Genomic DNA, 279229 nt, shown 5'->3' with positions numbered 1-279229 from the left:
TCTCCAAGGTCTTTATCGAGGCCCTTTTTTTAAAAGCACAGACACACCACACCCTGTCTCTCATAGTAGAACCATTGCTTTATGCAAAATTCGGTTCCCATGAGCCCTTACTCCTTCTAGCAGCTGGTTGTTCAGTCATTTCAGTTCAGCGCTCGGGGTTTTCTTGGGAGAACGAGAATGCTTTGCCATCTTCTTCCGCAGCTCATTTTGCAATTGAGACAAATGGGATTAAGGGACTTGCCCGGGGTCACACACTATCGGAGGCCACGTTTGAACTCTGGACACTGCCTCTGCGTGCCGGCTGGCTGCCCCCTCCACAGCGGTAGTGACCCCCAGAAACAGAGCCTTTGAAGCTTTTTTCTTGATGCCCTGGAGAACAGAATCTGGAAGCTGAGTTACAGAAAAGTAACTTTTGAAAGTAGCAGGTAGAATTTATTATACATCTTTTTTTAAAGTGAGTGGCATAAAATAAATTTCTAAAATGAATGGCATAAAATAGAAATTAACGGTTCCATATGGGATCCTCTTTGTGTTCAACTGTGCTTTGGGGAATTGGCATTTGCATTCACAATAAAAATAAAAGGAAAAGATGAAGGCAATTTTGGAGGAAAGATAACAGTCTCTAGAGAAATCAGTCCAAGGTCCCAGATAGGGGTTTGTCTAGTCACCACAATTTTGTTCAACTATCCAGTTGTTTCCCTGTCTCCTGCTTCCCTTTTAATCTTGGTTGCATTGATTTTATTTGTGCAAAAACTTATTAATTTAATGTAATCAAAATGATCCATTTTGTATTTCATAATGGCCTCTATTTCTCCTCTGGCCATAAATTCCTTCCTTCTCCAAAGATCTTAATCTGCTTATAGTATTATTAGCCATTATGTCTAAATCATGAACCCATTTTGATCTTATCTTGGTATAGTGTGTGAGATGTTGGTCTATGCCTAGTTTCTGCCATACTGTTTTTCAGTTTTCTCAACAATTTTTGTCAGATCGTGGATTCTTATCCCAGAAACTGGAGTCTTGGGGTTCATCAAACAGTAAGATTACTGTGGTCATTGACTGTTGCTTTTTGCATACTAACTTATTTCACTGCTCCACCATTATTTCTTTGCCTGCAGCATTGAGAGATCAAGAATTGCTCAGTTTAGAACTCTGGGAAATGACTAGAACCACTATAGAATTCCCAATCCCTCTATTTTTGTCCACCTGCATTTTGGATTTCCTTCACAGACTAATTGTACACTATTTCAGAATCCAATTCTTTTTATACAGCAAAATAACTATTTGGACATGTATACTTATTTTGTATTTAATTTGTATTTTAACATATTTAACATGTATTGGTCAACCTGCCATCTGGGGGAGGGAGTGGGGAGCAGGAGGGAAAAAATTGGAGCAAAAGGTTTGGCAATTGTCAATGCTGAAAAATTACCCATGCATATAACTTCTAAATAAGAAGGTATAACAATAAAAAAAAGAAAAAAAATTTAAAAAAAAAATTGCTCAGTTAACATAGCTATCCTCTATTCCACTTAATAAACATTTACTAAATTAGATCAGTACTTAAAATGTCACTCTGATAATATCTGTTGAGTCTACATACTAACATTATGGCTGTATGTCTAATTTTTTTAATAGTTCAAGTAATGAATAAGCCTCCATTTTAGTAGAAACAAACATTGTTGTCTTTGGCTTAGTAAGCATTGAACTTGTGTTAATAGGAAAATCCTCATGTGCTTTCTTGCATTTATACTTGTATTCTCAGAACTCAGTATAGTGTTTGGCACATAGGAGCTCCTGATAAAGGATTTATATTCAGTCATTCATCCAATCAGTACCACTGCCAACAGATTCAATCTGGAATGATATGTACTTTAAAAAATATGTCTTTGAATCTCAGAAACTTGTTTGGATCACAGACAACTGTGGGCTTGGACTGTGTGGGACCAACACTGACCACTGACCCGTGCATTTGAACCTTGATTTGCGGCTCTTCTCCAGGCAGACTTTTCCCCCTCTTCCCCTCAGTATAAATTGTTCTCTGGGTTCTGCTGTCCTTACCCTGCATCGTTTTGTACAGGTGGATGAATTCTTCATATTTGTTGCTCTTTATGGTACCGTTGTATTCCATGAACTTTAGGGGGTGTAATTTGTTTGGCTGTTCCCTAAACTTTGAGCCCATCTTTTATTAGCACACGGAGTGAGGCTCTGAACATCCTGGCGGATGTCTTTCCTTACTGGCAGTGGCCTTGGTGGGATAGAGCCCCGGGAGGGACCCGCCAGGTCTGCGTCTCCTTTCCGAGAGGTGGAAATGGCGGTCTAGAAAAGAGCAGTGACATAGGGCATGATGTCACCCGTTCAGTTCTGGTTCCAGATTCTAATTCCTCTGCCACAGTTAATCAAGTTCTTGTGGCCTAGTAGGAAAAACATGGGATGAGTTGAAGAGGAGCATTCAGGGACGATTCTGGAGTGGAAGCTTTCCCAGCCCTGGCGATCTTCCCCCTCACCCTGAGCCCCCAGGTTCAGGAAACTCAGCAATAGCCAGAAGTAAGTGGAATAAGCTTCCTTAAGGCCATTCTTGCAGGAAAGAAAAGTCTTCATTTACTTACCAGCCTATTATGGGAACTCCTGTCTCTGTATATCCCATTCTTGTCAATGGGCTGCCCCATTGACCCTGGTGGCTACAGTCTGGGGTACCCACTTTGGAAGTTCATGTTTCAGGTTCCCCAGGATATCCCAGCTTTGAGCATTTCGAGGTTCTGCTGCTCTTCCTTTTCCTGAAGGGGAACTAGCAGAGCCCAGAAGGGCCATTACAGAGCCATAATCATCAGAATGACCTGGGACAATCAGTGGAACAGATGAAGTTCACAACATACATACATGCCAAAAAATAAAGTGAAATAATGTTTGGATAGACTCGAAATCTCCAGCTCCTGAGGCAAAGGCTCACTCACTCTCTCTCAAAAACTGCTAAGAAAACCAGACAAGAGTCTGGCAGAAATAAGTATAAACCAACATCTTACTGTGTGCCAAGATAAGGTCCAAATGGATGCGTGACTTGCAAATAAAAGTTCACACAATAAACATCAGAGGAGCGAGAGGAAGAACATGTTGTTCACTGTTAAGGACTGAGAAAAGTTTAGGACCAAACAAAGAATGGAGAGAAACACACAAGATAAAATGGACAATTTTGATTACATAAAATTAAAACATTTTTGCCCAAACAAAACCAATAAAGTTAAAATGAAACGATAAACAGTAAATATATCTACTGTTACTAGGGGGGAAAATCTTTGCAGGAAGTTTCTCTAATAAAGATCTCATATCCAGTATATATAAGGAACTGATCCAAATTTATAAGGATAGGAGTCACTCCTTAATAGAAACAGGCAGTTCTGAAGGGAGAAAAAAAAATCCAAGCTAGCTATGGTCATAATTGCGGGGTGGTGGGAGAAGGGGGGAGAGAACTTTCTTCAAATCACTAAAAATTACAGAAATGTAAATTAAAGCAATTCTGAGGACCTACTTCAGACCCACTAGATTGACAAAGGAAAATGACAGTTGTTGGAGAGGCTGCTCCAGTATTTAGTAGAGATATGGATTGGTCCAGCCATTCTAGAAAGCAATTTGGAACTATACTTTAAAAGTCACTAAATTGTACCGACCCAGCAGTACCAGTAGTAGGCTTATACCCCAAAGAGATCAAAGAATGAGGGGAAAAACCTATAAGAACAAAGTTATTTACAGCAACACTTGGCTGCTCTTGGCAAAGTGGAAACAAAAGACATGTGGGGAGGCTGCAAATGATGGAATATGCATGGAATGAAATGTTACTGCACCGTAAGAAATGATGAAAGGGATGGTTTGGGAGAAATCTGTGAAGACTCTTGAGAACTTTTGTAGAACAAAGTGGCCAGAACTGAGAGAATAAATTATAAAATAATGGCTACTAGAAACTGGAAACTGAGTGGATGCCCGTCATTTAGAGAATGGCTGAATAAATTGTGGTATATGAATATTATGGAATATTATTGTTTAGTAAGAAATGACCAGCAGGATGATTTCAGAAAGGCCTGGAGAGACTTGCATGAACTGATGCCGAGTGAAATGAGCAGGACCAGGAGATCATTATACACTTCACAAACAATAATATATGATGACCAATTCTGATGGACATGGCCCTCTTCAATGAGGTGAACCAAATCAGTTCCAATAGAGCAGTAATGAACTGAACCAGCTACACCCAGTGAAAGAACTCTGGGAAAGGAGTGTGAATCACTACATAGAATTCCCAATCCCTCTATTTTTGTCCATCTGCATTTTTGATTTCCTTCACAAGTTAATTGTACACTATTTCAAAGTCCAATTCTTCTTGTGCAGCAAAATAACTATGGACATGTATACATATATTGTATTTAACTTACACTTTAACATATTTAACATGTATTGGTCAACCACCCTTCTGGGGGAGGGGTGAGGGAAGGGAGGGGAAAAGTTGAAACAAAAGGTTTGGCAATTGTCAATGCTGTAAAATTACCCATGCATATATTTGTAAATAAAAAAACTATAATAAAAAATTAAATTAAATAATGGCTACTTTCTAAAGACAAATAATTTTGAAAAACACTTAAGAATTCTGATCAGTGCAATGATCAACCGTGGTCCCATGCCTGGGATGCTATCCTCCCTCTGCTCTGACTACTGACCCCCTTGACTTCCTTCCCACCTTTTACAGGAAGCCTTCTCTAATCCCTCTTAATTTCAGTGCCTTTCCTATTTTAATTTCCTATTTAGCCTGTATATAGCTTGCTTTGTATACATTTGTTTGTGCATTTTCTTGCTATAAGATTGTAAGCTCCTCAAGGGCAGAAATTGTTTTTTGCCTCTTTTTGTAGTAGCAGTTTAATAAAATGTTTATTGAATGAATGAATGAACTATAGTTCCAGAGTATAAATGAGGAAGCCAGCTGCCCACTTCCCACTTAAGAGGGGATAGACTCAATGTGCAGAGAGTAGTTTTTAGCAGTTATTGTGGCAATTCATTTTGCTCGACTATGTAATTTATTACTGGATTTTTTTCCCCTTTTTCATTTGAGGGAATAGAATTAAGAAGGTGGGAAGGGTAAGTCAGAGAGAGAGTTGCCATTTTTAAAAAGGAAAGCACAATGAAATCTGCATTGGAGGACATGGTCAGTAGGACTTGAGAATATTTGTTAGGAGGGTTCTGTTAGTGTTTTTACAGTGGGGGGCAGAGAGAGGGGTAAGAGGTAGGAAATATCAATGTTTCATAAGTCGGGGGATGGGGAATGGCACATTAGCAGTAATTGGAATGTTGTTGCCAGGTGACAGTTGACAGGCCAGGTGTGATGGGAGTAAAACTGAAGAGGCAGCTCAGAGCCACACTGAGGTGGCTTGGAATGCCCAGCATATGGTGTATTTATTTCATCTTAGAGATAAGAGGGAATCAATGAGGACTTTTGAGTATTCTCGGTCAAAGTCTCCCTGTCTCTTTATCTGTCTCTCTTTGTCTTTCTGTCTGTTTCTCTCTGTCTCTCTGTCTCTGTCTCTGTCTCTCCCTCTCTCTGTATGTCTCTGTATCTCTGTGTCTCTCTTTCTATCTCTGTCTATATCTCTCACAGGCTGTGAGATCTTGAACATGTCACTTACCAGCTTTGAGTTTCAATATTTACATTTTAAAATAGAAATCATAATACCATTTATATAATTTATAATACATAAAACTTGTATTTGTAGAGAAATGACAGGGTGGTTCTTTTCATAACTATTACCCACCTCAGTGGGTAATGCAGAGGATACAACAGCATGTTCCTTGACTTAGAAAATTGAATATATTCTCTCTTTAAGATCAACTGGATTCTTCTGAGATGGATTGGCCAGTGCTCATGTACCCTTCTAAGGGTCTATGGAAACTACTGTCCCAGAAACTAACAGCTCAGGGCTTTCACTTTTAACCAGTAGAAAAGTGAGCTTTCCCCTCTGGGAAACCCATCTAGTCACTAGGTTAGGGAAACAGGCTCACAGGTCTCTCCACCATTCAGAGAGGCTTGAGTGCTCTGGGATTCAGAGCTAGAAGGAAGCTTAGAGATGGACTAAGACAGACTATGGTCAAAAGTTATCAAACTATGCACACCCTTTGATCCAGTAGTGTTTCTACTGGGCTTACATCCCAAAGAGATCATAGAGGAAGGAAAGGGACCCACATGCTCAAAAATGTTTGTGGCAGGTCTCTTTGTAGTGGCAAGAAACTGGAAAATGAATGGATGCCCATCAACTGGAGAATGGCTGAATAAGTTGTGGTATATGAATGTTATGGAATATTATTGTTCTATAAGAAATTATGAGCGTCAGGGCAGCTAGATGGTACAGCATCGGCTCTGAAGTCAGGAGACCCTGAGTTCAAATCCAGTCTCAGACACTTAACACTTACTAGCTGTGTGACCTTGGGCACTAACCCCAATTGCCTTATAATAAAAGAAGAAACAAAAAAGAAATGATGAGCAGGCTGATTTCAGAAAAGACTTACATGAACTGATGCTGAGTGAAGTGACCAGAACATTGTGCACAGTTACAACAACACTGTATGATGATTAACTATGATGGACTTGGCTCTTCTCAGCAGTGCGGTGATCCAAGACAATTCCAATAGACTTGCGATGGAAAATGCCAACTATGGAGACTGAATGTGGAGTGAAACATACTCTTTTCACCTTTTTTGTTGTTTGTTTGCTTTTTTTTTTCTCATGGTTTTTTTCCCCTTTTGGTCTGATTTTTCTTGCATAGCATGACATATGGAAATATGTCCAAAAGGATTGCACATATTTAACCTATATCAGATTGTTTACTGTTTTGGGGAGGGGGATAAAAGAAGGAGGGTGGGAGAAAATTTGGAGCACAAAGTTTTACAAAAATCAATGTTGAAAACTAGCTTTACATGTATTTGGGAAAACGAAATACTATTGAGAAAAAAAAGACCAAGACAATTCCTGCATTTTGTAGCTGAAAAAACGGTGGGGGAAATGATTTGCCAACAAAAGTAATAAACCAGAGAACTGGTATTTGAGCCCTGGGCTTTTTATTCCAAGCTCAGCTTTTCTCACTGTACCACACTGGTGAAGAACTCAGTCCCACTGACAGAGCTCATAGCCACTCCACTGATCCTCCCTACTGCCGCCCCCTTTTCTTTTTCTTCCTAGCTCTTGAGTTTGAGACAACAGACTTTAGCCCCAGGGGATAGAAACAAAATCAAGTACCAGAAAAACTTGTATTTGTAGAGAAATGACAGGGTGTTTTTTCCATGACTATCAACCTGTCTTGGCTCTTCCAGTGGCAACAATGATCCCAGCTCTTTAACTAGTTGTAAATAACTGATTGCATCAGGGGCCAAGTCTTATAAACAGGATTCTCAATTTAGGTCATCTACCATGCAGGATGGCTGATGGCCACAAGGGGCACCAGTAGGCTAAATAATCTCCCATGGAAGATTTCTGGTTAGCCACAAGAGGACACCAGTGAGCTAAATCATTCCCCTATGCAGGAAGTCTGATGCCCACAAGAGGGCACCAGTAGGCTAAATCATTTCCTATGGAAGATTTCTGGTTGGTTGTAAGAGAGCACCAGTGGGCTAAATCATTCCCCCATGTAGGATTGTGGTGGCCACAAGGAGTCACCAGTAGGCTTAAACCATCTCCCATGGAAGATTTCTGGTTAGCCACAAGAGGGCACCAGTGGGCTAAATCATTTCCTATGGAAGATTTCTGGTTGGTTGTAAGAGAGCACCAGTGGGCTAAATCATTCCCCCATGTAGGATTGTGGTGGCCACAAGGGGGCACCAGTAGGCTAAACCATCTCCCATGGAAGATTTCTGGTTAGCCACAACAGAGCACCAATGGGCCAGATCATTCCGCCATGTAGAATGTGTGATGGCCAAAAGGGGGCACTAGTAGGCTAAATAATTTCCCTTGGAAGATTTCTGGTTGGCCACTACAGAAGACCAGTGAGCTAAATCATTCCCCCATGCAGAAACTCTGACGGCCACAAGAGGGCACCAGTAGATTACATCATCTCCCATGCAAGATTTCTAATTGGCCACAAGAGGGCCGCAGTTGGCTGATTTGCAGCCAAAGAAAGTTTCATAAAAAAGATCATTATTTACCTGCAATCTATTGGGCAGTAGGGACCTGATCTGACTCGAGTTGATTTGGATTAGACTGGATTGGATTGAACTAGAGTATTAAGAGCTCCCAAGAGTCTGCTTTCTGAAATGTAGACCACATCTCCTTTCTTCCCTCATCAAAAGATAACAAAATATTATTTTTGATATTAAATTACAGGAATCAGCTCGGGAGGGTTATATGCAACGGCGTCGGTTCCTGGTCCAATTCCAATTCTACCCTTCATAGCTGGATAATTCCTCTCTGGCCTCAGTATCCCCATTTATATGTGAAAGAGTGGAACTGATCTTTCCAAATATGAGGGTCCTCTTCTTGTTTTGTCCTTCCTTTTTGAAGAGGGCCAGGGACAGAGGGTGATGTCTTGACTCTTTTGTGAATTGGATTCAGGTGAGACAGAGTTGCACAAAATCATCAGCTTCCTCCTTCCAGGGTCATAGAAATCCAGGAGCAAGACAAAAGTCCAGATGAGTGGCTAAAGCCCGGGATGCGGTGGATGGCTTTGACATCTTTGATGGCTGACCCCATCCGCCCCCTTCATGATCGCTGGAACAAATGGTTTTCATCTGCCCATTCAGCCGGGAGAAGTCTTCACGTGCTTGAAGCAGACATCCCCCTCACTTGCCAAAGGTTTTGAAGCCAAATGGTTCCCCTCCCCCTGGGTTAGCCCCTCTGCTGAGAGGGTTTACAGAGGGTAGCCGCCATGTGGAGCCACGGGTGAGAGTTGAGTGCCAAGTAGACACTTTAGCAAACCCTCCTACCAGAGGTGCCAGTCCTCCTTGAGTGTCCCATTTTAGAGATGTGGAAATAGAGGGCTAGAGAGGGGAAGTGACTTGTCCAGTGTTATGCAAATAACTGTCCGAGCCAGGAATTGTACATAGGTCTTGAAAGTGCCCCCAGCTGCTTCCTCTAAGGTCTATTCTAGCACTGGACACTGAGGATACATTGAATCATATTAGCTGTACACTTTCCAAACATCAACATTTATTAAGCACCTACTGTGTGCCAGATCATGAAGATACAGAGGCAAGAAGGAAACTATCCTGTCCTCAAGGAGCTTTATTCCCCCAGAGAAGGAAACATACATAGGTCAGGAAATAGACCATCATTTGAGGATGCTAAGAGCACAAGCCAGCAAAAAAGCAAGAAAGATTTCCCAGAGATCTGATCTGGGTCTTAGGGAAACAAAAGATTGTTAAAAGAAGGCAGGTGAAGCATGGGTGTGAAGGGAAGGAGACCAGAAATAGAACATGAAGTGGGAGAAAGATAGATGCTAGACAGACAGGTGGGCAGCAGGCAGATAGTGTTTTTATTAAGCACTTGCTGTGTACCAGGCACTGTGTGAGGCACTGGGAACACAAGTGTGAGAATACAGATGGGTCTTGCCCGTGAGAGACTTAGATTTTAAGAGGGAAGAGCAAGCGTGAAGGGGAACTGGAAAGAAAGTGGAAGGGAAGGAATTGAGCTGAGAGTGCAGCGGAAGGCATGGCCGAGGAAGGTCCCACAAGAAATGGATAATCTGTCCCTGATCCGGAGATGAGCCTGAAGGGGAGGTGAGCAAGGCAGCCCACGGGGCAGAGGGTTTGAGAAAGAGAAATACAGAATGTCTGGAAAAGTCCAAGGGAGGTGCTAATGGCTACATGGAAAGGGCGGCACTTCTTAGGCAGCTGGGGTTGGATGTGGAGTCAGAAAGACTGACTGAGAAGGGTGGTGGGATGGGGTTTAATGGGAAGATAATGGTCTCTAAGGTCCCTTCCAACTCTGTATATATGAGCCCAAGAGGGACGATGGGGGCAGCTCTAGCCCTGGAGAAAGGAAGGCTTGAATTTGAATTCTGCCTCAGAGGCGTACTAGTTGTGTGAGCCTGGGCAAGCCTTCAAACCTCATTCTACCTCAGTTTCCTCAAATGTAAGTGGGAATAATAGCACTCATCCACAGGTCACATATATAAAAGCACTTTGAGAAGCTTAAGGTACCATATAAATAATAGCTGTTATTATTAATAAATCTTCTTTATGGCCATTTTCATCTGTCACTCCTGGCTCTGCCCTGGGGTTTGGAGCAGAGTGGAGAAGCAGAATGAGTCCATTCCTTCATTAACATGAAGTTCCCCCCCCCCCTCCCCTGGGTCTCTTCCCTGATCCTTTAAAACTCAGCAAGTCCAATAGCCTCTTCTCCTGGATGCTTCTGTGATTTTCTAATCAGTAAAAAAACAAACAACGTCTTCCCCTTTTCTCTTGAGACCACACAGGACATTTTCTTATAAGAAAATTTGTGTGTCTTGTAAGACAAGAGCAACTCCCAGGATTGTTGTGAGAATCAAATTAGATGCTGCTTTTTTTTTTTTTTCTTTCTCACTTTTTTCTTTTTTGATTTGATTTTTCTTATGTGACATAATAAATGTGGAAATATGTATAGAAAAAAAGACATAAGAGCAGGAAACAACAAGATGCAGCATTATCTGTGATTGAGACTTTTCCCCCCGAGTAGATGGTAAATTCCTTGAGGGCAGGGACCCCTCAGCTCCAGCCTAGGGCTCAGCTTGCCGTAGATGCTACACAAATGCTTTCATCTATTTAAGTTGGATCCAAGAGCTGGGAGGGAGGAGAGGAAACATTCTCTCATCCTCTGGAACAGTTTTGTTCTTTTCCCAAACACTCCTCTTTGTCTCTTCTATGATGTCACCCATCACGGTTGGGAAATCCTTGAAAGCAGAGTTATATCTTGAGAAGACATTTTAAAATTCTTTTTATTTAATTCAATACCTGTCTCTTCTCCTTCCCTATTCTTCCTCAGATGCCTCAGTTTCCCCATTTTCCATTAGATAGACACATATTACTTACCTTCAGAAACTGGGTCATCCAATACTAGATTGTCTACAGAGTCTTCTCAGGCCAGGGAGTTTAGAGTCACTAGACCTGGTTTCAAGTGTATTGAATTCAATTTAATTCAATTGCTAAGTGTCTACTATGTGCCAGGCACTGTGCTGGGCTCTGAAAAAATAAAGAAATGCTAATAAAAGAAATTAGGCTAGCTGATCTCCAAGATCCTTTCTATCACTCAATCTGTGGTCCTATGATCTGGCAGATAATAACTCTCCTGATTCTTCACAGATTTTTATTTTTATTCTTATGATTTCTATTCATTATAGTAATAATAATTCCCATTTCTGTTCTATGTTAGGGTTTATAAGAGATGCTTTTGCCCATCCTGGGACATGTGATAATAGCTGACATTCCTATAGTACTTTAAGATTTGCAAAGCATTTTATTCAGCGGTTCTCATACTAAAAGGAAGTATTTCAGATAATATTTTATCTCTTTTGTATAGATGGGGACACTGAGGCTCAGAAACAGGCAAAGTCATTTGTCTGAAGTCAAACAGGCAGTAAAATAATGGAGCCAGATCTTCTCACTTCTCATTTTAAATCCCATGTTTTCTGCACTCCACTAGGCTGCCTGTCAGAGGAATCTAAGAAAGTTTTTCACAGACCAGTAGCTTAAAAATTCAGAATTCTTCCTTGGATCTAGGGTGGAATAGGAAAATGGTTTCTCTCCCACTTTCTAAGCAGCCTCAGTTAAGCCACATTCTTTGACCACCTCACCCTCAGAAATGGGGCTCTCCTTGGAGAGAAGGCTCTACCTTATCCAGTTAGCCCAATGGACTCTGCTGGAGCTGCAGCCCTCAGAAAGCCTCTTTCTAGGGCTCAATCCAATGGGTACTTCTCCTAAGGGCCACCTCCCTAAACTGTCTCTGCTCTAGCCGCGCCGGGCTTATTCTTGCTAATGGGCTGCCGGACTCTTTAGCTCCTTGTAAAATTTTTTTTGTGTTAAGTTAAGCCTGGCTGTTCCTCTCCTTTCATCCCCTTGCTTCTCCTCAGGCTAATCCCCAATTCTGGGTCACTTTCATGTCATGATTAAATCACCCAAGGCCAGATTTTTTTCAGGGGTTTGGCTTTCCTCTGCTCATCTTCCTTCTCTTTTGTTGGAAGCAGCTAGATGGCACAATGCATAAAGCACTGGCCAGGACTAAAGTCAAAAATATTCCAATTTAAATACTGCTTCAGATACTTACTAACTATATGACTTAACATCTATTTGCCTCAGTTTCCTCATCTGTACACTGGGGATAATAATACCACCTGTCTCCCAGAGTTGTTATAAGGATCAAATTAGATGATGTTTGACATCTGGTTAGCACAGTGCCTAATATATAGTGAGTGCTTAACAAATGTTTGTTTCTTTCTCTTCCTCTATTCATTCACTTCCTTACTTTTCTTCCCTTCTTTTCTTCTACTTGGTCCTTCCCCTTCCCTATTCTTCCTCAGATGCCTCAGTTTCCCTATTTTCCATTAAGTGGACACAAATTACTTACCTGCAAGATCTGGGCCATCCAATACTAGAATCTCTACAGAGCCTTCTCAGGTCAGTGAGTTTAGAGTCACTAGACCCGTTTTCAAGTGCCAGGTGGGTCTGCTGCTGATCCCTTCTTAAAACTTGGATAAATCTCTACCCTCCTGATAGTCTTAGTCACCTATTCTGAAAAATGAGATCTTTGAGCTCCCATCCAGTTGTCATGAGCGGTTGTCAATCAAGTTGGGGACTGATTCAGCCCCCATGATGCCTCCAGCAATTATCATCAGATTGCACAGGGGACAATATTAGTCCTGCCATACCCAGCATTCTCAAGCAGAAATGGTCCCAATGGGTCTCCACTCCAACCAAACTTTTCACACTGGGCCCCTTAACAGCTCTTCTCAAACTGATTTTAAAAGGAAATGAGTTACGGGTATAAAAAATTTTGAATATATTACCAATAAATTGCACATATCTTCTCTCAGATTAACTCACCCTCAACCAGCAGCTACTGAGGGAAAAAAAAAAAAACAATCTAAAACACCTCTCCCTTTTTGAGTTTTGGCTTGTTATTGTTTTTAATCATTCTTGATTCTTCATGACCCCATTTGGGGTTTTTTTTGCAAAGATACTGGATTTTTTGCCATTTCCTTCTCCAGTTCATTTTATAAATGAGGCAAACAGAATTGAATAACTTGCCCAGGATCACATATCTAATTAAGGTTTGAGGTTGAATTTGAACTCAGGTTTTCTTAACTCCAAGCCCATTATTTTATCCACTGTATCAATTTGCTGTCCTTGCCTCAATTACACTCTGTTGCATAGACAAATCATCTCATAGTGGTTAGCTACTGAGGTTCCTCATAAGAAAGGGAGGCAGAGCCAGAATCATGGGGAAAAGGCAAGGCTGCCTCAGCTCGCCCAGATTCTGTTCCAAACAAATTTTTTAAATGCTTTAAAATAAATTCTGTTGTGGTAGAACCTATACAAGGACAAGGTGAAAGCATTTTCTAGCCCAAGACAACTTAGAAGGTTGGCAAGAAAGGTCTATGGGACTAGGGTGAGAGTGGAGTGCAAGCTACACCAGCATAGGTGGCGAGCCAGCAAACAAGGAGCTTTCACTGGGGATGTCTGAATCAATAGTCCGTAGCTGCTTCCAGAACTCTTAGCCCACAGACAGTAAAGGGGTTGGACAACTGGTCAGAAGAAGATTACAGGGGTCCTTTTGTTGGCTGAGTGCCTGGGTCACATATCAGGGTGAGGAGGAATCCTAGCTCACCAGGTTGCAGGGGAATGGGCATCCTGGTCATGGTTCCAGGGCGAAAAAGAGTGCTTGTGGTCAAATACAAGCTAGGAGAGTACTAAACATGCCTCTCCTTAGATCACACCACTTTGGGAGAATTTAAAACTTATAGATCTCCCAGAACTAGTTCTGAAAACAGCTGCCTAAAAAACCCTGAAGCTTAAGACAGTGCCCCCTACATCCTAGGAGAAGAGTCCAACTTTAATATAAAGTTAAAAGTAAAGAAACAGATTGGGGAAATGAGTAAACAATAACAACAACAAAAAAGATCCTGACTACAGAAAGTTACTATAATGAGAGGGAAGATCAAGACACAAACTTAGAAGAAGACAATAAACTCAAAATTGCTACTCCCGAAATCTCAAAAAAAAAAAAATGTGAACTGATCTTAGGTCATGGAAGAGCTCAGAAAAATATACATATTTTTTGCACTTCCTTGTATTTTTTCCCCAATTATATATAAAGATAGTATTTAACTTTCATTTTTGTAAGATTTTGAGTTCCAAATTTTTCTACCTTCACCCTCCTCAAGATAGCAAGCAATTTAAAATAGGTTAAATATGTACAATCCTTTTAAACATATTTGTCATGTTGTGAAAGAAGAATCAGAACTAAAGGAAAAATCAAAAGAATTTTAAAAATCAAATAAGAGAGAGAAAAAATTGGGAAAAGAAATAAGAATGATGCAAGAAAATCATGAAAAAAAAAAGATTCAACAGCTCAGTAAAGAAGGCACAAAAAATACTGAAGAAAATAACATCTTAAAAAACAGAGTAGGCCAAATGGAAAAGAAGCATAAAAATCCAATAAAGAAAAGAATGTATTAAGAAGCAGAATTGACCAAATGGAAAAATTCACCTAAGAGAACTCCTTAAAAAGTAGAATTGGACAAATGGAAAAGGAGGTACAAAAGTTCAGTGAAGAAAATAATTCTTTAAAAATTAAAATTGGGTTAGTGGGAGCTAATGATTCCATGAGACATCAAGAAGCAGTAAATCAAAAGCAAATGAATGAAAAAAATAGAAGAAAATGTGAAATATCTCATTGGAAGAACTGACCTGGAAAATAGATCTAGGAGAGGTAACTTAAGAATTATTGAACTACCTAAAGCCATGATCCAAAAAAAGAGCGTAGACATTATCTTTTAAGAAATTATCAAGAAAAACTGACCTGGTATTCAAGAATCAGAGGGTGAAATAGAATTTGAAGGAATCCAATGATCATATCTTGAAAGTAATCCTAAAATAAAAACTTCCAGAAATATTATAGCCAAATAGAGTTCCTAGGTCAAGGAGAAAAGTCAAGCAGCCAGAAAGAAACAATTCAAATATTGTGGAGCCACAGGCAAGATAACACAAGATTTAGATTTTGGAATATGTTATTCCAGAAGGCAAAAGAGCTAGGATTACAACCAAAAATTACCTCCCAGCAAAATTGAACATAATTCTTCAATGAGAAAAATTGATATTCTATTAAAATAAATGACTTTCAATCATTCCTGTTGAAAAGAACAGAGCTGAAAAGAAAGTTGACTTTCAAATACACGACTCAAGAAAAGCATAATAAGGTAAACATAAAAGAGAAATCAAAAAAGATTCTAAAAGGTTTACATTTCTATATGGGAAGATGCTACATTAGGAAAATTCCTAAGAATTTTTTCCTTATGGGGTAATTACAAGGAGTACATATAGCCAGAGGGCATGGGTGTGAATTAAATATGATGGGATAATATCTTTAAAAAGTAAAAGTAAAGGGTAAGAAAGAGGAATGTACTGGAAGAAGAGGAAAGGGAGGTCTAGAGTGGGTTAAATTATCTCACATAAAAGAGGCCTCAAAGCTTTTCCAGTGGGGGAAAAGATAGAGGACATTGGAGATGGGGAAATACAATGCTGAAACTTATAGTCATCAGAATTGGCCCAAAAAGGAAATAATACACACACATTCAATTGAATATAGAAACCTATTTAATTTTTCAGGAAAGTAGGGGAAGGAACAAAAGGAAGGGATATTGAAGAAGGTGGTAGTCAGAAGCAAAATATTTTTGAGAAGAAACAGGATAAAAGGAAAGAGAGAGAGAGAGAGAGAGAGAGAGAGAAAGAGAGAGAGAGAGAGAAAGAGAGAGAGAGAGAGATGCAACATATTAAGTAATCATAACTGTGAAAAAATTATGGCAAATTTCTATGATAAAGGCCTTATTTCTCAAATATGTAGAGAACTGAGTAAAATTTATAAAAATAAGAGCCATTCTCCAATTGAGAAATGGCCAAAGGATATGAACAGATAGTTTTCAGATGAAATAATCAAAGCTATCTATAGCCATAATAAAAAATACTCTAAAACACTTATTGGTTAAAGAAATGCAAACAATTCTAATGTAAAACCTCACACCTATCAGACTGACTAATATGACAGAAAAGAAAACTGACAAATATTTCAAATTGAGACACTAATGCACTGTTGGTGGAGTTGTCAATCATTCTGGAGAGCAATTTGAAACTATGTCCAAAGTTCTATAAAACTCTTGGATCTACAAAGGAATGAACAGACAATTTTCAGATGAAGAAATTAAAACCATTTCTAATCATATGAAAAGATGATCTAAATCATTATTGATCAGAGAAATGAAAATTAAGACAATTCTGAGATACCACTACACACCTTCAGATTGGCTAAGATGACAGGAAAAGATAATGGCGAATGTTGGTGGGTTTGTGAGACAACTGGGGACACTAGTACATTGTTGGTGGAACTGCAAATGGATCCAGCCATTCTGGAGAGCAATCTGGAATTATGCTCCAAAAGTTATCAAACTGTGCATCCCCTTTGATCCAGCAGTGTTACCACTGGGCTTATATCCCAAAGATATCTTAAAGGAGGGAAGGGACCCACATGTGCAAAAAAATATTTGTGGCAGCTCTCTTTTGTAGTGGCAAGAAACTGGAAACTGAGTGGATGCCCATCAGTTGGAGAATGCTGAATAAATTGTGATATGTGAATGTTATAGAATATTATTGTTCTATCAGAAACGATCAGGAGAATGATTTCAGAAAGGCCTGGAGAGAATTACATGAACTGATGCTGAGTGAACTGAGCAGAACCAGGAGATCATTATACATGGCAACAGCAACACTATATAATGATCAATTCTGATGGATGCAGCTCTTTCCAACAATGAGATGATTGAGACCAATTCCAATGATCTTGTGATGAAGGGAGCCATTTATGCCCAGAGAGAGGACTGTGGAAAATGAGTGTGGTTCACAATATAACATTCTCACTCTTTTTTTTTTTTAATTTTTATTTAATGATTACTTTATATTGACAACATTATCCCTTGCACTCGTTTCTTTTCCGATTTTTTTTCCCCTCCCTCCCTCCACCCCCTCCCCTAGATGGCAAGCAGTCCTGTATATGTTGGATATGTTGCAGTATATCCTAGATACAATATATGTTTGCAGAACCGAACAGTTCTCTTGTTGCATAGGGAGAATTGGATTCAGAAGGTATAAATAACCCGGGAAGAAAAACAAAAATGCAGATAGTTCACATTCGTTTCCCAGTGTTCTTTCTTTGGGTGTAGCTGCTTTTGTCCGTCATTTATCAATTGAAACTTAGTTAGGTCTCTTTGTCAAAGAAATCCACTTCCATCAAAATATGTCCTCATACAATATCGTTGTCGAAGTGTATAATGATCTCCTGGTTCTGCTCATTTCACTTAGCAACATTCTCACTCTTTTTGATGCTGCCCACTTATATTTTGTTTTCTTATTCATTTTCTTTCATTCTTGATCTGAGAATTGTATAAATATGTTTACACATAATGAATTTAACATATATTTTAACATATATAACATATATTGAATTGCTGGCCATCTAGGGGAGGGGATGGGGGGAAGAAGAGGAAAATCTGAAACACAAGGTTATGCAAGGATAAATGTTGAAAAATTATCCCTGCATATGTCTTGAAAATAAAAAGCTTAAAAAAAAACTCTTGGACCCAGAAACATCACTGATAGGTCTGTATTTCAAAGTGATAAAAGAAGGACAAGAACCTATATGTACACAAATATTTAAAGCAGCTTGTTAAAGCAATAATTAAAAACTGACAGTATATCAATTGGGAAATGGCTGGACAAGTGGAGGTATATAATTGTGATGGAATCCCACTGTAAAAAGTAAATGAGGGGCAGGTTGTTCTCAGAAAAACCTGGAAAGACTTACATGAGCTGATGCAAAGTGAAATGAGCAGAACCAGAGAACATTATACATAATAAAAGTGATGTTGGAGGATGATCCAAGAAATTCCAAAAACTTCATGATGAAAATTCTTTCTGCCACCTGAGAGAGAACTGTTAGAATCCAAAGGCAGATGGAAACATAATTTTTTTACTTTATTTTTCTTGGTTATGGGCTGGGGAGTGTCTGTGTTTCCTTTTACAGCACGAGAAATATGGAATGTCTTGTATGATTGCACCTATACCAAATTGTTTGTCTTCTTAATGAAGGAGGAGAAGAGAGAGGGAATTAAAAAAAAAAACAAATATTAAAAATTGCTTCTACATGTCATTGAGGAAAAATAAACAAGGACATAAAGCTGCCAATGCCGGACCTGAGAAGGGACAGACATGTTTTTCTCTCCCCATCCTGCCACCATATTAGAGGAAAAAGAGAGAAGGAAATAACTGGGGATAACTAAGAAACAATTCTCCATCCCAAAAGAGAATAGAAAGCTGCTCTTAAGTTATATGGCCAAGAAAGAGAGAAGGTTTCAAGAAAGCTGTGGTGGGCTAGGTTCCACAGGCTACTGGTCTTATTTTCACTCGGGCTGGCATGTGATCTAGTTTCCAACTCCTTGGCTGGCAATTGTGAGCATTTCAGTCCAGCCTGACCTCCTATGCTCTATATTCCTCCTTATCTGCCATCCTGGTGAGCACGGAGGGTTCTCAGTTATGGTCTGCTGGTGTATATTTAACAACCAGCTCTCCAAAAATGAAAATTTACCCACTATACACATTAAAGCTTAATTTGCATCACTAACATTTTCTTCATTATATGCTTACATCTACATAACATAGAAGTTAATAAATCAAATCCTGATTTTTTGCATTTGCCTATTTCCAATATATATGTAAATGTTCATACTGAAATTTTAACAATCAGCTCCCCTGACTGGATCCAAACAGATGTTCAACAGTGGTCCTTCCTTCTTCACTAGCTTTCTTCTCTCCTTATCAGCCTCTATTTCTTTGAGGAAACTTTTGAAAGGTACAAGATTGTTAATTCAACTAACATTTAGATATTATATTGAGGTTAACAAGTCATTTTACCTTTATTTTCTCATTCTTATCATTTCACAACCCTGAGAGGTAAATACTATTATTATTCCCATTGCAAAGATGAGGCAAACAGAGATTAAGTGACTTTCTCAGATTCACACAATTAATAAGTGTCTGAGGTAGGATTTGAATTTAAGTCTTCTAGGATACTAAGTCCAGATTCCATCTTCTGTGTCCATCTAGTTGGGGGCAGATACTTTAGATCCATCAGGTTTCCACAGTAATGACTGGTAAATGATTCAAGCTTCATAAAAGGTAGCTACAGTTTTGAAAAAGGAGTATCTTATGTCTAGACCCTTCCCCCAATGCCCCAGCTTTTCCTCAGCCCTGCCTCCAGGCTCATCTGAAGCTTGGAGGGAGAAACAAGTAGTGCGTGTACAATGGAAGTTCAAGCACCAGCCTGTGACTCCTTGCAGGTCCTGCTGGGTGGTCAGCTTTAGCTGCTGCCCTTGCCCTGACTGGAAATAGCTCCCCCAGAGTTGCGTCCCAGGTTGAATGGGGCTGCGGGGCTGTCCTGGCCAGGGAGGTGGGGATGAGAAGGTGGGGACAGCTTTCTGCCCTGTCACTGTCCTGAGTGGGGATTGGGATGAGGTCCTGAGTAAGTAGGGTAGATTGGCAGAGAAAGCCTCAAGTACTGACAAGCTTGTAACACTCTCTGAGGCAGACAGGGAAGGGCAGCCTTACAGTCCCACTCCTGTGGAGGTCTTGGGAAACCCTATCTTACTGTAGCCAAGTTATAATGTCAAACCCCAAGGATTAAATTTCCCCTATAAATCTGTCTATGGTCTATGCCATCTTTGCTGAATCCCTTTTGGATTAGCTCACATATCTTTCCCCTTCTTATATCTAAGTCTTTTAAAGTACTAAATTCCTCTATGGATTTAGCTTGTCAGTTAATGACACACTCCAACCTCATTGCATACATATTCCTTTTCTCCTAGTTAACTGGGGAACTTGTCCTTTCCATTGTTAATTGTTAAAATCCCCTTTCTTTGTTGCTATGTGTCCTCCCAAATCTATTTCATATTTATGGTTCCTGGTATCTATTTTACCTCTTTGTTTTGTCTCTAACCTCTTCCCTTAAATAAAGGTACTTTTTAGTAAAAAAAAAAAAAAAAAAAAAAAAAATCATTGTAAATTGTTCACATGCGCCTTGCCCCTTGTGCCTCGTATTTTAAACTAAGGATTGCTAACCGAGCCCCATCATTTGGTGCCATACTGTAAACTTCATCAAGTAGACTGGATTTGCAACCACCAAATTTTTATAAACCAGGTTTTGGGCAAATTGTGTGGGCAGGGAAGTGGGAGTTAAGACAACAAGAGAAGTCTGGGTTTAGAGCCATAAGACCTGGACTTGAATCCCACCTCTGTGACTGTGCCTGTTGTGGAGCGCATCCCTGGTCCTTTCTGAGCCTCAGTTTCCTCAGCTGTAAAAATAAGAGCTAATTTAATAAATAGAAATTATTAATTTCTAATTAATAGAATTAATTATTCTATTAATAGGAATAAAGCTAGCTCTAAATTCCATGGGGTATTCATCCTACGAAGACCCTTTTCCCATTCCATCTCTCACCTTCTTGCCCTCTATTTCCTTCCATGCTCAATGTCCATACTGGAGTACCATTCCCCAAACAGAAACATTGCAGAGCAGAAAAGGGACAACACTGAACTTATACTGAGCCCAAGGAAGCAATCCTAAAGGGTCTCCATGCTCACTACTAAGATCCGCCGGCAGAAACAGAGCTCAGTGGTGAATGGCCTTTCCATTCTTTACGATGGTTAGAAAAGGTTGAGTTTAGAGTCACAGAAACATCGTAACCCTCATTGCCAGTGGCAGATTTCTGCCATACACTCTCCCAGAGTCATTCCTTGAATAGTCCATTGATAGCAAGGAAGCCCCAAAGCACTATTCCATAGTCAACTAAGTGTGCAATAGTTTTATGTCTTTAAAAAAATGTACATCCCTTAATTAAAAAATACTTTACCTGGAAAGACCTCTGTAGCTGATGCTGAGTGAAGTGAGCAGAATCAAGAGAACATTGTACACCCACATCTTGTGGGTGATGATCAATTGTGATGGACTTGGATCTTCTCAACAATGAGGTGATTCAAGGCAATTCCAATAGACTTGTGATGGAGAGAGCCATCCACATCCAGAAAGAGAACTACGGAAACTGAATATGGATCAAAGCATAGCATTTTCACCTTTTTGTTTATTGGTTAATTGTTTCTTTCCCTTTTGATCTGATTTTTCTTATACAACATGACAAATATGGAAATATGTTTAAAAGGATAGAACATATTTAATCTACATCAGATTGCTTGCTGTCTCGGGGAGGGGAGGAGGGGAGGAAGAGGAGAAAAATTTGGAACAAAAAGTTTTATAAAAATGAATGTTGAAAATTATTTTTACATGTATTTGGAAAAATAAAATACTGTTTAAAAAGTAAAAATTCTTTATTGCTAAAAATGTTAATCATCATCTGATTAACTGATTAATTAATCATCAATCTTTAGTAAGTTGCAATCTTTGCTGGTGGAGGATCTTGCCTCAATGTTGATGGCTGCTGATTGATCAGAGTGGTACTTGCTGATGACTGAGGTGGTTATTGAGAGTTGGAAATTTCTTGAAATAAAATAACAATGAAGTTTGTCGTTCTGATTGACTCTGTCATGAAAGGTTTCAAATGCTTTTATAGTGTTTCATCCACAGTAGAACATTTTTCAAAATTAGAACCAATCTTCTCAAACCAAGATAACCAAATTGTTTTATCAACTAAGTTTATGTAATATGTATTATTATTAATATAATATGTAATATTATTTAATGTTGTTGTGTCTCAAGGAATAAAGAGGTCCAAGGAGAAGGAGAGGAATGAGGGAATAACCAGTCGGTGGAGCAGTTATAACACAAAATTTTATCAATAAAATTTTCCATCTTCTATGAGCACAATTCACAGAGCCCCAAAACAATTACAAAAGTAACATCAAAGACCACTGATCACAGATCACTGTCACATAGGTAATCATAATGAAAAAGTTTGACATATTTTAAGAATTACCAAAATGTGACACAGAAATGTGATGTGAGCATATGCTGCTAGAAAATGTTGTCAATAGACTAGAGGCAGGATTGTCCCCAAACTTCAATTTGTGGGGAAAAAAAAATGCCGTATCGGTAAAGCACAATGAAACAACATGTTTGTACCTGACATGTAGCAGACACTTGATAAATGCTTTTTGTTGGATTTATTGTCTTGCACACAGTAGGGTCTTCAACATTCCTTATTTTTAAGGATTTATTAATTTATTCTTAATTTAAATTTTAAGTAATAATTTTAAATTTATTAATTTAATAATTAAAGATTAACATAGGGTAACAAGGTTTCTGAGAATTGTTTACACAAGTTGGGAAAGGTTACTTCTCAAGAGATGGAGGAGTTGCTGGGCATCCCCTGCCTTGGCCAGCCAATTACAATTTACTTTCTAGTAGCTTCTCATTATTCCTGGAGTGAAGGGCCAAGGGATCCCCATGACAAAACCGAGTCCCCACCACATGGGACATTTTTTAGACTTTCGTTAGGCTAATCTGGGGACGAGAACTTGTAGAAGACCAGATCCAGGCATTCTCTATTTCATTTTGGGAAATCTGTGGACTATAACAATGCTCTGTCCTCCCACTGGCTCCAATCAGAGAGAATCACTCCTTCCCCTGGCATTTCAGGGGGAGTCCTTGTCCTCCTCTTTTCAGTCTGTCTGAATACTCAGCCTGGCCATCTCCTCCTCCCCCTTTCTCTTTGGCTTCACAATAATCACTTCCTCCAAGGAGAGGCAGCTGGGTTCCATCACCTTATCAAGCCAGCATTCAGAACTAATTAAACAGAAACATGAATGGAGTTTTAAAGACTAGAGATAAGTTTTGAGAGGGCAGCCCACTCTCCCTGGGAACAGGAAGTAAGAAAAAGTAAGTGAGGAGGGTGAAATGGCAGCAGATGAGAAAAAGTCATCCTTCTTCTGACAACTCTAGTCTCTGTCTCTGCTGTCCCTCCCCCCATGTCTCTATATGTCTGTCTCTCTCTCCCTCTCTCTGTGTTTCTGGCTCTGTTTCACTCTTGCTCTGCTTTTCTCTGTTTCCTTCTGTGTCTCTGTATGTGTCTCTGTTTCTCTCTCTCTGTCTCTCCATTCATTTAAATCTCTGCCTCTTTCTCTCCTCCTTCTTTCTTTGCCTCTATCTCTTTTTCTCCCCTTCTCTAAGTCAGAATGTTTCTTTCTCTCTCTCCATCTCTCTTTCTGTCTTACCTTCTTTCTCTCCCTTCCTCTGTTTCTCTTTCTCTCTCTTTCTCTCTCTCTCTCTCTCTCTTCTCTCTCTCTCTCTCTCTCCTCTCTCTCTCTCTCTCTCTCTCTCTCTCTCTTTCTCTGTGTGTGTGTGTGTTTGTCTGTCTCTCTCTGTCTGCCTCTGTCTCTCTGTCTGTCTCTGTCTCTCTGTCTCTCTGTCTCTGTCTCTCTGTCTCTTTCTCTGTCTCTCTCTCTGTCTCTCTCTGTCTCTCTCCCTCTGTCTCTGTCTCTGTCTCTCTGTCTCTTGTGTCTCTGTCTCTCTCTGTCTCTGTCTCTCTCTGTCTCTGTCTCTCTCTCTGTCTCTCTCTGTCTCTCTCTCTCTCTCTCTCTCTGTCTGTCTGTCTCTCTCTGCCTCTGTCTCTCTCTCTCTCTCCAAGATCAACTGAACACGGGGCAGAGCTCCTACACCTCTGTAGGGGAGCTCAGGCCACAGGTCCACATCCTTGCTCATTTCCCAAAGTCCAGAGATCTCCACTCTCCAAAGCAAGAGAAAAAAGCCTCCCATTTCCTTGACTCTTGCCTTCCCTGCCTTCATTCTGTTGACAGGACACGCCAAAGACTTCCCTTCCAAGCCAGCAGTCCTTGATCTCTGGTAGGCGTTTGTTCTTGGCAGAAAAGGGCACCAGGGTTCCATTTGTGTGCGCTGAGTCCCAACGTGCTGGAGGGGCAGAATGGAGGATTCCAACGCAGTCTCAGCTCAACAAGGTGGGGCAGAGTGAGCAGAAAAACCCTGCCGGGGACCTGGCATCCCAGGGATGTGCCCAGCCACCTTCACCCGCCTTTACTTCTCTTTACTTCACTCTCCATGTGGCTCCAAACACCTCTTGATGCAGAGATGTGATCGCGTTTCTCCTTTGCTTATTCCCTGCTGGGTTAAGTTCCAGTTCCTTTGTTGGCATTTGAGGTTCTTTTCAAACTCCAGCGTTATCTCCAGCTTTGGATGAGCCCTTTGTTTCTGAACAAGCCCCGTTTTCTTGCTCCTTTGAGTGGTTGGAAGCCTTATTTCACATCCTATCGTTGATGCTCCTCCAGGAAGGCTTCCCTGATCCATGCTCTTACAAACACCTCTATACCATCCCTTTCTAACTAATATTCTTAGGGTGTTTGAGGATTTGCAATACCCTTTTTCCCCCTTATAATAGCATTTAATTTTTCCAAATGCATGCAAAGATAGTTTTCAACATTCACCCTTGGAAAACCTTGGTTCCCAATTTTTCTCCCTCTTCCTCTCTTAGACAGCAAGTATCTAATATAGGTTAACCATATGTACTTCTTCTAAACTTATTTCCATACCCACCATGCTGCGCAAGAAAAATCAGAGCAAAAGGGAAAAAAGTGAGAAAGAAAAAAACAAACAAACAACAACAATAAAACTGGTGAAAACACTATTTTTGCAATTCACACTCAGTCCCATAGTCTCTGCGTTCAGATGACTCTCCATCACAAGTCCATTGAAATTAGCCTGAATCACCTCATTGTTAAAAAGAGCCAAGTCCATTACAGTGCAACGCTCTTTATGAACTAACCCATGTGAGGGGGGTTACAGATATTATTATCCCCATTTTACAGATGAAAAAAATAAGTCTCAGAAGATTAACTGATCATTTGCTCTGTGGTAACACAGCTAGAATAAGTGTCTGAGGTGGGATTTGAACCTGATCCATGTTTAGCTCTCTAACCTTATCACACTATACATATTATTGTTCATTCATTTCTGTCGTGTCCAATTCTCCATGCTCCATTCGGGGTTTTCTTGACAAAGATCCTGGAGTGGTTTGCTATTTCCTTCACCATCTCATTTTACAGATGAGGAAACTGAGGCAAGCAGGGTTAAATGGCTTATCCAGACTCAGAGAGCTAGTAAGTTGGTTTTTTGGTTTGTTTGGTTTTGCTAAGACAATTGGGGTTAAGTGAATTTTCCCAGGGTCACACAGCTAGTGATGTTAAGTGTCTGAAGTCAAATTTGAACTCAGGTCCTCCTGACTTCAGGGCTGGTGCTCTATCCACTGCACCAAGTTTTTTTCAAAATTTTCAGCTTTTTTCATTTTTCAAATTTGCCAGCTTACCTAGGAAGAATTCCAGTGTCTCTCCTATCACCACAAAAATTCATACCATGATCTTCTTCTTTTTTTTAACATTCATTTTATTTTATTCATTTATTTTTATTATAGCTATTTATTTACAAGTTATATGCATGGGGAATTTTACAGAATTGACAACTGCCAAACATTTTGTTCTAATTTTTCCCCTCCTTCCCCCCACTCCCTCCCCTAGGTGGCAAGTTGACCAATACATGTTGAATATGTTAAAGTATAAATTAAATACAATATATGTATACATGTCCTAACAGTTATTTTGCTGTACAAAAAGAATTGGACTCTGAAATAGTGTACAATCAGCTTGTGAAGGAAATCAAAAATGTAGGCGGACAAAAATAGAGGGATTGGGAATTCTATGTAATGGTTCTTAGTCATCTCCCAGAGTTCTTTCGCTGGGTGTAGCTGGTTCAGTTCATTGGAACTGATTTGGTTCATCTACTGCTGAAGATGGCCACGTCCATCAGAATTGATCATCATATAGTATTGTTGTTGAAGTATATGATGCTCTCCTGGTCCTGCTCTTTTCACTCAGCATCAGTTCATATAAGTCTCTCCAAGCCTTTCTGAAATCATCCTGCTGGTCATTTCTTACAAAACAATAATGTTCCATAACATTCATATATCACAATTCAGTCAGCCATTCTCCAATTGATGGGCATCCACTCAGTTTCCAGTTTCTGGCCGCTACAAACATTTTGGCACATACAGGTCCCTTTCCCTTCTTTAAAATCTCTTTGGGATATAGTACCAGTAGTGACACTGCTGGATCAAAGGCATACCAAGATCTGGACCAGCAAGATCCCTGGATTTGAACTCAGGTATTCCTAACTCCTGGCCTGGCCCTCTCTCCATTGAGCCACCTAGCTGCCCGATGTACTGCATAAAGTAAGTGCTAAATAAATGCTTGTTGACTGGCCGACTTCTCCTCTGATGTATAATAGAATATAAATTTTGCACCAAAAGGGACCCTTAGAGGTCCCTATTCCCATCCCTTCATTTTTATGGAGGAAGATGCTGGGATGCAGAGGTTGACTCGTCCAAGTCCACATGACTAGCAGTTTGACTGATCCAGGGTCTGACCCATCCCACTTGACCACATTGCCTCTCTCCATGTCAGATAGGATTTTGCTGCTGTTTCTCTGACTTTGTGTAAGATCCACCTCTTAGACGGTGCTCTATAGGAACTGAGTCTTAATTAATCTTGGGAACTCTCTCACTGCTGAGCCCCGGGCTCTCCCCACAGAAGGAGCTTTATCACAGTCTGCTGTTCTTCCTGCCTAGCTGGAACTAGTAAGGGCATTCTCTGGCTAGAAAGGCAGCCTGTGAGTCCCAAAATGGGACCTCAAGAGGGATTGCCTCTGATTGGCCAAAGGTCTTTGCCCTCAAAGATGCCCGAGCTTTGTTCAATTGCCCTTATCTGCTACCTGGCCAGCTTACCTCTACCCCCTCCCCCCAGCCTTTGGCTCTTACTGGAGTATGTGAAAAGCATTGAGAGAATCTCCTGGGAACAGATTTCCCCCTCTCTCTTCCCCTTAGGCAGTTTGAGTCACAGATCGGGTACCACTTTCTCTGGGCCAACTCGACTTATATGGATAAAAAAGATAATTGTGTTGGGTTTTTAAAAAGAACATTTTTCAGGCTTGCCAACTTACCCTAGGAAGAATTCAACTGTCTTCCCTGTCATCACAAAACTCATGCCAAGGACCTTCTGCACCAGCAAGATCCCTAGGCCCATCACAGTGAAACATTAAAATTGTGAGCACCTGGGCCAAGCTTTCCTGAAGGTTTCCATATACTCGGGCAAGAGCCAAAGGCTGAGGGCACTACGCAGTGGGACCTTCCATTCTGTACAGCCCAAGAATTGAGGCTCTGAAGGTCTTTTCAGACCATGGATGATTTTGGGTGGAGACCACAGAAATTCTCAGAATTCAGAGAAAGGAGAGTTTAACAAAATACTCGGAAGGTTTAAATCACACAAAAGATATGGAATTGAAGTTAAGCCTTGAAGGATGAGTGGAATATGTCATCATGGAATATCATGCATAGAAAAGTGGACCTGGGACACTCCACAGTGGACACAATTAAGAGATGGTGATTTCATCTCTTCTCTGGGGGACAGTGAGCAATCCAGTTTGGATGGAGGGGTTGAGGAGAAAATAGTAGAATAGCCCAACTTCTTAATTTTTATAAAGGAGGAACTGAGTTCTGGAGATGGGGAAAGATTATCTAAGGTGACACAAGAAGCATAGGGTTCTTCCTAGTCCCTCTAAGGCATCCCATGGCTGTCCATAGCATTCTTGGGAGTCAGTGGAAGGAAGAGCTCCCATACCTTGGGCTGTGTAGAATGATAAGTCCCACTGTGTTGTGCCCTGATCAGACCTCATCAAGGGGATTGTTTTAAATTCTGAGCAGCCCTATTTAGGAAGGAAATACAAAAACCAGTTTGGGTCCAGGGGTGGACCACCAGGATCTGAGACCGTGCTGTGAGAGAACAGGTTGAAAGAACTGAGGATGCTTAGACTAGAGAAGAAAGGGAAATAATAGTTGTTTTCATGTATCTGAAGAGCTGCAATACAGAAAGGGAAGGAACTAGGAAAAGTAGAGAGACATGACAAAGGCCAACGCTGGCTCAACATGAAGAAAATTTTCCTAAAACTGTCAAAAATGAAATGGGCTGCCTCAGCAGGGAGTGAGTGCTCTACCATTACAGGGTTTAGATAGAGCCTTGGGGGTTATCTTGAAGGATGCTACAAATAGGGCTTCTGATTCAAGGCTCCATTGGAGTCAGTTGGGCACCTAGCTCAAGTCATGAATAACCGTGACTGGATGACAATTATTATATAATTGTCTTCAGTTGCTCCTTATCTTTTGCCACCAGAAGTGTCATAAAAGCAGTTCAGACAAGCAGGCAAGGGAGAAGAAAATCCCCCTGTATCTCAGGAAGTCCAGTGAAGGGTATCTGCCTGGGCAGCAGGTTCTTCCCAGAAGACTCAAGAAAAGGCAGAATGTGGGAAACTGTACGTAAGGGAATGATACCCCTCCTCAAGAAATCAATCCCAAGTCGGGTCATTGGTGGTGTCCATTTTTCTGGGTCTGGGGTCTTGTTTCCCAGCTGATCCATCAGTTCTACCTTCATTAAAGCTTGACTAAAAGCATCTGGGCAGGTACTTAGCAAGGAAAAAAGCTCTAGACTCAGGGGTCCTCAAACTTTTTAAATAGGGGGCCAGTTCACTGTCCCTCAGACTGTTGGAGGGCTGGACTATAGTGAAAACAAAAACTTTGTTTTGTGGGCCTTTAAATAAAGAAACTTCATACCCCTGGGTGAGGGGGATAATCGTCCTCAGCTGCCACATCTGGCCCGCGGGCCATAGTTTGAGGACGCCTGATGATGAGTTCTTATCCCAGTTTCCCCGAATGGGGGGAGGGGGTGGAGAGAGAGAGAGAGAGAGAGAGAGAGAGAGAGAGGAGAGAGAGAGAGAGAGAGAGAGAGAGAGAGAGAGAAGGAGAGAAGGAGGGAGGAAGGATGGAAGGAAGGAAGGAAGGAAGGAAGAAAAGAAGGAAGGAGAAAAGAGGAAAAAGAAAGAAAGAAAGGGAAAAAAGAAAGAGAGAAAGGAAGGAAGAAGATTATCTAAAATGTGTTTTAGGAACTTTAGGACCAGCAGTAAGAAGGGAAAATGAGAGGGAGAAAAAAAAACTGGAGCAGGGATTTTATTGCAAATTTATTTGGGGATGGGAGTGGGTCTAGACCTGTGTTGTCATTCCTATGGGGAATCCTTGGGGAGAAAAGGCCTTCTACAAGTGTGGGTCTGCGAAAGTTGGCCACTGATAAGCTTAGAGGTGCTGAGACGCAGCTCCAGAGGACAGGAGAGATGTGGCCTGAGCTAGGAGGTATAGGTCACTCCTGTTGCTTCAGGCTACGGCTCCAGAAGAGAAGAGGTGGTCACACAAGACAGACCAGACGCTTATCCAAATTCTGAGAGGGACAAGCTGAGCTCCTGAGGATCATGCTCTGGATGGACAGAGCCTAGAGCTGGACAGCAGCCAGCAGCCATCATTCACCTGAGAGACAAGAGTGGGGCGTAGGGGAGACCAAGACTGGCAAAGAAGAGAGGCCAGGTGTGAGTGAGCTCTAGGAAGGCTGGGCCTGGGGCAGGAACTGAGAGCAGATCGGGACAAAACAGCAGGAGGATTATGGTCAATGAGACACTCCAATCTGAGCCACGGCACTAGCGCTGGAGCAGGGCAGCCGGACAGCCATGTAGTCTCAGCCCCTTTCATGAAGGGATCCCCATTGCTTCTGGCTGCATCCTCTGGGACCAAGGCGTCCTTTCTCTAGGATAAACATTCCCATTTCCTTCAACCAAATCTCTTGTAGCACAGACCCAATACCCTTCACTAGTCTTGGCTGCCCTCCTCTGCTTACTCTCCAGCTTATCAACTTATTAAGCCAGTCTCCTAGCTGAGGTCTGCCAAGGGCAGAGGGGCCATAGTTGCCCTGCCTCTGCAAGCTCTGCCCTCCTGATGAAGCCCAACATGGCATCAGCTACACCTCCCTGTTGATTCAAGGGGCGCTTGCGGTTCTCTCAAAGCCCCAGATCCATTTCAGCATGGCGGCTTCCTCATCTCACCCTTGGGATGCTTACTCCTTACCCCAAGTGGAGGACTTGACATTGTCCTTACTGAATGCCATCCTGGTAGCTTCAGCCCAATTCTCTAACAGGCAGGATAATTTTGCGGGTCATACAGATGCCAGCCTGGAAGATATGGGAGCTGTCCTCTAGCAAACTAGTGATGGTCACTCCCAGGGACCAAAGTTCATGGTCAAGTGTCATTCTTAGCTTCTCACTCTTATTTGCCTCCCTATGTCCAATCACTTGCCAAGTTCTATTGTTTCTAGATTCAGAACTTCTCCTATATATATATCCCTTCCCACTTCCTCTGATACTCCCCTCATCCCAATATAGGCCATCATCACCTCATACCAACACTGCTGGTTGGCCTTCCCTGCCCCGAGTCTCTCCCCATTCCAATGAGCTGTCAAAGATCTACTTTAAACTCAGATCTGCCCATGGACTTATTCAACAAACTACTGTGGATCCCCGTTACCTCCAGGATCGAACATAAAATCCTCTAGCATTCAAAGCCTTTTTCAACCTCTCCTCTCCCTTTCCAGTCTTCTTACAACCTCCTCCCATCTCCTTGTGCTTTATGATGCAGTGACACAGACCTCCTTGCTTACCTAAAATATAATATTCTATGTCCTGATCCTGGAAATTTCACTTGCCTCAGATGTTTAGTAACTGTGTGGTTCAGGGCAAGTCACAACTTCAGTTTCCTCATCTGGAAAGTGAGGATAATAATAATACCCACCTCATAGGGTCATTGTGAAGATAAAATAAAATAACCTATGTAAAGGTCTTTTAGAACCATAAAACTCTTTATAAAGCTATCATTATTATTGTTAGGAAAGCTCACATAGACCTAACTAAGTTTCAATTGATAAATGATGGACAAAAGCAGCTACACCCAAAGAAAGAACACTGGGAAACGAATGTAAACTATCTGCATTTTTGTTTTTCTTCCCGGATTATTTATACCTTCTGAATCCAATTCTCCCTACGCAACAAGAGAACTGTTCGGTTCTGCAAACATATATTGTATCTAGGATATACTGCAACATATCCAACATATAAAGGACTGCTTGCCATCTAGGGGAGGGGGTGGAGGGAGGGAGGGGGAAAAAATCGGAACAGAAACGAGTGTCAATATAATGTAATTATTAAATAAAAAATTAAAAAAAAAAAAAAAAGGAAAGCTCACATAGTATAATCCCTCTTCTCTATCCCGTTTTTTGTCCTTGGTTGCTGGGCCAATTAAGATATAATGCCTGTGTGATGGGAAAGAAATTCAAATTCAAACTAAATTTTTCACCTCTCTCCTCCTCCTCTTCCTCTTCCTCCTCCTCCTCCTTTTCCTCCTCCTCCTCCTCTTCCTCCTCCTCCTCCTCCTCCTCTCCTCCTCCTCCTCCTCCTCTCCTCCTCCTCCTCCTCCTCCTCCTCTTCCTCCTCCTTCTCCTCCTCCTCCTCTTCCTCCTCCTCCTTCTTCTTCTTCTTCTTCTTTTCTCTCTCTCTCTCTCTCTCTCTCTCTCTGTCTCTCTCTCTGTCTCTCTCTCTCTCCCCCACCCCCATTACAGATGTATATTTAGGGACACTGGAGCTTCTGGTTGTTATTTTTTTTTTTGGCCAGGTAATTTAGGTTAAGTGAGATGTCCAAGGTTGGATTTGAATTCAGATCTTCCTGACTTCAGGATGGGTGTTCTATTCACTGCACCCTTGATTGTTAAATTTTCAGTGTGAGCATTTACAGAAATTGGCAAATGCTACAAATCAGAGTTTGATTGTCTAGATTTAAGAAAGTGATGAAATGCAATGATTAATAATGCAGAATTAACTTTAAAGTATAGTGTGCTATATTTTTGAGAACCGGCTGCTAAATACTTACCAGCACACCCTTGCTTACTTACAACCTTAAATGGTTTAAAAAGAAGTTTCAGCCTGTCCTGCACAGTGCCTGGCACATAGTATGTGCTTAATAAATGCTTCTAGACTTGACTTGATGATTTCCAATGTAGCCACATTATTTGATGATCCCTGGTCTCTGTGCAGTCATTCTGTTAAGTATGTAAGGTCCAGCTCCATTCTCAATGTTCCTTCAATGATCATATAACCAAGGTGTGCACTCATTAAAAAAAAAATTTGTACCAAGGAGAATGAATCAGAAAAGAAACTGAAGATTTCTGAAGAATCAGAAAAGAACCAAACACCACTGGGGAAGAGAGCTGACCAGCCCAATGCCCAAAGGCAACCTAGGGTCTTTCATACCGAAGAGATGGAGAAATATAAATGGGGAAATGTCTTGTGGTTGGGTTGAAAAGAGTTGGTCATCACAGAATGATTTCAGAAAGGCCTGGAGAGACTGACATGAACTGATGCTGAGTGAAACGAGCAGGACCAGGAGATCATTATATACTTCAACAACAATATGATGTTCAATTCTGATGGAGCTGGCCATCTTCAACAATGAGAGGAACCAAATCAGTTCAGTAATTAATTGAACCAACTACCCAGTGAAAGAACTCTGGGAGATGACTATATAAACCACTACATAGAATTCCCAATCCCTCTATTTTTGTCCGTCTGCATTTTTTATTTCCTTCACAAGCTAATTGTGCACTATTTCAAAGTCCGATTCTTTTTGTGCAGCAAAATAACTGCTGTTAACATGTATACATATATTGTATTTAACATATATTTTAACATATTTAACATGTATTGATCAATCTGCCATCTGGGGGAGGGGGTGGGAGGAAGGAGGGGAAAAATTGAAACAAAAGATTTTGCAATTGTCAATGCTGTAAAATTACCCATGCATATATCTCGTAAATAAAAAGCTATAATAATAATAATAATAAAAAGAGAAGAGTTGGCCATGTCTTACGGCGTTTTAATAAAACAATGGAGGAATTTGGAAGTTGAGCTCTCACTAGCAGGCGTCACTAAACTCTCTGAGAGAGGTGTGAGTGAATTTCTGCTGGATACCCGAGCCAGGTCCCCTAAATCATGGCAGATGGAACTCCAGGAAGGGAGAAAAGGCCTTCTATCTGACAGATAAAAGATCCTGACTGATCCAAATGTCGTCTCCCAGCCTCCCGACATCTTTGAAGAGATTTGAGAAGCATATTTCTTATATTTTCCAAGGCTTCTGTGACACTGCGCATTTGTGTTCTGGCCTCGGACAGCCCACCCCGAATCCCTAACGTGAAGGAGGAGACTGGTCCAGGCTGCTGATCTTTGATCAGAACAAACTCTAATCAATTCTGAAAAACCCAAAGTGGAGATGACACTAGCAAGAAACGTGTGTAGAAACCACAGAAGCTGACAGGACTACTCATCATAATGACTGACCACTTTACAAATTAGTCTTTTGGTTAATGTGGTGAAATAAATATAAGCTGAACCACATGAGGAGAAGGATTGGAGCAGATGAAAGAAATTCCATCACACGGCTTCTTTCACATGTCCCATTGGTTTCGACTCCCTCTTCAGACTTGAAAATCAATCAGCTCTTTGATCTCAGAACAGGAATTTTCCCTTGTACTTTAGGAGAAGCGGCAATGGAGGAGAATGTGTCAGCAATGTGTGCCCCAAAGATATCAAGGTTCAATGAGCGGATCAAGTCTATTTCTACACTGCTGCCAGACTGGGGTAGTCACATGAACCTGAAGTCCTTGGACCCAAATCCAGGGAAACCCCAACCTAAAAACAAAGGCGTGAATGCTACTGGATGGACACCCCAAGAAGGATGGACTCCAGACCATGGAGACCCAGTCTGCAAATGTCACAGGTAGAGAGGAACCATGATGCCTTCATTGAGCAGTAGCTCTGAGGCAATCAGCCAGAGGACACAAAATCTTGGGAACATGTAAGGGAGATGTTCCATGAAGAGATGAAATAAGGTGCTTCAAACCCAGATATCGGTTAAGATTATAAAGAACATGGGATGGCACTGAGTGATAACTGAGTGGTCCCATGGATCCACTGGTATGCTGGAGTCAGCTAGGATCTACTCAGCACTTGACTGCTAAATTTTCAGTGTAGATTCTTATACCTCAAAAATCAGCAAACACTATAAATCAGGCTTGATTTATTGGATCTTTTATTATCTAGAATTAAGAAAGTGATGGAAAAATAGCAATAACACATATTAAACTTAAAAGCAGGCCATGGGTACATTTTCCTTCCAATCTATTTAGTCTATTTCCAAAGATGATTAGGGAGAAAGGAAAAGGACCCATATGTTCTAGAATGTTTATTATAGCAGCTCTCTTTGTGGTGGCAAAGAACTGGAAATTGCAAGGATGATCCAAGACAACTCTGAAAGATTTATGATGAAAAATCCTATCCATCCCCAGAAAAAAAAACTGATGGTATCAGAATATTTTTAATTGAAGCATACTTTTAAAAAAACTTTTTTTTTAGGATTTTTTTTTTGCTCTCTATATTTTTCACAACATGACTAATGGGGAAATATTTTGCATGACTACATATGTATGAGCTATATCAAATTGCTTGCATTCTCAACAGGACATGAGAGGGAAAGGGGGGAAATGGGAAGAAAGGAAGAGAAAGAATTTGGAATTCAAAGTTTTTTTTTTTTTTTTAATGAATGTTAAAAATTGTTTTTACGTGTAACTGGGGGAAAATAAAATACAAAATAAAATAAATTTTAAAAAAGAGAAATTATGAGCTAAATAATTTGAGAAAAATAATGAACAAAAGGAGCAGATCCAAGAGAACATTGTATACAGTAACAAAAATATTGTTTTAAGAACAACTTTGAGTGAATAAGTTATTTTTTTTGTTAGAAGTATCCAAATTAACTACAAAGAACACATGAAGAAAGATGCTATCTGCATCCTGAGAAAGAACTGATAAATAGAGGTATATATAAAGAATTACATATGTGTGTATATGTATATAAATAGATATAATATGTGTGTATACCTATTTGTATTTATTGGTAGCCATCTCTAGGATGAGAGTGGGGAAGAGAAAAAAAGAAATTTACATGATAATTTTGTTGTGTATTTGAAAGGAATAGCAAGTTGTGCATAGTAGATTTGCAGTTCATTTGCAAACATCTTTTTTAGTGTGCTGTATTATGGAAATACTTGCCCATAAATTAAAAATGAAATGAAATAAAATATTTTCTAAGTACCTTCTATGTAGCAGTTACTGTGCTAAGCATTAGGGATACAAAAAGAGGCAAAAGACCTCAAGGAACTTACATTCTAACAGGGGACAAGAGAAATAGGAAATAATTAATAGTAAGAAGACAGTCATTAAGAGGGATTGAACAAGGTGGGATTTTTGTTGGGACTTAAAAGAAGCCAGAGAAGTCAATCAGAAAAAATGCCCAGAGCCAAGAGAAAATCTTTATTAAGGTCTTGTTGGTGAAATTGCCAGGGAAAGGCAGTGATCTGCTAATTAAAAATTAAAAGTCCCAGAAAAAAGTACTGAAGAAACAGTAAAGGGATTAATAAAGGTAACATGCAAAACTACCATATAAATATTTTTCCTCCTGAGGCAATTGGGGTTAAGTGACTTGCCCAGGATCACACAGCTAGGAAGAGTTAAGTTTCTGAGACCATATTTGAACTTAGGTCCTTCTGACTTCAGGACTGGTGTTCTATCCACTGTGCCACCTAGCTGCCCCCATATAACATTTTTAAAAATGTTTTAAAATAGTATTTTATTTTTCCCTCATTTACATGTCAAGAAAAATGTTAGCATTTATTTTTTACAAGATTTTGAGTTCCAAATTTTTCTGCCTTTCTCCCTCTCTCCCTTCCACTCTTCTGAAGATGGGAGGTAGTATGATATAGTGTATACATGTGCTGTCATGTAAAGCATATTTCCATATTAACCACAGATGTGAAAAAAGAAACAGACTGAAAGGCTGGGGGGGACGGGGATGGGAGAAACCTTGAGAAAGAATAAAATAAGTTTAAAAATATTCTTTGGTTTGCATTCAGAGACTTATGAGTTTTTTATGTGGTTATGGATATCATTTTACTTCATGAGGTTTTTGTACTTGTCTTGGATCATTGTGTTGCTGAGAAAAAGTAAGTCAATCATAGTTGATCATCATGCCATTTTAAAAATTTTTAAATAAAACTTGCTATCTTATAAGGTGTCAAATATCCTGTGCCCCAGATGTTATGTTATTGGCAGTATCAAATTTTAAGTAGTATAAAATAGTTCTTCACGTCTAACACTCACTTATGTGAATAATTCTCCCTGTCCACAAAAGTGTGTAAAATGGTATTTGAAAAATCTATAAACAAAAATGGTACAACGTGTAACCTATATCACACTGCTTGCTGTCTTGGGGAGGAGGAAGAAAAAATTTGGAACTTAAAATCTTAAAAAAAATGAATGTTCAAAACTATTTTTACGTATAATTGGAAAAATAAAATACTATGGTAACAAAGTAATTATTGGTATAGGCTTCCAAAGAAATGGATAAGTGGAAAGACCCTCATTACCATGCTGCTCTCCCCAATTAATTTCTTTTCTCACCTCCTGCCCTGACGCTGGGAATTCCTAAAGTCCATCCCAAATGGTTGAGCAGTAGGAAAGCCACCCCGTGGGGTTATTCATTTCCCTTTGCCTTTCCCTTCAGCTCTTCCCCTGATCTGGGCATCCAGAATCCATCTAGGAGACTGCCTGAGTTCCCAGGGAGCTTGAATAAACTGAGAGTCACCAACTCTATTCTTTCCCAGGAGATGGAAGACCACCAGTCCTTACTGTATGCCTTATCTCTATGACCTGAAGTCCCCTAACACTTCCATTTTATCTAAGGCCTTCTGGGCTCCCCTTCTTGAGATGGTAAGCAATTTTTTTGGTAATAGTATTTTCTTTTTCCTCCAATTACATGTGAAGGTAATTTTTAGCATTTTTTAAACAAGATTTTGAGTTCCAAATTTTTCTGCCTTTCTCCCTCTCTCCCTTCCACTCTTCTGAAGATGGGAGGTAGTATGATATAGTGTATACATGTGCTGTCATGTAAAGCATATTTCCATATTAACCACAGATGTGAAAAAAGAAACAGACTGAAAGGCTGGGGGGGACGGGGATGGGAGAAACCTTGAGAAAGAATAAAATAAGTTTAAAAGTATTCTTTGGTTTGCATTCAGAGACTTATGAGTTTTTTATGTGGTTATGGATATCATTTTACTTCATGAGGTTTTTGTACTTGTCTTGGATCATTGTGTTGCTGAGAAAAAGTAAGTCAATCATAGTTGATCATCATGCCATTTTAAAAATTTTTAAATAAAACTTGCTATCTTATAAGGTGTCAAATATCCTGTGCCCCAGATGTTATGTTATTGGCAGTATCAAATTTTAAGTAGTATAAAATAGTTCTTCACGTCTAACACTCACTTATGTCAATAATTCTCCCTGTCCACAAAAGTGTGTAAAATGGTATTTGAAAAATCTATAAACAAAAATGGTACAACGTGTAACCTATATCACACTGCTTGCTGTCTTGGGGAGGAGGAAGAAAAAATTTGGAACTTAAAATCTTAAAAAAAATGAATGTTCAAAACTATTTTTACGTATAATTGGAAAAATAAAATACTATGGTAACAAAGTAATTATTGGTATAGGCTTCCAAAGAAATGGATAAGTGGAAAGACCCTCATTACCATGCTGCTCTCCCCAATTAATTTCTTTTCTCACCTCCTGCCCTGACCCTGGGAATTCCTAAAGTCCATCCCAAATGGTTGAGCAGTAGGAAAGCCACCCCGTGGGGTTATTCATTTCCCTTTGCCTTTCCCTTCAGCTCTTCCCCTGATCTGGGCATCCAGAATCCATCTAGGAGACTGCCTGAGTTCCCAGGGAGCTTGAATAAACTGAGAGTCACCAACTCTATTCTTTCCCAGGAGATGGAAGACCACCAGTCCTTACTGTATGCCTTATCTCTATGACCTGAAGTCCCCTAACACTTCCATTTTATCTAAGGCCTTCTGGGCTCCCCTTCTTGAGATGGTAAGCAATTTTTTTGGTAATAGTATTTTCTTTTTCCTCCAATTACATATGAAGGTAATTTTTAGCATTTTTTAAACAAGATTTTGAATTCCAAATTTGTCTCCTCTTCCTAAAATGATAGATAATTTGATATAGATTTATATATGTGCTATTATGTAAGACACATTTCTAGATTAGTCACAATTGTAAAAGAAGAAACAGATCAAAAGGAATTAAGAAAAACATAAAAAGAATAAAGTAAGTGAAAAAAGCATGTTTCATTCTGCAGTCAGAGTCCACCAGTTCTTTATCTGGATGTAAACAGCATTCTCCTTTGTGAGTACTTGTCTTGAATGAGTGTTGATGAGAAGAGCCAAGTCATTCATAACTGATCATCACACAATGTTGCTCATATTGTGTACAGTGTTTTATTGGTTCTTTTTATTTCACTTTGCATCAGTTTTCCAAGTTTCTCTGAAATCTGGCTGTTCATCATCTTATTTCACAATAGTATTTCATTACATTCATATACCACAACTTGGTCAGCTATTCCCCAATTGATGGGCACCCCCTCAAGTTCCAACATTTCACCAGATGGTAAGCAATTTGATATCAGTTATAAATGTTGTACTAACTATTCTTAACATACCATTTTAATAAATGCCTTTCCTGAGGACTAATTGAATTTACTGGTTGATAGTTAATAGAAAGAACATTGGTGGGGGATCATGGACTACACTGAGAACTTAAGAGTTCCACCCTTGGAGGAACCCATTAGTGTAAATGCAAGAGCAGCCCAGAGGAATTATTGCACATGTTTCAAGGAGCAAAAAAATGTTTCCTTCTGATAGGAAATACCAAAGACTGTTGTGGATTCATAGACAGGCCAAAGAAAGAAGGAAAGAAAAAATATTGCAAGTCCAGCTGAACTCCAGGCATTTTCTCTGTCTTCCATACCTGGTGTTCTCCCACCTTCTGCCTTCTCTGACTTCCCACTGGCATCTTAGAGTCTTTTCCAATTCTCCATAAGGCTAGTGCTTTCCTGCTATGAATTATTTCCAATTTATATTGTTAATATCTTATCTGTTATATAGTTATTTGTATGTTGTGTCCCCAATTAGTTTCTCAGCTATTCGGGAACAAAAACTGTCTTTTGCTTTTCTTTGTATCTCTAGCACTTAGCATGGTGCCTGGGATATCATAGGTATTAAAAAAAAAAAAAGTAAGTGATAATCAATTCTTCTCCCAGGTGAGCTATTTCTGAAGGACTGTGTTCAGTCTAGGTACCACATTTGGAAGAACAATGCCATTCTGGAGAGTATTCTGAGAAAGATGACCTGAATGGTCAAGGGTCTCCAGACCATATAGATACCTCCTGAAGGCATTGTTGTTGTTTAAGCTTGTGAAGAGAAATTTTGAAAGATAAGAGTATGGCAGGAAAGGAGGACTTGGCTACAGAGGGAAGAACCAGGATGGAAGGAGTTATGTCCTGAGACCAAATCTAGCTTTTGACTCTACTTGTGTCATTTAAAGGAATTGGACTGGATGACTTTCAGCTATAAGATCATTTGACCTCCACAGACTATTCCAACTCTCAGATTCAATGATCTGATAAGTGGCTGATTTTTTTTTTTTTTTGGGGGGGGGGTGTCATCCATAAACCCAGTTTGAATGTTCAGCTACAGCATTTACAGGAATGATCCTTCCTGGTAGCAAAAAGCACAGGCTTTCTGTGCTGCCCTTCCTATCCCCACTGTGATTACTCAGGTTGTGCTTTTCCCACGACCTCCACCACAAAAATATACTTCCCCTCTGGCTGCCATGTAATAAGTGCATTGCAATCTATTCTAGGTCCTTGCTGCTTCAGTTTTGGTCCATGGTCAACATGACCTCTGCTTGCTGGTCTTTTTTGGTAGTCTCTGTCTCAGAAACTGGGCCCTGGGGACAGATCCCTTTGCATGGGGCTCCCTGGTTGAGGCGCACCCTTTGTGCTGCTCCTGACCATATGATGGATAATGGGCTGAGAAGCTGCTTTGATTACTTTTCTTGGTGATAGAATTCTGTGGATTAATAGGATGAAAAAGACTGGGGATGGAGGGCAGAAAGATAGAACAGTAGAACCTAGAGTTGAGAGACCCAAAGATCATTTAATTCCAAACTATAGGAGAGCAGGACCCTTCCCCCTTTCCCTCTCCTTACAACTCTTTGAATTGGAATCAAAAGATGTGGATTCAAGTCCCACCTCTGTCTTTTACCTGTGGTCCATGGGAAGCTTTACTACCTCTCTGGGTCTGAATTTCCTCATCTGTAAAATGAACAGTTTGGACAAGATTATCTATTAAGTACTTCCAGCCCTATAATAATAAATATTAATATTATCATTAATTTATATTAATATTAATCAAATGAGAAAATATTTATAAAGCATTTAGCACAGAGCCTGACACATAATAGGTATTTTATAAATGCTTGTTCCGTTTCCTTAATGACTGATGAAATACTGCCAAAGTGTCTAGAACAAAGTAAGTGATACAAAGTTTTACAAAAATGAATAGTGAAAACTATCTCTACATGTATACATGTAGCTAGTATTTACATGGCTATGTACTAGGCACTGTGCTAAGTGTTTTTGTTTTTGTTTTTCTTTGAGGGTGGGGGGTATTAAATGACTTGCCTAAGTCACACAGCTAGTAAATTAGTGTCTGAGGCTGGATTTGAACTGAGGTCCTCCTGACTTCTGAGATAGTATACTGCACCATATAGTTGCCCCTGTGTTGTTTTTCAAATATTATTTCATCTGATTCTCACAACAACTTTGGGAGGTAGATGCTATAATTACCCCCATTTTACAGCTTCAGAAACTGAGGTAAGCAGAGGTTAAGTGATTTTCCCAAAGTCACAAAACTAGTAAGTATCTAAGGCTGGATTTGAACTTATTTACTGATTCCAAGCTCAGGCCTCTCTCTACTGTGCCACTAGGCTAGATACCCCAGTGTGGTTATCCAAGCTTTGCTTAAAAGTTTCCAAAGACAGGGAGCTCAAAATAGCCTTTTCCAGTTTGGGAGAGCTTTCATTTGAGAAAGTTTTTCCTGACTTCAATCAAGACTAAACCTGCCTGAGTGTTGAGGGTTCTTCCAGGACAGAATATCGTGTACCTTAGAAGCCTTCATTGTGCCAGATGTTCTCGCTTATTTCTTTCTCATTGTCAAAGGGAAAGGCTCAAATGCCTGTGATTTAAAGACAAAAGATATCAGCAAAAAAAAATTTAAATAATAAAATGCTATATAAATTTAGGGTATTATTATTGACTTGAAATATTCAAAGTATAAAAAAAAAAAAAGGTGATCAACTGTGATGGACTTGACTCTTTTCAACAATTAGGTGATTCAGGCCAATTCCAATAGACTTGTGATGGAAAGAGCCATCTGCATCCAGAGAAAGGATTATGGGCATTGAAAGTATATCAAAAAAAATCCATCTTTTTGTTGTTCTTTGCTTGCTTTTTTTCTATCTCATTTTTTTCTTTTTGGTCTGATTTTTCTTGTGCAAGATGATAAATGTGGAAATATGTTTACAAGAATTATACATGTTTAACCTATATTGGATATATACTTACTGTCTAGGGGAAGAGGGTAAGGGCAAGGGATGGAGAAAAATTTGGAACACAAGGTTTTGCAAGGATGAATATCAAAAACTATCTTTGCATGTATTTTAGTTTGCTTGATTGATTCTTGTCTCATTGAGTCAATCATTTCCATTTGTTCAATTCTGAATTTCAGTGGATTATTTTCTTCATTTTTTTTTTTTTACTTCTTTTTGTAATTGTCCAATTGGATTTTTAAATTAGTTGTTTTGTTTCTTGGAATTTTTTTCCATTTCATGAATTCTGTTTTTTAAGGAGTTATTTTTTTTTTTCTGTTTCACAAATTCTGTTTTTTTCTGGGAATTGCTTTCTTTTTCCATTTTATCAAAACTATCTTTCAATGAGTTACATGCCTTTTCCAAATCCTCTTGCAAAGTTTTCCTTTCCTTTCCCCATTTTTCTTCTAGCTCTCTTTTAAGATTCTTTATAATTTCTTCTAGGAGAGCCTTGTGTGATGGTGATCAGGTTATATCATCTTTTGGGGCTTCATCTAGTCTCCTCAGGGTTTGAAATCTGTTCTTCTCTTTCACCATAAAAGTTGTCTATCGTCAGAGTCATCTTTACTTTTTTTACTCATTAAAAAAAAAAAAAAAAAAAAAAAAAGTTAAGGTCTGCCTTTAGGGCCGGGGAGGTTTTCCAAGTGGCGGCAGCTGTGCTGGATCAGTGCTGATTCACTCCCCATGCTAAATGGGCATGGCCAGATCCCGTGAGATTCTGGTGTTTTGGGGTTCACTATTGATCTTTTGTGTTTGTGTTGAATGTTTTATAACTTCTTTGCTGATTTACTGCTTTGCAGCCAGGGCAGAGTGGCCAACACTGGTTAGATTCTCTGCCATGCAGAGACTGCACCACCCCAAGGCTCTGCACTGTCTGCACTGGCGTATGTATTCAGCAGCTTGTGCTTTGCTACCTCCTTCCCATTTCCAATTGAAACAGACTTTTCTAGTCATCTTCAAAATTATCTTCTGCTGATAATTTGTTGCATGCACTCTCAATATTTGTGGGTTCTGCCAGACCAGAGCTAATTCAGAGATTGGATTTTGTAATTAGTATGAGGGTTGTAGAGAAGATCAGAGACAAACATGAGCTTCATTTCTGCCATCTTGGCCCCACCCCCAGAAGTCCTTTGCATGTATTTTAAAAATAAAAAGCTATTAATAGAATTTTTTTAAAAGCTTGCCTCTGTCTCTCTCCTGCTCCTGGCCCTGCTCTCTGAGATCAAAGAGGACAAATCTTATCCTTCTTTATCAAGACTTCTCTTCAAATTCCTCTGCTCAAGTGAAATGTACTGTGCACAAAGTAAAAGCAATATTGTAAGATGATCAGCTGTGAATGACTTTGTTTTCTTAGCATTACAATGATCTAAGAGAATTCTGAAGGACTTCTGATGAGGAATGCTATCCATACCCACAATAAGAAATGATAATTCTGAATGCAGATTGAAATATACATTTTTTACATTCTTTATTTTTCTTGAGGTTTTTTTTTTTTTTTTGGTGTTTTCTTTCACAACATGACTATTATGAAAATGTTTTGCATGACTACACATGTATAACCTATATTGAATTGCTTGTATTCTCAATGGGGAGAGAAGGAAAGGAAAGAATCTGGAACTCAAAGTTTTAAAAATGAATGTTAAAAATTGTTTTTACATGAAATAGGGGGAAATAAAATGCTAAATAAAAATTTAAAAATAAATAAATTGAATAGGAAATTTTATTTTAAAAATACAACAAATTCTTATACTCCTCATGTCCATTCTTAGTCCATAGTTTTCCCCTGGAAAGAGCCAACCTAAAGGATTCTTTTGGACAAATGAAAACCTGTGGTACACAGATGTTAACAGGATCTGATAAACTTCAGCCCTGGGACTTGGTAACCTCTGACCCCAGAAGCAGATGTCAGGCCTGTGAGTTGGTGGACAAGGTTTTTGCCCATTTCATGTAGAGTCGTCCTGGGTGTATTTGAGTGAATAAAATGAAGTGAGGACAGGGAACAAATGAAATGATAACAAGTATAATTTAAAGCAAGCTGGGGAAAACTCTCACCATCTATGAGAGCATGTCTTATTATTTCAACCCTTCTGACAGCGGAGGAAACTGAGGTGACGAGAGAGAAAACTCTTCCTAGATCCTATGCCTGGGATAAGTGACAGAGCCAAATTTCAGTCTAGATCTCTGGGTGCCAAATCAGGGGTGTGTGATCTAGTACCAGACCTCTGTGGAGTAATTGCCTCTGTACAGGAGGCCCAAGAAAATATTTCTAGAAAAACCTTGTCCTCTTTGGGGTCAGGTACCATGTCCCTTTGCTCAATGAAAAAGTGTTATCTTAACCCCGATAAGGCTTCCCTGTTAATAGGGGTGCCCAGGCTCCTATTAGTTAAAACACATCCCACCTCAGCATATCTGCTGTAAGGGGGAGCTTCAGGGAGGAGTTCGGGATATTTGAATGCATTGGAACATGTTCTAATAAGGCCCTCTAATATATAACATGATATGATATAATGTAATGAAATTAATATAATGCTTCTAATAAGGCCCTCCTCTGCCAAGAGAAAAAGCCTTAATATAAGAACAGGGAGATTACCTTAGATTGTGAAAGGAGGAGTGGAAATAGCAGATAGAATTATTTGGCGTACAAGCACGAGGCACAGTTGACCATGGGAGAGGATCATGTTATGCAGAGCTTTGAGAATGCATTGCAAAGGATGTGGCTGCCTTTGTAGGAGGCCTGAAGCTGCAGTCTCAGGCAGTGGATGTAATAGCTGAATAAAGACATTTTTAGGCAGAGTCCAGGCAGGATCACCAGTTCACAAGATGGGGTGATCATTAACTTGGTTTACACTGAAAAGGAATGACTATTCTAAAGGAGCCAAAATCCCATTAATGTGGACATATACAGCTTCAACTCAGCTGCACCCCCTGATCATCAGTGATTCTTGTCCCAGTCCTTCCAACATGTACATTGATGGACTAACTTTAAGATGACCACACATGAAATTATAAGCCATGGTCTAGGCAGGGAAAAACCACTGACGTGGATGATTAGATCAATATCTTTTGAAGATCTGTGGATTTCCTTGAGGACAATTGGGAGGACAAGGGAACTCAGTACCACTAACACAATGTCAACAGCAAACAGAGACTTGGAAAAGCCTTCCATCCATAGGGAGAGCCCATCACACACAGCTTATAGGAAGACGCCATCACGGGGACAGCCTTTAAGACAAAGTCCATAGGAGCGTCAAATGTTAAAGCTAGAAGGGAACTTAGAGCTCATCTCATCCAATTCCTTCATTTCAATGGGAAAGATGGAGCCCTAGCCAGAGGCATCCTCCAAGATAATGGTTCCTAACTTGGCTGACCACATATGTCACTAAATCAAATAAATTAACAACATTAGTTAGGGATATGGGTTCTTTCCACCTAAATTATTTGTCTCTCAAGAACTGTGCCCTTGTTGATTCTCATTCTACCCATGAAACTGGGGCAAGGAGAGTTTTCACTTTGCAGAATATGTAGAGTCCATATTCATCATTGTAGGCTGACTTCTAGGGAGCTTTCTGAAAAGAATAGTCCTTCCCACCTCTGGTCTCTGTGTCCTCCTAGTAAAATAGGGCTTGGTATTGCCTAAGAGATTGGTGGTCAACAGAAATGAACAAAACATTTCTCAAAAGAATTCCAAATTTAAGAACCACATGAAAGAACTCATCAAATCACTAATAATTAGAGAATTATAAATCAGAATAAGCCAGTATTCTTACTTCACACCCAGCAAATTAGCTGCTCTAACACCTGCCTCAATTCACACTGGCACTGATAGGTTGGGTCTCCAGAAGAGTGGCTGCTACTCCTTCCAGGGCCCTAGGTGGGAAATTGTGAGTGATTAACCTAACATTAGCTCATGAGATCCCATCTATGTATTTCTCCTTAATTACTTAGATCTTTTTAAAAATTGTATTTTTTTTAATTACATGTATAAAGATAGTTTTTAACATTCACCTTTGCAAAACCTTTTCTTCCTCCTTCCTTTCCTCTCCCATCTCCAAGACAGCAAGCAATCCAACATAAGTTAAACATGCAATTCTTCAAAACACATTTCCATATTTGATAGACTCAGTTCTTTAGCAAATGTATTTACTTGAATACCATAACAAGGATAATATTTATCTTTCATTTCCCCCAAATCAAAGGCAAACTCTCCAATAAATATATATAGAGTCCATTGGGCAAAGAGTGAATATGAACTAAAAAGAGGGGTAGAGGAGCACACAATAGCCAAGGCAGTTTACTACTTCGGAATTCCTTTCTGCAGAGGGTCCTCTTGCAGTTCAGGGTGAGACAGGACCTTCATGATGGACAAGTCATTCTATTGCTTAGCTGAACTCTTCACAGGGCACAGTCTTGGCTGGATAAGTCAATATGCAACTAGAGTGAGTCAAGCAGGCTTTTCATCTGCTACGGAGCTGGGCTAGCTATGTTCCTTGACTACTGAACAGCTGCTTCCTAAGTAGTAAAGCCCAGGACCTTTTTCAGCTAGAATGCTATCAGGCTTTTCCTAATAGATGATCATTCCTGGGTTCAAAGCTAGTTCCTTCAGTGAGATTCTTCACCTTGGCCAATCTAGGCAGATATACTTCCCAGAATCCTCCTGGCAAAAGGTAGTGAGAGGGATAAATGACAATGGGGCTTGGACCCTACAAGTTCACTGTCTTTGCTGACTTCTTCACATGTGGGTGAGCTCCTGACTTCTGATGACAAAGGTTTCTGTGATGAAGAAGGTTTATTTTGTAAAAGAAAGCCCTTTCCTCTTTCTATTCCAGGGTCTGAATTTTCTCTTCTCCAGATAAGATTCTTATTAAACACTCCCCCAGCAGACTGGGATAATGTAGAATACAACCAATAATATCAGATTTTTGATTGTGTTATTTAGTTGTGCTGAACTGTTTGTTTGTTTTTTCCTTCTGAACAAGGGATAGAATGCCAGTTCTGAAGTTAGGAAGACCTGAGTTCAATCCAGCCTTAGAAACTTACTAACTCTTATCATTGTTGATCACAAAATAGAAAATTTTGATTACATCAAATTGAAAAGCTTTTGTACAAACAAAACTAATGCAGACAAGATTAGAAAGGAAGCAATAAACTGGGGAAACATCTTTTCAATTAAAGGTTTTGATAAAGGCTTCATTTACAAAATATATAGAGAATTGACTCTATAAGAAATCAAGCCATTCTCCAATTGATAAATGGTCAAAGGATATGAACAGACAATTCTCAGATGAAGAAATTAAAACTATTTGTAGCCATATGAAAAGATGCTCCAAATCATTGTTAATCAGAGAAATGCAAATTAAGACAACTCTGAGATACTATTACACACCTGTCAGATTGACTAAGATGACGGGAAAAGATAATGACAAATGTTGGAGGAGATGTGGGAAAACTGGGACACTGATACATTGTTGGTGGAATTGTGAATACATCCAGCCATTCTGGAGAGCGATATGGAACTATGCTCAAAAAGTTATCAAACTGTGCATACCTTTTGATCCAGCAGTGTTTCTATTGGGCTTATACCCCAAAGAGATACTAAAGAAAGGAAAGGGACCTGTATGTGCCAAAATGTTTGTGGCAGCCCTGTTTGTAGTGGCTAGAAGCTGGAAACTGAGTGTATGCCCATCATTTAGAGAATGGCTGAATAAATTGTGGTATATGAATATTATGGAATATTATTGTTTAGTAAGAAATGACCAGCAGGATGATTTCAGAAAGGCCTGGAGAGACTTACATGAACTGATGCTGAGTGAAATGAGCAGGACCAGTAGATCATTATACATGGCAATAACAAGAGTATATAATGTTCAGTTCTGATGGACGTGGCTCTCTTCAACAATGAGGTGAACCAAATCAGTTCCAATAGAGCAGTAATGAACTGAACCAGCTACACCCAGTGAAAGAACTCTGGGAAAGGAGTGTGAATCACTACATAGAATTCCCAATCCCTCTATTTTTGTCCATCTGCATTTTTGATTTCCTTCACAGGTTAATTGTACACTATTTCAAAGTCCAATTCTTCTTGTGCAGCAAAATAACTATGGACATGTATACCATATATTGTATTTAACTTACACTTTAACATATTTAACATGTATTGGTCAACCACCCTTCTGGGGGAGGGGTGGGGGAAAGGAGAAAAATTGGAACAAAAGGTTTTGCAATTGTCAGTGCTGAAAAATTACCCATGCATATATCTTGTAAATAAAAAGCTATTAAAAAAAAAGAAACTTACTAATTCTTACTTACAATAAATGATTTAATCTTCTCCTATCTTAGAGTGATTGTGAGGATCAAATGAAATAAGAATTGTAAAGCACTTAGCATAGGTCCTGGCACTTAGTAAGTGCTATGTAAATGGTTTTTATGTTTATTTTAATATTTTCTTATGTCTATTCTAAATCTCTGACTCCTTTTCCCACTCTAATTCATCCTCCATTCAGTCACCAAAGTGATTTTTCTTTATAAAGCACAGGTATCATCACATCACTCCCTACTTAACAATATCCAAAGGCTCCCTATTGCCTCCAGGATCAAATACAAAATGTTCTGTTTGGCATTCAAAGCTCTTCATAACTTGACCCCCTCCTACCTTTCCATTCTTCTTATACCTTCTTTTCTAAAATGTCCTATTTATTGCAGTGACATTGGCCTTCTTCCTGTTCCATGAACAGGTCACTCTATTACTCTACTCTGGGCAGTTTCTCTGCCCTAATTTTTTTCTGAGGGACATGAAGGTGACCTTTAAGTTTCAACTACAATATCGCCTTCTACAAAAAGCCTTCTCCAGTTCCTCTTTAAAAAAAAATTAATGGTATATTATTTTTCCAATTATATGTAAAAATGGTTTTCAACATTCATTTCTGTAAGATTTTAAATTCCAAATTTTTCTCCCTTTCTCTCAAAAAACAGCAAACAATCTGCTGTAGGTTATACATGTACGATCATTTTAAACATATTTCCATATGAATCATGTTGAGGAAAATCAGAATAAAAGGAAAAAACCAAAAAACCAGACACAGCTCTTCTTACTTCCAATATCTTCCCCGTGTTAATTACTTCTTGTTTGTACATATTTGTTAGCATGTAGTCTCCCCTGTTAGATTGTAAGTTCCTTGAGGACAGGGACTGCCTTTTGTCTCTTTTTGAATCCCGACTATTTAACAAATGCCTGGCACATAGTAGGTATTTTAATAATTTATTGACTGACTCCTCACCAACTATCTGCCTTTTTTTTTCCTTACTAACCAGCTTTCCCTTCCTCTTATGAATTTCCCACTTTTTTATAAATGTTGTCTTCTGCCAAGGACAGGAAGTTTGCTTCTCTTTGGTTTCCAGAGCTTAGCATGGTGCCTGGAACATTATAAGTACTTAATATATGCTCTCTCTGGAGCATCTACTGAATGACTCTCTGAGAGAAGGAGGGAAGAGAAGTATTAGAAGTCATAGAAGATGCAAAAACAAAAGAAATCAGTATAATTTATTCTTTTCCACTTAATTGTATTTTATTTTTCCAAATACAGATAGTTTTCAACATTCATTTTTACGTTTTTGAGTACCAAATCTTTTTCCTTCCATCTTTTCCCTTCCTCTCCCCAAGACAGCAAATACTTTGATATAGATTATACATAATAAATTTTTTGATTGCCTACACTTTTTAAAAAATTAGAATCATGGACAGGATGTTCCTGGATGTTCCTCCAGGGCTTGATCCCCTAGTCTGATGAGTCTGAGATCCTTTTAGAGGGATGCCTGCTTTAGCTAGGAATAATCTTAGTCTCTGAGTGTTTCTCTGGTCCTGCCCTTCTGGATGGAGATCTCAGTGGGGTCTTCTTGGGGACTCAGCTGCAGGAAGAAGAATAATATTAATAGCAAGAATTTCTATTGCTCTTCAATAATTGCATTTTACAATTACTGTCTCATAACAATAATTATGATCTCCAGTTTACAGACTAAGAGACTAAATTTAAGGGACATTAAGTTACTTGTCCACGGTCACAGAACTAGTAACTGATACTAGATTTGAATTCAGGTTTTTCTGCCTCTAGGTCCGCCACTCTATCCACTCTATTATCCTCCACCCCTTCCCCATACATCTGATTGACAGAGTGAGGGAGGTGGTATCAGAAACTGACAAGAAAGCTTATGATCTTCCTTTTTGTCCCTCACTGGTCATTTTTTTCCTTATGTCTCCTTCCCTATCTGGTCCCTCTTTCAAAAGAGTAAACTTCAAGAGGGCAGGGACTAGGTCTTATCTAAACTCCTTATCTCAGCCAGACTGTACAGGAATGGCATTTAATCAGTGTTGTCAAACACTTTAAATAGGATTGCTTTGGAGACAAACTTGTACAGCCATGAAGGTTCAAAATGTCAGATGTTGACTGAATGTGGAGCAAAGCATAGTATTTTCACTTTTTTTGTTGTTGTTTGCTTGGTTTTTTCCCTTATCATGTTTTTTTTTTTTTTTTTCCCTTTTGATCTTATTTTTCTTGCACAGCATGACGAACATGGAAATATGTTTAGAAGAATTGCACATGTTTAGTTTATATTGATTTGCTTGCTGTCTTGGGGAGGGGTGAAGAGGTGAGAGAGGGAGAAAACTTTGGAACACAAGGTTTTGCAAAGGTGAATGTTAAAAAAGAAAATATTATCAAATAGTCAGCTGTAGTGTTATATAAAAAGCCTGAATATGGAGCCCTAGTGTAAGAGTTCAAATCCTGACAAATTGTATCACTGTTCTGAGCCTTGCTAAGTGGGGAGGGGGGCTAGACAAAATGATCTCAAAGATCTCTTCGAGTTCAACATTCGGTGATTTCAAATGAAAGAAAGCTTTTTATCCTGCTCCTTCCCTGGGAGATGTAGCAAAATTAAACTAAAAACAGATGAAATGGGTTTGGAGCTCACCAGCCATAAACCTGTACATGAAACAATGTCTCAGGAACTCACCTCCCTGCTTGTCTACATCTTACAAACTCATGATGTCCTATCCTATCTGTCTCTGATGAAGTTGCTCTTCCTCTCACCAAGGCCAGCCCTCTTTATCAACCCTTGAGGCCATCCCCTCCCATCTACAACAGCAGATTGCCCCATGATGAAGATTTGTCATTTCTACCTTCATAAATGTGCACCCCCTCCTCTTCTCTGACACTACCCCCTCCCCTGGACTCAGATCCTCCATCACTTCACACCTGGACTATCCCAATAACTGCTTTGGGATCTGTCTGTCTTGAGTCTGATCCATCCTCCATTTAACCACCAAATGATTTTCTAAACACATTTTTGATCATCATCTCCCCTACTCAATAAACTCCAGTGGTTCCCTATTGTTTCCAGGATCAAATATAAAAATTCTTTGCCATTTAAAGCCCTTTCTAGTTTTCTTACATCTTAATCATCCACCTAACATCAATGTACTCTGCCATCTGGCAATACTGACCCTGTAGCAGTCCCTCACATAAGATGTCCCCTCTCCTCACTTTTCACTAACTCAACAATACTTTCCCTCCTCAGCCCTGCTTCTGAGCTTCCCTGATTTCCTTCAAGACCCAACTTTCAAGATTGAAGCATACTATTTTTACTTTTTTTGCTGTCTTTTTCTTTCTCGTGGTTTTTCTGATTCTTCTTTCATAACATGACTAATATGGAAATACGTTTAATATGATTGGACATATATAACCTAGTCAAATTGATTGCCATCTTGGGGAGGATGATTTTCTCTCTTTAGGGAGAGAAAATCAAAATCTTATAAAAGCAAATATCAAAAACTAATAATTTTTTTTAAAAGACTCAGTTCAAATTCTACTTGTAGAAAGTCTCTCCTGGTCCTCCCATTGCTAATGCCTCTACCTTTACCCTGCTCTCCACTCTAATATGACTTTCCATTTATACTACATATAGTTTGTAAGCTAATTGCATTTTGTATCCTTCTTGTTAATATAGTTTCCTTTTTTGCCTTTTTTTTTTTGTTTGATCCCCAGTGCTTAGCACAGTGTCTGGTGTCTGGCACATAGCAGGTACCTAAATAAATGCTTGTTGATTCACTAATTTAGAGATTTACTGACTGATTAACTGCTTGTCTGACCAGTATGCCCACTCTTTAATCTTCAACTTCAGACTATCTAAAGCCTCCTCTCTCTGTAGAAAAAGGCCACCAGTAAATCCTACCATCTTCCCAAGGTATTGTTCTGTTTCTCCTTCCTTTCCTTGAAGCCGCCTGTTCTCATTACCACATCATTTCTCTCCCCTCCCTCATTTCTCAGGTGTAATGGGCTGAGGCTTGAGTTGATGCACTGAGGTCCCAAGCACATGAGGCTAAATAGTAATTGGACCATACTCTATTAATATATAAGCTTGGAGAAAGAATGGCCCCCGCCCACTCTTTGTGCAAGTCCTGATGTGTTGTATAGGAAATGACGATTTTGGTGGGTGGAGGCAGGGGAGTGGAAAAGGAAGGGGAAGGAGAGACTTTTGGCATTGCTATTGCAACAGTTTGCTCAGCTCAGATCCCCCTCTGTTAGTGGCTTCCTGTCGCAACTGCCCATATTGCTATCGCAATCTTTCTTGCCCATATTGCTATCGCAATCCTTATTCACCTCTTCACTTCAATAAAGATTGAAGATTTTTCCCTTAACCTGAATTCCTGACTCCGGCTGATTTTAAATACACGGTCATTACACTCAGGCCTCTCAAGTCTGCCTTCATCCACTGCATCAGCAAAGTTGCCAATGATTTTGTCTGGTCTGATGATCTTTCCTCATTCCTTCTCTTTCTTACCCTCCGTGCATCACTTGGACAGCATGGAACCTTCCCCTGTCCTAGAGAGAGTCTTGGTTTTCTGGATTTTGTGACTCTATCTCCTGGTTCTCCTTCTACCTGTCTGAGAGCCTCTCCTTTTCTGGCTTATCTCCATATCACACTCCTTAACTGTGGGTGATTCCCAAGGTTCTCCACTGGACTCCCTGCTCATTTCTTTCTACTGCATACACTTTTTTAAATGACTTCAACAGCTCACATGGGTTTAATTGTCACCTCTACTAATAACCCACAGATCTGTCTTTCCAGCCCTTGTTTCACTCTTCAGTTCCAATCCCATAATATCAACTGCCTAGTAGACATTTCAAGCTGTATAACTCAGAATTGCATTGTTGGTGGAGTTGTGAAATGATCCAGGAGAGCAATTTGGAACTATGCCCAAAGTACTGTCAAACTGTGTACATCCTTTGGACCCAGCAGTGTCTCTACTGAGTCTGTATCCCAAGGAAATAATAAAGGAGGGAAAAGGACTCACATGTGCAATAATGTTTGTAACAGTTCTTTTTGTGATAGCAAAGAACTGGGGGAAAAAAGTAGATTTCCATCAACTGGGGAATGCTGAATAAATTATGATATATGAATATAATGGAAGATTATTATTCTATGAAAAATAATGAACAAATTGATTATAAAAAGGCCTGGAAAGATTTACATGAACTGATGCTCAGCAAACCAAGCAAAACCAGGAATACACTGTACACAATAAGAGCAAGAATGCATAATGATCAACTATGAAAGACTTGATTCTACTCAGTGGTTCAGTGATCCGAAGCAATCCCAATAGACTTTGGATAGAAAATGCCCTCTGCATCCAGAAAAAGAACTAAGGAGACTAGTTGTAAATCAACACATGCTATATTTACTTCTTTTTTCTGTTTTTTTTTTAATCTCTCTGATGGTTTTTCCCTTTTGCTCTGATTTTTTTTCTAAGAAATATTGAAAAATATTTGTGAAATAATTCACAAAATAATATGTATTTAAAATAAATAAACAAGAAAAGAAAGAAAGATGCATCCCAAACTGAACTCATTATCTTTCCCCTGACTCTCCCTCTTCTAAATTTCCTTAATTCTGCCTAAGGTACCACCATCCTCCCAGTCACCCAGGTTCTAAGCCTCAGAGTTGTCCTCCACTCCCTATTCTCCTTCATCTCCTACACCCAATCACTTTCCAAATCTTGCAGTTTCTAATTTTATATCATCTCATATCCATTCCCTCTTCACTGTGACTTGGCCTCTCATCTGGACTATTGCACAGCCTTTTAGTTATTAACATCTCCCTAACTCCAGTCTCTTTTTACCCCATTCTCTCTTCCACACAGCAACAAAAGTGATTTTCCTAAAAAGCATGTCTTGAGAGTTCTAGGAGGCAAGATGGTGGAGTAAGCAGTAAGTTTTCATAATTCTTCTATATTCGTCTCCAAACAACCATAAAATAGCATCCCAAAACCAGAAAAAAAAATGGGATGAAATAATCTTTTAGCCCAAGAAAGTTTTTGTCCTTTTACTGATGAGGAAACTGAGGATCAGAGAGGGTAATTGCCCAGCAAGTAAGATTTAAACCTCGATTTTCTTGCCTTTGAATCTAAATGGAACTAGGGATTCCAGGAGCCAGAGGTGAGGAAAGATAATATTCCAGGGATGGGGAGAGTCTGCAAATTGAATATTGTGCATGGGGAGGAGGCAGAGAGGGGGACAGCAAAGAGACTAAGCTCAGCGAGATGTGGAAAATGTGACCAGTAATGAGGTGAGATGGGTCTGAAAAGGTCACTGGAGCTAGGTTGTGAAGGATTTTATTTTTATTTTATTTTTTAAAGTATTAATAGTATTTTATTTTTCCCCAGTTACATGTCCAGAAATTTTTAACATTCATTTTTATAAGATTTTGAATCTTCATTCAGTCCATCAGTTCTTGATCGTGGTTATGAAAAGCATTTTCTTTGTGAAGGGTCTTATTTTTATTTTATTTTTAATAGTATTTTATTTTTCCCCAGTTACGTGTCAAGAAAATTGTTAACATTCATTTTTACAAGTCCATCAGTTCTTTATTTGGTTATAAAGAGCATTTTCCTTGTGAAGAGTTTTATTTTATTTTTATTTATTTTTTTAAAAAAGTTTTTTTCTTATGAAGGGTTTTAAATGCCAAGCTGAGGAGGGTCAGCCCCTGGAATCACTGAGGAGGGCAGTCCGGTGCTCCTGGGACATCACTTTGGCCACACTGTGTAGTGGATGGACGGGAGCGGAAGAGGCTTGAGGCAGGGAGGGCGGACAGGAGGCTATTATGCCCTTAGCCCCTGGACCCGGTGGAGGCAGCTCGGGCCGAGGAGGGCCCGGCCCCGAGAGCTGCTGCGGAGGCAGAAGGCGGCAGTTTGGCATTAATGTAAGCTCTAAGGGTGCAAGCCGGGAAGCAGGGCTCCCTTTCGGAGCAGCGTTCCGGTAGCGGCTCTGAGCTCAGCGGGGGGCCTGCAGCCTTTACATTTCCTCCGCATTAGTTCATCTCACTCACTCCCTTCTTGGAAAGAATGGAAAACTTTCTGGTCCTGCATGTGGTGCGAGGTTTTCCCATGACGCAGAGCTGAGGAGGGTGGAGGAAGGGGAGGAGAGGAAGCAGCCTTCGGAGAACCAAGGAGAGGCCCATGTGTCCAGAGGGACCCGAGTGCAAGGGTGGGGATGGGGAGACCTCCACTTTCCTACCTGAGCAATTCTCCTCTACTGCCCTGTACGCTGCTGGCTCAGGCTTTTATTTCAACCCCCCGAGGGCAGGGATAGACACTAATCTTGTTTGAGTTCCCTGAAACTCCTAAGGCAGTTTCTTGTGCTTGATAAATATGAGGGATGAAAGGGAGGGAGGGAGAGACAGAGGGAGGGAAGAAGGAAAGAAGGGGAGGAAGGGAAGGAAGGGAAGGAAGGGGGAAATACGGGAAAGAAGAGAAGGAAGGAAGGGAGGGAGGAAAGAAGGAAAGGAGGAAGGAAGGGAGGGAGGGAGGGAAGAGAGAGGGAGGAGGGAAGGAGAGGAATGAGACATACTGGGACACTAATGCACTGTTACAGGAGTTGTGAACTGATTCAACCATCCTAGGGAGCAATTTAGAACTATGCCCAAACAAATTGTGCAATACCCTTTGATCCAGTGTCTCTGCTGGGCTTGTATCTCATAAAAAAGGGAAAAGGACCCACATGCATAAAAATGTTTTAGCAGCTCTTTTTGTAGTAGCAAAGAACTGGAAAATAAATGGATGCTCATCAGTTGGAGAAGAGCTGATTTATGGTTATGTTATATGAATATAATAAAATATTATTGTTCTATAAGAAATGACCAACAGGATGATTTCAGAAAGGCCTGGAGAGACTTACATGAATTGATGTTAAATGAAATGAGCAGAACCAGGAGATCATCCTACATGGCAACTCCAAGATTTATGTCAGGATCAATTCTGATGGATGTGGCTCTTCAACAGTGAGGTGATTCAGGACAATTCTAATAGACTTGTGATAAAGAGAGCCATCTACATCTGGAGAGAGGACTGCGGGGACTGAATGTGGATCACAACACATTCCTTTTTGATCTGATTTTTCTTGTGCAGCATGATAAATGTGGAAATATGTATAGAAGAATTGCATGAGATTGGGGGGTGAAATTACAGGAAGGTGGATTCCAGCTACAGTTAGGGGAAAGTTTCTCACCAGGAGAGCTGCCTCAAAGAGTAATGTCTTGCTTGCCTTGGGAGGTCATGAATTGCCCATGAATAGAGATCTGCAATAGAAGTTAGATGATCATTTGTGGATTTGTCATGAAGGAGATAAGGAGCAAGTTGGAACCAAATGACATCTAAGGTCTCTTCTTCCCTCAGATTTTGGAATTCTGTGATTTGTGAACATAAATTTAAGATGTTTGGGGATTGTTATCCCAACTGTTAAAATGAAGCAGATTGATTTTTCTTAAAAGACTCATAAAAAGAATTCTGACACATCATGTTGCTGTTATAACATAACATTCTGATGAGTTAAGTGGTAAATGAATCAGAAACATATGGAATCCACCCCCCTTCCAAAGCCATGAGTGAACCTTCAAAATTGGAAGGGAAAAATCTATACAACACAGAGAAGCCTTGGGTCCCAGAATGATTCAGCTGCTCAGTGGAAAGAGAATGGGTTCAAGGCCAGAGGATCTGAGTTCATGGACATGCTTATGTGACCATGGGCCCTTCCCCTCCCTAGGCCTCAGTTTCTCTCTCTGTAAAAGAAGGGATTGCACTAGATAATGCCTAAAGTACGCTGCAGTTCTAAAATTTTGTGAAATATAGACTTCAAAGACTTTTCAAAATGAGTTAATCCTGGCTGTTCACTATAGTCAACCCAAATCATCAAATGTTAAGAAAGCATCTATTGTGGGAATAGATGTTTGCTAGCTACAGGGCTCATTCATTTTAAATCTCAAACATTCTTGAATTTTTGTGTTTAGGAGCCTGAGCTTTAAAGACATAGAGGGTTTATTAAGTCTTTTTGTAACCCCACCCCTGGGCACAGAGCACTGTACAACAGAACATGTGTTCAATGGATATTTGTGCATATTTATGGTGCTTCTGGTATACCTAATGCTGATCAGCCCTTCTTCTACCCTAACCTTCAAGGATGATTGGACTTGTTATGTAGTAGCTCTTTTTTTGTGATGGCAAAGAACTGAAAATTAAAGGGATTCCCCTCCATTGGTGAACAGCTGAGCCAGTTGCATATGATTGTGATGGAATACTATGGTGCTATTAAGAAATGATGAGAGGGATGATTTCAGAAAAACCTGGGAAGACCTATATGAGCTGATGCAGTATGAAGTGAGCAGAACCAGCAAGATTGTAAATGACCATCAACTGTGGAGGACCTAGCTATCCTGATCAATACAATGATCCATAATAATTCCAAACAACTCATAGGAAAGATGTTCTCCACCTCAGAGGGAGAATTGATGAATTCTGAGTGCAGATTGAACATATTCTTTTTACTTTCCTCATTTCTCTTGCATGTGTGTGTATATATATGTTTTCTTTTGCAACATAGCTAATATGGAAATGTTTTGCATGACTTCATATGTATAATAAATATCATATTGTTTGCCTTCTCAAGAGGTTAGTGCAGGGAAGGAATGGAGGGAGAAAATATGGAACTCAAAAAAATTTTAAATGAACATTAAATTTTTTAATATCATTTTAATGAGACAAATAAAAATACATTTTTTAAAAAAAGAATTACTGAGCTTGGACTCCAAAAAGAGTTGAGAAAATGTACCTTCCCACCCTTCTTTGCAGAGGTGGGGCACGATGGGTGTGGAATGTTTATACAGACACTGTCAGACATAGTTGAGGGATCAGTTGATTCTACTGAACTGTTTTTCTTCTCTTTCTTTTTATTCCTTGTTACTAGGGATGACTGACTGGAAAGGGGTGGGGAAGGAGGGACATACTCAGAAAAAGATAACATAAAAACAAAGGGTATCAATAAGTATAAGATTTCTTGAAAGGGTAGTTTGCAATAAACATCACTAAATTGATCAAGCTCTGCCCTAGAGAAGAGATATGAAAAGGCACCTCCCTTCTCCCTTTTCTTTGTAGAGATATTAAGTTATGGATCTGGAGGGGTGGGAAACATAAGTCAGACTTTTTTGTTATATTAGTTTTAATAAACTTGTATGAGGAATATTTAAGGGCAGAAGAGAAAGATTCATCAGAAATGTAATACATGTAAATATATATATTTAAAGACTCCTTTTTCTGCGTTCAAATCAAAGTCCATCAGACATGTAGACTTGTGAGCCCGAGCAAGTCACTTAACACTGTTTGATCAGTTTCCTCATCTGTAAAATGAATTGGAGAAGAAAATGGAAAACTATTCTAGTATATTCACCAAGAAAACCCTAAATGGGATCACAGAGAGTTGGACACACTGAACAACAAACAATAAACTATTCGTGTCCCTTGATCCAATCATCTCAATACAGGATACACAACCTGAGTCAAAGAGAAAAAGTTCCCAGCTATACCAGAATATTCATAATAATGTTCTTTGTGGTAGCAAAAACACAAACCAAAACAACCAACCCTAGAAATAAAGTGGATACACATTGTCTGAGAGACAACTGTGGTTTATGTGAAGGGAATGGAATGATGTAGTGGGAACTTTCTCTTCTGACTTCCCTGCATCCCTCTCATTCCCCCCACACACCTTGCCCAGCCCTCACACACTGGCAGGTTAAAAGTAGCCAAAGTATGATTGACTCCCTCCTTCCTCTCAGAATTCTAAGAGGATCCCCTGAAAGGTGTTGGGACTATTCTAATGCTATCTGCTAAAAGCCCCCATATGCTGGCATTTCCCCACATCATCAAGGGCTGCTAGCTACTGTCTCCCCAATATTACTGGCAAGGGATTAACATCTTTTATATAGGGATTATTTGTTGAAAAGATAGAGAAGGAAAACAAAAGAATCCCCTCCCCTCTCCAAACTGAGGTATACTTACCTCCCTATCCTCTCAATTCCTTGGGAAAGAGTTATGGGCAATGATTACAATGATGTCAGTGAAAACAATACTTGAATGAATGAGTGAGTGGATGAATAAAAAAAAGCATTCATTAAGTCTACATTATGCTTAGGTCCTTTGTTAAGATTTGGAGTATAAATTGAAAACCAAAGCAATCTTAGCCCTCGAAGAGTTCACATTTTAACTACACTTAGAGCAAAAATATCCACCGAAGGAAAGTGGATAGAGACACTGGGCAATAGATGGACAGGAGCACATCTTTTCCAGACATAGTAGTATTATTCAGAATTACATGGTTTAACCCTCCCCGTCTTTCACCTCTTACCTTTTTCATTTCCTCTCTTTCTCTCTCTGTTTCCTCTCCTCTTTTATTTCTCTTTCTCTTTCTCTCTCTCATTGTTTTTCTGTCTCTCTCTCTCTCTCTCTCTCTCCTCTCTCTCTCTCTCTCTCCTCTCTCTCTCTCTCTCTCTCTCTCTCTCTCTCTCTCTCTCTCTCTCTCTCTCTCTCTCTCTCTCCTCCCCCTCTTATTTCTTCTATTCCTCCCATTCCCTTCTCTCCTTTCTCTCTTCCCCTCCTTTATCTCTGTCTATCCCTCCCTTCCCCTCTAATAAGTCACTCTACCAGGGCAGACTCTCAGAATGAGGAAGCGCTGCAGTAGTCAAAGATAACTCATTCTACAGATGAAGAAGTGGCGGCCCAGAGAGGTTCCATCCACACAGCTGCAAAGAGTTAGAAGAAGCAAGAAGAGTTAGAAATTCAAGTCCACAGCCTGTGACTCTAGCTTCAAGGCTCTTTCCACAGTACCACACGTGTTCCCCTGAGCTCCTTACACTGATGCTCCTGTGGTACAGATTTCTGGCCCTTCGATGTCCTGATTGCCCCTTCAAGGTACCAGCATCATGTCTCCCAGAACTGAACATAGCGCTCCAGGTGTGGTTAGACCAGGGCTACGTGTTAGGGGCCTGTCTCTCCCCTTGCCCTGGTTATCCTGACTTTCACCAAATTCTTTGACCCTACCCAAGTCCATTTCCAGTGACCCTGAGGACCCACCGTCCCCTGAAAGACTTTTTTGCTCTTCTCCCAAAGGTCTGAGAATAGCTGACAGCTGCTGGCTGGCTGCCCCCAGAGCCTTGGGCCCTCTTACAGCTGTCCCTCTTGGCCCACATCCTCAGCCCCTAACAAAAGCTCCCTCAGTCCACCTGAGCTTCCCCTCCTCCTCCTCCTCATGTTCCAAGGCTGGCTCTGAGCCCCTGGGCCCCCTTTCCTTCTCTCTCTCTGCCCAGGCTTGCCCTCTGAGTATCTTCTTTGTTCCCCTTGCCTCACCTGGTCTTTGCCTGTTTTCTCACTGTCCCCTCTGCCCAGAACAGTCAGCCAGCCTCCTGTGGGCCCATCCAAGTCCTTCCATGTGTATAGACCCTCTTGGCGGCCCAAGCAATGCTGTTCTCAGGGGCACTGCCCACTGCTGCAAGCTTCCCCCTGAGCACAACCTCTTCCACACACATTGGCAAAAGCAGAAAAAGGGCAAAGATTGCAGCCCAACTCTGAGCCGGACCTGCTGAAGTCAGGCAGGCTCACATGGCAGGCCCTTGGCTAAGCTTTAGGGATGCCAAGAAAGGCCAAAAGGGCAGGGAGCATGGAGGGAGCTTACTGCCCAGGCCCTTTGTGCCCTTCTCCCTGCCCTTCCCACAATCACCTCTTCAAGGCAGGAGTTTCAGAGGCAAGTCAGAAACCAGGAGGATCCCACTGCAAAGGGAAAGAGGTCAATTCTTAGGATGATCTTCCTCTCAAGGCATTCAAGTCCCCATGAGCTTATTCTCCGTACACCCCCTCGCTTTCTTGCAAAACTGCCTCCCCCTCCTTCCCCTCCCTTTCTTTTTTATTTTTTTGTCATTATTTTTGAGCTGGCTCTCTGGCACGAGAGAGGATGGGTCTAAAGAAAAATGAAGGTAACATTAAAAACAAAAGATATTAATTAAATTAATTTTTTAAAAAGATTCGATTCTCCTGAGGTCATAAGATCATAGCTAGAAGAGATGATATATATCAACCCACTAATTTTACAGACCAGGAAAATGAGACTAAGATCACACAAATGTCAGGAGTGAGATTGGAACACCAGTCTCCCATTTCAGGGTCAGTGTTTTTCCCTTGTAGCTCCCAGAAGCACAGAGAGGAAGGGAGGGTGAAGGAGACCTTAGAGCAACTAGACCATCCTTCAAGGGAAGACCCTGGCCCAGAGTCACAAAGGCACAGATGGAATACAAGCCCAGCTTCCTGGCCCTAATTCACTTTACTTCAATTCAGTTCAACTGCAGGAACATTTAGGAATTCCAAACCTGTTCTTGCTGACAGAAGGGTGCCTTGCCCTGTGGGAGCTTTTGGGAGGGAGAGGAGGACCACAAACTGAAATCAGTCTCTATCCCCATTTGGCAGGTAAGCAAACTGAGGTTCAAAGGGACAAAATGATTTGTGTAAGGTTAGCCAGACAGCAAGTATCAGAAATGGGTTTCAAACCTAGGTTTCCTGACTATAAAGAATTATAATGTTCTTTCCACCATACCAGACTGCTCCTAACCTTAAGCTGATCCTGCTCTCTGCCCAGAGGATGCAAGGCTCACCATCCTGACACCATCATTTCTTCCAAAGCCACCTGATGAGGTAGAAGGAACCTCAGCGCTCTTAAAAATGGGGACAGATGTGTAAAGAGCTTAACTCAAGAGCTGGCACATGCCAGGTGCTGTAGAAATGCTTGCGCTCTCCCTCTCTGACCAAACTTGGCACCAGGATACAGAAAAGATTTCTCCTTCCCTTAAAAAAAAAGTGTGGAGGGGAAGGGGCCTATGGGTAAAGAGCAGGGTATACTCTGGCAGACATGGTCAATGTTTTGGTTGGTTTTGCTGAACTGGTTCTTTCTTTTATTCTTTGTTTCTAGGAATGACTTTCTGGGTAGGACAAAAGGAAGAGGGAGGTCTTTATGAAGGAATAACAGGTAAAAGCCAAAGACATCAAGAAATAATTAAAGAAAAACAAAAGTGATAGGTATAGGGATCCTGAGGGAATGGCAGATCCAGGTCTGGGACACAGCTAGACTGGCATTTAGGAAGAGTAACTCTCCATCCATGTGTGTCAGCCTGGCCCCGGGCACTGAGCGGGCAGGAGCCCAAAGCAGGGCTGCCAATCCCTCCCTCCCTCCAGGATGACTCCAGCTTAGATCCTGCCAGATCAGGAAGGGAATGTCACTCCCTCAAGGGCCTCATTTTTCTCTCCTTTCATAGGGTTGGCAGCAATGGCTCCTGTCCTGGCTCACAGCAGGATTCCCACAGGGCTAAATGAAAGGGCACAGGACATCTGGGTCAACTGGGTGTGAGCAAAAGACCCTGTCCACACTGACCTTGACGAGCAGCCCTCCAGTGATGGGGAGCTCACTACCTCCTCCTTGAAGCCAGCTCTAGGAATTAGGAAGTTTTTCCTTTTATGGAGTTGGAATGTGTCTCTCTGCACTTCTGGCAGTTTCCCAAGCTCCAAACAAGGTGAATCCTTCTTCCATGTCAGCTCTTTAGACACTTCCAGTGTGATCCTCATCATCCCCATTGCCCTATCCTGGCTCTATTATTTACCTAGCCATCACTGGGAGCCATCCTATATAGAAAGAATTGGGGGTCTTTTTGTACAGCAAAATAACTGTTAGGACATGTATACTTATTTTATATTTAATTTATACTTTAACATATTTAACATGTATTGATCAACTTGCCATCTGGGGGAGGGGTGGGGGGAAGGAGGGGAAAAACTGGAACAAAGGGTTTGGCGATTGTCAATGCTGTAAAATTACCCATGCATATAATTGTAAATAAAAAGCTATAATTAAAAAAAAAAAGAATGGGGGGGGGCAGCTAGGTGGTGCAATGAATAGTTCAAATATGACCTCAGACATTTAATACTTACTGTGTGACCCAGGGCAAGTCACTTAATCCCAATTGCCTGAGGAAAGAGGGGAGGAGAAACAACTGTAATTAAAAGGTATGTACATATGTATATATGTGCATATATTTTATGTACAAAAACTGTACATAAAAGATACTGTATATATGTTTGATCTATATTGGATTGCTTGCTCTCTAAGGAAGGGAGGTGGGGGGAAGAGGGAGAAAAATTTGGAACACAAAGTTTCACAAGGGTGAATGTTGAAAACTATTTTTGCATGTATTCTGAAAACAAGAAACTATTATTTTTTTAAAGATATGGTATACAAAAATATACAAAGTGAGGCACTTAATAAATTTGAAAGTCATGTGTAAGTGTCAACTATCATTATTGTTGGTAGTAATCCAACTATCACCTGCAACTCTGGGACATTTCTCAGACCTTGAGAAGACCATCTCCACTTGGCGTTCATATTCTCTCCTATTAACTCCCTCCTTAACTCTGTTCTCTGGTTTCCCACCTCATCATCCCACCAACACTGCTCTCTCCAGTTACCAAAGATCTTGTTACCAGCCAGATCTTAAACACTTCTTCTCAGCCCTCATCCTTCTTGCCTTCTCTGCATTATCTGCCACCTTTCACCATCTCCTCTCTTCTCTGGCTTTTTGTGCTTTGTGATTTTCTGACTCCCCTTCTACTTATCCGACTGCTCCCTCTCGGTCTCCTTGGCTGGCTTTGCAATCCACGTCCCATCCCCTAACTGTGGATGTTCCCGAAGGTTCTTCACTCAGCCCTCTATTCTCTCCTCTCTCTTAGTGATCTCATCCAGCTCCCAGGGGTTCAAAATGACCATGCAGATGATTTCCAGATTCAGACATTCATTCCTAGTCTCTCTACTGAGCCCCGGCCCCAAATCAAAAAATCGCCTCTGAGCCACATATAACTGGATGCCCCCCCACACACACATCTCACTCCACACAGCTAATGATCTTCCCCGTCCCCAAGCATCCCCCAGATTTCCAACCTCCAGGTCTTTCTGGATCTTTACTCTGATTCATTCCTTACATCCATCATCTGTGAAGTCTTTACCATTTCTATGTATATAACATCTATCCCTTAAGAAGGCTTCTCTCCATCACACAGCTCGAGCCCCTAGATAGAGTATGGCTATAGCCTCCTATTTGGTCTCCCTATCTCAAAACTCTCCTCATTCCAGTCCCTGCTCCATACAATAGCCTAAGTGACCTTCTTCAAGCCCAGGTCTGATGATATCACCGCCATATTCAATAATCTCCAGAGCCACTCAAGCGGCTCCCGGTTACTGGGGGAATCCAATGCAAGCCTCTTGTTTGTATTTGATTGCTTATTTAGCATTTAAAACCCTCCATAATGACTCCACCCTTCCTTTCTGCTCTTTCATATCCTCCCCTTGCAGGCTGGACTCCATAGGCCTTCTTTCTTGTGTTTTTATCTTTCATAGATTGTCCCTAATGCCTAGATTGCACTTACCTCCTAGAAAAAAAGCTTATCTGGGAGTAAGGGAAAGGCCATATAAGGGAAAAGTCATGAAACCTATAAGGGACATCTTACGGAGGTACCGGAGAGGCCCATGGGGAATGGGAACAGGCAGTATCATCTAACCATGGGGGACTAAATGCAAGGGTAGCATTCTGCTTTCTCCCAGGGCCTAGAAGGCTGCTTGGCACAGTGTAGGTACTCAATAAATACTTATTGATTAATTGCTTGATCTCTCCTGATCTACCCAATTATTGCCATTCTTTCTTTCTCTCTTTTGAAATCACTGTCATATTTTTTTATTATTTATTTGTGAATATGCTGCATTCCCCTACCAAAGGATCTCAACCTTCTTGCTATCTGGACCCCTTTGGGGTCTAGTAAAGCCCAGGAGGGATCCTTCTCAGAATCTTTTTTAACTCATAATTGAAGGAAATGTTAACTTTCAGTTAAGAGGTTAGTGAAAAATATCTAATTGTTTCCTATCCAAGTTCAAGGACCCCCTGAAATCTATCCATAGACTCTTTACAGGTCTGAGGATGCAAGATCAAGAAATGTGCCCTCATAAGATATAATTTCTTTGAAGGTAGGGATGTTTCATCTTTGTCTCTGTAACACACACACACACACACACACACACACACACACCCATGTGTGTGTGTTCATATTTCCATTCCGGTGCCCAGCATAGTGTCTGGCATGAAACATGTGCTTAATAAATCCTTGTTGGGTAGTTGGTATAATTTTAAAAGATTTAAAATTCTAACACATTTTAAGAACATTCAAATTTAAAAATGAGCTGAGATTAGACTGGAATGCTAAGGTCAATTTAAAGGGCCTTTTAAAAGGAAAAAGCTGTCTTGGGAGTTAAAGGAGGGCAATACAAGGGACAGGTTATGAATGAGCAGTGATAATGGATGACAAAAATGGACTACTCATCACTTTTGAAGATGAGATGAAGCTTGGAGGGCTAGCTAACATATTAGATGAATAAATCTGCTTGGGGAAAGATCTCAGCAGATTAGAAACATGGGCCAAGTCTAACAAGATTAATCAAAAGGGGAAAATGTAAATTTATATATATTGTTTGCAAAAGTCTGACAAGGGAACCCATTATCTTGAGGTACCCCATTCTACTTTAAGTTAGATCAGTTTTCCTTGTGTTGTCCATATACCAGCAAGCACAAGCCCCTGGCAAATGACTTTAAGTTGTCAGAAGATCCTCTGTTAAACCAAACACTTCTGACCCAAGGCTCCATTCTCCTAAAAAACTGGGAAACCAAACACAGTTCTTCTTTCTAGTTCTCTATTTTCTTACTATGCTAACATGAAACACAAACAACAGCATGGAATTGGGTACATAATTTAACTCGATTAAAAATGAAAATATAAAACAATAGAACCTTCTTCTGCACCAAGTCTTCAAATATGTACCCTCTCATTCACCATCCTCCCATAAAGCCCAGGAAAGAAATTTCTCTCCTCTGTGGGCTCACCTATAAACTGGGAGGGAAGGGGTCAGATATTGGTAGTCTTTAATACCCACTGTTGGGAGTTCAGATGCCCCTGGCAGCTGGCTGGCATGGATTGCTTGCCATTCTCCTCCTAACTCACTAAGGTTTGCCCATATATCTCATCTTAGCTCTATTCCTGGCCAGCTACATGACTTGGGATTGTAAACTGCTTCATCATGTGACTAGGTTTCTATTTTCTTCTCCTTGCTATTTCTGATGTAATCACCTTATATAAAAAGTGATTAGTTCTGGGAACTGAATTCTTTAAAACCTTCATTAAGCTTATTCTTAAATCCCAAGCTTCATGGGAAATGTAGTCCTCTTCCTTGGATATGTCTCTATTTCCTTTAAATCACACCTTCTTCTTTATCATCTCCTTTTGCTTTTACTTTTGCTCTTGCTTGAGAGCTGCTCAGAGCAGCTCTCTCTGTCTTTTTCTCTGTGTCTCTGTCTCTGTCTCTCAATCTCTCTGTTTCTGTCTCTTTGTCTCTGTCTGTCTTTCTCTGTCTCTGTCTCTCTCTGGCAAAGCAATTGAGGTTAAGTAACTTGCCCAGGTCACACAGTTAATAAGTATCAAGTGTCTAAGGCCAGATTTTAACTCAGGTCCTCCTGCCTCCAGAGCACCATTTCTCTCTTAACCTACTTAGTACCCGAGCTCTAGCTGCTGGCCAACTGGATGTGACATTTCTTAGCAAATGCCATCCAGATACTGAAGGATTGTTGGAGAACCCGCAGTAGAGCTCTTGGATTTGCTTCATGAAGGGAAGTCCAACTTTTATGGGAAACAATTGTGGAAGAGGAATGGGAGGAAAGAAAAGGACTTGAGGTAAATAAGAAGGAAAAAATGTAAATGTATAGGTAATGTGGAAGAATTTGGACTTGTAAGGAAATCCAGAGACTGGACTTGGGGAAGATAAAAGTGGATAAATTGAGAAATAATACTAAAAAAAGCTCATATTTTATAGTGCTCTAAAGTTTTCAAAGCACTTTACAAAAAGGCATTTCATTTGATTCTCATAACTCAGAGAAAGAGGTGCTATTTACAGATCTCCATTTACACATAAACTGTCGCTCAGAGAGATTAAATGACTTGCTTAATCACAAATCCATTAAGTATGAATTGAATCAAGATCTTGTCCAGTTCTAGCATGCTGTGCACTATACCATGAAAAGCAATCTCTGCCTCAAGATTCTACTTCTGGCTTCTGTGAGAGAAGGTCAAAAAGGAAACACCAACTTCAAAAATGAAAAAACCTTAAGAAAGAAGAAGAAAAGAGAAAGTAGCTGGCAAGGCTAAGAAAATAGAGAAAAAGAAGAAAAATAAATTGATGTTAAAACTAAATTGGTGAAGCAGATTGGAATGGTGGTGGAGCGCTTAGGAATATGCATGATAGAGGAAATATCCCAAAAGATGGAGAACTAGCATATTAGATTAAATTGATTAAGATAAAATTCAATTGAAATAAATGTAAAGTCTTACATTTGAATTTGAGAAATCAACTTCAGAAATACAAGGTAAAGGAGTCTTGGTTAAAGATCAGTTATTCTGAAAAAGATCTGGGGCTTTTAGTGAATTATAAGCTTCACAGCAATATAATGTAACAGCCAAAAAGATGAATGCATCTTGGGCTGCATGAGAAGGGATGGAAGTTCCAAGAAGAAGGAAGATACTGTCTCTCTGCACCACTGATCCATGGGAAATCTATATCTTGATTGTTGGATTCAATTCTGGCCACCAAAGCTTAAAAAGGACATTAATAACCTCATTCAGATGAGAATGACTAGGATGGTGTGGTGTGAACCTTGAGTCCATGGGCATAAGATCAATTGAAATAATTGACTAAAATTACCATAAATTCAAGTTTTTGAAATCTTGTCATGTGACATAGGGAATAAACTTGTTCTGTCTGGCTTCTGGAGGCAGAACAAGGGGAGGAGGTTCACAGCTGTAAAACTAGCTTCATGTCAGGAAGGTCTTCCTAACCCTGAGAGCTACCTCAGAGTAGAACAGGTTGCCTTTGGACGTGGTGAGCTCCCTGCCTTGGAAGTCTTCACTCAGAGGCTAGCTGGTCATCCAGCAGACAAATGAGAGCAGCTATTGCCTGTATGAGATGCCACCTAGGGTCCTTTCTGATGTTCACATTCTGGATCTCCTGGCTTTCCACTCTATAGCCATCCTTATGACTCCTGAATTTTGCTCATAATTTCCAGGATATGTGGAGGCTGCCCCTATTCTTGCTCTTACCTGGGGTAGAGTGGGGTGGTAATTTCAAGACACACCTGAGTCTCAGAGATAAAGTTATGGAGAGTTCCATATATCCAGGAAATCCCTGGTCCCATCTCTACCCTGTAGTAATAACTAACACTTATCTATAAGGCTTACAAAGTGCTTTACATAGATGCTATGGTGTGCTTCCCATATTCTAGACAAAGAAAATGAGGCTGAGAGGTTTACACAACTGCCTTGACAGATCTTCCTGAGTCCAATGATTCAACTCCTATTGTGTCTCCTTTATCCTTTTCTCAATCCATCTTTCTCCTTCCCCCCTCTCTTTCCCTTCCCCTTTCCCTCTTCTTATCCTCTCCTTCCCTCCTTCTTTCCTCTCCCTCTCCTTCCCTCCTTCTTTCCTTTCCCTCTCCTTCCCTCCTTCTCTCTCTCTCTCTCTCTCTCTCTCTCTCTCTCTCTCTCTCTCTCTCTCTCTCTCCTCTCTCTCTTGCTCTCTCTTTCACTCTCTCCCTCTTCCCCTTTCTATCTCTCTCCTCCCCCCGCCCCCAAACCTGGATGGAGTTAGTAAGAGTTTGAGAGAAAATGCTTGCTCTTTAGGCTTCTAGCTTCAAGAGAGAACATGTATAATTTCAATAGCCAAGCTTTTTTCAGGTCTCTGGAGGATCAAAAGAAGTGACTGCCTTGTTAAATCATGTCATTTCTACTGTCAAAAGTCTCACATGTGTCTCATTTTCTCCATTTGCATACCTGCCACTCAGTATAGACTATCACCTCATCATCACTTCATCCTTGGGCTATAGTAACAGCTATCTCACTGTTCTCCTTACCTCAAGTATCTCCCCACTCCAATCCATTGTCCAGTCAGCCACCGGTTATTTTCCTAAAAATGTAGGACTGACCATCTTAATCTCCCTACTAAACTCCTGTGGCTCCCTACTTCCTCCAGATTCAAATATCAAACACTCTAGCTTTGAAAGCCATTCACAGTTTGGCCCCTTTTTATCCTTACAGGTTTTTTTTTAACCCTATTTCCCTGGACTATGTAATTTAACAACATGGGCAAATTCCTTTTTCCTCCCATAAAACACTTGTGTCCCACCTGCATGTTTTGGGCCATCCTCTATTCCTGCCTGAAATATTCCTCTTTCCGTCTCTCCTTCTTAGTTTCTTTGATTTCATTCAAAATTCAGCTCAAATCCTACCTTCTGTAAGAGGCTTTTCTGAGTCCTATTCCCTCCCCCCAGCTACTAAAGTCTTCCCCTTTAGAGATTCTCTCTCCTGTCCTCTATATATTTTTCATGTAGTTATTTATATGTGATCTATCCAATTATTCTATTTTCTTTGAAAGTAGAGATTGTCTTTTGCCTTTCTTTGCTTCCCTTGAACTTAATACAATGTCTAGCACATAGCAAGCATTTAATAAATGTTTATTGATTTAAAAGATTTAGGAACTAGGATCAGTGATCACATCAATCACAAACCTATTGGATTGATGATAAAGCATGCTATTTATCACCTGACACAGAGGAAAAGGGCTAACTATGCAGGAGGTGTATATTTTAGGATGTGGTCACTATGAGAATTCTGGGTTGGTTAGGGTTTGTTGTTGTTGTTGTTTTTGCTTGACTATATTTTTACTAAGGTTATGATTTTATTTCTTTCCCCACAAAATTTTGGGGTGAGATAGGAGTGAGAGAGGAAATAGGGCGATGAGAGCAGAGGAAAAGGGAAAGAAAAAGAAAAGAAAGAAAAAAGGGTCATTCAAGTATTTTGTATTTAAAAACAATTTTTTAAGGTGAAAATACTATGCTTTGATACACATTAAGTCTCCATAGTTCTCTCGGGATGTGGATGGCTCTTTTCATTACAATATATTGAAATTGTCAAGCATTTTAATTTTTAAAAATTTTTAGTAAAACTTTTTATTTACAAAACATATGCAGGAGTAGTTTTTCAGCATTGACAATTGCAAAACCTTGTGTTCCGAATTTTCCCCTTCTTCTCCCTCCTCCCTCCTCTAGATAGCAGGTAGTCCAAAACATGTTAAATGTTAAAATATGTTAAATCCAATATATGTGTACATATTTTTAATAGCTTTTTATTGACAGAACATATGTATAGGTAATTTTTCAACATTGACCCTTGCAAAAACTTCTGTTCCAACTTTTCCCTTCCTTTCCTCCACCCCTCCCCTAGATGACAGATAGTCCCATATGTTAAATATGATAAAGTATATGTTAAATACAATATATGTATATATATTTATACAGTTATCTTGCTGCACAAGAAAAATCGCATCAAGAAGGGAAAAAAACCTGACAAAGAAAACAAAGTGCAAGCAAACAACAACAGAAAGAGTGAGAATGCTATGTTGTGATCCACACTCAGTTCCCACATATACCCACTCTCTCTGGGTGTAAATGACTTTCTTCATCCCTGACCAATTGGAACTGCTTTGAATCATTTCATTGTTGAAGAGAGTCACGTCCCTCAGAATTGATCTTCGTGTAGTAGTCTTGTTGTTGCCGTATATAATAATGATCTCCTGGTTCTGCTCATTTCACTTAGCATCAGTTCATCTAAGTCTCTCCAGGCCTCTCTGTATTCATCTTGCTGGTCATTTCTTACAGAACAATAATATTCCATAACATTCATATACCACAATTTATTCAGCCAATCTCCAATTGATGGGCATACACTCAGTTTCCAGTTTCTTGCCACTACAAACAGGGCTGCCACAAACATTCTTGCACATGTGCATTTCTTTACCCCCTTTAAGATTTCTCGGGGGTATAAGCCCAGCAGAAGCACTGCTGGATCAAAGAGTATGCATAGTTTGATAGCTTTTTGAGCATAAATCCTGATTGCTCTCCAGAATGGTTGGATCCGTTCACAACTCCACCAACAATGCATCAGGGTCCCAGTTTTCCCGAATCCCCTCCAACATTCATCATTTAGCTAATCTGACAGGTGTATAGTGGTATCTCAGAGTTGTCTTAATTTGTATTTGTCTGATCAATAGTGATTTGGAACACTCTTTCAATATGAGTAGAAATAGTTTCAATTTCTTCATCTGAAAATTATTTGTTCATATTCTTTGACTATTTATCAATTGGAGAATGGCTTGTCAAACTTTTTTTTTAAATAGACAGGAAAAATTGATCAATGATGGATAGAATCAGCTATATCCAGAAAAGGAACACTGGGAAATGAATGTAGACTACTTGCATTTTTGTTTTTCTTCCCAGGTTATTTTTACCTTCTGAATCCAACTCTTCTTGTGCAACAAGAGAATTGTATGGTTCTGCACACATATATTGTTTCTAAGATATACTATAACATATTTAACATGTATAAGACTGCCTGCCATCTAGGGGAGAGGATAGAGAGAGAGGAGGGAAAAATCAGAATAGACGTAAGTACAAGGGATAATATTGTAAAAAAAAATTACCCATGCATATGTTCTGTCAATAAAAAGTTATTAAAAAATAAAAATGAACAGGAAAGAAAAAAAAAAGATTCCAAAAGGAATCACAGACAAGCAGGACAGCTTTCAAAGTTACATTTATTTTTCTGTTCTAACTATATAAGGAAAAGTTCATTTTATTTAATACTTATTAAGTTCAGAATAAAAGAAAAAAAATTAAATGAAAGAAATGTTGACTAATTTAAACCCTGACCTTCCCTGGGAGATATCCATCTTGGTATCCCCTGTCACTAGATTCCCAAAACTAGAACGTTTAATATAATAATACCAGTTCCCTTATATACAAAACTTCCCAACAACTCTAGAAAGGAGTTGATGTGAGGGTGATTATCCCCATTTTACAGATACAGAAATTAAGGTTCAAGGAGTTTAGATCATTTGTCCAAAGTCACACAGCTATTGAGAGACAGAGTCAGCATTCAAACCCAGCTTTCCTGACTTGAAATCCTCCACAATGATTCTTTTAGTGAAATAGTTTTAGAATCAGAGAATGTCAGTCAAAAAGCATTTAAGTGACTACTATGTTCCAGGCCCTGCGCTAAGCACTAGGAATATTATTTATCCTTTGTTTCTTTTTTAAAATTTCTTTCATACAAGAGGTTCTTCCCGACCATCCCTTGTACCCTAAAGAAAGGAACAGAATGAAAGGCAAAAGATAGTCTCTGTTTTATTTTTCCAAATACATGCAAAGAGAATTTTCACCATTCACCTTTGCAAAACTTTATATTCCAAATTTTTCTCCCTCCTCCTTTTCCCAAAACAGCAAACAATCTGATATAAGTTAAACATGTACAATTCTTCTAAACATATTTCCATATTCATTATACTGCACAAGAAAAATTAGATTAAAATGAGAGAAAAATACAAGAAAGTAAAAAAAAAAAAACAACAACAAGCAAACAAACAACATAAAAAAGGTAAAAATACTATGCTTTGATTCACACTCAATCTCCACAGTTCTCTAGATACTGACAGCACTTTCCATCACAAGTCTTTTGGAATTGCCTTGAATCACCTCATTGTTGAAAAGAGCCAAGACCATCACTTGTCCTTTGTTTTGAAGAGGACCAAAGATATCACCAGGTGATGTCTTGACTCATCCATTTTTTAAGTGAAGATTTGCACAAAGTCCTTAACCTTACTCTCTCTTCTAGTGTTGTCAAAGTCCAATGGCAAGGCAAAAGTCAAGATGACTGACAATGTCCCAGAATGCAAAGGATGACTCTACAGCACCTACTTCATGGCTACTTTCAAGGCCCTTAGAACAAATTGCTCTCATACATCCATACTGCTCTATGAAGTCTTCAATGCTTGGGGCACACCCCTCTAATTCACCGAAGAGTTTGTGGTTCATTGGTTGCCCTTAACCTGGTTTGGATGATATGGTTTAGCTGAAATGGCTTACCAAGAGGTAGCTGCCAGCATGCTACCACTTCTTGGAGCCACAGGGAAGAGATGCATTAATCAAGTGGACACCAAAGGTGGATCAGCAGCCCTCCTACAAGAGGTGCTAGTTCTCCCTGAAACTCCCATGCAGCCTAAAGAAAGGGACAGAATGAAAGGCAAAAGAAAGTCTCTGCTTTCCAGGAACTCACAGTCTAAAGGAGTAGACAACATATAAATCACTATATACACATAAGATAAATATAAAGTAGCTGGAGCATTAGAGAGATTAGAGAGACTTTCTTATTTTATAGGGGACAAAACCGAGACCTGAAGAGGTCAAAACATTTGCCCAATGTCGTGTGTCAAAGATCTTCAATGTGAAATCACTACCAATTGAACCCGGTTCCCTGGAATGCATCCACTGATGATGGATGAGAGAATAGCATGATCCATATGGCCCAGAAATAGACAAGACCATTTGGCCTTTGCTTTTTGCAGCTCAATCCTGCCCTGGAGTGCAGGCACCTGCTTTGTCTCACTTCACAAAGTCTACTCTGGGCTCTTTGTCGGCTCTGGTGCCTCCCGAAGACCTGACCTAGCTCAAGGCTGATTGGCTGGATTGATGCTGCAAAGTGATGTGGGAATCCCATTCTATCCATTTCTGTCCTGCTAAGTGGGATGAGGAATGTAAGGAAGAATGATGCTTAAGTCAATAAGCAGATAAGCATATGACTGTGTTTTAACAGAATCCAGATGTGTGGGCAGCCTGTTCAAGGAGTCCCACTTAACCCTCTGGGCTAGCTCCCATCCAATCCCAGGGTTCTTTGCTTTCAGGAGCAGAGGGTTTGGTAGTTGCCTCTCCCCAGCCAAACCCACCCCAGGATCTTTCTCCTCCATGCATCTCTGCCAGGGGTACATCCATGCATAGATCTGGGAGATATGTCCTGCTCCACAGCCCAAATTACTCCTTGCTCAAAGACCTACAAAATCATCCCAAACTCCCTGCTTGGAATTTAAGAGGGTCTTGTCTTTTTTATTTGGAGCTATTCCCAAAGGGCTATAAAACCGTGTATACTTTTTGACCCAGCAATTCTACTCCAAGGTCTATAACCTAAGGAGATCAAAGAAAAAAGAAAAGGACCCATAAGTACAAACATATTTATAGCAGCTCCTTTTGTTGTGGGAAGAGTTGTCCCTCAAGAGTCAGACCTGGACCTCAGGCTACTCCCAAGCTAATTATTACTGTTTTCACAACAGTAACTCAACCCATTCTGAAGAATAATTCATTATTGTTCACTCTCTTCCATGAGATATGTAGGATTCTTTTAGATATTTCCTTTTCCAACCCCTTGCTTTACAGATGAGAAAATTGAGGACCAGCCCAAGTAATGTAGGTAGCAGGTGGGATAGCTGGAATTTGAACTCAAGTCCTCTGACTCTTGATCCAGACTCTCAACTACCCAGATCTTCTTTACTTTCCCAGTAACATTGAGACATCACATTTATAAGAACAGTGATGAATAGTGGAAAGGGAGAATAGTAAAGGATGATGAATTTGGAGTCAGAAAAGATCTACTTTAATGAAAATGACAACACTATCTAAATTAATTTACTTATTTAGTGCCATATTAATCAAATTACCAAAGAATCACTTTACAAAACTACAAAAAAAAATTTGTTCTTCATCTTGGAAGAAAAAAAAAGTCAGAATTATCAAGAGAAATCAATACAAAAAATGTGAAGAAATTTGGAATTAAAAAATATTTTAATTAAAAAAGAGAGAGGAGAACTACATTTAAATGTCAACTCAGACAGTTAACTGTGTGAGATTTAGTGAAATCATTTACCCCTCTGAGACTCAGTTTCCTCATTTGTAAAATGAAGATAATAAGGTCTACAATACTTTGGGTTGTCATGAGAATTCAGTGAAATAAGGTGTAACTAAAAATGTCACTTCTGATTTCCCCTGCAGCTATTCACCAGGATCTGTCCCCCATGGGTGTTTGCCATCTGCTTAGTTGATACTTGCTTTTCCCCACCGGGAACAGAGACTCTGGATGTGACCTCTAGAGACCATGTTGCCCCCTATCCATAACCCACCCACTATGGAGCATGTCTTCGGAATGAAGTGACCAAGTTGTATGAGTCTGACCTAGTGAAAAGTTCATCTCAATCCACTGTAACCAGCCAGTCTCAGTCCAAATTTCACATCCATGCAACTATCCATCAGGATATCAAGCCCTACTCAGTGAGGTTTTATCATCTGTCCCTCTTCTTCTCTTCCCACTTCTTGTTTCTTTGCTGGGGATATTAATCAAAATAATACTGCCCTTGCTGCTGCCCTATAACTCTCTCATCTTCCTATCTTCACTCCACTGCTACCCCCTAATTCCTGTGACTGCCTAGGTCAAAGCTCCCTTGCCTGGTAACTTTGGTATGTGTTCTGTCCCCTGACTGGAAAGCTCTTTGAGGAGAGAGGCTGCCTCTCTTATTTTTGTATCCCTAGTATCCAACACATAGTAGGCACTTGATAAATGCTTTTTTGGTTAGTTACTTATAAAAATCAAGATTGCTATTGCTGCTATAGCCTTAAGTCCCTTCTCCTTCATAGTTGTCTCTCAGATTGTATATATCCCTTTAAGAATTTCTGGCCATCATCAGTTGGGGAATGGTCGAATAAGTTATGGTCTATGAATATTATGGTGTCTTATTGTTCTATAAGAAATGATCCTCAGGATGATTTCAAAGAGGCCTGCAGAGACTTACATGAACTGATGCTGAGTGAAGTGAGCAGAACCAGGAGATCATTAAATACAGCAACAACAAGATTATGTGATGATCAATTGTGATGAGCATGGTTCTTTTCACCAATGAGGTCATTCAGACCCATTACAACAGACTTGTGATGGAGAGAGCCATCAACATCTAACGAGAGCACTGTGGGGACTGAATGTGGATCACAACATAGTATTTTTGCCTTTTTGTTGCTGCTTCTTGCTTTTTTTTTTTTTTAATCACATTTTTTATCTGATTTTTCTTGTGTAGCATGATAAATATGGAAATATGTATAGAAGAATTAATTGCACATGTTTAAGAGATATTTGATTACTTGCTGTCTAGGGGATGGAGTGGGGGAAAGGGAAGGAGAAAAATTTGGAACACTAGGTTTTGCAAGGGTGAATGCTGAAAACTATCTTTACATGTATTTTGAAAATAAAAAACTATTATTAACAAAAAGAATTTGGGGGCATGACTCAAGCCCACTTTCCAGTTCCAACAGTTCCACATTTTTCTCAAAATTAAGAGGGGAATGAATGCTTGTCCCTCTGAATTGCAAATAAATCCCAGAATAAAAATCAGTTCTCAAATTCCAACCCTGTAATGGTGGTGCTGGTGTATATCTATATAGTGTGTATACAAACACATGTATATAGTATATACATATACTATGTAACAATGATATATATAATCCATGTTCCAAAAGATATATTATAATATGTGTATACATATATGTGTGTAAACTGTTTCAAAAGAATCTATTACAGACTATAGAAATGATTACAGTCTTTTAAAGAGCAGAAATACTAGGAGAATAATAATTGCACCTACCATTCAATGGTAGTTATTAAAATTGGTAAAGAATTTTTTTTTCATGTTACAGCAAGAGAGAGATGAATTAAGGGACAGAAAACGAGTATGAGTACAATCTTGTAAAAAAACAAAACAAAACAATACCTATCATCTTGAATGAATCAAATGTTGTGGGGCTGTATTCTCAGAAGTGAAGAAAAATCATCTGCAGTTAGAAGGAAGGTTTGAAGTGACTCATCAATGTGCCCATTCTCACAGGTAGGGTATTGTAAATAATTATCTATATCTTTGTTTAATGATTGACACCACTGTTAATAAATTCAACATTTAGTAACCTTAATATTATTTATTTTGGGATTTAAAATAGAGATACGAGAGAGGCGTGCTGGTAAATGTTCTAACAACTAGTTCCCCAGAAAACAATATATACATGACACTTTTCAATTTTATCTGTATTACTAACATTTTCTCTATCACATTTTTAAGTCCAGAAATCAACAAAAGAACAAATCAAGTTCTGATTTGTAGCATTTCTGAGGTATAAATGTTCCCACTGAAAATTCAATGAGTAATTCTCATGAGCCAGTACAAGCCAGTTCCAGCATCTTCCTGGATTTGAGTACCAACCATTGAAAAGGATGTTTATTAAATAAATAATAACTGAGGCAAGGACCTGAGCTTAGGTGAGTAATTACAAGATTTGTTGGAATTTAATCAATTGATGAGAAAATACAGAAATATAAGCTAGCTTACCCTAAAGCAAAAGTTCTCTGTAAGTATCCTGACCCCTTTGACAATCTGAAACCTAAGGACCCCTTCTCAAGGCCATGTTTGTTTTCTACATTCATAATTGAAGGAAAGATGACATTTATGTTAGGGGTTAGTAAATATAAATATAACTCAAGTCCCCCAGCCCATTGGTATGAAACTATTTTCTCATTGGTGAAGAACAATGCCCTTTTCCTACAGGAGGGATGGGGCAGAGTGGACTGGAGTGAGAAAGAGAAGGAATTCAGTCTCTTCAAAAGTATCTCTGTGCTCTGGAGTTGTTTCAAACCATAGAGCCCCTTGAAACACTTCTGGTTGTCCATTTTAAGAGAGAATGTGGAAAATCCTGACTCTACCTCAGGTCACTGAAGGAAGAATAAAACTCAGGGAAGAAACTGACAGGAGAGGAGCTATATACAGTAGATGTGAGCTGCACCTACTCATTGTCAATAATGAATTAACTCATGTGAATTCTCCCTCTGTGACTGAGATTTCCACTTATTTACAGGTTCTCATCCTGTATTACTCTTGGCCATGACTTCCCATAAAGATTCCACAGGAAACCACCCAATTGTAAGCTGGTAAATATTTAACAGCGGGATTTACAAATACACACACAAATATATGTGATGCTCATTTATATTTCATCTGCATTATTAACATTTACTTCATTACTTTCTTTAGTCAATACAATCAGAAAATCAAGCCCTGATTTGTAACATTTCCTGTTATTCAATGCTCACACCGAAGATTTAACTCTTGACTCATGAGTTGGCTCCAGCATGCTCTTGGTTTCTTCCATCGTGCTTGTTGGACATTTCTGTGGATCTCTTAACATTGTGTAGATACCACTTAGTTATACTTTATTCTCCCTCTATGACTGACCCAGTTCCTTTTCTAGTCCCATATCTCTCTAACAACATCCTTTTCTCCATCCTTGGAGTTTGAGAACTGATTTTTATTCTGGGATTTATTTGCAATTCAGAGGGACAAGCATTCATTCCCCTCTTAATTTTGAGAAAAATGTGGAACTGTTGGAACTGGAAGGTGGGCTTGAGTCATGCCCCCAAATTCTTTTTGTTAATATTAGTTTTTTATTTTCAAAATACATGTAAAGATAGTTTTCAGCATTCACCCTTGCAAAACCTAGTGTTCCAAATTTTTCTCCTTTCCTTTCCCCCACTCCATCCCCTAGACAGCAAGTAATCAAATATCTCTTAAACATGTGCAATTAATTCTGTAGCTGATGTCTACATCTTGTAAAACATTTTATATGTTTTATATCCATTTGGATATATGATTCAGAAGGAAGCTGCGATGGGTAATATCACAGCAGAACTGGAGTGGGCTTAGAGCCCTCTAGACCAGATATCTACCTGACCAAAAATAACCATAATGGCCCTGACAAGAGGCTAACTAGACTTTGCTACAGAATGGATGGGATCATTAGCTACTAGGGTGGTCCACTCCACTTTGGGATTGCTTTATAGCCTTCTTTGATGGGGACTGTGCCCAGCTTCCAGCTAACTTAAAACTCTTACTAGTACAGATGGCAGTCACTCCATGTCTTAATGGTTGAGTGGAAGTGACTGAAAACATTCATCACCTGATAGTCAAAATTTCATTCTGGTCTTCATGTGTTATTGCCCGGCCCAGTCTCCAACCAGCACAGAACTCTTCATTAGTACAGATGGCAGCCACTCCATGCCTTAATTGTTGAGTGGAGATGGCTGAAAACATTCATCATCTGGTGTTCAAAATTTCATTTTAGTCTTCCTGCGCTGGGAACTATAAGTCTTCCTAGCCTGGGAGCTCCTATTGAAACAAGAGCTCCATTGGTTACTTCTACCCCACACCAGACTTAGTGAAAATAGAGACAGAGCCTGTGATGTACATGCCAGCATAGCTGAGGAACAGTTGGTGCTTAATAATGCTTTGTCAGCTACAAGTTTAAGTTTATTATATATACTTGAAAACGGCAATTCTGAATAACTTGCTATCAATCACATGGTATTGAGAACACAGTGTCCCATAATTCAGAATTTTTCTGGATTCAAAAGGAACTTTCTTCCTCTTTCTCATCAATCCCAGTGAACTTTTATTGAACACGTACCCTGTATTGTAGGGCTAGCCCTATGGGTGATGGGGTATGGGTAGCTGTGGGTGTAACATAGATGGGTGGGAAGGATTGGAATAAAGCTAATTAAAAAAAGAAAAATCACAGCATCCTGAGTAATTTCATTTGGACTGTCACTTTCCAGAAATAAATCTTTCTTTCCTTCTTTCCTCCTTTTCTTCCTCTTCCTTTCTCTTTCTTCCTTTTTTCTTTCCTCCCTTTCTCCCTCTTTCTCTTTCCTTCTTTCCTTCCTAACCTCCTTCCCTTCAATCCCATCCCTCCTTCTTGCTTTCCTTCTTTCCTTCTTTTCTCCTTCCATTTCTTACTCTTCTCTTTTCCTTCTCATTCCTTTTTCATTCCTCCTTTTCTCTTCTTCCTTCCTCCCTTTCATCCCTTTCTTCTTCCTTTCCTTCCTTCCTTCCTCATTTTCTCCTTTTCTCCCTCCTTCCTTCCTTCCTCCATCCCTTTCTTCTTCCTTTCTAATCTCCTTCCCTTTCATTCAATCCCTCCCTCTCTTCTTTTTTCTTCCTTCCTTCTTTCATCCTTCCCTCTCTCATTCTTCTCACTCTTCTTTCCTTCCTTCTCTTCCTCCTTCCTTTTATTGGTATTTTTTCTTTCCTCCCTCCCTTTCTCCCATTCTCACTCCTTCCTTCCTTTCTCTACCCCTTTTTTATTTTCTAATCTCCTTCCCTTGCTCCCTACCACTTCCTTGTTCCTTCTTTCCTTCCTCACTCTTTCCTTGTCTTCTATCTTTTCCTTTTCCTGTCCATCTTTCTTTCCTTTTTTCTCTCCCTCTCTTCTTTTGTCTTCCTTTTCTCCCTACTTTCCTCTCTCCCTCCTTCCTTTCCTCTACTCCTTCTATTCATCCTTCTTTCTTTTCTTCCTCTCTCCTTCTCTTCGCTTTTCCATCCCTCCTCTCTCCTTTCATTTTTTTCTTTCTTCCTTCCCTCCTCGCTGTCCCCTTCCTCCTTCCCTCCCTCTCTTCTTCCTTCCTTCCTTCCTTCCCTCCCTCCTTCTCTCTTTCTTTCTTTCTCATCTTTCTTTCCTTCTTCCCTCCATCCCTCTCTTTCTTTCTCTCTTTTTCTCTCTCTCTTTCTTTCTTCTTTTTTTTTGTGAAGAAAACAGTTTCTCCTTTATCAAAACTGATAAAAAATAATCAAATAAAGAAACATTCCAAAGCACAAAAGAGAAAAGAAAGGAAAGAAATCTCATTTTGACCTTAAATTAAAAGGAGCAATTTCTGCTGAAAAACTGAAAAGCAGTTTGGCAGAAACTAGCAATAGTCCAACATCTCACACCATATCACTGAATGGCTGAACAAGTCATGATATATGATTGTAACAGAATAATAGTATGCTATAAAAAAAATACAAGCAGGATGGTTTTTAGAAAAAACCTGGGAAGACTAATGCAAAATAAAGGGAGCAGAATCAGGAGAACATTATAGAATAGTAACAGCAAAGTTGTATGGCGGTCAAATGGGAATGACATAGCTATTCTTAAACATACCATGATCTAAAACAAGACTTATGATGAAAAAATGTTATCTATCTCCAAAGAAAGAACTGATATACTTTAACTACAGGCTCATGAATTATGAAGCATATTATTTTCACTTTCTTTGTTTTTCTTGCTTTTTTGTTAAACATAGCTAATGTGGAAATATGTTTTGCTTGCCTTTACATCTATAATTGACATCATATTGCTTGCCTTCTGAATGGGTCGGGGAGAGGCTGTAGAGAGAAAAAGAATTTGGAACTCAACATTTTTTAAAAATTCATGTTAAAAATAAATTACAAATAAGCATTATTTAAAAAGAGTACAATTTCAAATGCAAACTAAACAAAGCAAGCATTTAGAGAGAAAAGGATTCTCTTGGGATTAGAATGGCTACTGTAACATCTGGATGGATATATAATTACTGTTACTATACTCAGTGTCAAGTCAGGTTGCTGGATTTCTCTCCTCTTGGCAGTTTCAGTCTTAGGAAACAATGAAGTTTGTCCATATGTCATCACTGGGAACATCAGAATTTGGCTCAGTTATATAGGATTAAACTATGATTAGTCCATAAAAGCTACTAGTAGACATTTAACTTTGCATATAGTGACTAGACCTGGTGATTTCACTCCTTTGGGGAGCTCCTCCATGAGGAAATTCCCCTTCCTTACCAGTGCAGGCAGGTACTTCCCTACAACGAATCCCATAGCCAGTGAGTTTCAGAAGTAGGCATGAACACAGATCTTCTTGACTTTGGACCTGGCCAGTACCACATTACAAACCACCCAACTGTGGATCACAAGGAAGTAAGACCAATCCCTTTTCCCACCAGGCATTAAAAAAAACTTGTATCACCAAGAGGACTTGGGAACATTGGTGGAATTGGACATATTGGCTCAGGTCCATTCATGTCCAGCTGCTAGCCTAGGGTGATTTGCTTGCTATGTCCCAATGTCTACTATCTTTATTCTGACTCATGACTACTCAGCCCAGAAACTCCCAATCCTGGTTTAAGACTTGTCAGCAATTTTTGCCTAGATCCTCACTTCTTAAACTGCAGTTTGTGATCCCATGGAGTCTCATAACTCAGTGTGGGGGGGTCACAAAATTATAATTTATTATCAATAAATATTTTATTTGTATTCCCAGTTTATATAAATATATACATAGCATCATGTAAAAATTTCTTGGGTAAAAAGTGGTAGAGAGTGGGAAAAGTTTAAGAAGCCCTGACCTAGATCTTTGCCATCATTTTTATGTTTTAAACCCCATCATGTGGACTTACAGGAGTCCCATCTGGCCAATGCAACTCCTTTGCCTCCCTGAAATCCTTTTACCCCCTTATAAATCTCAGTGTCCTCAGCTTTGCTCATATGCCCTGATACCCATAGTATTATAAGAATTTGAGTGTTCGCGTGTCATAATACTTTTGCAAACAAGTGTGCACATACCACCCCCCCACACATACACACACACTAATTATCTAGCCCACCCTGAAAGCCTTTCTAGCCAGTGAGACCTTGCCAGACTTTGGTTTCCACAGTCCCAGAACGTGGTGACCACTGCCTCATAAAGGGAGCTCTTCTGTCTTTACCACTCCAATGCACTGACTGTTTATTCTTTATAGAAATATAAATCCTACCAACCACATCTCTACTTAGGATCAATTTTGTGGAGTAGTTCCTTGTTCAATAATTGTGCCTGTACAAAAAGGCACACAACCAGGACTAACCACAGTTTTCAAGTATGAATCCCCAGTTTTTTTCCTTACATGTTGTTGTTCACTTGTTTTAGTTGTGGTCTACTCTTCATGACCCCATTTGGAATTTTCTTGGAAGAGATCCTGGAGTGGTTTGCCATTTCCTTCTTCAGCTCAATTTATAGATGAGGAAACAGTAATGGGCTGGGGCTTGAGTTGATGCACTGAGGTCCCAAGCACATGAGGCTAAATAGTAATTGAACCATACTCTATTAATATATAAGCTTGGAGAAAGAATGGCCCCCACCCACTCTTTGTGCAAGTCCTGATGTGTTCTATAGGAAATGAGGATATTAGTGGGTGGAGGCAGGGGAGTGAAAAAGGAAGGGGGAGGAGAGACTGCTTGCTTTTGCCATTGCGATGACCTTTCAGCTCAGATCTCCCTCTGTTAGCTGGCTTCCTGTTGCAATCTTTCTTGCCCATATTGCTATTGCAATCTTTATTCACCTCTTTACTTCAATAAAGATTGAAGATTTTTCCCTTAACCTGAATTCCTGATTCCGGCTGATTTTAAATACGCGGTCATTACATCCAAGGTCACACTGAGACCAGATTTTAACTCAGATCTTCTTGAATCCAGACCTGGCACTCTATCTCTTGCACCACTTAGCTGCCTCAATTTCTTTTTACTTATGTGATTAAGTCACTTAATATTCTTCAGTTTCCTCTGCTGTAAAATGAGAATTAAATCTCTAAGATCTCATTCAGCACTGATTTCTATGAATAATATGTTTGACTAGTTGGCCTAAACCAAGAGTATGCCATAGTCGGCTTAAACTGGTTTATGAGAGCCAATTGTTAAATTTTCACTGTGTACATTTTTACCTCAGAGATCAGCAAACACTATAGGTCAGGGCTTGATTTATTGATTTGTTGATAGTTTAAACTTAAGAAGACAAAAAAGATAAAAATAAACTTAAGAAAACAATAGAGAAATATGTTAATGATGCAGATTAAATTTAAAGGTGTGGCATGTGTACATTCCCCCTCCTCACCCCAGAGCTGATCATAAAACATTTACTCATACATCATTATGAACTACCACCATCCCCTATGTTGAGACCAATGAGAGGTGGTACCAAGCTCTGGTGCTCCCCCCTTGATGTCTCCAAGTAGTTGCCCATTCTGGGCCTTTATAACTCCCCTGATCTCTTTCCCCATTTGTTTGGAAGACATTTTTCTCATTCTCTCCTTTACTTCCCCTTTCCCCAAGACAGTAAACACAGATTTCACCTTCTTCATCAAGCCTTTCTTGCTTTCTCAGATTGTAGCCCTTTTTTCCCTCCTCTTATATTAATCTTCATCCAATGGCAATGTGGCATCCAAGTCCCAACTATTCCAACATTTTGGTTATGACACTTTGAGATAATATTCAGATTCTCAAGGGTTGTCTTCCCCTCCCCATCCTTCCCCCGATTTAAAATAGTAGAGGGAGTTTCCCCATCTGAGAGTTCCTAGGAGAAATCACAAGTCCAGTCCCTATTCTTGTCCCTAAGTGCATATTTTCTCTCACATTAAAATGCATATTCCTTAAGGCACAGATATTTCTACTTTTGTCTTTGTATATACAGTATAATATTAATATCAGTATTATTAAATTGTAATTTAATAATAAATTCTTAGCATTTAGAAGGTGCTTAGTAAATGCTTGTTTGCAGAAGGTGCTTAACAAATATTTGCTTACATTGAGAAGTTAGAGGACTTTTCCAGAATTATATAATTGATATGTGGCAGCAGTAAGAATTGAACACATATCTTCCTGATTCCAGATCCAGCTCTCTCTTTTCACTATGCTGCCTCAAGTTTCCGTGCTTAACAAAAACTTGGTAAATGAATGAAAGAATGAACAAATAAATGAATAAGTTCTATGCAAGCGTCAATGCTGTCAAATTATCTGTGCATATGTTTTGAAAATAAAAAATCTTATTAAAAAAAAAAAAACCAAGTCTATTGGAATTGACCTGATTCACCTCATTGTTGAGAAGAGCCAAGTCCATCACAATTGATCACCACATAATTTCGTTGTTGCTGTGTACAATGTTCTCTTGGTTCTGCTCACTTCATTTAGCATCAATTCATTTGGCATACGTTTTTCCAGGCTTTTCTGAAATCGACCTGCTCATCATTTCTTATAGAATAATAATATTGCATAACATTCATATACCACAACTTATTCAACCATTTTCCAAATGATAGAATGCTCTCATACTTCTGGAACAAGTTCTCCGGGAAGGAACACTTAAAGTTAAGAAAGATATTGAAGTTTCAGCAATTTTAGGAGAAAAAGCATATCTTTCTTTTCTATTCAAAAGTGAGAGAAATACACAGAGAAAAAGTCCCCTTCCTGAGCCTGGGTGAGGTGCCAGTCCTAATGCAGACATGTGTGTAAATGAACTAACACTTCTCCAGCTGGTCATGGAGTTTTCCCCACAACAAATCCCACAAAGCAGGTATTACAACATTTTCTCGCAGAGCTATGGAGCTAGCATTGGAGGATTTAGGAGTGAAGTAAACTTCCCTTCCAAATCTAAGATTCTGTGACTATAGGATTTTGCCTGGGAAGTAGTAATTCCCCTAATCAGAAAGGACTGTTTTATAAAATGATAGGCAGAGACTTGGTAGTGGCACCTGAACTTGAGGTGGGCAGAAAGGGTGGCTAGTCATTGGAATAGAAATTTCTCAAAATGGCAAATGACCTGGACTTTGAAATGGGTGGGGAATACTGGGGCCTTAGCTACCTTTCAACACAGTACAGTTTTAGCCTTGTGAAAGAGTGGCTTTGTGGGGCTCAAAGGCAATCCCTGTAAGATAGTTGAGATGAAAAATCCAGTCTCAACTGTCTTACTAACAAGATACTACCAAGCCTAGAAAGCAATCGTATCAAGAGTCACCTGATTCATATTGATAGCTTTACTGGAAATAAATATGAAGTAACTGCCTGTTAGTTCACACCATGGATGTATCAAATAGCACGAGAAAAGACTTGCAGCTAATTAGTTCCCAGGATGGCTACCTATTCACGTGCTAGGTGAGGAGGTAAGGAAGGACTTCCACTTGCCAAAAAGTAACCTTGGCAAGGAGAGTGAGTGAAAGAAAGATTGTAAAGGTCTCCTAACATCCATACTGTTTAGAGTTTTTGGAGTATACTGAAATGGGATTACCCAGGTCATCACAGAGTACAGGATCTCCTGAGGTTCATCAGGGGTCACACCAGGGGTCAAAGCTGAATCAGAGCTGAGGAGTCAAATGGGGTGATGATTGCCATAGCAACACCCATATCAGAAGTCTCTGAGGGGAAATTCATGAGGAGCAATAATCTTTAGAGGGAAGCCCCCACAGAGGTGCCATACTCTAAAAAAAGCCAACTCTCTTGAGCAGAGAAACAACTCATCCATCATTGATGACACGTTCCGGAACAGACTTGGTGGTGACTGCAGGGAGATAAAAGAACTCCATGACTTTCAGTTGGGAGGCACTCCTTAGCTAAAAGTATTCTCTTCCCATCTCACTTGTTTTTTAGCCTTTTTCTCAGTCATATCTAATTCTTTGTGATTTTACTTAGGATTTCTTGACAAAGATACTAGGGAGGTTTGCCATTTCTTTCTCCAGCTCATTTTTCAGATGCAGAAACTGAGGTAAATAGGGTGAAGTGATAGGTTCAGGGTCACACAGCTAAGTAAGGTTCAGATTTGAACTCAGGAAGATGAGTCTTCTTGTCTCAGACAGTACTCTCTCCACTGCCCCAATTGTATTTTAAGTGTGACTCCATTCCCCCCAATGACAGTGTACATGCCGGGGAGAGTGTGCCTTAGGGAATTTTTTTCTAGAGTTCTATGGGTTGATTGATAAAAGGAAGACCACTGGATAGCAGCTTGTGAGTGACAGAAACTTCAGAAAACTGAAGATCCTTCAAGATTACCTCTGCAATCTTGAGGGGGAAAAGTAATCATCTCTTGGAAATCCAATGGGTCAATGTAAATTGGGAGAACGTAACCGTAGCGGGGAAGCTACATGCATTAATAAGACAATAAGCACAATGGCAAAGATAGGGAAAGGGAAAAAAAAAAACCCTTCGGCTACAGGATAACATGGTATTAAAAATAAACAAAATAATCATTGCCAGAAATGTTTAACAGAGTTACATATTAAATGGAGACCTGGGAATCCAGGGGGCTAATCTTCATACCACAGAGAATTCTGTTCGGTGAAGGTGAGATATACTTCATTATCCATACCTGTGTGCTCTGGTCTGTGGCAAAGGTGCTAGAGATGGGTCAGAAGCTGTACACCACCTGCCCACAATCTCAGAAAGGAGGAAAGTCCCCAGCACAGTCAAAGCCGACATGGGATTGAGGCATCTGAGTGGGAATGAAGGCAATCCTTCAATTACCCAGAATGCTCAAAGTTAGAGGTACCTTCAGAAACTGTCTCAGAGCATCCATCCAAATTCACTCCTTTTGTTAAGTTCTCTCCTCCTTGTTCTTTCCTCCTTGCTCTCTTCTCTCCAAGTCACGCCTACTTCCAAGCCCTGGGAATCCACTGAGGTCCAAGCCCCAGTGATGCTGGCTATGAGGTGTGTGTGTTTACACAAGCGAATTTCTCATGTTTACACAAGTGAACTTCAGTCCTGGGTGAAATCATCACAAAAGAAAGGGCAGCCCTTACTGTAGAATAAAGATCTTAGAACCCACACTCAGGGTTATACGAATAACAATGATGCTAATAGACTACATTTCCTTTAGTTCTTTCATCTTTTGATCAATCCATTAACATGCATTTATTAAGCATCTATTATGGGCCAGCCGCTTTGAGGTACTTTCTTTATAATTCTGTGAGAAAGGGAGTGCAAGTATCATTATGCCCATTTTATATGTTAGGGGGACAAGTTCCTATGGGGGAGCTACATTCCCCATAAACTTGTCAGGATTCACAACAGATGATGTTACCTTGGAACCAACTGTGATGTGATGGGATTATTGACCGCACCCCTGATGAGAAGCTAGTTGCAAACTGCCACAAAAGAGCCAGGATGCTGGAGGATTCGAACATAGCATCAGCAGATCCAGAGAGCAATGGACACTGGACCAGAAAGCTATAATCAGTGGCTATGAATAAGTCCTGATGCTAACAGGCTTTGTGTCTTCAGGCTGGGAAGCACAACTGAGAAGACACCTGTAGTTATTGCTCACTAGCACAGAGGAAGGACATCCTCTGTTAACACTTCCTGGTCCCTTGTCCATTTTCCTATTTTCTCTCTTCTCTCCTTGCTCAAAGCTTCCTGTATTCTAGCCCTCTCACAAGAGCTCATACCTATCAGGCGTACTACATCCAATCAGAATCCATAAAGGAGCCAAGACACCATCTGCTGATCTCCACACAGGCTTTTAGGGAATGTAGTTACCAATAAAAAATGTGTTCCCTAGGCAAGACAGAAACGAGAGGCTCAGGGAGGTTGAGACTTACCCATCACATAGTCAGGAAGTATCAGAGCGAGGAAGATGGCACAACTATTAAAAGTTTTAATGTAAAGGTGGGGGGAAGAAGGGGAAAAGTTGGAACAGGAGGTTTTGCAAAGATCAATGTTGAAAAATTACCTATGCATATATTTTGTAAATAAAAAGCTATAATTAAAAAAACAAAAAAAGTTTTAATGTAGACTTCAAGGAACACTTAGAATGATCATTCCAAGTCACTGGCTACTGTTGAATATAGGAGACATGCTCCTGAACTGGGAGGTCAATCTTCCCTATATCATCAAAAATATGTAAGTATGTAAGAGTCAAGACCTAACATATAGTCTATTATCCCAGGGCTTGGAAGTAGGTGAGAGGAGGAAGAAAGAGTGAATGAACAAAAGAAGTGTAGAAGACAGATGGATGTTCTGAGACAGTCGGTTTCTGAGGGTACATCCAACTTGGAGGATTATGGTTAATTGAAGGATTGCCTTCATTCCCATTCGGATGCCTGCATTTTCATGTCGGCTCTGACAGTGCTGAGGACCTTCCTCCTCTTGAAATTGAGAGCACTGCTGTGTATAGCTTCTGACTCAGCTTTGGCACAGTGGATAGTATGCTGGAGTTAGGCCTGGAGTCAGGAAGATCTGAGTTCAAATCCCATCTCAGACATTTACTAGCTATGTAAGCAGGGGCAAATCTGTCTGTTCGGTTTCCTTAATTATAAAATGGGGATAATAATAGCATCAACTCCTCAGGGGAGTTGTGAAGACCAAAGGAAATAAGATTGTAAAGCATGCAGTACAGTATGTGGCAAATAGTGAACTTTAGTAAAGGTTTATTTAAAATAATTTTTTTTCTAAATGTTCATTTCCTTCATTCCTGGTCTCAGCTCTGCCACTGACTCACTGTGAGACCTTGGCCAAATAACTTCCCCTCTTTGAGCCTCTTGGTTGCCTTTGATCACCTCTAAGCTCCCTGTTCTCTCTAATCTGTTCTGGTTCTATATTCCAAGCCAAGGACCAATCAGATAGGCTGGGGCTCTTTGAACTGTAGATTTCACAGAGTGCGATCATGCATCTCGGTCAACTTCTACCTATACCACAATTCATTTGAGTCTGTTAATGTTTACAGATGATCTATTTGCCTATTTGGAGACTTCCTTTGGTCATTCTGCTGTTTCAATATGGCAGATTGACCCAGAAGTTGAACCTGGGATAAAGGGATGCGTGTAGGTGAAAGGGCATTGGAACGGAAGGGGAAAGAGGTATCTGATGAGATTTAAAGCAAGAATGTGACCCTTGTTCAGCTAGTTTGGAAGGATGAGAAGAGTGGAGCTAAAAGAGAAAAGGCAAAGTAATAACATTCTGCTTTTCTTCTGTGTAATGGGCTGAGGCTAGAGTTGATGCACTGAGGTCCCAAGCACATGAGGTTAAATAGTCATTGGACCATACTCTATTAATATATAAACTTGGAGAAAGAATGGCCCCCGCCCACTCTTTGTGCAAGTCCTGATGTGTTGTATAGGAAATGACGATTTTGGTGGGTGGGAGCAGGGGAGTGAAAAGGGAAGCAGAGAGACTGCTGGGGGCTTCTTGAAACAGCTGCTCACATTGCTATCGCGACCCCCTTTCACCTGCAATCCCCTTTCACCTCTGCTGGCTGGCTTCTTGTCGCAGCTGCCCATATTGCTATTGCAATCCCCCTTTACCTCTACTGGGAATAAAGATTGAAGATGTTCCCCTTAATCTGATTTCCTGACTGATTTTAAATACGCAGTCATCACACTTCTGTTTTTTCTACTCAGGAAAACAATCTTCAGCCTGGGAAGTAAAAATTAGTTACACATCCCACTTCCTTCAATCCATTGTCATATTATTTGGCAGATCCCTATAAGCTTTGACCTAGAATCCCCACTGCTAGAACTAGACTATGAAAAGATCAGTGTTAGAAAGAAAGGTTTCATTGATCCACCTACTCCCAAATATTTATAGCAGTATTTTTCCCTGTAGTAAAATTCTGGAAACAAAGTCGATTCTTATTGAATTGGGATATGGCTAAATAAGCAGTGGCACCTGGATGCAATGGAATACTGAACAATAAGAAACAATGACTGTAAAAAGTGAAGAGAAACATATAGAATGAGGTCCATTTCTGAATGGGTTATTCTCTACATGCTTTCCATGTATGTACCTGTTTATATGTTGTACATACACATAAAAAAAGTTCCATCAGGGCTGGGTTTTTTCAATGTTGTCACTATGATGGAAAAGGGAGTCACTGAGTCAATCTTTCAATTGCCTCTCTCCCCTCCCACCCCTTAAAATACTTGTCTTAATAAGGTGATAACTCCTCTATAGATGAAGCTATCATTAATCATCAAAGGGCATTAGAATAGGTCCAAGAAGTTATCGAAAGGCACTGTGTGAAGTAGATTGAGATTCTACAGGAAGTTTGTTGAGATTAGTTGAAGAAATTCAGTTCTATATAATAGCAAATTAGGTTGGGCATTTGGCAGTCCTAGAGCCCCTGAGAGAAAACTGTTGGGAGAGGGGGGAGTTGGTGAATCAGGGAGGAAAGGAAGGAGAGTCCCTCTATCAACTCCTCCCCACTTTCTCCTCCATCTGGATGGCCAAAGGAGACCTTGTGAACTTTGGAAGGTTGGAGCATTTGTATAACCTAACAGCATCCCCAGAACAAAGAAGGAGAATCTGCAATAGGAGCGAGGTGGGGGTGGGGAGGAGGCAGCCTCAGGACCTTTTTTAGGAGAGCTTCAAGGGGACCTAATGCAAAGGAGAAAAAGGACTTTTGGGAATCAGGTGTGAGTTGCTTCTTTGATTCATGTCTGAGGATTCTGTGTGATACCATTTTAATTAAATCCCTACGAGTGACCCAAGGCTCATTGATGAAAAGATATCTATTAATAATTGGTAGGGAGAAGAACAATAGCTTTAGAAAACCACTCCTTGGATCAAAGCATAGTATTTTTATCTTTGTTATTGTTTATTTGCTTGTTTTTTTTTCTTTGTCATGTTTTTTCCCCTTTTGAATTGATTTGTGTGTGTGTGTGTGTGTGTGTGTGTGTGTATGCGCACGCGCGCACGTGCAGCATGATAAATATAGAAATATATTTAGAAGAATTGCACTTTTAACCTATTTGATTGCTTTCTCTCTTGAGAAGGGAGAGAGGGAGAAAAATTTAGGACGCAAGGATTTGCAAAGGTAAATGCTGAAAAGTATCTTTGCATGTATTTTTTAAAAAATAAAATACTATTAAAATAAAAACATTTAAAATGCAAAAAACTCCAAAGTATCAAAAATAAAAAACAATAGTCTTTATATTATCTAATCTACAAAAAAGAAAAGAAAAGAAAACCATTTCTCCTTCGCTCAGCATCTTCTAGAACTCTGAAGGAAGAAGTAGCAGTTCCAGGGAGTTAGGTAGCCCAATAGCTAGAGTGCTGGAAGACCTGAGTTCAAATCCAGCTTCAGACTTTAGCTCTGTGACCCTCAGCAGGTCACTTAAACTGTCTGCTTCAGTTTCCTCATCTGTGAAATGAGGATAATAGCAATTAATCCCCAGGGTTGTTGTGAGAATCAAGTGAGATAGTATTTATGAAGTACCTAATACAGTGCCTAGCACATCACAGGAACTATATAAATGTTTATCCCTTCCCCTTCCCCTTTCTTCTTTCGAAGGACCAAATCTCCCTGTTTGAGTGGAAGTTAGGAGAATGAATCCAGATTATTTGCTATATTGTCTTTTCATCCCCACTGTTTAGAGCAAAGCCTGGCACATAGTAGGTGCTAAATAAAACTTATTTGACACCTCAGAGTCCTCTCAGCTTGAACAATCTATGGTTCTCTTTGTTTTCACTAGCACCACTTTCTTTGCTCCGAAGAAGCAGCTGAGGTTTGGATGGGATAGTGGACTCGGATGCAGTCACTAAGACTTCTGTTCCACTACTGCTTGGGACCAGCTGTAGTTCCAGACAAGTTGCTTGACCTCTCTGAGGCTATTTGTTTTTCTATAAAAGGGAGATGATAATATCTATAATACACACACTCACAGAGTTGTCCTGGGGCTCTAATGCAATATACAGGCTTATGCAGATTTTAAAAATTTTATGTCAGGGATCATTACTAAAATCCCAATCCTGTCCATGCACAGATATGAGTTTAGGATAACCTTACCTACCAAATTTACTAAGATTCCGGATTCTCCTTTCTCCATTACTTTCTCCCACTCTGAGACTGCCCTCTAGCCTCTAAGTATTCTACATTTTTTACTTTCTCCCTTCAGGGCTTGCTGGCGGATAAACTCATTTACACTAATGTGTGAATGACTGATATAACGTATTTTTGGGAAACGCAGTCTTTGATCGGCTTGGGTCAAAGGAATTCAATAAATACTACCCTATAGTGTGCAAGGATAGAGTTAAAAGTCTAACAGGGGAATATGTACTGAAACACAATACACCAAATTACACCCGGAGTCCCGGGAAGAGCAGCTGATAGAGGAAGATCGTTCTAAGTATTGAATAATTTCTGGCCGAGGTAAGTGGAGTGTAGGTGTGGGTGTGGGAGGGATCCTGAAATCATACCCAGTGCAGTCTCCTATGCTGCCTATTCAAGAGATCAGCCCTCAGTCAATCCCCCCTTCCCGTCCCCCCTCCCCTGGGTTTTTCAGAGAATCCTCTCTGACTTCTCTTCCCCCCCGGCACAGTCTTTCTGGAAAGAGAGCCCCCGAAATTATGTCACTTGTGATCAAAGGGAGGAGGTTTCATCGGGAGGGGGGCCCATGGTCACAATTCGCCACTTAAAGAGTTCCTGATCCCTGGGGTTCCAGCCAAAATCGAGCTGAGAAAGAAGCCAAGTGATCTCTCTATCAGGCTGAACAACAAAGTCTTGGGTGTGAAGTCAGACAATTTGGCTTCCTGGCCCTTTTCGGCTGCTTTCTCCTTAAGTGATTAAGCTATTTAATCTCCGCATTTCTTCCCGAGTAGAATGGGCATAATAATCTCTGCTAGGGCATGGAAAAGGGAGTCACAAACCTTAAAGGGAAAGGTGGGGGGACTCGGAGTCCGGGGAGGTTTAGCTGGCCACATATACATAACAAAGCCAAGAATGTGGCTAGGCCGGGCCGGAGGAAGGTAACCACTGAGTCCTGGGGCTTGCTCCCCTCCCCCTTCCTCTCTTCATCTGCGGGGAAAAGTGGCAAGTTTTTGAATGGGGAAACTTGGTGTTTGCTAAAAGCGCAGTCTTGAGAGGGGGGCTGATTAGGTGCAATTTAGCCATTGCAGAATAAAACTGGGACGTCCGTGAAACGCCCATCTTCACCTAGAGCAGTTTCCCGCCCAGTAAGCAGAAAATTCAGTCTGAAGCCATCACCAGCTCAGAAGGCATTCTTGAACCTGAAGGAAGTACCTATTTAGCTAGGAGGGACCCTTCTATAAGTTCCGAAGAGCTTTGGTTTCTGGGGCAAAGATTCACTAGTTAGCCATGAAAGGTACAGAACATATCAGATTGAAGAGTCGAGATACCCGAATTCAAATTCTGCTTCACATACCTCTTAGCTAGATGATCCTGGGCTAGTCATCTCGTCTCTCTGAGACTTAGTTTCCTCATTTGTAAAGTGGGGACAAAATAGCGCCTCCCTCCCGGCGCTGTTATAAGGGTTAAACGAGAATATGTATAAAGAACTCTGCGAAGTGCTACGTAAATACCAGCTATTATTGTCAAAAGTCTATTCTAGTCAAAATGCAGGAATAGCTCGATACTTGGAAAGGAATAGATCAGCCATGCTCTGACAAATTAGTTGGGAAGGTTCCCCCTCGACATCTCTTCCCTCTCCACAAAATGTTATTGGTCAGTGATTGGGAGTGAGGATTGATATTTTCTCCAAGAGCTGGGATAAATGCTGCTGCTTTATTAGAGAACATGACACAGTCCACTCTTCCTAATCGGAAAAGAGCGGACTGAGGCTCTAGCTGAACGCAGTAACTGGAAAGAGACAGAAGCTCCCCGGCCCCGAGCCTAGTGTGGATCCTGTAGCCAGCAGCAGTGACTTCTTAGGGGAAGGTAGTAGGGAGCAATCTAGGGGAAGCAACTGTGAAAGCATCAGGGCACATGGGTAGCCTGGTGGCGTCAGAAGCAAGAACAACCCTGTATGGTTTACCAACACATATGTACCCCTCATGAGTGTGCCCCGGCAACAATTTCTCTTCGTGTACGTCTCTCTGCATCTGTTCACTGTGAATCCCCTCTCCCCACTGATGGTGTAAGGAAGGAAAGATACAAAGATTTATATAGCCCCTGCTAAGGGCCAGGTACTGTTTTAAGTGCTTCTCACAATGATCGCATTCGACCCTTACAACAGTCCTAGGAAGGAGGTGTTATGGGAGAGTACTCCTCAAGTTTTTTTTTTTTTTTTTCCCAGAATTCATAATTTTTATTTTTAAAAAAACATTATAGCTTTTTATTTACAAGATATTTGTATGGGTACTTTTTCAACATTGACCCTTGCAAAAACTTCTGTTCCAACTTTTCCCCTCCTTCACCCCACCCCCTCCCCTAGATATGCCTCAAGTTTTATGGGGGGAATAATCTTATTGCTAATTTTCTGCTTATGTTATTTCATTAACTGTATTATATCACTAGTTTTGTTTTGAAGTAATTCTGCCTGATAAAAGGTAATCTATTGATGGGGGCTTCTGTGGCTTTCAGTAGATGCAAACCCTTACAATGTGGATTAGTCCCAGTCTGCTAGTTGAGGCTACAGAATATGAATTATATTTTTGGATCATAGAATCCTACTATATCAGTGCTGGGAAGGACCTCACTTACTTACAGAGCACCTGTTCATTTTTCATTTGGGAAACTGAAGCCAAGAAGGGAAAAATGCTTTGTTCACTGTTATATAGCCAGGTACTAGTATGGGTTTTTCAGGTTCTGACTCTCCTTTGCCACAAGGATTTGAATTCAATGGTATGATGTCCCCTAGTTGGGCTGTATTGCATCTTGTCACCTGGAGAATAAAGGTTTCTTTCTTGTACCATCTGTGGTCTTTAGCAGTGCGCTGAGCACATAGTGCAAGCTTGATAACTATCAGGGACATTTATAAAGAAGGAGCATAAGAAAAAAGGAAAGCTCGTGGACTGGTAAGGGTACTCTGCCATTTAGGCTGGATTTCAGTCCTAATCTGAACAGTTTCCAGAGGAATCAATCTGGGTGTAGTACTATACCTGCCTGGACCTCCATTTGCACGATTGTAAATGGAGACAATTCTTTCACCGTCTGCTATGAACAACAACATTAGGAACTTGGTAGTCTCTAATCTTTTCTAGCAGTGGAAGTTATGATCATCATGATTTTTTCCAGAAACCAGGGGTTTTTCCCCACCCAGCCAGCAAAGCTTTCCCTGCGTGGATTTCTCCGAAGGAGCATGATTTCTTGTCCTCTTCTAGGCTCATCTTTCTCTGTGCTCGTGCCTTTTCCGCCCTCCCCATGGATCAAGTACTGGGCCAGGTTTAGTGCTCTCTCTCCTCATGCAGAGCGGAGCCTTGACTCTGTCAATACAAGGAGCTGATCACAATGTCCCTGAATCACCTCCTCCTCCCTGACCCTAGTCTATGACTCTAGATCTCCCAAGGGGGCCCATCCCATGTGCCACTGTCCTTCCACCTTGGTCTTGAGGATGCTGTGACTACTAGGTGGCCCCTGGGATGTCTGTCTGGGTGCTTTCACAATATGACTAGTTTTTCTGGTTGTCTGTCTTTCTTTTAAAAAATTTCCTGGGTAAGAGCTTTTATATGACATGAAAATCACTATTAGTGATATTCTGCATCTGCTTGTACCCACCATGTATCTCTCCAGGGACTTTTGGGGTGGCTCTGATCTGAATTCTCTGATTTAGGCAGCATTCTAGGCATAGGTTCCCCAGAGCAGTCCAGGCCTGCTGTCCGATTTTAGGCTCATCTTCAATGTTCAGGAGAACCAAGTGAAGAACTGATGTACAATGTGATTGCCCATCAGGCAGCTAGGGGAAGGAGTGGAAGCAATGCTGGAGCCAAATTCTGCCTTACACAGTCACTTAACTGCTCTCAGCCTCAGTTTCTTCATTTGCAAAATGGAGGTATTAAGAGCATCTATCTCTCAGGGGTGTTGTGATGATCAAAGAAGATAATACAGCAAAGTGCTTTGTGAACTTTATAGGAATATCTAAATGCTAGCTATAGTATTGTTATTGTAACGGTTATATCATGTGTACACTAGGCATGTTGCATCCACTTGGTTTTTTTCTCAGTGGATTGTTGGACAGAGATTCCTGTGGATCCCAAATATGGAAGTTCCGGAGTATTCAGGTAATGGCAGTAACCCAGGAATGTGGGCTTCTCCAACCCAAAGCTGAGGCCCCCTTCCACCATCCCCAAACCCAATTTCTGGGTACTTGGAATCCAGAACCATGACGATGTTCAGAATCCGAAGGGTTAGCACAGTACTCGGCACAAAATTGGCTTTTTAATAAATATTTATTGACTGATTGAGTGAGGAAGGGGCCTTTGAGATCATCTGGTTCTCCATCGATTCAACCTGTTCTGATTTGAGTCCAGTTTCAGGGATTGGAGGGAGACAGAGGAGTGATTTTCTGAGGAATCATGGGATGCGTAGGGGGCCTGGAACTTATCTTTGTGAGCACTTGGAGGACCCCAGCTGGGATGGGGGAGGAGGAGGAGAAAGAAGTGGAGGAGGTGAAGGAAGAGGAGGAGGAGCCTTCCAGGCTCGGTCTCGCTCCCCCACCCCCAACTGTCTTCCCACCCCACCCATCATTACTTTCAATTTCCTTTGTATAGGTCTTTGGGAGGCGGCTTATTTGGATTGCCTTATTTCTAGTTCCTTCTCTCCGTTGGTTCTCAATTTCTCCAGTCTGTATTGTTTTTACCGAGTTGGTGCCGGTCTTCCCTTTCAGACCGACAGATCCAAGAAAGCAGGGGCCGTCTTTTGCCCTTGCTTCATAATCCCTAGCGTTTAGTAGGCGTTTAAGATTAGATTGTTTATTGACTGACTGGTCGTGGGGCCTTGGCTCTAGATGTGGTCCCTAGGATCTCCTTTGATGTCAGTGTCCGGCATCTGGCATGGTGCCACCTCGAACCCAGGCGGCCCACACCCCATCAGTATGAAGCTGAATTGAGCTCTTAAATACAGGGTGAATTGGGCAGAACTGAATCGGGCCATTGCAGTTTAGGTCCGCTCTGATCCGGGAATCCCAGACCTACGGTTCAAGCTCGAGGAGTGCGCCCAGGTGACTTTGGGCCAGTCCCTCCTCGTGGAGCTCGCAGGGTGGGCCTCCGGGTTGGGACACTCTTAGATCCCAGGCCCCGAAGCCACTCCTTTTCGGGGCGGCCGCGGGGGCTGGGCTTCGGACTTTCCGGTCCTTTCCCCTCGGGCCGCAGCCCCGGAGGGCGGGAGGGGGAGGGGCTGCTAGCAGGGGGAGGAGGAGGGGCGCTGGCTGGGGGTGGGACGCGACGACGCGGACGCGGCCGCAGCGGCGGCGGCGGCGGCGGCCTGGGGGGCGGGAGGCTCGCACTCTCCCACTTCCCGGGGCTGGCGCACACTGGCCGGCCACAGCCGCCTCTCCCAGTCCCGGCGGCAGCGGCGGCGTCAGCAGCTCAGCTAGCTCCCGGAGCCCACCGCGCAGTTCCTCCCAGCCCTCGGGGCTGCGGTCACCGGCGCCCGTCGGCCCCCACCAACCCTGCGGGGCTCTCACCTCTCGGATCCCGGCCCTCCTTCGCTCCCTTTTTCCCTGCGTCCCAGTCCGGGCTCCGCAGCAGCCCCTCGGGGTGCGCGGACCGGTGGACGGACTGTCGGGCGACCGGCCGGCGAGTCAGACGGGACCAGGCAAGCGGGGACGGCCGTCGGGGGGCGAGCTCCAGGCCCCGCACCCAGACCCCCGCGCTCACTGCCGGCCGGCTGGGGCCCCCCGGGACCATGAACAGTAGCACCAAAGGCAGCGGTGGCGGCGGCGGTGGCGGTGGCGGTGGCGGTGGCAGCAGCGGCAGCAGCGATAAGGAACCCAGCCCGAGCGACGGCGGCCTCCCAGAGGAAGAGGTACGGGCGGGCGGACTCGAGCGCGCCCATGGACTGGAGGTCGGGGGTGGAGGGTGGGGGGGGAGAGGACTGAGCCGGACCACTGGGGCAAGAGGTCCGGGGCTCTCCTTTTCTGGCCGGATGACTTAGGGCTCTCTGGAGTTGCTACAGACGGGAAGGGACGGATCAGAACCGATGGATAGGGCGCCCGAATCCGATGGGACGGGCACGGGAGGGAGTCGGGGCCTGGGCTCTTCACGGCCTAGACGGACTGACCCGCAAGCGGCCCAGCTGTGGGATCCCCTCCTACCCTAGCCTGTCTGTGGCTGGGGGAAATTGCCCCGGTCGCCGATCTGACCTTCGCGGATCTCTGTCGGCCGCCCGGAACATGTGGTGACCCAGACAAGTGGTACTGTGGTCACCCACGGGCATTTCCGTCGGGGTGTGTGTGTGTGTGTATGCTTGTCCGATCCTGGCGGGGCCGGGGCTGGCGGGCTGAGCTTGGAGAGTCGAGCGTCTCTCCTTCCTCCCCCTCACCCCACCTCCCCTCCAGCACTTGGAGATTAATAGATAACTCATTAGGTACATTCCTCCTGGACGCTGCTCTGGCTCCAGGGCCGCCGTCTGCGCCGGGGGCCTGGGGAAGTGCCGGTGCTGGGCGGGTGCGGGCTGGGACTAGGCGGCAGGACGCCCGCACGTGGGAAAGCTCTGCCCTGCAGCAGGAGCCTGCATTTCCTCAGTAACTTGGAAACAGTGTAACTTGGACGCAACCCCCCCCACCCACCGCCAACCCCTAAGTGACTGCCTGGCCTGCGGTGCTCCGAGAGCTGACCCGGCGCTCCCCGGCTGCACCCCGGAGTCCTGCTTGCCCCTCGGGTGGAGCACTGTGTGTGGCCCCAGAGCCCCAACCTTATCTTTTGGGCTGGCTTAGCTGCGGGGAAACTCTGCGCCCTCTGCTTAATGTCCCGAGCCTTTCTGATTCTTCCTGCCTGCTCACACTGTGGCAAAACCTTCACCACTGCAGGCGCAAAATAAATACTTGTATTTGGAAATGCATTCTGCCGAAGGATTGACTGGACTAAGTCAGACCGTACTTTTATTTTTTCTTCTTTTTTTTCTCAGTAGCATTTTATTTTGTCAGGTGTAAGGAGTTTTCAACATTGATTTTAGTAAGACTTTGCGTACCAAATTTATTTTTCTTCCCTCCCTAAGACAGTAAGGAATATGATATAGGTTCTACATGTACAATCATTGCAAATATATTTCCACATTCAGATTATACTTGTAGCAAAGGGGATCCAATGGGACTGATGCCACCCCGGAAGAACTAAGAGTGTGTGAGGCTTGGGGAATAAACATGAACTGTATCTCCAGACTTAAGGGCCTGGGACTTGCCACTGAACTCCTAGCTCTTCAGCTCTAGAAAGGTTGTATTGTGCTTGGAGATTGGGGCACTTTTGTTGAGGGGGTAACAGTCCCTCCCTGAAATCTGGCTTTTCTTTGGGTATCTGGCTACCAGGGTAGCCCCCATAAATAGTCTCCTCTGGGAGTTAGAGGACACTCTAGCCTTTGCTTTTGCACTGAAGTTTGGGGTCAGACTTCCTGGGTGAGAGCTTCCTTCATTCTTATGGTCTCAGTTTGGGGCGGTTTTGATTTTTGTATTTTCCCAAGGGACTATTCCAACCGGATGGTTACCATGACCTCACCCTGACCCCCCCTTCCCCTCCGCCTCTTCCCCTTACCCAGATTCTTCAACTTGGTATTACCCAGGTTTTTTCTTGGGGATGAAGGACGCTGATGGTGATTGTGGGTGACCCGTCTGCCCTTGGGTAGGAGATCAAATCCCCCATCCACCTGCCTCCAGCTGCTTTATTCTTTACCAATAGTTACTTCAATAACCCTTTACCATAAACGTAAATTTGTCATCTTAATACAGATTTTCCCTCATAAGGGGATGAGTGATAAATGGCTTCTTAGTCCCCCTGAAGCTGGCCGCTAGGGCTAGGGTGGGTCTAAGAACAAATTGAACCAGATCAGTTTTCTTAATCTTTTTGTGTGTGTGTGTCAAACTGGACCACCCACTTCTGTTGAAGCCTGTGGACCCCTTAGGTGTTGGAATTCATAAAATAAGAGGATTACAATAGAAACCAAAGGGTAGTGAAAATAGAATTTACACACTTTCTAAAATCCCTTCAGCTACCCCTTGGGGGTCCCTGGATCCCATTTGAACAATGGGGCTCATTTAGTCAAATCAGTAGTGGGTCCTTGTCATTGAGAGGGAGAATGCCCAGGCTGGAAAGAATTTGGGACTGAGATGAATTCTGGGTTGAACTTTGGGGGGGAAATCAGCCTTTGATTTCCTGAAAACACAAGCTCTTTATTTGTTTGAGGGAGAGATTTTTATTCCCTCCTCTGCCTTAATCTCTCTTGAATTTCAAAACTGGCAGTGAATCTTAGTCCTGAAGAAAAGTGAAAGAAAACCTGGCCCCGGGTCCTCGTGGATGCATCTGTCCCCAGCTCCTGCTTGAACCACCATCTTTTGGGAAGTGTTAGTAAACCTTTACTAGATAAATGGGTGGGTATATTATACCGTTTTCTCTGCTTAGGAATAAATGTTTGCTCAACATAGGATTCATTTAGCACAATGAAGTCAAAGAAGCTACCAAGCACAGATTCTTAATCTGATAGCCATGGATTCCCCCCCCCCCCCCCCAATTTTGATAACTGAATTTCAAGATAATTAGTTTCTTTTGAAATTCTACATATTTTATGCATTTCAAACCAATATTCTACAAAAATATTCATAAGACTTTACCAGACTTATTCCAAATGGGACCAGGATAGACATAGATACAGATAAATACACACACACACACACACACACACACACACACACACACACACACATACATATACATATACATGTTTAAAAGTTATCAACTCCAGGATCCTTCAGTCTCCATGGGATATGGGAACTGAATTACAGTTAGCAAATCAGCATGGTGTCTCCTTCCTGTAAAGACAAGTCCTATAGAAATGTGACCCCTTAGGGATATGTGGTGGGCCCTAGATGAGCCCTGCTGGTGCTGCTGTTTTGGGAGGGCACCAGGCCCCCTCTCCTTCAGTTGGACACATACTTCGGACTGTCCAGGACTGAAAATAGCTGACGCACAAATTTAAATTTAGTGGTGGGGAGACGAGCAGTGTCATTGCTTGGCGATCAGTGATGGATTTGATGGTGAATCACCTCAGCGGCTTCATTTCTTGTAGTTTAAAAGGACCCAGGTTTTTCAAGCTGCTATAGCTATGGCTTCAGAGTTCATGTACTTTTGGGGAATTCCAAGCCATTGGATGGGGATTGGGAAGCAGGGATGCTGGGGAATTTACCAAATTTCAGAAGTGTCAAAACAACTAAAAGCTTGCTGCTTTGAGGGTCTGAAGTTTCTTACAACTGGAACCAGGCTAACTTTTATTTTACTTTGGATGTTGTGCTCAAATTCCGTGGAGGAAGAATTTTATTTTAAGTCTTGGCCGGCTAGTTGTACATGATGAGGGAGAGGCTGCCAATCTCTTGGGAACCAATAACCCAGAGGGGTTTTTGTATGTGTGTGTGTCTGTGTCTCAGTCTATCTAGGTGTCTTGGTCTGTGGCAATAAGATCGCAAACAAATCTGAAGTTTATTTGTAACAAGTTAGGTGCAAGTGTGTGGCAAAATCCTCTTGGAAGTTGCAATAAACTATTCACAGATATTCTTTCACTTTGTCTTCTGGCAGAAAAATGGCCCTGAACATGGCCACATTGGCTTTTCATTGAGAACCCCTTGAAATTTTTAACAGATTGAAGGTGGCTTCTTGAAATTTATTAATGATATGAAAGATATATAATGATATAAATGATATAAAAATATAATAATGTAAGTTTATTGAGGCCTACAATTCTTGGAGGCTGGGAACTTTTCAATATATATATATATATGTGTGTATAATTTATTTCAGTATAATTGGTTTCCTTTCTAATCTTCTACAGTCAACAAATCAGTAAGTTATAATACAATGATTATTATTATTTTTAATGTAATAATACTACTATAAGAATTATAGTAGGCATTATTTTATGCAATTATAAAGACTCTGATTGCCTGCAGAGGTCCACGACAGAGGAGTTCAGAAGCTCTGGTCCCTGCTGTTCCAGAGCCTGAGCTGGAAACCCTTCATTCCATTTTTCAGGTCAGTCAATAAGACCCAAATAAGCTAGGTAATTTTTTTTTAATGGAATGTTGTCCAACAGATATTTCTCTCTTTTTGTTTCCACTTTTTAATTAAAGCTTTAATTTTCAAAACATATGCATGGATAATTTTTCAACATTGACATTTGGGAAAACCTTGTGTTCCAAATTTTCTCTTCTTCCTCCCACCTCTTCCCCTAGATGGCAAGTAATCCAATATATATTATACATGTTAAAATATATGTTAAATCCAATATGTGTAAACATATTTATATAATTATCTTGCTGCACAAGAAAAATCAAATCAAAAAGGAAAGAAAATGAGTAAGAAAACAAGATGGAAGCAAACAATAAGAAAAAGAGTGAGAATACTATGTTGTGATCCACACTCAGTTCCCACAGTCCTCTCTGGGTGTAGAGAGCTCTCTTCATTACAAGATCATTGGAACTGGTATCAATCATCTCATCCAACAGATATTTCTCAATGGGGTTTTATATCTTTATCATTGCTGGCAAATTAGAAGACTATTTGACCTTGTGTAAATTAGAGTTGATTGTGTTTCAAAACAAATTAGACCACATGGGCAAAGACAATGGTACTCTTCCAGGTTTGATTCTGTAGTTCTCCAGAAATCCAGATATGGATTCCTAAGAATAGATTCTCTTTAAGAAGATGGCTTTTAGGGTGTTTGCAAGGATGCTGAAAATGTAACTGGCTCAGGCTTCTGGACCTCAGAGCCACATGCATACCAGCCTCTCTGAGCTCTTCTGATGTTTTGGACTCTTGGTTCCTATGTATTGAACAAAACATGAAGGTGGGAAACCACACTATGCTTTTGCTCTTTAACAGAGCCTGGTGAAGTCTTATCTCAATTCACGGGATGCACAGCAGAGTTGATATGTGACTCCTTGGAAGCCTTTTGTTGCTGGGACTTTGGAGGAGATCCTGACTCAGTTTCCTCTGCCTGTCTCCAGAAGGCTGAAGCCACTTCCCCAGGGAGATTCCAGGAGGGCTGAAAGATTTTCTCAGAAAGTAGAGATTCTTTCTGGGGATAAGAGTCTTTGGGATATGATTGGCTAGGGTCAGGGCAGGCTGACAATGGGCATCTCTGGCTCTCATGATGAAGGTATGATATGCATATTTCAGTGATGCTGGAGTGGAACTTGTGTGAATGTCAAGGGCAGGTGCCTCCCCTGGCGTGGCCCAGGGAAAAGGAATTCAGCCTGGGATCTCTCTTTAACCCCATGTCATTTCAGAACATCCCCTGAGGCTGGGGGCAGAGGGGATGGCCCTGACTGGGACAGCCTTGTTCCTCTTTTTCTCTTCCTATTCATTTGGCAACTGGGTAATAGAGGGCTGGAGTTGGAGTCAGAAAGACCTGAGTTCAGATTCCACTGCAGATAGTATGTGATCTTGGGTAAGCTACCTCAGTTTCTTCATCTGTATGAAAATTTGGGGTGACAGCATGTGTTTTGAGAATCTCATTTGATTCAAGAGTTTTGGAAACCCTTACAGAATTAAGTAATGTATCATTATTTTCATTTTACTTTTAGTTTTGCCACCATGCTTACTGAGGATCTAATTACTTCATATCTGCACTGATAAATGAAGCATAACCTGACTTCTGTTCTTCTTCCTTAATATACTTTAGAAGGCATATGGCTTCATAGGGCATAGAAGGAAACTGAGACTGGACAGATTAAACATCTATCAGGTGGCTAAGGAAGATAGAGTCAGGATTCGAATCCAGGTCTTTGGATTCAACATTCTTTCCTCTACATCATGCTAGGCCTTCTTAAAATAGTCTTTGAACATAGAAATTCCCTCCACAAAAATCCTCATTGGCTTCCTATTCCCAAATGAATCAAAGCCAGCCCAGAGTGCCTACCTAGGGCTGTTGCTTTTCATTTTTCCTCCTTTTGGGTGCTTTCCTCTTTCCAAACCTAGAAAACCCTGTTTCCTCCTTCTCTGGTTCTGGGTTCTCAGTGTTTTTAGGATTCATAAAGCACAATTCAAATTTTAGAGTAGTGCATAGTGAGGTGGCTGGCATCTGAGCCAAGTAGAGTCACCTTTCATCCATATTGGTCACTTTCAGAGACCCTGGACAGCTCTTTAAAGTTGGACAATGTAAAGATAGTAACTGTGTATGAAGTCAGGGGCCACTGAATATTTGTGGAAAAAATCCTTACCCCTCCCTGGGGATTAAACTGTAAAATGGGAATAACAGCACTTGCATTCCTTACCTAGTACAACTCTCCATTTGACAGAAGAGGAAACTGAGGCACAGACAGGGTAAATGACTTGCCCAGAGTCACATGGATGAAATATCAGAATGGGATTTGACCCCTGGTCTTTGAACGCCCAGTCTATTGCTCTTGGAAATATTTTAGTTTTGGCTCCGTAGATCTTGGTCTTGGTAGGGGATCATGTTCCTCACCAATAGGCAGCATTAGTTTTCCCTATTCTGAGGCATTTGGTCCACATCTTTTTGAGTATTTCAGAAGCCATAAGAACTGAATGGTTCTTTCTCCATTCCTTTCCCCCACTCACTGGGTAATATTGTTCTTCTCTTTGCTGGCCCCCAATCCTCTCTGCTTCTCAGCTATAGGATTTATAGCTGAAAGGACAGAGAACCCAATCCCCCTGTTTTTCAGCTGAGGCTGGGAAGTAAAGACTTGGCTAAGATCAGTCCACCGTCAGTGAGAGATCTCAGATTTGGAGCAGGGATCCTTTCCTCTGGCCCCTCTGAACTAGAGCGAAGAGACCAGATAGGGAATGGCTCTTGGTACATTACCCAATCCCACACTCTCATTTTATTTTTACTTATTTGTTTTTGGCAAGTCAATTGAGGTTAAGTGACTTGCCCAGAGTCACACAGTATCAAATATCTGAGGTTGGATTTGAATTCAAATCCCCCTAGTTCAAGGGCGGGTGTTTTATCCACTGCACTGTATTTTCTTATAAAAAAAATTTTTTTTAAAAGTTTCATTCAGTCAAAGATATGTTTTATTTTTTAATCCTTTTTATTCCAAAGCTAATGAGTGCCAAAAAAGAAAGGACATTTCGTTTCCATATACAAAAAAGGATTATATGTGACAGCACATCTCTATTATATATAGCTTGCTCTTTTAAAAAAGTATTCTAATACATCCAACATGTTACCCTCAGAGCTGGCCTTCTCGTCGGGTGCTTCCTTACCAATGCCTTCCTTTCCCAGCTGTGGATTTTGAAAGTTGCCTCAATAAACCTTTTAGTCCTTCTTTTTGGCGGGCATCATTCTTGCTAATTGTCCCCTCCCTAAATCATCACTCTAGAAAGAGGTAAAAAAAAAAAAAATAGTCTTTCTCATAACTCATAAGCAGTCAGGCAAAACAGAACCATACATGGACCCTCTCCCCAAAATGTATGTCTCAATGTGCAAGTAGGCTGTGCCACCTTTCTGTCAGGAAGTGGGTGGCCTCTTGCATCATTGGCTTTCTGATTTGGGGCTTCCTTATTGTTATTGTGTAAGTTGTTAAGCCTTTCCAAGTTATTTTTCTTTACATCAGGAGCTAGAGACAAAAAGTGGGACCACCCCTATTCCCAAGAATTTCTTTTTACTTCTCTTTCCCTCCCTCCCTCCCTTTCTCTCCCTCCTTCCTCTCGTTTCCTCCCTCCCTCCCTTTCTCCCCCTCTCTATCTCTTCCCCCCCCTTTCCCTCCCTCTCTCTTCTCCTTCTTCCTCTCCCTCTCTATCTTCTTCCCTCCATCCTACCTTCCCTCTTTCTCTCTCTCTCCCTCTCTCCTTTCTTCTTTCCCTCTCTCTTTCTCACTCTTTCCCCCTTCTCTTTCTATCAAAGTCAGTTCCTAAAAATCTTCAAACCCTCTCTTGGAACACATAGATGCAGTTGAGGCAAAACATCAACATATCACCCTTGTCTATGCCTTGTTCCCCACCTGTTATCCACTACTTGTGCCCATGGACAGTAGGTCCATCTGCCAGGGTTGCATCTGGATGCCGCTTGAGCACCGAGGTTAGCCTTGATATGAGCTTGCTTTCCATGCCTGCCTCATAGCATCCTGTCATGCAACTCATTCATTTCCGGTTGAAACAATCGTATATTCCAGTGCATCCCATTCATATGCCTTAGTTTGTTCAGCCCTCCCCTCCCTTGCAGGTCCTTCTGTGCTCCTAGGAAGAGCAGCTTTAGGAGCGCTTTGGGGTACTGCGGGGTCTTTCTCTTGCTTTGAGAATCCTTTGTAAAGTCTATACATTGTTCTTCAAACACACAGTACCTATCTGAAGTATCTCGGACTTGGTAGATGCTGGCAGTCAGATCCAGCTTCCAAAATTGTAGGAATGTCAGTCAGGAAAAGGATCTTGGGCTCTGGGCTCTGAAGGCCGACAGCTCCTGGCCCCGATGCCCCCGTACCCTAAGACCCTTTTTTTCCTACTACTGGAACTCCAAGATTTTCGTTTTGGCTGGCTTTAGTGGATGGCGCATGTTAGCTTGCAAACTTAGATAAGAAAAATCAATTCTGGCCTGTATTTAGTATATTTTAATGCTTATTATAAAATCTCCAGTATAAATCATTAATTGTCTTTGTAACTCCTTACCATCCACTACATGAAATTCCTGCAGGTGTACATTTCCCTTCTCCTGAAGGTGTCCATCTCCTTGGAGTCTCTTCATTCCCCTTGTTTTCCCTTTCAAGTTGGCTCCTTTGCATACTTTGTCTTTGCCTCTATCTCCCTGCCAAATTGGTTGATTTCTTTGGGATATCACTTAGAAAAATCAGTGATAAACTTTAAGAAGTTGTGGGGAGAGTTCTGGGGCGTAGTTAATGGCCGGAAATGATCCTGGGGAGGGGACAAAAGAAGGACTTCTTCTTTTTCCTCCTGAATACCTGATTCCTTTGTATTGGGTGAGGCCATATGCAGATAGCCTGAGTGAAAACAGGTCCCTGCCCCTCCTTCAGCTTTTGGAGGGGGAGGAAAGGAAGGGAAAGGGGAGATAAGCCTCTCTTTCCCCTCATTCAGCTGGGCTTTGCCCGGGGTTCTGCACACATAGGATCACTGGAAGGGGACTTAACAGTGAGGCTGTGGGCACGCTGTCTCTGCCAGTGCTGCTCTCATGCCCATTAAGGGCACAAAAATCCATAATCACAAGATTGAAGCTGTTGAGCAAAGTCAGACCTTGGCAGCTGGGCCCTTGAATGTCCTTCTGCTGGAATCTTCAGTCTCTCCTATGTCTGGCCTGATTGGGCTGTTGAGCAACACTTTGGATCATTCCTATAGATGTGCTCACAGATAGATCCACTTGGTTATTTTCTGGGGCTCTCCATGGTGTCCATTAGCCTACCTCTTTTTTGTAGCTAGGCTGGTGTTTTTTCTTTGATTTTTTTTTTTTTTAATTTTCTCATTAAATAACATTTTATTGAGCTCATCAGAACCAACTTACTTACTTTCCAGCCTAGGAAACTGAAGCCTACAAGGTAGATGAACCTTTTCCTGGGTCACACAAGGCAAAGGGTCAGAGCCGCAATTTCTGGTTCCCCACACAGGCAGGCAAGGGGTACTTTTTCATGAAATCCCCTCATTTTATTTCTTGCCGTCGATGTTTTTTTAAACTAACAGATCAACTGCTGGCCGAGTCAGGACCAGGACAGTGAAGTGGCTAAGTTGGGCTTATAAGTATGCTGTGGATTATTTCTCAGGAACAAGTCCGTCTTCTGTCTGTCTCCCCAACATTCCTGCTAAGAGCCTGTCATACACTTAGTACTTATAAATGCTCTTGAAATGGAATGGATCTTGTAGATCATTTTTGGAGATATGGCTCCTATTTTAGGGGTTATATGCTACAGTTTTTGAGCAGTCTGCTATCACGCCAGCCTGGCAGAGTAGAAGGCTACTTGCACTGGTTCAAAAGGAGGGCACTGTATAGGGTTAATAGGGAAGGACACATTAAAAAATGTTCCAGGGATAGTGCCTCCCTTATCCTTCAGGTCACTGCATTTGACTCCCAGCTCTAAGGCTTGTGAGACCGAGGGTGAGGCACTGGATCAAAATGATGCAGTTGGATCCTGTGACCCTAAGGTCATAAAAACTTAAAACATAACTAAAACTTTTAAAAAATCTTTTTTATTTTTATTAAAGCTTTTTATTTTCAAAACTTATGCATGGATAATTAATTCTTCAACATTAACCCTTGCAAAACCTTGTGTTCCAATTTTTCCTCCCCTAGATGGCAAGTAGTCCAATATATGTTAAGTATTGTAGAGAAATATATGTTAAATCCAATATATGCATACATATTTATACAATCATCTTGCTTCACAAGAAAAATCAAATCAAACTAGAAAAAATGAGAGAAAATCAAATGCAAGCAAACAACAAAAAGAGTGAAAATGCTATGTTATAAACCACACTCAGATGCTCTCTTCATCACAAGATCATTGGAGCTAGCCTGAATCCAGGCCACTTCATTGTTGAAAAAAGCCACATTCATCAGAATTCATCATCGTATAATCTTGTTCTCTATACAATGATCTCCTGGTTCTGCTCATTTCACTCAATATCAGTTCCTGTAAGGCTCTCCAGGCCTCTCTGTATTCATCCTGCTGGTCATTTCTTAACTGAACAATAATATTCCATTACATTAATATACCACAATTTATTCAGCCATTCTCTGATTGAGGGGCATCCACTCACTTTCCAATTTCTTGCCGCTGCAAAAAGGGCTGCCACAAACATTCTTGCACATGTGGGTCTCTTTCTCTCCTTTAAGATCTCTTTGGGATATAAGCCCAGTAGAAACTCTGCTGGATCAAAGGGTATGCACACTAAAACTTTTTTTTTTTTAATGATAAAAACAAAGCAGTGTGAAAGTAAACAGGAAAGAGGGCTATTTCTGATTTCCTGATTTATTTTTACCTTTTGACATTTACCATTAAAAATATTCAGAGACACAGCCAAAATGGATTCCACTGAAAGCTGCCCCCATCCCATTACTAAATTGTTTGGACTGTGCGTAGGGTTAATATGGAAAGTGACCGTTAGTTCCCCTGGGAGTTTCTTTTGTGTCACTGTGGATGTTCCATTTTCTCCACAATTGGCAGGGTCTGGAGGCCCTCTGTTTTCAGCTGACTTGCTTCCTGCCTCTGGGGTGACCTTCCTACCTGTAGGGTGCCTCTCCTGGGCCTTATTTCCTTGGAAGGTTTGGGTACAGCCCAATGTTGCAAGAGGAGAGATTTCCCTTTCCTGTTTGGAGGCAGACACTCTCCCCACCTATTACACACTGGGTCAGGCCTTCTCTACTCTCTGCAAAACATAGTCTCTTTGAAGGCAGCAGGGTCTGTGACAGCTTCTCTCTGTTTGTGTCCTGCATGTAGTAGGTGCTTAATAAATGCTTGTGGGATTGGTTTGGGAATAATTTAGAAAAGAATCTGAGAGTTCATCTCATTTCAGTCAATAGAATGGAACCTCCTTTTGGGTAGATCCTGTCTGTGTACCCCCAGAAAATCCTGGGGTACCCTGAATTTCCCATTAGGTGCTTGGTGGTAGCCAGTTATTATTTATTTTCCCTTTCAGAACTAGCCTGGAAGGAAACATGGGAGGGGCATCCCCTTTTTGTACACGGCAGGTCCCAGAAGACTTTGGGAGACCCTGAAGAGGCTGTGTAACTGGAACATCCTGCCTCTGGGTTAGTCTTTCTGAATTGCTTATCCTTCCTTGGGTAGCATAGCAGAGAAAGTTTAGCTTTAGAGCTTGCTTTTTTTCCTTCTCAGTTTCCTCATCTGTAAAATAGAGATAATCTCTGCATGTATCTCACCAGATTGTTGTGAAAATCAGATAACATTTGCAAAGTACTTTGCAAAAAAAAAAAAAAAATGCTAGCTATTATTTTTGGTGGGGGGAGGGTAGAAGGGAAAAAAGGGAAATTTACATGATAATTTTGAAGTATATTTGAAAATAATAGAAAGTTGTGTTTAGTAGATTTGCATTTTCTTGTACAATCATCTTTTTTATTGTACTGTATTATGGAAATGCTTGTTTTATTTCATAAATATGTATTAATGTAAAAAACATATTTTGATTTACTTTTTTACATCACCAATATTTCTCCTCCTTCTCTCCCCTTTCACCCTCCCACCATCCCATATTAAAAAGAATATTTTTTGGGAAAGAAAACAGAAAACTCCCAAATAACCAAACAAAACAGATCAGTATATTGGAAAAATCTGAAAAAATCTACAGTATGCTCACCCGTGGACCTCCTACTTCTGCAGAACAGTAGGAAGATCGTACCTTCTTCCATCCATCTTTGGGGCCAGGCTTGTTCTTCTTAATTTTAATGTCAATTATTAGTATTTTTATTCTCTTCTTTCTTCTGTTTTTCTACCCTCCCCCACTTTATTGTGTGTATGTGTGTGGGGGCATTTTAAAGATGAAGAAACTGAGGTTCTGAAAGTGTTGAGCCCGATCCCCGTCTGGGTTTCCTGATGCTAAGTTGCAAGTTTTTTGCAAGTTGTGAAGTTTCTTGGATTTCTTTCTTTATTAGCTTTTGCTCAAATTGATGCAGCTCCCACAAAGCCTTGTTGGTTGACCGCTGTGAACTTCTCCTTTTCCAAGGAAGCCAGGCCTATCCGTAGGAACCGCAATCTCCTCTCTGATAATTAGAAACATGGCCTTATTGGTGGAGAATGTCTTTGGGGGATGATTGGTAACAATGGAGAAAACATACTTGGGTCAAATATAGAAACATAAGTCATTCGCTAGCTCCCTATTTTTAGATCTCATGTATATAAAAGCAGAATGAAGGCCATCCATAGATTTTATTATGTTTTTTAAGGAAGTTGAGCTGATGGGATGAGGGTGGGGCCTAGGAGAAGGCTGATGAGCTACATAATTCCAAGGAGGATTCCCCAAAGCCTTAGCCCAGGGCTCTGGGGATCTAGAACTTGGGCATGGAAGGAGAAATTAGCTTTGGCTGTTCCAAGGTTCTCAATGAGAGCGCCTATGTCTCTCAGACTGCCTTCCTGAGAATACCGTAGGGCATGGGTTGGTTTCATTGAGGCTCTTTTAGAGATTCCAATCCAGTTGTGATTGTTGCCCTGTCTGCTCCTAAAAAGGCTGTGAAATGATGGAGTTAGAGGCAAAGAGACCTGGACAGATTAAAACACTTTCTTCAGGACCCAGGAGGCTGCCCCTTTATCAGCTTGGGATCTCTTTGTCCTTGTCTCTCTCACACACTAAGAATCAGGATCCAGAAAGGCCCCAGTGGGCTTAGCTTTGGACTTATTCTAATAAAATGAAATTTGATAAGACATCATGGCTTAAACTTTTTTTAAAAAATAAATTGCTCGACTATAAAATGGGAAAGGTGTGGGCCGGACAGCAGTTGTTTAGAGAAAAAAATCTCCGGGTGGACTGATTACAAGCTCAGTAGGAGCTGCAATTTGGGTGAGCATTTCCTCTGAGTTTTACCATTCTTTAGGATGGCCCTTTAAATACAGGAAGATGGCTGCCAGTACCCATTCAAAATCCTAATGTGGATCAGAGAAACAGAGTAATTAGATTAAGGTGACACAGTGGTCTACTTAAGACAATTAAGTAAAGCTGGGAAAGCACTTAAGACCCCCTCCAATTTTCTTATCTTTAAAATAGATATAATAATAGGAAAATAGACTGTGCTTTTCACACTTTAAAAGGCTATTCTTCATGCTGAATAATTGTTATTCCAGAGGGCCCAGGAGTCCTGCCTGCCCTGATGCAGGAATCTCTCCTCTAAGCAGGGAGGACTTTAGTGAATTGTAGGGAGCTTCGAGGTGGGATGCCGATGTTAGTGTGAGGGCAGAATTGTCTTTCCCCCAAAGGCTAAGGCTTTTGAATGGTAAACATCCTACCTGGAACTGTCTGTCCTTTCCCCTCATGCCCTTGCCTCATCAAAACTGGGCTCTGCCCTTTCCCTGGCCACCTATCTCTTGCCACTGGGTTTTCTGCAAAGGAGGGCAGGAGAGAACAGGCATTTATTAAGCAACTACATACTATGTGCCAGGCATTGTGCTAAGTGCTTTAAAATAGCTCATTTGATGTTCACAACAACCCTTCAAGACAATGTTATCCCCATTTTACAGTTAAGGAAACCGAGGCAGTCAGCAGTTATATGTCTTGCCTTGGGTCACTTAGCTAGCGAGACTCTGGGCCCAACACCATTGGCTGTAGCAGCTCCAAGCTGCCTCTCTGGAAGGAAGGTTAGCATCTTGGATGCTGAAAGGAACCTGGAGGCTAGCAAATGCAGCTCACCTGGGCTGGAATCTCCTGCGTGTGATATCCTGAGGATCCAGAGGTTGACCAGCTTTTCCTTTAGGTCTTGCTGCAGCAGGCAGTGAGAAGAGGAATGATTTGGATATATCTGCTGTAGTCATCCCTGTTTTACAGCTGAGGAAACTGAGGCAGGCAGAGATTAAGTAACTTGCCCAAAGTCACCCAACTAGTTGGTGTTGAAAAATAGATTTTTTTCTCCTGAGGTAATTGGGGTTAATTGACTTGCCCAGAGTCACACAGCCAGGAAGTGTCTGAGATCACATTTGAACTCAGGTCCTCCTGATTTCAGGGCTGGTGCTCTATCCACTTCCCCACCTAGCTGCCCCTGAAAGACAGATTTTAACTCAAATCTCTGACTTTAGGCCTAGCACTCTATGCCCTGGGCACCCAGCTGATGATGTGCTAATAATTGGGAACACGGAGAGTAGCGCCTGTAGGTGAGGGATCCTAAAAGGTGGAGGGGAGAAGGGCCATTGTGGGTACAGGAGACAGACATCCCATGCCAAGGATAAAGTGCTGTGTCCCGCTATTGTTTCTCAGTGGTTTCAGGGATCCCACTGGGATCTTCTTGGCAGATATTGGATCGGTCAGCCATTTCCTTCTCTGGCTCATTTTATAAATGAGGAAACTGAGACCCAGTGCCTTATTCGGAGTCTCCAACAAGTGAGCTCTGATGTTCTTGCCTCCAGGCCCGGTGCTCTGACCACTGCACTCCCTAGCTGCTCTAGTATCCTGTACAGGAACAGTAAATAGGCCCATCTGGCTGCAATGCAGAATTCATCATGGAGTGAGGTTGAGGGAGGGGAGTAGAAGGAAAAATCAGTCTGGGGAGATAGGTTCGCTTAACTTATCCTTCGTGAACTTAGACGCCTGCACCGGTTTTTTTTTTTATGTGCTTGTGAGTGGGGGTAGGCAGTGATGGCTGGTGTGGGGAGTGGGGGATGGAGAAACCTGCAAGTTGGGAGGTCTTGTGAACATTCCAGAACTCTCAGACGGCTGGTACATGCAGTTCTGCATTTCTAAGTTTTTCAGAATGGGGAGGAAATGAGCAGGGGAGGAGGGAGGAGAAAGGAGGAGGGGGAGAGGAGGAGGAGGAGGAGGAAGAGGAGGCTTGGGGATGGAGGAAGAAGAGGAGCAGTAGCAATCTCCCAGCCTGTACCTTCTCCCCTTGAAGTTTCTTCAAGAGGTTTTACAGCAGGTGATTTTAAGGACAGCTGTGATTGGACTTGGGCTGGAGATTAGGGGTGGGATTTGAAATCGAGAACTGTGATCAAATCCCAGCTTTGATATCTACAACCCGTGTGACATTGGACAATTCACTGCGCCTCTCATCTGCAAAGTGAAGAAGTTGGTCTGGATAGCCCTTTAAGAACGGTTTGGTCTCAGGCCTTCTTTACAAGCCATTAATGAGTACATCCCATCCCACAGACCTTTGGTTTACATGGGTTACATTTATTGTATTGGAAGTTAAAATGCCTTATTCTTATTATTAAATAATTATGACCTAGCAGAATCTTGGGAACCCCTAAGAATTTCCAGATTCCACTTTGCGAATCGCTGGCCTCAGTTGTCTCTAAGGCCCCTTCTCTTTTTCTTTTTTTTTTTTTTCCTTTGTTAAAGCTTTTTTATTTTTCAAAACATGCATGATTAATTCTTCAACATTAACCCTTATAAAACCTCATGTTCCAACCCCCCCTTCCCCTATTCCTTCCCCTAGATGGCAAGTAGTCCAATATATGTTAAGCATGGTAGAAATATATGTTAAATCCAACATATGCATATATATTTATACAGTTATTTTGCTGCACAAAAAAAAAAAATCAAATCAAACTGGAAAAAAATGCTCTTTTCCTTTTCAGTCTCTGTTCTTTGATTTCTCTGAGGCTCAGTCTCCCTGTCTGTAAAATGAAGATCAGGATTCTTGAACTGCTTGCCTCGTAGAGTTTTTAAAGAATTCCAACTGTGCTCTAGAAATAACCCACTACACATCTCTTCCCTCCCGTGTCAGGGGTGGCAATCTTTGGCTGCTTTTTCCAGTCTGAAAATGTGAGCTTCTATATGTATTCATTGGCTAGTAATGACCAGTAGTTCTGTGAATTAGCAAAACTCTCACTATGGGGAGAGGAAGCAGGTTTTCAGCATAGAGAATTAAGGCCATATCCTCTTATAACAAACTCCATGATCCTCCTTTTCTTTTACTGGAATTGTTCTTGGTTTTTCTAAGAAATGGGCCATGTCCTGAGACTGGATAATCTTTCCTTCACACAAATTATATTGGCATTTGAAAATACAGAGGCAGTTAGCAAGTGAAATCAAAATTACAGTAACTTTCTCTTTGGATTTTCCTTCCTTGTAGGGGATGAAAATGGAAGCAAAAGAAAATGTATTTATTTGTGCCCAAGTCTTGATGACTTTTCAAAACTGGTAATATGAGTAGTCTTTCCATGTCATCTTATATGATCCAGACAACAATCCTGCAAGCTATCATTCTTCTCATTTTTCAGAAGGGGAAACTGAGGCTTGGAATGTTTATGTTACTAATCCAGGGCCACGCAGCTAATGAGAAACTGAGACCAGGTTTGAACTTGAATCTTAGGTGGGCAATATTTCCCTCTGCCACCCTGGACCAGCCTGACTGAGCTCAGAGAGACCCTGGCTTGGTTGGCCACGAGTTTTTTGGCCCTTGACATCTCCTGAGCTCATCTCCTGAATGGCCAGGAGGCTGTCCCAGAATGACCCGAGCTACCTTCACCCATTGTATTGGCAGAGATCCCCATGGGCTGCCTCCATACTGTTTGCAGTTATAATTTCTTGCTCGATGCCCCATCCATGAATTCCCTCTCAGGCTTAGGGAAGGTGTAACTACATGTTGCTACATTGATTCCTCCATGTAGCCAAGCCCTTCCTTTCCCAAGAAGCTATCCCAGCACCTTCTCTCCTGTCCCTTTGTTCCTTGAGCTTCTCGGAGTGGCTCCTGGGACATATGAAAAAGGCTTATTTTGGGTTCTAAGCATGGAATCCCATTAGGTGGAGCTGGCTGAGAGTCCTTGGGGGGTCTCTTGATCCTGGGCCCCTCGGCTGATAGAGCGGGGCTACTGCCCATGTCTTTGGTCCTGGTGAAGCCATAGGGTCAGCAATTGAAGGGTCTTTAGATGTCATGTAATAGCCATACGACCCTGGACGACAAGTGAATGGACCGCTCTCTTTACTTTGTTCCTTTTCTGTAAAATGGGGCTAATAATACTGCCTACCTTCCTACTTGATTGTTGTGAGAATCAAATGAGTTAATGTGTAATAAGGGCCCAGAGATCTCATATGATCATTAACTTAAGACCTTAGGCCACTGAGTTCAACATTTGTTTTACAGATGGGGAAACTGAGGCTTGAAAACTGAATGACTTGCCCATGGTCTCATAGATGGTCATGGCCATATTTGACCCCAGATCTTCCTGCTGATTTGGGGATTTTTGATCATTATCGGTGAATGGTCAGTGTGCTTGGTATACAAGCTGAGCACATTTTCCATCGAGCTATGAATTTCCTGAGTCTGTGGTCTGTATTGTGATGGTCCCCATTAAATCGCACTCATTAGGACAAAACTGCCTTGTTATCTTTTGGGCTTAGCTTAATGGGCCTGCATGGATCAGGGCCAAAAGATCCCAGGAGACCTAGCCCTGCCCATGATGGGGGTACAGCTGGCGGACCCTGGGGAGGGGGCCTCAGCCCCCAGGCTGGCCTCCTTCTTTCTGAAGGATGATGGAATCTTTGTGAGCGTGTGCCCAAACCCTGACTTTTGAACATAATTAGGGAAGAAAACTTGTGTGGAGGTTAGAGGAATGGAAAAGGACTGGCTGGGAAGGAAGCTAGAAAAAGACAAGCCCCCAGAGAGAGAGACACACACACACACACACACCAAATAAAAATGACTCCGCTTTCTGCAGATCGGGGCCACCCCAGGGACAGTGGAATGAATCCTCCTCCAGAGCCCCTCCTTCCCTCCCTCCCAGAAGGACGCCCTCGGCCCAGGCCACTCACCATATAAGGCTGTGGACCCTGCAGAGAAGATAACAGCGGGCCAGGCACTTCATATTTCCAGCGTCCCAAGCAGAATTAACTCATTAATTCTCCTAGACTGAAATGAGGCAGCTCAGTGTCTCAGGCAGGCTCCTCCGATCGGCTGGGCCCTCAGTCACTCCCTTGCCTATCACTGGGGACCCGAGTTTCCACTGGCTTTCACTTAAAGATCCCCCTTTCTTCGGACCCCCCACCCCCTTCCATGAAGGGAAATGTTCCATTCTGGGAAAAAGCTCTTTGTTGTTGGGAACTTGGTCCTAAATCATCATCTTTGGGTCTTGGACCTGTTCTTGCCCTTTGGTGCCAAACAAAGCAAGGCTAAGCTGTCTTATCCACCTTGCAGCCCCTGGAAGAGCCTCAGTTTCCTGGCTATGCCCTCTGGGGCCAGGTAGAATCTGTTACCCTCCCCAGAACAGCCATACAAATACTGGAAGACAGTTGTCATGTCCATCCAAAGGATAGCTGGACCAGGCTTAGCTCTCCTGAATTCCTCTCCTGGCTTTCATTCCTCTCTAGGACCCCACTTAGGATCTCTAGGGTCCCCCTGGTACTTGACCCACTTAGCCATCTTGCACAAGCGTCATTTCTTCATCTGTGTGCAGACCTCTCCCCCCTCTCCCCCTGACATAAGAACCTGTATTCTTGGCATTAGACCTTACACACAGTAGGTGCTTTTTTAATGTTGTTGACATGTCAACTGTTTGAATGGTCTCCCATAGTTTCTTTTGTTCAGAAGACCTTGGGAATTTTTTTCTGTACGGTCATACTTCCATACGTAGGAGGTGTCTGGGAGGACAATGGACAATATAGAAACAGATTCTGAAATAGGTCCTAGGAAGGTTCATTGCCAGCTAGATTTTGTGTCCCGATAAGGTCATGTCTACGGATGGCTTAGTGACCCCATTTTCTGACGTAGTGAATGAAACCTCAGGGGTAATGTTTGTGCCCATAAAGTACGGAAAGTTAGAATCTGGAGACTTTGGTTGTGTCTGGTTGGTTGGAAAGGGGATGTTGGTGGGTACTCAAAGCAACTAACTGGGCTAGAATAGGCTCTTTTGGATTGGGGTCTCTCCAGCTTCTTTCTGGGCTTGTTTTACCCCAGTTTAGCAGAAGATACAAAAATTTCAGAGAAGAAAGCCCAATTCTGCTTTGGTATGTTATAATTGTGTCATTCATTTGGGGGGCCAGCACGTCCTCTGTTCTTAGCAATTACTGCCCTCTCCTTACTCTAGTGCTGGGGATGGGAGACTGGTCTCTGGTACTCTTCATTTAATTGGGGAAGTGTATTCTTGGGGGAGTTGGGAGGAAGGGGCAAGCTTTATCACCTTTAGGGGCACAAAGAGAACTGTGACTAGATGAGAGACAGCATTTTAAAGGAAAATGAAGGGATCAGTGCCCTGACACCTAGTATAGTGTCTTATGTGACATGCATGGATTCAATGGGAAAGTCATTTCAACTTTAAGAAGTATTTTTGTTGCTATCTTTCATGTGTGGGTATATATAATACACACATATATGGAGCCTTGTTCTTTCTAATTGGCAGCGATCTTTTTCCTTGTACCAAGATTGTTTCTTTCTGTTCACATTATTATGCAGTCAAGGTGTGTATTGATTTCCTGGTATCTTCTGCTTCCCTTTTCATCAGCTCCTATAGACTTACCAGAATTCTCAGTGCTCATCAATCTCATCACACATACAGACCAGTAACAACAGCCTGCTATTTTCCTGTACCATAGTTTGTTTAGCCATTCCCCAGTCAACGGATGTAGATTTCTGTGTCCCGGCCTTTGCTGCTCCAAAAAAAGTGCTCTTGTAAATATTTGGATATATCTGGAGACTCTCTTCTTGGTATGGATACATACTTCCTGGAGGAATAATCTCTAGGTCAAAGAATCTGAATATTTCAGCTGCTTGGTTTGCATAATTCCAAGTGGCTTTCCAGAATGGTTGTACCAATTTACAGTTCCACCAACAATGTATCCTCCAGCATTGGGGATTTTTGACTAACTTGTTTTTTTTTCCTCCTGAGGCAATTGGGATTAAGTGACTTGCCTAGGGTCACAAAGCTAGGAAGTGTTAAGTGTCTGAGATTGGATTTTGACTAACTTTTCTTTACCTGATTATTTATAAATTCATCTTTGTCAATTTTTTTGGTTTGTTCATTTACAACATTTCATAGGATAATGATTTCAGAGGTGAAAGGAATCATTAAACTCACCTAGTCAGAGATAATAGATTTTGGGCCATTGAAATTGTACAGACTTAAGAAACTGAGGCCCCAGAGAAGGGAAGTGACTGGCCCAATGTTCTCTTTCTCTGTTAGTCTCACCTTGTCTATCTCTATGTGATTGTATGGATGTCACAAACATACACGATCCTATCTTTATAAATCACCTCTTGGCTACTTTCCCAGCCCTGTGCCATCCCATCATGTAGCTTTGCCCGGGAAGCAGGATGTTGCAAATACGGGCTTCACTTGGGGCCTGGAGCCCTAGGTTTGCATCCCTTCCTAGTTCTGAAACCTTCCCTTCTCTGAGATGAGAATAGTATAGTGTCCACCTACCTCACAGGGCAGATGTTGGGAGGATGCTGTCATGATTTCAAAGAATTCAGAGGAACTCTTCCCCCACCCTTGTCTCAGGCCCTCTAAATATTGTTGTTTTTTAACTCATTAAACAAATGAGATAGTACTAAGTCCAAAACCTGGCTCTTTTAGTAAGAGAAAGGCTCTCAGCCTTGTCCCCTTAAGCACAAAGTCCTGGATGGAGTGGCTTGGTGGGGTGGTGAATTTAAGAGTTATGGGTGCTTGTTTCTGGAGTTGTGACTCACAGAGCATTGAAAGTGAGCAGAAGTGACTCTGTCTTCATCCTCCTTCCCAGTTTTGTGTCAGGGAGGATGAATCAGTGGGGGGATCCTTAAGAGAGCTGTCCTTCCAACAGCCTCACATTTTATAAATGAAGTAACACGCTTAGAGAGAGTTTAAGTGGCTTACTCTAAAATCACATAGTAAGTCACTCAGAGCATCCAAACCCTAGTCTCCATTTAGGATTTAGGTTTAAAAGAGCCCTGATATATCTCAGAGGGGAGTCTGGGACCTCTCAGTTTTACATTTTACAAATGAGGAAACTGATGACCACAGAGAAAAGTTAAATGTGGCCTCCAGGTTCAGGCAGATATAGGGTGTATTTAATAAGTACAGGGATTTGAATTTGGCTCCTCTGAGACGATATCTGGTATTCTGTACCCCTCTCAAAGTAGACAGGAATCATAACTTTGAGGACTTCCTGGTATAGAGAGTCCTTTTACTAATGCAGATGAGCCTTCATGCCTTAAACCCAGGATCTTACCCTGGCATCTAAGAACTTAAAAAACTTTTAATAACTGATTTCAATATTATTGGTTTCCTTGGCAAAACTATATATTTGAGTACATCCATTTGTGGGCATGAGTGTCACAAGATGTTCCAGAAGAACCATCAGACTTGCAGAGAGTGCCATCGTGACACAGAAAAGGTTAAGGCTCCCTGTTCTGGGACATGGCGTCATGAACTGTGGCCCACAATGCAGTTCTCCTGTCCAAATACAGAGATGCTGTTAAATCCAAGGCCAAGGTCATGAGGACGTTTTTAAAAATAGCAGTTGACTTGGGTTGTTGGATAGAAAATGAGACTGAGCCGCCCAAGCTCCCCTGCAGCCCCCAAATCAAGCAGAAGCCCAGGGTAGACAAGAGGGATGGGCCACACCGGGTTCCTCCAGCTCTGGCTGCTTTCTCTGCAGGCTTGGAATTTGTTCAGGCTCCCCTATTCATCCCACTTCTCTGATCTCTTCTAACCAAGAAAACTTTTTTTTTTACAGGCAAGAAAAATTGTGGTTTCTAAGGAGTTTTAAAGAATGATTTTGAGGGGGTTAAGAGTTTTGCTTTTCTTTTCTGATATTTTGGATCAAAGTCATGGCTCCTACCATCTTGTCCAACCCATATTCTATCTGGGGCAGCTAGAGGTGGTACAGTGACTAGAGTTCTGGTGTCAGGAAAACTCATTTTTCTAAGTTAAAATCCTGTTTCAGACATTTATTAGCTAGGTGACCCTGGGTAAGTCACAAGTTTGTCTCAGTTTCCTTGTCTGTAAAATGAGCCGGAGAAGGAAATGGCAAACCATTCCAAGTGTCTTTGTCAAGAAAATCCCAAATAATGGTCATGAAGAGCTGGACACAAGTGAAATAACTCAACAACAAAATCCTCTCTACCATGATGGAGCAATAGTGCTAGTACAAATATTAGTACTACTACTAGTAGTAGTAACTAACCACCACCATTATTACTACCACTATGACCACTACCACATCATTCTTACTGCTACTATATCATCTCATTCTTGTTATTTCAGTGGGGTTCAGATGGAAACAGTGGTGGGAGGAGTCAATATCCTGATATATTTGTTCTTTGTATTCAATTTTCCAAGGACTAATTGCCCAGGTGTGCCAAATAACTGTTTGTGGTGAGATAAAATGATCAGGATGGAAGCAGCTTTTGCTATTCCTTTGCCCACATAACATAGTTGATAAGAAGAATATTGAAGTTTGTGTCAGGAAGACCTGGGTTCATTCTGTTTCTTACACTTATTAGCTTTGTGATCCTGGGGACCACTAACCCTCTCAGTACCTCAGTTTCCTCACTTGTTGTAAAATCTATTTTTGTATCCCTATGGCACCTATTATACAGGGTTGTTGCAGGAAGTAATGTCTGCAGTATGTTTTTCAGATGTGGATGAGCACCATTTTAACTTTGTTTAATGAACCCCCTTCAAAGCCCAACTTGAGTTTCATGACTATAGGTGCTGAAAGGGACCTATCTAGGTCAGCTTTAAATCAGTGGTCCTTCCCAGATTAGTCACCATCCTCTTAATTCAGAACCCAGTGAGTTTTCCTTTGCACATGATAGAATCCCTTGGGTCTCTTATGGAAGGGGCTGGACAGGGGTAAAATGGCAACAGAGATGGGAGACTTCTGGTGATTGCTCTCTGAATCTAAGAAGACTTCATTTGCCTCAGAGTATGATCTCATTCCCAGTCTGGTGGTCCTATGGACCACCTAGGTGTCACATTCAGGAATACCAGAACTTCCCATGGCTGATAAGGTCCAGGGTTCCCTAAATGCAAGGGGGGGGCACAGGCAGCCCCAGTTGATGAAGTAATTCAGGAGCCTTTTTGCTATCTCTCCCAACAAACATTGGCTCTTCCTCTCAGTGTTCGTTATCCTGAAGAGAGGCAATGGAAAGGGCATGAGAGTCAGAGAAGTTGGATTCAGGTCCCACTTCTGCCACTGATTGTCTTTGTGATTTTGGACAAATCATTTTGCTTTTCTATACCTAAATTTGGCATCTGTTAAATGGGTATAATAATGCTGCTGGTAGCTATCTCTCAGGGGTGTCCTGAGGCTCAAATGAGATTAATCATGTAAACTCTGTGGAAGTATCAGATTCTTTTACTATTATTTCTTTTTTTTTTTTTTTTTTTGGATCTCTCTCATTGTTAGGAAGAGTCTCCTTTACATCAAGTGAAATCTGCCCCTTTTTCTTCTCCCCCATGGCTCCCACTTAAAAATTCATTCCTTCTTTTTCAATCCAGCCTTCCAACTTTGAAGAATAAAATTCTTGTGCTAAGAACAAACATCTCTTTCAGGTCATCTTCCTTTGGTGTGGTTTTAACCCCTGATTATTTTTGTGGTTGACTTTTCTGGACTAGAGGTAGCTTGTCTTTCTCTTACATAAAATGTGGTACCCAGATCTGATTCCCTTGGTAGTCTGACCAAGGCACCTGTTCACATGGAGTGACTTTTAATCCTGGAAGCTATACATTGATATATTGGCTTTTTTTGGCTGTGATATCACACGACTGCCTCATGGAACTTGTGGTCCATTAAAACCCTTGGATCCTATTTTAATTTTTAGTTACATAATATCTTCTTCTTTCCACTTCTCCACTCATCTAGATGTCAAAAAAATATTATACCCATAACACATATACAATCATGCAAAACATTTCTACATTAGTTACATTACATTAGCTACATTACAGAAAAAAATAAAGGAAAAAAAATCTGCTTCTCTCTGTACTCTTAATTCCATCAGTCTTCAGAGTAGAGGTGGATAGCATTTTACATCATGAATCCTTTACTACATTGATTGATTTCAGTTGTTTTGTGATTAGCTAGAATCTAGGCTCATCTGCCATATTTTTATACTTGGAGCTTTGGCTTATTTATTTATTTAAAATAAGTCTAACACTTCTTGCTTACCTCTATTCACATATTCAACCTTGTCAAATCTTTCTTTCTTTCTTTCTCTCTCTCTCTCTCCTTCCTTCCTTCCTTCTTTCCTTTCTTCCCTCCTTTCTTTGCTTTTTTCCCTCCTTCCTTCCTTCTTCTTTCCTTCTTCCTTCCTTCTTTCTTCCTTCCTTCCTTCCTTCCTTCTTCCTTCCTTCCTTCCTTCCTTCCTTCCTTCCTTCCTTCCTTCCTTCCTTCCTTTCTTTTTTCTCTTTCTTTCTTTCTTTCTTTTTTTTTTTTGATATAGCATGTTTGCAAGTTTGAGAATTCTGTTTATGCCTTTTCCAGCTCACAGTGCAAAATATGAAATGGTACAGGTCAAGCACAGATCCCTGAGGGACTCTCCTAGAGGTCCTCCTCCAAATTAGCATGGATTTATTAATGCCTCTGCTTTGGCTTTCCCTACTGATCTAGTTTAAAATCCACTTGACTCCACAATCTTGTAATCCTCAGATTTTCATCTTTTCCTCTAGAGTAGAAAAGATTTTATCAGTTTTTTTTTTTTTTTTAAATGAAATTCAGGCTCACTGACTATATTGTGTTACCTTGATATCCCAGTGGAGTAAATCCACTCCCTAAGGAAATGAAGAGCCTTGTCTGGCTCCTTTTGATTGCCATTTCTTTTTGTAGGTGTTGGCTAACAAGTTCTTTAAAACAAGTTTCTAGACTGTATCTAGGAACCAAATTTATTCTGGGGCAGCTAAGTGGTGCAGTGGATAGAGCACTAGGCCTGGAGTTACAAAGAACTGAGTTCAAATTTAAACTCAGTCATTTACTACCTGTGTGACCCTGCACCAGTCTCTTAATCCCATTGCTTCCCTTTGCTCATCTACAAAATGAGCTGGGAAAGGAAATAGCAAACCACTTCAGTATCTTTGCAAAGAAAATGCCAAATGGAATCATAGAGAATTGGACATGACTCAAAAGACTGAACAACCACAGAGTTAAGCTCATTGGCTTTTAGTTTGGAGATGCCATTTTTTAAAATTTTCTGAAGATTGTGAGCTCCCTTGTGAAGTGCAGCCCAAATCACTTTGTTTCAGGGTCTTTGCTACTGTAGGGGACAGAGATGTAATAGTAATAAAAATAATAGAACCGGGCCCTGTTCTTGGGGAGCTTACATTCCTTGAGATTTGGGGGTTGGGTAAAAGGATGAACCCCTGGATTCTTCTTGTTCCACTAGATGCAGGTCCTACATAGACTTATCTCCTTATGAGGCTCTTTACAGGATTTCTACCTTGAAATAGCCTTCTGGATCAAGCATAATGTTAATGGAATAGGAAGAGACTCCTGAAGTCCCATAATCCAGCCCGTCTTCCCTTGCGCAGATCAGGAGCCAGGAAGTGACATGTGTTAGGATACAAAGCTTGCAGAGGTGAGGTTTGAACCCAGAGAATCTGCTTTTTTCCAAGTCCACAGAATGTAAGCTCTTTGCACCATTAGGCATTTATAAAGTGCTTAGCATGCATGGTGCCTGGCACATAGTAGGCATTGTATAAATGTTAGCTATTATTATCATGAATAAAAAACAATAACAATGACTGCTTACCCTTTTGATAGCTTTTTTTGATCTTTATCTCTGTGTCCCTGTCTCTTTGTCTCTGTCTCTCTGTCTCTCTCTGTCTCTCTCTCTCTTTCCCCCTCCCCTTCTCCTCTTTCTCTCTCTCCTTCTCTTTCTTTCCCTCTCTCTGTCTCTCTATCTCTGTCACTCTCTCTGTATCTCTGTCTCTCATCTCTCTATGTCCCTATCTCTTTGTCTCTGCCTATCCTCTGTCATTGATCTGTCCCTGTCCCTGGCTGAGTGGCCCAGGACTCTCTCTAGTATAACATTAGCCTCATCTTGTAGGAAAAGAGATGTGTGGTTTCTTTGTAGCCCCTGTTAGAACCACATTGCAAAGATGATGGTTTTCTCCATAGGAAACGATTTATTAGTAGTTCTTAAAAAAAAAAAAAAAAAAGAAGCCCCCCTCCTGGCATTTGAAGGAGACAGTTGAGATCTCAGTGGTTTAGCAGTAGATTGGAGAGGGGAGGAAGGGAGGCTGGAAAGGGATGAGTAATGGTGGGAGAACCAATAGCATGCATCCAAATCAGGTTGCCCTTCCTTCCTTGTGAGATGAGGCTGGCTTTTGGTCCATAGATCTGTCCTTACTCAGCCCTTCCCCAGCATTTTGGACCTTAGCATGCCCTGTGGTCCTCCGCCGTAGTTATTTATCTCTACTAGTCCAGTCTGGGAGCCCCAGGAAGGCAGAAGGCTTTAGCAAAATTCTCTAGCTGCCTCTAACAGTGTTTGTTGCCTGGTCTGCTAAATTAGCTTTGGGGTGCGCAGGATGAGATTTGGAAACAAAATAAAACTGAAGTCTATTTTTGTGGGCTGGGGGTATGGTTCAGAGCTGTGATTGCATCAGTGTGGGCAATACCTGATATGGGGAGGTTATTCTCTGAGGCAGATAATGTGTAATTCATATGTAGCTTCCTCCTAGACAGCTGTCTGGAACATTCACAAGTTAAGTGATTTGTTTAGGGACACATACCCTAAAGTTCCCCAAATCTGACCCTTTATTCCCTCAACCAACTATCTCTGATTTCTTAGGCCCAGAGAACCTCTGGAGACTGTTTAAAGTAGATGAACTTTGGATTAAGAGACCTCAGTTTGAATCCCACTGGGACACTCAACTTTCTGAATGACCGCAATGAGAAAGTCACCAAATATTTTTTAAATGCCTACTATGTGCCAGACACTGTGCTAAGCCCTGGAGTTGCAAAGACAAAAAAACACAGTCCCTGCTTTTCATGGACTCATGGGACAATGGATAATAATAACTAGCATTTAGTGGAAAACTGTATCTCAGTGTCCTCATCTGTCAAATGGGAGTAGTTTCACTTGTACTGCCTGGCTCCCAGAACTGTATTGTTCTCCTCGGGTCTAGAGGATTTCTGTGGAATCAACAGTAGGGTAGCTGCCCCAGTCCTAAGGAGGCCCGGGGAGCCCCCAGGGCTAATCTCTAACCTGGGCTGCTCCCTAGGGATGAGTGTGGGTGCAGGGCAATCAGTCATCCTTGTAATCCCCTGGTAGAAGATTAAAGGGATGGTCATTGGAGTGTGCTGGCTCTCTAAATGCCCCTTTCAGGATTGTCCGGAGCAGAGAAGCCAACCTCCTGGTGGGTCCTTAATGAGAGGGAAGGCTTTCCTGGGAGAGTGGGATTCCACACCCTGGAAGTGTGTACCCTTCCTTACCCTCCCCCCTCCCATCCTCGGCTTATCTGCCATCGAAAACACGGGGGACCTGGCAGCCGGCTGTAATCTGACCTAAGTGGAGTTGGGCAAACACAGCTATCTGCCATCTCGCATGCCAGGGGAGCAGGGCTGGGCCCTGGGTGCTTGTCTCAGTTCAAGGAAATGCCAGGCCTGGTTGTGGCCCTGGGGAGAGAGGGCAGGCAGGGAGCAAAAGGTCCCGGCTTATGTGTGCATGTGCATGGTGGGAAATGGGGGGCTGGAGGAACCCTCTCCAAGGGCCCTAAGAGCTGGTGCTGCCAGGCTGGACAAAGTAGAAACCCCCTGCTCTGTCCTGGGCCCAGGTTCCATTCCCTGAGACAGCATTACCTACTCCCATCCATCCCTGCCAGTTTTGCACCATTGAAAGAGACCTGGACTTAGGTACAAGACTTGAGTTCAAATGCTGGTTCTCTCGCTTGTGGGGCGTTGGACAAGACACCTTCTCTCTCCAGATCTCAGTTTCCTAGCTGTCACATAAGGCCCCAAGACTCTTTCAGCTCTTGAGCTATAATCCTTTTTATCTCTTCCACTCCCTCCTTTTCCTTTTCCTTCTTCTTCCTCTTCTACCTTTGTCTTACAAATCTCCAGAAAGGCTTGAAGAGGGCAGTCAGCAGTCTGGAGCTGGGCCAGGATAGGACTGGATGTGGAAGCTCCCAGGGGTCTCAGGCCTGGGCTCTGTGACATGGGGGTGAGGGGACCATGGAAGCTAGAGTTTTCTAGAGACTCCTAGAACACATGCAGGCAATTAACAAAAAACTATTGATTTCAAATCATCCTGATTCCACATTCATGGCTTCGCTCATGGGGCACAACCCCATGAATTAGCTGCAGAGAGAGGGAGGAAAAAATGGTCTGAGGGAGAGCCCATCTTGGCTGGGATTTCAGCTAGCTGGGCCTTGGAGTGCTGAGGAGCAGGTGCTGGGCAATCTGGTTGTCAGAAAGGGATGTCTTGAGGGAGAGCTGGAGAAATCCTTACCCTGGAAAAATCAGGAAGTTTCTCGGAGCTCCCTCTACAGCTGAAAAGCATTTGGGACACAAGACATCTCCCATAGCTAGGCAAAGCAAGTAAGCAACATTGAAGGCCATTTTATATTTTTAAAAAATTGTTGTTGATTTTTTGGGGGAGGATGCATCATCTTTTTCCTAGTGTATCTCTTCCTTTTCCCAAGAGCCATTCCTTATAACAAAGAATAAAAAAAGGGGCAGGAAAAAAACCAAAACCAAACCCATTTAAGCAATACTTGCCAAACTCTCAAAAAAGTCTGACATTATTTGCAGCATTTCTCACACATAATTCCCCACCTCTGCAAAGAAGGGGAGGGGAGACACCTTCCCATATCTCTCCTTTGGGACTAGGGGTGGTCAGTATAATTTCACAGCATTCAATTGTTTGTGGTTCTTTCTGTTTACTTTATAGCAGCACTTTTGTACAGTTTCCACCTGTATCAGTTCATAGATGTCTTCCCAGGCTTTTCTGTTCCTTCAGTCTTGTGGTTTCTTCCTTGGTGATAACGTTCTCCAACTCCCTCCCTCATCACAGTTTGTTTAGCTGCTCCCCGGGGGTTTGGTATCACCTATGTTTAGAGTTCTTTGCTCCCACAAAAGATGCTTCTATAAATAGTTTTGTGTCTATGGGGCCACAGGTGCTCTTGAAACCTTTGCCAGGTGAAGACTGAGAGACCAGCATCTTGTAAAATTGGATGCATGATCACCAGGTTTGAAAATGTTTTGTCCAGTTCGCTCATTCTGTAGATAAGGACATCGAGATCTGAAAGGCCCGAGGAGTTGGGTCATAGGCAAAGTTTGGTCAAAGATTATGAAGTTCATGTTACCATGGTAAATAAAAAGATGTGGGGCATTATGGATCCTGGAAGACTATGGGAAGGGCAAGGGAGAGGTCACAGTAAGCTAAGTTGGAAGGGTTGTCTTGGCAAGGTTGTGGTTGGTGATTGATTGATGGGATATTGGATCTTTAAAACTTGGTGTCCAAGGAGGCCCTCAGGTAGCATGGCAGCTCACAAGAGCTCTCTCTGAAAGGTGTATTTAAGAGGTGTTGGAATTCTATCCCTTCCTAAGCCTTAGGATCTACTTCCATCTCATTGTAACTCATCCCATCCCACCTCTATGGGGGAATCCTAGCCCTATGAGGTAGATCCTACCTCATCCCATTCCATCTTAGCCCATCCCCATATCATAGAATTCTACCCCCCAACTATCTTATCTCATTGCATGTTCTCTCACCCTATTCCATCCTTTTCCTACCTTCTTCCATCCCCGGAGCATCCTTTCCCATCCCATTAGATCCAACCATATCTTATCTTGTTCTATCCCACTGCATTCCCCCATGCATAGAATTCTACCCCCAAATTATCTTATCCCATTGCATGCTCTCCCACCCTATTCCATTTCTTATTCCATCCCAGAGCATCCTTTCTCATCCCACTGGATCCAATCTGTTCCATCCCACTGTGTCCTACCTCATCTCATCCCATCCAATCCTACCCCACCTAGTTTAGCAGTAAGTCTAGAGCAGCTGCCCTTGCCTGGGACTCAGCTTAGGGACTCCACAGGCAGTAACAGATAAAGGAGGGCCTGAGTTTGCCTTTACCAAGTGCTAGTGGGCTCCTTCTTGGAGAGAAGCATTTCCCCCAAGGATCAGGGGTCTCCAGTCAGATGCCTTTATCCTGCTCTGCCTTTTTCTTTTACCATTCTGGAGTCCAGGACTCTGTGATTATGGTTGTGATCCTGGCTTTTATGAAATCAACTGACTTTTACGAAATTGAAGGAAATTCAAGTTTTGACATCTGTCTGGAAGGTAGTGTAAGGGAGGGAGTTAGCCCTGCCCTTCTTCCCTTCTCGTCTTTCTTCTTCTTACCTTCCCCCATCGCCAGTCACACACAAACTTCCTAGACCAGAAAACCATTCCCTTCCCTCGTACACACTCTTGCTCCTCAGGAGAAACAAGCCCCATGGTCCCTTCAGTGCAGGTTCAGCCTTTCCTTGAGTTTACCTCAGAGGGAAATTCCTTGGGAGGCTAAGTTGGAAGCCCTGAGATAGACCCATGAGACACTTAGACAGATGGATGCTTCCTTTTCCATCCGGCTGAGAAGCAGTAAGCCATCCCCCTGGCCACAAACCCTCACCCCCAGGGCCTTGCCTAATAGAGCAGGGATGGGTTAGGCAGGGCTAGGATTTTCCCTGTTGCAACTTGGCTGACCCAAACATGAACTTTCAAAGGAAATAAGAGCCGTCACAAAAGAAGGTGCCCTCTTTCTTTCCTGGGCCCAACTTAAGGTGACTTTTCAGAACTAGAACACAAAAAGGATCATCTGTTGGGAAACAAGATAAACATTTATCCGATGAGCTTATTTATATTTTCTTTTGCAAAAATCTCATTTAAAGGATTAACTCCCCTCTCCCTTCAACAACTTCACTTTCTCTTTATATACTGTTCACACAGTGTTTATTGTAATTTGTCCCATCCTGTCCCCAAGCAAAGAACCGGACCCTGATAAGTCATTGCAGAGCTGAGGGGCCTATGGGTCACAGGATCCAGAGCTCTAAAGAGGACTCTCAGCCATCTTCTCATTTGACCCTATCATTTTATAAAGGAGAAACTGAGGCTTAGGGAATTTCCACTAGTATTTGGTAGACTCTCTCCTGACCCATACTCAACGACCTGTGCCATTTTAAAATTCTTTGTCTTTCTGTAAGGCTGGCATGGGAGACAGAAAGCTGGTCTTGGAGCCAGGGTTTCATACTCTTGCCCCCCTCTTCCCTTTTACTATCCTGATCCAGCTATAGGCTATGTGACTCTGGGAAAATCCCTTTATTTCTTAATGCTTTGGGGTTGCATAGGAAACAGCAGCAGCCTCATCTGGAAGCTGTACAATGAACACAGTTCCAGACCCTAGCCCATCCCATCCCTTAACTGAAGGAAATAATATTTATTTGCCATATGAGTAAAGTCTCCTTTCATTCATCATCTACATATGGGTAATACATATGTATGTATGCGCAGATACGTATGTGTGAAGAGTTAGCATGGAAATGTACTTGGAGAGCAGATGAACTCTTCCTTGTGGATGATTGTCTCCTCTAGTAACTGCTGATCAGAATCCTTCTGCTTTCATTTCAGGATCACACATTGGCCTGAAGCGGCAAAACAAAGCCACCTGATCTCTCTCTCCCCTTCTTTCCTTTCTCTCCCTCACTACTACTCTCAAGGCTTAAGTATGTCTTTTGGGGGGGGGGGGTGATTTTTTTTTTTGATGAGTTAAATACTTCATGCATCTTAAAGTATTATGTAAATACTAGCTATTGCTTTTCTTAATAATAATAATATTGTTATGAGAGGCAGTGGAGTGAGCTGCCCCCAGAACCAAGAAGGACCTGGGTTCAAGTCCTGACTCAGAAATATGACCATAAAGTGCCATTCTGCTTTAGGGGAGTGATTCAGTGCCCATTCCTATGTTTAGTGGGATTTTTTTTTTGTTGTTGTTGTTGTTCCCCTGGGGCAATTGGGGTTAAGTGACTTGCCCAGGATCACACAGCTAGGAAGTGTTAAGTATCTGAGGTCAGATTTGAACTCAGGTCCTCCTGACTTTAGGGCTGGTACTTTATCCACTGGGCCATCTAGCTGCCTTCCCTATGCTTATTGTGAAAGGAAAGGAATAAATTATTAAAAATAAGATGCATGGAAGTGAGTGGAAGAAAAGTTCCCGGAATAGCCAAGATGGAGATTTGGGTGGGGTTTCACCATCATTTCCTGAAAGCCTGCAGGGATCTCAGGACCATAGCATTTAGAGGTAGTAGCCTCTGAGGGAGGTCATCTAGACTCAGATCTTTAGTGGCCCAGAGAGAGCAAGGGGTTTGTTACCTACCATTAATTAGCACAGTCCCTGCCCTCAGGGAGTTCACATTCTAATTGGGGAGACAACATAGGAACGACAGAGCATGAACAGGACACGTGCAGGATGAGTGGTGGCCCAGGTAATGTCTCCTGGCCCTGATTAGAAGGCTGCTACCAGCTTGTTCTCTGTGTTTTTCATTCAATGCCTTTCTCTGTCCCCTCTCATCATCTGCCTTTCCCAGTGTCCATCTACCTTATGGGATACATCTTACCCAACTCATTCATTCAACAACCCTGTGAAGGCTCTACTGGGACAGTGGGGGTCTTCCTGGGCACTGAAGCAGATCCAGTTCTCCCTTTCCGGAGCTTACAATCCAATTAAGCTCAAACTACAGCCCTGAAACGTGCCAGCAAGGCCATGCAATGTCCAAGTGGAGAGGGTGGCTGTCTTGGGTGGGATGAGTAAGTGAAAGAGCGGCCCAAGGAGAGCCAGGGTTCCCATACCTCTTCCCATGTCTCTGTTCTTCATTTATTCCTGCAGAGCAGTGAGAGTCCATTATGTTTGCCATGCTCTGCCCAGTGACTTTCTGGTCGATGAGCATTTGTCTAACTTTATTTCAGATCTTTGCTTCCATGAAAGATGATGCTCTGAACGGTGTATGTGTGATGGGGAGGTGGGTGAGTTGGGGATAGAGAGTGGAACCTTTCTTCCTCTCATTAGCCTTGTTGGGGCTGCTGAGTCTCAGAGGGGGCAAGATCCCCTCCTAATACCCAGTAAATAGGTGATTGAACAGGATTAGAAGCCAGGTCTCCTCTCTCATTCCCTTATTCGGTACCAGTCTTGGTTCTGCCATTAGCCATATGGCAGCTCACACTCTGTGGGACTCAGTTTTTTCATCTGACATAATAATAGCCTTAGTTGAATGAATGAGTTGGATAAGACGTATCCCATAAGGTAGATGGGTCCTGGGAAAGGCAGATGATGAGAGGGGACAGAGAAAGGCACTGGATGAAAAATAGAGAGACCAAGATTGTAGCTCAGCCTTCTGATCAGGGTCAGGCAAACATAATAGCAAAATACCTATCCTTCCTGCCTGACAAAGTTATTGCAAAGATAATATCCCCATGATGGTTTTGGAAGACTCTGCGTTGTGTGTCCGATGGAACACCCCCATCTCCTTTGGAGACAAGAAGACCAAACCCATCCCTGCTCCTGGTGCTTCTTAGCTAGCTGTGTAACCGTGGGCAGATCCCATCCCTGGGCTGAGGCTCAGTCCACTGGCTAAGGCTTGTTTGTGGTGCCCTGGATGGGCTGATGAAATGCTGTGATCTGGGTGATTCACAGAGATCACAGAAGGAGGCCTTGTACGGGGCTGGGGCAACCATGCGTGGTTCATGTCTTCCATTTGCTTGGCACTCTGCTTGTGAGGGGATGCCAGGGCCTCGGCCCACCTGGGAATAACCCCTGAACAGTCTCCTTCCTGTGGTAAGCATGGATGGAGCGAAGCACTCGTGGGGGTTTCTGTTACTTGGGAAAGTTAAACAGTGAGGTGCATTTTAGCCCTGTTTATATGAATGAGTCCATAGGAAAGGCATGTCGAGCATCAAGCTAGGAACCTGCCCTGTCTTTTGATCTTTCCTCCCTCTCTGCATTTCTAATGCTGATAAAACTCTTCCAAGATTAGCCCAGTAGAGTGCCAAGATTAGCCCAGTAGAGTGCCCACAACAATAGCTTAATAAATATTTGTTCTGCTAAATTTGTCCAATTTGTAGTGGAGTGGACAGAACTGAATGCTTTCTGAGTCAGGGGACCCAGGTTCAAACCAGGCTTTGCCATTGTTCCCTGGATATGCTTGGACAGGTCACTTTCCCCGTGAGCCTCAGTTTCCCTTTTGTGTCAAGGTGAGCTGCCTTCCAAAGTCCTCCCCTGCTCTAAATCTTATGGCCCTATGGATATACTGATAGACTCTTAGATGGTGAATTGGGGACCCTTTGGGGAATAAGGCTAGCCTTGGATCATTCTAAGCTCTGCCCCCACTACTGGCAGGATATTGGACAAGTCATTTCTCTGTTGCTCTGAACTCAGTTTGTTCTCTGTGCAATGGAGCAGTCAGGAAATGTGGAGATGCTTTCTCCCTCTAAGTCCTTTTGGTTTCCCCCTCTTCATTAGCACAGTGAAAGTGATTTGAGAATAAATGAAGGCAGGTGACAGGTAACTTTTGGGTGTGGACAGGGTGAGAGACAGGTGACAGGAGCCAGCAATCACACAGTTGGGTAATTCCAAAGAGTTGAGTCATCTCTCAGAGGGAAAATATATTGTTATCACAATGGGAAATGTCACAGTGGGAACTTAGGGGGTTGCTACAGTGCACAGAACACTGGACTTGGAGTCAGAAAAACCTGAGGTTGAATTCTGTCTCAGACCTTACTGGCTGTGCTTCTATTGACCTTCGTTGCCTTTTCTGTAAAATGGGGCTAATAATAATAGAGGCACTTGCCTCCCAAAATTGTTGTGCAGGTCAAATGAGGTAATGTTTGTAAAGTGATTTACACACCCTGAAGAGTTGTATAAATGTTATTAACTATAGTAACAGATGAGGATGAAGATGATGAAAGTGCGGGGTTTGGCGTCTGGGAACTTGTGTTAGGATCTTACCTCCGAAAAAAAAAAAAAAATAAGCCCTTTACTACTTATTTGACCTGAATCAAGAACCTTAGTTCTCCCATTTGTACAGTGGAGTGAATAATCCCAACTCAATAGATCACATGTAGTGAAAGAGCAAGGGCAGCAGCAAAACCTCTAGAAATGGGAGCCGTGTTATTCCCTAATTGTTATTTGCACTACTAAGATGTGAATTCTTGGCCTGATATTTTCCTCCCATGCTTAATCTTTGCACATTTCTGATCAGAATATTCATACTTAGAACCTTTTATATCTTAGCCAAGGGGAAGGGAAGAGGGGGAAAGGAATAAGCATTTATATAGCATCTACTATGTGTTAGACTCAATCCAAGTGCAATAACCTCTTCATGAATACTCTCTCATTTGATCCTCACAACAGACCTATGAAGTAAGTGCTGCTGTTATCCCCATTTTACAGATGAAGAGACTAAGGTATAAATTGATTAAATATATTGCCCAGATCCAGACAATTATTGTAGTATCCAAGGCTAGATTTGAACTTGGGTATTCCTGATTCCTGGCTTGGTGCTCTATTCACTGTATCCTAAGCTTCCTGTAATGGAGAGATAGTTGAGATTGGAGTCCGAGGCTCTGGGTTCATATCCCGGATATGAACCCTATCATCTATCATTTGGGTGACCTTGAGCAGATGATTAATCTTTCTGGCTCTCAGTTTCCTCACCTGTAAAATGACAGCATTGAATTAGATGACCTTGTGGGTCCCTTCTAAACTTGGAAGCCTGGTGTTGACATTTTGAGGGTTGAGTCTATGTTAGATGGGCCGTGGAGTGGGAAGGGAAAGGAAGCACGGCTTTCGCTGCTCCTGTGCTAGCTGGATCATTGGCATCCAAGTAGATACAGGGTATTCTCTCAACCACATGGGCTCCTCTTCCTCTGATACAGATGCCAGCTGTCTCCACCTGCCCATCCTGTTTCCCTCTTGCCCACATATTTTTATCAGTCTCCCAGAGAACCTGAACTCAATGCAGTGAGACCTTTTCTAGTTCCTCTTCTTTCATTATGTGAGCTTTACATAATGTGTCCCTTTTTACTTATTTGACTTGAATCAAGAACCTCAGTTCTTGTCACAAGGACCGCTTCCTATGGTCTCATCCTCATTGGCTCACCTCCTTTTCTGGCCCCTCTGTAGTCTAGTTTCTTGTCTGGTTGCTAACTTGCTCCAGTATATTTCCATCTATCATTTGGCTACCCTGCTGTGGAAGGGACTTAATAGCTGGTAATTTTCTGAGACCCTTGTTCACTTTGTGGTCCTGTATGCAATGTTTTAGTTCTTGGACCCCTTTGATAACTAAAGAAGCATCTGGACTTTATGTGTAGAGTTTGTCATTTTCATTGAATATGTGGGAGCTATGTGGTGCTGTGGGCAGAATTAGAAGGACCGGAGAGTCCTTATGGCCCTGCCAGGAGGTCCTAGGAGCAATGGGTACACTCGAGGAGGCTTAGTGTGGGATAGGGTTGTGAGTTAAAATGCTGGCTTTGGAGCCAGGAAGACCGAGATTTAAATCCAGCCTGAGATACTTATTAGCTGTGTGACATCAGAGGAATAATTTTATGTTTCTGGACCTTAATTCTTCCCCTATAAATTGAGGACCTTCTAAGGTTCCAATTGTGAAGCTAGTTGCAATAGCAGATGTAGACTTGATGCTGGGCTGCTAGATGACCTGGAGCCAGAGAGTAGTCTGGATCCCTGAGGCTCCTTCTTTGGCTCGAATCTGGGTTTCCAGAAATCCAGGGAACAGGATGAACATATCATGTCAGCGCTTGACATTTCAGACCATCATTCAAAATAGAAAACAGATCTTTCTAACTTAGGTCAAAAGGGGGGAAAAGGAAATGTTTAGTAGTTTCTGACAGCTCTCCTTTAAGCTTGGGCTTACAAAAGCCAGAGATGGTGACTTCCTCATCATCCACCCAGCATCCAAACCTCCTTTTATATGTTGTCTGCTCTGCCTGACTTTCCTAGCTGTGGTCCCAGGGCTTGGCATTGCTGTGCTAAGTGACCCTCTTAATGCCATCATGACTGCCCCCATTTTCTAAATGGGGTCAGGGAAACCCAAAGAGGTCAATGACTTTCCTGAAAACTAGTTTATGAGGAATGAAAGCTGCCTTTCCTTTTAAGCTCACAGAATGTTCACATTATAATTCCCATTTTATAGAAGAGGAAACAGGTTAAGAGTTGATATCACTTGCCCTAGTTCACACAAGGAGTAATTCCTATTTATGTAATGCTTTAAAGTTTACAAGGCACTCTCATTATCATTCCTATCTTATAGATGAGGAAGTCGAGGCACAGAGAAACAAAGGGATCTGCCTGAGGTCATACAGGTTGGGCACCCTTTGCCAGGGCTCATGGCTTGCAGTTTGTCAGAGGCTAATGACAGCCAGCAATGGTGTAATTCAGTGGCTGGGGCAGTGTAATCCAATGGCCAGAACAGAGCACTTAGCATGAGGAAGACCTAAATTGGAGCATATCATAGTGCTGATTCCTGAACTCATAAAGGGATAAGGGCAGTGAGTTGCCACCATTTCTCATGATGTCCCATTTGGTCTAATGCACCTCGTCTCTCCTTGTGTCCCCGTTTGCTGCCGCCTGCCACTCTGTCCTCTGCATCCATCTGCATGGTCAGTCCTCCATCCTTCTCCATTGCCCCTCTTGCACTGCCTTCTCTCAGCGCGACTCTGCCTTCCTCTGCTTCTGTGAACCTGTGCAGCTTCTCACCAGTCTCTGTGGCCTTTTGACTTGGACGACGTTGCTCCCGCTCACCTTGTGGCCTTCCTGCTTGGCTAACAGGCCCACCTGTTTTGGCGAGGTCCTCATTTCAGTTTTCTTTCTTTTTCCTCTGACAGATGCATGCTCTGGGGTGAAGATCTGTGTGTGCTGGTCAGCGCCAAGCGGAAGTTGGGATGATGTGTACAGTCTAACTTCCTGTCTGTCCTGCATGCCTGGGACTGCAGCTGTAACACTAGTGGGGAAAGGAAAGAACCGGTTGCTTCAGGGTGCCCCTGTTGTCTGAGCATGGAGCAGCAAGGCCTGGGACAGAAGGGGGAGGGCAGAGCGAGCAGAGAATGCCAGTAAGGGACTTTCAACTCTCTCCTTCCTTGGTGGGTGGGGGTGGGTTGACCTGGGTAGCTGGGGCTCCGGACCTGACTAAAAGGAAGGATTAGTCGGTGACTCTTCCCATTCTCAAGATGGTTGAGCAGATGCAGAACTGTGTCAAGGTGTTCACAGTGCTACCAACTTATGTGGTGTAGTTAAGTCAAATGTATTTTTTATGCTTTTGAAAATATTTCCTTCCTTTACCGCAATTTGAAATTGTGGACAACATGATGGATTTGGAAATGAAGAATTGCAACACGTGTTCTTTTTCCCCCTGAAAATAGAACAAATTAGTCATCCTACATAATCTCAGCAGTGTAAAAATGTAGGCTTTATAAGCTGCTTGCATTCACAATTTTTTGTCATTGTGGCTAGAAAGTCATCAACTTTATTCATAGGTGCTGTATATAGGCTAATATAGCTCCATGTTAGAATAGCTTATTTCTGTTTAGAAGAACGGTCAAATATGATTCCTGATCAAAGATATAGTTGAATTGTGAAGCGTTTCACATCAGCCTTAGTTGGATTTCCCAGTGTAGATTCTGTAAGAAATCATCAATTGTGAGAGAAATTGTGTCAGAAAGGAAGTCAGGGGTTGAAAGGGGCAGAGAGAACAGGAGTGGGTCATAGCAAATACTCCGGGTATTGATGGTAACCTGAGTTACAACTGAGGGCTTGGCCAACTCGGTGACTCCTCAAGGAGACAACTAGAATGAATGACAGACTTTTCTTGGAATGCTGAAAAACATGTTTCACCTCCTTTTTCCTCTTCTTGTGGTTTGTCCCTTATGCTTCAACATGGCTGTACTTTCTGGAAGTCAAGGACATTAATAACTTGCTCTTCTGGGCTTTTGGATCTTTTGTGGAATTAGACCACTTCTGGAATATCTCTGGGATCTGAAATAGCCTAAGATTTTCCAGACTTTGGAGTTTCCTTGTAGATATTCTAAAACTTCCATTAAAGGCAAGATATCTCCTTTGACCTGTGGGGTATGAAAATTGCTCTTGATCTAAACACTTATTGCATGCAAAACCTTTGAATTGACCTCTTCCCTTCTCTCAGCCTCTGTTTACTCATCTGTAAAATGAGGATTGGAATTACGTGGTTCTCAGGTTCCTTTCAGCTCTTAAGTATGTTCTTATGACCTTAGAATCCAGGAGCTTCTCCTGAAAGACTTCTTCCCTCCATTCCCCTCCTCCCTTCCCCTTCTAGAATCGATTGCTAGTAGAACTAAGTGGCCTGGGTTCATTGTTGCCCATCCCATTAAAATGGCTAAGAACCATGGGCATCAAAGGGAGCTGAGAATATCTTTCTGGAAGAAAGAATGTTATGGGATTAGATCTGGAAGCCAGATATACTGGAGCCCCTCTGGACACTGGGTGGAGTGATGAATTTTCTGTTGCAAGTGACTCATCATGGGGAGAGGGGAGAGGTTTTGAGGTCTGTTTTAGTGCTAAGATGGCTCCCATCAGTGGGATCTCAGATCAGCCTTCTATATGAGAAACAGTCATGTTGAGTCAGATTGTCAAAGTGGCTGATTTTATTTAGGCTGCTTAGTGTCTTAGGCCTTGTGAGAAAAATGTCAACTTGACTGTTCTATGTCATATTTGTTAGATTGGATTTTCCTGGAATTTCTGCCTAAATTATTAACTCAAATGCTTGGAAGTAGTTCTAATTCCTGGAATAAAAACTGATGTTAGAAAAAAGGAAAGTGGAGGAGCATGTTTCCTTAGCAATCTCATCTTTTCTACTTCCTTGAGAGGATGGAGGATAACCAATGGAAGCTCCCTTGGTACTTTTCCTGATTCCTTAAGGCTTCTCAGCATCTTTAACCATTTCTTTCTTTCTTTGTGTCATTGATCCCAACCTCTTCCACTTCCTTAGATTCTTGGCCCCTGAACCGTCTTCTGGCTTTTAGGCCACTTTCCCTTGCCATTGGCTTCTTTGCATCTGGCTACAGATGTGCTCAAATCTCCCTGGCTAGGGGGAGGGAGGGAAAGATCTCCCCCAGATAAAGGTATCTGGTCTTTATCTTGTGCTATCCACTCTTCACCTCTTCATTGTCAGATTATTGAAAAAGCTGGCTATACCTGCTCCCCCCATTTCCTTACTCCCTACTGTCTTTTCCACCCTTTCAATATGGTGTCTGTTTTTTTTAGTATTCCTCCACTTTCACCATTTTGCAGCATTAGATACTGCTTCCCACTCCTTCCCATGATCAGGCTCTCTTTGGATCCCTCAGAGGAGATCTCCCTGTTCCCCTTTTACCTTTTCAAGCACTCAGACTCTTTTACTGGCTCCTGGTTCTTTTCCTGGTCTCCTAATAGGATGTTATGGATGTTCTCCAAGAGTGCCCTTGGCTCATTTCTCTCTTCATACCCTGTCCTTTAATAACTTTATTCATATCCATAGCTTCAACTACTACCTTCATACAGATGCTTTTCAAATCTCCATCTTAACAAACAAACAAACAAACAAAAAGGGGCATCTAAGTGGCGTAGTGGATAGAGCACCAGCCTTGAAGTCAGGAGGACCTGAGTTCAAATCTGACCTCAGACTAATACTTCCTAGCTGTGTGATCCTGGGCAAGTTACTTGACCCCAGTTGCTTCAGCAAAACAAACAAATCTCCATCTTTAGTCTTGATTATTCTTCTGAGTGCCAAACCTACATTTACCGTGTCTTGTTTTATTTTATTTTTATGTTTTTGCATGTTTATTTATTTATTCATCCATTCATCTATTTTTTTAAGATGAAATTTTATGAAGAGCTCTTGGCTTTATATCACCTAGATTTTCCCTTCCTTCCTACACATCTATCCTCTCCCTAAGAGCCAGCCTATGTAATCTCCCTGAGAGCCAACCTTTATAACAAAGAATTCTTTTCAAAATTATTTTTATCTGTTTCATAAAAATTTCTCAATGACATGTAAAAAAATTTTAACAATCATTTCCAAAAATTTTGAATTTCAAATTCTTTCATTCCTGCCTCTCTGCCCTCTTTGAGGAGACAACATTTTTTTAAAAAGTTATGTCTTCCCATATCTCTTCTTTCTGACAGTATCTTTCAACAGTGGTGTCTTTTCAGTGCTATCAACATGTGGTATAGTTCAGCCAAATACAAGGTCTCACATTCAAAAATATTTCCCTTTCTCCCATCTCATTTTGAGATTTTGGATAAGATCATGGACTTTCAGGTAGGAGAAATGGAATGTAGTTTTTTATCTCCTCTGAAAATAGAATACAATTATTCTTCATTTGTAACTTTATTCATAGTAATAGGCAAAAGAATATGGTCCTTGTGAGCTGCTTGTAGTCATGGTAGGTTTTTTGTTTTTTGGGGGTTTTTTTGGTAATCATAGTTAGAAAATCATCAACTTTCATTCACAGGTTTCAACCAAGCTTGTTCTCAGTAATTTTGCAACATTTACATGCTGTGAATAGTCACATTTGTGACTGTTACTCTTTCCATTTATTTTGTTGCAGTCCTTGGGTACATTGTTTTTCCAGCTCTACTTTTCTTTCCTTTGCCTCAGTTCAAGTATGTCTTTCTGTGCTTCTCTGTGTTCCTCCTTTTCATTCTTTCTTACAGCACGGCAATTTTCCATCACATTCATGCCCTTTAGTTTGTTTAGCCATTCCCCAATCATTGGGCGTCTGCTTTGTTTCCATTTCTTGCTATAACAACTTGGGCTGCTAGAAATATTTTGGTACATTTTCACCATCTTTTGAAAGAATTGATGAATGTGTTTGGTTTCAACCCAGCAGACACTTTGCTGTAAACACCCAGGTTCACTCCCTATGAAATCTGTTCCCTGAAAACAGTTCTGTGCAACTGCCCGAGGGCATGATTGGGACAGATGGTGCATGTGTCATTCTCATTTCTGTTTCTCATTGATCCTTACTGAAAGGACATGTCTTTTAACGATGGTATGGCAGCAGTACGGATTCTGGTATGTCACACAACCAAGCTTCCTTGCCTTTCAGAGTTGGCTTTATTTAGATCTCTGTAGTTTGTGGACAACTTGCTTTCCTCCCATTGGTCATTTCTTCTTCTTTTTTTTTAAATTAAAGCTTTTTATTTACAAAACATATGTATGGGTAATTTTTCCAACATTGACCCTTGCGTAACTTTTTGTTCCAAATTTTCCCCTCCTTCCCCCCACCCCCACCCCTAGCTGGCAGGTAGTCTAATACATGTTAAATATGTTGAAATATACTTTAGATCCAATATATGTATACATATTTATACAGCTATCTTGTTGCACAAGAAAAATCCAATCAAGAAGAAAGAAAAAGAAAAACTGAGAAAGAAAAATGCAAGCAAATAACAACAGAGAGAGTGAAAATGCTTTGTTGTGTTCCCCACTCTGTTCTCATGGTTCTCTCTATGGGTGTAGATGGCTTTCTTCATCACTGCATAAATGGAACTGGTTTGAATCATCTCAGTGTTGAAGAGAACCATCCCATTGGTCATTTCTTAAAACACTGTGTTATTCTGTTTAATTCCTGTGGCATTCTTTAACTTCAACTCTTCTCCAGCTGTTGAGTGCCTTCAGTTGTTTGTTACGACCATGTGTTTTCAAGTTTCTGATGCACAAGGCCCCACCAATTCAAGATAAACTTTCCCCCTTCCCCACATACCTTCTTTCTTTACACCCAAGTCACCCAATCTCTTACTTGGAAAACATTAGGGTGACTCTTGACCCTTCTATCTTGCAGCTTTTCTTGTCCAATCAATTTTTGGGCCCTTCTAGTGTGATGGCACTCACATCCATACCTCCAATCTTTCCAGGATAATTGTTGCCCTTCAGGGCCTCATTCATTACCTCCTGAACCATTACAGCAGCTTCTGTACAGGACATCTACCTTTCCTTCTCTCCCCCTCCACTTCCTCCCTCATTCTCTCATTGGATATAGCTTCCTTATGTTTATAGGTGATCATGTCTCTTCTATTCAGAAACATTTAGTGCTGCCCCATTGCCTATCAATTAAAGTTCTACCTATTCATTTCCTGAAATTCAAGCCCTTTACCATCTGCTGAACACAGTAGTCTCTCCCCAACACGAGATCTATGAGCCTTCCTCTAACTTTATGATATTCTCTCATTATATTGCTTTACAATTAACTAGATATGATAACTCTTGTCTCTTGAACATATCTTGTGATTATCTACCTCTGCCGTTCCTTATTTTTTTTTTCTCTTTCTTTGAACACTGTCTTTTTTCTTTCTTGCCTGTTCTGCTTCTGCCAGCTTCTTAATGTCCAGTTCAGATGCTACCTTCTCCATGAAATCTGTTCTGATCTCCCATAAGTAACAACCAAATGCCTGAGAGTTCACTGAGCATCCTGTTTGGTGTTTCCTAATGCACATGTGTATAATTTTCAGTTCCACAATTCTCTTTATGTCTTTCTCCTCTGATAGATGGTGAGGATTGGGTCTTTTCTAAATCTTGTCTCCCTTCCCCTTGCATTAAATGTAATGCTCTGCACATAGAAGGTAGTTAATAAATGCTTGTTTTCTTGATACACATGACATAAATGAATAACTCGTCTTTGTCTTTGGTGTAACTTGTGAGTCGATGTTAATGGAATTTTTGCAGAAGAAAGTGGGGTTTCTCTCCTGGATCTTTTCCTTTTTTTCTCTGCAGTCTCACTTAGCGAACTCATCAACTCTGAACGGTTCAACTATCATTCTCTATAAAGGATTTCCAGATTTACATATCCAGCCCCAGTCACCCCTGAGCTTCAGTCTGAAGTCACCCAACTACTGCTGGCCCATGTCTATCTTGACATTTTATTAGGATCTTAAACTTAGCATAGAAGTCTAGATTTATTTAGTCTAACTTTCTCTATGTTAAACATGCACCTTGTTCTGGTCCCCCTCCCTGACCCTTCCCCTCTGTCTAGTTATTGTAGACAGTACAATTGTGTGTGTGTGTGTGTGTGTGTGTGTGTGTGTAAAATAAATATATTAGGAAGCAAGACTGATTGCAAAGTAAGATTGATTGCTAAGAAATCACCATAATGGTTACTTGTAAATTGCTTCATAAATTAACTAAAATCCAGGTTCTGAGACTATATGCTAAATCAAGGAATTCATTTAGTCCTATTGTCTATAATCCTCCGATAAGCTCCAGACATTCATAGTAAGACCGGTAGAACACCAATGGATAGAAATGATATGGATATGTTACTGAACAAACCCAAAGCATGGGTAAGAATTAGTCTGTTTCCTACAAAAACCCTACAAAATGAGAGCCCAAACTCTGCCACAGACTGTGCTGCTTGAATGATCCTAACGTTAATCCATAGTTATGTAAGTGACTCTCTGTGCCCTTCTCCGTCTCTGTTTTTTCCCTGCTGGCCTCCTTCCACCATTATATCCCTATCTTTAAACCATCTATCTAACTTTTCCCCTTCTCTTCCCCGACACACTGTTTGTCTCTGTGTTCTCTGTTTATTAAAGTGTGATTGCTTTACTCCCTGCTTGCTGTCATTGTGGTTTTTCCTGATGAGTATCCAAGGCACTGGGTGTGCCTGCCCCCTCTCTCTCCCCAAGAATGACCTCCTTATACTTCCTCCCATTCCTTTATTTCATCAATTAATTAGCAATTCACCCTCATTTTACAAGTGAGGAAACAGGTTTGAGGAGAGGAAATGGCTTGCCCCAAAATACACATATCAGAAGTGAGAAAGATCTAAACAGAATCTATTATCTTGCCTTTCACTTAATTTTCCCAATTTCTGCTGACGACACCATGGTCCCCAGAGTCCTCTTTCTGACTTCCTCCCCATATCCAATCAGTTGCCAAGTCCTATTGTTTCTGCTACTAAACTATCTCTGACTTTCCTCTTCTTTCCTCTCACCTGGACTTTGGCAATGGCTTCCTTGCCTCCATTTTCTTCCTTTTCTAGTCTCTCCTAAATTGATAACTATTCCTAGAACACTGATCTGACTACATGCACACACACACACAGATATACACACATATTCATTCTCTGTCTCTCTCTCTCTGTCCCTCTGTCTCTATCTCCCTCTTTCCCTTCACAAATCTTTAATGGCATCTTCTTGCTTCTAGGATAGAATGCAAATCTTCAGTCTAGAATGGAAAGTCCTTTACAATCTGGCTTTCACTGATGTTTCTAGTTTTCTTTCATCACATTTAGATGATTTTCATTCCAGTCTAATTGATGTGTTATGTGTTCATTCACAATATTCCATCCCCACCTCCAAGCTTTTGCATGCATGGTCCCCCACATCTATGGCACATTGTTGTGCTCACTTCTACCTTTGATTTCTTCAGAGCACAGCTCAGGTGCTCCTTCCCGATTCCCCTTCCCAGTTCCCTCAGTTACTAGCACATTCTTCATCTGGATATCACTTTGTATTTACTTACCGTATCTCACACATGTGCATTAAGAAACACCAAAAAGGATGCTCAGTGAACTCTGAGGAATTTGATTGTTACTTTTGGAAGATCAGAACAGCTTTCATGGGGAAAGTAGCATCTGAACTGGACATTAAGAGGCAGGTAGAAGTGTAACAGGCAGGAAAGAAAAAGCAAAAGGGCAAAAACACAAGGAAAGGCAGAGATGGATAATCACAAGATTATGCTCAAGAGACAAAGAGTCATCACGTCTGGCTAAGTAGAGTATGAACTCCTGGCAGGGCCAGTTTCAGTTTTGCCTTGTATTCCTAGCTCTTAGCATCAGACGTGTGAGTTTGTTAGCAGTTACAGAACTTGTGTTGAGAAAATGGAAGACTAGTGTACACCACTAGTAGCTTCCAAATTTAATTTAGTTTATTTTAATTTAGTAGCTGTTTCCACATTTAATGTCTTAAGAGAATTGACTGGGGGGAAGTGACTTGCCCGGAGTCATACAGACAATATGTGACATTGCTAGCACTTGAATTCAAGTCTTCTTGAATCTAGCTCTCTCTGTCTACTGTACTCAGGCTGCCTTTCTCCTCATACATAAGAGATGTTGAATAAATATATGATGGTTTTATTGAGATGCTTGGGGGCTGTATTATTGATGAGCAAGACAGGTGGCCCTTATTTACTTGTGTGACCACACGTATGTCCCTGCCCCTCTCTGGAGCTCAGTTTCCCCATTTTCCAAATGAAGGAGTTGGCCTGGAACCTTGCTGAGACCCTGTGTAGCTCTGTGTCTTCTCATTATTGACTTGATTCTCCTACTGAGAATGGGGAGCATTTTGTAGAAGAGTCATCCAAGGAGGTGGGGGGCTGCTGGCTGCTGGGGATTTTGTTCCTTCTTTAGTGGTGATGAGCATCTCCTGGAGATGCTAACAGCAGTTCATTGGCATCAGCTTCTTTCTTCCCTGACAAGTTTCCTTTTTGCCATGAAAAAATAAGTGACTTAAGCCTTCATATATTCCAGTGCTTTGTGATTTTATTTATGCTAATATTCTGCTAATATTCAGTGGTATAGATGGCAGCCCATCTCTGCCTGTCTGTCCCCTGTGAGCCCGCTCAAAGAGTGAGCTGATTATTTAAATGTTCAGGGTGAACTTTGACTCCTCAGAAATGGGCAAGTGCTTCATATTGGGAGCAGTTCAGTGGTGAAGTGGATAGAACACTGGGCTTTGAATCAGGAAGATTCTTCTTCCTGAGTTCAAATTCAGCCTTAGACACTCACTAACTATGTGACCCTGAGCAAATCATTTAACCATGTTTGTCTGTAAAAATGAGCTGGAGATGGAAATGGTAAACTACGCCTGTATCTTTGCCAAGGAAACCTCAAAATGGGGTGACAAAGAGTAGGATATGACTAAAACAACTGAATGACACATATTAGTACTTTTGTTTATTGTTTTGTTGATTGTTTAGACTTAAGAAAGTGATGGTGAAAATGTTAATTAACCTTCAAAGTGAGTTACAGGCACATTTTTTCCTTTGGAGAGCTGGTTGTTAAACATTTACCAACATATCCACTGCATGGGAATCTTGTCCGTGTCCTCCATAAATATACAGCAGTTGCTTGCCATCTGGGGAAGGGGAAAAATCGGAACAGAAGTGAGTGCAAGGGATGATGTTGTAAAAAATTACCCAGGCATGGGTTCTGTCAATAAAAAGTTATAATTATTTTTTTTTAAAAGAAAGAATAAAAAAGACTACAGAAAAAAATCTAAATAAATAAATAAATAAATTTGTAGCAGTGAATCTACCCAGCATGCTATAGCTTTCGGGCTGTCACTTTAAAGAATAGGATAAAAATTAGAATCAGTCATTTTGCTGTCACTTTGACTGAATCTCAGAGCTCCTGAATGTCTCTGAACTTTTTTAGGCTAAGTCTACCTGGGCTTTTAGTCTCCCAGAGCTGAATCTCCTTGCTTCAATGGTCAGAAAAATGGGGGGCCAAAAGGAACTGAAAGCTGAGTGGATGCCCATTAGTTGGGGTGAATAAGTTCTATAAGAAACAACCAGCAGGATGATTTCAGAAAGGCCTGGAGAAACTTACATGAACTGATGCTGAGTGAAATGAACAGAACCAAGAGAACATTGTGCACAGCAACAAGATTATGTGATAATCAACTCTGATGGACATGGCTCTTCAACAAAGAGGTGCTTTGGACCAATTCCAGTAAATTTGTGAATGAGAGAGCCATCTGCATCCAGAGAGAGGACTGTGGGAACTGAGTGTGAATCAAAGCATAGTATTTTCACCTTTGTTGTTGTTGTTTGCTTGCTTTTTTTTTGTTTTCGTTTTTTTCCTTTTTGATCTGATTTTTCTTGTGCTGTATGATAAGTATGGAAATATGTATAGATGAATTGCACATGTTTAATAGATATTGTATTACTTGCTGTCCAGGGGACAAGGTGAGAGGGACAAAAATTTAGAACACAAAGTTTTGCAAGGATGAATCTTAAAAACTATCTTTGCATGTATTTTGAAAATAAAAAACTATTATTAAAAAAAAATAGTGGGCCAAAAGGGGATAAGAGGTTACCTCCCCTTGTGGTCATTTGCTGCCTGAGCTGGGAATAGAAATGTTGTTTTACTTCTTTGGTCACAAGGTATTGGTTCTCATTGAAGACTCATTGACTTTAGGGCTGTAGATCCATTACAGATAGATAATTCAGTCCAATCCCTTACAGAAGGGAAACAGAGGCACAGAGTGGGGAAGGAACTTGTCATGGAAAGAGTAGATTATTTGATAGGTCTTGCTCTAACAAGTCTGGATGGTTACATGTGATTATGAGTGTCCACAATTCTGTTTAGGCTTCCTATTGGGGGGTGGTGATGGGGTAAGGGAAAACCTTTAATGTCCTTGCTTTTTTAATATAACTGATTTCAAATCTGAGTTTTTAGATTTTGAGCCTGCCATTAATGAGTTACATTTGTCTAATTTGACATACTCCAAAAGCAGATGTGTTTGTATGTTGGGAAATAGGATTTTGAGATTATTTTAGACATATTAACCAGAGGTATGTATCTTCCTCTATAGTCTCATAGTAGCCCTTAAGTCAACAGAGTGGCAGTCCCTTCTCTCGTGTTCTTGGTTCTGAGCTTTCTAAAATGGCTAGACCAGGTTGAGCTTATGATGGTTTTAAGCATTTCCCCTACTCCCATCATATCTTTGTCCTTTATTTTTGCCCTCACGTGTCCTAATCTTAGCCTGACTGCCTAGTTCCTGGTTGAAGGCACCCTGGCTAATGGTGGCTGGGATGTTTGCTTTGGCGACGTATGCTGGGATGATGTCCCGAGGTGTTCCGAGTACCCTTAGCTGGGCTCCTCATTCTCTAGTATCTTTGTTCCCCCAGTGCTTCCTCAGGCTGAGTTAGAGAGAGACAAATAGAGGCAAATGAAGAGAAGAGACAGAAAAGCTGGCTTTGTGAGATTGCTTCAGTGAGTGGGATTTCCCAGAGGAATCTGGAGGAGGCTGGGAGTTGCCATTTTTACTGACAGTCTGTTTTGGTTCCGCAGCCAACTTTCTAGAGCCGGCACTAACTTGGACTCATCACATTTCTTTCTCTTCTGCCTCCCCTCCTTGGAGCGCTTCAGAGGTATGGGGTGATCCCCCCTTTACTGTGTCTTTCCGACAGTGTGAATCACAGCACAGTCTAAGAGTCTGAAGGAGACTGTGTTCGGGGTTCAAGCTGATGCTATGTGAGTGCAGATATGTCACATCACTCCTAGATTTTGTTGCTACATTGTGAAAAGGAGGACATTGAATCACATGACCTCTGCTGTGTCTAAATAAGTTCTCTGGCTAGAGATTGATGGACAGAGGACCAAAATTAGGACCTTGACCAAATTAGGAACTGAACAAATATCTCCTTACCCTAGGCTCTGTCTTCTAGGCAGATTTGCTCTCTGAGGACTTTGTTGTTGTCTCAGAAAAGGCCCCCTTTCTCCACCCTGACATACACAAGCACACACTCACACATTTTGTCATGTCCTGTTTCAATTTACCAAAAAGATTAAAACGTCTCCTGATTCTCCACGCTTGCTTCCAGCTCTACTGGCTATTCGTTAAAAGGAATATGCTGTGGCCTGTCCTGACTGTGTTAATGGAGTCCTAAGGCCTTTCCTGGATGGTCTTTGTGAACTGTCCGTGGCTGAAAAAATCCATTACCTGGCAGTCCCGAATCGGCCCTGGGACAGAACTCTAAACCAGCTTATTCTGTCCCCTTCTCAGGAAATGCTAAAATGAGCCTATCCTGTTCCTATTATCAATCGTAATTGCACATAAAAAGGTCAGCTTTCCCAGACTGTCTTATTAGCATAGTTAAGGTAGTCATAATGTGAACTCTTATCATCAATCATAATCGCATCCATTTTCTCAGACTGTCTTGATAACAATCTAATGACATGAAGTTGGATCTTAATAAGCTCACCTGGCCTCTATTGGTAATCATTCTACCCATTCTGTCTCCAACCTTTGAGACTCTCTTAATTAGTAAATCTTTAGATGAGTCTTTTTTTTAATAAAAAAATCTTTAAAAAATTTTTTAGATTAGTTTTGCAACCTGGTCATAGCTACTTGGTTCCTCCCTGGTCTCTCCCCAACTCCTCTCACATTACTGCCCTTACCCCTTGACCCTGTCCTCTCTCCTTCTTTTCTCTGAGACTTTAAAGATTCTAGAACATGGAACCACGCTACTTAATCATCATGATTCTGCCTTGCCTAGTTATAATTGTTAAATCCATGATAATGGGTTTATACTTATTATATTATTGTATGTTATATAATAATATAAAAAATAAAATATAATAAATGGCAAATCTTCATTACCTGTGATAAATGCCTATGTCATAATTGTTTCATGTCCTCATCAATCATTATGCTCTCCCAAATCTATTTCATATTTCTACTTCATATTATCACTTCAGAATGACAATAATTTTATTATTTATAGTCTTAGCTAGAATTTACAAATATTATCTTAGCTGATTCTTACAACAATCTTTGGAGGTAGGTTTTGTTATTATTTCCCATTTTACAGATGGAGAAACTGAGGATGGCAGGGATGAAATGACCTGCCCAGAATCACACTGCTAGTCAGTGTATGAGGCATAATTTGAACTAATGTTTTTCTGGCCCCAGGTCTAGTGTTTCATGCATTGCCCCACCTAGGCTTATTAGTCGGTTCACTTGTTTCTACTTCTCTGGCAAGGTTTCTGAGAGCCTAGGAATCTCCTCCACACCCTACCTGTTAGAGTGGAGAGAATCATGATATTCATAGTATATCTCTATCTATTCAGTGCTATCAATGCTAGAACATCCAGACAAATGATGAGGCACTTACCTTCTTGGAGTTTTCACTCTCTTGGAGCCATATATTCTGCATGCATGTAAATATGGAATATTTGGAGGTAGGGCTAATGTGGCAACCTCAGTGTCCCATGGCAGTGGGGGTTAGGGCATTTGAGTTGAGCCTTGAAAGAAAAATTCTAACTGGTGGAGGTGATGAGTGAAAGCCTTCCAGCCATAACAAGAACCTGAGTGCTGAAGGACTGGGGAAGGTAGGCTAGAACTAGCTTGTCTAAGTCTCTTGATACCAAACAGGGGAGTCTAGTTGCCCTAGCAGCAATAGGGAGCCCCTGGAGGTTGGTGAGCAGGGGAAGGGCAGGGTCAATCCTGAGCTTTTTAGAATTCCAGTTGAGCAGCTGTGTATACAGTACTTTTTTGATTTATAATGCTCATCAAATCTATAAACATTTACTAAGCACTACTATGTGCCAGGCACTGTGCTGAGCCTTGAGGATAGAAAAGCAAATATTAGTCCCTTCTTTCAAGGTACTCAATGTCTCATGGGAGAGAAAATTTGCAAATACTTGCGTGTAAACAAGATCAAGAAAAAATCAGTTGGTGAAATCTGCAGGGAAAGGTCCTTGCACTAAGGAGTACTGGGAGGGGCTTCCTATGGAAGGTAGAATTTTAGCTGAGACTTTAAAGAAGCCAAAAGGTGGAGATAAATATTCCAGCCTTGGAAGACAGCCAGCGAAAATGCTGTCCGGAGGTGGAGGGTCTTGTGGATGAATTACTGGCAGGGTCGATGTCCCTGGATTATGACATATGGGGGCAGGATAAAGGGAAGAAGACTGGGGAGATAGAAAGGCCCCAGTCTAGGAGGCCTCAAGTTAGGGGCTTTGTAAGCGAATCATAGCGTTTTATTTAGGATCCTGGAGGTGATAGGGAGCCTTTGGAGTTGGCTGAATGGAGAAAGAGGGTCACACTTTCACATTGGCCATTGGAGGATTAAGTGGAGTCTGCGTTAAAATTAGATATAGCTTCCTTCTTTTGGTGATGGGGACATTACTGGTGGGTAAAGATGGCTCTGAGTTATGGCAGGCCATGGGATATGAAGAGTCCAGAGGATCCTTATTTGCATTTCTGTGCCTCGAGAGACATTGATGAAGCCATGGGATTAACATGTTCTGCTATATGGGTTGACTGCTTTATGCTGGAATATTCTGGGTCAACCCGCCCAAGCTCAAGACAGTTGAAACTTGTCCCAAAGCTTCTTGGTTTCTTCTTTTCTTTGAAACCACAGATACAAGTGGAAGTATAGCTTTTGCCTTTGAGAACCTGGCTTCACTCAGATGATCCCCTGGTCCTGCATATTCCCCCTCCCTTCCCTTTTCCTAGTAGAATGTAAGTTTTTTTTTCTTTTTAACACTTTAAAATAAAAATAAAAAATAGGTTTTTTTTTTATATTAGTTCTGTGTCCATACTGAATAATGATAAATTCTCAGCTATATGGAATGGAAAATTTTCAAAGAGTAGATAACAGAGGAGATCAAAATCATGTAGAATTTTATGAAGTAGGCGTTCAATGAGTCTACAAGATAAGCTTCCTAGAATGTAAGTTTTTGAGGTCAGTTTGTCTTTGTATAACCTAAGCACAGTGCCTGGCATATAGGAGGTGCTTAATAAATGTTTGCTGGATTTCATTTGAGGGAAGAAATGAGTATTATTAAATGCCAGCTAAATTCCAGGCACTGTCCTAAGGGTTTTATGTATGTTATCATTCAGTTTTTGCAGTAAGCCTGATTTGGCAGTAAAAGTCATCACCAGGGACCAACTTTTCAATTTCATTTAAGACGTATTTTTAAACAAATATTTCATTTATTTCTTAAATATGTTTATTAAAATATTTTGCTTTTCTTCTACATTTCACAATATAGTCCCTTTCCCTATCAGTTGGGCAGCTAAGTGTTTCAGTAGATGATTTCCTGGAGTCAGGAAGACTGAGTTCAAATATGGCCTCTGATATTTAGTAGCTGTGAGAGACTGGGCAAGTCATTTAACTCTCCTTGCCTCAATTTCCTCATCTATAAAAATGACCTGGAAAAGGAAATGGCAAACCACTCCAGTATCTTTTTTCAAGAAAACCCCAAATAGTGTCAGGAAGAGTTGAACACTATTGAAATGACTGAACAAATACCACTCTAGAATCAGGAAGCGGTTCTTTAATCCCCTCTGCTGACCCCTGTGTTCAGGTCTGGGGATATTCAGATGGAAAGAGGCCCCACTATTGCCACTCTTGCTGGTGATGAGAGTTTGTCTCTAAGCTTACTTGGGCTTCTCAGGACTTTTCTATACATATTTCCATAATGAACATGCTGCACAAGAAAAATCAGATCAAAAAAGGAAAAATAAATGAGAAAGAAAACAAAATGCAAGCAAACAACAGTAACAAAAAAAAAAGTGGGGGAAAAAAGTGATCCACACTCAGTCCCCACAGTTCTCTCTCTGGGTGCAGATGGCTCTCTCCATCACAAGACTATTGGAACTGGCCTGTATCAGCTTGTGTAGCCAGTATTCTTGAGGCTTCAGAGGACCAGATCACAGGGTTGTCTTTCTGGGTGTGTGAGAGGGATGATTCTTTCAGGGAGATAGTACCAGTTATTACCATTTCCCAGGCAGATCTCCAATATCAAGGAGGCAAAAGGTCTGTAGCTCAGTGGAGGAGTGTGTTTGAGAGAGGTGGAGGCCTTTTTTTTAAATCCATGAGCAAGGTTTATCTGACATTTCTCTTTTCTTAATTTCCATGAAACATATCAACAGCTAAGTTCTCTGTGACCCCCGAGCCCTGGCAGTATACATGCTACCTACTTCCATGTTACAGATAGCAGTGAAATGAGATAGCCCTTGTTAGTTAGTATGGGGTACGGTCCAAGAGACAGGGGATCACAGATGCAGTTGCCGTGTGTTTGTGTGCATGCTGTGAATGCATGCTTGTTCTTTCAAGGCATGACTATTTGAGAATAGTCAAAAATGTAAATTGTCTCAGCTTAGCCAGAGTTGCTAGTGTATTGTGATCGTATCTTTTGAAGCAATAAAAGATGGCAACAAACGTGTATGTTTGGAGTCAAAGTATCTGAGTTTTCATCCTAGCTTTACTATCCAACCCCAAGCCAGGGCTAGGTGGTATGACAGATAGAATGTTGTATCTGGAGTCAGGAAAGCTTGGGTTCAAGTTCTGCCTTGAACATTTCTGTAAACTTGGGTAAGTTATTTTGCAAAATAAGGCTGATAATAGCACCTACTATTCAGTGTTAGGGAGATCAAAGAAGGTAATATGTCAAGTATTTTGCCAACTTTGAAGAGCTACAAATGCTATAATAATAGTGTTATAACACAATGCAAATTAAAGTATTGTGTAACATTATATAATGTGATATTATTATTAATATTATTATTATCCTAAGGTAAAGCAATTTATATGTGTCATCTCCTTTGGTCCTCACAGCAACACTGAGCAATAGAGCTCTCCTCATTTTATGGTTGAGGAAACAGGCTGACAAAAGTTTAAGTGATAGGTTTGAGAATACTAAGCACATTGAAGCCCAAGTCTTTGAGGCTTTTCAAAATCTGCATAGTTTATATTCAATATTGGAGCAAAATGAGACACTCATAGGTCATTTAGCAGTTAAAAGGAGGTTTACATAGATGTAGCAAGAGAACGGCAATTAACCAAGTTTGTTCTCTAGTTTGTTCTTTTTAACTAATTCTCCTAACTCTGAGTTGCCTTTTGTCGTCTGACAGCTGAAGCCTCTGAGTTAACTCCAAGAGCTCCTCATGTTTATTTTGTAGTCAATCAATCAGAAAGTACTGTCCATAGCCCAGATCTCTAAGCAGCTTTATCTTCAATAAATCTTCTGGCAGTTTCAATACCTTTTAAAGAAATTTTGCACCAGTAAAGCTGGTGGACCCTTCTTGCTTTGTATTCAGATTTCCTATGCCACTTGTGCTGTGTGCCTTTTCATAACCCTTGAGTTGTCAGTCACTAATTGATTGGTTATCGTGGTGATCCATGATTTTAGAGTCATGAAACTGCCCCCAAAGATAATGATTTCGACAAAGATAGGAATCTGGGGTCAGAAGGTTTGCTGCATCCAATTCCCCTTTGATGTCATCTTCCAGCAGTGTTTATTAAACCAGTCTTTCCCAGATCAGCCCTTCTCCCTCTGGCCATGCATAGTATTCCCAGAAGAGGACAGGTGTGTTTTTGTATAACTTGATGACATTGGTTGGTCAGTTGTCAAACGTAATCATCAATCAATAAATATATCTTTCACAATGTTAATAATAGACATGGCAGAGATTCTTTTTTTTGCTTATGATACAGATTTCCCTTTCTTTAAGTAGCAAGTATTAAGTCCTGGCTGAGGATTCACCACTGGGCCAGGTGTGGTTAGGGAGAAATTGAACAAGTGAGACATTGCCATTCTACCAGTACCTTCAGTGTCTGGTTGGGGAAATTAGATGAATAAAGCCTATGAAAAAGAGAATTGAACTTCATTGATCAAGAGATCTGTTTTCATTCATTCAGATACTCTTGCTATATCTTCTTCATGTCATAGTAGGTTCAGAGTGTTCCTGAAGTGTGGAGATTGAGAAGATTCATCAGCCAGCTAGCTGCACAGGCATCCAGCCTGGGGATACCATCTCAGACTTGGCCAGGCTGGGCTTCCACAGGAAACAAAGCCTCTATCCCTCCCATCCCACTAGACTTCGGACCTCCCCGATGTCCCCTTTGAATCACCGGGGTCACTTCCACATCAGGATATGAGTCACAGTAGACAATATTGACATGCTAACCCAGATGCTACCGGCTGCAGGACTATGGAAGGTCAGGGAAGAGAGAAAAATGGAAGAATGACCTCATGAAGGAAGTGATGCTTGAACCAGACCCCTTAGAATGACCACTGTTTATAGCGGCGATTATTTCTCTAGGATGAAGGCGGGGAATGAGCTCAGGATGTTTGCTGCACAGTTCAAGAGACCTGACTAATGAAGGATCAGCTTGTACTTGGGAGGAAAAGGGAAAATCTGATGGGGGTGCTGACAGACATGCTGTGATCCCACATTGTAGAAGACATGACAGGCTAAAGAATTGAGAGTTACTGTTGATGTGGTAGGAAGTTGAACTGTTTGACAGTTCTTACTTACACACACATATACACACACACACACAGAAAAATTTAGATTTTTCTTGATAGATACATGCATTCAGATATGTCAAGAGGGGAAAAAAAGAAAAGAAACTAGGAAAATTAAATTGGAAAATTCTCGATGTGTCTGCTGTAAGCTTCAATTGTAGTGTCCTTAATCACAACCAAAAAGAGCTGTATATGGACTTGATTACAGAAGTAGCTCCATGGTTTATGTTTCTACTGCCCGAAAATTTCTGTCTTTTCTTTCCATCTGCCAACCCCCTCCCCATGATTATTTATTTAACATTCATAAAAACAATTTTTGAGTTCTAGATTTTCTCCCCTCCAGCCCCTCCCTCATTCATTGAGAAGGCAAGCAATACGGTATCAATTATACATCTGAAATCATGCAAAACATATTTCCATATTAGTCATATTGCAAAAAAGTGAAAATGTGCTTCATTTTTCACTCAGAATTCATCAGTTCTTTGGAGATATGTGGCATTTTCCATCATGAATCCTTCAGAACTGTCATGGATTATTGTCTTGATCAGAGTATCTAAGTCTTTCACATTTGATTATTCTTATAGTATTGCGATTACTATTTACAATATCCTGATTCTGCTCACTTCACTCAGCATCAGTTCATTTAAGTCTTTCCAGCTATTTTCTGAAATCATCTTGCTCATCCTTTCTTATGGCACAAAAGTATTCCATTATATACATATACCACAACTTGTTTATCCACTCCCTAGTTGTCGGCCATCCCCTTGATTTCCAATTCTTTGCTATCACCAGAAGACCTTCTTTCTTATGTAGATGTTTTAGGTTTCTTCCTGCTAGTGTATAATGTTTTATTTACTTCTATATTTAGCTGTCTTTACTCTGTATCACCTAAAATAAAATCCTATATTCATTCAGCACCATTTGTTTAGCCATTCATTCCCTAATATTTTGGAGCCCTAATTTCTTTTATGTTTTACTCTTTTAAAAAGTGATGCGATAATGAATATGGAAATATGTTTAGAAGAACTTCACATGTTTAACCTGTATAAGATTGCTTGCTGTCTAGGGGAGATAGAAGGGAGAGAGTGGAGGGAAGAGGGAAAAAAAATTGAAGCACAAGGTTTTGTGAAGGAGAATGCTGAAAACTATTTTTTCATGTAATTGAAAAAATAAAATGCCATTTAAAAAAAAAGTGATGCTAGCTGTATATCGGTACTTTTCTTTTCCTTGTTAAAAGCTTCTTTGAGTGATGGTCCCATTATTAGGACCATCGGGTCAAGGGGTATGCAGATTTTTATTTCTATTTAGTTATTCCACATTGTTTTCTGGAAAACATAAACCAGTACTCAGTACTCAATCCACCAACATGAACAATTTTCCTTTAATAGCTACATTAACATCATCAAATTTGCCAATTTTCTGGGTGTCAGCAAATTGTATAGCCTCTCAAGATGCTTTTAATTTGAATTCCTCTGACTAGAGATTCTAAGAACTTTTTTGGTAATTAATTACTACTACTTTCTTTTTCTTTTTTCTTTTTTTTTTGGCTGAAGCAGTTGGGGTTAAGTGACTTGCCTAGGATCACACAGCTAGGAACACTGTTAAGTATCTGAGAGGCCAAATTTGAACTCTGGTCCTCCCGACTTCAGGGCTGGCACTCTATCCATTATGCCATCTAACTGCCCCCTTATTCCTTTCTTACTGATAAAAATTTTAACCAAACTCATAAATACAAAACAATCTATAATTCTTGAAAATCATTAAGCCAAAAATCCCCAAGAATGTTTATAACTAACAATGTATGCAATCTGTTGGAAATGTGTAATTGCTAAACTTTTGTAATTTGTTGATTTAAAAAAAAACAAACTGACCACTTGTACTTAAACTTTGGCAAAGTTGCCCCTTTGTTTTACCCTTTGTTTAATCTGAATCTTGGGGCTTGGTTATATCTTGGTTCAAATAGCTGTCGCCAATACCAGCCTGGTTGTTCCTCTTATTTCAGTCTGAGTCTTCCCAAGAGTTCTTGGAATTCTTGATGTTTGTTTTTCCTCTGGGCTGAATTTGGAGAGAGGCCTCTCCTTATCTGTTTAGTCCCTTATCTCTGAAGAAACAACAAAGGGCCCCCTTTGCCCTGATACATTTGAGTCAATTTTTTTAAACATTAGCAGACTTTATGGGAAGTGTTTGACAAAAATATATTTTCCCCAGAGTTGGTTTTTTATTCTAAGGGCATTGTTTTTTATAGTGCAAAAAAAGTTCGATTCTTTTTATACATTCATATTCATCAGTTTTGTCTCAGATTCTCTGGTGAGTCATTTGCTGCTGACTGAATTTATTCTCTGACTTGTGAGAGGTATTACTTCATTGTCCTGGGCTTTTTTTTTTTTTTTTAATTTTAACTTTTATTCCTAGATTTTAATTTGAGAGGTGTACCTTCATTTTCAAATATATTCTTTTCTCTTCATCTCAGGAGAAATTCCTTGTATCAAAAAATAAAGAAAGCAATCAGATCTGCACATTAGCTGGACCCAACAATACATACCCACAGCCCCCCACCTCTGCATTTTTTTCATCTTTTTCTCTGTTGCCAAGTCATTCTAGTCACACAGCATTCATTCTTATTTTATCTTGTTCTTTCCTGTTCTTTGATTGTTTTCCTTGTTGTGCTTATTTTGCTTTGCATCAAATCTGAAGGATTATGTATATGAGTGTGGATATGTGCAAATCTGAGAAGTGTGTTGTACATCTGTGGGTGTGAGTATGGGTTGTGCAAATCTGAGAGGGGATGTGTTATTTATGTGCATTGTTTATCAAAGGCTATCAGGTTTGGCAGATGAGGGCCCCGTTAGGATTATATATAGCATAAATCTATAGAGCCCTGTCAGTACACTTAGTGATTTCCTTCAGTTTTGTTTGGCAGCAGAAGCAAAAAAAGATGGATGGATGGTGGTAGTAGACCAGGGTGGGAGTATGGTCAGGTGTGTTTGGTTTTTAAGCAAAAGGTCAAGGGATTTGAGACCCTGGAGATGATGAAGAACTGGTTCACCAGAGGGTCAGGATAAAGAAGGGAAGAGAATTCATCCAGTTCAAGTGATGGCCTGGGAAAGAACTGGGGGATGATGAAATTAGGGGTCCTGGTCAGGAAGAGAATATGGTTAGGAGTTATAGGGTGCAGGGGAAGATGTCATATTATAAGCTTATGATAAGGTAAAGGGATTTGTGAATTGGTGAAGATGGAACCTCGAGGGTGATGGCAAGGGGACATGAGGGACATTCCTATGTGTAGGAATAGGTTATGGAAACTGAGTAGATTAGGGAAATTAGAGTACTGGGAGGAATATCAAGTCTCCCAGTAATGAAAGCAGGATTTAGGGAGGAGAGAACAACTCTAAGCCAGGCAATGAACTCATTGTGAATGGAAGGCGAGTGTCCTAGCAAGTCAGTAAATAATGGCTACTCCAGGATCTGGCTTGTGTGTTTAATTTGGGTAGTGGAACTCTCCAAGGAAGGGAAGTTGCTGAGTGATAGTAGAAGAAGGAGAAAAGGCTATAGAATGGTCCCAGAGAAGTCTTCTAGGAGCATAGGTTTTAGGGTTAGGGATTCTAAATGGGGGTTCTAATGAATGTCTTTTGTAGATGAGGGAACTAAGGTTAAGTGATTGGGGGGGGGGCAACTACATGTACATTGGATAGAATACTGGTCTTGGGGTCAGGAAGACTCATCATCTTTCAGATCTGGCCCCAGATACTAGCTATGTGACATTGGGTAAATCACTTAACCCTGTTTGCCTTAGTTTCTTCATCTGTAAAATGAGCTGGAAATGGAAATGGCAAACCATTCCAGTTCTTTTGCCAAGAAAACCCCAGATGGGGTCATGAAAAGTGAGATCCAGCTGAAAGAACTCAACAACAACAGCAAGTGATTTCCCCTGAGATTGCAAATGGCAAGTACCACATATGGAATTTGAAATGAGTTGATAGATTCAGTTTCACAGTAAAAAAAAATATAGCTTTTCATTTTCTTTCTTTCTTTCTTTCTTTCTTTCTTTCTTTCTTTCTTTCTTTCTTTCTTTCTTTCTTTCTTTCTTTCTTTCTTTCTTTCTTTCTTTCTTTCTTTCTTTTTTTTTTTTTTTTGGCTGAGGCAATTGGTTAAGTGACTTGCCCAGGGTCACACAACTAGGAAGTGTTAAGTGTTTGAGACTAGATTTGAACACAGGTCCTCCTAACTTCAGGGCTGGTGCTCTATCCACTGTGCCACCTAGCTGCCCCACTTTTCATTTTCAAAATATATGCAAAGATAGTCTTCAACATTCAACCTTGCAGAATCTTGTGATCCAAATTTATCTCTCCTTTCCTTCTACTCCCTCCCCTAGACAGCAAATAATACAATATCTATTAAATATGTGCACTTCTTCTATTCATATTTCCACATTTATCATGCTGCACAAAAAAATCAGATCCAAAAAGTAAAAAAGAGAAAGAAAACAAAAATCAAACAAATAACAAAAAAAGGTTAAAATGCTATGTTGTGATCCATATTCAGTTCCCACACAGTCCTCTCTCTGGGTGCAGATGGCTCTCTGCATCATAAGTCTATTGGAATTGGCTTGAATTGTCTTATTGTTGAAAAGAGTCATGTCCATCAGAGTTGATCATTCCATAATCTTGTTGTTATGTACAATGTTCTCTTGGTTCCACTCATTTCACTCAGCATCAGTTTGCGTAAGTCTCTCCAAGTCTTTCTGAAGTCATCCTGCTGATCTTTTCTAATAGAATATTCTATCACATTCATATACCATAACTTATTCAGCCATTCCCCAACAGATGGCCGTCCACTCGATTTTTAGTTCCTTGCCACCACAAAAAGGGCTGCCACAAACATTCTTGCACATACCGGTCTCTTTCCCTCCTTTAAGATCTCTTTGTGATATAAGCCCTGTAGAGATACTGTTGGATCAAAAGGTATGCACAGTTTGATAGCCCTTTGGGCATAATACCAAGTAGCTCTCCAGAATGGTTGCATCAGTTCACAGATTTAAATCTTTAAAGGATCTTAGAAATCATGATGTTCAATCTCCAAGAGGAAACTTGAGGTCCTGGACTTGGTTATACCGGCATAGTACCAGTAGTACTGGAGGTAAGATCTCTGGTCAAGGTCTCAGAAGTGCCAGCCAGTTGTACCATTGACCAGATGACAAGTAATCAAGATGACAAAGAGATCAAAGAACTTGCAAAGAAAAGCATGAAAGTTTGTGTTTATCCTGGATGAAAAAATTTAGGGAGCACATGATCATTTGTCATGGAAAAAGCAGCTATTTTAGGACCTCCCTGCTGAACTGTGCCTTTATGAGCATCCCTATGCTCCCCCTCCCAATCCTAAAGTCAAGTCATACAAGGTCACTAATAACACTTGGATACCCAGAAGTTTTCATCACAACTGAGTGATAAGGCAGGCTGAGCAGATGAGGAGGACGCTGAAGCTCTGAAAGCAAGTACATTCTCTGCTAGTCTTGGGATTTGCTGTCTTAGTAAAGGGGAGCTGGACTCTTAGAAATAGCCATTCAGAATGGGAGTGGGGAAGGAGAGAGAAAATTTGGAACTTAATTTAAAAAATGAATGTTGAAACTTTTTTACATTGGGGAAAAATAAAATATTCAAATAATTTTTTAAAAAATCATTACTCATTTCATAATGAGAGAGCAAGAATATGAATGAGAAGAAACTGGTGAATTTGAGAACAAGATTGCTTTTAATAGTCTTTTTGGGGTCCTAATAGGACATAGATACCCAGTTGCTTTTGGTTTCAGCCCTACTCCCCACTGGAAGATGAGAAGCCTGGTGTACCTAGTTCAGAAGAAGGCCTTTGACCTTCTCCAAATACTCTTTGTCTAGGTCCTTCAGGACTTCTTTAAGGGATGGGGGCAATCAGTTTTGAAAAAAGCCCAAGCTATTTGGAATTTATAAAAGTGGAAAACATTAAATCTGTTTCTAGTTTCATGAAATAATGCCAATAACTTTCCCCCCCATGTCAGCACTGAGTATGAGGTGCTGCAGAACTCAGCATTCTCTTGAATTGGGTAATCCTTAGAGAGCATTTTGTGGCCTTCTGCAGAATGGGCTGGACATTATTAACACTATAATAATCCTTCCGGCTCACATTTCCTGAGCCCAGTGAAATTCACAGCCTGGCTACCTCCCAGCTGCGCTGAAGAAGATTCATTCTCCTTCCCCCTTTAGATGTTTCCTTGACTGTCCCATTTAAGAAAATTCACCCCGGGAGTGCAGACCATAGCCTCTCTGCACCATCTCTTTCTATTGTCCAGGACCTTCCTGAAATCCTTCTAAAGGAGTGAGTTTCCTGTACATCTATTGCTATTGGGTGGCTAACAGCTGAGCTCTAGAACTCTTCATTATTTATCCATCTTCTGAGATGACTAGTCTATAATCTTTTCCATATCTGACTGTAAAATGTCAGTTCTGTGGAAGAGGCCTTAAACCTGGGGCCTTTTATGATCACATATTTCTCAAATAACTTCTACTTTTATCTAGTCTCCCTTAGTGCCTTCTTTCCCCCCCCTTCCTTACTCTGTTGACAGCAGTGGGCTTGCTGCCTCTTATTTGGTACTCCTCCACTGACTTGCCTATTAGCTGAGCTGTTTCTTTGGTTCTTTAGAGATGTTGGTATTCCTAGACTTTGCATCCTTATCCTTTGCATAGTCAGAAAAAATCCTGGTAGTGCTAAAAAAAAAGGGGGGGGGGTGGGGAGAGGGAAGGGAGAGGTTACTGTGTCCAGGAGAAGGGCCTTTCATTTTTGCTGTTCTTAGCCTAGTCCGTCTACAATGCCTGCACTTGAATTCAGTCCTACTTCTGAATGGCCTGTCACCTCAACCCTCAGTGCCCCAATCAAATGATTAATCTCTAACATGCTGAAAAGGGATAATGATTGATAGAGGCAGTTTTATCCCTTTGGAGTTAGTTCTCTAGGTCCCAGCTTCTTAAATTGTGGTTTGCAACCCCATATAAGCTCTTGTAATTGAATGTAAGGGCTGTGAAATTAGGATTTTTTTAAATCATTAAATGCTTAATTTCTATACCTATTTTCTATGCCTATTTACCTGGGGCCATGTTAAAAATTCTTGGGACAAAAATGAGTAGTAATAAGTAAAAAAACTTTAAAAAGATCTACTCTAGTCAACTCAGAAGTCCAGGCTCTATCCTGGTTATCAATGTCAGAGTAATTAATTTCCAGTGTTTGGTGAAACTACATAGAGAGAGACAGATGGAGACAGAGAGAAAGAGACACAGAGACAGAGACAGACATAATTTCCAGTGGTTGGTGAAACCACATAGAGAGAGATAAAGACAGAGAGACAGACATACAGAAAGAAACACAGAGAGACAGAGATAGAGACAGACATGGAGAGACAGAGAATACTTTTTTTTTTTTTTTAACTCTTCTCAAGGAGCCATAAGGGCTTCCCGGACATGGGGAATTTTTTTTTTTTTTAAATTAAAGCTTTTTATTCACAAAGCATATCCATGGGTAATTTTTCCAACATTGACTTCTGCATAACCCAAACATTATTCTTTTTTTTTTTTTTTAAGCTGAGGCAGTTGGGGTTAAGTGACTTGCCTAGGTTCACATGGCTAGGAAGTATTAAGTATCTGAAGCTGGATTTGAACTTAGGTCCTCCTGACTTCAGGGCTAGCACTTATCCACCGCACCATCTAGCTACCCCCCATTAATTCCCCAGAAGGGGAAAGGTAGGCCCTGGGAGAGGTCAGTGAGAGTGGGCTAGAGAGCTTGGTGAATGAGTGGCTCCTGTACTCCTATGATGATGGGCTGGGTCCAATTGGGTCCTGGCCATTCTGGATAGTGTCCTTTTACTAGGAGTCCCAGGATATCAGATCTTTTATTAATTACAACCTGAAGGACAAGCAAGCATTCACTCTTAATGATAGAGAATAGGATATAACTTCTGAGCCTTGCATCTCTGTGTTCCATTGCTTTTGGTGGCGAGCCAGGGAGAGTGTGATGGAAGGGCTTTCATCTCTGGGAGCTGTCATTTGCTATCTCTGTGACTTTGGGCAAATAAGTCCCTGAAGCTCAGTTTCCTCAGTTGTAAAATTGAGCTTTTTTTCAATTATGACATTTCTTCCCTGCAGCATTTTGAAGGGGAAAAAAATGACTTTTTAAACAGTTAAGTGCTTGTAAACCTAGTCTATCATTAGTTTCTCCATTTGCTCATATGTCAACTGATTCATTCATTCATTTGTTGATTCGTTTATTATTAAATGCCCGCCACATATGGTGTACTGTACCAATTATCTGGAAAGATAGGAAATATAGTCCAGACCCTGGTGTAGAGTGAGAGGATGTGAGCCAAGTAGAGATGACTGATACATTGTTACATCACAAGGGCCAAGTACAGTGCTCTGAGAGATTGTCACAAATATAGTCGAGACCCTTGTATAGAGTGAGAGGAGTGAGCCAAGCAGAGATGACTGATACATTGTTACATCATAAGGGCCAAGTACAGTGCTCTGAGATATTGTCACAAATATAGTCAAGACCCTTATGTAAGAGTAAAAGAGGATGTGATCCAAGCAGAGATGACTCTGATACATTGTTACATCACAAGCACCAAGCACAGTGCTCTGGGAGATTGTCACTTACCTGGTTGCCTTAATCTGGGAAGGTTTCCCGGTGGAGGCGGCCTTTGATATAGCCTTCCAAAGATGAGTGGGGATTCAGCTGGTGCAGAGGGCATTCCGGGGGGGGACAGCAGGAGCTCTGAGGTGGGACTGCCCAAAGGTCCTTGGTGTTTCTATTGAGTGACTCATCTCTAACTGTTTGGTAAACATTGTAGAGAAACTAACCAACCTTGTTGGTGGCCACAGCCTCTTTAAGAAAGAAAGATCTAATTGTGAAATCAAGTAAGAGTTCTGAAATCAAGTAAGAGTTCTATGGTTTCCTCAGGTCTCCCAGGACACGAGCTGCTTGTGAACTTCTTGCCTTTGGGTCTTCCCTATAAAAGCTATAGATGTGAGACTCCAAGTTACTCTGGAAATTAATTATTTAACTCTGTGTACCTTCAGGTTTCACACTCACTCTTGGGCCCTAATGATGATAATCATAGCTAACATTTCTATGGCCTTTTAAGGTTCACAGAGCACTTAGACACATCATCTCATTTGATGCTCTCCATAATCTTGGCATTTTAGGTGCCATTATTATAGCTTCATTTTATAATTAAGGAAACAGGCTGAGAGAGGAGGCTTAGGGTCTCATGGCCAATGTATTTGAAGCAGGATTCAAATTCAGATCATTTTCACCAAATCTAGTGTTCTATCCAGTGTGCCATAAAATTAATGCTATCCAGATCAGTGGAGAGGGAAGGCGGCCTCTCTTCATGAGGCTCACGTTGGCTTCTGCAGGCCCAAGACTTGGCGGCTGACAAAGGTGCATTGTGGGGTTGGACGTGCCTTAGGCTAGAGGGAGGTGAAGGTTTTTAATGGATGTTTACTCCGTACTGGAAGTCTCCACTTCTCTGCACTTGGCTTTTCAGTGTTTATAGCAAATACGTTGAATTTTGTGTTGCAGGAAGTCCCTGACGTACAAAAGGGTTGGGTTCCAAAGGCCTATGCTCAGCTGGGTTTAATGCTCTAAATATTTATGGAACAAATGGATGAATGACCTGTTCAGAGGCATTTTGGTAAATGGTGGTTAGCTCCTCCTGCTACTTTCTCCTCTTGCCCTCTCAAATTTGTTTAAGGTTTATAACCAACAGGACTATTGTATATACTGCAGAGAACACAGGAGGACAAGACCTGACAAAACCTGGTGCTTAAGTGGACGAGAACTCATCAGTGTGGGCACTATGTCCCATGATCCAGATGGAATCCATTTTTGCTGTCTGTCACAGTTTTTGTGATCCTAATCCATATTTCTCTAGGAATTCTCCCTAGTGAATCCATCTCCATGTTCTGACCTACCTCCCTCTCCTTTTCTATAACTATGTCTACATCTACGTGTATGTCGCTGTCTTTTCTATATCTCCTTTTCTATGACAAATGTCTAAATGGTTGTATTGTACAGTGTCAGGCCTGGAATCAGGAAGATTCCTGTTCCTGGGTTCCAGTACAGCCTCACACACTTAAGTAACTGGGCAAGTCAGTTAACCCTATTTGCCTCAGCTTCTCATTTATAAAATGAGCTGGAGAAGGAAATGACAAACCATTTCATTATTTTTTCTAAGAAAACCCCAAATGGGACACAACTGAAATGACTAAAAAACAATATCTTTGTTGACCTCTTTTTCTCTTGTGCATGTCCTTTTCTCTTTTATGGTTCACAGCAGTGCTTGGGTTGTCGCCATTTTGAATCCACTGCAGTTCAGGAGTTCAATGGACTTTTCTTTTCACAGTTTGATTGTTTCCTAAATAGTGCCCCTGTGCCTGCCAGTCCTACCAAGTGTTATTCTTTGCTTCACCAATGCAATAAAGAAAGAATGAGAGAACTTTCTGGGGGAAATCTGAATAAAAAAGGGAGAAAAGAAGGTATCTCTATATCCAATGGAGAAAAAGAATCTAAAAAGGAATTAACTGGAGAAAGAGAGTGATGGCAAATACCATATGCAGTAGTCTCCTGAAGAAGGGGAAGGGAAATGACAAAGAAGAGTCAGTGGATCAGAGAGACCCAGATTTTTGCTGAAATCGGCTAGTCTACAAGTCATTTTCATCTTTCCTTGGAATTTAATAATAAACTTATGATCTTCTTCATCCATATCTGCTTTTATACCAAGTTACTATTATGTTCATGTTGGTGACCTTTGGAAGCCTCCATTCTTTAAGATCAATTCCTACCTTGACTCCTGTGGCCTGTATCTCCATCCTACCTTGGCGTCCCATAGGATAGGTCACTTATTAGATCTCTCCATCTCCTATGACACATTCTGTGATCCTCAACTTTGAAATTCCCCTTTCTGATTGTGACTACTTGCTTTCTCCTCTCTCCACCTCTCTTCCATCTGCTGTTCTTCATCTTCATTATGACCCCTAGTTCTTCCAGTCCTCCCACTTCTCCCAGGTCTTTACCCATCCTCTGGTTCCCTTTTTCTTCCTTCAGTCTTGACCTGAGGTAGAGTTATCTGAACCTATATCTCTTATTTTACTCTGCCCCCCATCAGCTGCCTTCTCTGTTCCTACCCTCAAAAAGCCATAATAAGTGCTGGCCAGGATCTGCTTCTAGTTCATGTTGAATGATCTCAACCAAGTCTTTGCTACCTCTTGGAAATGCTTTGATTCTTCCCTTTTTATTTCTTTATTCTTCCCACAGATGCTGTTTTAAACCTTCTCCTTTCTCTAAGCAGACAACCTTGGCTCCCACTTGACTGGAAAAATCAAAGCAATTTGTCATGAATCCCCTCATTTTTTTCTGCTTCCAATCTCGAGTCCATCCTCACCCCTTTTCTCTCCTCCTCTGCTTCAGAATCAGAGGTCATCTTCCTCATTGCCCAAACTCCCTACTTGTATCCTTGATCTCATCTTTTCTCTTTTCCAGAGATTGTTCTCCTCCCTTCTCTGTCACCCTTGCTCCCTTCCCTCTCTGCTGTCTTCCTCCCTTCTCCCCCACTTGAAAATAACTTGTTGGCCTCTGCCTTGCTTTGAAGTGGTCATTCCAGAACTTTCCTTCCCTTCACAGCCAAATTCCTAGAATCTACTTTCTCCCATCTTTTCCTAGTCTCCAAATTAATCTTCTTCTGATTCTCCTTAAGAAGCTTCTTTGGTTCACCCATTACCTTTAGGGCAAACAAAATCCAAAAACATCTGTTAGACATTTTAAGCCTTTCATTATTTGGCTCCAGCTTATCTTTCGTAGTGATCACCCTCCTGGGGCATTGTATATACTCTCTCCAAACCAACCTTTTTATCCGACATACAGAATATTCTACCTCCGGCCTCAGATTCTTCTCTCTTTTCACTTCTGCCCCTTGAAATCAGACCTTAGTCCCTTCAAGGCTTAGCTGGAGGCCACCTCTTTTAGGAGGCCTTTTCTGATTTTTTTCTGGTGGTTCTTAACTTTCTTCCTCACCATCCCTGGGGATTTATATCCCATTACTCTGCAGTGAATCCTCTGTGATTCTATCTCTGGCGTTTAGAAGGTAAACCTGTCTCTGTTACTTTGTCTGATACCCAGTAAATGCTCAAATTGTCTGAATCCTCTCCCCCTCTTCCCCTCCCATATATACATATGTGTGTGTAAATATGCATTTTACATGCATACACATAGTTGTTGATTGATAGCTAAAGCTCTTGGAATCTGTAAGTCTACTTGAACTGAATCCTTTCTTTACAACATTATTACTCAGAATCAGTTAACTGGCCTCTGAATTCCCGCCCCATGGCGAATGGTTCTTTCTGGATGCCCCATAGGTTTCTTACACTCAATTTGTCCAAAAGGAAATTTATTGTGTCCCTTCTGAGAACTATCTCTTAGCAATTTCTGTTGATGGAACTCACATTCTCCCAGTTATTCAGTGTCATAATCTCTAAATTAACTTTGATTTCCTTTCTTACTCCTAAATGCATCCACTTACCAGGTGCTACTTGATTTATTTCAGTGCTCTCCCTCTTACCAAGCTCCCACCCATCTCAGGCTTCTTTCCTGAGTTCTGGTAATAGCCCATTCATTAGTCTCCCTGAGGTCACTTACTCTCTTTACCCAGACCACCTGCAAAAAAAATCTCTCTTAGACACATTTGCTTCCACTGCTCATAGACTTGCTGTGGAAAAATTACCTCTTGAGATAAAATAGCCTGGTTTTAAGGAGCTTCATTCATTCTCTTGATTCCTGTGGACTTTTCTGGACTGGTTTTATGTTTTTTATGTTTATGTTATGACTCTAGGTTGTGCAGGGAATAGAGTGAAGGCCAGGAGTCAGGAAAACCTGAGTTCAAATCCAGACTTAGATACTAGCTAAGTTACTTAACTTGTATCTGCCTCAGTTTCCTCAGTTGTGAAATGAGGGTAATAGCATCCACCTCCCATGGTTGTTATGGAGATGAAGTGAATGTGTTTAAAGTCCTTTGCAAGCCTTATGTTGCTATTAAAATGCAAGTATCAATAATAATTTAAAAATTATCATTCTATAATTATTATAATAACATAACATATAATATTGTAATTTTAATATGATTACAGTGATATGTAATAATGATAATAATATATTATTATTGTTCTAGTTTTACTCTTCCTTTTAACCAAACTAGACCACTCCCATTTCCTGGTGTTAGCCTCTATCACCCACCTCTGAGTCTTTGCAAAGACTTTCCCACTGGAGTGCTCTTTTACCTTTGTCATTCAGAGTCTTTGCCTTTCCTGTTCAGCTTTGGTTTTCCTTCAGCTCTGCTTTATTGCATCCCCACTCTTGAGTGATTCCTTGGCCATGAAGGCTTCTTGTCTTTGGGTTTAAAAGGAGAGAGAAAGCAGAAGTCAAGTTAGAGAGTGTGGTTCCCAGCCCAAATCTTCTGACTTATATGAGGGCTAGGGGACTTGAAGACATTGTTTAAGAAATCACTGCACTTGCATGTACTTTGCTTGTTGCATTTACAATGAAAACTTCAAAAGCTCCATTTCCATCATACCCCAGTACCTTTCCTTCAGGGTCTTTGCTCAGGATGGCTGGTGTTCTTGGCCAACCCCTGTGTCAAGGAAGAGAAATGAGACCTGCATTCCCTTCCGTCTTACTCACGGAGACACTTGTAGATTCAAATTGATGGGAGCTGTTCTTTGTCTGGATTTCATTTCTGTCTCCAGCATTTACTAGTTACTTTGAGCATTTATTATGGAAACCTTGTTTTTGTCATCTGTAAAATAGTGGTGGTGAGCAGGTAATAAAATATACACTATCTTCTAATTATGGCTGGTGCAAAGCTGTTTGTCATTTCTGAATGATCCCAGGATCTCAGGGGTGCAGGAATGTGCAAGGCATCTGTCCATGCACGTGATATGTCTTGTGTGCAATTAAGCCCAGACTTGATAACTCCTCGGAGGCATGGTAGGGTCTTTGTGGAACTTTGCAGGTTCTGGTTGGACTGGAACCTGTCTGCTTCTGACCTTAACAGAAAGGACCTGCCCAGATTGCGGATGCCATCCTCCTGGTCCCCGTCCCTTTGGTGAATGCTGGTGTTCCCCTTGAGCTGTCCCTCGGTTATGTCTTATTTTTTTTTGCTCTATGACCTTCTCATCCTCCTTTGTGGAGGATGCCCTTACAAGACAAAATAACTGCTCATTTTGAATGGTTTACCTTGCCTAAGAGGTGGCTGCCTCGTACCTTCAGGATACACAGTTAGAAATTTTTTGGTTCATGCTTTAAATGTGTTTCTGTAATGCTAGCATTAGAAAAATGTCAGCTTTTCTTGGTCAACCAGTGATGGATGACCTTGCTCTGTAAGCCTGGCTGGCTGGCCCCTAGGGAAGTCAAAGCCACTCCAGAGTCATAGAAGCTTTTTTGGGGGTAGGAGCCTTGAAGTGACTTCCCGAATTGTGAAAGTTCCCTGTTGTGACAGGTTATCAGGCCTTAGGCTTGGATAGTTACCTACATGCTCTGCTATGGAAAGCAGAACATAGGACTGGCTATTGATGATGTCAGGTGGTAACTTGCAAGGAGGTTGGGTGGGGTTGGATGGGGTGGAGTTATTATGGATGATTTCAAACAGTATAACTGGTCTAGAAGGCCAGGTAGGAGCTCCTTCTAAGTGGCTGCTAGCTGGACTTGCTTTTTCCTTGAAAGGTTCTTTTCCCTAAAAATGACAACAACAGAGGTTGCAAGGACAGAGAGGGGAAAGGCTCTCCATTAGCCGTGGGCCCCAGAGACCTGGCAGTTCTGATGCAAGGTTCAAGATGTCAGTTTGCTTTGTTGAGCTTATTTCTTTAGACAGGTGAAAAGTTGCCCTAAAAGCCTTCCTAAAAAAGCTATCTTATGAACCTTCTTGCTGAACTGTGCCTTTTTGAGTATCCTACACTCCACCGCCTAGTCCTAAAGTCTTTACCATTATGGTCACAAATGATCCTTGCATCACAATAAGGCTATTAGGTGTTCTGGGCTGGTGGGGAGGTTGAGACTGAGCAGTTCATTCTTCCAGTGAGTTCTTTTCAATGTAATCCCAGTCCTGGACTCCTTGTACCGCAGCCCACTCTCATTTTCCATATCATAATTGCTTTAATTTGGATTAATGGAGTGGATTAATGTGTATTCTTGATGCGAATGGTGAGCAACACTGTAAGCAGCTTTCTTACAGTAGAGCCTTCATTTATCAGTTTGTACAGCCATGCAGTGGCTGGGTAAAGGCACGTGAAGAGATGGAGCTGCAGAATTACAGTCAGATTTTTAAACTGTTGGTCAATCAATTGGTCAGCAAGCATTTATGAAGCCGTTATTATGTGCTAAGCTTTGCAGAGTTAAAGAAAGGCAAAAAACCGTCACTGCCCTAAAGGTGCTGACATTCTAATAGGGAGACAAGCCGTAAATTACCATATATCGAGGTACAGACATTGTAAAGGGGCATGCTAGCAGGGATGAACAAGAATGCTTTTCTGTAGTAGATAGGATTTAAGATGAACCTGGAAGAAGCAGCTAAGCCAAGAGTGCATTTCAGGCCTGAGGGACAGCCGAGACGAAGACATGGAGATGGGACGTGACTATGTAGACTAAACAAAATTGAAAAGAGGAGAATAAGAACATTGACCCCCCAGTCAAGAGATTTATGAAGCTTCTAGGATAATCTTTATTACTTATAACCTGATAATGTTATTACTCAGAAATCTTTAGGGCCTTCTTAATTGCCTCTTAAGTAAAAGTTCAAACTTTTGACTTGCATTCAAGGCTCTCCACAATTTTGTGGCCTTTCATCTGATGCATTCTGTCTTCCATTGAAAGTGTTTTGCTTTTTGTTTCCTGGCTATATCCTGCAATCTTCTGTTCCCATGCCTTTGCTAATGTTGGACTCCCTCCTGGAAACCTTCTCTGATCCCTGTAGTTGTTGGGGACATCTCACCAACCACTTTGCCTCCCCCATTTTGGTTCCTCAGAGAAGCTCAATTGTATATAAGTTCATTCAGCAGTCACTGTCTAGTACAACATGGAAAGAGGATGCCTTTGTCTGGTGATGGAAACCTGCTTAGTTTCCCTAAGGAGAACTAGGCTGATATCTTATAATTCTCAGTATGTTTTCTCATAATGATGTCCCTGGGGTCACTTTCACCAGGCTCCATTCCTACCTGTGTGCATATCCTCCCTTTCCTGCTCCCTTACCACCCCTCTATTCCTTTCTCCTTCCTCTTCTTTCTCCCTTTCTATCTTTTCCCTTTCCTCCTCCCTTTCCTTTCTCTTTCCTCCATTCTCCTTCCCTCTCTGAAGCAAAGTTGTCCTAAAAGTTGTTGGCTTGTCCCTAGCAGCAACAGGTAGTGTTTTGTCTACAGCATGATAAAACAAAGTGGCCACATGCCCAGTGGTTAGAGAGCCCGCCTCAGTGTCAGGAAGGCTGTTCTAACTTTCTCCTGTGATTCTGACCGACTCTATGGCTCTGGGCAAACCTAATTGTGAGTTGTGGAGGAGGAGCTGACTTACATTGGGAGAGGGAGTTTTCTTGGTGCGAGAGGAGTTCCCTGGGCTATTGAAATCAGAATTCTGCTCCTTATCCTTGTTATGTGATGAGAAGGGTGATAGGTGTTCCCCAAGATCTTGCCTAAAGGAGAGGTCCTCTCAAGTGAGGAGATAGTCAGGAAGAAGTTGGCTTGGGAGGAAGACCTCATTACAGACACAAGTGGGAGGTTCTGGAAAGATGAGGCATCCAGAGGAGGAAGGCTCTGATCTGCCTTTCTCTTACCCACCTCCCTTTGGCCTGCTAGCACCTCCGTGAGTGACCTCATTTGGGCTCCCCAGTACTTAGGACAGAGCTTAGCTAGAAAGCCCTTAATAATTGCTCATTAACTGACTGACAGTCGTGTATGGGGCAGGGGACTGTCCTTCACTAGGAATCCTCCACTGTGGTCTGCAGTGCCCTCCTTGACATAGGGAGCCGAATTGTGTGTGTGACAGAAAATAAAGAGTCAGGATGTTCTCAGGAAGTACGCAAAGAATCATGACAATGCTGAACCCTCCTGGCTTCTGGAAATCCAGCAGTCCCTTGTTGTGGCTGAGAGTCCAGCTTTTAGTCTAGGAAGCAAAATACTCAACAAGAAGAGAATGATGGAAGTGAGCACTTTTTTTTTTTTAATAATAGCTTTTTGTTTTCAAAATATGTGCAAAAATAGTTTTCAACATTCATCCTTGCAAAACCTTGAGTTCCAAATTTTTGTCCCTTCTTGAGGCAACAAATAATCCAATATAGGTTAAACACGTGCAATTCTTCTATACATATTTCCGCATTTACGCTGCACAAGAAAAATCAAAAAGAAAAAAATGAGAAAGAAAACAAAAAACAAGCAACAACAAAAAAGGAGAAACACTATGTTGTGATCCACATTCATTCCTCACAGTCTTCTTTCTGGATGCAGGTGGCCCTCTCCATCACAAGCCTAGTGGAATTGCCCTGAATCACCTCCGTGTTGAAAAGAGCCACGTCCACCAGAGTTGACATCACATAATCTTGTTCTTGCTGTGTTCTACTGAAATGAGCATTTTTAACAACTTCTGGATTTGAAATTGTAGGCTTCCTTCGGAAGGCACCTTTGCCCTCATACAGGAATTTGGTGGAGGAGGCCGTACAGGGAATCAGAGAGAGGCTGAATCCAAGGCTGGGCCTTGGACCAGGGGGAAGTGAACAAACTAGATGTCATCCTCTGAGGATGTTGGATTTCGTTCCAGATGGGCCACAGGCTACTCTATTTCTGGGCCAGAACTGGGGTCAAGGAAACTTTTTGGAGGTGGAATGAGGGTCATTGTGAAATAGCTGAATGCTGTCTGTTTTCTGGTACAAGCCATGCTAGCGTGGGGCTCCCCCTGCCCCTTCCTTAAGAGACATTGTAGCCCTTGGATATTATCTGCCGCTTGCCTAGTCAGCTCAGGCTGGAATGCAGCAAAACCAGTCTGAGTGGGCCCTGGGAAAGGAATTTGCAGTGTGAGAGCAGGTGAATTTGAAGGCATTGGTCTGTTGCTCCTGGGCACTTGGCACTAAACTTTTGATCGTGGGGAGGACTTTCCCCTTTTCATTTAAAAAGTGTTCAATCAATGATCTTGTTTAAAACCTCACTGTCATTGCCAGTCGTTACCAGTGACGCTGGGAGTCCAGGAGAGCCCTTTCCTATTATAAAGGATAAGTTGACCAAAAAAAAAAAAGAAAAGAAAAGAAAAGAAAGGAAAAAAAGCTATTTCTTAGCCATTTCTGACAAAATATGCATCTTTCTTCCTGGTTTGTCTTTTAATTCCAGACTGGTCACTTCATTGTTTTGACTACATTTGGCTATTGTGTGGATTTATCTGTGGATTTCTGGTTCATACTGGAAATGTCTTTTAAATATTAGAACATTTCTTTTGTGCTCACATGATAATAGTTGTATTTTTAGTACTCATGACTTGAGAAAATTCCTAAGTGCCAGTGACTGAAGATTATGATGTGATGTGTCATTCAGGTCATGTAGTGAAGGAAACTCAAAGCCAGAATGACAATGCTCGATGCTCCCATGATGCAGTGGATCCATTTAAGACCAGAGCTCTGTGGCTCCTGGGCTAGAATGTCTGTTGTAGAGAAGATCGGAGCCCCAAAGAACCTTTGTACACAAGAATACATGGGAAGGCTTTCTAATCTGCTAACAAACTTGTGTCCATGGAGCAGTATCAAACCTGAGTGAGTTCCTAATGGTGAAGTTAAAGGTATTTGTGATATGGAATTAATACAAGTAGAGCAGCCAAGGAAGCATCATCTTTGGGTGAAGAGGAGGGTGGGAACATCCCATCCATAAAGGTCTGGTGAAATCTCTTGGGGATGGAGTGCCAGGACCCTTCTCCATTCTAGAACCTTTATGAATAGAGCCTGATTGGATTCTTCCCCCAGGCAAGAGTCTGTCTCACTGCTATGAGTGACACAGGCCTGGGATAGTGATTACCTGCCTGCCCTAGCCTTTAGGACTCTTCTGTGCCTGTAGGAGGGTTTGCAGGATGGAGCAGGATCTGGCATCCATGTCAAACAAGGGTTGAGTGAAAGGAACTGGAGAATTTAGTCTGGAGAACTCTTTCGTTGTCTTCAGATATTTAAAGGTTTGTGATATGGGAGAGGGACTGAATGTCCTTTGCTTGACTCCTGGAGACAGAATCAGGAGCGGCAGGTGTGTGGAAGTTCCAAAGAGAATGCTTTTGGCTTGACAATAGGAAGAATTTCTGAGCCTGAGAGCTGCCCAGATTGGAATGGGCACCTTGAGCAGCTGTGTGGAGATTCCCTCTCCTCGGAGGAAGGACAGCGGAGGCTGGACAACCACTTGTCCAGTGTGTTACAGTAGAGATGCTTTTTGTATACGGGTTGGGCTGACTGACCCTCCAGCTTCCAAATTCTTTGATTCTGTGAAATCAAAACTTATGGCTTTTAAACATACAGACATGGGAAGCACTTGCCCAGTTTGTGGCTTAAATGCCATCTTCTATGGGAGGTCTTTCTAGTCTCTCTAACTTCCAGAGCCAAATGTCTAGTAGAACCACAAGAGAATGATTCTCGGGTTTCTTTTAGAAACTATTATGGTAAGCTGGACCCCCCAGTACCTACAAGCTGGACAGTGGACAAATCTGAAAGCCTGATTCATCTCCCAGCGCTGTGTATCTGGAGTTTATCAGTTAAGCCATTCAGTTGTGTCCAACTCTACACGACCTATGGTATTGTTGGGGATTTCTTGGCAAAGATACTGAGTGTTTATTATTTCATTACTGTGTCCCCATTTTACAGAGTGGGGTTGAGGGACTTGCTCAGAGTTAAACAGTTGCAAGTGTCATAGATTTGAATTAATATCTTCTTGACTCCAGCCTTGGTGCTCTGCCCACTGTGTCACTTCGCTGCCCCTAATTTATATAGTAAGTGCTAATTAAGTTGTTGGGGTATTTGCCATTGTGTCTTAATTGCTGGATGGAGACTTTGGAGTTAGAATTCTTAGTATGAGCTGGGAGGCTAAAAAATAAAAAAAAATTTTTTTAATATCCTGCATAAAGAAGTAATAACTCGTTTTATATTTCCCTAGGTAGGCCACTTAATTTTTTTGGTAGTTATTAATATTTGATTTTTTTCCTAATTACATGTAAAGATAGTTTTCAGTATTCATTTCTGTAAGATTTTAAGTTCCAAAATTTTCCTCTCCCCTTCTTCCTCCTTTCCCCAACACAGCAAGCAACCTGATATACATGTACAATCGCGTTAAACATATTTACATACTAATCATGTTGTGAAAGAAGAAACTGAACAAAAGAGAAAAACAATTCTTTCTCTGGATGCAAGTGGCATTTACTACATTTTATTGCTGAGAAGATCTAAGCCTATCATAATTGATCATTGCACAATATGGCTGTTTCTCTGTACAATGTTTTAATTTTGCTCACTTCACTCAGTATTAGTTCATGTAAGTCTTTTCAAGTTTTTCTGAAATTTGCTTATTATTTCTTATTGAACGATAGTATTCTAGTACTCATTCTTTCTTGCCTTGAATACCACTTTACTTCCTGGTAATGCCATGATATTGCACCCTTTAAAGGATCCTTCTTAGCTTCAAATTCCTTAGCCTGGCATTCAAGGCTTTCAACAACCAGATCCAAATCTATTTCTGTCCCTCTATGCTATAATATGCTGTTCCTCATATCCTTACTCTTTTATCAGTAGTTCTAATCTTTCTTGAAAATTCCTTCATCCCACCCAGATCCATCTCTATCCTTCAAAACCCAGGACTAGTAGCCTCCCCATTAGGCCAGCCTCCTTTGCCTTCCATCAAGTCTTAATTTGTATTACTGACAGTTTCTGTCTGACATTTTCTTTCTGACACGGTATTCCAGACATTTGTGTCTATCTCCCTTGTCTCTTTCCTATTTAGCTCTAAACTCCTCGAGGGCAGGGGCACCTCATCTTATACAATTCTGTATTCCAGTCTATGCCTATAGTAACTAATGGAGAAATGAAAGATTAAATGAAGGAAACAGCGTCATACTCTAAGAGGGCATTAGCAGTGCAGTTGTGCCACTGCTGAACCTTGAAAATTTAGATGTGAGTAATTTTACGCCTGTTATAATTCTTTTGTGTGTTAAAATGGCTCTGATGGTGACAGCACCCCAGCTTGCTGTGGACGATGTACGTTCTGGTAAATGTCTGAGGAACATGTCTTGTAGGTTTTCTGATAACATGTCCATCACAGACTTAAAAAAAATTTTTTTTTTACTGAATAAAAATTTATTTTCTTTTCTTCTCACTGCCTCTGTTGGAGAAAACAAAACCAAGTCTTGTAACACTTAAATAGCCAGGCAGAACAAATTCTTGTACTGATCATGTTTAAATACTATATATCTCATTCTTAATCCTTGGTCCACCCACCATCCCTCTTGTCAGAAAATGAGTAGCCCACTGGATCCTTTGAAATCACTGTTAGTTCTTCCAGTCCTCTTCTCAGTAACTGCCTTTCAGTTGAGAAAAACATGGAAATTTGTAAAAACCTTAACTTTTTATCATTTATGAAAAGGTCAAAAACATACATGAAAAGAATTAGCAAGCTTTCTTTTACTTCTTTGTCCCTGCCAATCTTTTGCATCCAGGAATAGTTAGTGTTTGTTGTAATGCTTTGGTATGATTCTACCTCTCTGTACCCTATATGATCAATGTTCCTTAAGCCAATACCCAACCAATTGTCTCACATCTAGCCCCACTGGTCTAGCCTGACCTGAAACCCCAGGTGCTTAGGCTATTGCTTGGTTCCTCTGGTCTACACTAAGCTGGGAGGAAGCTTTTTGTTTAGGGTTTTTTAGGTTTGATTTTTGGTTTCTCAGCCTCATCTTAATGACCTCTCCTTTCTTCTCCAGGTCCGGACTCTCTTTGTCAGTGGTCTCCCTCTGGACATCAAGCCTCGGGAGCTTTATCTGCTCTTCAGACCATTTAAGGTATGCATGAACTGTCTGTCTCAGACTTGGTGTAATTCCTTATAAATGGGATAGGCTGCCTGGAAGAGACACTTCTCTCTCCTTCCTCCCACCCCCTACCACACATTCTCCACCCCTGTTCCTCCTCTTCTAAGCAGATCAAGCTTCAAGCATAAAACCCAGCTCTGCTACTTATTATCATTTAACTGCTCTGGGTCTCCATTTTTCTGCATGTACAGTGAGAAGGTTGGATGAGAATTCTCTTCCTTTCTTCCTACTACTGAATCCTGTGATCCTGTGGAGGCTCTCTGTGCTCCCCCAAGTTGGGACTGGAAGAAGGTTGTTCTAGAGAGGTTCCTTCCCTCATGCACATGGAGAGCCTGAGTTAATAAGATAGCAGAGCCCAGGAATTTCTGGCTAACTTCTGCCTTTGGGAAAGCAGGTTCTAGAATCTGTCCATTTCTGCAGATAGGGAACAGGGGGGAGGAGATGTGCTTCTAGCATTTTTCATGTAAACAAAGTGAGATGTGCTGTGATTCACTCAGAATTATTTTATCCCTGCCCCAAGCTGCTCCCTCACCTATGAGGAGGCTGGGGACCAAGCCAGGGATCAATTAGAATCATAGGAGCTCCTCAGAAGAACCTCAGAGGCCATCCTTTTATGGAGGGGTAAACTGAGGTACAAGGATGGCAAAGGGTCCTAGCTCTAGAGTTGGGAGAGACCTTTCACACAGATCCTTTCATGGTGCAGAGGAGGAAATTGAGACCAGAGAAGGAAAGGTTTGATCTAGAAAGAGAAATACAGACCCTCTCATGGTGCAGAGGAGAAAGTGAGACCAGAGAAGGAAAGACTTGATCTAGAAAGAGAAATACAGACCCTCTCATGGTGCAGGGGAGGAAATTAAGATCAGAGAAGAAAAAGTTTGATCTAGAAAGAGAAATAAAGTGAGATTGAAACTAATTTTAAAAATGATGAACAAGCTGACTTTAGAAAGTCCTAGAAAGATTTATATGAACTGATGCTGATCGAAATAAGCAGAACCAGGAATACAATGTACCCAATAACAGCAAGATTGTGCAATGACCAACTATGAATGATTTGTAAGGAGACTGAATGTAAATCAACACATGCTATGTTCACTTCTTTTTCCCATTTTTTCTCTGTCTCATGATTTTTCCCTTTTGCTCTGATTTTTCTCTCCCAACATTTATGATTCATAAATGTGTTAAAGATTTAAAAAAAAAAAAAAAAAAAAGGGAAAGAAAAGATGGCCAAGCTGGATCAGGACACAGATTTTAGTAGGGCTGAACTGAACTGAATGGGGTTGGGAAATTGGGAAGTTTGAGCTAGGTGGAAATTTTAGTATCCCAAGGATTGGGAGAGAGACTCTGGCGGGGTGCAAGGGTTCCTTTGTCTGGGGCTTCTGCCCTTGGGAATGCTGTTATGCCAGAGCAAATATATCTGCTTTCTTGCCAGTGTTTAGGAAGAGTAACATTGGCTTTGGGGCCAGTGACTTCCTCCTAGGTTGGGTTTTGAGGGGCTTAGTCTGGGTCATTGCTGGAGGGAAGGGGTCCTGAAGGGACATATGTTCTTACTGGGTATTAATAGAGAATCCTATATGTGATTTCATGGTGTGGGGGGATTCCCCCAAATGCAGGCCAGCAGCTGCTTCTTGTTTGGTCTTAAACAGTCCCCTTGGCAAGGATTGAACCCACCACACCTGTGGCCTTCTAGCCGCCATCCTGTATTGTCTCTTTATCTAGGAAAGGCTGTTAAAGGCCCCTCTGCTGCTTCTCTTGTGCTGTCCCTTGCCAAGCAGGACCCTCTTGCTTGTTCTCCCCAAGACTCCCCTGTCAGTTCCCTGGATTCCTCAGCTTTGCCTCTGATTCAGCCCTCATCTTCTATCTCACCCCAGTGAGAAGGGCTCCCAGTGGAAAGGACAGTTAGTCATCAATCAGTAAACATTTATTAAGCATCTACTAAGCTGAGGATACAAAAAGAAGCAAAAGTCAGGCCCTGATTGCAAACATCTGATGTCAGCCTTGACCACCCAGGGGGTTCTTGGGATGGCTTTACAGTGGAAGGAGTACTCAGACGACTGGGTCAAACCCTGCCTCTGATGCTTACTGTGTGATCTGCTCCTTATCTGAAGAATGACTGGATTGGACTCGATGGCTTCTGCAGTCCCTTCCAATTTGAAATGTCCTTGTGTCCTTAAGCTGTTCCCTATAACAGAATAAACACACGGCTGGCCAGATACAATCCTGTTTCTCTGTTCTTTGTATCGGGGAATGTTCAAATTCATAATAAAAAAAGTTCTTTAAAAAGATTCTTGGTTTAAAAAAAAGTAAAGGAAAAATGTCCCAGTAACCCTGGATATGTAAATGTTACTGGGAGCTTTGAGGAAGAATAAGGTAGGGCGATCCCTTCTGACTAGTCAGATGTTGCAAGGATGGCAACTCAGGACGTTGGGGCTTGAGTTGGGACTTCTCCACGGCTTAGCAAGCCCTTCCTGCCTCGGTTTCCTCCTCTTGTCAAGTGAAGGACTGGATTGTTCTGCCTAAAAGGTTATTAGCCAGCTCAACCATTGGGTTGTTCCCCAAACCTTATTTTACACTTCTGCAGCTGCCAGGTGGGCTCTGTCTCCTCCTGCTGTGGTCTTCACCAGTCTGACACCTCTTCCTTCTCTCTTTTCAGGGCTATGAAGGTTCCCTAATAAAGCTGACATCAAAACAGGTAAGAGCCCCCAATATGATCCACTTTGATATGACAGCTGCCCAAGCAGGTCCCTCAGAACAGACCTGGGAATTAACTGTTGAGTCTCGTTGCTGGGGATGGGATGGATTGGCCACCATAAATAATCTGGAGAGCGGATTCCTTTTGCTTCCCTCCTCTCCTCCCTGGCCTCCAACACTGGATCCATCAGGGAGATGCAGAAGCCAGCCTCGGCATCCAGAAGCCCTGGTTTGAGTTCTGCCTTGAGGGTTCCCATGTAGCTGTCACATTCACAGTATCAAGCATTGCCTTCTCTGTAAATGCTGGTCAGAGGATCCAAGCTCTTTAGCTGGAAGGCCAGCCAGGCTCCTGCTCCTACTCATAATGGCAGTCATTTAGGGGTGATGATCATTCGTTCTCATAACTAGTGAATTCTGTCCTTTGGACAGATTGCAGGCTAATTGAAAGGCAAACCTCTGACTGGGACTTGACTTCCTATCCCATTAACTTACTTTCTGATCTGGGCAAGTCATACCTTATGGGGAAAAGGAAGAGGTTGACTTCCCTTCAGCCAAATTATGATTCCATTTGTCCATATTTAGAGCATCTCCAAGATGGAGGTGGGGATCATGTGGGGACATTGGTCTTAATATTGGCTCTGAAACTTAGGAGCTTTGGATTCTGGGCAAGTCCTCAGCCCTTTCTGAGCTCAAAATGAGGTGAATCCTTCACTAACTACCTGCCTCCTGGAGTAGTTATAAGGCTTAACGGCGTTGTAATAACCTCTGCTTCCCCTTCCCTTTCTTCCCTTCCCCCTTCCACATATATAGAAGCCTGGCCAGAGGTGGGTAAAGGGACAGTGCTAGGGGAGTGGCTGGCTCATTTTTCAGTTGACTTAGCAGACAATAGCTCCCTGCTTATGGAAGAGACTCCGAGTCACTCCTGCATGTCGTCCCATGCACACTGAGCAGTTCATACATAAACAGCCAGTAAAAAAAACTATCTTAGAATCATTGCTGTTTTCTTTACAGCTGGGAGAGCTCTTAGAGACGCATCTCATCCAGTCCTTTCGTTTTGTAGAGAAGGAACAGCTTCAGATAGGAAGATTTGGCCAAGTGCTCACTTAATTGAATGACTAAGTGAGAGGACATGTCATATGGGAACAAAGGCTTTGGGTCCTAAATGTGCCACCGAAGTCTCGGATGTGACCAAGCCATTTTTTTGCATATCTTTATTTCTTTGTTACAATGAAGGGATCTATTTGGAGGAGGGGTAAGGAGAATTATCAGGAAAGAATTAAAGGCATAAAATCAATATTTAAAAAAAATTGAATGAGAAACTTATCCCAGGGAAGGAACCATGACTTGCCCAGTGGCGTTCTGTGAGTGGGCAGGGCTTCCTCAGAAGCTCTTCACCAGCGAACTCACCTCCCCATCTGAACTCAGGACCTTGCTGCCCCCCAGCCTGCCGGCGCTGACCCCGCCCTCTCTCTCTGTTCTTGTTCTCGCAGCCCGTGGGCTTTGTCAGTTTTGATAGTCGATCAGAAGCGGAAGCTGCTAAGAATGCGCTGAATGTAAGTACCAGTTGGATTGTACAATTGAGACTTTATTGGGGACTCATGACAGGGTGGGGGAGAAAAGCTCAGATCACGCGCCCACATCATCTTCCTCCTGAGGGTCAGGAGGACCCTTCTAGGTTCTCAGCTGCTCAGGCTCATTCGGGTCCAGCGGGACTCAGTGTCTCCTCCACCTGAAGTAGTCTGTTGGGCACCATTTTGAATTTTGGTAATGTTCTCTGGGAAGCTCAGAAGGACCTTTGAGGGCAGGGATCCTATGGCTTTAGAATGTATATATTCCTGGCCTGAGCATAGGCTTTTGTAAACATTATTTGTATAATGATTATTGGTTGAATGAATGGAACGGGCACCATTAGGCAAGAGAAATAAAGGGAACATGCTCATGATCCATGACCTGGGCAGGATTCTGTTTAGGATATTTCCAGGATTTTTTCTATCACACAGAAATCCGGTGGCATCTTGCCTACCATATGCTTTTAGAATTGCAGATTCATCACCATGGCATCCTTTTTCCTTTGTTGAATGGAAGGAACTGAGGTCTGGACCTGGCTAATGAGAAGGGCCTGAGTTCCCTCATCTGTAAAACTAAGAGCATCAGGCAGGATGATGGCTAAAATCTTTCCCAAAGAAGTGAATTTTTGGAATTGAACTTTCCCCCATTAGGCATCGAGACCTTCCCTTGGTTCCCTAGGAGTATACCCTTCTCAGGAGTGGGATGACCTGGGTTCCTGGCAAAGCTCTGCCATTCTTTGGGCTTCTCCTGTTTCCTGCCCTCTCTTCCTCTTCCCTTTCCTTCTGCTCAGGAGGAGCAGTGACCAATAACCAAGGCTCCTCCGCAATGGAGGGCTGTCTGGCCCACCAGCAGGGATCCCAGCCAGTTGTTGTTGGGGATCTTCTCATCTGTGAACCCTGGACTTTTTTCTCTGGCCGTGTGGCCCTCTCAAGCAGGTGCTCCTGTGCACAACACTGGGTACAGTGAAACAGCCCCTGCTTTCCTGAATGCCTCCTGTAAGCAGAGAAGGGCTATGAGGGAAGTAGATCAAACCCCCTCCCATCCACCCTTCACAGAGTCACCCACCAGTCTAGGGCAGACCCCAAACATTACCTCCCTGTTGGTCTCTCTGCCCATTCTCCTCCCAGCTGCCAGAGGGAAAGTTTTAAAATGCTAGGGGAATCTTGGGTCTTCTGTTAGAATGTCAGTAGTTTAAGGACAGGGATTTCCTAATTTATCTTTGTAGCTTCAGGACCAACTATGTGCCCAGCACATAGTAGGTACTTAATCCATGCTCAGGTGGTTAGTTGGTTGATGCCATAGTTTTAGTCATTTTTTACTTAACCTGCAATTACATTGTCACTGAGAGCCAGGAGACCATGGGATCCTTGATCTAGAACCTGAAAGAACCTTTTGAGGTTATCTAGTCAGTCAATCTATAAACATTTATTAAGTGACTACTATGTGCCAGATATTGTGCTAAGTATTGGGGATACAAAAAAAAGGCCAAAAACAGCTCCTGTCCTCAAGGAGCTTATAATTGAGTGAAGGAGACAGTGTGTAAACAGCGTCCAACTCTCTCATTTCACCAAGTTGCTCAGTGACTTGCATTGGGTCACACAGTTAGTGCCAGGGGCAGAATTTGAACCCAGGCCCTCTGCCTCCAGGTGGATCTATTTAACATACAGTTTTAGGAGTCTGCAGGTGGCTCTGGAGCCTGGGGAGTGATGGAGGCCAGAGTGGCCTGCCAGAGCAGCAGCTGGGAGACAGATGACGGAAGAGGAGGAAATGGGATTGCTGGAGATGGGAGGTATCACTGCTTGAGTGGGTGGGGAGCCAGTCAGTAAACAATTGCCTGTAGGAGCAAGCAGGCCCTTCCTTGGACCAGGAAGACCACTCCTGGGACTGGAGGCTGTGAGGCAGTATGTGTCCGAGAAGGGGCCAGTCTGCACTGGCAGAGGGATTTCTTCTCCTGGGAGGTCCCTAGACCTGGACTGACACTCCAGGCTCAGTCCCTATCCCTCTGTTTTAGGTCTTTGCTGGGTATTAGGGATTCAAATCGTCCCAGTTCCTAAGAACATTCCCAGTGAGGAGGGGAGACAACCTGGACATAGGGAGGGAATACAAAGGAAATAAGAGGTGCTTTTGTAGGAGAGCCCCAGCAGCTGGGGGGAGGAGTCACGAAAGACCTGGTAGAGGGGGAGCGGGTTCTTGAACCACACCTTGAAGAGGTGGAGGTGAGGAGGAGGAACATTGCGTATAGGAGGGGGACTGCCTGGGCCAAGGCATGGAGGTGGGAGTGGGAGAGCAACAAGGTGATCAGGTTGACTAGTCTCAAAAAGTATATGAAGAGGGAAAGGTAGGTAGAAGCCCGGTTGTGAAGGGTTTTAAAGGCCATGCTTAGACCTTTAAGGAGATAATCATCGGACAAGGCCACTGGTGAAACAGATTCACCTGAGATGCAGATCTGGGTCCAGATTATACCTCTAGCACTTATTGACCATGTGACCTTGAGTGGGCAGGAGGAGTTCCTATCTGATCCTGGCAGAATAGGGAGACGCTAGGACTGTCTTCCCTCTCTCCCTTCCTCCCTTCTTTCCTCTCTCCTTTCCTTCTTCCCTTCTTTCCTCTCTCCCTTCTTTCCTCCCTCCCTCCCTTCCCTCCTTCTCTTCCTTCCTTCCTCCCTCCCTCCCTTCCCTCTTTCTTTTCCTTCCTTCCTTCCTTTCTTTCTTCCTTCCTTCCTTCCCTCTTCCCTTCCTCCCTTCCTTGCTTTATATTTTCAAAATACATGTAAAGATAGTTTCAATATTCATCTTTGCAAAATCTTGTCTCCCAAATTTTTCTCCCTCTCTTCCACCCCACCTTCCTCCCCTAGACAGCAAGTAATCCAGTATAGGTTAAACATGTACAGTTCTTCTAACCATATTTCCACATTAATTATGCTGCGCAAGAATAATCAGATCAAAAGGGGAAAGAATGAGAAAAGAAAAAAATAGCCATCAACAACAAAAAAGGTGAAAATACTATGCTGTGATCCACACTCAGTCCCCTCAGTTCTCTCTCTGGATGCAGATGGCTCTCTCCACTACAAGTCTGTTAGAACTGCTCTAATCATCTCATTGTTGAAAAGAGCCGCGTCCGTCAGAATTAAACATCACACATCACATGATCTTGTTGTTGGCTGTGTAAAATGTTCTCTTGGTTCTACTCATTTCACTTAGCATCAGTTGATACAAGTCTCACTGGAGCTTATTGGGCAAGTCATGGTCAGATCTCAAAGTTGGGAAAGTGACTTCATTGGTTCGTGAGTTGTGAGAGACCAGGAAGAAAGCAACAATCTGGTAGCAGGGGGAGTTTTAGTTGGGACTTGAATCCAGAGAGGCCAGTGGTTGGAGTGGAAGAGGGAGAGTTTCCCTGGCTTGGGGGGCTAGCCAGAGAGAATGCCTGGAGGAGAGATGGAGGGTCATATTTGTAGGACAGCCAGGAGGCCAGGGTCACTGGGTCCAAGGGTACCTGTTCCCCCAGCAGTTATTACAATAGTCTGCCTGCATTTGAGTGTCAGGTGCTTTTCAAACCCTATAAAGTGCTATATACATGTTACTCATCTTATTTCTAAGATGCTTAGAAATTTGAATGCATTAAATGTGTACGTATATATGAGGGGGTGAGTATTACAGAAGTGCATATGTATATGAGTGCAGAGATAGTGGAATCAAGCCAGAAGGAGGCAGAGCTTGTGAGGGTCATCTGGTTATCTTCACTGTTTCCCTTGGCCTTGACTGACCCGTCCACTTCTTGGCTTGGTCCTCCTTGGCCAGCGGTCAGACATTGAGCATGTGACAGTGCATGACCCACAATTTCTCCTTTGATTGCTGTTTGACTCTTAGCTACCTAGAATCCACTGCCAGATTCTCAGATATGGCCGAGCCCTGGCCCTTCTGGCCATCTTTGATGGATATGCTGCCTCCACTTCAGTTTTGCTCCCTCTCTTTGGCTAACAAGTAAGGAGACCTTTCAGGTGATCCCTCCACATGGTCAAATCCAGTAAAATTTTCCTGTTTTCCACTATGGGGACAAACTCTATCCAAACAGGGGAAGAGCAGAATCGCCCCCATTGAAAGTGAGGCTGATGCTGACAAAGCCATGTGCCAGGAATCAGAACTCTGAGGATGCTTCGTGACCTTGCAGCGGGGAGGGCAGGGAGAGGCAGAGCATGGCTTGATTGGGGTAGCAGCAGTCGGTCCTTCCCAGCATTCATGTCTGTGGGTATATTCATCGTCATCAGTAGTGTCCAAAGGTGCTGCCATGGGCGCTAGTGGGCTCTTCATTGGCTGCCATAGGTCATTGAGGCAAAACAGGAGAACCAGTTGTTGGGGATGCTGGAGGATGGGGTCTTTTTTCAGTGTGAGCCAAGGTGGGCTTCTCAGGCTCCTTCCCACAGAGGTGCTATGGTCTGGACCTTGCATTTGGCTTACTTTTTCTATGGGATAATAATAGGGGATGAGGTTGGTAGACAATGCTTTTTTTTTTTTTTTTTTTGTAATAGCTTTTTATTTTTGAAAATACATACAAAGATGGTTTTCAGCATTCACCCTTGCAAAATCTTGTGTTCCAAATTTTTCTCCTTCCCTTCCATCTAATTCTTCCCCTAGACAGCAAATTATCTAATATAGGTTAAACATGTGCAGTACTACACATATTTCCACAATTATCATGCTGCGGAAGAAAAATTAGATCAAAAGGGAAAAAAAGTGAGAAAGGAAAAAACTCAAGCAAACAATAAAAAGATAAAAATACTATGTTTATGATCCATATCCAGTCCCCATAGGCCTCTCTGTGCAGATGGCTGTCTCCATCACAGTGCTTCTTAAGCGCCTGCTCAGTGCCAGGCATTTTACTAGGCACTTAACAACTGTCATCTCACATGATCTCATAGACTACCTTAGAAGGTAAGTGCTACTGAATTTCACCTACAGTCTAACTTTCTAGAATAGGTTTATGGAAATTCATTATATTCATATATTCTTATTATATTCATTTTATAAAGTTATAGTAAGGATCAAAGCAATAACATGTAAACTGCTTTGCAGGCTTTAAAGTGGTCTACAGAAGTTAATATTTTCATTATCATATTCACCCATTGCCACCGTCATCTTCATTCTTGTTATATTCTCTCTCTCTCTCTCTCTCTCTCTCTCTCACTCTTGCACATTCATACCAGGCACAATTCTCCCAGTCCATTTGGCTTCCCCTAATTGGCAACAGATTATGCTGAAGCCCCTGGAGACCAAGGGCTCTGGAAGGCCTTCCAAACGTGGATGAACCCACAGTGATCCATGTTATACTTTCGTCTAAGTTCGTCTGTTATTTTTCTTTTCCTTCTTCCCTTTCATTAGGCTGGAAGCCAGTATGAAGGCAGAGACTGAGCGATAGGCTGTTGGAATTAGAAGGGACCTTGGAGATCAGTTTTTTTTAGCCCATCTCCTATTTTACAGATGAGAAAACCGAGACCAGAGGGTGGGTGGTCCAAGTTCCTTGATAAAGAAGATCCAGGCAGAGCTGAGATTGTGACCCAGAATCTTCCAGTTCTGAAACTGGGTTCTCGTGACTATTCCTTAATGTGAGATGGTCCCACCCCCAGGCCAGTGGGCTTCGGCTGGAGGCTTTGTGAAGAATGGTCATGGATTTTCCTGCTGACCCGTCAGCTCGAGGGACAGTCGGTTCTGAGTTGTTGTTCCCCTACCTCCCCAAACTCCTGGAGAATCCTCCTGGACTTGGGCCTTTGGCCCTTTTGACAAAAAGCAGCACCTCCCTCTTCAGGGATGCAGCTGCCACTGACAGCAGCCACACCTCCAGTGCCTAAGCCAACACCCCCTTCTCCCCCTAGTGCAGGCCCCAAATAGTCCAAGTGTTGTTTTTCATACTCCAGTGTGTGTGATGCAAGAGACGAGTGAGCAAGGGGTTTTCTCAGGTTCTGAGAGTGTGGGATTGGGGAGAGAAGGAAGATGGGAGACAGACTGCTTTAGTGGAAAGACATACAGACAAATAGAGGAAGAGAGAAAGAGACAAGAGGAAGAGTCAGGAAGGGGAAAGTGGAAGAAGAGAGAAAGAGAGAGATAGGGAAGAGGGGGGAGAGAGAACCAAAAATAGGGGAAAGCTATAAAAAGTGTTGGGGGGGGGGGGTTTCTTTGCTTGCCCTAAGGGGATGTCTGCTCCGGGAGGCAGCTGGTAACTTATACCTCTCTGGAGGTCTTTAGGGGAAGCTGGTTTAAGGTTTGTTAAGGATGCTAGAAGCACCCAAATATGGATCAGACGAGGTGGCCTCCAAAGTGTATTCCAACTCTAATTCTGAAATAGAATTAAACAAAGGTTTGCGCCACAAACAGGTAGCTGAACAATCAGGAAAGGCCCTAGAAATAAAGTGGCATTAGAGCACAGCCCTCCGGGTAGGGCGTGGTGTGACCAAGGGCACTTCTCACTCTAGTGGGTGCCCCATTTCTCTCTTTGAACCTGCCACTCCCTGCTCTATCTTGAGCTACAAAATCCTAGCTTGTAAGAACAGGGAATGCCCACATTGGGAGGGGCTTAGACCAGACAATGTCAGATCCATTGGAGACCCAAACACTGAAGATGTCAGAGCTAGAAGGAATCTGGAGACACTGAATGCCCAAGAAGGGATTGTAGAGGATAAAACTGGGGCGGAAGAAGTGAAGGGCTTTATCCAAAGTCACGAACATCCGTCTTTGAGAAGCTAGTAACTCTTTAAAAGATTGCACAATGCCGACACCCACGCAAACATACAGCTCCGCGTGATTACCCAGCTGGGCCTCCATGTTGTCAGGTGGAGGAGCAGCCCACGTGCCCAGCCTCTGCTTGGTCCAGGAATGTCACCTCTGAGGCAGGCGGGGATGACAAAGACCCAGCCTCTTGCTGATTGTGCCGATGGCGGCTAGATTTGGTTCCTCAAAGACCTGGGACTTCCCGGTGCCTCCAACTGGCTCTCAGATACTTTTGGCTTGGTTTTGCAGCTCAGCACTTATAAGCTTGTCGACAGGCAGAGCTCATCGATTTCATGAACTTTTTCCTATAATGCCAGAGTCCAGAAGGCTCATCTCAGCCTCTCTTGGACCCTGCCAGGTCCATGCAAACCTTATCACTGTCGTCTGCTTTCTCCCCAATTTCCTTTTGGGGTCTAACATCCTGAGGACTTAAAGAGGACCAGAGAGCATGATTCCAGCTGTGGCTTTTGGCAGAGAAGACCTGCCAAATGAGATCATGCTCACAATCTAGGATTTATCCCTTAAATCTGTTTATAAATGCTAACTTTCGACTTGAAAGTTACTTTGCAGTAAGTGGATGTCACTAACTCGATGCTTGAGCCTGTGCCAGTAATACTGAGTTAGGACATGGCTCTTGAGGCTCCTCTATGGGGCTGAAGAGCTGAGCTCTAGACCCTCTCCTTAGGAAGGAGCTATGAATCCATGATGAATGCCCAACTGTTAAAGTTGAGCCAAGTTACTTAATCTTTCTGGGGCCTCAGTTTCCTCAACTTGAAAAGACAAGCATTGGACTAGATGATGGCAGATCCCTTCAGACTCTAAAACCTGTGAACCTCTAAGTTCCAGAAAATATCCAGATTCCCTTCACTTTAAAAGCTTTTATGTTATTATAAATAGCTGTCTAGGGAGCTCTAGGATCCAACTGTGAACCCTATGTTGTACCCAGCCTGCTGCACTTGAAAGAACACTGAACCTGGGACTCAAGAGACTTTCTTGTCACCAGTTAGTCACTTCCCCAATATAGACCTCCATTTTCTTAGCTAGTGAAAAAGAGTTTGGCTTCAAGAGGAAGAGGATTCAAATCGACTCTGATACTTACTTTCTGTTTGGCATTGGGCAAGTAACATTGTCACTCTGGTCTTTAGTCTCCTCTACTGAAAAATGAAGAATTTGGACTAGAAGGCTTCTGGGGTTTCTTCCAGTTCCCAGTTTATTCTATGAGTCTATTTTTCTCGCCATTTAGTAGCATTTTACTTTTCTAATTACATGTAAAGAGAGTTTTCAACATTCATTTTTATAAGATTTTGAGTCTGAAGTTTTTCTCCTTCCCCTTCCCCAAGACTGCAAGCAATCTGATTCTATTTTCTAAGGACTCTGTAAGTCCTTAAATGTCATGGCCTCCTTTGACCATCACTTCTTCCTAGACACTGGGACCACAGATTTCAAGTACTTCTGAGGAAAAATCGCCTTTTTCTCAGAGAAGGCAGCATCTTTCTATAGCTCCTTGGAAAGAAGTTTGTCAAGGTTCAGAGATCAAAAGAGGGACAGAGAAATGTTCCTATCCATCTCATATCAGCTTTAGAACCTGGAAAATGTGACTACAGGAAAGGAAACGGGGAGGAAATACAAAGAACGAAAGTGCCAGAAATGTTGACCTCCATCCTTCCCGAGGGGAAGAGCAGGAAGTAGCAGAGGCACAAACATATATTCTCTCTCTCTCTCTCTCTCTCTCTCTCTCTCTCTCTCTCTTAGAGGCTTAGAAGGGCTTTCAGAAAGAAGGCTCATATAAACTTTTTCTTTGGGTTTTGTAACTTTCTTAATATGTGACTTCAGTGATGAAAAGGTCCCTTGTAGGCTTAGTTCCTGAATATCATATTTATTGGCCATATGCACATGAACATACTTTGGGCCTTATTTTCCCTATCTATAAAATGGGCAGAAGATTACATGAAATGCATCTTTTTTAGGGTTTTAAAGAGAACAAGCTTTACTAATAAGGGGCTCTAGAAATAAGAATTTGTGTTAAATCTATTTTTAGGGTTTCTTCTATAGTGATGAAAGACTATGCTTTGTATCTGCACTCCCTAGTATGTCTTTAGTGAGGAAAAATAATTCTTTCTAGTCGGTAGGCATTCGTGAAGTCCTTAGTCTGTTCCAGGCACTGATATGAGCCCTAGGAATACAAAGAAAGGCCAGAGATAGTCCCTATCCTCAGGAAGCTCACAGTCTAATAGGGAAGACAACATTCAAATAATTATATAGAAAGAGATATACTAAGGATAGATTTGTGAGAATCTTAGAGCGAGGGCACTTGACATTTAAAGGAGATCAGGAAAAGCTTCTTGCAGAAAATGTGACTAGCTGGAACTTGAAAAAAGCCATAGTGAATAAGGTGTGATAAGACTGGAAAGAGATGGGTAATGAAATATTTTGGATCCTACAGATGATAGGGAGTCAGTGAAGCAGGGAGGGGATATGACTGGACCTGTGCTTTGGGAAAATCACTTTGGTGGGTGAATAGAAAGGAGGCAAGCTTATTCACCAATAAGCTATTGCAATAATCTCCATTTGAGGAGATAAAGGTTCATACCAGGGGAATGACAGAATCATAGGAGGAACGAGAGCATATTTAAGAGACCTCACAAAGGGAAAATCAACTGGCCTTGGCAACAGATTGGTTATGGGGTGTGTGTGTGTGTGTGTGTGTGCGCGCATGCGCACATGTGAATCCAAGATAACACTTAGGTTGCAAATTGAATGATTAGATGTGGTGTCCTCAATAGTAACAGAGAAATGAAAAAGAAGAGGGTTTCTGGGAAAAGATGAGTATGATTTTGAACACTTCAAGTTTAAGAAGCCTATATGTCATATGATTCCAGTAGGCAGTTGGAAATGTGAGATTGAAAGTCAACAGAGGTTAAGTCTGCATTAGTAAATTTGAGACATGATAATCCTTGAGATCTGAGCAGATCAACAAGTGAAATAGTATAGAGTCAGAAGAGAAGAGAACCAGGCCTGTGGGATATTTAGAGTTGGGAGGGTAATCTGGATGGAGATCCAAGAGCAGAGACTGAGAAAGAGCCACCAAATAAGCAAGAAAAGAGCCACAATTGATTAGTAGGACTAACTATCAAGAGAAAAGTATTAGAGGAAAGAGGGTAGTCACCTTTGCCCAAGGCTGCCAAGGAACCCATTAGATCCGTCAGTTAATAGATCATTAGCATTTTTGGACAGAAAACTTTCAATGGAATGATGAGTTCAGAAGCCTGACTAGAGAGTACCTTCTTTGTAGATGCCTTCTCAAAGTAGACTTCTTGATTAGGCAATATTTATTGATGTTTTTGGTTTGTTTTTAAAATTTTCAATTGTAGTTTATTTTTTCAAATACAGGTAAAGATGACTATTTATTTATTAAAGCTTTTTATTTTCAAAACATATTCATGGACAATTTTTTTTTAGTAATTATAAGTTTATTTTATTTTTTAATAATCATAACTTTTTATTGACAGAACCCATGCCAGGGTAATTTTTTACAACATTATCCCTTGCACTCACTTCTGTTCTGATTTTTTCCCCTCCCTCCCTCCATCCCCTCCCCTAGATGGTGAGCAGTCCTATACGTGTTAAATATGATGGACAATTTTTCAACATTGGCCCTTGCAAAACAAGTGTTCAACATTGAATCCTTGTGTTCCAATATCCCCCCCCCCCCAAATTTACTCTCATCCCCTCTCTGTAGTGTTCTTCTTTTCTAAAATATAATTGTTCTCTGGGAGCAGATGTCTTGGGGAGCTTCTGGAGGCAGACTTTGTTTCAGTTCAAAGTAATAACCACCTCAAATGCAGCCAGCTGTTAAAAGTTCAGTCCTTTATTGTCTTATTCAAAATAGCCTGGATAGCTTTCTTAGAGACCTATCTCTCTCCTTGGTTCCGAGAGCTCTTGTTGCTAGTCCTTTGTCTCTTCCAGCTTCAGCCTCTCTTCTTCCAAATCCTCCCCGACTGCAGTCTCTGGCTTCTCAATCTCCTCCCCTGACTCCTGGTTGAGGCTCCAAGAGCTTCTTATATATGATTTCTTAAAGGTCTGAACTCAAAGGTTGACTCCTCCTCCGAGAGTGGGATTGTGGGTTCCTGACTTGTGAATCTTGAACGCTAATGTGTGAACTAATGTGTGAACTCTTAAAGGTGTGAACTTAAGTACATAAGCATTGTTTCTACCAATTCCAGTGAGTTAGCACTTTGTTTCAGATTCTGGCCCATAATACTTCACTCTGCTGCAATATATGCATACTTATTTATACAATTATCTTGCTGCACAAGAAAAATCAGATCAAAAAGGAAAAAAAAATGAGAAAGAAAACAAAATGCGAACAAACAACAACAAAAAGAGTGAAAATGCTAGGTTGTGATCCATACGTAGGTAGGTAAGAGCAGGGATGGGAGGGGGTTATATATTGGAGTAGATGGGATAGAATGGGATCCTGGTTACATACAGAAAAGAGACTTGTGAAGGAGAAGGGTTACCTCTTCATGTGAAATGGGTGAAGGAGGAGAGAGTGACAGAAAGCATCTGAGTGATGTGAGATGAGGATGAGAGAAAAAGAGAGAGCTTACAAGAAATGGCCTCAAGTTTTCAGTAAAATATGAGGCTCTCAGTTGAAAGGTGAGGGGAAGAGGAGCCATGAAAGGTTTGAGGATGGATGGAAAGATTTAAAAGAGCTGTTATGGTGAGTGGGATAAATAGTTGATAAAGAAGGTATAGTAGATTGCCCTGTAGCAGATTGTCTGCAGGTATTAAATAATCTAAATTTGTAGTGGACACAGTGTGTTTGTTTCATGATTTTCTCCATTTTCCTTGAATAGGAGTAAAAGCAACAAGTGTTAGAAGTGTTTCAAGACTAAGTCTTATTTATCATTGTGATTTATTCATTTATTATCCCTTTGTAACAAAAAGACAAATTGAGTAGACTCATTCAACAACCATATTTGTTTGTAGGTACAATGTTTTATACCCACAATTCTCCCTCCTTCCCCAACTCTGTAAAAATGGAAAGAGATGGCATGTTTTCATCTCTTTTCTGGATGCAAGTTTAGTTGTTAGTATTTTTTCCCATCTATTCACACCATTATAAGTCTTGTGCATATTGTTTTATTGGTTCTGATTATTTTACTTCGTATCATTTGCTATGTCTTCCCATTCTTTTCTGTATTCATCATTTCTTACAGCACTAAAAAAAAGAAAAGCTAAACAAATCATGTTACATGAATGTAAAAGGTGATTTTGATGGGCACATGGTTAGTTTACCTGTTTTTGTCACTACAGCAAAGCAGCTTGGTCTTGGGTCCAGCCTTGATTTTGGAATTGTACAGTGTAAATTCAAAGCCAGCTTCAGATACTTAGTAGCCTGTGATTCTGGGCAAGTTACTTCATTGCTGTTTGCCTTAAATAGGAATAATATCGAACGTCTACCTCCTTGGATTATTGGGAGAATTAAATTGATGTAAATCAATTTGTGATCTTTATTATATTTTGAAAATAGATCATCTCACTTATATGAAATTGAAAATCTTTTGTCAAATAAAATTAATATAATTCAGATAAGAAGGAAAGCTGTTGATTGGAGGAAGGAATCTTTTCATCCAGTCTCTCTGATAGACCAGGAGCTATTCCCTAACAGATAAATTGTCAGAAGATAAAGAGTTCACATGACCATTAATGAACATATGAAAGAATGTTCTGTCTCGTGAATAATAAGAGTCCAAACATTTCTGTGCTTTTACCTCATCACCAGCAAACTGGCAAAGAGAGGTAAAAGATGGGAATAGCCCTTGTTGGAGAGGCTGGGGAAAGACAGGCACATAATGTCCTATGGGTGGATCTGTAAATTGGTCTTACCATTCAAGAAAGGATTTTGGACTTGGGCTATAAAGGTGTCCAAAATGACCACAAACTTTGAACTAGAGAATCCACAGCTAGCTATATACCCTAAGGAGGTCAGTGATCCAAAGAACAGTCCCATGTAGACAAAAATAATATCATTTGCTCTTTTTGTCATAGTAGAGAACTGGAAACAAAGTAGATGCTCATTGAATGGATAGTAGTTGAACAAGTTTATGAAATGTAACAGAGCTAGAGCTAGAATAGATAGCTAAGAAAAGCTTTCAGAAGCATGGATAACTTATATGAATTAATTCAGGGTGAAGTAGAGTCAGGTAAACAATATACATAATGACTACAACAGTGTAACTGGAAAGAATTATGCAAACACAATTTACATCTGAATCCTATGGGATTATAGTAACCAATCCTGGCCCTGGAAAAGAGATTAGAAAAAAAGAGATTAGAAACTCTCCCTTCTTTTAGAGGTGTATATAGTAGGAAGAGGTAGCCTGGGGAGAATATAATGGGGATTGGCAGATTGAATGGTTAGTTTTGCTGAACTGCCTTTTATTTTTCTTATTCATTCTTTGTTTCCAGAGATAATTTACTGGCTGGGGAGGGAGGTTTTTAGAAGTGAGGTAACAGGAAAAATGAGGAACATCATTTAAAAATCCAATGAAAAACTTCAAGCCTCAAAATGCCATGTAGTGTCAGCCCTTATTAGGATTATTTTTCCTAATTTCATCTCAATGTGCTCCGGCCCCACACGAAGCCCTCTTTGAGTCAGGCAGTCTCTGGTGGACTTGCCACTTCAGATTTCACTCTTTCAAGATCCCTACAAAATAAAAATAACAATAATAACTGCCACTTGTAGAACACATTAAAAATTTTAAAGTCTGTTCCCAGAACAAATCTAAGTGAGATCATGCAAATATTCGTGATATCTCACATTCCACTTGACCCACATTATTTCTTTTTTTTTCAAGCTTTTTATTTTCAAAACACAAGCACAGATCATTTTTCATAGCCTTGTGTTTCAGATTTTCCTCTCTTTCCCCCCTACGCCTTCCCCTATCTTTTTAAAAAAATTTTTTTATTATGGCTTTTTATTTACAAGACCCGCATTATTTCATTTGATCTTCATAAAGACCAAGGATGTAGATGCTCTTATAGCAGATGAAGAATCTGAGGTTGAGAGAGATGATAGGATTTGCCCATTGTCACATACCTCTTATATGTGTGAGGCAGTGTTTGAAGTCTTCCTATTTCCCGAGGGCCAGGCTCTTTTCACTGCCTCTCATTAGATGCCTACTGTGTAAAAGCCTTCTTTTCACTGATGACCTTAGAAAGACTAGTTTAGGCTGCCCCTTCCTCCAGATTTCATGGGATGTTGGAGCCAAGAGCATGGCAGTGTTCATCTCATGTCCATCCTGACACATTTATAGCCAGGGATACAGGCCCAGTGAGAGGAAAGTACTTGCCCAGTCAAAGGACCCCTCTTCTCATGAAGGGATCCAGCGGGGATTTGAACATTGGTCGTCTCGGCTTTGCAGTACAGTTAAACTCCTGCCACAGGCCTCTGTAGTGTGTATTTGGGAGGTGTGTGCAGAGAATGCTGAGCTTTTCTGGAGCCTATAAATTGGAGGCATTGTTATCTGTAGACCCACAGTGCTTACTTACCGATACACATGCACACTCTCTCTGTCTCTCTGTCTCTGTCTCTGTTTCTCTCTCTCTCTCTCTCTCTCTCTCTCTCTCTCTCTCTCTCTCTCTCTCTCTCTCTCTCTCTCTCTCTCTCTCTCTCTCTCTCTCTCTTTTCTCCCCACTTAGGGGCCACACTGCCTCCACTGAGGATAATGTGTTCTTTCAGGTACTGTCTGATGTGAATGAATAGTCCCTGGACCTTGTAGCCTGGGGGCCCCTCGTGGCTCCCTCTCTGTTTTTAGAGTTTAGATAATCCCAGTGGATTGGAATTCTGGGATGATGAAACTAAAGCCCTTTGTTTTTTTTTGTTTGTTTGTTTTTGGTTTTTTAATTTGAAATCAGAGCAACCAGGAACATTTTTAGAAGTTAGGAAAAAAAATGGACTTGAATATTTCAGCAAAACATCTGTTGATTATTGTCCTTGATACTCTCCCATGTGAACTGGATGAGCTTGTTTCCTTCCCCGCCCTCCCATGTGAGTCAACAGGCTTTTCCTCTGATTTTGTAGGCATGTCCAGTGATCATTACAGAATAGAAACAGATAAAAATTGGTCAAATGAAAATGACAGAACCATTAACACTTGAGGCTGAGTTTCCTGTGTCCAATCAGGAGCTGGAGCAGAAGCAGTGTTAGACAGTGGGTATCTAAAAATACCTCCCTTGTTACTATAACACAGGTGCTGTAGAAATGGGTGGTTTTAGCTTTGGGGGTGGAGGATTCCAGAATTGCCATTATTTTGCTGGTCAAGGTTATTTTGGTTCATGAGATACTCAATCTCTCATCTTCTCCCCGCAAAGAGCAGTTCTGAAACAATTATTGCAAATACCTCCACCCTAGTATAAGTCAGGACCAGTGTAGACTGCAACTTAACCCTTTACATCATTCATAGAATATAAATTGAAGATGGCAGCAGAGGGAAGCACTGGCATTAAGGGGTATTGGAAAGAGTTCCTGTAGAAGGTGGAAATTTAATTGGAACTTGAGGGAAGCTAGGATGCAGAGAGCAGAGAGAACAAGCCAGGTGTGGGGGACAAGCAGATAAAATGCTCAGGAGCCTCAAGGAGGTCAGTGTGATTGGTTTGAAGAATCTGTGGGGTTATTTGATTGGGTTGGGAAGGAGGGAGATTGTTGGATATCATAACTAAATCATCATATAAATGGGAAGATTCATATTCCTAGATTAAGAGGATCACATGTACATGCCGAGAGAGGGGAAGAGGGACTAGTCCTGTGATTTCATTGGTGATAAGAAACATCCACTAATACAGGTTGGCACCTTCTCTCTCAAGTTACAGTCCTAGAGAAATGCCTAGAGCTCTTAGAGATTTAATGCTTTTTCTGAACTTACACAGCCAATTATGGTTAGACTTGAGACTTGAAGCTACATCCACCTGGCTTAAGATAGGTTCTTTGTCCACAGTGTCACACTTCCATAGGTATACTTGTTGTTGAAATACATAGAACATGTGTTAAATACATAAATGTGTTTATTATTTTTATTATTGTAAACATAAATGTCTTTTATAATTTTTATTGTAAACATCTTGCTTTGGATAAGGTGACATTTCTTTTCTCCCCCAATTTTTAAAAACATTTTATTTAAAGTTTTGGATTTCAAATCCTATCCTTCCCTCCCTCCTTCATCCCTCCTTCCCCTCACTTCCCTTCTTAAGGTGGTAAGTAATTAGATGTAAGTTATATATATATGCAATTATGTAAAACATTTCTACATTAGTCATTTTGTACAAGACGACTTGAAAAAAAGGGAAAAAAAAGAAAATAGAGGATAGCTTCAGTCTACATTCAGTCAATATCAGTTTTTTCTCTGGAGGTGGATAGTATGCTCTATCATTAGTCCTTTGGGATTGTCTTACACCATTGTGTTGCTGAGAATAGCTAAGTCATTTGTAGTTCTTCATCTGACAATATTGCTGTTACTGTGTACAATGTTCTCTTGGTTTTGCTTACTTCATTTTGTACCAATTCATGTAAGTCTGTCCATATTTTTCTGAAATCATCTTGCTTGTCATTTCTTATAGCACAACAACATTCCATTACAATCATATTTTCATAGCTTGCTTAGCTATTTCCCAATTGATGGGCATCCCTTTGATTTCCAATTCTTAGCCATCACAAAAGGAGCTGCTGTAAATGTTTTTGTACAAATAGGTTCCTCCCTTTTTGGAGGTTTATCTTTGGGATATAGACTTAACAGTGGTATTGCCGGATCAAAGGGTATGCAGTTTTTTGGTCTTTTGGACATAGTTCCAAATTGCTCTCCAGAATGGTTTGATTCAGTTCACAACTCTACCAGCAGTGCATTAACGTTCCAGTTTTCCCACATTCTCTCCACCTACTTATCATTTTCCTTTTTTTGGTCATGTTAGCCAATTTGATAAGTGTGAGGAAGTACTTCAGAGTTTTTAGTTTGCATTTCTAAATCAGTTGTGATTTAAAGCATTTTTTCATATGATAGACAGTTTTAATTTCTTTATCTGAAAACTGCCTATTCATATCCTCTGACCATTTATCAATTGGGAAATGACTTGTTTTTAGTAATTCTTATTAAGGAGATTCTTATTGCAAAATCTCCCCTCCCCCTCAGTTTCTGCTTTCTGTATAATTTTGGTTTTGTTGTTTTTGTTTGTACAAACAGGTTAACATTTTTATATGATCAAAATTATCTATTTTACATTTTGTAATATTCTGTCTTTATTTCTAACTTCTTCCCTTATCTGTAAATCTAACAGATGAACTATTTTATGATCTCTTAATTTGTTGGAGGCATCAGCTTTTATGTGTAAATCATGTAACCATTTGGACTTTATCTTGGTATATATATGATATAAGATATAGGTATATAACTTAGTTTCTGACATATTGTTTTCTAAGCAATTTTTGTCAACTAATGAGTTTTTGTTCCAAAAGCTTGGATCTTTGGGTTTGTCATATTATATTATGATGGTCATTTATTACAACACAATTTGTACCTAATCTATTCCACTGATCCTCAACTGTTTCTTAACCAACACTACATTGTTTTGATAATTACTGCTCTAAAATATAGTTTGATATCTGGCATGACTAGACCACTTCTCCCCTCCCCCCATTTTTTCCCATTAATACCATTAATATTCTTTAGCTTTTGTTCTCCCAAATGAATTTTGTTTGATTATTTTTCCTAGCTTTAGAAAATAATTTTTGATAGTTTTACTGATATGGCACTGAATAAAAAAGATTAATTTAGGTAGAATTATCATTTTTCTTATATTGGTTCAACCTACATACAAACAATTAATATTTTTCCAGTTGTTTAGATCTCACTTTTTTGTGTGTGAAAAGCGATTCATAGTTGTATTTGTGTAGTTCCTACTTTTGTCTTCTCAGGTAGACTTCCAAGTATTTCATATGGTCTGTGATTATTTTAAATGGAATTTCTCTTTCTATCTCTTGCTGCTGGACTTTTTTGGTAACATATCAAAATGCTGATTCATGTGGATTTATTTTGTATCCTGCAACTTTTCTAAAGTTGTTAATAATTTCAAGTAGTTTTCTAGTTGATTCTCTAGGATTTTCTAAATATATCATCTTATCTACAAAGAATGGTAGTTTTGTTTCCTCATTGCCTATTCTAATTCCTTTAACTTTTCCTTCTCCTTACTATAGCTAACATTTTTAATACAATATTAAATAAGAGAGGTGATAATGGGCATTCTTGCTTCACCCCAATTGTATTGGGAAGACTTCTAGCTTATCCTCATAATAGATAATGTTTGCTAATGGTTTTAGATAAATATGATATGTCATTCTAATGTAAACTTCCTTTATTTCTATGCTCTCGAGTGTTTTTAATAGGAATGGGTGCCCTGTAAGGCTTTTTCTGAACCTGTTGAGGTAATCATATGGTTTCTGGTTTGTTTTTTTTTTTTAAATATAGTTAATTATGTTAATAGTTTTCCTAATTTTGAACCAGTCCCTACATTCTTGATATAAATCCCAATATATCCTTCTGATAAATTGCTATAATCTCTTTTTTAAAATTTATTTTTATTTATTTTATTTAAAACCAATTTAAAATTTAAAATCAATATTAGGAAGATTGGTTTATAATTTTCTTTCTGTTTTGGCTCTTCCTGATTTGGGTATCAGTACCATATTTGTGTTGTAAAAGGAATTTAGTAGAATTCCTTCTTTGCCTCAAGGTGGCATTTCAAAACAGAATTTTTATTCCAACATACTCAGTCATGTAGGCCATAGTATGTCCCTCAAGCCTATATATAAAGCTTACAGTTCAGCTGTCATCCTGCCAATCCATTTTTAAAATACAGAAAATCTAACAAAAGTATTCTTCTTGAAATGCCTTGGACAAGCAACCAGGTCCATGATGTATTCCTGGAGAGATAGAACAATCAGAAAGTGCACAAAATGTTTTCAGGAGAAAGTGAAAGCTGCAGTGGAACATGAAATGAAGGCATATTTGAAGGGCCACCAGATTTCCAAACATGAGCACGAGCTAGGATGAAAGGCTAGGGGCCTGATGATAGGCGAGGAGGAGGAGAAATCAGCATTATGCCTATTTGTAGGATACTGGCTTCACTGAGTTGGCAGTTACTCCACTTTTGGAAAGAAAGATGGATGGATGGATGCATCTTGAGTGTGAAGCTATGAACAATATGATCTAGGCCTCAGTTTCTCCCTTCGTAAAATGAAGGGGTTGAAGTAGGTGACCTGTAAAATCTGTTACAACTCTGAATCTTATAGACTCGGAAATGTAAGAACAAGTTACAAGAAAAAGGAGATTCCCAGAGTGACTTTGTGCAGAAAGTTAACAGTAAAATAATACTATTTTTATTTTTTATTTATTATTTTTATATTTATATTTTATTTAGTAAGTCACATCCTAGACCCTTGCATACATGGTTGTCATTAAGGCCACATTAGGTAGATATTGGTCTAGAAGGAGAAATGGGAAATTAAGGCATTATAGAATGATCTATTAGAGGCTCCTAGATGTCAGGTTTTATCTCCTGAATAACAAGGAAGTAAGAATTGGAATCCCAGGGACACAGGCTAAGCTATGGGAGCATTGGAATTGGTGATAAGATTTTTTTTTTTTTTAATGACAAGCTTTTTGTTTTTCCAAATACACGCAAAGATAGTTTTCAACATTCACCCTTGCAAAATCTTGTGTTCCAAATTTTTCTCCCTCCCTTCTTACTTCTCTCCTTGCCTAAACAGCAAGTAATCCAATATAGGTTAAACAGGTACAATTCTTCTAAACATATTTTCACATTTATCATGCTGCACAAAAAAAAAAAAAAAGAAAGAAACAGATCAAAGGGGGCAGTGGGGGAATGAGAAAGAAAAAAACAAGCAAGAAAGCAAACAACCACAAAAAAGGTGAAAATACTATGTTGTGATCCACATTCAGCTCCCATAGTCCTCTCTTTGAGTGCAGATGCCTCTCTCCATCACAAGTCTATTGGAATTGTCCTCAGTCATCTCATTGTTGAAAAGAGCCAAGTCCATCATGATTGATCATCACATAATCTTGCTATTATTGTGTATAATGTTTTCTTGGTTCTATTCACCTCACTTAGCATCCGTTCATGTAAGTTTCTCCAGGCCACCGATTTCTGGGTCTCCATATACTTGTGGGTTTAGTAGAAACTATCCCTGAAAAATCACTTTATCTGACTTTTTGACCCCGCCTAGAGATTACTTTGAGGAAACCTCTGAGATTGTTCCTAGCCAGGTCTCCAAAGAGGAAGGTAAAAGGGTCCCTATGTACTGTATAAAAGCATTCAGGGTAACTCAAGGAGGGGATACCTTTATTCAACCCCAAAGAATATTTTTCTTCTCAAATGTAAAGGACTTAAAAGATCTCATACTCAAAAGCAGAAAATACATTAAGAACCTGTAAATAAGCAATCTGCTTTTCCCTTTCTGCTTCTCCCAAGTCCCAGGATCCTCCAGACTCAGGGAAACCTACTCTCCTAGCTCTAAATCAGGAACCTACATATCATCTTAGGCTGTCACTTATCCTTTATGTGCCTCAGTTTCCCTACTCGGTGGAATGAAAGGATTTAATTTTATGGCCCCTCATAAGTCCTTTTCTATTCTATATATCCCAGCTGCTCCCTCACAGAGACAAAGCTGTTTAGGGAAAACTCTGGCGTTAGTGCACAAATTAGAATTTAAATGCCTCCTATTTGGGCAAGAAAGCAAGCTCTAGGAGGGGCTTTCTATCCTTCCAACTCTCCCTGTGTTGAGCTCTATGCTCTCTCTAGTGGACCCTCAGCCAAATTAGATGCAGAAATGTCCCCTTTCCTGATCGCTTCCTTCTCCTCCAGGAATCTTGACTGGGGAATGGGCTTAGGGAGTGGCTGGGGTGGGGTGACCGGTAATGAAGTAGTTAATGTGGAGAGCGGGTATCCTAATGCCAGAAACTTGAGAGCCCCGGGCTGCAGCCATTGCCCTTTTATAGTGTTCCTTCCTCATCCGTACCAATGTCACCACCTCTACCCTCTGAGTGACTTCATGCAGGGTGGATGTGGAGGGAGATGTGACCATATAAATCCTGGAATTCTCACGTGTGCATATTCACTCACACACACACACAAGCCCCTGACCCAAGGCACCTGTCAGAACCTGGCCACCACCTCCGAAACTAGGCCTTTTTCCTATGGCACATGAAGCTCAAGCTTCGGCTCTCTTGGTCCTGGGCCAGCCTTTAACCAAAGCTCACGAGCTTGCTGACCCCAGAAAATGCGGCTCGGAGTCAATGTGGCGTCGCACTGTGGGGCTGAGGCTGAGATGTGGGGACCTCAGACCTTTCCTCAGTGTTTGCAGAACATTTAACTACTGATCATGCTCTGTCATCCCCCAGAACAAGCCAGGAGACAACGTATGTGTGAGAACTTGAGACTTATCCAGGCTCACACAGCTATGAATAGTTGGAGGTTAAATTTGAACATGGGTCTCTCAGATCTGTCTTTACTTCCAATATGTTTTCCCTTAAACTTCACTCAACAAGCATTTATTAAATACCAACTAAATCAATCCACAAGCCATTATTAAGCACCTTTTCTGTGTCAGGTTTTGTACTAACTAACCACTGGAGATAGAAGGGAAAGTAAAGATTGGTGAGGTAGACAAAATTCAAGTAACTGTGTATAAACAAGCTGTAGACAACGTGTACTGGAAATAATCATTAGATGAAAGATACTAAAATAAAAAGAAGTTGGAGAGGTTTCCCATATATAATGGAATTGTAGCTGGGGCTTGAAAAAGGAGCAGAGGAGGGAGAGCATCCCAGGCTACTCAGACTAATCCAGGTAACTCCTGCCCTGCAGGAAATCCCCTGGGTACCAAGAGCAGGGGGTTTGTATTGACCCCAATTATAGGGCTACCAGATGCACGAGGCTTTCTCAGGTAGGGAGAGGCGACCCTCCTGTCCTTGGCCAGTGCAAACTGGGGTCTGTCCAGGCAAAGTGGGTGCTAAATATTTGCACCTCCGGGGACCTGACCTCTCCTTCCTCCCATGGAAATAGTCGGTCCTGGAAGCAGGACCAAGTTTTAGAAAAGCTCCCTTGGGAGACAGAAGGAAGCATGGGATCTACCATCTGATCAGCCTCCAGGCAGAGAAGTGAGTCACAAACATCTGAATTTAAATCTGGTTTCTTGATATTTTCCTCATCTGTACAATGGGATGGTTGGGAGCATCAAATGAGAAAATATTGCAAATAAAGCACAGTGCCGGGCACGGAGTGGGCACTAAGAAATCCTTCCCTCCTCCCCCACCCCTTTGAGCGTATCCATGACTGTTTTTGGTAGAGGTTGGCTCAGTGATCTCTGGGGTCTCTGGACCTGTCTCTGAGGACCTGCAGAGTGGTAGCTGTGAACTGCCAGGATCCTAGCGGCTCTCGGGTCCGACTCCCACATGCACACATGGGAACTACTTGGGCCCAGTGACTTTCCAGCTGCCCCAGAGTCTCTTGCTGAATCTGGAGGTCCAGTGCTCTGTCCAGGGTGTCAGCCGTGTGCGTTTCATTTTTTTTCCAACCCAAGGAAGCTGCTGCCTTTAAGAGATTTGAGTCTGGGGGCTTCTGGGAGCCCAGCCGTACCGGGGGTATTCCCGGGATGTCTGTGGCAGCTCACTGACTCGTCCTGACCTCCCAAGGCAGAGCAGTGGAGAGACGAGGGCCCGGCGAGCTGAGCCCCCTTTCTCCTCTGGGCAAGGCATCTCCAGCTCACTCCCCATGAAATACGGCTCGAGCGGAGCGCACTGACCTCGCTGGTCCGGAGACGGGGCGTCCCTGGCGCGGGCGGGCACAGTCCTTTCATCTTCCCGGCCCGAAGGGTCTGAGAACATCGTGGCCAAGTTCATTCCCCTCCTGGAACATAAACTGTTCTGACCCCTTCCCCTTAGGACGGATGGGAATGGGGATTTATGGTCTCTTCAAAGGTCTGGAGTGACCTTATAGTCTGTTCTTTATACGCCAGACATACCAAAGGCATCGTGGCGACTATGGGAAGACGTGTCTGAAGAAGGGAGGTGCCAGGGAACCTCAGGGGGAGGAAATGGATGCCCCAAGGAAGAGCCCAGCTGCCACTGATGGAGACACTCCCTCCCCCAGTGCAGGGAGCTGGCTTCAGGGGGAGACCCTATCTCAGTGAGGGGCTTTAGGGGACATGAGTGGGAACGTGTGGGTGGATTCCTTCCTCCAGACTCATACTGACTGTGTAACTCTAGGTATGTCACTCAGAGTCTGTCAGCAAGCATTTATTAATCTCCTACTATGTACCAGGTACGACTGTACTAAATGTTAGATGGGGAAGTGGATACAGTGCTAGGCTTGGAGTCAGGAAGAGCCGGGCTTTCAAGCTCTGTGATCATGGGCAAATCCCTTCACCTTGCTCTCTGCCTCAGTTTCCTCATTTGTAAAATTAAGATCATTATAATCCCTACCTCCCATGAGAACACATGAGAACCCATAGTTGTAAAAACTCCGAAGGGCTCAACAAACCCTAATTCTATTACTTTGTGATTATTAATTTCAACAATGGCCAGGTATCAGGGTACCCGGGTCTGAATCCTAGCTGTGCTTTCACATCCATGTGTTTCAGAGCAGGAACCCGAGTCTGTCTCGCCCAAGGTAGACTCCCTGGGCGCAGACCTGGCAAATGGTTAGCAGATGAATCAATGCTTCCTGCTTGCTGGGGATAAAAGAGAAAAGTCACGTTGCTCTTGCCTGCATGCAGGAAGCTGCCATTTGAGTGGGGATGCAGTACGTTCACTGATGAGTCAGGATATATGGTAAATACGTGGCAATGGGGGAAGGGAAGCGGCAGTCAGCACAGGGTTCCTCAAGCAGAGGCCCTTGAGGTTAACATAGAAGTGGGAAAAGGGAGGGATCCCCAGGCACAGGGATGTCCCAAAGGCGCGCAGAGTTGGGAGATGGGATGGTTTGTGAGATTAGCAGTGGGCCCTTCTGGCTTAGACATACAGAAGCATGAAGGAAGAAATATGTAATTAGCCTAGAGATGTAATATACCAATTTAGGAACAGCTAAAGGGAATGTGGTCCGTAAAAATAATGGACTATTATTGGGCTGTAAAAAGTGTGGATGTGGGGCAGCTAATTGTTGTAGTGGATAAAGAACCAGCCCTGAAGTCAGGAGGACCTGAGTTCAAATCCGGTTTCAAACACTTAACACTTCCTAGCTGTGTGACCCTGGGCAAGTCACTTAACCCCAATCGTCTCAGCAAAAAAAAAAAAAAAAAGAAGAAGAAGAAGAAGAGGAAGAGGAAGAATAAAAGGAAGAAGAGGAGGAAGAGGAAGAGGAAGAAGAGGAGGAAGAAGAAGGAAGAGGAAGAAAAAGAGGAAGAAGAAGAGGAGAAGAGGGGGAAGAGGGGGAAGAAGAAGAAGCAAAATCAGCAGCAGCAATGGATATATACAAGACAGAGAAATGGGAAGAATTCAATTCACATATGTATTTGTAGAGTCAAATGAACAGGACCAGGAGTATTAAAAGGAGGAACTGAGCTTCAGACCCGAAGGCTGAGTGGCCATGCTTGGCTCGGGACAGGGAGCGAGAAAATAAATGGTCATCACCCAGGAAGCATTTTATGTAGCATTTACTCCATGCACAGTGAGCTGAGGGGATTCAGAAGCCACGGATCCAACCCTCTCTCTTTACAGATGTGGAGACTGAGTCACAAGAGTGGTCACGTGACTTACCTAGAGTCACACCGTGAATTAGGGGTGGTTGAGCCCAGGTGTCCAAGGTCGGTGTCCCCTTCCTGTCTGTGAATGGTGGGTGTGGATGGAAGGAGTTAATCTCTGTGAAGGGCTTAGCACAGTGCCGGGCACATGGATGCTTAATCAATGCTTCTTCCCTTCCTTCCTTTCCATATGGAATATCGTGTGTGTACTTAGATAAAGTTGGTGTTTGATTGTTTTCCCAGAATGTTCTCGCACCCTCCCCCCCTTTACTCCTTTACTGGAAGGAGGTGGAAGATAAGTTCACAAATTAAATGTTATGTAAATTTTAAAAGTATAAACAAAGTGTTTTTAAGGTGAGCAGGGCTGGTCAGATTGTCCCAAACAGAGAGAGGAGTTTGCTTTGGGGCCTACCAGCAATAACATCGTGGGCAGATAAGCTCAGAGCTCTAACCCGTACTTGGGAATAGCCTTTGTAGGGGCTGGGAGGCTGGGAGGCTGGGGAGGAGGCTCTTGGGCCATGGAGGATGTCGGGGGAGCAGGGGCTTGTGTGGAGAGAAGCACAGAAAAAGCAGAGGTTTGTCCAGCTGTATTTGAAGAGTGTTTCCAGGTGAGAGAGAGAGAGAGCCCTCCTCCCCCAGAGACAATCCCAGTTCTTAGGGAGTTTATTTGGCCATTAAGCCTAAATGAGCAGCTTCCCGGTCATTGCTGTTCCTGGCTCTGATGTCTGTTAGGAAGTGGTACCTCAGACCCCCTGAGAGCTCCCCTCCGGCCCTTCCCAGGCTTTTTTTCCTCCTCTCTGCCCTCCTTGTTTCAGGGGATGGATCCTCATGGGATCTGGGGGGGGGTGACTAGGGGATACTTCTTCCCTTTCTGTGCCTCGGTTTCTCCATCTGCATGATGGGGCCGTCTCCAAGGACCCTCCCTCCTGTGATGGGGAGATCCCGTCCTCCCCAGGTAAAAGCGGAGCTGTCTGAGGGGTGGGAGCATCCTGGGCTCGGTGCACTTCCTCTGCGGGCAGCAGGCCCGGGACCCTGGCATTTGTATTAACAGGCCTCCTTGCTGTGGGAACCGTGCCCTTATTTAGGAGAAGAATGAAGTGTGTGTGTGTGTGTGTGTGTGTTTTGTTCCTTTCCTGATGAACTCTGCCTCCATTTCTGAGTAATGCGGAGGGAACAGAATGTGTTTATGGGAAGTAAGTCTGAGAAGGCAGGTAGGAGGCTCACCGCGGGGGACCGGGGTTGCCAGGCTGAAGAAGCTGTATGTATTGTACAGAAGCGGCCGGGGAAGCCAGCGTTTCAGCGGGGCTGCGGCCGGTCACGCCTGCGCTAAATTTAGGAGATTATTTCGGTGGTGATGTGGAGGCCGGATTAGAAAGGGTGAGAGATTAGAGGGAGGCTGAGGATGGGGAGTGCAGGACTCTGGGCAGGGAGTGGGGATGACCCGAGCCAGGGAGAATTGTGGGAACAGAAAGGAGGGGAGACAGCCAGGCGGACCTTCAGTCTGAGCGCTGGGCTAAGCACCGGGGCTACAGACAAAAGCAAACCCAGTCCCTGCCCTCGGGGAGCAGGTATTCTAATCAGATAGCTCATAAAGGGGAGCTGGGAGGAAGGGGGTGCCCACGATGGATGGCCTGGATTGGAGTTCGAGTCAAGGGAATAAGAGACTTTTTTTTTCTTTATTAAAGCTTTTTTTTCCGCCAAAAAAAACATGCACGGACAATTCTTCAAAACTGACCCTAGCAAAATCTTGTGTTCCCATTTCTTCCCCTTTCCCCACCCCCTCCCCTAGATGGCAAGTAGTCCAATATATGTTAAACATGGTAGAAATATATGTTAAATCCAATATATGCATATATATTTATACAATTATTGTGCAGCACAAGAAAAATCAAATCATACTAGTGAGAGCGAGAGAGAGAGAGAGGAGAGAGAGAGAGACAGAGAGACAGACAGAGACAGAAAGACAGAGAAACAGACATAGAAACACGGACAGAGACAGAGAAAGAGAGACACAGAGACAGAGAGAAAGAGAGAGAGAGACAGAGAGAGAAACAAGGGAGGGGAGGGAAGCAAAATAAAATGCAAGCAAACAACAATGAAGAGTGAGAATGCTGTGTTGTGAACCATACTCAGTTCCCACAGGCCTCTCTGGGTGTAGATGACTGTCTCAATCACTGAACAGTTGGAATTGATTTGAATCATCTCATTGTTGAAGAGAGCCACGTCCATCAGAACTGATCATTGTAGTCTTGTTGTTGCCATGTATGACGATCTCCTGGTTCTGCTCATTTCACTCAGCATCTGTTCATGGAAGCCTAAGACAGAGACCAGTGAGGTCCCGGGGGGCTCCTAGAACAGATCCCAAGTTGCTGGTAGGGAGGAGATGGGCTTGAGGGCTGGAAGCAACAGATTGCCGAGCCTTGACCTTGACCATGCATTGAAACTTGTTGAAGGGAGCCCAAAGTGAGGATGGCCACAGTTTCTAGCATGGGATGTCATAAAGAATTGGTGATTCTGCTAGAAACATGGCAGTCTGAGTCATGGAGCACGTTGAGGGGAGAGGAGAAGCCTGGAGTAGGTAAGGGCTGGGTTTTGGAGTCAGAACCAGGGTTCAGATCTTGGCTGCCCCTTCGGAAAAAATTGGTTCTTGTCTTCTTTTCTGTACCGAGAGATTTGGACTAAATGTCCTCCCGGGGCCTCTTCTCTCCAGGAGAGTGACTTCTGATCATCAGGCGAGTTCTGTTTGACTCGTGGGCAGTTGGAGATGCTGGGTGAGCAGAGCACTCTGATAGTGTCTGGAGGGTGATTGCACTGCTGGTTGGGAGCACCTGGTGGGAGCACTTGCCACCTCTTCTGGAAAGCCTTCCCTGATGCACTCTCCTCTCTCACCTCATTGAAGGGAAGTCACTTCTCTCTCCTCCCTCACATTTCCCAGAGTGCTTGTCTGGACCTCCCGTTCACAGCAGTCACTTTTTGCCTGGAGTTGGTTCTTGGAGGGAGGAGGAAAGTCTTCTCTCCCTTATAAGAAAGAAGGTCAGAACCTCAAGGACCTCTGTATTGTCCACTCCAAGCTCAAGACCATGAGGCACCTAATGAACCCTACAATTCCAGCTGGGGCTGTTGGTATCTCTGCATTTTACAGGCCCAGAGAGGTTTGCACAAGGATCACCTCCCAAAGTAGGACTAATGCAGTGGTCCTCAAAGTGTAGTCCAAAGAATTGTCGGGGTCTCTGAAACCCTTTCAGAGAGTCTACAAATTCAAATTTTTTTTTTATTTCTAATATAGTAACTAGCTATAAATATAACCCATGAAGATACTGAGAACAAAGGTTTGAGAATCATTGGGACTCACTAATGGATCGTTCAGTCCTGGGCTAATCTGGGGTTTAAAGCAATGCAGTCCTTTGTCCTCGAGATCAAGGTAATACCCCCTTTCCAGAGAGTGGACTGTGCCACATTTTTTTTGTCCTGCTCATTTTGACTCCCCCAATCTTCCTTCCTCATGGAGTGGCTCTTCCCTTCAATGACCCTGATAGCGGCTCTTGTCCTTTTATCTGAAGGTTAATAACTTTTGCTTCAGTGACAACAGAATAAAAGAGGAAAGGGATGACAAGAGAATGAGCATTTATGAAGCACCTCCAGTGTGCCAGGCACTGTGCCAAACACTTTATAAATATCTCCTTGGGTGGAAAGATGTTTAGAATTGCATATGTTTAACCTTTATTGGATTTGTCTAGTGAGAGAGGGAGGGAGAAAAATTTGGAACACGAGGTTTTGCAAGGGTAAATGTTGAAAACTACCTTTGCATGTATTTTGGAAAATAAAAAGCTATTATTATTATTAAAAACTTACAAACAAATATCTCATTGGATCCCACAACAATCCTGGGAGGGAGGTACTCATATTATCCTCATTTTATAATTGAGGCAAACAGACATGAAATGTCTTGCCTCAAGGCTTGAGGTAAGCTTTAAATTCACATCTTCCTGCCTCTAAATTCAACTGGACTCATGATCTGCCTCTAAAAAGCATAGATTACTTAAGCAAAGAGAAAACATTGAACTTCCCAGAGTGTGAGAAGTGAGTGCTCCCTGGGTCTGGGGCTTCTACTCCTGTCTGCCTGTGGCTGGGCTGGAGGATCATGGTCGGGATCTCTGACGGCTGCTCTCCTCCTCTGGGGTGACCATCCGGGTGGCTGCCGTGTTCCCGGGACAAGTGCTCCTTGCATCGGGTTATTTCACAGTAACCCTTTGCAGTGACTGGAGCGCTCCTGGTACTCCCAGGATTTTGCTCTCGCTGGCAGAGCCGCTGGAGACCTTGCGGTACAGATTGCTTCGATGTTTTCCCTTTCAGTAATAACCTCCTTTGGCGGCGTTCCCAGGAGCTGATCAGTGGGTCCGAGAACGCGGGCCCTTCTGTGGCTTGATCGCCTCCAGCTGGTCTGTCGGCAGCCCCGGCTGACCGGCTTTGGGCCTTATATTCAGTGCCCACCAACGCGCAGCTGTGTCATTTCAACTTTGGGGGTTGACACTGGCGTCAGGGGCCGGCCCCCTGGAATGCTCTCATCGGCATTTTGCCGTTTGTAGGGAGTAGGGAGTTTCATTCATTTTCCAATGTAGAATTTAATCATTTTTGCTTCTTTAAAAAACGTCCTGGTAATAGCTTGAAGTCCTTGGACAAAGGCATCCGATGGAGAAAGGGAAAGGAGATGAGCATTTATTAAGCACCTACAGTATGTCATACAATGTGTTAAATGCTTTAAAAATATTATTTCGGAGAGAGTATCAGGACCTCAATTTCCTCATCTGTAAAATGAAATCCTTTCCAGTTCTGAGTCTATGATACTATGATATGAGTCATAAATTGAAAGCAGTCTTTCTTAGGGGTTCTGATTGGATGGACGCATCTTACTCTCAGTAACTCAGTAAGCATTTAATAAGCACCCACTGTATGCTAAGAACTGGGGATACACAGAAAGGCCACACACACACACACACCCCAAACCCAGTCTTTGTTCTCAAGGGACTCACAATCTAATATCTGTGCCCAATTTTCTTCCACCTCATTACCTGACTCTTGGAACCAGTGGCACCAGCCCCTGACTGTTCCATCCCTCCAGGCATTCTCTTTGGCTGCCTCCCAGGTGGAGATACTCTTCTCTCCTGTAAGCGGACTTCCCTGATTCCCTTGAGTCCAGCTAAAGGCCCTATCTTTTATAGGAAGTCTTCTCAACTCTCTTGAGTCCAGTGCCTTTCTTCTCAGTTACTTCCTATTTATCCTGTGTATACTTTGTAGATTTTTATTCTCTTGTTATGGAGATTAGATTGTAGGCTCTTTGAAGGCAGGAAATATCTCTTTTTGTTATTGTTGGTTTGTTTGTTTCATCTTTAGCCTTTAATATGGTACCGGCACATAATGAGTGCTTAATAAAGATTGATTGATTGATGATAGAGGAGACATGACCATGGCGAAGAAAGATCTATACGCAGTAGAATTGAATCAAAAACAAAAGGAAAACCAGTAAGGCTGGGGGAACTGAGAAAGACTTCTTGAAGAAGGTGAGATGTTGGCTGTGACCTAAAGGGAGCCAGGAGATAGAGAGACAACAGAAACCATGAAATTAGATCTCTGGGTCGTAATCAATTGATTATGGAGCTGACAAATCTCTGAGGTTACCTGTGCCATGAGGCTAAGAACCCTTTCATAAGGCCCTCAGGACTTAGGAGGAGAGAGGAGAAGGGGAAGGAGGAGCTAACAATGACTGGAAACGTTTCAATAATAAATCAGCTGAGAAAAAGTGGATTTTGAAAAATGGGATCCTTCATGGCTCTTTCCAACAATGAGATGATTCAGACCAATTCCAATGATCTTGTGATGAAGAGAGCTATATATACTTAGAAGACTGTGGGAACTGAGGACGGACCACAACATAGTATTTTCACTCTTTTCTCAGTTTTTTTCCCCTTTTCTGATCTTTCTTGTGCAGTACGATAATTGTATAAATATGTATACACATATTGGCTTTAACATATATTTTGACATATTTAACATGTATTGGATTACCTGCCGTCTAGGACAGGGGGTGAGGGGAAGGAGGGGAAAATTTGGAACGCAAGGTTTTGCAAGGGTCAGTGTGGAAAAATTACCCATGCATATGTTTTGGAAATAAAAAGTTTTAATTAAAAAAAAAATGGGATCCTTGCTGTCTGCTGGGAGTGATGCTGAGGGAGTCATTAAGTCCTCTGAGCCTGGATTCCCTTTTCTTTAAAGTGAAACAGTGAACCTTAGTGATCTCCAAGACCCCTCCTGGGCTCAGGTCTATGATCTTAGAATCTCCCTCTAATCATACTTAGAGAAGATCCATGATTAAGGTCCGACCAGAAGCCCCGGACAGACTCCTTTTCTAACGGTTTCTCTACCTTTCCCATCTCCTTTCCACATCCCCTTTTGGCTCACTCCCCAGGCCTCCTTTCCCTGTTGTACATCTCCAGTTTGGGGCCTGGCTAATCCCGAGGCAGGATATTGATTGCCTAATAAGGCTTTGCTGCTGAAGATGGGAGTGGAATGTGACTGGGTTCTGAGCCTCTGGCCCCTGCCTAGGCTGCCAAGCAAATTAGGTCATTTCAACGAAGGAGCTTTTTTTAAAAGGATGTTGGAGCCTGGATGAGGAACACAATGGTGAGGTTGCTAAAACGGGCTGCAAGAGAGAGAGGTGGGGCCCTGGAGAGGCAACCGGGCAGCTTCTCAAATGTTTGCTAAGCACCCACTGGAATCCAGGTCCTAGACTGGGAGCTGGGATGCAGTGATGGCAAACTGCCTTCACAGAGCTGACGATTTCCCGGGGGTCTGTGGCGGCTGCTCCAGAGAGTCATAGGAAACAGTCAGGATCTGAGATGGCACTGGAACTCCCTTGAGAGGAAACACCTCCCACCAGTGCCGGGCAATTCTTTCTGCCACGTTTGGCCCGGATTCTGACAGGGAATGATTTATTGAGGGTCACACCACCAGTAGGGGACAGAGGTGAGCCTTGAACCCTGGTTTTCTTGGCTCCAAGGCCAACTTTATCCATGAGCCCACAATGCCTTTTACAAGCTCCAGAGAAATAAGTTACAACTTGGAATATAATCAGGATAAAAGAGAGAATCAAGTCCAGTGCTTCTGGGAAAATGGGGGAGGAGAAGGGAAAAGGACTCCTTTAGAATGAGAGCAGGGGCTGTTTCTGCTATATTTATTTATTTATTTTTTTGTTTGTATCGCTGGTGATTTGTATGCAAAAGACTTAATAGTCTTTTCCGAAATGCTAGTTGGTTGATCAGTTGGGAATCAGGGAAGACTTCATGGAACAAGAGGCAAAAATTGTCTCTGACAATTGAGTAGGAAAAAAATAATTCTGACAAACAGGTGAGGAGGGAGACTATTTGAGACCTGAAGAGTTACTGGAGTGAATCCAAGAAGGAGTGTGAAAGAATGGTCACCCCTGGGGAATTATGGGAAATCTGGAGTGTTACATGGGCAGGGTCTAGAAAAGTGTCATAGGTTCATAGATCTAGAAGCTAGTCAGAAGATCAGAGGTCATCCTAGCTCTAGAGTTATGGAATGTAAGGAGGTCATTTAGTTCAGCGTCATTGTATTATGGATGAAGAAACTGAGGTCTGGGGATTGGAAAATGGGGGATGGGTATGGAAAACTTGGCTCAGTTTTCCCAGGTTCTCTGTCTACAGTATTAGACTTTTTCCACCATCCCACACTGTAATCAGAGGTGAGACCTGGAATTCAGGTGGTATGTATTAAGAGCAAAGGACAGACATAAGAGATGCTAAGGGTAGGGGGGAAATGGCAGCTTTTTAGTTAGTGAGAAGAGCACTGGTCCTAAAATACAGGGACTTCAGGTTCTATACACTGTTGGTTCAAGGTCAAATTAATTGAGTCTCATACCAAGGCATCAGACACTCTGAGCTGGGATTGGGTGGCCATTGGCCCATATCTTTAGGAGTCCTAGAATGGATGACATGTAAAGTCTACCCTCCTAATGTCAGCACAGGCTTTGTGCTCAGCAGCCCTCCTCCTCCATATGTGGAAGGAGGGAGGTCGTGACATGAATAACCTAAGGTTCCCCATAGGAGCCAGTGCTATTTCAGATTTAAAAGGTTCATAAGTCCTCCCTGGATAGGTTTCTGGCAGCACAGCCTGGGTCTCTTTGAGATAAAATAGCTGGGGCTCAGACATTAGCCACTGTTGGCCTTTGGGCCTACAAAGCAGCCACCCTCTGTCTCCCTCAGTTCTCTCTTCCCCTGTCCTTGTTGTCAGCCCCCCTGTCTCAGTCTGTCTTCCTCCACCTCCCACCAAGGATGTGACACCAGCAGTTGTCTCTATCTCTACCTCATCTCCATTTCTTCTCATTTCTGGTCTCATGGAGGTATAAGTTTTCCCATCATTGAGAGGCCCAGGTCAGGGCCTTTCTATCCATATAAGCCTAGTCCAGAGCTTCTTAACTGTTTTTGTGTTATGGATCCTTTAAAGGGCAGTCATTCTGTTCAGGTCTAGGAACCCCTTTTCAGAATTATGTTTTTAAATGCATTAAATAAAATTACAAAGGAAGCTAATTTTATTATAATGGACTTATAGAAAAAAATTTTTTTAAGTTTACAGATCCCCAGGTTAAGCCTTGGTCAAAACTTACAGACAAGTCACTTCCTTTGGAAAGAGATGAGAATTTTTGTTTATCTCCTATTGAGAAATGTTTCTGGGTAAGGGAAAGGAAGAATGAAAAAGGGGGTTTCAAGGGGCTTTCCCTTCTCCCCACTCCTACAGACTCAGTGTGTCTGCCTGGGCCAAGGAGATGAAAAGACAGGACCAGAATATGATGACATTCTCACATTATCTTGACTAAAGGCTTTGTAAGCCATACTTATTAGAGACAAAATTGTGTAAAGCCTTTTGGGAGTTTCTAGGGCTCCATGCCAGAGGGTAAGGGCCCAGTGGGGCTGCCCTCTGTGCCATTTCAGAATAGAGCCAACTTTAAACTTTGTTATAATGGAGGAGAGAGATGACTTGAATTCAGTGAAGAAGGAAGAGTCCTAGGCTGGCATTGGAAGAGAAATACATATAAGATATCATACCTGTCCTCAATATCTCTAAAAATCAGCAAGCGTTTATTGAGTGCTTACTATGTGCCAGGCACTATGTTAAACATTGGAAATATAAAGAAAGGCCAAAGGTGATCCTTGCCCTAGAGAAGCTTCTAATCAATCAGGGAGACAACGGGCAAATAAGTGTGTACAAAGAAGCTTTAGAGTGAAGAGGGATTGGCACAGACTTCTGGGATTTTCACTAGGATTTGAAGGAAGTACAGGTAGCCAGGAGGAGGAGATGGCAAGGGTGAGCGTTCCAGGCGTGGGAGTACAACCAGAGAATATGCCAGGACTTGGGAGATCTTCATGTATTGTGACAGGAGAAGTCAAGGGGCCAATGGCACTGGATCAAAGCATCCCTGTGAAGGAGCCGCACTATGAGGTTTAAGAAGCCTGGGGTGTGAGGGAGGCATAGGAAAGGCTTTGAATGCCACATAGAATTGTGTGTTTGATCCTTGAGGTGAGAAAGAGTCCCCAGAGTTTTGGGGGAGGGGGCAAAGAGGGGTGATGACATAATCTGTGTCATGGATGACCTGAGATTTAGTAAAATCACTTTGATGGCTGAAAAGATAGATGGGCCTGGAGAGAGACTTGCGGTAGGTTGACCCACCCGCAGCTATTGAAATTGTGTAGGTATTAGGTGATGAGGGTGTGCAAGAGGGCAGTATCAGAGGAGAGAAGGGGACGATTTCAAGAGATGTTAGTGTCATCACTAGCCTTAGCAACAGAGTGAATATGGGGATGGAGTTGAGAGATAGGAGTTGAGAACACCTGAGAGGATGGTGGTGCCCTTGATAGTAAATGGGCTAAAGGATCATGTTCTTGTTCATGTCTTTAGGACATCTAGTTCCAAGATTTGAAGTTGGAAGCCTATGGAGAAGTTAGGGCTGAAAAGATCTGAATTATCTACTAGAGATGACCATTACATCTGTGAGAATTGATGAGCTCAACAACTGAGATAGTATAGAGGGAGAAGAGAAGAAGGCCGAGGGAAGATTTAGCCTGGCTGAAGATCCTGCATCAGATCTTCAGGGAAGTAAAAGGAGAACCAGGAGAAAGTGGTATTCCAAAAACCCAAAAGAAGAGAGTCTCGAAGACAAGGGAGTGATCAACAAGGCTAAAGGCTGCAGAGAGGTCAAGGAGAATGATGACTGAGAAAAGGCCCCTATGTTGGATGCTTAAGATCATTAGTAAGAAATTTTGGAGAGAGCACTTTCTTTTTTATTTCTTTCTTCTTCTTCTTTTTTAAATTAAAGCTTTTTATTTTCAAACCATATGCATGGAACATTTTTCAGCATTGACCTTTGCAAAATCTTGTGTTCCAAATTTTCCCCTCCTTTCCCCCTGTAGAGGACAAGTAATCCAATTATATGTTTAACATGTTAAAAAAAAATATTCAATCCAACATATGTAGACATATTTCCACAATTATCTTGCTGCACAAGAAAAATCAGATTAAAAAGGAAAAAAAAATTGAGAGACAACAAAATGCAAGGAACAACAACAAAAAGTGAAAATGCTATGTTGTGATCCATACTCAGTTCCCATGCTTTCTGGGTGTAGATGGCTCTTTTCATCACAAGATCATTGGAACTGGCTTAATCATCTCATTGTTGAAAAGAGCCAGTCAGAATTGATCTTCATATAATCTTGCTGTTGCCATGTACAATGATCTCCTGGTTCTGCTCATTTCACTTTGCATCAGTTCATGTAAGTCTCTCCAGGCCTTTCTGAAATCATCCTGCTGATCGTTTCTTATAGAACAATAATATCCCATAACATTCATATACCATAACTTATTCAGCCATTGGAGAGAGCACTTTCAGTGGAATGATGATTCTGGAAGCCAGAATGAAAAGAGTGATAGGAGAGAAAGTAGAGGGCAACCTTCATGAAAAGCAGGAGGTCCAGGTTGATGGTCAGCAGGGATGGCTGGATCAGGATTGGGCATGAGTGTAGGCAGTAGGGAAGAACCACTAACCAGGGAGAGATTGGAGATAAATGAGAGAGCGATATAATAGAGGATGGGATGGATTAACTTAAGAGAAGGACCATGTCCTCATGTGTGAAAGAGGGAAAGGGGGAGGAAATGGTATCAGGCACCTGAATGATAAGAAAGGAGGAAGAGGGGAGCAGAGGGAGCTTTTAGTGAATGGCCTCCATGTTTTCTGTAAAATGGGAGACTGCACTCTCAGCTGAGAGAATGAAGGAAAGGGAGCCATGGCAGGCTTCAGAAGCAGGAGAAAGTTTGGGCAGGCAGCTGTGGGAGAAGAATGAATCAGTTTAGGGCAGTGGTTCTCAAAGTCAGGTCCAAAACATCCTGGGAATCTCTGAAATCCTTTCAGAGAGTGTACAAATTCATAATTAGTTTTTATTTTTAATGTGATCAATATCTATAACTATAAACCACATAAACAAAAACTCTTTGGACAGATCCTCAATCATTTTTAATAGGATAAAGAGATCGAGAACAAAAGTTTGAGGATCACTGATAGGGGATTTACAAGGGTGGTTTTGCTGTAGTCATGTTGTGAGCTCCTTCAGAGAAGGGACCTTTTTTTTTCCTCTTTTCTTTGTATCTTTACCACTTGGCACCCTATCTAGCACTCAGTATAGTGTTAATGCATTGAGTGAGAGAGTCTGTTGGAGGTTATGTAACCTAATGTGGTAGGAAATAGAATGTTGGAGTGACAAGTGAGAAAAATGTGAAAATAGTTGGAAAAGATAAGCTGAAGCGAGACCTTGAAGGGTTTTAAATAACAAACAGAGGCGTTCTAGAGGCAGTAGGGAGCCACTGATGTTTCTGGAGCAGGTGAATGGTACGGTGGGATTCATGCCTTAGAAATATCAATTTGGTCACTATTTGGAGGATTGATAGAAGAGGGAAGAGAAGGAAGACAAGATAGCTAATGAGAAGGCTCTTGCAGTCAGCAGTCGGGTGATAGGCAATAAAAGTTTGAGTCATGGATTGGGGGGGGAAACAAATGCTGGATTATATAATATATAAATTTAGTAGCAGATTGAATTATATAAATTATATATAATTAATACAATATATAAATTATATAGAGGAATTATATTATTGATATATTTCTAGAATATTAATATGATAATCTATGACATGGACATTATTATAGGACAGTAGAGTCCTGGGAGATGCTTGAAGGACAGAAACTGTTTTTGACCCAAAAGATCAGGGAGAACTTCTTTGTACTAGAGATGGGCATTGAAGGATTTTATCAGGTGGGCACAAAGAGGGAGAGAATTATATTAGCAAAAATAAAGATACTGGGACGAGACCTTGGGATTGTCAAAAGTCCATTTTGGCTGAACTCTGGAATTTAGAGAGAAGAATCGACAAATAAGACTAGCAAGATACATTGTCGACACATTGTAGAAAGCCTGGAATTCTCGGCTAAGGAGCTTGTGCTTATAAGAAGGGATTGCAGGAGAATCACAGGACGCTGGGAGGCTCTCAGCTCAGGGCCAGAAACCCAACCTCCCCTTTGATGGAGCACAGTCTGGCAGAAGAGCCCCACCTTTTCTGGCCCATCCTACTGTTTTGATGTTTGCCAACTCACTATACCTTTGTACCTCAAATCCCTCATCTGTATGGAACTATTGAGGAGTGCTATCCCCCTTTCTAAGGATTTTGTATTTCACAGACATGAGTTTTCCTTGGTAACTTGAGGCAGCTGGTGGAAGAGATCGAACCCTAAGACTGGAGTCAGGAAGATCTATTTAAATCAGATGCAGACTTTTAAAAATGTATGTAGTTATTAGCTCTGTGATTCTGAGCAAGTGGACTTCACTTCAGCCTGCTTCAGTTTCCTTAAGTGTAAACTAGCCCCTACCTCTCAGGGGTTTTGAGGATCAAATGAGATAACAGGAATAAAAGCACTTAGCCTAGTGTCTGGCACATAGTAGGCCAGGGGAATGAATGCTTATTCCCCTTCCCCTTCCCTTGCCCATCGTTCTTGTCTTAACTCTTCACAGTCGCTGCTCTTTGCAGCTCAAATGTGGATAGGCTCAGCTTTCAGGTGTTGACGCTTTCATCTGTTGCCTGGATGTAAGGGGGAAGTTTTGAAATCCTTTTTAAAATAAATATTTTTTTCCTTATGGCCTTGAACAAGTCATCAACAAACTTAACTTCTCTGTGTGTAGAGGACAGAGGGAAAAGCATTATATGTAAATTGATACATCTGCCAAGTACAGTGTTTTTTTCTCTAGCGTTCATCACACTTAACACATTAGTCCCTACACTGCCTTCTTTGTCTGTTTTCCCTTCTGACCTTCCCACTTCTTTCGTCTGTGTTTTTATTGATGTTTTATTGACTCTTAGCTCAATCTGGGGGGACCATCACTGTCCCACCCCTCCACAATATTACCAGCTCTCCCAAAAGAAAGCCATTCCTTGTAACAAAAATCGATCCTAATTCTTAAGTCCTTTCAGGTTGTTTTATTTTATTATTTTTTCTTTTTTTAAAAAGTAATTTTTTTAATTGACAATATTGAAATCATTGTATAATTCGTTCTTTGGCTTCCTTCGTCCCACCTTCGTTCTAACAAGTCTTCCCAGAAATCTATTTTAAAGCATCAAAACAAAATGCAACTTCACTGTTCAGAGATGGGGGAAGGACCCCCTAAGAAAAGCCTGGTATCTGGATGGAAGGAAAGGCTCTGCTGCCCTGTTAGGAATGGCCAGTGTGAGGAGTGTGGGGGAGATGCCCTCAGAGATGCCAGGGAAAGAAGCCACCCGCAGCCCCGTGGCATTAAAGGGCATGAAGGCGGCTTTCAGAGCCCCAGAGTGGGGACTGCAGAGTCAGCCCAGCCAGCCTGTAAGGGTGAGAAGCGAGCCTGACCTCCTTCTGCTAGCGATCAGCTAGGGGGATGTTTGAGTCTTTGTCGGGAAGGGTCCCGAGTATCAGAACATCCTCGTTTATTTTTTTAAATCTCATTTTACAGCTTCATCTGAGCACGAAAGTAGCAAAATGACACTGGAAGAAACAGTAAAATCTGTGTTCCCGAAAGGGTGCGGAGGGGGACGCTGCTCGGGATGCCTGAGCTCCCTGCGAGCCGATCCGCCGCGGGTCACGGATCATTGAGGCCGTGCCATGCGGGACGTCTTCTGGCCGGCTGGTTGTTTTTCTGCTCTTTAGGTCGGCTTCTAAGACGGTGAAAACACCTCCCATTTGTTCTTTCTCCCCGCAGGGCATTCGCTTCGATCCTGAAATTCCCCAGACGCTGCGGCTAGAGTTTGCCAAGGCAAACACGAAGATGGCAAAGAACAAACTCGTCGGGACCCCGAACCCCAGCACTCCTCTGCCCAGTACCGCCCCCCAGTTCATCGCCAGGGAGCCATGTAAGTTGTGAGGCAGCGCGCGCGCACACGCACACACACTCTCCCCCATTCTTTGTGGTGAGTAGTGAATAACCGCGTTCCCTGTCCTGTTGGGGAACTGACCCCGGCTGCCAAAGACCAGGCCTGTCTCGGACCAGGCCCCAGGAACGGGCCCAGGACCGATGAGCCCTGCTGGGCCCGCAGCCCGATGGAGGACCCCAGCCCCACAAGGTGGGCCAGCGGGCTGAGCATTCTTTGGCGGCAGCAGGCTATGAAGCAGAAGTAAACTATTAACTTGTGTCTTTTTATACCTTCTGGAATAGGGAGAGGGAGGAGGGAGGGACCTGTTTGAGGGATTTCCAGGTGCTGTCTGTGGAGATCTTGGCAGTTGACTTGTCAGTGACCAGCAAGATGAAATTCTCCGGGCCAGCCCATAAGCCCTTCTGAGTGTGGTCCATTTCCTTGGAGATCTAGCCCCTATTTAGCCATCATTGAAAATTGTTTTGTTCCACAACCCCTTGGGAGCAGAGCTAATTGTCAGTAGGCCCTTCCATTTGGGAGAGGATGTTAGACCGTTGGTTTCCAGTTTGGGAAATTCCTGATTTAGACTGAAGAGAGATTGTCTTACAGAGAATCTGAGAATAATTCGGTGGCTCACTAGCACGGGGGAAACAGGGACAGAGACTCCCTGAAGGCATCTCGGTCCTCCTCAGTAATAACCATCATGAAGGCGATGATCGAATCCAGGGCCCTCTACAAGGTCTTAACAGACCTCAGCTGGTAACTCTGGTAGTGTTGTTCCTAAAGGAGGTACTCTGGTAATGCACACTGAAAGCTGATGTTGATGTCGTAGGACTTATGGGGGCTTTGTGACTTGGTCTTCCCAGCCTCCTTGCAAGAGCCAGTGCTCAGGCTCTGTTATCCCCATTTCACAGTTGAACAAACTGATGTTCAGGGGAATTGAGCAACTGATCCCAAGTCACACAGCTGTTAATTGACAGACCAAGCATCAGAACCTGAATCTTGCCGTTTCTCATCCCTTATCCTTTTCCAGCTCTGTACCAGAATGCTCCCTTTTCTCCTTGTAGGGCTTTTGAGTATGGCCAGGTTCCCATTGGTACAAATGAGGGATTTCACCAACTGCTCACACGTATTTGAAATCACACTATTTTGAATCATAATTAGACAAAATATGGTCATTGGTTCCAGGACATTGGGAACACGAAGTCCAGATTTGGATAATGAGACTGCTACTTGGGATTTCTTATTCCCACTGAGTGGGACCCTCCCCCTAGACTTCTTTCACTTGGTCCTGTGCGCTTCCTTCAGTGGCTAGGCTTGGGAATGGAGATCCAGCTGTTTCCCTCCTGTCCTTATTTCTTCTCCCTCCTCCTCCTCCGATGGCCTGCCTGCTGTCAGCGCCACTAGATCGGGTTAAGAAGGTCTCAGTCTGTTCCTAATTTTTCCTGCACAGCAAGGGTGATGGGCGAGGGCCCCATGTCCAACCTCCCTTTGACAGAAAGGACTTGCCATCTCCGGGTTCCTCCTGGCTACCACCATCCTTCCATTGTAAATGCCTGCCACCTGTAGGGAGTGCCCGCCCCCTCCTCTGCCCACATAAAGGGCTTGTGCCTATCTAAGTGCTCTTACCCTCAGCTGCAGCATGAGTTGTGGAGCCTTCCCCTGTGGCTCTCCTCTTGGAGTCCTCACCCAGTGTCTCGGGGGGGGGGGGGGGGGGGGGGGGGTGCAACAGGAAGAGAGAGCTCTGCTCCTCCCAGACAGGAGGAAAGGAGGCAGGGAGCAGTGCTGCGAGAAGCGGGCATGAAATCTGGCCCCCGGCCTTTTACTTTCCAGGCCAGTGGGCTAAGTGAGGACACTGGAACTCAGGAGAGCATCGTAGCAGAAGGCCGACGGCCTTGAATCTGCAGGATGAGAATCGGGTCAAAGATCTGGCCCCACTGGGCCCGGAAAAGGGGGAACTTAGTTGTCCATAATCACCATCTTCCAGCATCACTGCTTCATCGAAGCTGTCTTGTTGGTTTATGGTTTGGGTTAGAAATACATCAAGCGAAAGAACATTTTTAAAGCCTATTGCAGGGACTGACGTGTTGTGGGGGCCCGATAAAGGTTTGTTCCCCTTCTTCCTTCCCTCTCCCTCTCTCCTCCATCACAGATGGCAAGTCTCCAGGGGCCTCCAGTGCCGTGTAGTTGAACTCCTTTGTTTTATATGTGAGGAGCTGAGGTCCGGGGGGGGTCACCCAGCGAGCGGACTTTGGCTGAGTTTGAACTCTCTGGTCTAGAGCCGGTGGTTTCTGAAAATACTTCCCTTGTTCTCCCCGGCCCAGAGGACAGAACCGTGGAGGGAAAGGCAGGCAGGCAGGCTGCCGCTCCCGTGCAGGGGCATCCTTCCTCTCCCTAGTGAGAGTTGTAAGATTGGTCAGTCGCCTGAGTGCTGAAGAAGGGACCTGCACGCAGGGACAGCATAGATGAACTGCCCTCTCTCCCCTTGGCAAGCTGGGATTCCCTAGTGCCCAGATATCTCCTCTGGGATTTAGCTGGTTCCACCAGGAATCCCCCAAACGCTGCTGCCCCAGAAGGAATGAACGTGGCAGCCTGTCAGAGAGGAGATTGGGAGCCACTCTGGGTGGGCACAGGGGTGCTGCCCTCTGCTCAACCACTTACTGGACTGAAGAAATGCTGATAGACTCAATGGAGAGCCATCCCCTGGGAATCCAGAGAAGAAGGCCCAGAATCAGAGAGAACCGAGACAAGGACCTGAGAACAGACGGTCAGTGTCTGCCAGGTCCTCCGGCCCCTCTCTGAGTCCAGAAGGAGGACAGCCCTCTGGGTCTTTCCCCTGCCTCTTTGGCAGGTGTTCAGAACCTGAGACAACTCCTGTGGCTTCTTGGCTAGAAGTAGCTCCAGGTCTGGGGTTCCCATCTTTGAAAGACTTAGAGATTGGGCAAGATAAAATTTGGGCTGCAGTCCTGCAGGATACGTCCAGAACCCGGTCCCAGCATTTCATCCTTGGACTCCATAACAGAAAAGGCATGCTGACCAGTGATGCTCTCCCACTGCCGTCTCTCATCAGCTCCCTCCAGGAATACGACAATAAATCTGTACATTGCCTTGGCTGAGCATAAATGCAAAAGCACTGGGTTTGGAGTCAGAGAACTTGAGTCCAATCCTTTGGGTCTCACTTTGCCTGTGTGTGAAGTGAAAGTTGGCCCGGATGATGTTGAAGGTAAGACTCAAACCTGGGACTCTTCCAACAGAGTCTTGCTTTTCCTCACTCCTCCCACATTGTGCTGCCTCAACTCAGTAACTTTTTTTCCTTCAAGATTTTTGGCAGATTTTCTGTTTTCCAGGATTAAAAAAAGGTCCATAATAGATTAGCAGTAGAACCCAAATGCATTTGTCTTTTCTCTACCTGTGTGTCAGATGCCCAAATGGAAAGTTTTGTTTCTGAATGACTCTTCCATTAGGAATGCAGTCTGAGTTGGGATAAATGTTATTTAGAATTCTACCATTTTCCTTCTAAGGAGGTTTATACTTCTTTCCAGTATCTTCAATTATAAAACAAATGTCATTTCACATTTTAGTGGGCATGAAAAATGTCACCTGGCCATATCCTCCCGTCAGGTCAGTTCAGTATGCAGGGAGATGGAAAAGTGTTTTATTTGAGATCCCGGAAACATGCTTTAAATACAGCACTCAAGGAAACAGACAGTTCCATGATTTCATTTTTTTTTTTTAAACAACTTTTTATTTTCAAAACATACGCATGGATAATTTTTCAACATTAATTCTTGCAAAACCTTGTATTTTGATTTCCCCCCCTTCCCTCATGCCCTCCCCTAGATGGCAAGTAGTCCAATATATGTTAAACATAGTAAAAATAACATGTTAAATCTAATATATGCATACATATTTATACAATTATGTTGCTGCACAAAAAAATCAAATCAAAAAGGAAAAAATGAGAAAATAAAATGCAAGCAAACAACAAAAAGAGTGAAAATGCTATGTTGTGATCCACCCTCAGTCCCCACAATCCTCTCCTTGGGTGTAGATGGCTCTTTTCATCACAAGATCATTGGAACTGATTTGGATCCTCTCATTGTCGAAGAGAGTCACATCCATCAGAATTGATCATCATGGAGTCTTGTTTTTGCCGTGAACAATGATCTCCTGGTTCTGCTCATTTCACTCAGCCTTAGCTCATTACCATGATTTCAGAATAGACTTCTAGATACAAGGCCACGATCCTCTGAAGCTTTGAAAAATGAGGTTTGTCAGGAGAATGGGCCTCCATCTATTGCTCTACCACTTTGTCCACTTTCTAATCTGGACTTTCTGGACTTGCACCCTCTCCACTTCAGGAATAGTATGTTCCTTCATCTCAGCCTCATGGATTGCCCAGCCTGGCACTGTACCTCCCCAGCCCCCATAGTACAGAGCAGCTTAGGAGGAGTCCCGGAAGGATGACCAGAGAGAGTGCTGGACAGCGTCCCTGATCACAGTGTGGTAGGGCAATACAGGAAAGGTAGTTAATGACCAGTACTTCAGAGAAGTGGGTCAGTGAATATCTACCATCCCCACAGCTACCCACTGGAAGTAAAATGCTTGTTTTGTTCCACCTAAAAGATTCTTAAATCCCCACCGGGCACATGCCCCTTAAGGAAATGTGAAATTGTTTCCTTGTTTGCTTTCAGTGTGCTTGACTTGACCCATTTGTCTAGTGCTGTTCTACTCTGGCTGGCATCCAGGCCTGAGACTCGGGGGACAGAGACACTGATTGTTGAGGGGCCTCTCAGAGCTGTGTTTGCTGTGATGTCCGGAGGCCATTGGGGCCCTGTGCCCTCCCCCCTGCCCCCCGCCTTCCCAAGGAGGGAGTGTCAAAGGGAGGATGCCCCGAGTCCTTTGGAAGACTTGGGACTCCCCCCAGAAGGCCAACATGTGATGAGTGCCTGTTTTGGAACATGGGGGGTCATGTTGGGCAGCCTCCTGCTGTAGAGGTAGTGGGAGTTTTGAGGTTTGCTGGCTCTTTGGGCTGTGATATTGTCAAGGTCTCAATCCCTATTTCCTTTACAGATACTGTTTTATAGAACAGGACTCTAGATGTTCCTGTGGTCCACACTGCTAACACTGATAGAAAGGGAATCCCGCCTAGATGATGGTATACTCCTTTAGCAGGTGAGATATCCGCAAGTTTAGGACTCATCTGAAGCTGGTCTGTGATATACCTTCCCTGGAGGACAAACTTAGAGCAAGTACAAGAAAGGGGGAGAAGGAAGCATTTACATAGCATCTACTATTCGCCAGGCATTATGCTAAGTGCCTTACAATTATCTTATTTGGTTTTTTCTTCTTAATACTATTTTATTTTTTTCAATTCCATGTGAAGATCGTTTTCAACATTCATTTTTGTAAGATTTTTGAGTTCCAAATTTTTCTCTTGCCCTTCCCAAGACAGTGAGCAATGTGATGTAAATTATACATGTTGTTGTTCATCCTTGGTTTTCAAAGAGGAACTTGACATCAGGGAAGTGATGCTGTGACATGCAATTGAAGTGGAATGAGGGAGGGCTGTGCGAGGTCACCAGCCTCACTCCCCTCCCCCTCTCCCCATCTGGGTCCGGGGGCCAAATATAGATCAGGATGATTTGGGTTGCCCTGGATGCAGTGGGAGACCTCGGACTTTTTAAGTTAAGGTCTTCACCAAGTCTCAGTTTGACTGAGGCAACACCCATTCAGTGATTAAGGATAGGCAGCAATTGAGTCCAAAAAAAAAATAAATGAAGGAAGCTGGTGGAGGGAAGACCCTCAGGGTTTCTGGCCAAAGCAGAAATGACTGCTTTTTACATTAAATCTGAGTCAATCAAGACCTAAACTGTGACCGAATGGGGCTTGGCATAGGACCTATTGGTGGTCATTTAGAACTAGATTGATTTTGGTTTAAGGCCTGCTCCTTAAGAAAGAAATTTAGCCAATAAATCCCAAGATATCTTGGGAGATACTATCTTGCCTGAAGGGTTCAGAGATGCAAAAGAGGTAAGGGTATGATATCTGTGTGGGCCAAAGGAGGGAAGGAGGAACATGTACAATCAACAAGCAGTTAAAAGACTTGATTAGTGGATTGAGTGCTGGACCTGGAGTCAGGAACATACAAGTTTAAATAGAGCTTCAGAGACCTTTACTGTCTGGGTGACACAAGGAGCAAGTAAAAAACTCAGTTTCTTCCTTTTGAAAAACCAAACAACCAAAAAAAAAAAAATCGTCTTTTTCTTTCTCATTGGCAGCCAGACCAGAGAATATCTGGAGAATGCGGGAACTATTAGACTTTTTGTTGTATTTTTCTTCTTTTCCTCTTGCTTGCTGTCCTTTCTGTTGTTGCTATGATCATCAAAGAAAGAGGCAAAGAACACTTGAAGCTCAAGTTTACTTTTATTAATGGGAACAGTCCTTGAAATGTCCCCTGGCTGCCTAAGTTGTTACAAGATAGAAACAAGCATTTCTCTCTCTCTCTCTCTCTCTCTTTTTTTTTTTTTTTGGATACTTTATTTATTAAAAATGATGGCCAAAATATTGGTTAATTTTTATACTTTAATTTAAAAAAGTATAGTTTATTCCACTAGGAGACAATCAGTTAAAATAGACTAAAAGTAACCATATGACAAATATTCCTTTTTTAATAGGAAGTTATATAATTCAAAGGATTTGATAATTTTTTTGGTCCAAGATAATCATCTGGTAGAAACTCATATCACCAATAGAGATCCAGTCTGTCTATACCCTATTCAATAATGCCTAGGGAATAATCTAAGATACATACATTTAAACAATTGCTTAAAATCACTTTTTTTTAAAAATAACTTTTTATTGACAGAACCCATGCCAGGGTAATTTTTTACAGAATTATCCCTTGCACTCACTTCTGTTCTGATTTTTCCCCTCCCTCCCTCCACTCCCTCCCTGAGATGGCAAACAGTCCTTTACATGTTAAGTAGGTTACAGTATACCCTAGATACAATATATGTGTGCAGAACTGAACAGTTCTCTTGTTGCATAGGGAGAATTGGATTCAGAAGATATAAATAACCTGGGAAGAAAAACAAAAATGCAAACAATTTACATTCATTTCCCAGTGTTCTTTCTTTGGGTGTAGCTGCTTCTGTCCATCCTTGGTCAATTGAAACTGAATTAGCTCTCTTTATCGAAGAGATCCACTTCCATCAGAATACATCCTCAAACAGTATCGTTGTTGAGGTATATAATGATCTGGATCTGTTGATTTCACTTAGCATCAGTTCATGTAGGTCTCACCAATCCTCTCTGTATTCATCCTGCTGGTCATTCCTTACAGAACAATAATATTCCATAACATTCATATACCACAATTTACTCAACCATTCTCCAGTTGATGGGCATCCATTCATTTTCCAGTTTCTAGCCACTACAAACAGGGCTGCCACAAACATTTGATAACTATTTGAGCATAGTTCCAAATTGCTCTCCAGAATGGCTGGATGTGTTCATAATTCCACCAACAAGTATCAGTGAAACAAGCATTTCTCAAAGAGAGAATTGTAAACCGTAGGGAAGATGGCTCTAATTCACCTATTAAAAGAAAAATGCACATCTTAACAATTCTTGAGGTAAAGATATGTGCAATTTTCCATTCTGGATCTAGAGATGCCCAGGAAGAAGTCTGTGAACTAGGACAAAATGAAATGAGCAGCAGAAGGAAAAGAATAGGATGACAACCATATAAATAGGGGGAAAAAAGGATGATACTGAGGAAAGCAGGCTGGATTCAGTGTGCAATGATTGAGGTTCAGATCTGATGAGAATCATTGACTTCCTTGTGACCTTTAGGTACGTCACTCGTACCTAAAGTGTCTTCTTCTATAGAAGGAACGAATTGGACTAGGTGATCCATAAGGGCCCTTCTAGTATACATTGTACACATGTCAGTATACATTTATTAAGCACCTACTGTATGCCAGACAGTATGCTGAACACTGAAAGTACAAGAGGAAGCAAAAATCAATCTGTTCCCAAGGAGCTTACCATCTACTGAGAAAGTCAAAATGTAAACACATATATAACAGGACAAATAGGGAATAAGGGCAAGACAATTGGTAAGAGTGTGTAGAAGGTAGGATTTTAGTTCAGACTTAAAGGAAAGCAGGGAATCCAGTAAGCAGAGAAGGGAAAGGAAAATGTTCTAGGGATAAGGGACAGCTAGAGTGAATGATCAAAGCTGAGAGAGAGGGTGTCTTGTTCCTGGGACAGCCAGGAGGTTTGTGTCAATGTAGGTGACATGTAGGTGAATGAAGTGTAAGAAGATTGAGAAGGGAGGAGGGAGCAGGTTATGAAGGACTTTGAAGGTCAAACAGAACATTTTGTATTTAATTCTGGAGGTAACAGTAGTTTATTGAGTAGGGAGTGACATGGTTTATGAGACCTCTTAGGCTTTGGGAAAATCACATTGGTGGCTGAATAGAGAATAGAGAATGGAACGAAGTGTTGAGAAACTTAAGTCACTGATAGCTATTATAATAAACAAGGCAAGAGGTGATGAGGGTCTATTCCAGTTTGTTGGCAGTTAGAGGAGAATAGAAAAGATGACTTTGAGAATGTACTTATGTGAAGGTAAAATTGATAGGCTTTGGCTACAGTGTGAATATGGAGGGTGATGATGAAGAATCCAGCATCTGTCCTAAATTGGGAATTTGGGTGGACTGGGAAGATGCTGCTATCTTGAATAGTACTAGGGAAGCTGAAGGAGAGGAAAGAGTTTAGGAGAAAGATAATGAGTTCTGTTTTAGATATATTGAGTTTTCGGTGTGTAGTGGAAATCCCGTTGGAGATGTCTGAAAGGGATTTGGAGATGTGAGATTAGAAGTCAGCAGAGAGTTTGGTGCAGAATAGGTAAATTTGAGAATCATTAGCATAGAGGTGGTAATTAAAATAAAACGGAGCTGATGAGATCATCAAGTGATCCAGAAGGGAAGAGGACCCTGAGCAGAGCCTTGAGATACCCACAGTTAGAGAGCATAATTTAAATCCTGTGATCCAGGATCCTCATTATAATGATTGAACTTCATTTCAGAGGTGAGGGCTAGAGATGTGGAATATCACATTGCTTCTAGAGCTGTCGTTATGGTTTTTTGGAGAAAAAGAGGTTTTTCTCTTTTTTTCTGTTTTAATCCCTGTTTCAAGGGAAGGTCCACTGGGCCGGAGAGGAGAAGAAAGGGATGTATTCAGAAATGAAAATGATATAAAATCAAAAGTTATCCATTCATTTCCTTTTTTGAAAAGAAATATCCCCGGGTCTTTTGTCAGATTTCTTGGCCAGTAGAGGCTGGATGTTAGGTCTGGCTCTGTCTCTCAGAAACCAGAGGGAAGACAGGTTTGACAGCAGCAACGTGATGTGGGATGGACGGAGGCCTTCCAGTGGGGAGATCGTTAGATCTCACATCGGAAGCCTTCACTTGTATCTTGACTTGCCTCTGGCCCTATGGTGTGCATTTGTCTGTTCTTGGGGTGTGTTTGCTTGTGAACTCGCGCTCTGATTGTGTTTCTGGTCAGCCCTGTTTTTCTATTACATATATTTATAAAGACATCCCTTCCCCTGTTCTTTCTCTGGGGACACAAAGGAGATGGGGTCTTCCCTTCCAACAAGGACAAAGGCAGTGGGCCCAAATACTGGGCAAAACACCAGCCCACCATGGATCATTTTGGACGTCATATGCAATATTCCACACTCACAACCTCCCATAACTCCAGTGGAAAAAAGATGCACTTTTTTCATCTCCTTTGGGGTCAGATTTAGTCCAAGGTGGTCCCCCAGCAGCTGTTTACTCACCGTACCAGAGATCATCAGCCCAGGCTGGTCTTTAATTGGCTTCAGATTTATTCCTTTAAATGTTTCTTTTCCATCTGTTTCCATGAGCAGCCAGCCTTCTTCAAGGGGCTTGGGTTCTAGTAAAGGGTGTGGCTCTACCCATTGCCCTGTCCTGCCCCGGCCTCTGTTTTACTCCATGTCTTGGGCAGGGGGCATCCAGGCTCCTGCCCTATGAAAGTGTGGAGCATGGGCATGGGCAGAGTAGAATTGGCTTAATTATACATTATCCCTAACATTCAAACTGGGGCCTGAAGGAATGGGGACATGGCCACAAGGCCAAATTAGGTCAGAAAAGCTTCTTTTGACACGTTTAAAATTAGAAACTCCTCTTTTCTCCCCTGCCTCTTATTCCCATTCACACAGCAGGACGCCAAAAGCAGATCATCTCTGACTGACCCCTCCCCTGCACGGCCACTGCATCTGCTTGCTTTTAGGGAAAGCTGAGTGTTATATGCAGACCTGAGGATTGTCTCCAGGTCACATGGGCCCCCTGTCAGGGGGGGAGCTCCCCCACAATGGCCGTCTCCAAGCAGAGGCTTGGAGGATGTGGAGGATGATAACTAGATGTGGGGGATGATTATCATTGGGGAAAGCTGCCCGATGCTGGGATTTCTTCTCAGAGTTTCTTTTCAAGTCCACATTCTTAGGAAATTAATAAAATAACCATTTAAAAAACCAAAACTCCATGTTGTTCTGTGGGGAAGGACCCATCCAGAGCCAGGCTGTAGATCAGGTTGCTATCCAAACAACCTCTTGAGGAACACCTGGGTAGAGGAAGGGATAATGAGATCAAGTCTCTCGGCCTCTTAATTTGTTATCCCGGGGAGGTCGTTGGGGATTGGGCTTGCCAAGCCTTTGTAGCTATTGACAGGAAATTGCATGTGGGTTGTGGGATTTTGTAACTGAGAGGGACTACATTTTACAGATCAGGACACTGAGGCCCAGGAAGGGACCACCCAGTGGTCTGCAAGCCCCTGTGGGCTCCCGAGTCTGCATCCCTTCCATTGTACTGAGCTTCCTCCTGGGCTGCCCCTTTTGGTAGCAGATTCATTCCTGGGACCCTGAGTCCTGGGGAAGGTTGAGTGTGGAGGGGGATGGAAGGAAGAGGAACAAGCTATCTGTAATCTGTAGCAGAGAATGAGCTGGATAAACTTGAGGGTTGAAGTGGCTGGGGAAGCCCCCAAACTCCCTATTATTGTGGAGGGACCCCAGAGGTAGCATCCCCCCACCTTGAACTCAGACCAGCTCAGCACACTCACTACCAGAGAGTAACCAGTGTAGAATAGTTATTTATATTTTATATATTATATTTATTTATATTTATATAATATTTATATATTATGCATATATTTATTTATTATAAGGGTATTTAAGATCAGAAAAGTAAGGAATTGTAGAGCCCTTCCATGCTGTCTAAGGAGTTTCTTCCTGTTGGTACCTAGAAGCAATAGGGAGCTACAAGGTTCCCCAGCAGAAGGAGGTGACAGTCACAGTGATAAGGAAGGATTGGAAAGGGGAGAGGCCATTGGGATGCTCCAGGTGAGGGTCTGCCCCAGGGAGTGGGTAGTTAGCTGACTGGCTGTAGGAGGGGAGAGAATGGGTGTGGCAAAGGTAAAAATGAGTCCGGGCAGCTGATTGGCTACAGAATAACTGGGCAGGAAGTTGAGACGGAGCAGCCGGTTCCCTTCATTGGCTCTCTTGGGTGGGATCGTGTGTCCGTTGAGGTCCATTGGCCAGGAACCCCTTCGTTGCTCCCCCTTCTCTCTCCAGATCAGGAGACTGAAGGCTGCCTGGGGGACCTGCCTTAGAGACAGCCCATCCCTCCCGGGCCAGGCTCACCACCATTTTTTGTGCCTTGGACCCCACTTTGACTCGATGGTCAACGGTGGGAGCCCGTGAGCTTTCTCTCAGAACCATGTTTGTACATAAGTGAAATTACATAGACTATAAAGAAAAGCAATTAGATTGAAGTGCATTTGTCCAAATATTTTAAGAACAAGTCCACAGCCCCCGGATTAAGGACTTTTAAGCTTACTCTGCGTCTCTCAGCGGGGTCTCTCATGAAACTGGGTTTGGGTTGGATGTGGGAGTTCATGGGCCGCTAAATACCCAGGATATCCAAAGCAGGGGAGTTTCCGGGAGGGTAAAGATGAAGAAGAAGCGCCGTGGCTGGAAGAGGGCTCGTCACTCAGCAGCTCCGTGGCACCTCACTTTATGAAACTTATTTGGATCTGCTCTGTGTGTTACACTAATTCCTTGTTTTCTTGGAAGGAAAACCCCAAGTGAGCCAGGGAAGATGGGATCTATTTAATGGATGTAAGTGTGAGGGAGGTATACCTGGGACCGAGCAGGGAAAGCCGGGACTCTCCAGGGGTCCGTTTCGGCTGAATTGTCCTGGTTTTAATAAAGCGCTATTCTCTCTGGGAGGGGGGAGCTGGAGGGTCATTCTGGGTCTTCCCATTTGAATCCTACTTTTCCAGTTAATTGAGTCAGGAAAATCTGGATTCAAATCCTACCCCTGCTCATTACTAGTTGTGAATATGAGCAGGTCACAATGCTTGGCAATTTGGAACAGATGCCTTGTTCTGTCTTTCCTGTAGAATAAGTGGGGTCACAGTTCAGTCCCCCCCAAACCCAGATCCCTCCTAGGTGGACAGGCAGCATCACGCAGTGGGGAGAGCTCTAGGAAGTATTTGAATTCTGGTTTTTCATTTGCTACCCGTGCAACGTGAGGCAAATCAGCTTCTCAACCTCAGTTTCCTCATCTGCCAAATGAGGGAACGAACCCGATGATCTTGGATGATCTTTGTAGCTGTAAAGCCATGATTTCATCGCAGTGAATGTCTGAACCATTGCTACAGTGTAGATTGTTTGAAGGAGGTAGGCCTCCGGCTTAGGAAGCTTTTTATTTTTATTTTTTTATTAATTTATTTGTTTTAATACATATTGCTTTGTGAATCAGGTTGGGGGAGAAAAATCAGAACAAAAGGGAAAAACCATGGGAGGGGAAAAAAACCATTTTTGCACATGTGGGTCCTGGTCCCTCCTTTAGATTTCCTTGGGATAAGATTCAGTAATGGTACTGCTGGCTCAAAGTTTGATGACTTTTGGGGCATAATTCCAGATTGCTCTCCAGAATGGTTGGATCCGTTCACAGCTCCACCAACAATGCATCAGCGTCCCAGTTTTCCCACATCCCCTCCAACATTCATCATTATCTTTTCCTGTCATCCTAGCCAGTCTGAGAAGTCTGAGGTGGTACCTCAGAGTCGTCTTAATTTTCATTTCTCTGATCAATAATGGTTTAGAGCATTTTTTCATAGGACTATAGATAGCTTTGATTTCACCATCTGGAAATTGTTCATGTCCTTTGGCTTTTTCAGAGTGTTTTTTGCTGTTGTAATGGGCTTGAATAAGTGGAATATGAAGCAAACGCTCTCTGGCTCTTCCCCTCTTCCTTTTTCTCATTTTCTCTCTCCTCTCAAAAACACGGAGCCTGCCACTGCCCTGGGCCTCCCTCTGCGCCCTGGGCCTGTCGGATGAATAAGCAGATGAGAGTTAGGACCATATATAGCATCGTGTCCTCACGTCCCCCAGTGCAGCCCGAGGAGCAGCAGGAGAGAGTGGCGAGAACACCCGTCCCGGGTCCAGCTCCTTCCTCAGTTCTCTGGCCGAGTCGCCCACGCTCTCCATCGCCTCAGGGATCACAGGAGCCCCCTCGGGAAGGGGGGAGCCATCCCTGTGGGGCTCCGGCCCTGTGGTGGCGGAGAGGAGGAGGGACCTGCTGGGAGGGAGGACTCCCACAGACCCGCCCCGTGTGCCGAGGAAGGAGCTCGAGTGTGGGCCGCCTTAGCTCAGATGCCTGGTCCTGAGTGACATCACCGGCGGATAAGCGAGCAGGTGTCCCCAGTCAGGATGCCCCCCGGCAGCCGGAGAGCCCCCACCCTGGTGGGCGTGCGGGCCGGTGCCGCCGGGCAGAGCCCCCACTCGGAGGCCCTGCTCTCCCGGCAGAGCTTCAGGAATCCGAGGGGTGGGAGCAGGGCCAGGCCGGGGGGGTTGTGGATGTTGGCCGGCCCTGCCAAGCACTCGCTGTTTATCTAACTGGAGAGTGAGCGGGGCAACCAATTAATCTTCTGCATGATTCCAGTGCAGCTCCAGGCCTCCTGAGGAAGCCCTTCAGAGTTGGAAGGAACTTCAGAGACCTTCAGGTCAGCCCGCTCCTCGGCAAAAATCCCCCCACGATGGAGCCAAGTGCGCCTCCTCCCTCGCAAAACCTTCTCCCCGTGAAATCAGATTTGCGATGAGAACTGGCTAGCATTTAAGATTTGTGAAACATTTTAGGAACATTGGCTGGCTCATTTGATCTTCACTACAATCCTGGGAACTGGAAGGTGTTATTATCCCCATTTTACAGATGAGGAAACTGAGGCAGGCAGAGGTTAAAAAGGGCTTGCTCAGGGTCACTCAACTGGGAAATCTCTGGGGCTGGATTTGATCTCTGATCGTCCAGAGCCCAGGCTCAGCACTCTATCTATAGTGCCTCCTAGCGACCACTGAATGGCACTGACTCTCCTTATAAAACCCGGCCTGTTCCACTCTGAAGTGGCTCAGATTCTTAACAAGTTTCCTCACCGCTTTAGCCTCCATCTTACCTCTGTCCTCAAGCTTGCTTTCTCTTTCCCCCAATAGCATGGTCTCTATTCTTTCCTTCGTTTTTTCTAGCAAAAAAAATTTTTTCACTCTGAACTTAACACTAAAGAAAATAAACAATTCTGTACGTACACACACACACACACACACACACACACACACACACACATAGAGCATCACTATATGCATGAAACAGGATAGAATTATATAGAAAACCAAGACTTTTTTTATGTGGGGGTTACTTTTGGTTTTGTTTTTTGTTTTTGCTTTTTTTTTTTTGGCTGAGGCAGTTGGGGTTAAGTGACTTGCGCAGGGTCACACAGCCAGGAAGTGTTGAGATCACATTTGAACTCAGTTCCTCCTGACTTCAGGGCTGGCACTCTATCCACTGCACCACCTAGCTGTCCCTACTTTTGTTTTTGAAATATATAATAACTTTCAAAGGTGTCCTTTCTTCTGTTCTCTTCTTTATAGGATACCTCTCTCCCTTCTTTCCTTCCTTCTTTCCTTCCTTCCTTCCTTCCTTCCTTCCTTCCTTCTTCCTTCCTTCCTTCCTTCCTTCTTTCTTTCCTTCCTTCCTCTTTCCCTCTTTCTCCCTCCTTCCTTCCTTTCTCCCTTTCTCCCTCTTTTCCTTTTTTTCTCCCTCTTCCTCTTTTCCTTTCCTCCCTCTTTCCCTCCTCCTCTTCTTTCCCCCCTCCCTCCGTTGTTCCTCCCTCCTTCCCTTCTTTCTTTTCCTCCTTCTCTTCTTGCTTCTCCTTCCCTATTTGGGTATCAGCTCCCCTTTAGCCATTTCTGTGCTTTCGTTTCCAGTCCAAGGAACACTGTCCTCAGAGAAAATGGAAGCACAATCAGGGCTTGAGTAGTTCTGCCTTCTTGTGTCCGACATCCCCCCCACCCCCTGTTCCCCGGGGCAGAAGTCCCAGCCTTTCTTTCAGTTTCTGCTTTTTCCAGTGAAACTCGAGGAAATGCACATTTTGGGTCACGATTCTCTACTTTCTTCTTAGCCGTCAGTGGCTGTTTGTTGCTTGTTGCTTTCTGGTCTTTGGGGACCATCCCTTTTGTGGGTTTCCAAAGTAGGGGTCAGAAGCATGTAGCTTTGGAGCTGGAAAGAGCCCATGGAGAGAACTTCCTTTCCTCCCCATTTTACAGGTGAGAAACTGAGACCTAGCCTGTTGGGTAACCCAGATTGACACTAAGCAGGACTAGAGGGGGTCTGAAAGCTGCCCCACGGAGCCCCGATCTCCCAGGAGCCGTAGCACCAGTTCTGGGCACGCAGTGCCCTCCCTGCAGCTGCCCCGCGATGTCAGCTAGGAGGCAGCAAGCCTTCGTCTCAGGGCTTAAGGGACCAGACTGTTCCTTACACAAATAAACAAACTGGTCCCTTCTCTGGGAGTCAGTGCACCACGTTCCCAGAACCCTCCACCTGGCCTTGGGCAGCCCGGAGCACACAGTGGATACCTGTGCTGAGGGAGGAGGAGGAGGAGGGGAGGGGGAAGAAGAGGAGAAGGAGGAGAAAGGGGGGGGAGAAGGAGGAGGAGAAGGAGGAAGAAGAGGAGAAGGAGGAGAAAGAGGAGGAGGGGGAAGGAGGAGGAGAAGGAGGAAGAGGAGGAGGAGAAGGAGGAAGAGGAGGAGGAGAAGGAGGAAGAGGAGGAAGAAGAGGAGAAGGAGGAGAAAGAGGAGGAGGAGGGGAGGGGAAGGAGGAGGAAGAAGAAGAGGAGAAGAAGGAGAAAGACAAGGAGGAGGAGGAGGAAGAAGAAGAAGAGGAGAAGGAGGAGAAAGAGGAGGAGGAGAAGGGGGAGGAGGAGAAGAAGGAGGAGGAAGAGGAGGAAGAAGAGGAGAAAGAGGAGGAGGAGGAGAAGGAAGAAGAGAAGGAGGAGAAAGAAGAAAAGGAGGAGGGGGAGGGCATTCTTGGCCTCCACTTCCCCACCTCCTGCGTGACCCTGGAGGTCCCCCCTCCCCTCTGGGAATTGGATGATACTATATACATTCCAGGGCCCTGAGAGCAGGAGCCGGCTCCCTGCCTCCCTGCCTCCTGGGCCCTGCTCGGGGCAGGCCGTGGCCAGTTTTGAGCAACGTGTGACCCTGAAAGGAAACAGAGGGGCATCCCATTGGACCATCAGCTCACCGTGCACAGGTTTTGAATTATGTTCCCATCTGCCAGGTAATTTGTATAGAACACAATTCTCTTTTCATTTTATTTTAAAATTTAAAAAGAAAAAACTTTATTATATAACCTTTCTAGAAGCAGCGGGCCACAGTAGACAGAGTCGGCCTTGGAGGCATAGAAACCTGTGTCCGAGTCCAGCCGGATGAACGGCCCCTCCTGTTTTTGCTGACGGGGTTCCCTATACTAAAGACACAACAAATCTCCCCTACACACTATAATAAACTTAAATCTCCTTTATCAAAAGCATTCTAATCAATTAAAGAATAGTACATTTGAAGCTGGGATCCCCACCCTGGTGACATGTAGCTAATTGGAAATGAATTTCCACTAGACTGAGAGACTGGGCACAATAATCCCGTCTGGGTGGGAACGCACGCTGTATTTCCTGCTTTTTACCATGACAGCTACGAGGTATCTGCTCTTTCCCCCCTTTAATAATATCCTCAGGATATCGTGCAGGTAAAAAATAATGATTGAAGGGTACGGTCAGTCTTCCCCTTGCCGCGGCACGTGGCCGGATCGCGTTCCGAGCAATTGCACCGATACTCAGCTCCACCAATGATGTAGTGGTGTGCCAATATTTCCCTAAGATGAAGCTATTCGCCTGTTTCCCCAAGATAAATAGAAGTTTCTGTAGGAAGCATTTCCAGTCGTGCTATTAGGTTCGGCTTTCTCATGTGATGAAAGACAGTCGTCGGTTCTTCTGTTTTTCTTCTGCGTCTCAGGGGATTGAGAGCTGACATGGGGCCCTTTTCAGTTAGTCAGGGAGCATTTGTTATTGTTGTTGAGTCATCTTCCAGTCACGTCCAACTCTTCGTGACCCGTTGGGGTTTTCTTGGCAAAGATACTGAATAGTTCGCCATTTTTTTCCTCCGGATCATTTTTTACAGACGAGGAAACTGAGGCAAACCAGTGAAGGACTCGGCCAGGGCGCCTGAGGCCGAATGAACTCGAATCTTCTGGATCCAGGCCTGGCCCTCCCTAGCTGCCCCGGGACCTCTCGCTGGGTCCCTGTACTCTCCCAATCTCAATTCCTTTTTTAATGAGACCCCTGTTTTTTTTTAGTATAATTAGTACTAGTGATTTCCATTCATTAAGTTCTGGGTAAGAGCAGAGAAGAGAAATGAATCTCACCGGACGCTGTTAACCAGCCCATCCTCGCTGCAGGTGTAGTTCTCAGAAAGCTCGATTAGGTGGGGACGGGGACGGGCTCCTCAGCCACAATCCCGCCTCTCGCCGGAACCTTTGTCTCTCGGATGAGGAGCTCGGGGGGCGCTGTGTCCGTAGCTTGTTCGTACAACGTTGAAGGCTCGTTGTTCCCCCCAGACCAGGGCTCTCCTCCAGGGCAGAAGGTCTGTGTTTGTCTCTTTAGCACTTTAGCCCCCTTCCCTGTGTAGGGAACGCCTTTCTGTGAGCCTGTGGAAGGAACGCTTGGATTGGAGTCTTAGGGTCTGCATTCGAATCCCCCTCTGATACTGACTCTCGTGTGACCCTAGAAAGGTCCCTTCCCTCCGGGGCCTCGGTTTCCCGATCTGTAAAAGATGACGAGCCCTGGGAATGGGACCGGGTCCTGCAGTTGGCTCGGGCTCCGTCCGTCCGGATGGAGCCCCCTTTGGTAGGCGTGTGAGTGTGGCCTGCAGGGAGATGCCGGCCACAGGCTTCTCCATCTCTGACGACCATCGTGATCCCGAGGAGCCTGGGCCCGGCTCAGTGGAGAGCTTCAGCCTGGGCGGAGCTCGTTCCCTCTGCTCACTTTCTTTCCCTCCTTTTGGAGGAGAGGGAGCAGTTGGATTGTCTCCACATGTGGTAGTGAATGGACACTTGCCCCCGGGCACAGGGTGGCCAGAGCCTAAAGGGAGCCATCCCAAAGCCTGGCCCTTTGACTTAAAACAGTAAGGCTCCGAATTCTAGAAGTGCGCGGACCCGTTCTCTCATTGACTTGTCGATGGATTGATCACCGTCCGGGGCTTCGGCCAAATCTGCAGACACTGTTCCCCACACCCGGGATGCCGGCCCTCCTCATGTCCATCCCTGGACTTCCTTCAAGTTGGACCTCAGTTACCTCCAAGCAGCCTTTCCTGTCATTCTCCCACGTTCTGGTGCCTTTCCTTTGCTGTCTCCACTTTAATCTGACTTTAGGCTGTTTATACGTTGTTTGCGTGTTGACACCATTAGCCTGAGCATCTTGAGACCAGAGACGGCATTTCTTTTCACTTGGTGCAGTGCTTAGCCATAGTAGGCCCTTAATAAATCTTTCCATCTTCCTTCCTTCCTTCCTTCCTTCCTTCCTTCCTTCCTTCCTTCCTTCCTTCCTTCCTTCCTTCTTCCTTCCTTCCTTCCTTCCTTCCTTCCTTCCTTCTTCCTTCCTTCTTCCTTCCTTCCTTCCTTCTTCCTTCTTCCTTCCTTCTTCCTTCTTCCTTCCTTCCTTCTTCCTTCCTTCCTTCCTTCTTCCTTCCTTCCTTCCTTCCTTCCTTCTTCCTTCTTCCTTCCTTCCTTCCTTCCTTCCTTCCTTCCTTCCTTCCTTCCTTCCTTCCTTCTTCCTTCCTTCCTTCCTTCCTTCCTTCCTTCCTTCCTTCCTTCCTTCCTTCCTTCCTTCCTTCCTTCCTTCCTTCCTTCCTTCCTCCCTCCCTCCCTCCCTCCTTCTCTTCTTCTTCTTCCTTCTTCCTTCTTCTCCTTCCTTCTTCCTTCCTTCCTCCTCCTCCTCCTCATCTTCCTTCTTCCTCCTCCTCCTCTTCTTCTTCTTCTTTTTTACTGAGGGAATAGGGGTTAAGTGGCTTGCCCAGGGTCACACAGCTAGGAAGTGTTAAGTGTCTGAGACCAGCTTTGAACTCAGATCCTCCTGAGTTTTGTATCCACCGCACCACCTCGCTGCCTCTAAAAAATGCTTCTTGAGTTGCATCCCTGCCTCAGTTTCCCTCTGTGTAAACTGTGTCTGTGAGTCTAGGTGACTTCAAAGCCCCTTCTGGCTGTGACTCCGTGGAGCCTGCAGCATATTCCCCCCTCCAGAGGAACCACGACTGCACCCAGGAACCCGCCAGCTCTTTCTGAGGCCTTGTGCAGGGGGCAGGCCCAAGACCTCCCCTGGGCAAGAGGCCGGTTTGTTTTTCTAATTTTACGATGGATTCTTTTTTCATTAAAAATAATTGCAGTGGAATTTTTCATCCGGCCCGGGCTTTCTCAGCCGCTGCCGTTACTGTTCGAGGCGAGGGTTTTTCCCTCCGTTCCTCTGTGACTGCCTTCACGTATCTCCTGTTTTCAGGAACATGGAAAATGTTTTGCAAAACGTCACCCACACATTCACAGTCGTATTTTAGCCGTACCTCGAGCCTGCGATGTGGAAGTAAGTGGGGGCATTTAGTAGGCAAATGGGAGGATGCTGGCGCACAGGAGAGAATCATGGTGTCACACTGCTTGGATGAGGGCCCAGTGCCGCTCAAGACCCCCCCTCTTTTCCTGGGTGGGTGTGAGGATGTCGCCAAAGTGGCTGGTTAAAGGTCCGGGTGAGGGGGAGACGCGTTTGTTCCAGTGCAAGGGCACAGGCCATTGTATCCCCCATGATGACCCGTACCGGGCTGAGCCAGTCAGTTTAACGTAGCCAGAACAAAGTACCACATGCAGACGGGGTGAGAAAGAAGAAGTGGCCAATAGCAGCCCCTGCTCAGGGCTCGCTGTGCCTTGGGGCAAGCTACCAACCAGACAGCTCTGATACCCAGAATTCCATCCTAAGCGCACTGAAGGGATTAAGGACTCGGAGGGCAGGGAAGTCCTTAGGAATGGGATGGAGGCAGCAACAGCCAGATTCTGACGGACGGGAGTCTTGTCCACAATCAGGTGATTCAGGCCAGTTCCAGTGGACTTGTGATGGAGCCTTCTGCACCCAGAGAGCAACTGTGGGAACTGAGGGTCACAACCTCGTATTTTCACCCTTTTTATAGTTGTTTGTTTGCTTTTTTCCCTTTTTGATCGGATTTTTCTTGCACAACATGATAAATTTGGAAATATATTTAGAAGAATTGCGCATGTTTAACAGATAGTAGATTACTTGCTGTCTAGGGGTAGGAAGGAGAAAAACGTTGAAGACAAGGTTGGCAAAGGTGAACGCTGAAAATTATTTTTGCATGTACTTGGAAAAATAAAAAGCCATTATGAAGAAAATGACGGGATAGAGGGGCAGGGAGGTGGTGCAGTGGGATAGAGCAGGGCCCTGCTGTCCGGAGTTCAAGTCCACACAACTTGAGACCACATCGCATGTTTGCGAGCCTTTATCTCCGTGTGAAGAAAAACCCAACTGTAGGAGGTCTAAGACCACGGTGGGAGCAAGGCAGGATTTGAAGCCAGATCAAAGGTGGCCCCGGGAGCCCGACATCGAGGGCTCTGGGGCAGAAATAGACTTTCCCAGAGACAGCGGAGAGCTGGTCAGGGGTGGGTTAAAGAGTGCTTCCTGTTTCCTGGGACTCTTCTCGATATCCTAAAATAGCAGGGTGGCTAAAATTAATAATCTGTAGCTGAAATAGCTTTGTTTTGGAAGGAGGAGACTTGGCTCTCGCCGGCTGGTTTCCACTGGATGCAGCTCCCCCGGGAGCGGCCTGCCCCGCTCGGGGTGGCTGGCTGTGTGGGACTGTGACCGGGAACGCGATGTCCTGGGCGCCGGCCCAGCCCCCGGGACGGTGCTTCAGCCCCCGCGGGGGACCCCGGGCCGGAGCAGAGAGCCGGGCTCCTCGGGGCTCCCGGGAGGCGGGGGCTCTCTGCTCCTGACCGCTCGGGCGCTCCGGTCCCACAGTCCTCGGCCCCTCGGAGCTAACGGGCCGACGTCCTCCGGTGCTGTGGGCTCCCGAAAGGCGCAGAGAAGGGGAGCCCGTCCCTTCACTCCAAGAATGCTCCTGGCTTGGTCTCCCGCTTTCCTGAATAGATCGGCGCCGGCTGGCCGGCCTCCTCCGGGCCTCCGCCACTCCCTGACTGCCCTCTGACAGCAAAATCTGACCTCCCTCCCTCATCCGCACAGTTGGGCCTCTGCCTCCCAGGCTTTGGTCACGCCCCCCGGCTTGCCAGCAAGCCCCTTCCCCGAAAAGCCTCCCGCTCCTGTGCGGTGCTCCCCCAGCCCCTTGCCCGGAGGACTCGTGCTGCTGAGTCAGCAGCAGCCGTCCAGCCTCCCCGGGGAGCCTTGTTCGTCCACTTGGCTACACCCTCCCCAGCCATACGCCCACCCATTAATTACTTCCATATTGGTTCCCTCACTGGAAGTTCTGCTCCCACAGACAATTCCAGACTGGGATGGGCCCCCCACAATCCACAGTCCTTGGAAGGTGGAGGACTCAGTTGACCTCGAGGAGGGACTCTGGTCCAAAGTCACTTAGCTTGATCCGAGTCCCCTCTCTCTGCGAACTGCTCGGGTTCCCTCGTCTCAGCGGGGGATCTGCGGGCGATCAGAGCTCAGCCGGCCCTTCCGCACCGAGGGTCCATGCTCAGAACCCGTGCCCGGCCCTTGCTCATATTGTCGAGCGGGTTTAGATAAAAGACCTACTGTGCGCCAGAGGCTGGGCTAACTGTATTACACGCCCTATCTCATTTAGCCAGCACAGCCACCCGGAGGGCTCCATCCTGTGGTGAGGAAGCTGAGGCAGGCGCCCCTCCCTGCTCAGAGCCCCGGCCCTTCCCCAGCTCGTGCTGCCCTCGGGCCTTTCTGGGATCTCCAGATGGGCAGCGAGACCAGCCCGTGCTCCCTGGGCCAGCTTGGCGGCTGCTGCCCGGGCTTCCGCACAGGTGCCCGCCCCTCTCCCCTTGCTGGCTGGAGTTTGCTCAGGCCTGTCTGCCAGACCGATCTCTCCTGACGCCATTTCCTGCACTCTCCGTTCCAGCGAGGTCGGCTCACTTGTCCCACGTACCCACGTGCCGTTTCTTTTGCTCGTCTGGCCCTTTTCTCCCCCTTTTCATCTCCTTTTTCTGAGATCCTTCACTCTATTCTCAGCTCAGCTTCAGAACCACATCCTACATGAGCCCCTACCCTCAAATTATCTAGTATTTATTCTGAGGCAACACAGCCTAGTACATAGTAGGTACTTAATAAATGTTTAGTCATTAGGTAACTTTTATTAAGGACCTACTGTGTGCCGGGCACTTGGGATACAAACATGAAGAAAGAAAGACCGTCTCTACACTCAGAGAGCTCACGGTCTAATGGAGGAGCACAGCACATCAAAGGAAACTGGAAAGGAGGAGGGAGGTACCTGTGGGGCACTGGGGGGGAAATCGGGCAAAGAAGTCCCAAAGCAGAGCATCTGGGGAGAAGTGAGACTGAGCCGAGTTCTCCCCATCAGGCTCACAAACTCCAGCAGAGCAAAAATGGTTTCTTTATTTTTTGCCTTTGTGCCCTCGTGCTTTGCCACTGAATTGAAACAACAAGTCACTTAACCTCTGTCTGCCTCTGTTTCTTCATCTGTTAAATGGGGATAATAGTAGCACCTTCCTCCCAAGGTGCTTGTGAAAAAACCAAATGAGATAATGGCAGTGTTTTGGGATCCTTTAAGTGCTATGTAACCGCTAGCTGCCGTTATTATTAGGTATTAACTCTTAGTTCGAGTTGTGGCTTGGCCCCTTAGTCCCTTCGTGAGGCACTTCCCCCTTGGTCCCCAGCGTCTGTAAATGGTGGGGGCTGGATGCTTTCACTAGGGTGAGGGCCTCTCCCCCTGGGCTCTGGCCATCCTCTCCGGCTGCCCCGGGCCTAGAATGCTCGCCCCCCTTCCGCTCCAGCTCCTGACCTCCCTGGCGGCCTTTCCGTCCCAACTCAAATCCCGCGTCCGCGTAGGAAGCCCTCCCAGGCCTTTTATGCCCAGGCCTCCCTCCGTGGTCATTGTCCCATCTCCATTTTGCCTCTGAACCAGCCGGCTCTGAGGAGAAGGGAGGGGGCGACTTTGCCCACCCTCCCTCATTTAAACCCAGTTCTCTCGCGTGTCTGGCAGCCCTCCCTGGTGTCCTGGCCCTCTTCCCAAAGCACACATGATGTTTCTTCCCGCATCCACCATGTCTTTTTCTGACCTTTAGATTCTAAGACCCTTGAGGGTGAAGGGCTCTCTTTTGCCCCTTTTTGGTGTCCCCAATACTTAGCAGAGTGTATGGCATATAGCAGGTGATTCTTAAATGTTGACTGATTCATTAACTAAGTCCCTTCAGACTCCAACTCATCCAAGTATCAAATGTGGCCTCAGTAAATGGGATTGTCCTTGATTTTTAAACTAAAATTGATGCTTTGGGGTTTTGTGTGTACCTTTCCCTGCTCCACACCCCTCTCCCTTCCCAGCCTGTGCCTCCCCTAAGGAAGACAGAGCGGGGCCAGGGTCCGATGGCGGGGGTCTCGCACCCGTGGGCCAAGCAGCCTCCACGACTGGCTCCCCTGAGACCCCAAGCCCTCCTCTCTCCTGGTTGCCCGAGTCTCTCTTCTCTCTCTCGGCCCGCCCGGGGGGGCTCCGTCTCCTTGCTTGGTACCTCCAGGGGGGCTGAGAGGAGGGCAGCCGGGGGACTGCCGGAGGTTGGCAGCCCCTCCCGGCCAGAGAAGCCCCCGTCCCGAGGGTCGTGGTTGGGCGGGGAGGCCCTCGCTACCAGTGCCCACTAACCCTGTCCTCCTTCTTCTTCTCTTGCAGATGAGCTCACAGTGCCTGCACTTTATCCCAGTACCCCTGAAGTGTGGGCCCCGTACCCTCTGTACCCAGCGGAGTTGGCGCCTGCTCTGCCCCCTCCTGCTTTCACCTATCCCGCTTCACTGCATGCCCAGGTAATTCGGACCCATCGCCACGACCTGACTCACTCGAGCACCCGTCCTCCCAAACTTGCCTCCCTCGAGTGCACAGTGTAACTAACCCTGCCCCGCTAACAGACCCACCTCGAGAAAGGAATGATGGCCCTGCCCCTGACTGAAGCCATCCCCCTCCCGAGGCTGGGGGGCCCGACCGACAGAAGGGGTCTGTCACCCACTGCCTGATACAGTTTCCGACACCTTCTTCTCCCTAATGATCTCACCTTCATTCTCACCGAGGGGCTGGGACAGGGACCGTCCCCGGCCAGGAGCGGCGGCCACACGGGTACACGCACACGAAGGGCGGCGTTTCCCAGGGCGTGGAGGGTCCCTTCTCCTCCAGCTCATTTCCAGAGCCATTGAGCTCCAGAAAGTGACTTGGCCGGAGAAGGATAGGGTTTTGGGGGTGCCCCTTTGAGCTGTTTCACAGAGTTTAAAGACCGGGCTGTTTGTGATGATGATTTTGGGGTGCCCCTTGGGTTATTTCAGAGTTTAAAGACCAGGCTGGTGGTCATGATGATTTTGGGGGTGCCCCTTGAGTTATTTCAGAGTTTAAAGACCAGGCCGTTTGCCATGATGATTTGGGGGTGCACCCTTGGGTTATTTCAGAGTCTAAAGGCCAGGCTGTTTGTCTTGATGATTTTGGGGGTGCCCCTTGGATTATTTCAGAGTGTAAAGACCAGGCCGTTTGCCATGATGATTTGGGGGTACACCCTTGGGTTATTTCAGAGTCTAAAGGCCAGGCTGTTTTTCATGATGATTTTGGGGGTGCCCCTTGGGTTATTTCAGAGTGTAAAGACCAGGCCGTTTGCCATGATGATTTGGGGGTGCACCCTTGGGTTATTTCAGAGTCTAAAGGCCAGGCTGTTTGTCTTGATGATTTTGGGGTACCCCTTGGGCTATTTCAGAGTTTAAAGACCAGGCTGATTGTCGTGGTGATTTTTGGGATGCCCCTTGAGTTATTTCACAGAGTGTTAAGGCCAAGCTGGTGGTCATGATGATTTTGGGGGGATTCTCTGAGGTACTGTAGACATGTCTTCTCAGGGCTGCAGTCAGACCCCATTCCCTTCCATTCTCTGTCTTTAGTTTGAAATGACCCATCGATGGCTCTCATTAGGAGCCAGATTGCAGCATCTCATCAAGGCCCTGTCCCCCTCCCTCTGAGAGAAACCCAGCATTTCCCTTGCCCTCATTGCCCCCGTGAGCACACTGCCATCCCAGGAGGGAGAACTTCCCCCGGTCACACAGGGAGTGTGAGGTGGGCCAGGCTTCAGCCCCCCGATCATGGCCTGCCTCCCCCCGTCTGCTGATGCCTCAGAGGGAAAGCTCCTTCCTCCTTGGCCCACCCTGGGGTCCCTCTCTGGCCCACCACACCTGCTCTTTGTCCTGGGGGATGACTCCAGGCTTGCCCCTGTGGGTCACTGACTCACAGAATCCTGGGACAAGCCTTAGGCCTTGGAGTTTTCCTCCTGAATTTCAGGTGGTCATACAGCCAGCATCTCGGCCCCAAGGGCTCCCCAGGCCTTTGGGGGTTATCTCAGCACCGTTATTTTCCCAGACAGAGCACTCTTATAGAGGGAGGGCTTACTGACCATCAGAGGCAGCCCTCAGAGGCCCGGGAGCTCTGCCTCCGAACTGTGGCTTGTCTGTCTCTAGGGACTGTGGGAGGGCTTTGGATGAAAAAAATCCTAATTTGGACTGGAAACATGCACGGCACAGCCATCACAGCAGCTTCCGGGGCCTGTCCTGGGCCCTGGGTTTGGTTTGTGTAGACAGGAAAGGGCCTGTCCAATGAGTCAGGGATGGACAGCTCCCCCAAAACCGCCCTGAGGTTCCTGGGCCTTGGAAGCTTGCTGAAAGCAGCAAACCGGTGACCTTCCCCACCGAGCCCAAGAGAGACGTCCTCGGAAGGACAGAAGAGGAAGCTGGGAGGCCCCCCTTATTTATCTGGAGATTCGGATTAACCCCCAACCAGGCCAACCCGGGCTCCAGTTCTGGGCTCAGTTTTTCCATCTGTGAATAAATGATGGTGTTGGGTACCGACTCGGGGGCCGTGGATCTGGATTGGAAGCCCCAGCTTATCCTGGGAGCCCTAAGATACTAAGAGCACCTTGTTGTTCTTGTATCGGTGCTGAAATATAGACCCCCCCCCCCCAGGCCCTGCCCCAGAAGGCCCCTTCCCCAGTATCCCCAAGCCCTGCCCTCTCTACAGACGACCCCTCCTCACCTTCCTGAATCTAACTTGCCCTCTCTTCGACTTCCCTTCATTTCCATACCTTCTTTTCCATCCCCTTCCCTTTACCCTAGAGTCAGGTGAGAGCCCTCTCCTCCTCACCCAAGTCTCCAGCTGATCTCACCCCCTCCTCTGCCATCACGGTGCTCCCTCCATCATCCCCCTTTCCTCATGCTCTTTGAATCTTGCCAGCCGTTGTTCTTCCTCCTCTCGTCCGCTGCCAAACTCCTTGAAAGAACTGTCCGTACTCTTTATTTCGAAAAAATTTTCCATGTTGTCTGTGTGTTTTGTTTTTACATTACAAACATTTCCAGATTACCGCATTCCCCAAGAGTTCTCTTGTAACAGAATAAAACAATTAGGCAAAAACTAATAATACAGTGCCCTCATCTGAACATCTGCCCTGCCCCTGCTCACTTTCTATTTTTTGTGTTTTCTTTAATTAGCAGAAATTTATTTACTCTTCCTCCCACGCCACCCCCACTTACCCCCTTGGAAAAAAGGAAAACAAATTCCTTGTTTAACCAATAAGCCCAGGCAGGCACAAGCAATTCCCTCGGAACCTGTCTGCCCCAGTACATGTGTCACAGTCTGTGCCCTACATTCATCCCCTCTCCTTGGGAGGAGGGAAGCACGCTTCATCATTGGCCCTTCAGAATCGTGGGTGGTCATTGTGTTGAGCAGTTTTTGCAGCTTCCACGATTATTTGCCTTATTTACAATGTTGAAATTGTCACCAGCTGTGCTTCTGGTTCTGCCCATTTCATTCTTCATCAGTTTATACAAGTCTTCAAAATGGTTCGTGTTTATAATGTTACAGTAGAAACTGATCTCTTGATTTGGCCCCTCCGTTTGGTATCAGTTCGTACCAATCTTTCTAGATCTTTTTGAAATCATCTTTTTTCCTTATTTATTAGCAGAGTAACCACCTCATAAAAACACATTCTCTTAGGCCATTTATCTGTATTCATAAGAGGCAGCCTGCAGGAGTTCCGGAAGCCTGTCTTGAGCTGTGTGAGTGACCAAACTTCTCCCCCATAAAATGGGAGAGGGAGGGTACCCCTGGTGATACCCACGGTCCCTTCCCTCCTTGGGTTATTAGGAGGCTCAAATGACAATTATACATCAGGTGTTTGCCTCCTAGAGAAATGATGTTACTTTGATCCTCACTGCCTTGATTTCCCCATCGTGCTTATAATTTTGCTTTTGTGTCTTAACAGTCTCCACATCTCCAAGGTTACCTATGGCTTCCAATAGCCTTTTTTTGTCTCCCTGCCTTGGCTCTCTCCTCCCTTGACACTATTTCCCCCCGATCTCTTAGCTTTCTGAGTGTTCCTTATGAAATCTTAGCTGCTGCCCCCAACCCAGCCCCAATAATCCTGTCTGTCCGTTTGGGTGGCTGTCTGTTTCTGTCTCTCTCCCTCCTCCTCATTAGAACAAAAGGGCTTTTTACTTTCTTCTGTGCATACCTTATCTGAAATAAGACTAATTGCAGGGACTTTTCCACATGCACATTCTTATCTAAGATTGCTCAAATATACGCAAAGTCTCATTTGAGATTATCCATTATTCCAATTTCCATTTATCTATTTATCTATACACACACACACACACACATACATAGAAAATAAATACACACACACATATATATTTAAATAACTTTTCTGTGTATATATATATAAACTGTCATCTTACTCTGGTAACGTCTTCAAGGAGTTCCTTTGAGGATGTAAACTTCACTAAGTGCCTTTACTTGATTAGAAGATGATGACCTGAGTCTTACTTCTTTAAAAAATGACACCCCGACTCAAGCCCTGGTACCCCAACATTTCGGATATACCCCAACCTTCCTTCTGCTTCTCTGCTCTTCTTCCTTCCCTTGTATTCAAGGTATCATCCTTTTTCTGATTTTCTTTGTATTATCTCCTTAAGCAATCTCATCCATTCCCTTAGCATCCACTATCCCCTCAATTCTCAAAGGATTATAGATTTTTAGAGATACTAGACTCATCAATCTAAAGATAAAGAGGGAGGAGAGAGAGCATTTCTCAAAGCACGCTCCTTCCAGAGTTCCCATAAGTGTCTCTTCCCTGTGTGGATGACTCTCATCCCAGGCTCTTTGTTGAATGGAAGTCTCGTCCCATGCTTTCACCTGGCTACCCCGTAATATTCTGAGTTACTTCCTGCAAATCACTCAGCCAGTTCGGTTCCAAACTCCCCCGTTGCTACCTATAAACCCACCATTGTCCTCCCAGTCCCTCAAGTTCATGTGCTTGGTGAGGGGCTGGGGGGTACTATCACTGCTTCTTCCTTCGGTCTTTTCCCAAGTTTCTTTTAATTCTCTCTCTGCACCAACTCTCCACATACCTCTCTTTTCTACTCATTCAGCCAAGTTTAAGTCTTTCCCATTTCTTGTCTAAACTCAAGGTTTCCATTTATGGTCTAAGGCAGAGCTTCTTAATCTGTGAGTCACGACCCCATATGGATTCACGTAACTGAATGCGGGAGTTGTGAAATTATGATTTATTATCAGTACGTGTTTCATGTGTGTACCTATTTTATATATGTATGGACTAGGGTCTCAGGCAAAAGGGAAAAAGTTTAAGAAGCTCTGGTCTAACGGATTTGTGTTAACAAATTTTTTATAGCATCTTCATTAGTAAATGATTATAAAGAACAGTAAATTAGTGTCATATTATTTTAGGGTAACTTGCCCAGTGACACATATCTAGTAATGTCGGAGTCTGAATCCCAAGTCCTGAGCTTTCTGCCCTTCTTGTGCTCACAGCACTTTTCATCATTGTTGCTGAGTTTTGCAGAATGAAAATGTGGACTGGACTGGACAATTAGAGTAGCTTTCGCATTTGTCTCCCTGACTCTACTCTCCTAGTGTCCCCAAAATTCAGTAACTTTCCTAGTAGCCCCAAAATCAAATATAAACTCTTTTGCCAGGCAACGAGACCCCTCTGCCTTTAGACTATTTTCCTAGCCTTATGTCATGATGACCCTCTTCCTTCTGGCCAGACTATTTTATTTGCCCTTGGACATTCCATCTCTAACTCCAGGTAGTTACACTCTCAGCATCTGTAGGTCCCTCCATTGTCATCTCCATCTCTCAGGTTCTTCCTTCAAAGTCAGTTTAGGTACCACATCTCAACCTTCCCTGGTTTCTGCCTTCCCCTCAGTTGTCAATGCTTATGCTCTCTCTTTCTCTCCTTTTCCTTCTTCCTTCACTTCCTTCCCATCTCTCTCTCTCCTTTCTTTTTTTTCCTTCCTCATCACTCACCATGCCCTGACTTAGCTGTTTTTCTTTTTCTGAGGAGAATACGATGGCCTCGTGTACAGAGCTGTTTGTGCTCTTTCCTTCTCTGTTTCTCCCCTTTTCCTTCTTCCTTCACCTCCTTCCCATCTCTCTCCTTTCTTTTTTCTCCTTCCTGCTCTCTTCCTTGCTTTTTCTTCCTCTCCCCCACCTTTTCCCCACTCACCATGCCCTGACTTAGCCATTTTTCTTTTTCTGAGGAGAATACGATGGCCTCGTGTAGTACAGAGCTGTTTGTGCTCTTTCCTTCTCTGTTTCTCCCCTTTTCCTTCTTCCTTCACCTCCTTCCCATCTCCTTTCTTTTTCTCCTTCCTGCTCTCTTCCTTGCTTTTTCTTCCTCTCCCCCACCTTTTCCCCACTCACCATGCCCTGACTTAGCCATTTTTCTTTTTCTGAGGAGAATACGATGGCCTCGTGTACAGAGCTGTTTGTGCTCTTTCCTTCGCTGTTTCTCCCCTTTTCCTTCTTCCTTCACCTCCTTCCCATCTCCTTTCTTTTTCTCCTTCCTGCTCTCTTCCTTGCTTTTTCTTCCTCTCCCCCACCTTTTCCCCACTCACCATGCCCTGACTTAGCTGTTTTTCTTTTTCTGAGGAGAGCACGATGGCCTCACATTCAGCTCTGTACTTTTTGCTCCTTCTCTGGCACCTGACTTAGGGTCTTGACTGCAGTAGGTGCTTAATAAGTGTGCGTTGACATGCATTGAGTTAAAGCCTCGGGGGGAGACTTTTTTTTTTGCTTCTGTGAAATGGGATTCTAGCATGCTCTGGCATTTTCACCACATGAAGAAAAAAGTCTGTTCGGGGGGGACGGGGCCGATCCTCTCTCTAGCTCATCTCCACTGGCTTTGATAAATGATAATGGGGTCGTGGATTCAGGGCCTGAAGTACCTCGGGCCAGACTGTTCGGCCCCCTCATCTAGGCCCGGAGAGTTGAGGGGCCTGGCCCGGCGTCACCCGCTCAGGTCGGAGGCCGGACTCCTCCCGCGCCACGCTGCTCGCTCGCGCCTTGGCCACAGGTCGCAGGGGCTGTGACACGGCCTCCTCGTCGCATCACGCTGTTTTTCGGGCAGCCAGGTAGATTTTACTGGCCTCCGTTCACGGGCACACAAGTAAGTCCCTGGAAGTTCCCGAAGTCTTTTTGCTACTTTTGGAAATTGGAGCTTGAGGGAAATGAAAGCAGGCTGTGAACTCGCCTTTGAAGAAGAGTGATGGTGACAGGGTGGAAAAGACAGGTCTCCTCCCTGCGGAATCATGTTTTATTCAGGCCCTGGGATGCCATCCTCGGCGCCCGCCCGGAGAGCCGAGCAGCGGGCCTGCGAAGTGGAGGGCCGCGGTGGCTGCCGGGGCTTCCCGCTACCAGGCACTTCTTTCCTGCTCACTGAGCCCGGCTCCCCGGCCCCGCTAATGGCCCTCGACAGCAAACATAGTTAAAAATTAACCACGGAAAATATTAAATATGGATAACCAGCACCGAGCACGGCCTCCGTGTGCCACAGGGGCTTACACGCTCGGGTGCGCTCACCCGGCACGCCTCGTTCCCGGTCTCCCTCACGTCCTCATGGATTTTATCCGCTTCTGTGCAAGCTGCTGCTGGGTCAGCGTGTCCAGCTGGGACGGACCCGGAGGTGAAGGGCTCCAGAACCAGGCCCACAGAACCGGGGCACAAAGTGAGCAGCGGGGACGAGTCCAGAGTCCGTGGTCAGTGCCTTCCCACTGCACCACACTACCTCCATGGATCCACCTTTAGGGATGGGGAAATCATGGAGAAGAAAAGGAGCCTTCATGTCCTTATTCCTGCAGCAAACGAAGTCTGGGCTGCTGGCTAGAGATGGGATGTTTGGATCTTGAAAACGCCGCATTCATTCCAAAGGAGCAGAAAGGGTTTGGTTCAGTCCTGCAAGCATTTATTTAGCACCTTCTGTGTTTCCAGCCTTGGGCTTGGCACTAGATGTACAAGCATTTATTGAGGGCTTGCTGTGTGCACAACATCAGCTTATCCTAGGTTAATAGGGAGCCAGGGGAGGGAGTTGCACTGTGGCACTTGTGGGTTCAGATAGTGCTGGGAGAGCAGACTTGGACTTGGGAGGACCTGCTGGTTCAGGGCTTGAGCAGCTTAGCTAAGGCCATGGAGCCAGAACTTGAACCCAGGTTTTCATTCCTGCACGGTGCCCCTGATTAATTTTTCATTTCATATTATAGAAACAACAATGACACCAACTAGCATTTGTGTAACATTTGAAGGTTTATAAAGCACTTTCCAAATATTCTCTTAATTTAAAAAAATATTCTCTTAATTGACCATAAAAGGTACCTGTACCTTATTTTAAACTGGCAGGACCCAGTGCCGGTCTCCCCTGGATCACTTAGAGAGAGGACCACCGTGTGGTGAATAATAATAGCTGCCAGTACTTGCCCCTGGGATTTCCTGCAGATTTCCAGGCAGAAGACCCAGGCTGGGAGCATCCTTTCCCTTAGGTCCGGCTGATTGCTGGGGGAGCAGTGCATGCTGGGCCTAGAGCTGGGAAGACCTGAATTCAAATTTAGCCTCAGACACTTAAAAGCTGGAGGTCTCTGGGCGAGCCCCTTACTTTGGGCTTCCTTCCTCTAGAAAACGAGCCCCCCTCCTGGGTTTCTGTGACGACCAAAGGCGATAATCATTGTAGAGCTCTCCCACAGCGCCTGCTTCCTTCCTTCCCCCCTCGCGCAGTGAGACCCCGTGGGGTGGGAGAGGCTCCCGCCGAGAGCCGCCCGTGTCATTGTGAGCAGTGTAGTTTCCTCCCTAACGAACGCCTGCACTCCATCGTGGGGGGCACGGGCAGGGTGGTTCCTGAGGTCCCAGGCTGGACCCATTGGTGCACTTGGACGACCCCTTAAAAGCCTCCGGAACTTTGCTTTGGAGAAGCAGTGGAGACAGGAGGGAGAGGGGCTTGGATCACAAAGACCCAGATTCGAGTCTTGCCTTAGGCTTGTGCCCCGACTGAGTGACCCCAGGCACAGTTTTCTCCGGGGTGACGGCCCTTCGGGCCCAGCCTGGGCCCCTGCCCTGGGGCTGTCTCCTCTCCTCAGTCAGCCCATGGGGCCTGGATGGCACAGAGACTGGTCACTCCCTGACAGACCCACGAGAGCCGCTGTCCCCTCGGCCACGGCGAGAAGGAGGCTGCGAGGACAGGAGGGGGTATCTCACCATGGGGAAGGAACCTTTTTAGATGGGACTCCTGTAACTTCCCCTGGATGTGAGCAAGTGAGAAAAGCTCTTCTGCCTCGTGTGCATCCATCCGGCAGCAGGTGATCTCCTCCTCAGGGGAAAAGGCCTGGGGCAGGTGGGTTTGAGAAGGCAGGAGCCCGCTGCCTCGGGCACCAATGGAAAGTCCCACCTGGGGGGACCAAGAAGCTCCTTCAAGCTCCAATCAGCCACAGGCTCCCATCTGGAGGAGTCATAGCCTCCCAGGACCCCCAGAAGGAAAGGCTCTCTCGGGGTCATGAAACACCAGCTCCTGTACACTGCTGAGCTGTGGCTGTTCCGCCCCTGCCTGAAGACTTCTTGAGAGGGAGAACTCGGCTCTCCCGACAATATCCGCTCCAGGGTTGGACGGCCCTCCTCGGCTTGAGCCAAGATCTCCCCCAGGGCAGCCTCCTAGTTTTGTCCTTGGAAGTCGTTTGGAAAATCTGTTAAATGGGTCTGGTGTTATCTTCCAGGGCCTGTGGGGAGCTGCCGGGAGAGGGAAGGTATAGAGCCGGAGTGTCCGTGGTGTGGTCACTCCTGCGCCCTCAGGACAAGGGGCACTGAGGCCTTTGTGTGCCCTCTTCCTCCCAAGCCCCCTCTGACCCTTCCATCTGGCAGCCCCGCCTGCGTGACGGGCCCCCCTCGGCCTCCTCAGGCCCCTCAGCCAGGTGCTCCTTGGAGAACTGCAGGGACCAAGAAAGGCCCTTCTGCTCCTGGGCAAGCAGTAGGTGCCCGATGCTGGCAGCCGGAGATGGAATCTGTACCCATAAACCCCACCCGTTGCCCCTGGATAGTTTATAATTCAGAATTGGAGGAGGCCATCTATTCCCTTCATTCCTTTATCTTAGGAGGGGAAACAGAGGTCCCTCATGGGGTCCTAGAGACCCCCCAGTATCAGCCTTTCATCTTCCCGAGATGGAAACCGAGACCCAGAGAGGGGTGAGGATGTGCCCAAAGTCACACAGCAAATCAATGTCTCCTCACCTGCTCCCACAAGCCACTGATAGAGAAACCCTGCGGCCTCCTTGGGCTGGGCCACGAAGACCTAGGTAGTGCCCTTCATCTTTTCTGTGCGCCATTGACCTCTTTCCCTCTGGACACCGGCCCCCGGTGCGCCGGCCACCCCGCGGCGTGCTTTCAGAAGCTCCGGGGATTCCAGGAGGAGCTTGTGGGTCGCACCCCGCGGGCCCTGGCTCCCACCCCCAAATAAAACTCCTGGCCCTTATTGGAGGGCCGCCCCTCGGCCTCCTGCGTCCCTGCGAGGGCTGCCCACTTTCCTGCGAGGGCCGCCCAGGCCAGCAGGCGTTTCTGCGTCACCTGCTCTGTGCTGGTCCCTGGGGGGACGCCGGCAGGAAGGAAAGCTAGCTAAAGCAGCCCTGCCCGGCTCAGATCCGGCCCCTGAGAGCCATCGCATCTGTCCCTGAGCCTCCTGGGGCTGGTGGCAGGGAGGCAGGGGCACCCCCAAAGGGCAGCGTGACCCAAGAGGGCCAGGTGGGGACGGTCAGGTAAGAGAGCCCCGAGATCACACTTCCTCACACAGAAACAAGCCGTCTTCTTCCTCTTTTCTCTCTCTGATGCCTTGATCACATCAGGTGCGGGGCACCTCAGCCGTTTCTCAGGGAGGCACCAGTTATCACAGCCCTGCACCAGCCCTGTCCTCCAATGCACCTAGAACCCCGTCCCCATTCTCCTGTGTCACCCCTAGGTCCCCTGGCCCCCACCTGTAGTAGGGGGTCTGTCCCCTCTCCCCTTCCTTCACCACCTGTCCCAGGAAGGCCACTCCAGCTCTGCTCTTTGCTTAATGAGCAAGTGGATTCAGATGCACAAAGCCGTGAACCACGGGTAGGTACTCGGTTTCTTTCTTTCTTTGTTTTCAGCCTTCCTGGGAAGCTCGGACTCTGGTTCTATGGGGTGCCCTCTTCCAACATGCCCGTGATGGGGTTAAATGGGCGTGGGTCTCTGGAGGTGCTCTCCAAGGGAAAGAAAGGCCAGCTGGGGGTCTCCTCCTGGGCCACTTTTTGGCCTCCCTCTCTGGTCCTGTTAAGATTTCACTGCGATTGTGAGGCTAGAACAAGAGCCCAGAGGTTCATCTCAGCTGTATTCTTCCCTTGGGAATTGTGGCTTAGCTTAGGATGCAGAGAGGGGCCAGCCCAGCTCTGACCTCCCTGTTCTAAGAGCCCATTTCTACCCATGATCCTCCAAGATTTAAGAGTCCTCCTGAGTTCTGACCTCCCTGTTCTAAGAGGCCCATTTCTACCCATGATCCTCTAAGATTTAAGGGTCCTCCTGAGTTCTGATCTCCCTGTTCTAAGAGGCCCATTTCTACCTGCGATCCTCCAAGGTTTAAGGGTCCTCCTCAGCTCTGACTTCCCCCATTCTAAGAGCCCTGTTTCTACCCATGATCCTCGAAGATTTAAGGGTCCTCCTCAGCTCTGACTTCCCCCATTCTAAGAGCCCTGTTTCTACCCATGATCCTCCAAGATTTAAGGGTCCTCCTCAGCTCTGACTTCCCCCATTCTAAGAGCCCTGTTTCTACCATGATCCTCCAAGGTTTAAGGGTCCTCCTCAGCTCTGACTCCCCCATTCTAAGAGCCCTGTTTCTACCCATGATCCTCCAAGGTTTAAGGGTCCTCCTCAGCTCTGACTTCCCCCATTCTAAGAGCCCTGTTTCTACCCATGATCCTCCAAGGTTTAAGGGTCCTCCTCAGCTCTGACCTCCCCTGTTCTAAGAGCCCATTTCTACCCATGATCCTCCAAGGTTTAAGGGTCCTCCTCAGCTCTGACTTCCCCTGTTCTAAGAGCCCATTTCTACCCATGATCCTCCAAGGTTTAAGGGCCAGCCCGGCTCTGACCGCCCATTTCTACCTATAATACTCCCAAGATTTAAGAGCCCTTCTCAGCTTCAACCTTCCTTGTTCCAAGATCCCTCCCTTTCCTGAGGTTCTGTAAATTCTGAGTGCTAGACTATGCTTTTGAAAGACGGCTCTAACCAGTTGAATCAGGTCAACAAGAGGGAGAAGTCATTTTTGTTCCTGGCCTCCCCAAAACAGAGGATTCTCCCTCCTCACTGACCACTCCAAGTGGGAAAAGGGCTTCAGAAATCATCAGCCTCCGTTCTCTCCCAGCTTTCTCCACCTCTCCTTCTCTAACTTGGGTTTCGGTCGGTTCATTTATCCCACCACCTCCCAGAGGCGCTTCCTGTTCTCTTTGTTCCCGTTCAACCAGCTGTTTCTTTCAGGAGGCTCTGGCTGGACAGTCAGAAGGGGGCTGCCTTTCCTCCAAGGGCAGACCTGACCAAGTCCAGCCCCTGACCCATGGCTCACACAGATAATGGGGCAGTTAGGGAAAGTGCCCCTTCCCCTCGCTGACCCGAGACCCCTCTTATGGAACTAGAGAGGTCAAGCCCCACTAGAAGTGGGCTTCCCCTAATCACCGTTGGTGGACTCAAAGGTCCCTTGCTGCAGAGTGGGGAAGGACATAGAAAATTCCCTTTAGTTTCCTAGCCCTCGAGCTGGCTGCCTGCTGTCCATCTTTAAGATCGTATTCCTTTCAAACCCAGTGAGATGGGATACTGCCGACATCAGTGGGTGGAATGGACATCCTGCCAAAGGCAGTAACTGCTTCCTTTTCAGGGAACAAACGACCCAGGGAGTTGGGGGCTGGGGTCAGAGAGAAAGATAGTCACAAATCCCAAGACAGGAGCAGTCCTGCAGAAGGACCTCTGGCTCCGCCCGCCGCTGGCTGTCTGGGTGACGGACTGCCTCTGCCTTTCCCTCTGCCTTTCCCGGTTACTTACTTGGGTCCCTTCCAGGAAGCCCTAGCTTATCAAAGTAGATGCATTTTTCCATGATAAAGCAACATCCTGCTTACAGAAATCCCCTCGCTTCCCTCCTCCAAACAGGCAGCCCCCTGGTTCCTTGCCAGGTCATCGCTTTGGGAAAATGGTTTACGTGAGCTAGCTGTCAGCCCTTCTAGTCCTCAGTCTTGGTGACTCAGGAAGTGGATAATTCCCTTTCTCTTTAGGAGCAAGGGACTCGGTCACCATCCCTGTTTTTCCAAGACAGAGAAGGGGCACAGATAACTCTCTGAAGTGTCTGAGAGTGCTTTACCACCTTATTAGGACCTGTCTGGAGAAAGGGACACTGGCAACAGTTGAAGAAGCCCCCTCCTCCCCATTGCCCTTGGTTTAGCTAAGAGAACCGCCCCAAAATTTGAGGGACTCCAAGGAGCCATTGGAGTTGGTGGAAAGAGGGCAGTCAAGAGTTTGGGGTCCAAGTCTTTCCTCTGACTTACTCACCCTTGTGGCTATGTGTACTTGTGGCTATAAGTCCTGTCATTTCTCTGGGCTCATTCTGTCTGTAATAAGGTGTAAAAATGGTTCCCCTGCCTCTCTGCCATGAGGAAAAAGCTAGGGAAGCCTTAAAATACCAGGGAAGCACAAGCTGGAATTAGTATTTGGGGGGGAAGGGGTGCAGCCTAGCTGCCATGGCCGGACACTCCTGGCTCAGGGCTGTTTCTCCCCCTCCCACCCTGCCAGGGACTCAGCCGGGGCAGGGAGGCTGGGCAGGGGTAGCACAGCCTGGCTCACATTTCATTCTCTCCCTTTGCCCCTTCAGATGCGCTGGCTCCCTCCCTCCGAGGCTACTTCTCAGGGCTGGAAGTCCCGTCAGTTCTGCTGAATACTGTGTAAGTAGTGCCCTTGCCTCTGGGGCTGGCCTCCCTGCCTCCCTTTGGCCATCTCGTCCCTTTTCTTGAAGCAGAGGCGCCTGGGCAAAGCTTCTGGATGCTTCTCATCTAAAAGATATGGGTGGGCGCTTGTGAGTGCAGCCTGGTGGGTGCCAGCTGCCCTGTCTGGTTCTGGGGCCAGGCGACAGGTTTTAGGGGCCATTTCCATCAGGTGTCCATCAGCAAAGAGGGCAGACCTAGGGCAGCTGTCCCAAAGAACCACATGTATCCTTGAAGAGGTCTCAGATGGCTCGGCCATTTCACTTCATTTAGCCAACCTTACTTGAGTCTTCTGTGCTCTAGGCCTTGGGGATGGAAAACAGCAATGAACCTGACTCGCCATTCAAGAATCTTCCATTGCACAGAGTCCTAGTAAAGGTCTTACTTTCCATTTCTATTGGGATCTAGTCCAGCTAATATCCTGTGAGCCGATTTCCTGCTCCATAGGGTGTGATTGGTTCTAGGTGTGCCCTTTTTTGGGAAATAGATGGAATCAGCAGACTCTGCTGGTCCTGTTGCCAGGGTTTTATTATGAAGTGACTTTAAAGTATTAGCCATCATCCCAAAGAGATCACTTGGGCCCCTTCCCCATGCCCCTCATCGGGCCCGGCAAATGGTGCTGCGGAAGTCCAGTTAGACGGATCTAACAACAGCTAGGAGAGGTAAGAGAAAAGATGCAGTCAGCAATAATTCCAGATCACAAATCTGAGTCACTAGAAGGAGGATGGTGTCCTTGACAGAAACAAAAATGTTCCGGGTGGGGTTAGAAGAGAAGGAATTCATTTTTTATGTGGTTTTTAAGTGTTGGAGGAATCAGTGAGATATACAGAAAGGAGTGCAACCAGATATTAGTGATGGAGTAGAGCTTGGGAAAGATGTGCGGGCCAGATGTAGAGATTAGGGAATCATCTAAGTAGAGAATAATCAATCCGTTTCCAACAAGCTGATCAATGTAGAGAGGCAAAAGAAGACAGCTTGAAACAAAGTTTTGGGGTAAGCCCTCTTAAGGGGGTGGAAGATAGGTGATGATTCAGCCAAAGAGACTAAGAGGAGGCATTCAGGGAGGTAGCAGGAGAATCAATCCAATCTAGGGTAGATTTAATAAATGGCAGTTATGTGCAAGGCACTAAGGATCCCAGAAGGGAACAATGTCAGAGAAACCAGGAGAGAAGAAAGGGTTGGTGGGCTTGACAGCTTCTAAAGCTACACAGAGAGGCCAGTATGATGAAAAAAAGAGAAATCAAGACTTCACAGTGGAGCGGTGATTCTTGATAACCATGAAGTTAGGGCCAGCCTAGTGGTAGAATCCGGAGTCAGAACATAAGTGGGAGGTGAAGAAATAAAAGCAGGGTAAGTTATGTGGCTGTCATGAATGAGCAAAGTTTATTTTGTATTGAGCTAGCATAAAATATGTGTCATGTAAAATACATAGTAAGTTTTTGGTGAAAAGCTGTTTGTATGCCCTTTCAAATCCTGATTTTGATGGCAAGGACTGAAAATGTTGCTGGGGAGAGGGAGCTAGCATGAGGTATAGCAGCTTTCTTTAATGGGCATTTTTTTTTTTTTTTTTTACTAAAAAGGGCAGGAAGGGAACATTTTGCAATTTGAGAAGGAAGAGCAGTGGTTCTGGGAGGACCAGAGTTTTCATTCAGCATGCCCCAGGAGAGGCAAGAGTACTTACTTCTGATGGGAAAGATGACTGTTTTTAGCCTTTTTTTGTTGAGAAACACTGAATCAAAGAACTGTTTTGGGACTGTGAGACTGTTGTATACTGCATGTGTCTTATCTAAGAGAAATATGCATTTGGAGGTTCTCATCCCAAGTTAGAAATGAGTCATCACATCTGAGGATTACATTGCATTGGAATTGGGATGTAAAGAATGGCAGGAATTCTGGAGGGAATGGGCCAGGAGGGTGAGGTGCAGTTTCCAGGTGTTGGGCACAGAAGCAGAAAAAGACACATAAGGATGGGCTTGGCCAATGTATGGACATTGAAAGAGGAAATGGCTGCTGGTTGCTGGGAAAGAGTAATCCAGTTTGATTGGAGCTACTTCAAGAAGGGGAGTAGAGCAAACTTAATTTGGAAAGGTACAGGAGACAAGTTGGTAAGGACAAGTCTGGGGGATTTCTGTAGGGAATCTCATCAACTGTGCAGGTAAGAAGATGAAAGATTAAGGCCATTCCTTTACAGATCCACAGATAAGGAAAACTCCATTTTTTTCCTATGTATTTATCTATTTTGCTGGTTGTTTTTTCTCTTCCTCTTCCTTTTTTCTTAGGAAAAAAAAATCTTTGTTATAAGGGATGCTGCAGGGGCAGGAGATATAAGAAAAAAATCTAGGTGATATAAAACAAAAGATATATGTAGATATATATATATATATACATATATATACATATATCGATAGATTTTTTTTTTTTTTTTTTTTAGAAAAACTATTTCATACTCTAGGAGAGAGGTGAAGGTCAAGAACTAGGTGTGAATGGCGAGATAAGGGTGCATATAAGCCATGAAGTGAATAGACATCAGTAAGACTCAGTACCTGACTGGATATGGGGGAAAGGGTATGAAGAATGAGTTACAGCGAAGGTTGTGAACCTGTAGGATAGAGAAACTTGGGTGCCCCCGACAGAAACAGGGAATTTTGGAAGTGCTTTTTAGTGAGGAAGAAGATGATATCAGGTTTTTCAATCTAGCCGCATCTCAATCCGAGTTCCTTTCCCATGAGGGATAAAATTTCTCTTTCACAAATCTAATTTAGTAACTGCAGCTGAAACATAAATATTCTGGTGGGGCTGTGGGAAGACAAGCATGCTAAGTCATGGCTGTGAATAGGTCCATCCAACTATTTTGAAAAGCAACATGGAATTATTCAAGAAAAGTTACCAAATTGCATCCTCCCCTTTGACCTAGTGATCCTACTAATAGGTTTATGGCCCAGGGAGTTTACTAGCAGGAAGAACGGGTCCATCTGTGCAAATACCTTGACAGCTGTTCAATTGGGAGTAGCAAAAAGTTGGAGAGAGGCTACGTGACCAACCATTAGGGAAAGACTAAACTAACTGGGGCATGGGAATATAATGAAATCCTGCGTTGCCAATAGGAATGACCAACAAGAGGGTTTCAGACAAAAATAGAAAGATGTGTATGAACTGAAAAAGCCAAGTAAACAGTGGAGAATTGTGAACAGCAGAGAATCAGCACCACCTTGAAGTCACAGCCCACTCTTCCTTTAGCTCAAAAATCAATGAACTACAGAAATGCCCTGGGCTCTATCAGTCTCAATACTTGGCACTTGTACTCAGGGGTTTTTACCAGTGTTTACTTAGGACTGTCCACTCTGGGAAAACAAAATTTATCAATTAAAAAACAATTCTCAAATCAAGACTCATTAGGATAAGTGGAGTTGTTCTAATTCCCCTCTCCTTGTCCAAAGCATAAAGCCATGGAAAGAATGTTGAGTTTGGAGTCCAAAGACCTGGGCTTGAATCTCAGCTCTTCCACTTACTATTTGATCAAGAGCAAGCCCCCTAATCTCTTTGGCCCCACTTTCCTCCTCTATAAATAATAGAAAGGGTTGGACTATGTGGAGCTCTGAGGTACCGTTGCAGAATATCCCTTTATATGTTGTATGTGCTCTGCCCCCTTTTCCTGATAATTTCAAAAAGTGGAGAAACTAATCTTTTGGGGGCATGCTCTACAATGTCCAGGCTGTGCTGACATTTATACCTGCTTCTGGATTTTCAAGGGCAGGGTGGATTGGAGAGGAGAGATATTAGAGGCAAGAAAAACAGGCAGGAAGCCATTGCTTATAGTTCATTAAGAAGTACACAGTAAAGATGTGAACGAAGGGGACAAATACAACCTGACTGGCAATTGCAATAGCCTTTGGAATATCCATTTCCCCTGAAATCAGAGATTTGAAGAATGAAACCTGGAAAAGGCCTGTTCACTAAATGATGCAGAGAGCACCTTCAGTCCTGTCATTTTAGATGACTTTCATGAGTCTTAAGGCACTGACAATATATAGGATGGGAAAGATGTGGTCAGATAAAAAATTCCCTTGGATTGATTATTAGTAAGAGTTATTGATCTTTGGGAGTCCTAGATGACTACAAACTGACGTCCTTTTAAGTTGCATTAAAAGAGGCCTAGTCTCCAGAGGAAGGGAAGTGGTTGCTTCCACCACTGTTTTCCTTGCTTAGACCACATCTAAATTTTTGTATTGAAATCTAAGCATCATTATTTTTTCAGAAATTTATCTAGTTTTCCAAATAATCAGAGTAATTATTATAGCCTATTTTTTTTCACTTTAACTTTTCTTGGTTGCTTAATGCAAAATACCTGGTGTGGAAATATATTTTGCATAATATAAGGGCTATCATATTTCTTACTTTCTCGGTGGGTAGGAGAAGTGGTGGAAGGGAAAAGGTGGGGAGTAAGAGAATCTTGAGTTGAAAATAATTTTTAGTTTAAAAAAAAAATCAAAGTGACAAAGTACCATAATGGAATATTATTGTGTCATAAAAATATAATGAATATTGATTATCCAGAGAAGCGGATAGGAAGATAGGATAGTGAATTGATGCAAAGAAAGTGGGACAAGGAAAATAACATACACACTGACACCAACAGTTTAGTTACGAAGATCAACTGCAGTATTGTTATAGTAGCCAAGTTTGGTCCTAAGGAGACATGGGAAAAGGTACCTCATGTATTTCCCTTTATTCCTTTACAGAGATGGGAGACTCTTGTAGAACACTGCATTTGATTTTATTGCATTAGGATCACTTAAGGATGTGTTTAATATTGCTGCTTTCTTCTTTAGTTGTTTGCAAGGGTTTTATGCTCTACCATATGGTTAGTTTTTGTTAAGATGCCATGTATATCTTTTTTCCCCCCTGACGTAATTGGGGTTAAGTGACTTGCCCAGGGTCACAAGGCTAGAGAGTGTTAAGTGTCTGAGACCAGATTTGAACTCAGAACCTCCTGACATCAGGGTTGATGCACCAACTAGCTGCCCCTGATGCCATGTATATCTTTAAAAAAGTATACTCCATTTAGTCATTACCAGAGATGTGTCATATTAACTGAAGAATTCTGTTCAGTTCCTTCTTTCTTATCTTTTGGTTAGATGTGTCTAGGTCTAAAAGGAAAACAATTGTATTATTGAGACAAAGTTTCTTATACTTTTACCTTCTCTGAGATGATTTACATTTATTGCATTTTAAATATATTTTTCTACCTAATAGTATTTTATTTTTTTCCAATTGCATGTAAAAAGTGTTCAACATTCATTTTTATAAGATTTTGATTTCCATTATTTTTCTCCCTCCCTGCCTTCCCTCCTCATTCTCTAAGACAGCAATCTGATATATGTTATATATCTATATAGATTGTATGCTTTTGAGGACGGGGGCTCTTTTGTATCTCCTCACATTTGCTTATAAACATATGGGGCTTTTTGTTAATTTCAAGTAAAACTAGGAAAGGAGAACTTGGATTGCCTGAAACTGGTCTTTTTCTCCCCTCTGAGAGCATATTTGACCCATAGAAGCTAATAGATATTAAGGAATTCCAGATATTTTGGGTTGTTTCTCTAAATTTGTATTCTTGGGGCAGCTAGATGGCTGGATAGAGCACCAGCCCTGGATTCAGGAGGACCTGAGTTCAAATCTGGTCTCAGACACTTTGACATTTCCTAGCTGTGTGACCCTGGGCAAGTCACTTAACCCTAATTGCCTCAGCATAAAAAAAGAAAAAGAAAAAAAAAGTAAATTTGTATTCTTTGTATTTCTTTGGTAAGTTTCTTTGTATTTCATTTGAAAATATTTTGTATTGACTTCTCTGTGTCCTTGTTGTCTTCCTGCAGTAGAATGTAAACTTTTTGAAGGCAGGGAATGTTTCATTTTTGTTGTTGCTTTCCCAGAGCCTAACCTAGTTTGGGACACACAACAGCTGCTTAGTAAATGATTTTTAAAATTGAATTAGGACATGGTGCAGTGGAAAGACTGCTGGATTTGGAGCCAAAGTACTTGAATCCAATTGCTAGCTTAGAGACATGCAGTCTGAATAGTATGTATATTCCTCCATGACTTATGTGACTTCCTCTTCTGAGTCTGTGACCTTATAATCATGGGGCCCAACTTCCTCACTTTACAGAAAAGGAACCTAAAAGCTAGAGAATTATTTGGCCAACGGCATAGAGGTTCTCGGTGGCCACACTGGGATTCGGACTCTTGGTTCTCTGACAGTAAATGTAGCGCTTTCCCCGTGCTTCAGGAGTGTTTTCAGACCCCTCCAAATCTAAGCACCCCTGGTTTAAGACCAGGGATCCTGCGGTGCCTGGAGAGGATTGCCCTGGTGACTTACGTTCACAGGTACATCTCTTCCTCCTTCCCAGGTACCAGGTGTGTGATGGCGGCTACACTTTGTCTTGTGGGTATTGATACAATCTTTGGCAGTGGCTGCTGGTTTCATGAGCTGTTTTGTAAGACTGCAGCTTACTGGTGAGTATATGGAGCGACCAGCCAGACCATTCCAAAAGGTTTTATGAAGGAGGAATTTTCATGTAAGAAGAGCTGACTTTTTTCTCACAGCCCTGCACTTGGATTAAAAAAAAGGATACGAATCTTGCCTCAAATGCAAAATATGTTTAACAGCTTTTTAGCCTTGGTATCTTCATCTATAAAATGGGGATAATAATAGCACCATTGTGATTGTTGTAAGGCTAAAGTGAGATATTTGTAAAATTCTTTGCCAACCTTAAAATGATATATAAATGGCTATAGTTGTTATTAGACCTGATTTTGAATCCTGCCTTCTCACTTGCTAGCTAGGTGACCCTGGCAAATCATCTTTCTCCTCTCAGCTGCTTCCTCCTCCTATACTGACGCTCAGAATTTCTGTCACGCCTCCCTCTCAGAGATGTTGTGAGGTTTAGCTGCAGGGAGATAGCGCTGGCTATGGATGTTATGTTTCTTCTTGTTACCTGGACACTTCATCCCTAACTGCACCAGTGCAGATCCCCCTCCAGCCTGCTTAGGTTTTTCCCATTGCAAGGACAGCTATACCTTACTCACCATAGCCCAGGGACTTCTGGTAGCCAAAGTCTCATGGTTTGCACACTTGTAAGATTTCACAAAATACCTAATACCCAGAATCTTATTTGATCCTCACCATCCATCACCCTGAGAGGTTGGGGCTATGGTTATCAGTCCCCTTTGTGCAAGCCAAGAAAGCTGAGCTGTGGAGGGAGGTGAGTGATTTTTCTCGGGATCTCACAGCTAGTAGTTTTCCTTCTTCAGTCTGCTCACAATTCCAGCTAGTCACCATCGTTGTGGATTTTGACAGTGTCATCCTGCATTGCTCTCCCTCCCAGCATCCTGTAACTGCCAGTTTGATAAGCATTCTATTGGTCCTTCTTCCAAGTTATTGATAACTGGGTGGAGCAGCACAGGGCCAAGCGCTAATTTCCTGGGCACTCCACTGGAGATCTCCCTCCAAGAAGCCATTACTGACAACTCTTTGGGCTGAAACATTCAGTCAGTCCCAAATCCGTCGTGTTTTTTTAGGCTTTATTAAACTCTTTACTAAAAATCTGGTTAAATATTTCTTGTGGCATTTTGCTAGTTATAGTTACCCTGATGAGAAGAAAGTGTGAGAGGGAAGTCTGGCCCCAGGCTGATCCCTGGTAGGTCCTGCTGCCCTTCTGGAGAAGTGTTCAGCCCTTCCCACCATCCCCACTCCCCTTACAGGAATACACTCTGTCAGTTGTGCTACATTTCCCATCCTTCACGTTCCCTCACACGTCCTGGATAGCAGATGGCTAATTGTGTCTGTGTGCTCTTTCAGTACTTGAGGGTGGGGTTCATCCGCATTCCTTCCTGTGCTGGGGAGTATATTGGGAGTGGGGTGCTCAGGGAGCAGGCAAGGAGTCTCTGCCAGAAAGGAATGAACTCCAAAACATGTTAGTTTTATAACTGTAAATGTTGGTGGAGAAAACGCTGATGGCAAGCCGCTGGGACTCCTCAGGCCTCAGTTTCCTTCTCTGTGAAATGAAAAGGTTCCACCTCTGGGATGCTATGAATTCTCTAGCTCTCCATTTTCTCTTCTGTAAAAGAAGGGGTTGTGTGCTAAAGTCAGTATTGAACTAGATGGCTGCCGAGGTCTCCTTGTACCTCTGTCTGTGAATCTTTGATTTCTTTCTTACCTTCAAGAGAAAAGGCCTCCTAAACACTTGGGAAGAAAGGCTTTCAGAAAGCTAGATGGAGCAAAACCTCTTCCTGCTAGAGAAGAACAGTCTCTTCACAGGTTAGCATTCACAATGTGACAAAAATTGATATCCTAAGTTATCAGGTGCTTGCTGTGAAGCAGGGGGGAAGAATTCTCCAGTCACGCAGGTAGTGACCTCCACGTGATCGGGTGTGCAAGGGGCTGCTGACAGCAGGGACAGCTACCTGGCCACAGTCTCTTCCAGCCTGAAATCCACAAAAGACATGTAGTATTTTTTTTTAACTGACCATCCTATTTGCTTTTTTAAGTCAGAAAATTGAGATGGGACTTTGAGGATCCTTCCAGCTGGAGAGCTTTGCTGTTTGGGCCGAAAATCAAGTCTTAGGTATAGAGGGTACAGAAGAAGAGAGAGTGAGGCTGATGACCTTGTACATCCTCTTCCTATGTGGCCTTGCACACCTCTTCCTCACTTAAATCTAATTCATGTGCAAACCAAGACACAAGGCACCACCCGGACCATTTGACCATCTTTACCTGCCTTAAAGTCCAAAGACAAGCACATGATGAAGCAACAGGGAGCTGTAGTCACAATCCTGCCCATAGCTAGCACCAGACGGAAGCAGCAGTGGGATTCGGCAGCCCCCTGGTGTCTGAGGAGCCTTTTAAGGATTGCTGCTCCCCTCCTGACTTGAGGAGGGGGCTAGAAAAGGTGCCCTAAAACAGTCTCCTTCATTCAACCCTGGCCTGTTTACCATGGCAGGAGGGAGTCCCACCCTACGGTCAAAAATAGTACAAAAACATTTGGTTTTGTTTCATGTTTCCATGCAATGTGTTGCACACTTATGGACAATATGAAATCCAGGAGATCTGAAGGATGAACAACTCTCATTGCTAGAGAACTGAGCAGGTTTAATAGCTGGGTATAGCACCCCCAAGTGAAACAAAGCAAGCAAATGAAGGCCAGATGACCGAAGGCACAACTGGCTGCAGAGAAGAGGATTGCTGCAGAGCTGATAAAGGTTTTGCAATCAAAATATAATCTAGTCAGCAAGCTTGTATGTCTACTAAAAGGAGCGAATGACAGTCTCATGATAATGCAATTGCCACTTGCAGGAAAACTCCACACCACCACCATTAATGTTGAGACTCCCACCATTACAAGCCCTGATGAAATCAAATCAAAATTATATAAAAGACCTAGAATCCCTCATCAGTGTGCCAAAAGAGCACAAGCTGATAATTCTGGGTAATTTTAATGCAAGAGCAGGTACAGACTACCAGATGTAGCAGGGCATCCTTGGGAGGAATGGAATTGGAAACAGCAACAGCAACAATCATGACTTACTTCTGAAGCTTGTGCATCTGTTACTTGAAGGCACCCTCACAGAAAACCTTTGCTTTTACACTTTTTCATTGTAAGAAGAGACAGACGGGATATGTGAGTGAAAAAGGCAATATGTGCTACAGAGTGACGAATACATCAGAGACTTGTTCGAGTATTGTCATCTTTTCTATTTATAGTTTGCCTTTGCATCCCCAGTGTTTAACAGTGTTAAACCATGGCAAGTAGTAGGCCCTTAATAAATGCACATTGACTGGCTGATAAAATTGTATTCCTTATATGTGTATATATACATATATATACACACACACATATTATTTGTGTGTGTGTGTATATAGTTTTTTCTTGATTCTCTATAGGTGATGATAGTATGTTAGAGCAGGAGTTAAAAAGATTTCCATTCAAATTCAAATGTGACCCTGTTATTTTCAATTTTATTTTTTTATTCTGATGATATGTGTTGATGTATTAATTCATTCATCTCCTAATTTCTTGAACTATAAGTATAACCCTTAAATTTCCTCTTTCTTAATAAAAGCGTCCTCTGATACAAATTTGCCTCCAGTTGTAGTTTTGGCTGCCTACCATATAATGTGATATTTATATGTGATGTGTGTATGTGTGTGTGTGTGTGTGTGTGTGTGTGTGTGTAATATGTGATATTTATGTTATCTTTACCATTTGTTATCATCCTTGTAATTTTTTGCTTGTCCTGAAAATTTCTCATAGCCTTTATATAGCACTTTAAGGTTTGCAAAGAGCTTTATAAAACTCTATATCTAGGAAGTCGGTGCCATTATTATCCTCATTTTACAGACAAGGACATCAAGGCTGATTTGAGTGACTTACTTGCCCAGTGCCATATGGTTTCTGATAGATTATTTAGATTCAGGTCTTTCTGACTCTGACCTTGCCCAGTGCTCTGTCCTATTTCTTGTGTGATCCCTTGAATCCTTACCTTGTTTTCTGACCAACCCAACCAACACCAGAAAGGAAAGCTGGAATTAATATGTCATCTCCAAGCAGGTAGCAGAAGGAACACAGGGTGGACAAGCAGGCAACTCATTTGGGATCCGCAACTTCTTCCTAACCTGGTTCTTGCCTTTCTATTTCAGGCTTGAATGAAGCACCACCTGGTTTTGATTCCTCCAAGACTTTGCCACAGCCTCTATCACACATCTGTACTTGTCGAAGAAAAAGTATAATAATAAATAAAAATGTTTTTTCTCTTTTACACTGTATAATGTAAGAAATAGTGTTTCTGTGAATGCGTGGTCTGCCATCCATTGCTGTAGAGTTTAAAAGGAAATTTTAAACATCACGTAAACACGCAGCAGGAGAGTGTGTTTTTTTATGCCGAATATTATAAGGATGCCTGGATTTTCATACACTGGGTTGGATCACCGTTTTTGTGTTTGACTTTTGAATGCTTAGAATAAGAATTTTTATTTTGTACCCCTTTTAAGCTGCATGTTTGGGGGATTTTTAAAAATCTTATCAAGCTCTTTTGTATTGTGAGTTTGTGTATTTTTGTTGTTCTGGCTCAAGTCTCGGGGAAGATCCCACATGGTGTGCATGTCAGACACAAAGTTGTACATAGTTAGGGAGTTAGCTTGTAACTCCCAGTTCTGCTAGCATATGTAGGTAAGGTTGTCTGGATCCTTGGCTAGGGGAGTTTCTCTTCCCGGTATATTCCTGACTAGCCGAGCTGAAGTTTTCCGGGTCTAGGTCCCAGAGTTAGGGGCCTGTGCCAGTAACAAACCACAGGGCCAGCCAGACTGAATGGGGGGGGGGGGGGGAAGTGCCTTGCTCTTCCATGTTCTATCACACCCCTTGAGGAGGAACACCTAGGGGAAGCAAGGGAAGAGCGCTTGCTTTCCTTACGATCCGAAACCTTGCTCAGGGTTGCAGAGAAGCTGACCCAGCCCTGTCAAGTCTCCTGCAGCAAGGTTCACAGCTCTACAAAGGGATCCCGCAAACACGAGGCAAGTCTTCCGGATCTTTGGCAGCCCGAGCCAAACGTAACCGTTTTCTATTCATAAGAGATGTCAGCTCAGCGTAGGAGGAGCTGCTGTAAACTGTACGCAGCTCCCGTCTTCACACCTCTTGTCAAAAGAGACCTCAGAGCCCATCATCCACCTGCTTTTGGTCCTGCGTTTGTTTTGCGTTACTTGTCTGATACTTTAGAGGCTAATAAACATGTTCACCATTTTATCATAGGTGTGTCCATCCTTGCTTTATTACTGGGTTGTTTTTTGCAAGGGTTGGGAATTATAAGAATGACAGTCAAGAAACCCAAGCTTTCTCAAGTCACAAAAACCACAGTGGGGAAGAAAGATGAGGTAGAAGGTATCCTTCCTATAGCGGAAGGGAAACTCCAACTAAGGCTACTTCACGTGTCACTGCTCTGAAAAGATCTGCTGGGACCTTCATGGATGGCTCAGTAGCTCATGAGTCATAAGCCTGCCTCCATAGGAAGCTGGCTGTCTCCGTCCCCCCCAGCCTGTTACACTTTCTTCATCCCATGTTTGACAGTACTTTTTGATTGTGACTTTTTTAAGAAATAAAATTTTGCAGTAGAGCAGACACGTCCTCTGAAGGCTGCTGTCCCTCTACACAGCCCCATTATTCCAAGTTATTTTCACCTACATCCTTGTAGGAATCAGTGCCCTCTTCCCAGCCTAGGGAGTTTTTCAAAAAAAAAGGGCATTCCTCAGGCTGTTTGAGGTCCTCCTTTTCCGATCATGCTTTTTTGGGGAGGTGCTTTCTGTGACAGTTCTTACAGGCAGCTCCCATGCTCTCTCCACCCTATAATTTGGATTCCTTAGAAATTGTGTTTCATAATCATAAAGCACTGGCTGAGAGAACAATTGGCATTGAGAAGTCTGTGTGTCAGAGAGCACGCAACTTGGGATAATGGAAGGCATGGCAGAACTCCCTAACTCCAATTCTGAAATAGTCTTTGGTTCAGATTTCCTTCTAGTTTGTCTCTGAATATTTTTGCTCTTTATTTAAGCAGAGGACTATCTTTGTGTTGGGAGGAGGGTTTCAAGCTCTCTCTGCTTTGGGGAGCCCCTTCTCAGCCTATTATTCCATTACATGGGAGTTCTTTGGGAGAAGATACCGTTTCCTTGCTATCTTTGTGTTCCCAGTACCCCGTACAACACATGTAGTGGCTTGTTGATGTGACTGGTCCCCTTGAACCCTATCTAGGGTTCTGAGATGACCCAGTAGTGTGGCTGACAATACCGAACTTAAGCTTGGCAGCATCAGAATAGTTCCAAGTTCTTTACCCTGATGCAGACAACAAATTCCAGGTCCATGATACGATTCATTTCAGGATGTCCACAAAACAAACAGAGCCTTTGTACTAGCAGCTGTGAACCCTGAGCTTTTCTACTATAACTGGAGATTCAAGTTTCACCAAATGGGGGATTTTGAGATTACTTAGATTAATCATTTAGTGCAGAGAGTGCTGGGCCCAGAGTCTGGAAGACAAGTTTACATCCAGCCTTGGGCATTTTCTACCTCTGGAACACTCAGCAAGTCACTTAATTTCTGTTTGCCTCAGTTTCTCCACCTGTAAAAAGGGGATAATAATAGTACCTATAGCCCAGGATTGATACAAAGATGAAATGAGATAACATTTGCAAAGTGCTTTCTAAACTTTAAAGTATTGTTATTATTATAGCTAATAATAGTTCCTATTTCTATAGTGCTTTAAAATGTGCAAAATGCTTTCCTTATCCTATGAGACAGTCTGCTGTTCAGTCGTTTTAATTTGTGACTGACTCCTTAAGATCCTGTTTAGAATTTTTTTTGTCTAAGATATGGACTAGCTTTCCATTTCCTTCTTGAGCTCATTTTGCAGACCAGACAACTGAGACAAATAGGGCTAAGTGACTTGCCCAGAGTCACACAGCTGCTAAGTGACTGAAGTCACATTTGATCTCTCCAGACCAGCACTCTATCTACCTGCACCACCTAGCTGAGGTAGTTAGTAAAGTGTTAATTCTCATTTGGATGGAGAAACGGAAGCCACAGACCAAAGTGAATGCCAGAGCAGCTGGGATCTCCCCAGGACCCAACTGGGGATAAATAAGCTCTGACCAAAGGAAGACAGGACAGCAGGCCATGAGGCAAGCTTAGCTGACTTCTGGTGGCCTCTGTCTATTGATTTTTCATAGAAAAACTTGAGAGTAATGTGGGACACAGGAATTCTGTACTCTTGGCAAAGGGCTATCTCCACTGGAGGGGGAAGCCCCACAGTATGCTTGGTATTCAGTCTTCCCAGACATCTTGGATGCTTTGCCATCCATCCGGCTGCTGCATTCCCCTCTGCTCCTTGCAGTTCTCATTCAGGAAACACTGAAGAGATGCAATACTACCACTGCTTCTAGAACAGCCGTGACACTGGACTGCCCTATGACCTTACTCACTATTCCTGAGACTCCTTCCGTGGCCCTTACTCCCCACACAGATCATCTCTACCACAGAATGTCAACTCTTGAAGACCAGAGTCTATTGTCTATCCCCAGGACCTGGCCCTGAGGGAATTTAACCCCGATTTTTCTATTCCAAGACATCATGCAAAACCTCAGCTACCTCCAAAGTGCCTTCCTATCTCTCATCCATAGATCACTGCCTACGGGGCATTTCAAACTGGATGTACTCATAGATACCTTTGTTATGTCCAAAAATGGAACCCATTCTATTTTCCCCAAGTCCTCTCCTCTTATGAGCTTTCCTATTATTGTTAAGGAGATCACCATCTTTCTAGTCACCGGGCCTGCCACCTGATTGTTTTTGACTCCTTTCTCGTCCACTACATCCAGTTATCAAGTCTTACCAATTCTGCCTTCCTGACAGCCCTTGCATGTGCTCTCAGACTGTGACACTGCCAACTCCCTGGGGCAAGCCTTTATCGCCCCACACTAGCCAACTACAGTAGGTGCAACTAAGATGTTTCCTGCCTCAAGTCTCTCCTCATTCCAATCTCTCATTCACTCAGTTGTGCTCATCTCACATGCCAGTAAAGTTATGCTTTCTGCAAAGTGGGCTTCAGCAATGTGTGAACAAAGAAATCCCAGAAGAATGGGTTGGTTTTCAGAGGCAGAGGAACTAGAAACCAAATTGCCAGTAATCTCTGAATTATGAAGAAAGCTGAGAGAGTTCCATAAAAATATCTACTTTTGATTCATTAACTAAAGCCTTTGATCACAACAAAATGTATCAAGTTCTCAGAGATGGGAGTCCCAAATTACCTCACCTATCTTCTGAGGACCCAGAAACCAGTTAAAACGGAACATGGAACAACTGATTGGTTGAAGACTGGAATAGAGTATGATAAGGCTGTATATTGTCATCGCATTTAACTTATATGCAGAGTTCATAGTGTGAAATGCCAGGCTGGATAATCAAAAGCTGGAAGGAATATCAATAATCTCAGCTGATGGCAGAAAGCGAAGAGGAATTAAGAAGCCTCTTGATAACCATGAACTAAACTGTAAAAGCTGATTTGAAGTTTAATCTCAAAAAACCCCAAGTTCTTGACAACTGGTCCCATCATTTCTTGACAAAAAGATGGAGAAGAAATGGAAGCAATGTCAGATTTTATATTTATGGGCTCAAAGTCACTGTAGATGGTGACTACAGCTACGCAATTAAAAGACACTTTCTCCTTGAATGGAAAGCTTTGGCAAATATGGACGACAGATTGAAAAGTAGAGAGATCATTTTGCTGACAAAGATCTGTGTAGTCAAAAGTAGGTTTTTCTAGTAGCAATGTATGGCTGAACACTGTAGAATTGAAGCTTTCAAACTGTGGTGCTGGAGAAGATACTTGAGAGTTCCTTGGACAGGGGTAAAACCAGTCAATATGAAGGAAATTAATTCAGGCTATTCACTGGAAGCTCAAATCCTGAAGTTGAAGCCTCACTATTTTGGCTACATAATGAAAAGACAAGACTCTGGAAAAGACCCTAATGTTGGGAAAGACTGAAGGCCAAAAGAGAAGGGAAAGTCACTATGATAAGATGGATAGACAGTGGACAGACTTGAGAGACAGTGGGTATTTTTTGAAGGGCCTAGAGTACCCTTGTGTCCAAGAGATCATGAAGAAGTGGACATGACTGAACTTCTGAGCAACAGTGACATGATGAGACCTGCACATGAGGATTATCAGCTAGTATGGCAGTAACAGAACAGAAGGAAATGACCTTCTGGTAACCATGGGAATTGGGGAGAAGGGACAGATGGAAGACATGCCCTGAAGGGAGAATTGGTAATGTAGCAACTGATGAGATTTGAGGGAAAGGGAAGATGCAAGGATACTCTGAGGTTGCAATCCTAGATGACGGGAAGGGTTATACCACCTAACAGAAAAATATAAGGAAGTTAAGAGAAGGGAAGGTTTTGATGGGCAAGAAAGTGAGCCTTGTTTTGGAACTACTGCCTTGATGGTCTCCCCTTTTTTCTCATCTTTTTTAAAAAAATTGCTCTTTGGCATCAAATGTTTTAAGATTTAGCTACCAGGAATGTGGGATCCTATACACCCAACAGGCTCAGAGTTAGGCTGCTATATCCCACATTTCAAAGTTGCTAGGAAATTCTCTGACTTGTCTATTGAAAGACACTGATTTCTCACCATTGGTTCAGAAATGCAGGCACTAAGATGACCAGCGGTACTTTAGGACTAATTTGATTTTACCTGGTTCAAAGAGAAATACTGCATATGAAGTACTCAAGAGTGAGCAATCTATTGAACTGTATTTTCATATATGAGCAAAGACTTAAGAGAAAAATGTCATCAGCTGACCCAAGTTAATTATACAAAAACAAGATATTGGGCCACTGAATGATAAACTGATAAAAACCACCCTAAAACAAGAGTGAAAAGTAACTGCAAGCATTGAGTGAGTATGCTCAACGAAGTAATTAATAATCTCCTCCCTAAGGGGAAACTTTCTGCCATTTTTGAACATGGGTTGTATGATGAAGGAAGTGGGAACATACCAAGGAGAAACATGCAATGGAAGGACCAGGAAATGTTAACTTTGTCATCTCCACCCTATGGGGTGACGAGGAAGAGACCTTGCACTTCAAAATAGGAAATAAAAATTAAAAGGCTCATTCTGGTATCTATAAGTGCAGACTGCCTGCTTCTTACAAGAATCAACTTCATATACTCCAGAGTCTTTTTTTATCTATTTCTAACAAAGAGGCTTTTTCTAAAAAGTGTTAAACTGTCCTGTTGGATTATAAACGTAACCACTGAATGCAATAAATAGGGCTTCCTCTTTTACACCCAATGGACACCTACAGAACAGAGGACCTATGCCCTAGTCTCAATCACAGGGTAGGAGAGGAAAATCAATAGGCAAGAAGTCACAACATTAGTTAAGATGTCCATGTTATAAAAATATCTGCTTTCATTTATCCAGATCTTTACAACTGATCAAATAAGCTCAGGTGACTTCACATTCACAAGTGAATGTGTCAAAATTACAAAGAAGCATGGCAATCCCATACTATACCTCTCCAGAGGTGGGAGGCCCACAGGTGTGTAATATTCCATGCATTTTCAGACTTTTGGGAAAAATTTTGATGATAACCAAAGATAGCAATAAAATATTTTTTGGGGAGAAGAGAGGTGTCTTCAAGGGCACATATGATATCATAATCACATTCTATAGACTTAGAGGTTGACAAGATCTAAAATATTATGTAATTATCTCCCTCATTTGGTAGATGCTGAAGTCCAGAGAAGAAAGATGAGTTAGTATCTTGAGGTTACTGGGGTAGTAATAGGTAACAGAAGTCAAATTCATATCTAGGTGCTCCTACATTTTGGTCCACATTGGAGAGTTGTAGTAAAGCAGGCAATTAGATTGGCTCTGCTGGTTAGGCAAAGATAGTGGGCAGGAAAGGGCAGCTGAAAAGATATAGATTTGATTCAACATAAAGGTAAACTAATAACCAGGCAATCCAGAAATGCACGGTTGGGGTTGGGGAGAGGCTCCCCTCTCTAGATGACTAGCTGGCTGTACAGCCAATATCCAAATGGGGCCAAATTCATCAGATGCCCTATGAGTCCTAGGATTCTGAAGTCTATATAGATTGTCTTTGGTCCAGTCCTTGATGGATTTCTTACAGGAAACTGGAATGAGTCAGTCTTCCTGGCCACATATCATCCTGAGTCACATGGTGGAAGGACATCTGAAAAGAAATGATTCAGACAGAGTTTGTACCCCTCAGTCTATTCAATGATCATTTCAAGGGCTGCTGTTTAGCAATGATCAGTGGGGCAACTTTAATTAGCCTGGCTTCCTCCTGAGAGGGTACTCATTGGCCTCCCTTTAGTATCTGTCAGCATCTCCTCAGCAACGTAAACCAGTTTTAAGGTGAGTTGAAAAATTTAAGGGTGGATATACTTGCAAATGATTAATAGAACTGCCTGTCTCTCTCTAGTCTCTTCACCCATCCATTTCTCTACTAACAGCTGTTAAAATGTTTCTAAAGCAAAGGTCTGAAGCAACACTTGTCCTGCTCAAAAAATGCAGTGGCTCTCTCTTCCCTCTACAAAACACAAGTTTCTTTGTTTTAAAGACATTTAAGGTCTGATTCCAGACTACCATTTGAGTTTATTTTGCATTATATATCTCCAGGTGAGATTTAAGTAAAACAGAATTCAGGGAATCCTGCCAACTCACTGAAATCTAACATTTCATCTCCTACCTCCATGCTTGAAGGTCACTTCCCCCCCTCCCCCTTCCTTGCTTCCTTGTGTCCTTCAAGGCTCAGCTTGGGTGCCATGTCCTCAAGAAACCTTTTCTGATCCAGCTGTTAGTGCTCCCTCCCTCCCCCCCCCCCCCCTTGCTCCTCCAGTACCTCCCAGGAGAAGGCACATTCTTGGGAGTACAAGGGATACTTTGCACCTTTGTTTTTATACCTTCAAAGCCAAGCCCATCACCTCGTACAGCAGGATCAATGCTTAAACTGACGTTCCCTATTGGTCCCCTCCAAATATTGCATCTTCCTAAAACCTGTGTCTTTGAAAGCTACCTTCCCTGCCAGGCAGATGACACAAAGTAGAGGAACATATCAATACGCTGCATGCGAACATTTGCTTTGAGAAAGAGGAAGAATCAAATTAAGCCAAGACTTATTGAGGACTTATGTGTCAGGCCTCGATCTTAAAGCCCAAGAACGGGGGCCTAGGAAAGCTGAAAGCTGCCTCTGTAAGCGTTCCATCCTGCAAATCAGCAGGAATGTCTGTGCTCCTTGGCATTCTGAAGTACCATCCTGAGGGGAGGTCTCTGGTCTGCCTAAAAAATAACTACAACTAGTTGAAAAAAGCCAGGAAATGGGCTTTGCTCTCTCTGCATAGCTCAGCTTCTTTAGGGAACGAAAGTCCAATATGAGCAGCCTCCGAGAAACAAAGAAATGCCAGTGACCTGAATCCGAGCAGCAAAGCCGGGAGTAATGGGCTGCCGGAGGCCCCCCTCCGCACCCCCAGCCTTTTAAGAGCACTTCCTCAGCAGGTGCAGGATGCTCTTGCTTTCCCCTGTGCCCCTACCACCACTCGGCTGCACTGACGGGAAGCGACAGCCACGGTGGCCCTCATGTGTTGGGCTCAAGCACATTCTCCCTCCTGTTAAAGTCTGGAACAGCCAGGATGAATTATTAATCCAGCTCAAAAAAAAAAAAAAAAAACACGCTCAGGCTTGGTTTTCCAGTCGGCCACCCTTCAAATGGCTGGAGAGATTAAGGACAGTTCAATGATAGCACTTAGTAGCTGCAGGGCTTCAAATGTGGCGCGCCACCCAGAGGAACTGGGGGAGGCCCTCATCTGTTAGATTTCATCCTAAAACACAAGGGCCCAATGGCTGTGTGGGAGGGTGTGCGCGTGTACGTGCACGCCTGTGTGGGCCAGAGGACGAGGAGGCCTTTGTGACCCAGATAACGAGATCTAATCGAACGGCTCCTGGAGAAGCAGGCAGGCCTGGGACCAGTATGGTGTCAGGAGCCCTCCCCGAGCTGCAGGAGCTCTCCCTCTCCAATCTGCGTGACCCTGGGCCAGTTCCTTTCAATCTGCCCATTGGAGGGTGCTCTTCTAGCTCTGTTTTTCTCCTCTCTACCCCCACTGCTCCTGTGTGGATGGCAGGACTCAGAAGGCTTGAGCCTGTGCAAAGCCAGATGATGCCTCTGAGATGCAAAGACACAGAACACGACAGTAGGGACAAGATATCTCCATGGAAGAGTGAGTTTCCACTTGCCACCTTATTTAAAACCACCCTCAAGCATATTACAGATTCTCTTCTAGGATTAGATTTGGTTGTGAAGTTTTGAGAAAAAAGGGGAAAAAGGCCAAGGAGTGGGGCACCTGAGTAAGGCTCAGTTTTGCCTTCATGACCTCACCGATGGTAGGCTGTCCCTGTAGGAAACATTATCTCTAAAACAAGGGGTTGGACTGGCTCATCTTCTGTGGAAGGTTTTACAAAGGACAGAGAGACTGTTTGGGCACAGGAGGAATGGAGCTGTTCCTTGTGGTCTGAAGGGTCCCGGCTATCTGGATGACCACCGGATGCAACATAAAGCTGGCAGAGCCTCCCTGGGTCAACCTGAACAACACAGAAATGCTTCACCTTTTCAAGGAGAAAAACTGTCAGGCAAACGAGTCCTTCTGTAGCAATGTTTTCACAGTCATTCATTTGGAAGGGTATTTTGATTTTAAAAGAGAGGTGCAAATAAATCTGATTAAAACAATGTCCAATTGTATATCTCCAAAGGGTCTAAGATGAAGCATGTCCCCCTCCCCTCCTCCTAACAGAGAAACCACAATGGGTTACACCTACA

At 42.9% G+C, this 279229-nt stretch overlaps 1 protein-coding gene across 1 annotated transcript; it reads left to right on the top strand.

The window, feature by feature from the left end:
• Positions 1–97741: 97741 nt before the first annotated feature.
• Positions 97742–270586, top strand: RBPMS (RNA binding protein, mRNA processing factor). Its single transcript, XM_051965782.1, has 9 exons — positions 97742–98590; positions 177380–177457; positions 180135–180173; positions 181663–181725; positions 220651–220801; positions 245145–245275; positions 255775–255911; positions 258686–258755; positions 269488–270586. Exons 1-9 carry the CDS (start codon positions 98471–98473, stop codon positions 269491–269493), a joined length of 795 nt encoding a protein of 264 aa, XP_051821742.1. The 5' UTR covers positions 97742–98470; the 3' UTR covers positions 269494–270586.
• Positions 270587–279229: the final 8643 nt, after the last annotated feature.

This window comes from Antechinus flavipes, chromosome 6 (assembly GCF_016432865.1).
Source record: "Antechinus flavipes isolate AdamAnt ecotype Samford, QLD, Australia chromosome 6, AdamAnt_v2, whole genome shotgun sequence".
NCBI lineage: Eukaryota > Metazoa > Chordata > Mammalia > Dasyuromorphia > Dasyuridae > Antechinus > Antechinus flavipes.
Note: the sequence above shows the minus strand (reverse complement) of the source record. Positions and strands in the feature narration are given on the sequence as shown.

Excerpts from the sequence above, each read along its gene's own strand:
- RBPMS (XM_051965782.1), top strand. The coding sequence starts at position 98,471 with ATGAACAGTAGCACCAAAGGCAGCGGTGGCGGCGGCGGTGGCGGTGGC. Across the intron at positions 98,591-177,379 it reads GCGGCCTCCCAGAGGAAGAG|GTCCGGACTCTCTTTGTCAG; the intron begins GTACGGGCGGGC and ends TTTCTTCTCCAG. Across the intron at positions 181,726-220,650 it reads CTGCTAAGAATGCGCTGAAT|GGCATTCGCTTCGATCCTGA; the intron begins GTAAGTACCAGT and ends TTCTCCCCGCAG.